Below are 282946 nucleotides of genomic sequence, written 5' to 3' on the forward strand. Positions count from 1 at the left end.
TTCACTGAAGAGCTTGACTTGAATACAAAAGAACACTGCAGGATTCTCAACACAGACAAGGGCATATTTCTTTCTTAGCAAATATTTAACCAATGGAATAAGCAGTAGGATTTGGCAGAGCTCACGCGGTCTGTCAAGCTTTTTACTGGGGAAAGTGGGGAATGGAGGGCCATACTGTCACCCAGATGTCTGCCCATGTGAAAGTCACTTTTGGGTCTGCAGTGACATCCCCTGCCCCTGCTTCCCAGGGGTGTGAGGCCTCAAGGAGGCACGGTCTTCAGAAGGACTTTGACACTGCAGGGGACAATTCAGACCCTGTTTTCAACCAAACAGGAAGGACCCATCTCTGCTCCCAACTTTCCCCTATAGCTCAGCACCAGAGGACCGTATCCTTTCCCAAAGACCTAATTCTTCCTGCAGGGATGCAGGCTTTCCCAACAGACAGATGCCACAGAATCGCTCTTGGGCTCCCAAGGCCCCTCCAGGGGCCCCATAAATGCTGCCATGTTGGAGGAAGTGTCCAGCTTCACTGTTCTGTGGCAGGTTGGCTGCTGGAAAGGTGGTGCAGCCCCTTCCTTCTGGCTGTCAGCTGAAGTGAGCAGGAAACCGCCCACCAAAACCTCGGGAAACAGCAGCCTCTCCACATGGGGTGTTGTGGGGCCTAGGAAGCAGCCCAGATGACCCAGCTTGACTCATGGACATGAGCACAGGTGACAGAGAGCCTCAAGTGAAGGGCAAAGCCTTGCAAGGAGAAGGTTCATCTCACATGTGTGCACCTGGCCACCACATGGCTGTGAACAAGAAGGCCACACCTAAAAATACTGATTGGTGTTTTAGGGAACATCAATCAGGGCACATTTCTCTTCACATGAATGTGCCACCCCACAGGCTCACCTCCTATAGAGTTTCGTCTCCACCATCCTGCCTAGTACAGACACCTGAGGAGATCTGGCTCGGAAGGAAACCTCCATGTCTCCATGTAGATAAGCCCCCATGGAGGGGGAGAAGGAAGCCCGGTATTTCTCCCACCCAACCACCCCACTGGTTTACTGAGACAAAGAACCACTTTCAGTGGTGGAGTTCTGGTCCAGGGCCAAGCATGGAAGTCCAGGAAGACAGCAGGAGCCCAGTGTGTGATGATGCCATGGAGTCACATGACCACCTTTGGATGCAGACTTTAACATTTTGGGCTCAAGGTACTTTACAACCCTCTCTCCTTAGGCTCCAGCTCTCAGCAGTCCATCTAGCCAATTTTTCTGTTACTTGCCGCCCAATGGTTTCCTGAAAGATGTGCATTTATTTGCAACAGACGTTCCCACGTGTGCTCTCATAAGCAGACAAGGAGGAAGTGTGAGTGAGAGTCTCTCTCTGACAATAAACATCACTGGCCAGCCACATCCTTTCCCCTGTGGTCTCTAAGTGATGATAAGAACATGTTTACACAAACTAACAGAAGCAAAGAAACGCATACCTGAAAACTATGTCCCTGTGGTTGTGCGTTTGTGTTGACTCCAGATTATAATTCTGCAGTGAGTATCTTCAGGCATACAAGCTTATTTTTCTTTCTTTTATAATTTACATAGGGTAAATTCCCCCATATGTAAATGCTGTGTCAGGGAGGATGAAAGTGTTCATAGCTCCTGCTGCCTAGTGTCACGCTGGTTTCCAAAATGCCATATTGGTGTTTGCAGCTCACCCACCCCTTCCCAGGATCAGGAGATAGATTATTGGAGCCGGCTGTGCGTTGTGATTTGCCATAATCTATGAAACTCTGCTACTGTACAATCACACCAACGTTTTCTGGGGCAAGCGGCACCCGGGGATTGCTCGGCGAGACCCTCCCCCAGAGAGTCAACGTGGGTCCAAGCTGTGGGGTCTCTGAAGAGTGAGGTTTTGAAACACAACCCCATCTGAGATAAAACTCTGGAAGGGGGTGCTGACTGGCAGGTGGACAGCTTGGACACGGACAGGGTAGAGGCTAGGAGTGGATGGAGGCTTGAGACGAAGGAGGGGTGCTTGATCACGGGTCAGTGAGAGTGTGAAGTTCCTGCCCCAGAGTAGAGAGCTGGGTGAAGCCATTTCCACCCTCCTGCACACACGCATGTGCACCCACTGATCCACCCCAGTAAGATAAGCAGTGCCACCTAGTGGAGAACAGAGCCATGACACCAAGCCCTGTCCAACTGCGCTCTCCAAGCACATCCCCTACGAGACCAGCACAAGTCACTCCACCTGCTTAGTGTACAGACTATAGAGGGCTTCATAGTTTCACTTCTAGGGGAAACTGGATATAACTTCATTCAGGTTTCATTCGGTTTGCTGGTTTGTTTATTTGTTCATTTTCTTTGCTTCTGTTTTTGCTTAAATTGTTTCCTTTTTCCTTTTTTTTCTTTCCCTTTCTTGGATACAGAAAGGGAAAATATTTTTACTATATTTTCTATATTTTTAAATCTTTTATTCTATTTAATTTTCTTTATTTTATTTTATTCTATATTGCTATATAATTTTTTTAGTTTTTTCTTACCTTTTTTCCCCTTTCCTTTCCCTTTTTTCCTCTATTCTATCAAGCTTCTTTCAACAAGAAGACCAAAAGACTCTTAGGATCTAGCTTTCTTTATCAGAGTTTTTGTTTCATTTTTAATGTTTCAATTTTTAAAAAAATTTTTAATATTCATTTATTTTTGAGTGAGATTGAGAGAGAGAGACAGACAGACAGAGCACGAGCAGGAGAGGGACAGAGAGAGAGGGAGACACAGAATCCAAAGCAGGATCCGGGCTCTGAGCTGTCACCACAGAGCCCAATGCTGGGCTCAACCCAGCATCTCAACCCTGGTCTACAAGAACCACAAGATCATGACATGAGCCGAAGTTGGATGCTTAGCAGACTGAGCCAGCCAGGGGCCCCTCATTTTAATTTTTTATTAATTTTTTTCTTCCTCCAAAATGACAAAATGAGGGAATTCACCCCCAAAGAAAGAAGAGGAAGGAATGGCAGCCACAGACTTAACACAGATATGAGTAAGATGTATGAACTAGAACTTAGAACTATGATAATAAGAATACTAGCTGGTGTTGAAAAAAAACATCAAATCCCTCTCTGCAGAGATAAAAGAAGTAAAGTCTAGTCAGGATGAAATTTAAAATGCCATAATCAGGGTGCCTGGGTGGCTCAGTCGGTTAAGCGTCCGACTTCGGCTCAGGTCACGATCTCTCAGTCCGTGAGTTCGAGTCCCGCGTCAGGCTCTGTGCTGACGGCTCAGAGCCTGGAGACTGTTTCAGATTCTGTGTCTCCCTCTCTCTCTGACCCTCCCCCGTTCATGCTCTGGCTCTCTCTCTGTCTCAAAAATAAATAAACGTTAAAAAATTTTTTTAAATGCCATAATCAAGATGCAATCTCAAATAGATGCCATGATGGCAAGGATGGATGAAGCAGAACAGCAAATCAGCGATATAGAAGATAAAATTATGGAGAATAACGAAGCAGATAAAAAGAGGGAAACAAAAACAAATGATTATGACACAAGAGTTAGAGAACTCAGTGACTTATTAAAGAGGAAAAACATCTGAATCATAGGTGTCCCAGAAGAGAGAGAAAAAGGGACAAAAGTTTTATGTGAGCAGATTATAGTGGAAAACTGTTCTAACCTGGGGATGCACATAGACATCAGAATCCAAGAAGCACAGCGAACTCCCACTAGATTCAACAGAAACTGACCATCACCAAGGCATATCATAGTCAAATTCACAAAATACACAGACAAGGAAAGAATTATGAAAGCAGCAAGGGAAAAAAGCCTTTAACCTATAAGGGAAGACAGGTCAGGTTTGCAGCAGACCTATCCACAGAACTGTGGCAGGCCAGAAAGGAGTGGCAGGATATATTCAATGTGCTGAATCAGAAAAATAGGCAGCCAAGAATTCTTTATCCAGCAAGGCTGTCATTCAGAATAGAAGGAGAGATGAAGAGTTTTCCAAACAAAAACTGAAGGAGTTTGTGACCACTAAATCAGCCTTGCAAAAAAATTTTTAATATGAAATTTATTGTCAAATTGGTTTCCATACAACACCCAGTGCTTATCCCAACAGGTGCTCTCCTCAATGCCCATCACCCACTTTCCCCTCCCATATACCCATCTACACCATATACTTATCTGCACTATGTACACGTCTACACCATATACACGTCTATACCATGTATGCATCTACACCAAGTATGCATCTACACCATGTACGTGTCTACACTATATACATGCCTACACTATATACGCATCTACACATATACCCATCTACACCATATATGCATATACACCATATATGCGTCTGCACCATATGTGTCTACACCACATACCTGTCTACACCATGTACGCATCAACACCATATACACATTTGCACCATATATGTGTCTACACCATATACATACCTACACCATATACGTGTCTATACCATATACATGTCTGTACCATATAGCCATCTACACCATATACCTGTCTACACCATGCATGCATCTACACCATATATGTGTCTTCACCATATATGTGTCTACACCACATACCCATCTACACCATATACATGACTACACCCTATACATGTCTGCACCATATACCTGTCAATATCATATACCTGTCTACACCATATATGCATCTACACCACATACCCATCTACACCATATACCCATCTACACCATATACGTGTCTACACCATATACCCGTCTACACCATATACCTGCCTACACCATATACCCGTCTACACCATATATGTGTCTACACCATGTCTACAGTGCATGTGGTCTGAGGCCAGTGATGTCGGGAAACCCAGCCTTATGTGACTCACTGTGAAATGGGTTAATATTCTCTGCCCTCGGGCATCTGGAGAACTTGATGAGGTAAGGTGAGTGAGGGCGCTGGCTCCTGACACCTGGGCATCTGGGTCAGCAGGACAAAGGCCCCCGCTTGTGCTGGTTGGGGTCCTGCGGAAAGGAGTAGGGTGGGCCCAGCTGGCTGCCTGGAGAGCAGGCACCACCTCCGCGGGAAGCTACCCCTGGGCTTATGCTCTCAGAGCCCTGTTATGTAGCCTCTGTCGCCCTCCAGCTTTGGGTCCCCTCTGGCACATGGGAGGAATCTGAGGCCACTATGGCTCGGGGAGGAGGGGGGGGGTCTCATGGGCTTTATCTGATGCAAGTGCACGAGCTTCACCGAGCGGCCTCGTGCCTGTCACTTACTCTGCCGAGATCACTCGTGTTCACAGGTCGAGGCTGGCGTCTGCAGAGGGGGCTCGTTAGCCTGCTCCCCAATGGCGAGGACCGTGCTGGGGACACGTGTGCACAAATATAATACTGTTTTCCCTTTCCCGTCTCTGCAGAGAGAGTAACCGCACAGTGCAGGTGACCTGGGAGTTCATGGAGTACCACGTCAACAATGATATGGATCTGCAGCCCATTTCTAATAACTACGCGTCTGCACCCAATGAGACCGCGAAGCGCCCCTGGAAACCAGTGGGAATGCAGATTGTGGCAGGGGAGCTCAGGACCAAGATCCAGCAGTACCTCTACAGGGGCACTCGGGCTCCCCGAGTCGTGCCAGGTGCGCGTGGGCGGGGCCCTGACGGGATGAGTGTCCATGTTTGCTCCGGTTACCTGCTCTGGGACCCGTGCTTGGCACATGGTCGTTCTCCATGGGAGCTTGATGGAGAAAGGGCTACTCTGCTCCCTGGCCTCCTGGCTCCATCGCACGTGCTGTGTGCCTCGTAGAGGGTGTCCAAGTTCAGAGCTGGGACAGGAACCCACAGGGGCCATTTGGACCGTGGCTTTGCCACTCCTTCCAATGAGAGGTGGAATCCACCTCCCCTCTATTAGAGTCAGGGCCAGCGCGTAACTCATCTTGACCAATAGAAAGAGGCAGAAGTGACGTGGGGTAACCTAAGAGGTTTCAAAGCTTCCGATTTGGTACTTTTGCAGCTCTGAGCCACCCCGCAGACAAGGCTGGCTACCTTGCTGGTCTCTCCACGTAGAAGGAGAGAGACTCGGCCAGGCTCCAGCTGTTCTAACTATCTGGCTGATGCATTTTGGATCATCTAGGCCCAGCCAGTGTCTGGGTGACTGCTGGAGATCCCTGAGTAACCCAAGGTTAACCAACAGAACCACCCAGCTGGAGCCTGGCCCAGATTGCAGAATCGTGAGCAAATACCTGACTGCTGCTTTAAACCACTGAACTTGGGGATGGTTTGTTACACAGCAATAGCCAACTGATACACTAAGTAAGGTCTTTCTACCCACTCTTCATATCCTCCACTAAACTGGTCCCCTTGAGATCAGCTCTTGCTTTCTGGGCACATCATTCCTTGCTTAGAACCCAGTCTCCTCATCTATCAAAAGGGAGAGTTGGGGCACCTGGGTGGCTCAGTCAATTAAGCATCCAACTTCGGCTCAGGTCATGATTTCAGGGTTCGCAAGTTCAAGCCCCACATCAGGCCCTCTGCTGTCAGCATGGAGCCCACTTTAGATCCTCTCTCCCCCTCTCTCTCTGACCCTCCCCCGTTCGCATGCTTTCTCTCTCTAAAAATAAACATTTAATTTTTTTTAAAAGGGATGGTTAAACATGATTACTGAAGTACTTTTGAAAAATGTTTTATTATATTTTTGACAGAGAGAGAGTGTGTGCATGAGTGGGGGAGGTGCAGACAGATGGGGGGGACAGAGGATCCAAAGTGGGCTCCGTGCTGACAGCAGAGAGCCTGATGTGGGGCTCAAACTCTCAAACTGTGGGATCATGACCTGAGCTGAAGTCGGATCTTTAACTGACTGAGCCACTCAGGCGCTCCTGAAGTACTTTTTAGCTTTGAAAATTCTGTAACATTGAAAGACCTGAAACAAGTTGGAATTAGTTTTAGGGCATAAGACAATGACATATGATGTTCGATTCCTAGGAAGGATAATCTATTATTTTAATTGCAGTGTTTAAAACACCTTGAACTTCTCAGCCAGGAAATTATATGTGAAACTGGTTTTCCTGTGGTTGGGAAAGGACAATTGCAATGTTAAAAAACACTCTAACTGGAAAACAAAGGATAAAATCTAAAGGCTTCAATCCAGAGCCCTTCTTGAAAAATGGTGAACCCACCTGTGTGTTGGTTCTCCCCATAATCATCCACAGGGCCAGCGCCATGTGTCAAAGATTCGTGAGCTAAAGCACAAGAGATATTCAGGAGGGAGAGTTGAAATGTCATTTAGAAATTAGCAAGTGCAATTAAAAATATCAATTGAGCCTCTGGCAAAAAAAAAAAATGAGTAAGGGGTGCCTGGGTGGCTCAGTCGGTTAAGCATCCAGCTCAGGTCATGGTCTCACGGTCCGTGAGTTCGAGCCCCGCATCGGGCTCTATACTGTGAGTTCAGAGCCTGGAGCCTGCTTCGGATTCTGTCTCTCTCTCTCTCTCTCTCTCTCTCTGCCCCTCCCCCATTCACACTCTGTCTCTGTCTCTCAAAAAATGAATAAACATTAAAAAAAATGAAAAAAAAACGAGTAAGAGGGATGATAAACTTTCACACCAGAGGAAATGCTATGCTGGGTAAATCTACTGGAAACCCAACCAGATGAATCCACTCTTATTTAATCACATTCAAGGGGTCTGTCTACCTCTGATCCAATGAAGCACTCTTGCTGGGAGCCCACACCTGCCCTCGTGTCCACCTGCAGTGGTGTGAGCAATGCCACCCTAGACCAACGTTTCCACCTTCTCTTGAACCTGGCTCCCACACCTTCCAGCTGCATGACCTTAGCTCTCTGTGACTTAGTTCCCTCTTCCGGTTTCCATGGGCCCCTCTCTTCCCGTCTATCCCCACAGTGGGCTTGAGTTGTGCCTGGCAGGGGGGAGTGCTCACTGTCATCAGGGTCCTCAGCGTCTTTTCCTGTACTCCTCATGTCTAGCTGACCAATTGTTCTTGTTGACTCCACTGGCACAACAGATCTCAAATGCTTCTAACTTCCTCCTTTCCACAGCCACCACTGTGGTCTGCACAGCGGCCATCTGTCACCTTGATGATCCCAGGCACCTTAAACTCTTGTCTCCATGCTCTTCCCTGCTCCCTTCAATCTGTTCCCTGCACTGCAGCCCAAATGGCCTTCTAAATTAAAAAAAAATTTTTTTAGTGTTTATTTTTGAGAGAGAAGAGAAAGACAGAGTGTGAGTGGGGGAGGGGCAGAGAGAGAAAGACACAGAATCCGAAGCAGGCTGCAGGCTCTGAGCTGTCAGCACAGAGCCTGACCTGGGGCTCGAACTTACGGACCACGAGATCATGACCTGAGCCGAAGTCGGATGCTTAACCGACTGAGCCCCCCGGGCGCCCCCTGAATTTCAGGCCTTTTAATACGTGAGAAAGATCAGGTCACCTATCTGCTTAAAACTTTTCCCTTCACACATAGAATAAACCCAAAGTCCAACCCACACCCACACGGCCTGGCTCCGCCCCATGTCTGAACTCCATCCCACCACTCCGTCCCCCATTCACCAGCCTCTTTCTGCTCCTCGGCCATGGCTGGGTTATGACTGGTGTGAGTTTTTGGCACTTGATGTCCCCTACCTCTGGAATTTCACCCCCAAAACCACCCTTTCTTGTCCTTCCAGTCTTGGTTCAAATGTCACCTATTTCAAATATCAGATATCATAGAGTCCCTGGCTATCCTGTCTCAAGAAGCTTGGCCCCCTCACTTTGTGTCCCAACACTCCGCTTCAATCTTATCTTAGCCCCAAATCTCTCTGAAATTGTCTCTGTTCACTTATTTGTTTATTTCTTCACTGTCTGTGCCCCTGCTTCACCCACATGCATACACATGTGCTTGCTTTCAGGCATGCACACACATACACACACACATATGCACACACATTTGCATGCGCAAGCACAGATTCAACATGCAGGAGTACATACAAGCACATGTGCACATCCACGCACACACGTACTCTCAAATATAAACCTCCTGCTCCTGGCTTGTTAGCTCTGTGTTGTCCAACCCTGGAATGGTACTTGGCCCATAAGAGACCGTCTCTGAAATATTTGTCAAATGAATGAATGAGACCAGGAATCTGCCTTGATTTTCAGCTTTGACCCTCACTAGCTGCATACTTGAGAAAGTCCCTGAATTTATCTTAATCTCAGTTTTAAATTGTTTCATGGGGGAGTACGTGAGGGTTACGTGAGAAAAACACGTTAAATGCTTAGAGAAATGCCCGAAATGAAGTGCCTAATAACTGTTCGTTCTTCTGGTGTTGATGGTCATGGTGGTGGTAATGGTGGTGAGGGGGACAGCGGTGGTGAGGGTGATTCCTGATGAGGAAATGATTGAGGATGAGGCATCACTGGGTCCCTAGTTCCGTACAATTATATAACATATATAAAAGGCTTAAGGTGGTGCTGGACAAATGGGAAATGCCTAATAACTGTAGGTTCCATTTCAGTTTAGTTTAGTTCAAAGCAAATGTGTCCTCTTATGATAAAACCCAGTGAAACCAGATTCAATAAAACCACACTCTAAAATTCTGATTTAACAGTGTTAGCTGGTCATATAAGGATTACACAAAGGACTTCGTTGTGTTTTATTGCATCTTAGGGAATTTTGTAAATAGAATAATTAATTCTGTTCTAAGTGTGAGGGCTTTAAAAAGATTTACTGCAGTTAGTATAATTTGATTACATCTTAGTGCTAGAAAAATTTCCAAAGAACACATGATCCACTCACTCACTCACTCACTCACTCACGAGTTCACTTAATAAACATCTACTCACTAAACATGTTCATTTTTGCAGAGCTCAGGTCTTACTGGAGGCTTTTTCAATCCAGTGTAGCAAACAGACCCCGGGTTAGATGGAGTCTTTCCAAAGAGTGGGGACAGAGATGAGTTTTTCCAAGGAGCTGTTCTACAGGCACGGAGAGAGAAGGGTCTTCCCTGGATGAGAAGGAGGGTGAGGCGCGAGGGAAAGAAAAGCTTCTTCACAGGGACCTGGAGGGAGACGATGGTAAGCAGCCTGGCCGCACAGATGGGTGTCTATTTGTGTCGGGGCTTGGTGTGAGCCAGGTGAGTGTGAAGGGGACAGATTCAGGTGTGAGTGTGGACCGGCGTGGACCATTTCGCAAAGGGCCTCCAAACCCAGCCCAGGGGGGCAGCTTGGACTCAGGGAAAGGTTGCACACAGGACACCTTGGAAGGGGTGGAAGGGGATATCTGGAGTGGAGAAGCCAGGGAGGGGGCCCCTGCAAGCCCCTACCTCCTCCCTACTTTGCTGAGTTTTCTACTTGGGGAGCACTTGCTCTGCCGACACTACCTGTCCTCTCCCCTAATGAATGGCCTTCCGGTTCGGAGTAACTTAGGAAAATATTTTGCAAATTTGTGGTGAAAATAATGAAATCAACACTAATTTTGAGGCATTCTAAAAATGTTCAAATACCGATGGGATGTATAAATCGGGCCTCTTATATTTAAGAAGCGGAAGAATACGGAAACAGAACCGTGTTAGTGAGCACCGAATTAATTTCATGTAAGGACAAAATAACTCTCCTCCCTCTGACTTTGTTTTTCTGTTTGGAAAGTACAAAACCTAGTATAATTGAGTTATTCTTTTCCTATGTATCTAAAATTTTTTAAATGTTTGTTTATTTTTGAGAGAGAGAGAGAGAGAGAGAAAGAGAGAGTGAGCGGAGGAGAGGCAGAGAGAGAGAGGGAGACACAGAATCCAAAGCAGGCTCCAGGCTCCCGGCTCTGAGCTGTCAGCACAGAGCTCGATGCGGGGCTCGAACCCACAGACTGTGAGATCATGACCTGAGCTGAAGTCAGACGCTTAACTGACTGAGCCGCCCAGGCGCCCCCTTTTCTTCTGTATCTAAACAGCAGGTGAAAATATTGTGTAATTAATCTGTTCAATGTTGTGAACCTACGATACAGAAATTCAATTTCATTTATTGAATGAACCACTCAGCTGGGGGATCTGATATTCTGTTCAGTTCAAGAAGAATTTATTGGAGCCCAGGTAGAATCAGGTACTGCCCTGGGGTTTGCACATCTGTCCCACAGGGGTGCACATCTGTCACACCTCTCAAGGCAATATGGTTATGACTACTTTTGTAAGAACTTCCTGGGGGTCAAAAATGTTACCTGCTTAGCCCAAGGTCTCAATACTGGTAAGTGACAGAGCTGAGCACCGGACCCACTCCTGGCTGACCCCGGAGGCCCTGATTTTTCCGGAACTGCACCTCCCTGACCTGCACGCACAGGAATGCAATGTATCGACCTTGCTCTGAAGGGAGACTGTTCAGGTCACCTAAACTATTAAGCTGGGGAAGTTGAGATACCTGGATTCTAGAATGTGCTGGTAGAAGGTGAAATGAAGTCAGAACAGGATGAGCCCAAGTCAGCTTGTGGCAAAGGCTGGTGCATATTTGTTTGCCGTGGTTGCCATGGCAAAGCACCACAGACCGGGGCAGGGGCGGGGGACGGGGTGGTTCAAAAAAGCAGAAATGTATTCTCTAATACTTCGGAGGCCGGAAGCCTGAAAGCAAGGTGTCGGCAGTGCTATGCGCCCTCCGAAGGCCCTGGGGACAATCTGTTCCAGGACTCTCTCCCAGCATTCCTTGGCTTATCAATGCACCACAATAATCTGCCTCCGTCCTTCCATGGCATTTTTCCTGGTGAGTCTCTGTGTTTCTTCTTATAAGGACACCAGTTATTTTGCGTTAGGACCCACCCTAATCTAATATGACCTCATCTTGGCTTGATTCCGTCTGCAAAGACCCTAGTTCGAAATTAGGTCGTATCCACAGATACCGTGGGTTAAGACCTCAACGTATCTCTTTGGGGGAAACAATTCAATCCACAACGGGATGCTCATACAGATGGGGGCTCATCAGGGAGGGCCTCTGGGAAGACGTGACAATTTTAAAGGCAGAATCAAACCAGCTCTTACTCAGTAAATCTTAACCAGTAAACCAGAGGCTGTGGCAGACTGGTGTGGGAAGGCGAAACACTTCCCTTGTTTGAAAACTGAAGACTCTCAGGATCCCAGGACTTTGTCAGCACGCGTGGGGAAAAGTGATGAATTCGTATGAGGTAGCAGGGGTCACCCACTGTGGGTTGGCCAGACAGCTGGGAAGCAATAATGCGATGCCACCCGACAAGGGCTCTGGGGTTAGAGCTGCTGCCTTAGGTTTGCATCTTAGCTCCGCTGCTTACGTGACCCCGGACAAGGGGCTCGTCGCTCTGCGTCTTGGTTTTCTCCTGTGTAGAGCGAGGACTGTAGAGGCACTCGCCCCAGAGGGTCGTCCTGTGGACCGAATGAGTGAACACCCCCTAGATGCATAGTGTAATCGTTCAATGACTTTTAACCGTCGTCCGGTCCTGCAGCCCGGTGTCTGCTCTACGGCAAGCACTCAATGCACATCATTCACTCAGCAAGCATTTATCAGACGCCTCCTGTATGCCGGCACTGTGATGGGCGTGGCTTTCATTTTCCTGGGGGCTCTGTGACCAAGGACTGTAACAGAGTTCTGGAGGCTGGGAGTCTGAAATCAGGGTGTGGACAGAGCCAGGCTCCCTCTGAAGCCTGAAGGGGAGTCCTCCCTCGCCTGCCCGAGCTGCGGGTGTTGCCGGCGATCCTGCTTCGCCGGCTTGCATCTGCAACGCTGTCGTCCCATAAGGTTCTCTCCGTGTGCCTGTGCCTTCTCGTCAGGACACCGGTCACGCTGGGTTGGGGTTCGCCCTCCTCCAGTATGACTTCAGTGCAACTGGCTGAGCCTGCAGTGACTGTATTCAAATTGAGGTCATGCTCGGGGTACAAGGGGGTAGGACTGGGCGGGGGCCACCCATATCACCATCGGTGACTTCTTTTCCTGGCAGTTGTGCTCAGGACCCGCTTCACTGTGCCCCTGGCTGCCCACCGTCCCTAGTGCATCCCCAGAGCCCTGCCCCAGGGTGCTCCGGGCTTTCTAGGACCATCTGGCTGTGCAGTTTGCAAAGAGGACCGTGACAAGGACTTCTTGTGCATTCAGCAAATGCTACCTGTCATTGGGGTGCTAGCCTCGGCTCCGTGCAGGGGCGGGCAGCACCAGCCTTATTTGCAGGTGGCTCACCTGGGTCAAGGGCAAGACCGACCTCTTCTGGTGATGCCTACCCTCAGGGACCACTGCCGGGTACTTGCCCTATGCGACAGGCACTATGCTGGACTCACGCTCATCTGAACTCAGCCCAACACGGAGGCCCTAGAGTCAGCCCTCGGGTGCAAAGCCAGGCTGGGCAACTTGGTAGCTAGGGGAGCCCAGGAAACCCCCTCTGCTGCCCCGAACCTCGCTCTCTCTTCCGTGAAATGGCCACAATGGGAGTGACGCCTTCCCAGGACGATGAGAAGGCGCTCCCTCGATGGTAGGCGCTGTTGGGATCGATCTCTGAGTGCACAGCAGCCCCATCCTGCAAATGAGGAGACGGAGGTTCTGAGAGGCTCTGTGGCTGGTCATCACTAGGAAGTAGGAGAAAGAAGAAAGTACCTCTCGGGCTTCTCGGGGAGTCCTCCCACATCTGCCCCCCGAGTGTCCGTTGTGCTGAGCTGGGGCCCAGACTGGGCCTGGGGCAGGGAGGGGGAACTATGTGGTTTTGGAAGCCAGGTGGGTCGGGTTGGCCCCCAGCTCCCACACTTCCGGGGTGGCTGAGCCCCCTCTCGTCCCCGCCCACGGGGAGGCTGATGGTGATCAGGGCTGCCTAGGCTCGGGGTGGGTCTGGCAGATTCTGGGGCTCAGCTCGGGAGGCCCCTCGACCTCAGATGTCGGCCACATTTTCCACCATCATCTTGCTCAGTAACAAGACTGATATTTTGATGTCCCTTCTTCCTCTCTTGTCTGTCCGTTAATCGGCTCCAGATCTGGGCGGAGAGGTTAGGTACTGGCCTCTTTGTACTCCACACCCAGCGAGACAACCCTGTATCCAGCAAGCGTCAGGCGGGAACCTGGATTTACCCTGTCCAGAGCAATGAATCGTCCCTCCCCAAACCTCGGCCCCCCCTCCCTCCCCACTGCTCAGGCCTCCAGTCAGCCCTGGCCCCTGAGGGCTGGCCCGGTCGCGTCTAACTGTCCCTGGCCCGGCCCAACCTCCGGGTGTCCTGCCACACCTGTGGCTTTAGCTGGGCACAGATACCTCGGTGGACACCCCTCGCAGCCCCGGGGCTCAGGGGGCCGTGGAAGGAAATGGGGTGCCCAAGAGCCTGGTCTCCCAAGCCTCTGAGGCGCAGGACGCCTGCATGACTCTAGGCCAGATCGTAAGGCTGGCGGCACCGGTCAGAGCCTGCAGCAGACTGACCGACGCACCTCTGAAAAGACGCGTCCGTGCCGTCACCCCCGAAACTGGTGAGCGGGACGTGTGTGCACATGGGCCTGTGAGATGTGATGGCGTGACACGCCTTGGGGTGAGGTCGTCACGAGAGAAAGGAGAGGAGGGTTTCAGGTCGATGAGGGTCGCCATGGGAAGACAGAGGCAGAGGTCAAGGTGGTGCTGGTTCAAGGCCCGGAGGACAAGGGTTGCCAGCAGAGGCCGGGCGAGAGGCGTGGGGCAGATTCTCCCTCACAGCCCCAGACGGAACCAGCCCCGGGGACACCTGTGTTCGGGCTTCTGGCCCCAAAACTGTGAGACCGTGGAGCTCGGCTGTTTCCAGGCCCCCGGGTGGTGGTGCTTCCTTATCACGGCCGCAGGAAGGAAGACAGCAAACTCAACAGGTGCCAAGCATCCATCTTCAGAGGAGGCACGAGTGCCCATTGTACAGAGGAGCTCACCGAGGTGAGAGGCTCGAAGACTCGGCCAAGTGGACCCGGCTAGGACGTGGTCACAGCGGGGTCCTCGCCGGAGTCGAGCTGACTGGTGGGAATTCATTCCCATTCCCCCTCCCCCACACCTTTGAGCGGACGTTCTGGTTCTCGGCTCGTTCCGAGCCCATCCCTCGCGTCCCGAGTGGCGGAAGCAGCCACGTTCCCAGCCACGGCACCAGCGCCCTCAGAGAGCGGTGCCCCGTGGGCCCCACAGACCGTTCTGGGGACCGACGGGGTCACGGCAGCGCCCCCTGACGACAACGGCCGACATCACCGTGGGGGCTGGCCTCCTCTCCATCCCGGCGAAAGACGAGTTCCGTCCTCGAGGGTCTCGCCGTCCACCCGCCTCTGGACGGGGTCTCTCGGGCGCCGTGTTGAGTAGAGTGATTTCTGTCTCACGTCGGCGGCAGCCAGGCCGGTAGAGTCACGGTGAGAAACACAGTCGCGTGCAGGTGAGGCGCACCCGGGACAGACGGCGACAGGGCCATCCCGAGTGCCGAGCACAGCCCCTGACGAATGAAACTCGGAGGTGAGACTCCAGCCGGACACTTGGCTGAGCTTCACGATTCAGGTCTGACGGCACACACCCTCCTCTGCCACTGGACCCCTCGCCCCCACTTTGGGGTCGTGGCAGGAAGCAGGGTGGGGGGCACGAGAGGGCCCTGGACTCGGAACCTGCAGACTAGGGGGTGCCACCGCTGCTTGGGGAAACCCGTGACGAGCCCAGGTAGGTTAAGAGCCTCCCCGCCATTGGGTCACATATTCCTCCCAGCAACCCTCAAGGCTAGTGTATTAGCCGCGTCACACGCACAGAGAAACTGAGGCACGAGAGGGGCGAGGTACGTTTCTTAATGACCCATGGCTGGCAACAGAAATCCACGTATACCCCACTTCAACACCCTCTGGACGCCGCTCTGTTGCCTTCGTCTGGCCACCGTGTTGGTTTCACCCAGACTCAGTTTCTTCATCTGTGAAATGGGGAGAAGGAGCCCATGTTAGAAGGTTGTTTGGAGAAGCACCAGTTTAAATGAGAGAGAGCCCACAGGATCAACTCGGAAGCCCGAAATCTTTACTCAAATACGAAATGCCATTGCCGTGTCTCATGGGAGGCAGAAGATAGCAGGAGATGGCGGACTGTGGTCAAAATCCCACCTTCGCCACATACCGGCTGAGGACGCCAGCCGAGTTACCAGTTCTCCCTGGGTTTCCGTTTCCTCGTCTGCGAAATAGGCGTCATCACAGCGCCTGCCTTGCGGGGAGTTTTGTGAGGACTGGCTGAGAAAACGCACAGTTTTTAGGATGCGCCCGGCTCCTAACCGGTCCTCCAGGAATGTCTTCATTCTTATCACCATGGGGACCACCGGGGTTCAGAAACCTCTTTGTGCTGATGCGGCAAGACTCAAATGAGGAGCAAATCCAGCTCCCTCAATTAGCGGAGGCTGCGATGCACACGGCTTGGAAAGTAAGGTTCAGAAAGGTTAAGTAACTTGCCGCAGGCCACACAGCGTCCGCAGCAGAGCTGTGTTGGCCCCAAGTTGGCCTGACTCAGCGCCTAGCGCCCAAGTGCTTCTAACGCTGACGGGACACCCCGTTGCAAACACGCGCGCCACAGGAGGCTTCGCTGCACGGCTCCTGAGGGGTCTGTCTGACGTCTGTGTCGCCTCACACACAGTAGGTTCTCAGCTGGCGGCAGACTACCATTCCCGTTAGCCACCCCCGAGTCGCCGAGGCGGTCTGATCGGTAGCGGCCCCTTCACTTGCTTTAACACATGCAACATCATCATAAAACCTGTGGCACAATTTCATTTTTTACCCAGGTCCCTCCTCCCGTTCTTCGTCACTCAAAGAGCCCCGGGTTTGTTTGGGGTGCCTAAAAAAACTTCCCAGAAGCCTTTGCAGCTAGGACGAGACCAAGGTGAAGACTGTTGGGGGGATGGGGAGGAGTTTTCCAGAAGGGTTTTTTTTAAAATGGACCAACTTCAGGCCCTTTGTGTCTTCCTCCTTCCTGTCTGTAACACAGACGGGAGCACAGAGGTACAGCAGCGATTCTGTCACGTGAGGCAACGAGTATGAGGACAGCGGCTGCCCGCTAAGCGAGGCTGAGTGGTGAGAGTGAGGGTCCCTGGTGACGTGGCCGAGCTTCCTTCTCACCAGCCCTGGATGACCCCTGGGCCTCGTGGTGCTGGAACGAACAAACCTCTTCACGGCGAAGCCATGGTTGGTGGGTTGAGGAAGGAAGGTCTTTGCCGAAGAGGGTCCTTCCGTGGCGTCATTCTTGTCCCCTCTGAGGTCGCTTAACCCAAGACGCCCTGCTCTGGTGTCTGTTGTGTGCCAGACCTTTCCTCATCTTTCAGGGCGTCTTGCGGGCCGGCGACCTTGCAGTGGTCCCCTGCACTGCTGTCCCCCCCGCAGGTTTGTAACCCCAGGCCTCTTGCGGCTCACTGGCCCACTCAGCATGCCCCGCATCGAGGTGCATAGAAACTTCTGGGTCCTACTGACCATGTGGTGAGGAGTCATGCTTATCCCTGACTCCTGAGGTTTCTGTCCACACGAAGGGAGCTCCTTAGTGAAGTCCCGGCCTCTCCCTGCCCCGCTTCCCCTCCCCAGGAGGGACGATGGTAAAAAACAGCCTCTGCCCTTGACCATCTCTCTGGGCAACAGCGGGCCCAGAGGAAGCCTGTGTTTAGCTCTCCTCCTCTGGGCACAAGACGGACGGCAGAGGCCTGCCTTGCCCGCAGCGGAGGCCCTGTGCGTGACCAGGGGGGTAGGTGTGATTCCGGGGTTCAGGGACAGCTGGTCCCATTGCGGCCACGCACCTAAGCCGTGCTCTCCGATGTCACATTACTGAGGCGGTGCTGTTCAGTTCCCCACGGTGATGGGCTGAAGTGTGCCCTCCCTCAGCCCGTATGTGGAACGCTTAACCCCAGCACCTCAGAATGTGACTGTATTTAGAGACGGAGCCTTTGTAAAGGTGATCAAGGTAAAATGAGATTCGTAGGGTACGTCCTGATCCAATGTAGGACACAGACACACAGAGGACGGCCACGTGAAGGCACAGGGAGAAGACGGCCATCTACAGGCCAAGGAGAGAGGCCTCGGGAGAAGCCACCTGCCCACGCCTGGGTCTTGAACTCCCAGCCTCCAGAACGTGGAAGAATAAATGTCTGCTGTTCAAGCCCCCGCCCGCGGTGCTTTCCTGTGGTGGCCCTAGCAAACGAACACAGCCATCTGCCTTTCTTTAGTGTGATCACTTGGGTGGGTTAGAAGCTGGTGCCCTATGTTGAGCCCCCCTCAAAGCCCCGACAAGGGACACCCTGCAAGATGGCCGTCCCGGGGTCCATGTGCGAGCCTGCCCATCAGGCTTCCCTTCCCCTCCTTGTATGCCCTGTGGGGGTGAGGGGAGCTGCCTTGGTTCTACCTTTGGAACCCCAACCACTTCTTGGCCCTCTGAGACTCTACCCTTCTGCCTGGGTTGATATGACTCGGCAGGCATGAAGCTCTGAGAACGGACCAGTGCCTGCCATTATCGGTCCTTCTCCTGTGCCAGAGCTCCGTTCTCCAGCCGCGCCCTGCACCCCACGACAGCCGACACCTGCTGGGCACCACCATCCACCGACAGCTATCCTTCGCGTAGGAATTACTGCCACCGCTCTATTACGAATGGGGAAACTGAGGCACAGTTACAGAAGAGCCGGGATGCATCCAGGTCCGTCTGCCTCCAGAGCCAGCCAGCTGTCACCGCGTACAGGGCTGACTGCTTTGCTCTCGCTGGTTCTGCCCTCCCTCCCCACAAGGCAACGAGGTCGCTGAGCCAGCCGCTGGGGGACTCAGGACAAGCGGGGCTAGTGAGCCCTGAGAACAAAGACATATTATTTCCGAGCCTTCCCCAGTGTCTCCACAGTGCTCGGTTCCAGCCTGTCACTCCCCGGCCCCATTTAAAGCTCCCTCTCGCTCCACGGTCCTCCCACTGGGTCCCGGTGCTAAGGCCACCCGGTCCCTCAGTCTGGGGCAGAAACCCAAAACGGAAGTGCCCGGGAAGGTCAGAGTCCTTCTACGGCTGCGCATAGCGAACACAGCCCCAGCCACAGTTGGAGCCCTCTCCGTCCCTGCTGATCCTCACTCTGGACACCAGACACTGAACTGGGGAGGGGGCAGCTGACACAGACCCTGTGGCCGACATTCAGAGCAGGTGCAAGAGAACCCACGTCTGAGACTCCAAAGCCCTCATACCTCCCATTGCATGTGGGTCCAGCTCCTCCAGGATGCTGTCCCCACGCTGTCCCCCCACCCCTGCGAGCCCCTCCTGCTCCTAAATTCCTGGGTAGAGGTGGGCACTGGGTGTGCACAGGCTGGTTTATGGGTGTGGACAGAGCATCGAGCTCTGCACAAGTGTAGGCCCAGCGGCCAGTGGTGGGAGCTCTCAGCCATGACCTCATGGTGGATGGAGGGACCAGGTGGCCGCTGGGTGCACCTGCTTCTGATGCCATAGGGTGGTCACTGGTGGGTTGGCCGTCTTGGGGTTTCATCACCTCCTCCTCCCCCCCCCCCACTCTTCTCTACTTGGCCCAGTGCCTCTGTCTCTCTCTCTCTTTTTAATAGAGGGACTTTGGACCACTTAATGATTTCATTTGGTCCTTTATTATTTTTTCCAAATTTTTAAATGTTTATTTATTTTTTAGAGAGAGAGACAGACAGACAGACACGCAGAGCATGAGCCGGGGAGGGGCAGAGAGAGATTGAGACACAGATTTCAAAGCAGGCTCCAGGCTTCGAGCTATCAGCATAGAACCTGACGCGGGGCTCGAACCCACGAACTGTGAGATCATGACCCGAGCAGAAGTCAGATGCTTGGCCGACTGAGCCCCCCAGGCGCCCCTGGCCAAGTGCCTCTTGGCTAACATCCACTGAGCCAGCTCTGCTGTCTTGTAAATCTCCATCCCGGAAGGAGACAGAGACGTGAAAACAGGGAATGTCTCTTGATAATTCCTACTGGCTTTTCTAAGCAACGTGAAATTCTGTTCCTTTCTCGCTGCTATACAGACGAGGAAACTGAGGCTCAGCGAGGGGACAGCCATGGCCACGAAGCAACCTAGCAGGATGGGCCCAGGTGCGTCTGTACCCAAGCCCAGAGTGTACTTGGCCACGTGTTCTTGGGTCAAGAGTTGTATCTTTGCAGCAAACTGACACCGGTATTTCTGGGAATGTGGTCCAAAAACCTCCCAGCCACCTTCCCCAGAGACGCCTGGTACCCACGGGCTGTCCTCAGGGGTTCAGCCACTGTAGAGGTCACAGATACACCCCTGGGCAGCTGGCGTCCCTCCTGGGAGAGGAACCCCAGGCCAGGGCCCTCGCTGGCCCCCTGTATTAGGGAGGAAGCACACAGGACCGCCATCAGGCCACTGGGCTTCTGTCACTGCATTTCTCCTCCCTGCGTGGCCCAAGGTAAGCACCCCCTCCCATCCTCATTTTCCTCATGTATAAAAGTGCATGATAAGAACAGAAGATAAACAATACAATTTAAAAATGGACAAAGGACTTGAATAGACATCCCTCCAAGGAAAACCCACAAACGGTCAACAGCACAAGATGTTCGACATCAGCTGTCATCGGGAAAATGCAAAACTGGCTCCTCTCCTCTCTGCAGCCCCGTCCCACTGGCCAGAAGTTCATCAGCCCTGCCGCCAGAACGTGCTTGGAGCCCCTCACTCCTCCCACCTGTCATCAGGATCTCTTGTCTGACAAATCAGTGCCTCCTAAGCTCTGCTCCCATCCCTGTCCTCCACAGCATCCAGTCCCCACAGACGCCAGCATGATCTGTGAGCGTGCGGGTCCGATCACGTGTCAGGCATGGTGGCCTTCCAGGCTTGCCCATCCTGCCTCGTCATCCTTCCTCCAGGCTCGCTGCCTCCACTGTCACCCCATTCACTGCCCGCCGGGAACCCGGCCCCCGCCCTGTCCTCGACTCCCAGCTCTTTCCTGCCTGTGGCAGAGTCTCCATGGTGGCCACTGTCAGCTGCTTCTCACCCTGGATGTAGCGCGGTTCCTCGTGTCCCGGGGTGGAGCCTGCTCCCCTCTCCTGGAACCTGGGCTGCCTGAGCGTCTGGCTTAATCAGCAGGAGGCAGTGGAAGTGACGTCTAGGGCTCCTGAAGCAGCATCACAAGAACCATGGATTCTGTCCAGGTCTATTGAGTTGTCTTGAGTCCATCAGACTGGGAGCACCCAGCTGCCCTGATGGGAGAATCCAAGCCACATGGAGAGGCCATGTGTAGGCACCCTTGTCACCCGCCCAGCCGAACTCCCAGCTGACAACAGGCATCAACCACCAGCCGTGTGATAGAGCCTTCTTGGGCGTCCAGCCCGGTCGGACCTTCAGATGAGTACAACCCCAGCTGTGTGGAGATCTGGGGAAAAGCATCCCCAGAGAGGGAACAGCAGCTGCGGAGGCCCTGAGGTTCTGGCTGGCTGGAGTGGCCCAGGGAGGCAGTGCCGAGGTGCGGGAAGTACCGGGGCTGATCACGGGCAGGTGGCACAGGGCTCAGGGCCATTGTAAGCATCTTGGGTTTCTCCAGGTGGACGGGAGGCCGTGAGGGGTCAGGCCATATGTTGTGAAGAGACAGTCGTGGGAAGGACAGAGACGTGGGGCACCAGCGAGGATGCCCCCGGGACACCCAGGCAAGGTCGGTGCGGGCGCAGTGATAGGGGACAAGGTGGCCCATGCGGCCGGCCCCGGGGTGTATTTTGCAGGTGGAAACAGCAGCATTTCCAGCAGAGGAGATGTGGGTGTGGGACAGAGAGGCGTCCGGGACCCCTCCAGGGGTTTCCGGCCTGAGTGGCTGGAAGTGTTGAGTGTCGTCGAATTAAATTGTTGACCCAGCAAAGTGGCGATAGGCCCTTGCTGAAGGTTGGGGACAGGGAAAGGCTAAGTCAGTCACTCTACCTATCCTGCTCTCTGCCTACGCTTCCAGAGCGTCTCGTAATCATTGAATGTCTGATTTGCTCCTTTCCTGTCTCTGTCCCCGACTGGGAGAAGCTCCAGGCCCCAGGGCAGGTTCTGGCAGGTGTACAGGAGCTCAAAATTGTCCTGGAGTGACAGGAAGGAAGCACGGAAGGTGGAAGGAAGCAGCTGAGAGGGAAGGAAGAAGGGAAGAAGGGAGGAGTGGGGCGGGGAGCCGGAGAACAGGAGGCAGGAGGGGGAGACAGGACCTGACCTTCCCAGGCTGAGCCTCCCCGTCAGCCTCCTTCAGATCCCGAGGTGGTGAGCGCTCCTCCCTGCGGCCCCGCGGTGCCCACAGAGCACGGATGTGCTGTTTCCTTTCATCTCATTTCCTAGGGGACTTGCTTCCATACAGGTGGCACCGTGGGCTTCGGGTTTTAGGCTCAGGCTTGCCCGTGGCTCGCTCGTTCCAGCACTGGGAAGCTCTACAGAAGCAGTGTTCACCCCTACGTGGAAAGACGCCCGTTCTCTCGTCTGTCCTCAGCCGCAGAATCCACCCCACCCCACGCTGCTCGTTCCTAGTGCTCCGGCCGCCCGGCAGACCAGCGAGGACAGAGACGGACCCCAGCCGTCTCTTCTCCAGCCCAAACTTCCCCAATTCCAATTCCTCATTTAGTCATCCGAGAAGTGATTTCCGACCCCCTCTATGTGCCAGCCCCGGGCTGGGGACCGGGACCAACCAGACAAAGAAGTCCCAGTGGCCCACCCGATGGAACCCGCCTCGGGAGCACCTGGACCAGACGTGCCGCAGCCACACTGGAGGCCGGCATCAGCCTTGAGGAGCAGACGGGGGCGGGGGGGGGGGAGAGGAGGGGCAGTGTGGAGGGAGGAGCGACTCCACAGCCCCCTGGGATGCCCGGAGCCTCAGCTTCCTAATCTGTGAAATGGGCCAGGGACCAACCTCCCTCACGATGGCCAGAACCACGGATCTCTCCCCCATAGCTTCTATCTCTGGAGGCTAGCCTGGTGCGGGGACAGCCACCTCCTGAAGGAACGAATGAATCAAAGTGTCATGACGGTTAATGGCGCTGATATATCACCCGTGTGATTCCTGTAGGGGCTCTGAGGGATTCTCCTGGGGGCACCCCAGCTGACCTGGCATTGCCCATCCCAAGAGCGGGTCCTGGTGACCCTGAGGGTGTCTGTCAGTGCGTACCCGATGGCTCGGGGCCCAGATTCCGGCCCCTCGCCCGCAGCTCCAAGGCCCGGTTGGCAATGGCTCCGTCGATGGCAGCGGCTGGGCTGATGCATCGGAATCAGAGAGCAGCGTCCCGGGCACGAGGCAACGGGGGGCAGAGCGGGGCTTCCGTTCGCCAGAAAACAGCATGCGGATCGCTGAGTCATTTATGGTTAAAGATTCCCGCTTAAAAGAGGGCTTGGATCCCTCAGATGACTGCAACCCCAGCTGTCGCTGAGATGGCTTTCAGAAAGAGACGGAGACAGAGGCAGGGACGGAGAGATAGAGAAAGAGACAGAGAGAGACAAAGCGAGATTGTCATCTAAAAGATGAGCCGTGTTACGGGATCCACATTCAGCGACACTTTCAACACCAGCCCCACCGAGAACCATGAGGAGGTCCCTCCGAGGTTGGAGAGGGGTGATGGGGAAAACTCAAAGAAGGCTCAGGGAAGAGACCCTCTCCCCGTGGCTGGCTGTTTGAGCCGCCTGTGTCCCCCCTGCCCCTGGGCCTTTGCACAGCCTGGGAGCTCGTGGGGCTCAATAGGCATTTGCTCCACGCTGCTCGCCTGCCCCTGGCTCCCTGGGGTCAGCACAGCGCCAGCTCCTCCTCCCGGGGGTGTCACCTCCCGCGGTCCCCTCTGCAAAGTGCTGTCCCTCATTAATATTCCACAGCACACCTGGTGAATCATTTCCACCTCACTTCTCCGTCTTAATCCTTCGCACCTTAAGTTTCTAGTCTTCAAATGATGGAATAGTTGGTAGGGACAAAAGAACCTAAGGTAGAGGCTGTGCAGATTACGGAGCCTAGAAACATCTGCGGGCTCTACACCAAGCACCCAGCATTTTCCTCTGCCCGCTTCCTGCCCAGACCCTCCGCCTCCCCGTCTGCACAAAGTAACCGCCATCCTATACGTTCTACGTATCGTTGCCTCATTTCTTCATGGTTTTATCACAAAGCGATAGCCTGAAACCACCTAGTGCGTAGCCGAGCACGGCTTTTGAACTTTATATAAATAGACCAGGCTGGTTTTTTTATGCAGTCATTCCTCATTCATTTTCACTGCTGGGCACTGTCCCTCCATGTGGACGTGCCAGCAGCTACCCAGCCCCTTGTGAATGGGTGTTGGGGTTGTGGTCCTTGCTCTGTTCTCCCGACAGTGTGCCGTGACCGTGACCGTATGCATCTCGGAGAACACGGCTGCAGATTTCTCTCTGCGTTTACCAGAGAGAAATTGCTGGGTCTGGGGTGTGGACGACACCCCACTCTACACTGGCAGCCGGTGTTCTGAATCCTTCGCACCCGTTCACCATCCCTCAGCAGCCTGAGACCTGGTCCACTGTTCATATACACAGAACTTTCTAGATTGTGCCAATCTGGTGGGTACGATCTTTCACGTGATCTTGATTTCTGTTTCCCTGGTGATCTTTTCATACATTTCCAGGGGCTTCTCGTGACCTTGTGTATGAAATACTTGCTCTGTTTTTTTTGCGAAACGTCGTATTGAGTTCTTTGGTTTCTTGTTGACATTCAGAAGTTCTTTGTACGTTTCCTGTGTTAATCAATTGTTCATTTCCTGGGTAGCAAGTGCATTCATTCTCCTCGCGCCTGGCTTGTCTTTTCACTCTGTTTATGGTGTCTTAAGTTTGTGATTTGGTGCAGTAAAATCCGTCCTCTTTTCGACCTGTTTAAGAAATTCTGTCCTATACTGGGGTCATAAGGATAGTCTCCTATAATGTCTTCTAATAGTTTTCAAGTTTTGCCCTTCACGTTTTCTTTTTTTTTTTTTAATTTTTTTTTAATTTTTTTTTCAACGTTTATTATTTATTTTTGGGACAGAGAGAGACAGAGCATGAACGGGGAAGGGGCAGAGAGAGAGGGAGACACAGAATCGCAAACAGGCTCCAGGCTCCGAGCCATCAGCCCAGAGCCTGACGCGGGGCTCGAACTCACGGACCGCGAGATCGTGACCTGGCTGAAGTCGGACGCTTAACCGACTGCGCCACCCAGGCGCCCCTTTTTTTTTTTTAAATTTTTAATGTTTATTTATTCTTGAGAGAGAGAAAGAGAGAGAGAGAGAGCCAGAGTGTGAGCAGGGGAAGGGCAGAGAGAGAGAGAGAGAGAGAGGAGGAGACACAGAATCCGAAGCAGGCTCTAGGCTCTGAGCTGTCATCACAGAGCCCGACGCAGGGCTAGAACTCACAGACTGTGAGATGACCTGATCGGAAGTCGGACGCTTAACCGACTGAGCCAGCCAGGTGCCCCCATGTTTTTTTTTTTTTGTTTTTTAAGTAGGCCACTGCAGAGGCCACTGCAGGGCCTGAGCTCACGACTCTGATTTCAAACCTGAGCTGAGGTCAAGAGTCGGAGGCTTAAATGACTGAGCCGTCCAGGTGCCCCTTGCCTTTCACATTTAAATCTCTAATTTGCTCAGAATTGATTTTTGTGTAGGGTTTGAGGTAGGGATCTAAATGAAATGTTTCCCCAAAGGGAGAACAACTCATCCAGCACCACTTAGTGAACGGTCTGCCCTTTCTCGCTGGTCTGACCGATACCTCCTCTCCGTGTCCCACCAGGTTCTTTGTGTGCGTGGCCTGGGTTCTGTCCTGCTCCGCTGACCGGTGTCATACTGCCTCAAGTGTTGGAGCTCTACGATGGGCCTTGCGATCTGATAGGGCAAGTCTCTACCACCTCCCCCCCCGCCCCCCCGGCCCACCCCGGCTCTAAGATCTTCTCCTCCTAAGTCGTTCTTCTTCTACAAGTAAGTAACTAGCTACTATACCCCTATCTCTGCATTCATGGACACACGCAGTCAGCTCTCGCATCTTCCCTTTGCCCCCAGAGTTGATCCATTTCTCTGGGGTCCCCTCTCCCTCCTTTCTCTGGGTAAGTCCTGCTCGGTCATGGACTCAACTCCAGCATCGTGGCCTTAAAAGCTTCTGGAACAGTCCCGCAGAGAAGAGCTAGGTCGTTGTTCTTTTGGTTCGATCGTCCTCACGTGCTGTGTTGCCCTTGCTTGCTGTTTGCTCAATGTTGCCCCAGCCCGGACCCCCCAGAACTTTACCTCCACCAGCCCCGCATCCCCCGCATTGGCTGATGCACACGGGTGCTCAGGGAACACCCATCAGAACAAACTGAACGTCCGCTTCGCCTTGCCTCTCTTCCCCTACAACTGCTCCTTTCCTCATTCCTCCATCACGTATTCGTTACGGGTGAGTTTTCTCAGGGGCAACGAAAGGGAGAATGTTCAAGCAAAACCTTTCTTGAACCCATTTCAAAGATCTGTTCTCAGAGAATCCTCAGATGTCCCAGCTGGCTGGTGACCACACGGGATCGTGGTTGGTTTGATTCTTTTCATGCTATGAATGTTTTATAAAGTTAGAGTTTTCTGTGGTGCCTGGGTGGCTCAGTCAGTTAAGCATCTGACTTCGGCTCAGGTCATCATCTCACAGTTTGTGGGTTCAAGCCCCGCGTAGGGCTCTGTGCTGACAGCTCAGAGCCTGCAGACTGCTTCGGATTCTGTGTCTCCCTCTCTCTCTCCGCCCCTCCCCCGCTCACGCTCTGTCTCTCGAAAAAAAAAATGTTAAAAAAATTTAGGGGCGCCTGGGTGGCTCAGTCAATTAAGTGTCTGACTTCAGCTCGGGTTGTGATCTCACAGCTCATGAGTTCGAGCTCTGCGTCGGGCTCTGTGCTGACAGCTCAGAGCCTGGAGCCTGTTTCAGATTCTGTGTCTCCCTTTCTCTCTGCCCCTCCCTCGTTTGTGTTCTCTCTGTCTCTCTCTCAAAAATAAACATTAAAAAAAAATAAAAAAAAAATTTAAAGTTAGAATTTTCTTTTCATGGGTAGTGGGTTGAATTTGTTTTCCAGAAAGATATGTCCATGTCCTAACCCCCAGTACCAGTGAGTGTGGCCTAATTTGGAAACTGGGTCTTTGTAGATGTCATTTAAGTGAAGGATCTCAGGACAAGGTTATCCTGGATTTGGGAGGCGGGGCACAAATCCAATGACCGGTGCCCTCATAAGAGAAGGGAGACTAAGATACACAGGAGGAGTCAGAAATGTGCCCACAAACCAAAGGACCTCAAAGATCGCCAGCAGCCACGGCCAGGGCAGGCATAGAATGGATTCTCCCTTAAAGCCTCTGGAAGGAATCAGCTTACTGACTCCTCAGTGTTAGCCTCGTGAGACTCATTTTGGACTTCTGGCCTCCAGAAAATTCTGAAATAACAAATTTCTGGGGTTTTCAGCTAAGTTGGTGGTAATTTGTTGTGGCAACCCCAGGAAACTAACACACCCTGGAAAAGTCATCCGGCAGGTGACAGCTGGGAAAGCCAGCCTGGGAGCCTTCCCTCCCTCCCAGACGGCGGTGCTGTGACAGGTTGAGCTGACGGTTGCCACAGCCTTGGGACGAGGGCTCAGACAAGACATGCCAGCGTCCTCACCCCTCTCTCATCCCAATTCAGCATTGCTTTCCTTCTTTTTCTTTTAATGTTTATTTATTTCTGAGAGAGAGGGAGAGAGAGACAGAATACTCAGCAGGTTCCACGCTGTCAGCACAGAACCTGACGCGGGGCTTGAACCAGGAAATCATGAGTTGAGCCGAAGTTGGACACTTAACAGACGGAGCCTCCCAGGCGCCCAGCTTTCCTTCTGAATCACTGCCAGAGCCTGTATTGAGCCTGGACCAGACCCTCTGTCCCCTCCCTAAGAGGACTTGGGGGGCAAGTAGGGGTGGTGCTCGGCTCCCTGGGACCGGCCACCTCTCAGCGTCACGCACGACCTCAGCGCCCCCTGCTGCCACGTCCTGAAGCCCAGCTTCCTCACTGGTTCATGCGGCATTTGCTGCACAGATACAGACTTGCTGTCGCTCGGGCTCGGGCACGGCCGATGCGCCATTGGCAGGGGTTCGGGGTGTGGGGTGGCCTGTCCACCGCCTGTACTTGGAGAGCTGGTGGCCAACACCGTGTCTTGAGGACTTTCCTTCTGGCCGTGGAGGGCACTTGGCGGGGCAGGCTGAACAGCTGGGGAGTTAGGGCCTCTGGCCAGCGGGGAGCTCGTGGGTCGTACCCTCACCTGCACTTTGCTCCTCTTGGGGGGCACCTTCTCCTGTCAGGTGGGCAGCCGGCTGCTCCCTCTCCCCTCCTCCTTCAACCCTTCACCGCTTGGCCCCTGCACCTGTCCCGCCCCTTCTGAGACACCCGGCCTCTCCCGCCTCCTCCCTGAAGCATGGCCCGGCCAGGCCCCCACCGCCTCGGCCTGGACCACTGTGACGGCCTCTGGCCTGGCCCCCACGGCAGCCCCCGTCTACACGGCAGCCAGAGAGCGGTGTCTGAATCTAACCGTTCCGATGGAGTTTCCCTCCTGCTTCCAACGCTCTCGGCAACAGCTTGGCACCCAGCTCTTCGGCTCACGGCCACCTTGGCTCTCCAGCCACTCTGGACGACGCGTGGCCGGGAAGGGCCCCGTGTACCATGCACCCCTGTTTCCTGTTCCCGGAACCCCAAGAGGTGCCTTCCCACTCCGGACTCTGCACGAGCGGCCCCTCCTCTCCGGAGGCCTGTGGGTTCGTGTGGCCCTTCTCTGGCCCGCCCTGCCCCTCCCCGAGCGCCATGGCACGGTGTCCCTTGCTGCTTCGTATGCTTGCTGGCCTCCGCCACGGCTGTGAGCATCGCGAGTCTGGGATTGGGTTTGTCTCGCTGCCTCTCGCAGTCTGAGCGTCTGCATCGAGTCCGGCCGGGGTGGCCCTCGGTCTGGGTGGGGGGTGGGGGCGGGGGCGGTCCTGCTGCTTCTGTGTTTCTGTGTTCTGGTCAGCTCTCCCCGGTGGAACGAAGACTCTCCTGGCAGGGACCGGACCTTCCTCCTCTGTGCCTGTGGGGGCCTGACAGAGAGGATGTGCTCGGTGTTTGTTGAATGACTGAATGAGGGAGCTGGTGAATGAGCGAATGCAAGGGCGGGCTCCAGCCCACCTTCACATCCCTACCGACCCACTATGGTGGGTCATTGTGGGGCCTGTCCGTCCAGACACCCCACAGTTCCCTGGCCGTAGGGTTGGAATGGAAGCACTCGGGCTGGCTGGACAGGGCCGGTTCTGCTCCCGGGCGCTGCTCAGAGTGCCGCAAGACACGCTGACAGATCAGACGGGCCGTAAGGGAGCTTCAAAAGGTACAAACCCAGGTGCTCCGCGAGGCCAGGTGGCGGAAAGGTGGGCGCGCATGGGGCACGGGGGCAAGTGAGAGCGTCTGGATTGAAAAAGGCCGAAGCGCCTACCAGCCAGGGAGGTCTGCTCTAACATTCCAGCGTGCACCGGTGATTTATGGCTGTTGCTAGGTAACAGTACACCGAGGCGGGTGTGATTTTAAAACCAGGGCTCCCAACCAAAGAGTCGACAGAAAGAGAAAACCATTAATCGGGCTGGTGGGGGGGGGGGTGTGCCGGGGGAGGGTTTAAATGCAGCCCAGAGGACCGGATGCTGTAAGAAGCAATTAGAGCGAAGCCGAGGGTATCCACCCCTCCGTGTTTGCAGCCCTTCACGGGGGTATTCAACTGCAGGAGGGGAGAGCCAGCTGCTGACACGGGCTTCTCCTTCAGAAAGGCACCAGCGTGAATTTATCTTTTGTTTTGTCGTAAATCAATTTAGTACGTGTCTCTTTCTAACACGGCACCGCTAGGGTGCGAAATGCACGAAGCATGTAATCCTGATGGTCAGGATAAATCTCCTTCGTTTTACATCACAAACGGCCCCCGCCTCTCAACAGCACCGTTCACTTGCCGAACACATACTGATGCCCACTGTGTACCCGGCTGGGGTGTAAGAGTGAGCAAGACAGCAGTCTCCCCCCACCCTGCCCCTGCCTTGTGAGGCTGACGTTGGGACATCTGGGGGGGGGGGAGATAGACACTAAACAATGGTCATGATTAACAAGCAAATTGTATCTTACGGGAGAAAGAAAAAGCAAAGCTGAGTAAATGGGAACGGGGGTTGGGGAGGGTGTGCAGGGGAGGGTGGCTGGTTGTAATTGTAAGTAAGGGGATCCTGGTTGGCCTCATGGAGGAGGTGACGTTTTAGTAAGGTCTTGAAGAAATGAGGGAGTGAGTCTTGGAGATATCCAAGGGGAAAGCAATCCAGGTGGAGGGACAATCCAGCAGGTACAAGGGTCCTGAGGCAGGAGAGGCAGCAGGGAGGCCGGTGTGGCCGGCGTGGAGTGAGCTGGGGGGAGAGTGGGAAAGGGAAGGAGGTGGTATAGAATCTTCAGGCCACTGGGAGGACTTCGTGACAAGAGCCAAAGGCTTGGTGGGGAGGGGGAAGCGTGGTTCACTGGGCCATTCTGTACCAGGTGCTGTGCTGGGGGTGCCCTGCCCCCAAGAGGTAAGTGACCCATTTATCTGGTTCACAGGCAAGCAGGCTGAGGCACCTGTCCAGGCCGTGAGGAGCTGTGAGTCACGCTGGGGCTGGTACCAGATCCAACAGTTGATAAATGGCTGAGCCTGGATTTGGACGTTAAAAAAAGCGTTTTTAATGTTTATTTTGTTTATTTTGAGAGAGAGTACAAGCAGGGAAGGGGCAGAGAGAGAGGGAGAGAGAGAGAATCCCAAGCAGGATCTGGACTGTCAGCACAGACCCTGACACGGAGCTCGAACTCATGAACTGTGAGATCGTGACCTGAGCCAAAATCAAGAGCTGGACGGGGCGCCTGGGTGGCTCAGTCGGTTAGGCATCCGACTTTGGCTGAGGTCATGATCTCGCGGTTCAGAGCCCGCATGTGCTGACAGCTCGGAGCCTGGAGCCTGCTTCGGATTCTGTGTCTCCCTCTCTCTCTGCCCCTCCCCTGCTTGCTCTCTGTTTCTCAAAAATGAATAAACCTTGGGGCGTCTGGGTGGCGCAGTCGGTTAAGCGTCCGACTTCAGCCAGGTCACGATCTCGCGGTCCGTGAGTTCGAGCCCCGCGTCGGGCTCTGGGCTGATGGCTCGGAGCCTGGAGCCTGTTTCCGATTCTGTGTCTCCCTTTCTCTCTGCCCCTCGCCCGTTCATGCTCTGTCTCTCTCTGTCCCAAAAATAAATAAACGTTGAAAAAAAATTTAAAAAAAAATGAATAAACCTTAAAAAAAAAAAAAAGAGTTGGATGCTTAACCGACTGAGCCACCCAGGTGCCCCTGGATTTGGACTTTTACTTGCTGAGTTTTTACCTGCCGGCTTCTCACCCGTCAACCGGTTCCACACAGGGAGGGACAGGTGAGGAGCAGAGGTTGACAGCAGGGGCTGGACAGCAGAGCAGACAGCCCGTGTGATCGGGACGAGTTACTTCGTTTCCCCACTCCCTGTCTTCCTTCCCAATCCATAGAGCGGAGGCAATGACAGCCGCCTCGCAGAAATAACTGGTTATAGAAGGAGGCCAGCTGGTCCAGCACTGGGCACGGAATAGACACTCACTGAATGAATGCAGTCTCCTTCCCACGAAACACGCCCTCACTGAACAAGTGCATTCGTGTGGGGCTCCAAACCGTGGAGGCGAGCCCAGGCCCCCGCCGCCCGCAGCTGGGTTGGCCAGCCGCTTTTCTGGGCTTCCACAGCCCCTGTGATTTTTTACCTGCACAGGTATGGCAAATACATAGGAACCTCGACGCCATGTCCCGATGCCAGGGCAGACGTCACTGTTGATCACTGGTGGACTCAGCCTCTGGATTCTGCTCAGGCCAGCAGACACTCTGGAAGGTGCTTGATCGCTGGCACCGTACCTTGTGACCCCTTCTTGCCATTTCCTCCCACAAACTCCTACTTATTCTTCAAGGCCCGGCTCAAAGGTCTCCTCCCCCTGCTGCCTTTGCTGACTCTCTGTGTCCCCCTAGTGTTTGGAGCCCCTGCCCCTCAGTCCTTCCCTTGTATTAACGTTTTGGGTCCCCTCTCTGGACTGTGGGCTCTTGAGGGCCAGGCCCTGGCTGATTTACATCTTGTCCCCAGAGGCCGCTCAGCGAGGGGCTGTTGAACAAATGAGTGATGGGGGAGGGGAGGAAGGGAGGGAGGGGTGTGTCCTGTGGGGACCACAGGAGATGGGCTGGGAGGGATGGCCCACCGTCCAGGCTGAGTGTTTCCCACAAAGGACCTCGCCTCCTCCTACGCCCTTAAGAACCCCTGGACACCCATGGTGGCCAACTGCTTTTCAGCTCGTGAAGGGTATATTCTAGACAGATGGAGAGTGAATGAATAGACAAGTGGACAACAATATCGTGTCAACTACTTTATTCTGAACTACTACACAATCATGGAGCCAGCGTTTGGGATGCGGTCACATCGGGGAAGGCCTGTCTGAGGAGGGGGTATTTGAACTGAGGCCCCAGGAAGAGAGGAAGCGAGCAGAAGAACCAGGGGAGAGTGAAACTTCGAATCTGCTCAGCCACTCCCAGTCGCCCGAACGCTCCTCTTAACTGCCAGGCGGTCCCGTGACACCCGCCTGGGCAAGTGCCAGCAAAGCACCCCACACCGTGTCTGGCACACAGTAGGTGCTCATCATGTGGCAGGGAGGACAGCTGTGAGTGCCCCCACTTCTGGGAGTGGGCGCCTGTCTTGCATCCTGGGCCGGAGAGGCTCATCCAGTGTCCCAGGCTCTCTGTGACCGCTCGACGCCCCTCTTGTATCTACCACCTCTGGATGAGAAGCCCGACGCTGAGGTCCAGTCCCACATCTGGGGCCCGTGCCCCGCAGACAGGCCTCGCTGTCCCTTCCCGAATGGCCTGTAGCTCGCGCCCAGGCTCCAAGGGGCCCCCTCTGCAGCGCAGCTACGTGGGTGTAGGTGGTTTATATGTGGGAGGGGATCCCAGGGCACATCATCTGGTCCCTGCTGTGGGGGATGGGGGCTCCAGTCCCCGGAGATGTGTACAGAAGGTTTCGGAACTGATTCCTGGGAGGCAGGGACAGAGGCAGTTCTCCAGGGTTTCGCCTTGTAAATTGGGAGACCGCACCTTGGGTGGCACTGATTCTCCACCCTGCACTCCACGCATGCCCAAGACCCAGAAGCATCTCGAAGGCCTGGGGCTAGAACGCAGCAGGATGCCGGAACTTGAGGTGAGGCTGGAACCTGGGCTGATGGTCCAGCACAGCTGTGGCTAGAGCCAGCGCTGTGCTGGGGCTCTCAAGGTGTCTTTCCTAGCCCCATTCTCATTCTGCTCACCATGACCCCAGGCAGGCCAAAGACAGGACCGCCCTGGCTGCGGGGACTGGCCCAGGGGTAGGCAGGTGTCTGGGCTGATGCCATCAGGGTGCACCCTGGGGTTTGTAGCTGTGGTGGGTGGTGAGGGGCTCTCCTCCTGCTCCGGCTGAGATGCTAGGAGATGTAATCTCCAAGGTGCTGCTGGCCATGGCCAGAGATGTCAGCCTGCAGCAGGGGAGAATGAGGCCACTGCCTGGGAGAAACAGAGAGGAGGGGCAGACAGGGTCCCGTGGAGTTTAACCCCCAGCTTCCACTTACTCCCCAGGCTGGGTCTGTCTTCAGAGGCTCGGGTTTACGTCCTCTTTTGCTAAGCGAGTTGGGCCTGGCGTTGTGTTACTTGCTGCTCCGTGCTGAGTGCACCACCAGGCCCTCCAGGACCGTGGTCCTCAAGGCCTGCAGCAAGGCCAGCAGATGCAGCCAGGTCACGGCCACACCACCCCGCAAGCCCTGCTCCAGGACACCCAGCTCCTCTCCTGTTTGAACCAGGCTGTGCAAAGCCCTCTGGGTTCTAACAGCCCCGCTGGACTTGCCTCTCTGGTTCCCAAGGGATGCTTGAGATAGACATTCCTGCAGCCCGCATGACTCCCCGGCTCAACCCACCAGGACACCCATCCCCCCAGCTGGCGCTGCACCATGTGACCATGGCCCAGCCTGCATCACCCCCCACCCCGGGTTGGGGGGAGGGGAAGGAGGAGCAGCTGGCCACCTGAGCTGCAGGTAGGTTCCCTAATCGTCCACTCACTCACCAATTCACCGGACACATACCGAACGAGCTCCTGCTTCTTGCCAGGCCCTGGGGGTGCTCACAGCGGTGACAAGACACAGAACATCCACCCCCATGGAGCCGATCTGGGGGAGATGAAGAAAACCAAGGTAAGTTGGTAAAATATATGATGTATTGGTGGTAAGTACTAACCAGGAGAATGAAGCAGAGCAGGGGGGATGGAATGTCGGCGCCGAGGCTGGGATTTCAGACAGGGTGGTACCCCAGTTCAGTACAGGGAGGGGCTTGCAGCCGGCATGGGAGCCGAGCTGCCTGGGCCCCAGTCTCCTCCTCTGTTCAGGTGTGATCCAATGGAGGCTGTTCGACCTCTTTGACCTTCAGCGTTCCCATCTGTGAAATGGAGATGCTAACAGGCCCTATCCCTGGGGGTCCTGGAGGGGGAGCGAAACAACGCATCTGGAGTGTTTGCACAGTGCACAGCATGTGAGTGGCCCCCAACCTTAGTGTCCCTCCACGGCTAATATTCCTTCCCAGGCCTGAGATGTGCAAATCCCCTAACACTCTGTGCCCTGACATGCTCTCTCTCTCTCCCTGGAATGCTAAGCTTGGGAGATACAGGGAGAGCAACCCTCAGGTTTGAGGTTTAGCGCCATTATAGTCCGTGATCGTCCGGCTTCCTGTCCATGTGTCCGTGGGCACTGTGGTTTCCTTGAGGACTTGGGGGCAGGGATGGGTATTATTCATTGGTTTCTGTTCCTGTGTCTACTACAGGCCTGATACTTAATGAGGGACCGATAATGTCTAATTAAATTAATGAGTGGTGAATATATAAGGACCTCGTGATGACACTGAGCACCAAAGCAATCGAGCAAGGCTCCACGGAAGAGGTGTCATGGGAGGAGGGCTCGGAACTGCCAGTGGGAAAAAAGAACATCACCTCACTTGCGTAGGCTGGGGAGATCTCTATTCATTGCAGTGCCCCCACCCCCCCCCCCTTAATAATGAACACATGTCCCCAGAGAGTCTGGCTCTGGGCTCCTACACCGAGGTCCTGGAGCCTACCCATGGGAAGCTTGGAGTCTTCTTCCCTTCACATGGCCAGGCCTAGGTGGGAAGTAGGGATAGGAGGTGGGTTTTCAGGGTCCTCTTGAATGGTCTGGGGTGGCTGGTCTAGAAATAGATGAATGGAGGGGACACATTCAGTCAGCAGTGCTGTGAATTATTGATCACCAGAGAGTAATGTGTAGGCAAGGTCATTTCCCTCTTAGGCCAAACTGCTCAATCATGTTTAATTGTCTGTTTTCCAAATTTCCCTAGGGCTTGCCTAGGGGACGGATTTGCTCTGTGCCCATTTATTTTGCTTCAATCCAGTAAAAAGGGATGCCATCTATTTCCCTTTGATATTAAGTTTTAAAACTGTGGCTGGGATTAATTCAAGTGCTAAAGGGGGTTCCTGTCCTACGTGATATTGCAAAGCGGTGCTACCCTGGGTGCCTCCATCCCCCAAGACTTGACTCACTTGTTTGAACCACGGGATGGCAGAATCTGAGCAAAGAGGAGCACTGTATGCTCTGTGCCACCTGTGGTATGCCAGGCTCTGTGTATGTTGTCTCCTTTCATTACCACTGTGACATCCCAGTAAAATACATACAACACGCCAATGTGGGGAAAGAAATGAAGAAACAGATTTTCAAAGAAAATTATCCAAAGCTGGTTGCAAGGATTCTCCCACTCCTTACCGATAAAGGGGGTGTGAAAGGGTAGGGTGGTGGGTATGAAAGGAGGTGGTGGGGAGTATGGCTTTGGCGACTGTATGTACTAGGAGTCCTACTCTGTCCTAAGCAGGAGGCAGTGGAGGTGCCTGCCCCTTCTCTATAGTCAAGTGTGGGTTGATGACTCAAAACTTCAAATGTAGCTGCTGGGCTTCCAGCCAAGATGGAATAACAGAGACCAGATTTACCTTCCCACTAGAAACAACAACAACAACAACAAACAGGACAAAACATATGAAATAACAGTTTTCAAAAGATTGGACATGAGGCAGTAAGGGACAGCAATGACTGAGAGATAAAAACAAACAGGGAAAGCTCAAGGATTGCTTCAATTTGAGAGTTTCCTGCTCACATTTCAGGGAGAGGTTGTCCAAGCCAAGCCCAGAAGAATCCCCGAGCTGAGAAGACCGGGCTACAGGTCTGGGGAAACCACAGTGGCTAGAGTTCACAGGGCAGAATAATGGGTAGAGAGCTGCAAAGAGAGAGCTCTGGGGATATGGAGAAGTCCAACTTGAGTACTCAGCTGAGTACCAAAGAGCACATGTGAGGAAATTACCCATATTCAGGGAAAGCACACACAGATTCAGGACCATGCCTGCTCTCACAAGCCAGGCAAAAAGATCTCATTATTCATGGGGCATTGAATAGCTTCCTTAGGAAAGTCTTGTTTCAGTAGTGGAGAATTAGTCCTAGATTGACAGCTGCTCCAAACATGCTTAGCAAATCACCAAAGCCACGGCTGGAAAGGATTAAGCTTTTTCTGAGTGACCTTACTACATTCTGAGTAAGATCAAGAATATAGGAAGACTAACATATCCAGTACCCACAAGGTAAAAGTCACAATGTTTGGAATCCAGTAAAAAATTACCAACCAGGCAAAGCAGGAAGACGCACCCCATAACGAGGAGAAAAGTCAATCAATTGAAACCAACCCAGAATCAACACAGATGTTAAAGTTAGATGACAAGGATACCACTCCAATTATTATAACTGTATTCCATATGTTCAAAAAGTTAGAGGAAAACGGAACATATATTGGACATGGAAGATGTAAAAAAGACCTAAACCAAATTATGACGGATGAAAACTACAGTGTCTAAGATGAAAAGCTCACTGGGTGGGATTAACAGCAGAGTAGACATTGCAGACAAAGAACATGAGTTAACTAGGAGACAGAAATAGAAATTTCCCAAAAAGAAATGCAGACTAGAAAGACAATTAGATAATAATTTGAAAGAGGGACAGAGCCTTGGTGAACTGTGAAACGATGTGTAATTGGAGTCTCTGAAAAAGAGCAGGGGGACGAGAAGGAAAATATCTGCAGAAATGAGGGTTGAAATCTTCCAAAGTTGATGTAAGTTCCCAAAATTTGATGAAATTCACAGATGCAAGAATTTCAGTGAAACCCAACACAACAAAAATGAAGAAAATCACACTAAGACATATTGTAATTTGATTGCTCAGAATCAGTAATAAAGAGAAGATCTTAAAAGTAGCCAGAAGGGGGATGGGGGAAGACATGTTACTACAGAGGAACAAGGATAAGGATCACAGCAGACTTCGTGTAAGAAACAATGCAAGTGAGAAGGCAGTGGAGCAACCGCTTTAAAATGCTGTACTGATTTTTTAAACTGTCAAACTAGAATTCACAACCAGAAGAAAAATCTTTCAAAAGTGAAAGCAAAATAAAAAATTCTCAGACATATAAAAACTAAAAGAGTTTACCTCTAGAAAATCCTAAATATAAGAAAGGTTAGAGGGTGGCCTTCAAAAAGAAAGAAAAATGACACTAGATAGAAATATGGATTTCCACAGAGCAATGAAGAGCATTACCAACCGATGTGGTAACTGCACAGGCAAATATATAATATTTTCTTTTATTATTTTAGTCTCTAAAATATAATTGGCTCTTGAAACAAAAATAATAACCATGTAATAGGAAGCTCATGACATATGTAAAAATAAAATGTATGACAGCAATAGCAAAAATGCTGGGAGGGAAGAATGGAAGTATAAGGTTTTAAGTAAATATAACTACTTTTTTTTTTTTAATTTTTTTTTCAATGTTTTTTATTTATTTTTGGGACAGAGAGAGACAGAGCATGAACGGGGGAGGGGCAGAGAGAGAGGGAGACACAGAATCGGAAACAGGCTCCAGGCTCTGAGCCATCAGCCCAGAGCCTGACGCGGGGCTCGAACTCACGGACCGCAAGATCATGACCTGGCTGAAGTCGGACGCTTAACCGACTGCGCCACCCAGGCGCCCCAAATATAACTACTTTAAATGATATGTGAAGTGGTAGACTGTGATATATATACTTTAACAGATATATACTATACAGTTACAGATATACACTATAAGCCTTAAAGTAACTACTAACAAAATGAAGCAAAAAGTTACAGCTTAACAAGCCACAAAATAGACAAAATGAAATCATTAAAAAATGCTCAATTAATCCCAAAGAAGGCAAAGGAAAAAAAAAAAAAAAGAGGAAGAGGGGAACAAAGAAAAGATGGAGGAAATGGAAGACAAATATCAAAATGGTAGATTTAAACCTAACCATATCAATAATCACATTAAATGGCATGGTCTGGATATCCCAACTAAGAGGCAGAAAATGATCAGACGGGATGAAAAATTAAGACCCAAATATACGCAACTCACTCTAAATATAAATACATAAATAGGTTAAATGTAAAACAACGAAGAAGATACAGTGTGCTGATTGAACGAAAGATGGAGGGTTATGTTAATCTCAGAGAAGATTTTGCAGTAAAAAATACAACCAGGGCTAAAGAAAGTAATTTCATAATGCTAAAGAGAATGCAATAGTCTTAATGTTTATGCATCTAATACCAGATCTTCAAATACACAAAGCACAAACTGATAGAACTACAAGGAGAAATAGATGAATCCATAATTATGGGTGGAGATTCAATAATCTTCTTTTAATAATTAATAAAAAGAGTAGAACAAAAATGTGTAAGGAAATAGAAGACACAAACAACATTACTGACCAACTATAACACTTCACCTGTTAAGGACAGAACACATATTCCTTCCTTCCTTCCTTCCTTCCTTCCTTCCTTCCTTCCTTCCTTTTTAAATATAATTTATTGTCAAGTTAACTATCATACAGTGTATACAGTGTGCTCTTGGTTTTGGGGGTAGATATTCTTTTCAAGTACACACCACAGAAAATTTACTAAAATAGAACATACTCTGGGCCACAAAACAAGTTTTAATAGACATAAAGGGATTCAAGTCAGAAAAAGTATGTTCTCTGCTACAGTGGAATTAAATTAGAAATCAATAGCAGAAAGAACTCTGGGAAATCTCCAAATATTTGAAAACTATGTAGCACACTTCTATAAATAAAAAAAATTAGAAAGACTTTTATTTGGATGAAAATGAAATTGCATTGTATCACAATCTGTGAAATGTTGCTAAAATAATATTTAGAGGGAACCTCAAAGAATTAAACATCTATACTGGGAAAAAATGTTCTCGAGTCAATTATACTTGCTTTCCTCTTAAGAAACTAGAAAAAGAAAAACAAATTAAGTCTTAAGTAAGCAAAAAAAGGAAATAATAAGGATCAGAACAGAAATTAACAAAATATAGAACAAATAAAATAGAGAAAGTCAATGAAGCCAAAAGCTGAATCTTCCAGATTTTTATCAATAAAATTGATAACCTCTTGCCAGACTGACTAGGACAAGAGAGAAGACAAGAATCATGGGAATCTACCCCTCAAACCAAGAGCACACTGTATACACTGTATGTTAGCCAACTTGACAATAAATTTTATTAAAAAAAAAATGAGAGGGTGACACCACTACAGATCCTACAGATAATAAATTAATAATCATAATTAACTAGGGATTATTATGATAATAATATGAATATGATAATAATTAGGGAATATGATGAATGATTTTTTGCTAATAAATTAAAAATCTTAGATGGAGTGGGTAAATTCCTTGAAACACACAAACTACAAAAACTTACCGAAGAAGAAAGAAATATACTGAGTAGTTCTATAACTATTAAAGAAATTGAATTTAGAATTTAAAACCTTTCAACAAAGAAAACCCCAGGCCCAGTTGGCTTCACTGATGATTTCTGCCAAACATTTACGAAATAAAAAATGCCAATTCCATACAAGGTCTTTTAGTAAACCAAAGGAGAGGGAATATGTCCCAAATTATTCTGTGTGGCAGCATTACCCTGATATCAAAACCAGATAAAGACTTTATGAGAAAAAGAAACTACATACCAATACCAATATCCCTCATGAACGTCAACACAAAAATTCTTAAATCTAATCCGACACTATAGAAAAAGTGGGTATGATCGAGGAATGCAAGGTGGGTTTAACATTTGAAAATTGATCAGTGGGGGCGCCTGGGTGGCGCAGTCGGTTAAGCGTCCGACTTCAGCCAGGTCACGATCTCACGGTCCGTGAGTTCGAGCCCCGCGTCGGGCTCTGGGCTGATGGCTCAGAGCCTGGAGCCTGTTTCCGATTCTGTGTCTCCCTCTCTCTCTGCCCCTCCCCCGTTCATGCTCTGTCTCTCTCTGTCCCAAAAATAAATAAACGTGGAAAAAAAAAATTAAAAAAAAAATTGATCAGTGTAACTCACTGTACTTGCAGCCTAAACAAACAAACAAACAAACAAACAACAAATTATATAACCATTTTTAGTAGAGATACAAAAAGCATTTGATAAAACCTAGCCTCTACTGATCAAAGCTCTTAGCAAACTAGGGATAGAAGTGAAGTTCTTAAACTTTATGAAAAATATCTCTGAAAAAACTACAGACTTACTGGTGAAAGACTGAATACTTTCTCCTCTAAGATTGGGGACAAAGCGAGGACGGCCACTCTCACTACATTTGTTCAACATTTTACTGGAAAGTATAGCCAGTGCAATAAAGCAAGAAAGATAAATAAAAGCCACTGAGATTAGAAAGGAAGAAATAAAATTGTCCTTATTCACAGATGACCTGATTGTCTATAGAGAAATCCAAAGAGACCTACAAAAAAGCTGCCAGAATTAATAAATGAGTTTAGCAAGTTTACAGGATGCAAGAGCAATCCGAATTGAAAAACTTCAAATACCATTTAGAGTGTGAGATAGAGAGGAATAAGTCTGCCAACAGATGTGAAAAACCTACAGACTAGAAATTATAAATCGCTAATGAGAGAAATTAAGAGCTAAATAAGTGAAGAGATGTACCATATTCATGTGTTGGAAGAGTCAGTATTGTTAGCATTTCAATTCTCCCCAAATTTATCTATAAATTAAACACAATCCAACTGAAATGTCAACATGCTGTTTTGTTTTTTGTTTTTAGAAACTGACAAACTGACACTAGAATTCATCTGGAAATGCAAAGGTCCTAAGATAAGCACAAGAATAAAGCCAGAGGATGAATATAATCTGATTGAAAGAACTTATTTTAAAACTTCATTAATGGATGCCAAGTTGGACAAGTAGATCTACGGGACAAAATAGAGGTCAGAAATAGATCCCCACACATATGGCAGCTGATACAGCTCATTTTCACCAAAGGTGAAAAAATAGTTCAGTGAAGAATACACAGACAATTGGAGCTAAGACTGTGTGTGCGTGTGTGTGTGTGTGTGTGTGTGTGTGTGTGTGTGTAAAATGAACCATAGATCTCACCAAATACAAGAATTAGTACAAAATGGACCATAGACCAAAATTTGAAACCTAATTCCAGAAAACTTCTAAAATAGGAGTTGACAAACTTTTTCTTAAAGGACCACATAGTAAATATTTTAGGCTTGTGGACATTATGGTCTCTGTTGCAACCACACAATTCTGCCATTGTGGTGTGAAAGTGGCCATAGAAAATACTGAAATGAATGGGTGTGGCTGCATTCCAAGAAAACTTTATATGCTAATGTAGGTAGCTGGTCTGCAGGCCATAGTTTGTTGACAGCTGTTGTAGAAGAAAACGTAGAAGAAAAATCTTCATGACCTTGAGTTAATCAAAGATTTCTTAGATATGACATCAAAACAGGATCAATAGAAGAAAAAATTCATAAATTGGGCTTTATCAAAATTGAAAATGTCTCCTCTTTGAAAGACACCATTAAGAGAATGGTGAAAGCCGTTCTCTTTCTCAAAAGAGAAGGCCCTAGTCTTGGACAAAATCTACAAAACATATATCTGATAAATGGATTGTGTCTACAATATATGAAAAAAATCATCAAAAGCCAACAATAAGAAAATAACCGACCTAAATGATAAATGGGGAAAATGTCTGAGGAGACGCTTTACCAAAGATAATACACGGACAAGCACAGGAACAGATGCACAACATCCTTAGTCACTGGGGTAATGCAAATGTAAAAACCATAGTGAGATGCCACTACATACCTGTTAGAATGGCTCACATAAAAAAGGCTGACTACACCAAATTTTGGCAAGGATGTGGAGGGACTGGGACTCTCATACACTGCTGATGGGAGAGCAAAATGGTATAACCACTTTAGAAACAGTCGGCAAAATGATTTCTATCATATACAAACTATTTCATAAAAACATAAAAAGGGAAAGATATATATTTATATATCTCTATCTCTGTCTATATCTCTATCTTATGACTGTAGTCATAAGTGGGGATACAAGAATGGTTTGAAGATAAAATTGTTAACATAACTCACTCCATCAACAGATTAAAGGCAAAAACCCATTTTATCATATCCATAGATGCAACAAAATAAAGCAATTGGCCAAACAAGAAACATTCACATTTGATAAATTCTGGCAATCTGATAAGCTCCCAGAAAACTAGGGAGGATGGGAAAGGGTGTCTATGAAAACCCAACAGCAAACATTTTTCATGGAAAAACTTTAAAAACATAGCTACACCCACAAAAAAGACGCCTGCCATCACCACTGCTACTCAACCTTACCTTGTAGTAGAATCAATTGGGCTGGATGGCAAATGGGTGAAGAATGGCAAGAAAAAGCCAGAATTGTTTTTAACTGCAGATATGATTGTCTACGTAGAAGATCCAAGAGGATCTGCTTTCAAACTATTAGAACCACATGACGGTTCAACAAAACTGCTCGGTACAAGACAACCTACTAAAACCAATAGCACTCCTCCTGAACAGCAATACCGATGCTTCATTGGTTACAGGCAAACCCCATCCACAAAGGCAGTAAAATCTATAAGGTACTTAAGATCAAATCCAAGGAAAGATATGCAATTCCTTTAGGGAGGTAGTGTAGCAGGTGGTTCAGAGCAGGGCCTCTGACTCAAAATGTCTGGTTTCACATGTAGTCTACTACTTACTGGCTTGGATAAATTACTTGATTGCCATGCCTCAGTTTCTTTATTTGTAAAAGCAAGACAATAATAATGTCCACCTCATAGGGAAGTCGGAAAGGTTAACTGAATTAAATATAAAGTGTTTAGAACAGTAGCGGTGCATATACATATATAAATGTTGGCTACTATTGTTATGAAGAAAATGACAAAATTTGATTGAAGGACATGAAAAAAAAATCTGAATAAATCTGGAGATAGACCATGTCCATGGATGGGACAATTCAGAATCAGAAAGAAATAAAATTTCTCCTGGTTAGTTGATACATTCTCTACAGTTGCAGCTAAAATGCCGACAGAATTTTTAAATGGGATGTGAAAAGGTGAAAATTTATATACAAAAGCAAAGGTCCAAGGATGGTCAAGACATTTTTAAAGAAAACAAGGACTGTACCATTTGGTTTATTTGATATTGACTCTTTATAAAACTATACAATCTAAGGCAGACTATTACTGGCAAACAGGCCAGATAAAGAGACTGATGGAATAGAATTGAATCCAGAAATAGACCCACGTGTATATGGAAATAGAAAGGAAGAAGCATTATAAATCAGTGGGTGAAGGATGAAGCAGTCAAAAAATGATTTGCATATTAAGTTCTTCATATGGAAAAAGTACATAGTTAAGCCTCTGCCTCGCCCCAAACAGAACAGCATGTTCTAGATGGGCTCACATATAAATGTAACAGGACCTTCTGTAGTCTACCTATATAATTGAGGTGGTAGAGAAATATTGATCAAACAAGACACAAAATGCCAAATGCTTAAGAGAAAATACAGATAAATTTCACTACATCGAAACGAACAACTTCTGTAGGACAAGAGTACAAAACAAACAGTTATGAGAAAAGCAATAAATTATAAGAGAATGTTTGAAACACACACAGACAGAGGATAGGTAGTAAAATTATATGAGGCTCCAGGGAATCAGTAAGAAAAAATTCAAGTAACCCAGTGGAGAGATGGGCAGAGAAAAAACGGGTCATTCATCGAAGGAGAAATTGCAGAGGCTAAAGGGAAAGATTCTCAAACTCACTTGTAATCAAGAAATGCAAATTGATCAGTCACCACATATCAGCTCCCTCATCAACTTGACACGCATTCAAGTCAACTCCAAGTGTTACAGAGAATATGATACGCTCTGCAGGAGCATAAATTGTTTCTTGATTTGGCAACATGGAGGAGGTTTAAAATGTACAGGTACCAGCACCCAGTGGTCCCTGCTCCGGATGTCCATCCTGGGGAAACCTGTACACGGCAGTATGAAGAAGTAGGTAAAACAATGTCCCTGCAGCATTGTTTAAAGTCCAGAAAGGTTGGAAACAACCTAAATACCCATTAACATGGGTGGAGGGGGATGGGAGAAATAATAAACGAATTGTTGTCACTGGTATGTCACTGGTAAACAACCTACTGTCTAGGGAAAAAGGCCTTAAATTGTAGCAGTTGTCGATTTCCGAGATATAAATGCTCCCACCGTGGCTGATTTCTAGCTACCGCGGTGACATCACTGAACACGGAGTTGGGGAGAGGTGGATACAATCAGCCCCTGGTAAAGGTCCTGGGGGTTGGCTCCGGGACACCATTGATTGTTTTCTTCCAGCATCTAAGATCAATGAACTAGGTAGAGCCGAAAAAATCATGCTTAGAAAAAAAAGCAATTAGCGATGTTATAATCAATAGGGTAATGTTTCTATAAATTTAAAAATTACACAAAATGATATAATGCACTTATACGTGTTAAAGAATAGAACATAGATGGGAAGAAATAAAAAATTTGGGGATAGCATTTACCTTTGGAAAGACGAAGGTAAAGGAAGGGCTGCAAAGAACTTCAGTGTATCACGTGGTTTTCTTTCTTAAATTAAAAAAGCTGAAGCAAATATAGTGGAATCTTGATTCCTTTTGAATCAGTATTCAAAGGGGTGGTGTGATAACACATTCCAGTCTCTATTTATCTGAAGTATCTCATTCACATAAATATAATGCAAAACTAAAGTATGATTATGATTATGTAAAAACAAAACTCCCCCGGAAAGCCATCCAAAAAGGTTTCGGTCATTGTGTTTGGATTCTGGACCACAGCTTTTCTACTGTCCTTGATTTCCACATTTTGTCTCATGAATAGGTGTGACTCGTGTAGTGGCAGGAAGCCACCAAGCTTTGAGTGGTTGGGCCAGGTGGTGGCTCTGGGCCCGTCCGTACTGGCATCTCTATTTGATGGGTCTTAGCACATGTCAGAATTCTTGGACGGTCTCCACCCGAGGCACCGTGAATCGACTTGGGGTCAGCGGGTGGGTTTTCGTCCAGAATTTCCTGTGAGAAGATCCATCCTGGCGCTGTTCCAGGAAGCCTCTACAGCGTGAAACAGATGGTTCATAGCGCTGGGAGGAACCTTGAAGCTCCACGTTGGCCCCACGGTGGCCACAGAGGGAAAGGGGGCAAGAAGTAGTTACACTGGTACCAGCTAAGCTTTGGATTCACAAGACCTAGGCAAGGCTCTGCCACTTACTAGCTAGGTGACTTGGGAAAAGTGACGTGGTCCCTGTTTTTGTTTTTGCTTCTGTTTCCATTTCTACAGCGAGTCCTGTAGTAGGTTGTGTTACTGTGCAAACTATTTGCGACCCCTCCTTGGGGGAGGATTGGACTTGTGTGCTCCGTTGAGGTCATGTGGCCACAGGACCTACCGTGTCCCTCCTTGCCCTGTTGGACTCGTGAGTGGTGGTTATGGGACTTACTTGGGGGCAGCGAAGCTGCCTCCAGAGTAAACATGGCAGGGATCAGAGGTGCAGCCAACTTGCGATGTGCAGGGACCATAAGTGAGACCCATTCTGTCAGCCACTGCGTGGGGAGGGTCGTCCACTGCTGTGATACCACCGAGTCCATTCTGGCTGAGAGTGCTCGTGTCCGGAGGACAGAATGGGATAATGTATGTGACGTGCATAGCCACCACGTGGCATACAGGGACATTGAAGTCAGAACAGGAGCGGTCATACGCAGCTACCAACAACCCATAAATTTTGGCCACCAAACACATCATGTTTATTTCTCACTCACATCACGCATCTTATGGGGGGTCCCTGTCCTTTGTGGTCACTCAGGGGCCCCTGCTGATGGAGACTCCATCTTGATGGGTCTTTTTTCAAGACCCTGAGTCAGGAGGGAAAAAAAGCTTGTGAATCTGCAAACCACGCTCAGGCTTGTAAAGCTCCGACTCCAAAGAGACGCGGGTCACTTCCCTCTCTTTTCACTGCCCAAAGCAAGTCTCACGGCTATGCCCGGTTGTATAAAAGGGACGGGAGAGCAAATCCGCTCCGTGTACAAGAGGTGGGAAGTAGGGTATGTGAGGTGGGCACTGCGACCTCCATGGGGCCACTCCGTGAATGGCGGCTGGTGCCGGACTTGCTGTGCATCGTGACCTTCAGGCTGACTCCCAATGGGGAAAAGTGGCACGTGGACCACATTCTAGGCAGGGGGCGGGCATGCACAATGCAGAATCTGGGAGGCACCTGCCCTGCTCTGGAGACGGCCGGTGTTCAGGAGGAACATGACGCGGCCATGGAGCTCTCAGTGAACACCTCTGGATTTGGACGTTAGCATGTGGCAGCCGGGAGCCTTGAAACATGGTGAGCAGGAAAGTGAGCAGGGCCAGCTTTCGGCCCAGGTGAGGGAGGGGTGAACCCCTGAGTTCCGGCGGGGCGGGGAGGATGGTGGGAAGAGGGGGGTTTGTGGGCTCTGTCTGAGGGCCAGTCAGCAGGACTGGAAGCTCGACGGGACGTGATGGCTTGAGGGGGACAGGTGGAAGATGACTCCAGCCTGTCCCGAAACTGGTTGTGGGAGAGGTTGGAGGGGGTGAATGGCTCAAGTTACAAGCAATGACAGCACTTTGTTTCAGGAGGTTTTTTGGAGCGACAGGAACTCTCTTGTGTCACCTCCTCGGTCAGCTCTTTGACCTCCGTTACTAAAGCTCAGCATGCATAGACCCCCTCGTCCACAATCCCCCGCCGACTACACACCGGCCACAGAAGGGAGCACAGGTGCATGCCGACACAGGGCCGTATCCATAACAACCTCCAAACCTAACGCGAGCGAGGCGCCCATCCACAGGAGAAACAGCAGTGTGTTTCCACAGCGGAATATTAGACAGCAATGAAAAATGAATAGATTACAACCACAAATACGCAGTACAGAGCGAACCTTGTAAACATAATGTTGAACAGAACCAGATCCCAAAACATTCATGTCGTGTGATTCTATTTGTAGAAAGTCCCTCCCCCCCCCGCCCCGATAAAATCACAGTGTTAGAAGTCAAGATGGGGCTACCTGTGGGGTGGACAGAATGGGCTGTCAGGGGGCCTCTGGAGGGTGCCAGTGTCTTCTTTTCTTGACTGGGCTGGCAGTTAAACAAGCGTTTACTCCGCGACAGTTCACTGAGTCGCACATCCAGCTTTGGTGCACTTTTCTGTACACAAGCTAAACATCAGTCGAGACCAGGCAGACGGAGACATAATATTGCAGGGACCACCAGAAGGGGCATAACTTGGTAAGCGGCTGAGAGGCAGGAGAAGGTGGGGTCGCTGAAGCAGAGGGGAGGAGGGGCCGGGAGGCCCGCAGGGTGGAGGCTGCTGAAAGGTCAGCTAAGGGAGGAGGCCATCGACCCCTGCACTGGCTCCAGGAACAGGACAGTCGTTCCCAACCCTCTGGAGACCAGTTTCCCTTTGGGGAGGCAGGGTGGGATTGGTGGAGGGCTCTAGCAGCGAGTGTGGGGGGCGGTGCGGAAGAGGAGATGGTGACTGTAGATGTGTCCCTTGGCACTCTGGTCCCAAAGCGGGGGAGGGCACCATGCTGGCAGCTGGAGGGAAGGCAGTCAGGACTGTTTTTATTTATCGTGGAAAAGACCCAAGCAGGCTTTGCCGCGGGGAACCCCTAGGGGGATTGCTGGCAAACCCTTATCAGGGAGGTCATCTCTACTCCCACTTTGTACAATAGTCCCCCTCGCCATTCATCTCCGTCCCCCTACTCCCTTCCTCCTCTTCCCCGGGTCCTGGCCTCTATGTTATCCGCTCACTTCACCTAATTGATCACGGCCCGCTAAGAGGTCAAACCCATGGGAGCAGGGAGTTTTATCTGTTCGGTTCCCCCTATTATCCCTACTCAACAAACATCTGTCGTGGATGAATGAATGGGGAGGTGTCCTGCAGAGAGAGGGGGTGGGGAAGGGAGGACCAAGGGTGGGGATCTGGAGCTGGGGAAGGGGGCAGGGCACTGAGGGGCAGGGACGTTTGCAGACAAAAAGTGGAAGCAATGGATTGCATGGTGGGGGGGGGCGGTGAGTGTGGGTGGGGTGGGCAGGAGGTAGAGGGAAGAGCCTTGGTTCTGATGGGGGGGGCGGTGCTTCAGGAGAACTAAGGAGACAGTCTAGAGGAGCTGCAGGAAGTCAGAGAGGACCTCGGGGGTGGAGGGTGCGGAGGGCTAATGTTGTGCCCCAGGGCCCAGCAAGGTTGGAGAGCACCAACTCGGGGGTCCCCTGCTTGGCCCAGAAGCTGACCAAGAGGTCGTGCTTGCTGGGCCCCCTCCCGGTCAGGACTTGAACCCAGCCTGTGTCTTCCAGAGCCATTTTGCTACACTGAGCCAGAGAGGTGAGCGGGGTGTGGGCAGAGAGCGGGGGTGCTGGGTTCTGGATGTGAGGTTTGGGCAGCCCAGGCACGAGGGAGAGGGCAGAAGGGGCCGGGCTGGTGGGTGAGACGGCACGTGGATGCCAGCCTCCTTCGCCACAATCAGGCGGTGCGTCCTGAACACGTCTCACCTGCACTTACCCATCCTCGCACTGAGCCTGCACACCTGAGCTTTGAGGCGGACCCTGTGAAAAAGCTGAGGCTGGGGAGAGTGTGGGGTCACTCAGGAAGCAGGTGGCAGAGACCCCGGGACGCTGTGGGGTCCTTTCCATCACGGCCAGCAGGGGTGGGGGGTGGGCGGACCTCCTCCTAGGTCCATTCTGGGCATTTCTGCTGCATGAAAGCCGAGCTCTAGCTGCCAAACACCCCCTCCCCAGCGAGAATCCTCAGGCTGCGTCCTCCTGCCCCTGCCCCTCCTGGCCCCACTGCAGTTTGGGGAGCTGCGCGGAGTCCCCAGAAGTCCAGCTGAGAGAAGAAGAGCTTCACAGAATTGTGGGGCTGGGACATCCTGGTTCCGTCTCCCAGCTGGGGCTGAAGGCCCCTCAACATTTGTGGCTCCTCCCAGGCAATCTCCGCCTTTCCTCCCCCTCCCTTTCCAAAGAGGTTTGGCTGAGTACCTAGGAAGGTACTGGGGTGGGGGGTCGATCCTTCCCTCCCCACCCTCTGAAGCTCCCCGGTGAGGCCTGTGCCCCCTGCAAGGGACTCGATCCTTCAGGCAAAGGCTTAGCTTGGACAAAAGAGGAGACATGCTTTTTGAGGGCCTGATCTGCGCCAGGCACCGCGCGCAATGCGGGGCCACACTGGTGACTCAGGGAAGGGAGGCAGGGAGGGTCCTGCTGGGCGGAAGTCCTGGGCTTGGAGGAGAGGGAGACAGGCAGAGGCATCCGTTTTCCAGCCTGTTTCTGGAGTGCACCCAGAGGTGCTTGCACGCTTTATCTTCCCAGTAAGTAGAGAGATGAGCCGGAGGACCGATCATGGAGCTCTGCCTGCAGGAAGCCAGCTACCCCAGGCAGCTCACCCTGAGTTCTACCTCATCGGTGGCCGATTCTCCCCGCCCCTCCCGCCCTCCCCAACCCCCCAGCTTCTTCCCACGGGTCCAGTTTTGCGCTCCAGAGAGTCCTCAACTTGTCTGACCCACCCTCTTCTGCCAACGAAGGGGACCCTTGTCCGCCCCCCTGTCCCCACTTCTAAAGTCTTCCAGGCTCCGAGGTGCCACCTTCGGCTGTCCCCCCCCCACCCCCCATCCCCTCCCTGTCCTTTCGGTAGCTGCCCTTCTGCCCCACCTCTGCTAACCCCTCCGTCGTTGGGCATCTCTCTTCCATAATTTCGGCACCTGGGCGGCCAAGGTGCCCCCGCAAAAGCTCAGCTGACCAGCGCCCCCCCCCCCCCACCCCCAGGTGGCCATCTCCGTCCTCCCTCCCCCGCCGGGCACTTCCAGCCACCAAAGGCGCCCACCCGCGGGGCCCGGAGCACAGCGGTGCCTCCCCCGCCGGGGCGCGGCTCCACCTGCAGGGCGCTGGGCGGCAGGCGCGCGGCGGGCGGCGCGGGCCGCGGGGGCGGAGGAGCGGGCGGCGCGAGGGAGGGGCCTGCGGAGCGGCGGCGGCGGCGGCGGCGGCGGCCCCAGCCCGCGCAGCCCGGCTCGGCCCCGGCTCGGTCGGCGCAGCGCCGCGCGCGTCCCCTCCCGCCGCCGCCGCGCAGCCAGGCGCCCCGGCACCAGGCCGCCGCCGCCGCCGCCGCCGGGCGCACGACGCAGCGCGCACCGGCCGGGATGCGCGCCCGGGCCCCGGCCCGCCCCCACCCGCGGCCGCCGCCCGCCCGCCGCGCGCTCGCCTGACCGCGGCGCCCGCCCCGGCCGCCCCGCCCGTCCCCGGCCGCCCCCCCCCCTCTCCCCGGCCGCGATGCCCGCCCCCCGGGGCCCCGGCGGCCCGCGCCCCTGCTAGGCTGCGGCGGCATGGCCCGCGCGCCCGGCGCGACCTCTGCGGATTGCATCGGTGTGTGGCGGCGGGGCATGCCCAGGGCACCGGGCACGGCCTTCAATGGGCGAGGACACGGACACGCGGAAAATTAACCACAGCTTCCTGCGGGACCACAGCTATGTGACTGAAGGTAACGTACGTGTTGTCTGAGGCCCCCTCCGGCCGGCCGCGGCGTGGGGATGCCGTCGCACCGAATGCCCTCCGAAGGTTTGGACCGCGCGCTGTGTGTCGTGTCCCCCCCCCCTCCCCCGCCCCACCCCACCCCACCCCACCCTATCCCACCCCGCCCCGGGTCCCGGAGGGAGGGAGCCCGAGGGCGCCGGCCTCCGCTTCCCAGCGCCCTCCTCCGCGCCGCCCTCCGGCCGGCAGCTTTCGACCCCCCAGGCCCGGAGGCATCCCGAGTCGGCCCTGGCCGTCATTTGTAGAAAGGCCATTCCTGTGGCTAGTCTGGCGAAGAAATCCGGGGAAATTAAATGGCTTAGAATCCTGGGTTTGCCATTTCAGCCCTGCCCAAAGCCTACAGAATTTTCTAGGCTTCCCACTCCCCGGAGACGAAGAGGGATCCGAGGGGGTGTGTGTGTGTGTGGGGGGGGAATCCATTTCCAGATTCCCCCCAGAGGCTCGCTGTCCTGGGCCCCTCCCTGTGCCTCCGGAGGCAGGGACCCTTCGTGGGTGGGAGAAGGCGGCTGGTTTGGGGTTGGTCTTTTATACCTGGTGAGTTATACTGACATAGGAGGAGCTGGCCCCAAACTGTCAGAATTTTCCCCCCAAAAGTGGGGCATGCCATCCCGAAAGGGCCCGGCGTTTGAAATCCCCCAAATCGGCCCTAGAGGCCCAAGCCCAACCCCCACCCCGAGATGGTGGGATCCAGAGGGTCAGCGCCCAGTGACTTCCAAGGGTCTCTCTTCTCCCTCCACCTTGCCCGGAGAACGGTGGGGACAGGTCCCAAGCCGCAGCCAGGGGCCCGCGGAGCGAATCCTCGATTGGAAGATGGGGATAGCTAGCCGCGGGGTGGCAGCATGCATCAGTGAGGACACTTGTGCTGGAGACCTTCCCGGGTTTAGGGACAGTGAGCACCTTGCCTAGGGGCTGCTGGACTGGCCGCCTAAGTGTTCGTGGGTTTGCAGCGAGAGGTCCCCGGGTGGGTGCCCCGGTGGGAGGGGCCCCGGGCATCGCGGTCCGCGGGGGCTGGTGCGCGTGGGTGCCGCTGTCAGGGAACCTGTGTGGGCTTGGCGCCGGTGACTCTGACTCCTGGGTGGCGTCCGATGCTCCGGTGCCTGGCTCCGCCGGAAATGAGGCCGAGCGGGTAGCCGGGGCCCTTGCGGAGGAGGCGGGGGAGCGTCGGGCCAGCGCGGGGCGGGTGGGACCCCTGCGTCCTGGCCGGGAGAGCAGAGGCAGGGTGTGTAACCTGGGAGGAGGGACGCTGAGGGGTGGCGCTTCCCGCTCCCGGGAGGAGAACCGCTGAGTCATGCTTTGCTGATGGGGGATGGGGTGGCGGGAGGAGGCCGCGCAGCCGGGCGGTTGAGGGCTCGGGCCCCCAGCTAGGGCTTTCTGGGGCCCAGGGACCTGAAAGCGGCCCTTTGTCGCCTGCCTTGGTGAGGCTGAGGAAGAATCGGCGAGTTCTTTCTGCTGGCAGGCTGCTGAGCACAGAGGGTGAAGGAGGCCTCTGGGCTGCTGGCAGGTGCCCCAGTGGCCTGGCTCCGGCCGAGAGGGCATCTTGGCAGGTCATTCTGGTCTGGCTTTGTGCAGGAAGCCCGAAGCCTGTTTTCTCCTCTCGCATGGAGGCTGATGGGACAGGACGAGGGACTTGGTGATTAAAAGTAAAAAGCACCATGCCTCACCCCCAGTGGACTTGAGCAAACACGAATTCCTTCTTCACCCTCTCTCCCCCGCCCCCAGGCCTGCTTGCTTTCATAAATTTAAAAGCTCTTAGCGGAGGAGAGCAAGGGACCAGTGGATACTTGGAGTAAGAAGCGCTTTTAATTCCTCGTCATTCATTCAACAAATACTTAGTACCTCCTATGTGCCAGTCACTGTTGTAGCCCCCGCGGGTCTAGACAAAGATGCTGCCCTCGGGCAGCCTGTATTCTAGAAGGGAGCTCTGTGCGTGGTATTGAGGGGAAGCTTTTTCACCAAGTCTCGGTCTCCCCATCTGTAAAATGGGAGTGAATGATAACCATCTTGCCTACAAGGTCTTGGGGTTTCTGGGAGGGTCCGGTGGACTGGCGGATGACCGAGCCATCTTGGAACAGGAAATTGTCAGGTGGCAGTTGAAGTATGTTAAGCACCTACTGTGTGCTGGGGCCTCACTCAAGGTACCGCGTACACCATACCCCCGTTCTGTAGATAAAGAAGTCAGGGTTTGACCTTTGTCGGTGTCCCAGGCTGAGTGCCAGCGTGTGTAGGGCATAGGGCTCGGGGGGCTGGGATGCAGAGGAACAAGAGGGTCTAGCAGAGGAAGCAGTGACAGTCATTGTTGGAATCATATGAGATTTCTGGCCTCCCTACGTGAAAACAGACTTTCACAACGTTGCGCCCTGCATTTTGTGCTCGGAGACCAGGGTAGGTCACAGATTTGGATGTCAGACAGACTTGTGTTCAAATCCTGCTTCTGACTCTTCACAGGCTGTGTAATCTGGGACAAGTTATTAAACCTTTCCGAGCTTCACTTTCTCCCTTCGTACAGGGGGAGATAATAATAACGAACCTTACGTTATTATTATCAGGATGATCAGTGATTATTACGCTGATGTAGAAAACATCAGCACAGTGCTTGGTCTATTGGAGGCATTTGATAAATGGTACTGGTATAATTTAAAAGGCTCCTGGAAGAGCTTCATGAGCAAATAATGGATGCTGAGATCTTGCAAAAGACCCAGGTGTACAAATTCTTTTTCCACCTGGTCATTTGGCCCACAAACACTCACTCACTACACTCCAGTGGCTCTGGTCTACTTCCTGCTCCTTAAGCAGGTCATTTTTTTTTTTTTTCCTTGCTTCACGGCCTTTGCACTGGCTGTGTTCTCTATCTAGAATATCCACCTCCTGCCCTTCTCATAGCTGGCTCCTCCTCAGCCTTTAGATCTCAAGTTAAACATCGTCTTTGCCTATGGGAGTCCTGCTTGAATTCCTCAGTCTCTTATAAAATCTCAAATACTTTGGGAAGAGTTTAGGTTTTGTTAGTCATTCACACCTTGGTAGGAATTAGAGCAGCTTTTTTTTTTTTTTTTTTTCTTTTTCCTCAACTCTTGGCTCATCTCAGCTGATCGAGGGTTGTGGTCACTAAGCACGGATGCAGGCCACCGTGGGGCACAGAGAACTTGGAAAGGTTGGGTGGGTGTTGGGGAGGGCAGTATCGTTGAGTCTCTCCAGACAGTAGAAGGACCTGGACCCTTGAGAGAGGGTCCCCAGGGGTAGGAGAGTGCCAGGAAGTCTCTGTGTGTTTAGACTTTTCTCAAGAGCCAGATATGGCCCAGGAGGGTCGCTTCCTGGCTGTGTTCCCTTGCTGCAGCCACGGAGCTCAGCTTTTGGGTGAGTGAAATAGGTGTTTCTAGGTTAGTCTGGTCTGCAAGCCCCTTCATCCCCTTTCACGCAGCAGCGTTTCCCAAGCCCGTCCGCTACTGGCTCTGGCCCTGGGCAGACACGGGGGCTCCCAGCCCATAGGAGGCGGCACATGCTGAAGAGAGAGTTGGTGGCAGTCACTGGGTGTCTTTGGGAAGGAGCAGTCACTCCCAGGCGCCTGCAGGTTAAGGCACCTGAGGGCACGCTTTTCTGCCAGGACCACAGTCCCCTCCCTGGAGCATCTCAGCCATTACACTCTGTCATCTCTGCCTTTTGCATCCATGGAAAGAAAGGTACCTCCGTCTCCCTGACCCCATATCCCTGCCATCCTCGTGTGATGCGTGTGGTTCAGAGCCACCTGTGTGTCCCCGCGGATCGTATGGTTGAGAGATGAAGCAGGGCTCAGAGGAGGAAGGGGTAAGGTCGGGAGGGTGTCCCAGGCCTGTCCGAACCCAGCATTTGGGCAGTTTCCACAGCATGGACTTGTCTTCCTGGTTCGAACTGGTTGAGCGGGGATAATGTCAGCTTTCTGCCCACGCCTAGACTACGCCGGAGAGGCATGCTTTGTGGGAGACCAGGGTTCATCCAGATTTGCCCCCACTTTGGGGCTGTTGAGGCTGATCTCCCCAATACCCAGCGCCTCACCTCATAAGAGCATTGTGGTTCTCACCCAGAAACCTGTGGCCAGAGGCCGGGCCAGCTTGGTCCGAGGCTAATGCGTCCCTCTTGCAGTGACTGGTTCTAGAACGGACATGCGAACCAGTTCTGGAGGTCGCGTGGAAGCTGGTTTCGCTCTTGGAAGGAGCAGGGAGGCTCCCATTGTTGCCGGCGGCCCCCCTGAGACCATGAAGCGGGTTAAGTCCTAAGCCAACAACGCTGACGGTGTCTGAGCAGAGAGTGAGTGGCAGCAGGGGACATTGTGACTCCGTGGGTTAACCAGGCCTGATGTCCACCCGTCTCTGGGCTTCCATTCCCATGAGCTGCCACATTTCCTCTTTGCTGCACACCTTAAGCTGAGCCTCCGTGACACCCCCTTTCCTGGTTATCTGGAAGACCGGGAGCCTGCCCCGTCACTCCCGGCCAAGATTTGAGACCCATGAAACCAAGAGGGAGTTTGATGTGTTCACTTTCTGTGTTAGAAATCCTGTTGGATGTCTTTTATTGCACTCAAGTCAGGGCCGCCGAGTTCTGGCTTCCCTTCCTTGGCCCTCCTGAGGAGGCATTCCAGCCAGATGAGTTCTCCCAGGAGACCCGCGTTCCCGGTGGGGTCTGACTCTGGGTTCGTAATCTCGACCAGGTCACCCCGTGTCTCGGACCCCGAGTGTCTTCTCTGGATTGCTGCTCGCTTGAAATGAGAGATGCACAGTTTGTTTGATGTTGTAAACGTGTCCGTCACATGCTACGTGCATGTGTTCCTTCGTCGGAGGAACACTCTCTGTGAGCCCAGGGCATTAAATGGCTCGGTGCGTGTGAACACGCCCAGCCCAGGGCCTGGGGCCCAGTCAGTACTTAATAAACATCGTCTGCCAACGGTTAGAGTTAGGATAGCCTAGAACCATCGCCAGACTGGCTAGCCCAACCCCATCCCCACTCCACGGGGAAATGGAGGCTAAGAGGGGGTCGCTCATGGCGTTTCCCTGAAGCCAGCCCAGAGGGAGAGTGGGGGGAGCCAGCTTTCGGTTTGAAATCAAGCTGGGGACTGCTGGGCCTTCACCCCCATTGCTCCCCTTTCAGAATATCACTTCTATGAGCAGTCCTGGACTTTCACAGACTCACACTGTCTCCATTTCAGGGGTGGGGGGGGCAGTGAGAGAGGCTGGGTGTTCTCCGTTCAGTCGTGCCACGTCTCTGAGCCTCAGTTTCCTTACACTGGGTTGTCACACGGCTCTAAGGAGCAAAGGCTGTGTGGACTCCACCGTTGAGTGGGTTGGCCCCCACAGCCCCCTCCCTGTAAGCAGCACACTGGTTTATTTTTATTTTTTTATTTAGTTTTGTATGTTTACTTATTTTTAGAGAGAGAGAGAGAGAGAGAACAAGCAGGGGAGAGGCGGGGGCGGGGGGACAGAGCATCCGAAGTAGGCTCTATGCCCACAGCACAGAACCCTATGCAGGGCTCAAACTCACGAACTGTGAGATTGCGACCTGAGCTGAAGTCAGAGTCTTAACCGACTGAGCCACCCCGGCGCCCCGAAGGCAACTGTTTAAATTCAGCATGAGATTATTAGGAGTTTTCCAGCGCTTGGCAGTCTGTGCCATCCGTGCAGTCACGTGGGGCCCCACGCCCGGAAGGACCGGATTCTGGTTTTGTGCTCTGCTGTCGCCGTGTGGAATTTTTATCATCTTCTCTCCGGACCCATGCTTTGTAAGCGACGTCTGATGGGGGCAGTGGAGTGGACGCCCGAGCAGAGATGATGCGTGCAGCACGTGTCGCAGCTGCTTTGTGCCGCTGCTACACACACCTTGTGTTTGCTTTGAGCGTCGCTGAGCTCCCACACGCGTGGGCCGCCACATCCTGTGCTTCCGCAGCGGGTCGGCGTGTCCACGACCCTGTAGGCAGCGGTGGGTGCTGACGGCCCGGAGAAGCCACGCTTTTCCACTTGAACCAGACTAGATTCAGAGGCAGAAAGGAGGCAGTGACATGCTAAGGAGCACGAGGGACCAAGGAGCCCTGCCGTCCCCTCCTCCCCGCATTCCGTCCTTGTGTGAGCTAATCACTGATGCTGAAAATAATGACCCAGAAGGAAAGGACAGGAGGGGACAGCCCTAGTCCTTCCCTTTCAATCCTTATTCATCACTGAGCCAAGGGTAGAGGCGTGTGTGTAGAATGTGCAAGCATCAAAAAGCGAAATGAGGGGCGCCTGGGTGGCTCGGCTGGTTAAGCGTCTGACTTCGGCTCACGTCATGATCTCACAGTTCGTGGGTTCGAGCCCCACGTCAGGCTCTGTGCTGACAAAGCCTGGAGCTGCTTCAGATTCTGTGTACCCCCTGCACACCCCCCCACCCCCCAAAGCTAATAAACCTTAAAAAAAAGAAAAAACAGCTAAATGAAACCAGATGAGCTGTTTGGGTTAGCATCCACACTGCCCTGGTTCGAATGAATACGGTACACGTGCGCGTAGGAACCCCCAGATACGAATTGTGTGTTTCCGTGAGTCTGCATTCCCGTTAAATGCTCTTGTGTTTGCACTGAACGCTGGAATTGCAGAACAGAATGGTGACTGGCAGAATTCACGCTGATAACTTACACGTTTAGTGTTTCTGTCGGCGTTAAGTAGCAAATAACACTGCGGCGAGTTATGGGGAAAGTGAAAAAGGTTTATGTTTTCGTTCCTCTGGCTTTTTGAACGGGGTGCTCTGCATTTGCATTTTGCACCGGGCCCTACAAATGGCAGAACTGGCCCTCCTTTACTATACGGGACAGGCTGGCGTTTCCAGGGGGCAAGAATCCTTGGCCCGCCTCCCACCGCCCCCTTGGCTTTTGGGATTGGTAGAGAATTGGTGAGAGCCTGTCACCCATTGGGCAGCTTCTCCCTATTGGGCGGGGTTAAAGTATTAAAGGTCCCTGCTCCTCCCCTACCCACTGGGGCTGGCACTCCTTGGGCTGTTCCAAGGAGGGGATGCCAAGTGTCTCATTTAAGATTCCAGCCTTTCGACCTGTGTCCCCACAGCCCTGAACTGAGGGGCAGTAGAGGAGGGGTCCCTAGCTCCCCACGCCCCCCACCCCCCCATTACCATTAATAAAGCAGATTCTTTCGATTTCTCTCTTGTTGGCTACCTCCCGTGTGGCCTCAAATCCTAGCGGCAGGGAGGGCTGCCTAATGGTTACCTCAGTCCCGCCCCAGACTCCACGGCTTTATTCCTGTGATAGATGTGCCATAGTTCAATTAATCACCCCCATTGTTGCATAATTAGGTGGCTTGTTTTTCTGGTATCACACCGAGTGAACGAACGCTGTTTGCCTATGAAGATACTCTACGCCCAACTCCCAACCCTGAACAGCTTTGGAATAATTTCTTCAGAGAGAACCCTGTGCGTGCAGCGTTATGCGAAAATGATGAACGCGTTTGGTGTTCTCGACTCATACCGCCAAGTTATGCTCCAGAAAGTGTTGCTGTTTTTACCACATGCTGATCAGCACTCGATACCCTAATGTGTTTGACCTCTGCAGATATCACAGATGAAAAGTATTTGTTTTAATTTATGTCTGAGTACCGATGAGATGGGCTATTTTTCCCCCCTTTTGTTCAGTAGATATCTGCCGCCCCCCCTTCTGTGCCAGGGGGATGTTAGCTGTTGGACGGGCAACGTTGAAGACGGAGTTCATTGCTGTCCTTCAGTCAGCCGCTCATTCATTCGCTGGGCAGATATCTCTGGAGCTGCCTCTGTGTTCTGGGCACTGGCTTCTTCCGGGTTGCTGGGGCAGGGAGGGGGAGGGTGGGGTGAGAGCTGGGAGAGGAGAGCGCTCAGGAAGAGCCTGGGGTTCCGCAGTCGCTAAAGGACAGAGCACAGGGAGTCTGTGGCACGGTTGGGGTAGGCACCCAGGTGGGCCGTGGAGTCATAGGCCTGAGTATCTGGGTGGGAAGGGACAGGGCGGGGGAAGAAGGATGGGTCACCATCCTGCCATCCTGTTGGGTAGGAGGACAGTACTGGAAAGCGTCTCCCGGGCTTCCTGTTTCAGGTGTTTACACGCACCCTGCACCCTGTTCCCCGGGGCTCTGCTTCGGTGATGCCGTCTTTCCATGAGCCCTTAAGGTCTGCAACCCTGTCTCCCCGCTCAGGTCTCCCTGCTGGCACACAGAGTCATTTGCTGTCTGTTCTCTGCTCTCCCCGACAGACAGCCCCTTGACCCCTTTTCTCCAATCTCACTGCCTCTGGGGCAAAACGCTCCAGGTCCTAGAAGGCACGTTTCCAGAGCTCTGTGCTCTGTGGACGCAAGCCAGGCTGTGTCCTTCTCCAAAACGTCGGCCTGTCTCTGCCAGGGTCTTGGATGCCATTGGGAGAGTGAGCTGCCTCCAGCAGTCTGGAGGAATCTGCAGCCCGCAGCACCGTGGGGAGTCCTGCTAGTTAAACCAGGCCCTTCAAGACAGGTGCCTCTTTTCCACTGCACTGGTGTCCCGTGCCCTCGTCAAAACGACCCATGTGGACTTGAGTATTAAATGATTAGGAAGCCAACATAATAGCCATTATTAGGATTAACCATTTATTGAGTATATACTATGTGCCAGACACGATGCTAAGTACAGCATCTTACTGGATCCTAACAAAGCTCTGGGTTGTATGTATTTTCCCCATTTTACAGGGGAGAAAGCTGAGGTTTGGGCACATGTGAAGAGTCACAGGTATAAACGGGCAGAGCTGGGGTTTGAACACAGGCCATCTGCCTGCAGAACCCACACTCCTGGCCTCCACACTGGGTGGAGGAACCAACAGGGAGGGGACAGGAGATCTGTTGGGTTCTGATTATGCTCCTTGCTTAGGAGGGTCTGGGATTCAAACCCAGGACTGCCTGGTGTGGTGCTCACGCTGGGCATGCGGCAACACATCGGCCCTAGCCGTGTGTGTGTGGTTGGAGGCAGTTGAGATGGGCCAGGAGGAGAAGGGCTCCCCTCTACGGCATTGGGGGTGGGGGCCGGGGAGATGGTCACAGCTCTACAGAGGACAGGTGCTTTGGCACTGAAGGGAGTGGCATTCTTCAGGGCAGACAGCGATGCCCTTTGGCACATGGCATTCTAGTACATTCCAGGCAGGAAGAACAGCATGTGCAAAGTGACATATGCTTGTCTCCTGACAGCGTCTGGGCTCTTCCTCCTGGGTCCAGGAAGCAGTTCCCAGCCAGCTCTGGGTGCAGGGACCACCTGGGAGCCACTGTGCTGCCCAGGACGGGCACTGCCTCCTTGTACAATGGGGGCTATTGTCCTCCCCAACCCTGGGCTGAAGGGCCCATTGAAACAGAACAAAGGCAGCTTAGAGGTGCCGGCTGCCCCGAGCAGGGATAGGATCACCAGCTCAGGCCCGGGGCTTGCTCTGGGCCGGCCTGGCCTTCTGCATTTCTCCACCCTGGAGAGGTCATAGCCCTGACCCCTGGGGCTGCTGCTGCTGGGGGCTGGGACCTGGGTCCCCCGGGGCCTGAGCTCTGGTCTGAGCTGGCAGTTGCTTCAGCCTCGGAACCTGTTTCCCCGTCCATCCGGGAAGCAGAGAAAGAACTACCAGCCACCCGGGCTTTTTGTGAGCATTGAGTGAAATAATCTATATACTGTACAGAAACCTCAATAAAAGGCAATTACTTGTGTTATGAGTATCAGCTTTTGGATTTTGTTTTCATTTCAAAAAAGTGGTAGTGAAAACTTTTATTTTTTTTTTAACATTCATTTTTGAGAGAGAAAGAGAGAGAGAGAGGGAGGGAGGGAGAGCACATGGGTAGGGGAGGGGCAGAGAGAGATGGAGACACAGAATCCGAAGCAGGCTCCAGGCTCTGAGCTGTCAACACAGAGCCTGATGCGGGGCTCGAACTCATCAGCCGTGAGATTATGACCTGAGCTGAAGTCGGACACTTAACCGACTGAGCCACCCAGGTGCTCCCGGACTGAAAAATTTTTGAGCCGAATCAGGACCCCGGTCACATCACCCCACCGCAGCAGGCCAGTGTTTCTTACCCGACCAAGTCAGAACGAGTGCTAATTCCTTCCCATCTGAATTCTTGTCCATCTTGGCAAGGTCCCCACTTGTCTCAAAAATGCCTTTTTATGGTTGCTGGGTTTGAACCAGGATCCCAAGGCCCGCACCTGCAAGGGGGTGTTCTGTCTCTTATGTCTTTCCTGATCGAGACCAGTCCTCTATCCCATTCTCAGACCCCTGACTGCTAAAGACATTTGTGACTGCTTTGGAAAGATGCTGGTTTCACCCCCTACTGTCCCCAGCCTGTGTCTGGCTCCCAGTTTTGCCAGAAGGGTCTAGAAGGCTAACGAGCGGTTGCCCGGACCCTGGGAGTCACCCCGGGAATGTGCCTCTTATTCCTTCCAGGACCTTCCTCACCTTTCATCAGCGGACAGACCGGGGCATCCGTCTTCACCGAGGCCTAGCCAGATGGCAGATTCGTGAACAAAAGCAGCGGTTTCTGTGTTAAGCCATTGAGTTTTGAGATGATTTTTTACACAACAGATAACTGGAATAGTCATGGATTCCCAGCTTGAATTCTTGGTCCAGCTCAACTCCTGTTCCTTCTGAGGCCCCTTGTCCAGCTAATTGCGCTTTCCTTGGTTCTGTAGCCCTCGCAGAGCCTTCCAGAACTTCCTACCTGTGTATGTTAGCCTGTATCAATTTCTGTTGTTTATAATTACCCCGAATTCCCAGTGCCAGCCAGGAAGGCGACTCAGCTCAGATCATAAGACAAGACTGGAACCCAGTCCTTTCGGAAACATCAGTAGATACGCACATGGGACGGACCTGCTTCCCCTTACACAGCTCAGCACCTGCTACCCACCAGGTGTTGGGTAAATACGTGGTCGAGTGACCAAGAGGAAAAGTGCCACGCTTTCCCCTGACCAGCTTCCCCGAGTAGAAACAGTCTTCTCTCGGCAAAGTTGAAATACGTGCAGATTTCAGTCTTCACGGTTCCAGGGAAATCGCGCCAGCGCCGCGGCCCCACGGATCAGACTTGAGCTACCCCGGCGCGGTAGCTGTGAGGAACTGCGTCAAGTGCAAACTTTGCCAGTAAGTTTTCAGGGCACGGATCACTAAGTAAATACCAGATGCACGTTGCAGAGTCTGCCGGGTCACTTCTTTCCGTGTCTGTCGCTGGCCGGTCACCGCACGTGTGTTAGTTCACTCACAGCAAAGCATGGGGTACTGTTGCCTCCTTTGTCTCCCCGCGATGAGGCCATGTGACGCCTCACGGAAATGGAAAATCAAAAGAAGGAACGGGCCAACAGCGATGACGCCCAGCAGGCTGGAGGAGAACCGTGGGTGGCATGTGAACGGAGTCCTAGAGGAAATCGCCGATCCTGGGAGCATTGGAACCATGGCCTGAGGAGAGTCTCTTGGGCAGCGACAGGCACTAAGTGAAAGAGATCCTACCCTCGTGGCTGAAGAAGGTGGCTCCGGAGGGAGGGAGATACCCCAGAGGAAGTGACTCTGGGAGGTGTTTCACCACGTTGGAAACGCAAAGGGGTGAGATCTTGGAAGCTGATCTGAACTTGGGAAGACGGCCCTCCGAGGCACAGACGAGGTGCCAGCCGCCAGCAGAAGCAGCAACCTTCAAACTACTTTCCATATGCTTCTTTTTACAAAGACATAAAACACTTGACTTCTCTCAATGTTTCCAATGCTTTAAATCACTGAACTAAATAAATATTGGTTTTACTATTTTTTATATCCCTATACGCTTGTAACCATCAATGAGAGGTTTTTTTTTTTAACGCTTACTTATCTTTGAGAGAGAGAGACAGAGAGAGAGAGAGAGAGCGCGTGTGCGCGCGTGCGTGAGTGGGGGAGGGTCAGAGAGAGAGGGAGACACAGAATCCGAAACAGGCTCCAGGCTCTGAGCCATCAGCCCAGAGCCCGACGCGGGGCTCGAACTCACGGACCGCGAGATCATGACCTGAGCCGAAGTCGGACACTCAACCGACTGAGCCACCCAGGCGCCCCTAGAGTTTTTAATGACTTAAAAAAATTATTTTTAAAGTCACAGAACGTTTGTAATTTCCAGATTGATTCTTAAGATCACTTTGAATGATTTGAGCGTGCACGGTCATTTCTATGCTCCCCCAACCCGAGAACTCCCTGTACTTATTTCGAATGGGTAGTGTCTATGCTGCATGGCCCTTCCACACGTCGAGGCCACGGCGATGTTCCGAAAGGTCAATATTCTTCTTGCTGAAGGCAACGACTCGAGAATATTAAATAGCGCAAATCCCTCACTGTGGATATGGTCAGGCAGCCCTTGGATCGCTGAGAGAGGGACACACGCCCTCCCGCCACTGTGCTCACCATGCGGACCTCCGGCCAGCCCGTCTGCTTCGGGGACAATCCGTCACAGAATGAGCTGGCTGAAGGAGTCCGAGGCTGAACGAAAGTGGCTCCTGTATCGGCTTTCAACGTGAAAGGTGATAAAAACAACCCTGAATATTTTATAGCCCCGAGGACAGGTCAGGCTCTTTATTGGAAGTGTGAAAATATAATCCATCATAACGTGTCCCATATCGTCAGACTGTGGGAGCTAAGCTCCATTCAGATGCTCCTTGCGAGAAGATTTTAATTGTATTTCTCTGTTTATTTCGTCTCATTACAGAAACGTTTGAAAATGCAGAAAGTAGAACAAGGAGGGGGGGGGGAATAACATCCCGATGTCACTGCCCCGGAAACCGTTGTTCCAGTTTTTTGTATTTCCTGTTTACCACTCCCCTACAGACTGTAATGTAAATACAGTTTGTATCTTTTAGCATACCTAACACGCTGAAACGTTTCCCCGTATTGTCACAGTTTCTGAGTAAATAATTTTTAATGGCTGCGTAATAGTCTGTTGTGTAGATATAATTATTCATTCAGTAACTAGGTCCGGATTCGTTCATCAGACTAAGGTGGATGCCTGCAGTCGGTGTGTGTGTAGGGGGGAGGTGCAGGACGGAGGAACAGGGCACAGCCCCTCCCTGGAGAACGTCTGGAATCAGGGGGATGTAAATATAGCGTCGTAATACAGTGTGCTGGGGGCTGGGAGGCAGGGGGACCCCACAGCTGGGACGGGGTCGCCGTGTGGGAGCAGGGCAGAGAGGCTGGGTCCGGAGCAGAGGAGCGGCCGTAGGGAGAAGGGGAGAAAGCGTTCCCAGCACTCGGAACCAGTTGGCACATTGTGGGAGCCCATTCACCTATGGGGCTTGGGCCCCCCGGGCAGTGGTAGACGAGCAGGCAGGCCGGGAAAGGGCCCTTTGTAATCTGTCCAGGCACGGAAGGAAGAGGGAACGAGAGTGGCCGGAGGTCCCTGGGGGGTTGGAGAGTGAGGTGGGGTGGAGGGTGACGTTCAGAGGTTGTGTGAGCACCTCCAGGAGCGGCGAGAAGGCTCCTGGGACGGGCCTTGGGAGGAGGTGGAAGGGAGGGTTGTCCGCGAGCCCTGGTAGAGGGAGGAGGAGGGCTGAGCCTCCTCTCATGGTCTGGTCACGACAAGAGTGCTCCCCAGCTGGCGTCACAGGTGACAGTGGGCCAAGGGTGGAGGCACCTCCCTGCTCCTGGACACCGACATCCCAACTCTGGGTGGTTTTTGTTTTTTTTTTTAAGTTTATTTATTTATTTATTTAGACAGAGCGTGAGTGGGGAAGGGGCAGAGAGAGAAAGGGAGACACAGAACCCCAAGCAGGCTCTGCTCTGTCAGAGCTCGGATCCACAAATTGTGAGATCGTGACCAGGGCCGAAATCAAGAGCCAAACGACTCACCCGACGGAGCCACCCAGGCACCTCCCAACTCCAGGTGCCTCAAAGGTGCTCATCATGTGATGAGCGTCCTTGTGAATGTGTCTCTTCCCGTATGTCGGGTGTTCTTGTCTCTGGCCACCTGGGAAGTCAATTTCTCGGTGAAAGGATAGGGGAGTTTTTCGGGGCTTGAATAAAGATTTGGGTACCATGTTGGCTACCGAAATAAAAACAAAATTGACCAACAGTTTTTGTGGGGGAGATCTTCGGAAGAGTTAAGTGTGTGTGTCTGTCATGAAGCTTTGGCACAATCCGTAGGTCACAGCGAACACGTCAGGCTCGGTCTTTCTTGCGTAAGAAAGACAAGGATGCATTTCAGGCTGGGCGCCTGGAGACTCAGGGCTCTGTTCATCGTCTCTCCGTGTGTATTTGATGGCGATGGGCTTCGGCTGTGCCGAAGGACACGTACCGTGAACCTCTGTCCGCACCTACAAACGTTCCTGTCTTCGTGGGAAGATGACAGTGGTGGTGACGGTGACAAGAGCAACGGCCATTTTTAAAAAATATTTTGTGATGTTTTTATCGATTTTTGAGACGGAGAGAAAGCACAGGTTGGGGAGGGACAGAGAGAGAGGGAGACAGGGACCGAGGCGGGCTCTGTGCCGATAAGCAGATATCCTGACGTGGGGCTGGAACTCACGAACCATGAGATCGTGACCTGAGCAGAAGTCGGTTGCTTAACTGACTGAGCCACCCAGGCGCCCCGCTGCCATTTCTTGACTGCTACAGTGTCACAAGACATATGTTCGTGACCTCGCTGGAGCTTTATACCCACCCAGGAGTGGGGGAGTGACCCCCTTTGGTATATCAGGAAACAGAGCCCCGTAAAGGTCAGGTTGCGTGCCTGAAGTCACACGGTGCGTGTTGCTACTTGACAAACCGCTGTAAACCGTAGTGAGCGAAGACGACAGCCGTGTCGTTATGGCCCCTGGATGCCCCGGGTCAGGAGTTTGAGCAGGGTTTGGCTGGGCTCTGCGTGGCCAGTCCTGAGCTCCCCTTCTAAGCTGGGGGGGCTGGCTGGTCTGCAGGGTCCAAGAGGGCTTCACACGGGTTGGTGCGTGGTGGGGACGGCTGGGAACGCTCCCTTGGAACGGTCGACTTGGCCTCTCCAACACGGTGCTCTCAGGGTCTCTTCAGGCGTCCGGAGAACCAGGTGGAAGATATAACCTCCCCATCCTTGGAGTCCCCCTTCCCCAGTGGTATGACTTCAGCTGGGTTGAGTCACCGGCCAGCCCAGGCCGAAGGGGACGTAGGCTCCGCCTTCGGATGTGGGAAGGGCCAGGTCCGCCGTGGGAGGGGAGACAGTGCCCTCGGCCCTCGCTGGGAAACCGTCTGCTGCAGACGGGGCCCAGCCAAGCTCTGTCTGCCCTTGAAGCTGCCGCATCTCCAGGGAGCGACATTCTGCCTTTTGCTATCCTGACCGGCTGGAGGCAGCGGAGGCCCCTTCCTCCTCAACGCCGCTGTCCCTGGCCAGAAGTACAAAAACCATCCTGCACTTTTGCCAACTTGAATACAGAGCCTGTGACAATATGGATGAAGCGTGGGGCCACTACGCTAAGTGAAATAAGTCAGACGGGGAAAGACAAACGCCGCGTGATCTCGCTTAGACGCGGAATCTAAAAAGGCCAAAGTCGTAGAAACAAGGGTCTAGGATGCTGGTTGTCAGGGGCTCGGGATGGGGGAAGTGGGGACAGGTTGGTCACAGGGTACACGCTTCCAGTTATAAGATGGATAAGCTCCGGGATCTAACACCACTACGTGGTGATTATAGTTAGTAGCACTGTATTTGAGTTTGAACGTTGCTGCGAGAGTAGATCTTAAATATTGTCAACACAGAAAGGAACTGGGGGTTATGTGACCTGGTAAAGATGTGAGCCGATGCCGTGGTGGCATCATTTTGCGGTATTTGAGCCTGATCAAATCAACGCGTTAAACTCACTCACTTGACACCCTATACGATGTTGTATGTCAATTATATCTCAGTAAAGCTGGAAAAAAATAAACACAGAAAACAAGAGGTGAGGAAGGGCTTTCTGTAGGGGGCAGACTAGATTTCCCGAAGACCTGCCTCCCCCGTGCGTGCACCAGGCAGAAGTTACGAAGGCAAATGAAGGTCGGATCAGGTGCCGCGTGAATCCCGCCCCCCTCCACCCCCGTCCCTCCCCCTCTGCAGGTGCGCTGCCCACATCAGGGAAGGTGGCTTTGGGTAGAGCGGGCCTTTCTCTCTTGCCAGGGCCCCTGCGGTGGGGGAGGGCTGCAGAAGAGAAACAGGTGAGCTGGATGGTTTTTCTGCTTGGCTTGACTCTAAGGACACACTGACCTCTCACAGAGGCAGTTTTATCGGAAACCATGACGGCCCGATGGCCTGGTCCCAGACACGGCGTCCGCCCATGGGCAGTGGGCTGTGCTCTGAGTGCACGCCATGGAGGGGAAGGAAGCTGCCTGCCACTGAGTGAGAGCGCGGGCGGGGCAGGCAGTGTCCAGGCGTTGTCCCTGAGGCAGACGCCGTCATTGTCCCCATTCAGTCGGGACCTCAGGGAGATGAAGGGACTCTCCTGAGCCTGTCTGCCCCGCCCGCCTGACTCCCTCCTCCACCCGGCTGCGTCCTTGCTGGAGAAAGCCATACCTTGGAGAGGTCAGCCTTAGGATCTGAGTCCCAGGCAGTAATCTTTCCCCTGCAGGCCGTTCTTCTCTGGAGCAAGGGAGCGTTGGGGTGCATTAGAGGCTCCCTCCCAGCCTTAGAGTAAGTGTGGGGGTTCCCTTTCCTCTGTGTGTCAGCAAAGCTAATGGAAAGAGTCTCTGTGCACCAGGGTGCACGCAGGCTATGGGACAGGCACGTGCCTCGGGTTCGGCCAACACGAATGGGCTCAGCCTGTCCCCCGAGGAACCCCGGCCAGCTGGAGGCCCCAGCGGCCGGGATGCATGCCTTTAATTAAAAAAACAAAACAAACCCCCACAAAAATCCAGCTTTATTGAGATGCAGTTCAAATATCATGCCGTTCACCCATTTAAAGTGTCCAACTCAATGGTTTTTGGTATGTTACGTAATTACGTTTTTGAGAATGGAGGTAAAATAATACAACATAAAATTTGCCAATTTAGCCGTTTTTAAGTGTACAAATCAGTGCCGTTAACTGCATCCACGACGTTGTGCGGCCATCACCGCTATCTGTTTCCAAGACCCTTTTATTACAGCAAACAGAAGCTCGGGGCCCATTAAGCAGCAGCCCCCCTCCCTCTGGTCTGTGCCTCTTTCAGGGACCGCGTATAAATGCGGTCACACACTGTCCTCCACACCTGGCTCGTCTCCCTGGGCATATGTCTTCTAGATCCATCCACGCTGTGGCAGTTGGGAAGGAGGTTAGATGTTGGAAAGCCTCAGGTGCACTGGGACAGAACTAAGCCACGCAGATGGTCTTGGTGTTCCGCACGTGGGGGAGGCGGGGAGAAACTGGCCAGCCTTGGCCCTCTCACATTTGAGGTTCCTGGATGACACACAGCGGGGGGGGGGGGGGGGACTCCCCCGCTGACCTTGCCTTATCTTTTCTGCATCTAGAGAGGGGAGTGGTTCTCCCCATTTTACAGATGAGGAAACCTACCTGCCCAGGAGGTAAGACCTCCCCCAGCCTGGGGGGAGGGCCTGGGAGGGTCCCTGATGCAGCTCCTGCTTCCCGCCTTAGGGCCCCTCCCCCATGCATTGTTCCTGGTGCTTTTATCTGCAGCAAAGGGCACCTTGAGGGACTCCAGTCACCCTGGGGCTAGCCTTCCTTTGCGTTCACTCCCCGGTGTGCGGTTGGCCTGCCCCAGCCTCTCCTGGTGCCCCTGTACCTTCAGCTAAATTGGGGCCAAGGTGAATGTCTTCTCGAGGTCTCTTCGAGGCTGGACTGAGCCCCGCATCCGGTGTACCTGATACTCGGAAAGGTCCTGCCAGACGCTCCTCTTCTGCTGAGCGGGGGAGACCTCACAGGGAGGGAGCCACCCAGCCCACCCACGCATGTCAGCATCTCAGGAAAAGGTGCTGTTTCCCTGGCTCTGCAGGCCTTGACCCTTGGCTCTGACCCACCCCGATCCCGGCCCTGCCCTTCAACCAGCTGAAGGGCATCCTGCAGTGTGGCCAGATGAAGGAGCCAGGGAAGGGAGCAGCCCGTCCAGGCAGTGGGAGCCCAGCCCTGAGGTCCCCTGCGGCGCCCGTGGTATTCCCGGGAGGGTCCCCATCTGTGCTGGGCCAGAGGGCGAATGTATCTCCAGGAGAGAGGGCCGAGCTGGGGACAGCCAGCAGCACAGGGCTGGCCCCGAGGACCCACACGGGCTTTGTGCGAAGGACTAAGTAGTTGACGCCCCGAGTCCCAGACTTGAAGTGTTTGGAGTGAGGCCGGGAGGCCCCAGGGTCAACCCTGTGAACCCCATGTGAACCCCAAGTATAGACCTCACTGATGGCATCTTCCCTGTGGGTGACCCAGTTAAAAAAAAACTAAACTGGGACACTTGGCCGACTACAGGTGTGTCCATATGGGGACAGTGGGACAGCAGGTAATAAACTGGGGCAGTGGCTGAAAACCTGGGGGCTGGGGTCGCCGTAGCTATATCTTTGTAAGCGGCTGTGTGGCGTGGTGACGGGATGGCGGTGGGCTTGGAGACCCCGTGCAGACACAGGCTCTCCTGGTGACTGGCTGTGTGACCCTGTGGAAGCCACAAGGCCTCCCTGGGCCTCAGGTTCCTCACGTGTGGAGTGAAGGCTGTCTCGAGGGCACAAATGCCTGTGTGTCCCCCGAAGGAAGGGCGCTGCACAGGGCAGCAGCACGTGCAGCTGTGAGGCCCGGGCCCCAGGAGTGGGGTCCCATTACGGGGGGGCAGGGGCTAGGAAGTGAGCTAGATGTACCATACCCTGCCAGCTAAACTCCAGTCTTACACATTCGGGGTCTGAGAGGGATGTACAAGGTCATTCTGAAGGGACACATGGCCCCCAGGCCGGCAGGAGGTGGCCGGACCCATTTGTTCGTCTAAGGAACGGCGCAGCGGAGTGGGACCCGGTCCCTCCTGTCTCCTGTCCAGGCTGTCGGGAGGCCCTGACCGCCCCCCCCCCAGCCTTCCTTCCTGGGAGGGTCCTCTGTGCCCTCCCCACCCTGTTCAGGCACTCTGGGGGCGGGGAGAGGGTGCTCTCCTTTGTGGGTTTGGGATAAGTTGTGACATAGGTGCCAGACCTAGGGTGGGGGTGAGGGAGCGGGTGAGGTCATTTCTGGGTTCTGGGACACCCCATCCTACCTCCTACCGGCCTTTCTCAGGAGTCTGCCTTTCCCGGCGGCGTATCGGATTCTCCCCTTCCCCCTCCCCCTCCCCCTCCCTCTAGGGGGAGGGGCTTCAGCTTAGGGCAGGACCTTTTACTGGGCCCCCAGACACCCCAGCCAGTCCCTCAGAGGGGGAGGAGCAAGGGGAAGGGTACTGAGTACAGAGAACACAAAGGAGAAGAGGAGGGTGGGGGTACCCCCCCCCCGCCTCCCTGGCCGTGCCCCCCCCCCCAAACCAGGCCCTATGGGTGGTGGGGAGGCGGCTGAGAAGTAATTCTGCCTCAGCTTTGTAAATAGGCAGCTATAAAAACCCATCCGCAGTGGAGCACCTCCTCCATAAAGCAGGCTCCCCTGGGTTTATCACCCGGGGCCCTTCTCCAGGGCCGTCCTCAGAGGCCATCACTGCTCTGTCTGTTGTCGAGAGCGCAGAAATACAGGCTCCGGAGACAGGGCAGGTGGAAACCGTCAGGAAAAGAAGCTGGATGTGGCTGGGGGGGGTGTGGGATGTTTGGGAGAGGAAAGAGCCACGAGAGGAAAGCTTCACCCTGCTGGGAAAGAGACTCAGGTGTTGGAGAGAATTTAGGTGAGGTGTGGTGAGAGTCTTTGCCCTGCAGTTTACCGAGCACATACTATGCGTCGGGTGCTTTGCTGGGAGGGGAGACTACGGCCGTTGATGTGACTGACGAGGTCCGGGTTCCGAGGAGTGCCCAGAAGGGTCCAGAGGGACGGGGAGTCGGTGCTGGGAAGGTGGCAGGGAGCAGTCTAGGGGCTGACTTTCCCAGAGGAGGGCCTGGGTGGTGGGAGGTCAGGGAGGGCTTCCCGGAAGAAGTGAAGTCATTCAGTATGTATTTCTCAAGGCTCGCTGTGTGTAGGCATCCAGATGGGTTTGGGGGAGACAGGAGAGACAGTTCTGAGCAAGTTCTAGGATCTAAGAAGGAACAGGAGAAGGGAAGATGATTCTAAAGGGTGAGCAGGGAGTGGGCAGCACTGAGGAGGAGGCAGAGACGGGCCGGCTCAGGACTCCTTGTGGGTGTGGAATTGTCCTCATCTCCAGTTGACAGGCAAAGAAATGGAGGTGGGGCTTCACAGCTCCTACGTGGGTGGGCTGGGATTTGTATCCAGGACCGCAGATGCCAAACCCAGCCCACCCACAGTCTGTGCAGACCTCCCTGCACCCCCGGGGGCTCTGGGATGGGCACCTTCGTTGGCCCGCTCCCCCATCGTCGTTGGCCAGGATGCTTTGAGCAGGCACTGCAGGGCCGGAATCCCCCGAGCTGACCCACTGTGCCGGTCATCTGGCGTTTTCCTTCAAGCACTTGGCAAGCTTCGAGAGTACGGCTGGGCTGCTGCTTGATATTTCTCTGACCCAGATGAAGAGCTGGGTAGCCATTCACCCAATAAAGTGAGCGACAGACCCCGGGTTCAGCTTGACAATGGGGGTGTTGATGGCAGGCGGAGGAAGCCCGTGTCTGTGGAATAGTTTCCGGAGACTGGCCAGAGGCACCAGCCACGGTCCTTGGGTCCTTGCCTGCAGGTGGTGCTGGGACTCCCTCCCCGCTGCCCCCCATAGATGAGAAAACCGAGGTTCAGAGAGGTCAGGCTCCCTGCCCAGGATTGCACAGCCAGCAGGGTAGTGGACTTGGGGGTTCAACCCCGCCTTGCCTGGCTATATATGCTATTTCCACCACTCTGGTGTCTCCCAGAGCTAATTTTACTGCTGCTGGAAACTCCACCCCTGAAGCTATCTAGGACAGGGAACTCGGGTGAACGAGAATTAGGAGGGAATCCTACAAAAAGCAGACGAGGCAGTTCTCCCAGGAGGTTGGGATTAGCCTCTTTTCTGGGCTCTGTGCTCCCCAACCCCCTCTCTTCCTCCCCCCCCCACCCCATTCCTGCACTCAGGACTTGCTGTTTCCCTGGAAGTCGTAGCTCACCAGCATTTGGCTTCTGGTGAAAGAAGAGAAGATTCTGGCCCCTGAGAGCAGGCACTCTCTGGCCGGGTGGGGGACAAGCAGGGACTGCTGGGGTGAGGGAGACTGTGGGCTGCCCAGGTGACTTGGTGTCCTGGGACTTAGAGAGCTGCATCCCTGCTGAATATATACGTGACTCTCCTGTCTGTTTCGTGCAGCACGCCCTGCTGTGCGTGGGGGTGGATGTCCGACCCCACAGAGCCCGGGAGGGGGCCCACGGAGGAGGCACTGGACGATCGGACGGCTCAGGGCTGCAGGGACCTCACATCTGTATGGCTCTATATTTTCCTTTCTCCCGAGTACATGGTTAGTGGACTTTTATTAGCAGTTGCTTTGACACTCATTAAAAGAACTCAAATTCTTTATTAAAAATTAAAGTTATGTATTCACAGGGTAGAAATGCTGGGAACACACGGAGACATAATATGAAAATACAGTTCTTTCTGCACGGGCCCGTGGAGTTGTGCCCGTTGTGCCCATTGTCCCTAATGGCTGCAGAGATCTCCTGTCGGGCTGGAGCACCACTGATTAAAGCCACCATCGGTAGATAGACTAGGTGATGTCTTTTCGATTTGCGCCCTGTTTTGCGTGATGCTGTGAATGAACACCCGTGTTGTATATCTTGACGAACGCACTCACGTGTGTGGTGCCTGCTTCCCCACACCTCACCAGCACTGGGCTCTGTGCCTTTCTACCCTTGACAAAGCCTTTCCTTTAGAAACAGCCACGGAGGGCACCCGAATGGCTCAGTCGGTTAAGCGTCTGATTCTTGATACAGGCTCAGGTCATAATCTCACGGTTTGTGGGATCGAGCCCCACGCCGTGCTGGGGAGTTCTGTGTCTCTTTCTCTCTGCCCCTCCCCCACTCGCACTCAGTCTCTCTCTAAAAATAAAGTAATAAACATTAAAAAAAAAAAAGAAAAGAAACGGTCTCGAGGCCACCTCTGTGCCGCCCAGGTGGGAAACCACTGAGCAGAGTGAACCCAGGCCCTGCCCGCAGGTGCACTCACTCTGCCTGGTGAGTCCCACAGTCCTGATCTTAGGGGATGGGGTTGGCTGTTGGTTACTGAGGCTCACTGTGGGGCTTCGAGGGGCTCTCTGCAGGAAATGCCATCGGCAGGGACATTTCGGTTGCCTGCTGGGGTCAGCACTGCCCCCCAAGCCCACTAACCAGGATCTCATTTAACTTCATGCAGGCACCTTACTTACTGTAGCACGTCCCTCTGGGGTTACAGCCGATGGCTTGTATGGTTCCTTTGTTCTTCTGGGGCGGAGGGGACTGCCAGATAACAGAGGACAGTTCCCGTCTTTGGCCCTGCTCCGGGCGTTCCTGGCTGAGGCCCTGGGGAGGGTCTCTTGGCTTCCTGGGCCCCAGCTTCCCCACCTCCCACATCAGCAGAGCCTTGGCCCTGGTGGTTCTGGCTAGGGGTTGTCGCCGAGTCTTAGGAGCCATGGTGACATGAGGGACGAGTGGACCCTGGGCCTAGTGAAGGGTGAGCCAGATGGAGGGGACAGCGACATATGCAGCATAGGCTTGGGGGGCCTCCCCCGACGGTCAGGTTGGGTCCCGCGCCAACCTCCAGCTACAGCTTGGAGGCTGGTGGGGTGGGCTGATCCGGGGAGGGCAGGGAGGTCCCAGAGCGGGCTGTCGTGCCACCCTCTCCACGTGACCTCTAGTGGCCTCAGTGTCCCCATCAGCAAAGCAGGGGCAACGGCTCTCAAAGTCGGAGGGTGGCTGTGAGGACCACATGGCAGAGAAAGTGCCCGGCACCTGTTTGTGGGGCCCCTGTTTGTGGGACGTCCTGTTCTCACCGGCCGGGTGCTCTTCTCATTGGCCAACTGCGCGTGTGAAGGCTGGCGCTCCCCACGGGGCTGCACGGGAACCCTCCGCTCTCCCTGCCCCCAGCAGGGGCTCAAAATCCTCTGACTGCATGAACCGAAGAACTTTTCTGTAATACTTTAGGATTATCAGACCAACGCGCTCCCGCTGCAGGGGGAGGGGGGCGGTGATTTCCGAGCTGCAGGTGCACCTGTATCTGCTTTTACCGGAGCCTCTGGAGAAAACGGAGGCTCTGAGCGAGGGGCTTGTCCAGATCACGCTGGGACGCCAGACCCTAGATTCGAACCCAGGCCGTGTCCCTGCAAACCTGGGCCCTCCCAAAGGGAGGCAGACGGACGTTGTTCTAGATGCCGTCGGCAATTCCCTCCCTATGGTTCGCTCTCCAAGGACGTGGTGTTGCTCCCGTGGGTGCAGGGAGTAAAGGCTAAGTGTGCCCCCGGGCCCCGGTCACCTCCGCCGTCTGCGCTGAGTGAGTGGGTGGGCAGGTGGCTGGGGCCGGGCCCTGGGCCTCGAGATTCCCGTGGCGTCCAGGTGCGGGTGAGAGCCTGCCTCCCTCCTTCACATTTCTCCTGAGCACTTCCTCCGCAGGAAGGAACAGCAGTCTGTGATGGGGTTATTTCAAGGGGATCCCCATGGAAACGGAGAGTGGGAAGCTCCCTCGGCACTCGTGCGTTGGGAGTTGCCTTGGCTGAGGCTCCGGGGCTGGAGGGTGTGGGGGCCTCTGCCGGGCCTTCCTCTGCACCTCGTGGGTCTGGGGCTGGGAGTCCCAGGCCCGAGGGAGGTCGCTCCCCTCCATGCTGTCCTCCGTGGCCAGTGTGAGCCACCAGCACAGCCCCCCGAGCCCCCAAGGCTTCTTCACGGGAGACCAAGGAGGGCTCCACAGGGGCCTCCAGACCTGGCCCTCGGGCTGCTCTTTCCTCCAGCAGGTCGAGGCTGCAGCCGCCACAGCTTCTGGAAGTTTTCGGGACATGGCCTCAGTGCCAGTCAGGCCCTTGTTCGTCCCTCATTGCTCCATCTAGCTGGTTTGCATTGTACAGGCAGAACCCTTTGCTCCGTGAACACGCCGACACGGGTTGCATAACCCCCTGAGCCTCGCTTTTCTCATCTGATTAATGGGGACATGGGCGCCTGCTCTGCTTGCCTCAGATGGCTCGTGAGGAGCGGGGAGAAGGTGGGCTGTGGGTCAGGAGTGCTGTGCAGATGACCTTGGTGTTTCCAAGGCCACGGGGCCAGATGGCTTGCGGACAAGGGCAGGGAGGCAGGGAGGCCCCCGGGAGACCTGCAGAAGCATCCAGGGTGGTGAGACTCGTCAGCTCCCGCGAGCCCCTGTGTGCACACAGCGCGTTTCAGCATGCGGCGGCCTTTCCTGCTTGTATACTTTTCGTTGATGCTTACACCAGTCCCGCGGGGCAGACGGGATTAGTTTCCATTTTACAGATGAGGAAACTGAGGCTTGGGGAGGCACCGTGATCTTTGCCCACGCCTGGGAGGAGGCAGGGCTGGAACTCAAGCCCAGGTGCAATGCCCGTTGCCTGGCCTGGCAGCGGGGCTGGGTTGAGACCACACGGCGGGGGGGGGGGGGGGGGGGGATGGGTCTCAAGGGTGGGTGGGGCTGGAGAACTAACCTTCCTGTCCCCTTCCAAGCCAGGCTGTGCTTGGTGGGAGTCGGGTGTGGAGAGGTGGAGGGGGACATTCGAGATGCTGCAGGGAGACCTCTGAGTTCTGGAGCCTCAGGATAATAACTGATATTTTCTGGGCACTGCCTGTGGATCTGGTACTGCCTGAGCTCTTGCCCTTAATCTTTAACGTGACCCCATACGGCAGGTTGTCACTGCCATTGTCACTGACTTTACAGGTGAGGAAGCTGAGGCCCAGAAGGGTTCGGTAATGTGCCCAGGGGACCCTGGCCCTAGAAAAGCCAGCTCTCAGGGTCAGGGTGTGGTCCTTGGACAGCAGCCAGACGAGTGAGTCCCCTCGGGTGGGCTTGAGGCCACATGGCCACTCGGGGGCAGAGATCTTGGCTTCCTACTTCAGGTGCTGGGACGCATGGGCGCTGAGGGTGGGGGGCCATCTTCTCGCTCCCCCCCCGGAGCATCACATTGGCGTGAGAACGTGCGTGTCGTGCAGGCTGGAGCCCTGGTGCTCAGAAAGGCCTCTTGAGCCCCTTGGATTGCTGAAAGTTACGCGTTTAGAATTCCTCATTTGTTAAAATTTAAATTTTACAATCTCACCAGCCTATTTATGAAGCTTTGCTTTTGTGTAAGATGAGAACAGTCACCTGGCTGCTTCTTTGGATGTTTGGTTCGCAGAGAGAAAGCTGGCTCCCTCTGACAGTCTGTCCTTTTGCAAACTTAGTTAATTAACTTCCCCTAAATTGGTTCCAGTTGGATTAATTAAATGCACGGTTGCTGGTACGGATGTGCAGATGATCCCAGCATGTCATGTCTTACCTGGGCAGTGAACGCAAGAGCCTGGAATATTCTTAGCTGGTGCATGGAGCTGGCCAGGAGTCACCCTGAAAGGGCTTGAGGAGAGGTTTCTAATGCTGCAGGGCGATGGATGGGAAGGTGCCTCCCCGAAGTGATCCCTGGGTGTTTCTCTGATCTATGCGGGATGATACATCCCAGTAAAAACTGCAGAGTGCAAAACCACCTGCCCAGCTAGTCATCACGTGGAAACGTGGGGACCCTGCAGGTCTGTCCATCTTCCCTGTGCAGCATTCTTATGTTCGAAGAAATTCAGAAGCTAAGTCCCTCCACTCTTAGTAGCCTCTGAAATGCAGAATCGCTGTCTTTGAAGCAGTGGGGCGGGGAGAGGTGGAGAGAAGGAGCGTGGTGACTTTGAGACCCTTGGGGGAGACCACACCTGTGAGAACCCTTGGAAGGAGCAGAATTCCCAATAGTCCTGCTTTCCCTGCTTACGACCCAGGGGACCTGGGGCAAGTTATGTGACCTCCGTAAGCCTCAATCTTCACATCCATAAAATGGGGGGAGTAGCAACCAGGCTCAGGTGTTGTTAGGAGGACTGACCGAGTAAGAAAATGGTTGTGGTGGGGCCTCTGGGTGTCTCAGTCGGTTGAGCGTCCGACTTCGGCTCAGGTCATGATCTCACAGTTCGTGGGTTCGAGCCCTGCGTCGGGCTCTGTGCTGACGGCTCGGAGCCTGGAGCCTGCTTCAGATTCTGTGTCTCCCCCTCTCTCTGCCCCTCCCCTGCTCATGCTCTCTCTCTCTCTGTCTCAAAAATAATAAATAAACGTTAAAAAACTAAAAAAAAAAGGTTGTGGACGTTGGCTGTCACAGCGACTGCCCCCCGCCCCCTGGTCCTCCCTGGCCTCTGCAGACACAGACCTCCGGTAATAAGTGTCGGGGCCTGTGTCTTATCGGTCTGGTATCTGTACCTGGGGAGACTGTCTCTAGCCTATGTTGAGCATTCGGTAGCCATCTGTGCTGTCAGACTTTGTCCGTTACTTGGTTCTGGGCTATAGTTTTCCTGATATCTCAGTTCTTTCCTCGATCATGGCCAAAGGGCTGCAGGCAGCCCAAATCTGTGACCTGGGTGGTTGTTTATGCTGCCGGGCTGGCTCAACGCTGGCCTTATCACACTGCTCGCAAGCCTTGCGTGGGCCAAACGAGGCAGCCGGATAAGATGCACCCAGAAGCCATCTGTTCGCAGCCCTTGGACCAGATGGTCTGCAAGGACACCCGGGGGTGGAATGGGGAGGGCACACATTTACTGAGCACCCAGCATCTTCCGGAGCCTCTCTGCAGCCCCGTAAGCCCGACGTGGCCATTGTGATCATACAGAGCAGGAGCAGGAGGCCCAGAGTGGTCAAGACTCTGGTGAAGGCCACACAGCCAGGAAGCGGTGGGGTGGAATTTGAACCCGGGGCTTCCTGGTTCTTAGCTCGTGTCCTTTCCAGGCTGCTGGGGTTCGCCATCATCTAGCTGAATGCTGCGTCAGTGACTTACGGGAAATGTCCGTAAATAGGGAGTGACTCATGCAGGCGTAAGCTGGCTCCTCTCAGAGTGCCTGACGCCCCCCAGGTCCCAGGGTGTCCTTGGGCTGTTGCATGACAGTCTGGACCGCTTCCTGCAGCAGTATCGGACATCCAGAACAGAGGGTTTGGGCTGGAGGGCACCCTGTGTGTGTCATGAGATACCCATTGCCTATAAAAACCTTCCTAATAAAATCATTGGGAGACGGAGAAGCCAGAGTCACTTTTGAGAGATGATGCTGATCGTGTATTAAGGTTGGTCAGGCTGACGTGTGTGCAGAGTTAGTCCTGCCAGGGGGCTGCTGGGCGGGCTGGCCGGCCGGGATCCTTACCGGAACAGGGCTGAGGAGAGAGGGAAGGGGCCTCATCTCTTCTGGAAGCTTAAAAAATTGGGGCCACTGCAGGACTTTGTTCTCCATGAGGCTGAGGGTGGAAAACAAGATTTCCCATAAAGTGCAGGAATGGGTGGTGGATGGTGGTAACCCCACGGGGAGGTGGCCAAGTGTAGTGACTCAGGACATGGGTTTTGGAGTCCAGCAGACTCAAGGTCAGGTCCTCTGGGTGGCCCCAGGCAAATCCTGCAAGTTCCCTGGGCTTTGGTTTCCACCGCTGTGGTAGGAAAAATACAGGTGTCTCCCTTGGGCGAATTCTGGGGGCCCAGGAACTCATTATGGGCAGTTTCACAGCCAGCAGCCACTCCATGCATTCACAGCTCAATACCTACTGGCCGTGTGGCTTGGGGCGAGTTGCTTAACCACTCTGTGCCTAGATTTCTTCATCTGTCAAACAGGGATGATAAAATGGTACTCGTGCCTTAAAGGTTACTGGAAGCTTAAATGAGTTAATTAACATAGAACACTTAGTACCTGGGACACAGAAAGTGCTATTTGTCTTGGTGGCTCTGATTATCACCACGGTCAGCAGCAGCATCGCTGTGTACTCTCCCCAGCCCCTGGCACCATGCTGTTTGCCCGGAAGCGGAACTGGATGGTCCGTAGAGCATCTCGATGATGGGTTGGTGGCCCCAGGGGCCGGAGCAGGTGGCTGAGGGCAGGTTTTGCTTCCCGGTGTGAGTTTTGGAGTGTCCAAGTGGGTTGGTCCTGAGCCCGGGCCTCTGCCCACTTGCCCACCTCCCTGCCGAGAGCAGGCAGGGGCTGATCCTCTCCCCAGGCAGGAGAATCATCTGCAGCCCGAGGCTCAGAGGGGCGTGTGGGCCTTCTGCCTGTGGGGCAGATGGCTGCGAGTAGCTGGCCAGGTGCTGGGGATGGATGTGGGAGACGGCACGCTGGACAGTCTGGTGGCTTCCTCGCCCTGGGGCCGCCCAGGCCGCTGGCAGTTTCATTGCGAGCCAGGACGCCACATGTCACAGCTTTCTGAGTCACATCAGAGTGTGACAGCCCGAGCTCAGCCACTCGAGGAGCAGGATGAATTGGAGAGTGAGGTGGTCGTCTTGGCCAACTGGCTTCTCCCACCCACAGTCGACATTTGACTCCCATGGGCTGTGTGCTCGGTCTGACCCAGGTGGCCAGGTGGCTTCTACCATGGCTTGTGGGGTGTGGAACGGGGCAGTGAAGACACGAGATGCAGGTGCTGGGTGTTTGTGCAGAGACACACGGTGCCAGGTGGAGCCGTCAGCTCACATGCGTGTGGGGGCCACGCCCTCTCCTTCAAACACCACCCCTTTGTCACTTACCCGGTTCACCTCCAAGGTTCCTCTGCTCCTCACGGGGACAGTTATGAGGGCAGCGGAGGCCCAGGCGAAGGAACGAGGTCTAGGCGAGGGCAAGGGGCAGGGATGCGGGTGTGCTGAATGGTAAACCAGCTGCAGAGGGTGACGCCTGAGTCCTTAGCCAGGTGGACAAGACTGGGGGGCTTTCAGGAGGAGGTCACAGCAGAGCACAGGCCAGGTGGAGGGAAGGCGTGCGTGGGGACACTGCAGGTCATTCGGTAAGGCAGGATTGTAAAACAGGGTGGGAGTCGGGGGTGGGGGCTGCAGGTTGTGGAGGCCTTGTGGGGAAGGCTGGGGAGGCTGGATTTTCCCTGCAGGCTATGGGGCTGGGAAGGGCTTTGAGCTGGGGAAGGAGAGACCAGAGTTGGGTTGAGAAGGGCCACTGTGGCATTAGCGAGGAGAGGGGCTTCAAGTGAGGAGACTGAGGGAGGGGGTCTGCCACATCCCTTCAGGGTCCTGTACTGTTTTCTTACATAAGTACCCCCGAAGTGCTTTCTCTTCCAGGAACCTGCATGTGGGTCTCCCTCTGCTGCTGGAGCCCCCCTTGCCAGTGCCCTGGTGGTGGTGGGGGGCTCAAAGTTCCTGGACATCTGTGCCTCTGTGGGGCAGCGGGGGCTGGCAGGTGGCTCTGGCCCCTCACTCTTGATCACAACCCCCTGGGGTGACCTGCCCTGTCCCCAGAGCTCCCCTCAGGGCTGAGCCAAGTTGCCCTCCTTGTGTTTTCTCTTGGCCTCACTGCCCTCTTGGCCTCCTTTCTGTCCTGGTCTCTCTCCCCACACTCTTTCTGCTTTTTTCCTGGGAGCACTCTGTCATCACTTCTGCTCAGACCCTTGCCTCCAAGTCCATTTCTGGACCAACCTAATACAGGGCAGCAAAGGAGCCGAATACTTATTCAAAAGGGTGTTCAGGGGAAATATGATGAGACAGGACCCAGGCAGTGGCCATCAGCCCTGCCAGGAGGCTCTGAGGCGATGGCAGATGGGGAGGGAGGTGCTGAGGCCATAGGGGAAGCAGAGGCTGGAAGTCAGCACCGCGGACAGCACCACGGGCGGCGGGGAGGGGGCCACCTGGGTTCTTTACCTTAGGCCTCCCCATTGGCTGGGCCTCCCGGACCACAGCGGGCTTTACAAAAGTTGGGCATTTAAAATCCGGCCCGTTTCCCCACTGCTGAAAACCAGGCCATCTCTGGTCAGTGCCATAGTGTCCAGGGGCTTGGGCCTCCCTTAGGAAGTTGCTGGTCTGTTTCTCTATACCCACCCTGCCAATCCTTGGCCCAGGGGGACAGGATCTGATGGGACTTTGGGTTTCCCTATTTCTGCTTTTCCTGTGCATGGGATTGGAATTCTGCCTTGAGCTTGCCAAGATATAGGACTGATTGTTCAGGCATGAGGCTCTGAAGGTAGATAGATACCCTTTTCTGAGGACTTCCCAGAAAATGAATCTGCGAAGCATATGTCCACTACTCCATCTATCTACCCATCCAATGTGGGTTGCTTTCCAGTTGTTGGTTGACCCCATGCTAGGCTCTGAGGACCTAGAGAAGGCTAGGTCATGACAGTCATGCCCTGGGGAAGCAGTTTGGAGGGGGAGACAGTTGGACAAAGAGACAGCTATGGTGTCATTTGGACGAATTCTGGGACGGGGGGAGCCACAGGGACTGTGAGAGCTGACCTCTATGTGGTGATGGAGGGATGGGGAATGTGACACAGGGTTCCTTGAGTTTTCCAGGCAATGAAGTGAAAGCAGAGGGCAGACTCGGTGGAGGCGTTGGCCCCTGAAGAATGTGAAATGGCACCGTGTGCATGAAGAACGATACATAGTAGCGTATGGCTTAGGCTCAAGCGGGCCAAGATGGGGCTGGAGTATGGACGGGGCTAGCAGGGATTTTCAGACGATGTGCCAGTGCGTTTGGACTTGCCCCTGGAGCTATAGCCATCCAACCAAAGTATGTAAGCTGGAGTGTGATGGAGTCAGAGTTTCAATGTAGAAAGATCTCTCCGGATCTGAAGGGAAGGGGGGATGAGGCGGGGGGAGCCCGAAAGCTGGAGGGCAGTCGGGAGACCTGCAGGCTTTCCGGGCAGAGGGAGAGGGCTGGTCCCAGGGCCTGGCTGTGAGGCTGTGACCAGAAGCATCCCTCAGCTCACATCACGCCTCCCTAATTTATTTATGTATTATTTTTTAAAATTTTTAAATGGTTATTTATTTTTGACAGAGACAGAGACCGAGCGTGAGTGGGGGAGGGGCAGAGAGACAGGGAGACACAGAATCCGAAGCAGGCTCCAGGCTCCGAGCGGTCAGCACAGACCCCGACGCGGGGCTCGAACCCACGTCCCGTGAGATCGTGACTTGAGCCGAGGTCAGACACTTACCTGACTGAGCCACCCAGGCACCCCAACGCCTCCCTAATTTAGAAGAAAATTTCATCTCTGCTCTTCTGGGATGGAAATGAACTATTTTGAACTATGCCAAAGTTAGGTTTCTAATTTTCCTCTTAATCCATATCTCATTTAGAGCATTAGAAACCGGAAAAGCAGCACAGTGTGAATGTGGTGCCGTAAATCAGTGCACGTCACAGGCTACAGCGCCCGTCATCTCTACACGGGCGCACATCCTGCATTTGTAATAAATCTAATTCTTTATCTTTCTGAGCTTCAGACTAATTAGTAATTTCTGCTGATACTGGGAAACCAGCGCTTATGCAGGGTTAATGGAAAAGCAAATTTATTTGAAGTGCTTTTGCTGTTGCTAATGAATGTCACGATGGGCCCTTCTGCCTGGTTTCGGAGGGGAAACATCCTATTTATTTATTTCATTCTTGCTTTTTCTATAAATAGGTATGGCAATAATAGTAACAAACATCGTCGACTGAGTTCTTCCTTCCCACATCCCTAGTGCTGTTCAGGGATTCCGTGTGAGAGGATCCTTTGTCCGGATGTCATTTTTCTGTCCTGTGTGTTCTGAGGTCCCGTAATTGATCTTGTCCCTCTGTTTTCGCTGTGTCCATGCTATGTCACTTTTCAACCCCGTAAACGATAGTGGGTCAGGGACCACCTCTATGCCATTCGTGGTGTTATTAACTGAATGTTTTTCTTGGGGCACCTGGGGGGCTCAGTTGGTTGAGTGTCCGACTCAGGTCACGGTCTCACAGTTCATGGGTTCGAGCCCCACGTCGGGCTCTGTGCTGACAGCTCAGAGCCTGGCGCCTGCTTTGGCTTCTGTGTCTCATTCTCTCTCTGCCTCTCCCCTGGTCATGGTCTGTCTTTCTCTTTCAAAAATAAATAAACATTAAAAAAAATTTTTTTTAAAAACTTAACATTTTTCTTTAAAAACTGGCCCTCTACTATAAGTGGAAAACCAGCAGATCAGGCCAAAAATAAAAAGCAACTGTAAAGATAAGCGTGGGTGTCTCTGCTCGAGCAGAATATATACGTTCCTGAGAAATCTCTCAACCGGGAAAATCACATGCTAACACCAGGCTGATGGAGAGAATAAGGCTGGGAGCAGAGCAATGGAAACCTAGGCCGAGTTGGACCAGAACACTAACAAATGTAGTAACAAACCTCTAAAAATCTAGCACAGTTAAAAAAAACAAACAACATGTTAAATTCCTAATAAATAACTATCCCAGCAATTATATAATTTTTCTCTTGCAAAAAAAAAAAAAAAGTTAAGGTTGTTTGATGTGCAAAGGGAGACAAGTCCCATGTACAGAAGAGGGAGTTGTGCATCAAACAACTTCCAGACTGGGCCAAGAAGAAGCGAGTGAACGGGCCTGGTTTCCTGTGCCGTCTTCTTGGCAGCTTTCTGCATTGAGCTGTTACTGTTTTTTGTCTTCAGCTGCTTGCACTGGCTGGCACAATACATTAATACACCGAGAAAAGTCGTGCCTGAGCCAACCTGACTTTCCCATCTTCTAACATCATCCTCGTGTTTGAGAATCACGTATGACCCACTCTGCTTTGCAAAAGCCACGGTCGCAGCAGAACTGAGTGTCGGATGGCAAGCGGGGTTCAGCTCAGGCTAGACTAGATGCTGTAGCAGGGCCGTGACCAGGACTGTTGGTCCAGGCGCGTGGGATGAGACAGGACAGGAAGGAGAGGTTTGGCGAGGGCTCTGGCAGAAGCATACTTCTCGTTGCCTTCCAGAAAGACCCAGGAAAACTGCACTCAAGCCAACAGGAACGCAAGGAGGGAAACTAGCTAAGATATTTCCATCCCCCACCCCAGCCCCCCTTGCAAGGGTGCTTAGATCTGTTAACAGTGAGAAAAGTTCCTTACAGAGCCAGGAGTCAGCAGCTCACTCCCGCAGAAGTGGGGGTGCTTTATCTCGGCCCAGAGTTGTGACGGTTTGATGAGCTAAGGTAGGGGAGAACAGACCGCGGAGGTGGCAACGAAGACTCGCTCACACGGCTGAGTGACGCCACCTGTCATTTCTGCAGGAAGCTGCCATGCCTTTCTTTGTGCACCAAGTTCCTGGCATGTTTGTGAGACTTTACAAGTACATTTCAGTAAACACAGCAGACAGATGGCAAGAGACACGACTCCCTCTGCTTCCTCTCTTTGTCTCGATGGAGTTCAGCTTTGAAGAAGGGGTCCTGGCGGGTTTATGATGGCCAAGTGAAGGGTGAAGGGACATTCGATGAAAGCTCTGGTCCAGGGGCTTCCCCGGCTCTGGTCAAGCCAAGCTCCTCTCTGGGCTGTCGTTCCCCATCTTTGAAAGACAGGGGTTGGGCCAGATGGCCCCAAGAGGCCTTTCCAGCCCTTATGTCTCAGATCCCCTGTTGCCAGCAGGACAGAAGGAAGACTTAGGCCACAGATGTGGTTTCCCTTTGAGCAGTTCCAGGTCTGTGTCTTGGTGGCCACGTTCATCTAGCACTTTACCAGCTTTTTTGGGGAAACGGAACAAGAGCCTTGTCCTTCACTTTGGTGACCATGAAACGTGGATGCCCAAAGACGCCAGGCAGGTCGGGCAGTGAGCAAAGGACGGCATGTATAAAGAGACACGGTGTGGCGTGCTGGCGAGCCTGGCCGTGGGGGACTCTAGAGTGGCCAGCTCTCACAGTTTCTGAGAAGAAATCAGAAATTCCGGTTTGCAGGTCAAATCTTGCAAATCTCCTTTTTCTTTTTTAATGTGTATTTATTTTTAGAGAGAGAGAGAAAGAGAGAACACGAGCAGGGGAGGGGCAGAGAGAGAGGGGAGAGAGAATCCCAAGCAGGCTCTGTGCTGTCGGCACAGAGCCTGATGCAGGGCTCCATCCCACAAACCGCAAGGTCAGGACGTGAGCCGAAATCGAGAGTCGGACGCTTAACCGATGGAGCCACCCAAGCGCCCCACATCTTGCAAATTTCTAAATGTTCACTGAGAAGTTTTCCAGCATCATTTGGGCCATAGCACGTGTGTGGGCCAAGTTTCCCAAGGACAGCTCGGGCGTTTGTGACCCCATTGTCACCTCTGCCTTGGAGTCCGTGTGAGCGATTAGTAAGCTGGGGCCCAGGGACCGAATCTGGACTAACCCCTGTTGGTGGGTGGAAAGCAGCCCACACCTGTTTGTTTCGGGATTGTGCGTGGCTGCTTTCCTGCTACAGCAGAGCTGAGAAGTTGTGTCAGGGACAGCGTGGCCCGCAAAGTCTGAAATGTCTCCTGTCTTGGGTCTTTGCAGAAAAAGTGGGCCACCCCCCGGGTAGGGTCATTGTAGGGCAGGGGAGACATTCTGGATTTGGAACCAGAATGACCCGTGTCCGCAGCCTGGCTCAGGGAGCTCACAGCTTTAAAATGACAGGGGAAAGACAGTGTTTCCCTTTCTTCCTCCCGGAAATGATCCTGACACAACAGCAGAACCGTGGGGGTGTTGTTCATCGCGGGCACAGGCGTGGCGTCCGGAGTCCCATTTGTGGGGAGGGCCAGTGAGGGTCAAAGGTGGGTTCGGGAGGCCTCCGGAGGGAGAGCAAATGCCCAGGGCTGCAGAGCGCAGAGCAGGAAAGCAGAATTCTCCACACCCTGGGCGGTGCACGCGGAACACAAGACCCGCCACCCCTTCTGGGGAACGGCAGGAATGAGTGCCTTGGCTGGCACGGAGTCCCCTCTGCCCCCCAAGTCTAGTTTATACAAAGGAAAAACAGGGGAGTGTGGGCTGAACAACCATATTTTCCGGAAGCAGCCTCCTGGGGAGGCAGGGCAGGAGAGAGAGGCTCTGTGTGGGGTGCAGGCCCATGCCTTTGCTTTTGCCCAGAGAACAGTAAAGACAAAAAGGGCTGACCCTCACTCACTGCCCTGTGTCATGAGAACGGCCTCGCTTTCGGGGCTGTCTTGCTCACGAATCTTCTATAAATTGGTGGCTCAGGAAGAACCCACCTCATGCAAAGACAAGTAATAATCAGGAAAACCCAGCACCGACTCCGTGTTAAATTACTCTAAAGAGCCAAGAAAGTAAGGGGTGAAGAATGTGCATGAGAAAAAAGTTGCCACCAGGCGGAGGACCATTTGAGCAGTGTGGGAAGTCTTGGTTAGGGGAGAAGCACGGGAGGCGGTCGCATCTGTAAAACAAGAATGTGATGCAGGGGTGCCAGAGCTCCGGAGACGAGGCGACACGGCGGAGCCCCGTAAGACAGATGGACTGAAAAATACAGCCTCCTGAAAGCCAAAGTCCACCATGGAATTTTTCCAACGGGAAGTACAGGGACACACTGGGAGATCCGGAGGGCGGGGCTGGGAAAAGCAAGGCAGATTAATATAAATAAAGGAGGAGAAAACAAGTGACCCAGGAGACAGAGGAGACCCAACATACTCGCAACTGGGGTCCCTGAAGACAGGAACGGAAATGACTAAGTAAAGCAATATTTCAAGAAAACTTGCCAAACAGGAGATTTGACTTCATGGATTGATAGGGAGTGCGGTGAGTGAGGAAAGAGGAAAGATACACTGGTGAGAGGATTACGAGTTAAAACGAGGTACCGTTTCCATGGGTCATATAGGCAAGGACCAGACGCCTGATCGTGCACATGGTGGCCAGGGCGCAGGGGAAGCAGGAACTCCGAATGATGACAATTCTGGACTCGGGAAGCCCACTTGTGACCATTGTCTACTAAAGACGCTCACGTAAGTGAGAAATGACGCCGGCCCACGAGATGCACCGTATTATTGGCGGTGGTACCAAAGGGCGAAGTAACCGTGATGGCCATCAGTAGGGGACTGGCCAGACGAACTGTCCCAGAGGCTGGTAAGGCTCCGCGATGGAAAGCATGAGGCGGCCCGATGCACCCGGATGTGGGACAGTGTCTAAGATTCTTTAGGTGACACGGGCAAAGTGGGGGGTAGCGGGAGATCTGGGACACCCAGGCTAATGAAATGGGATATTTCAGGATTGCTGTTCATACAGTATTTCTGGCAGGATGATGTGCCTGAAACTGTTCATGGTGGTTGCCACCAGTCAGGACAGCGGGTGGGGAGAGAGAAGCATGTCAGGGAGACTCGCTCTCGCGGTTGGTTTTGTTGTACTTTTCCGTAGCCAGAGACTGCACAGCTTAGACAAATGATGACCCTAAGCTCTGGAGCCTGCGGAGTGCAAATGCCGGCTGGGCCACCTCCCATCTGTGTGACCTTGGGCACGTCACTTGGCCTCTGTGGGTGTCAGACGTGTGAAATGGAGTTAAGGATTGTACCTACTGCTATGGTCTTAATGTTGGTGTCCCTCCAGAATCCACATATGGGATCCTGACCCCCAAGGTGGTGTATTAGGAGGTGAGGCCTTTGGGAGGCGATGAGGTCATGTGGGCAGAGCCCTCATGATTAGGAACCTTGTCTCATGAAGAGACCCCAGAGAGTGAGCTCGTCTCTTGCACCATGTGATGTCCTAGTGAAGAGACGGCCAAGGATACGGGCCCGCACCGCACACTGAGTTTTCTGGTGCCCTCTCGGACTTCCCACCCTCCAGAACTGCGAGAATTGTTCATTGCACATAAGCTACCCCGTCTATGGTATTTTTGTTACAACAGCCTGAAAGGGCTAGGACACTACCACATAAGCATGTCGAGGATTAACGAGTTCATTCAAGTGAAGTGATGAGGCAAGAACCAGTCGAATTAGCTGTTACGATGACTGTGTCCGTGGTTGAACCCAGGGCCTGGATTCGGAGCCCAGGGGCCTCTCGGCCGCGTGGCGGAGGCCAGCCTGTCGACGGATTGGCCACAGCCAGGAAGAGGGGGTCTGGAGCGGGGCCCTAAGGAGGGCCGGCCGGCTCATCCTCACCCAGGGGAGGCTCGGCGGCTGCCGTCCTGCTGGGTCTCAACGAATGAATGGGGAAATGAGGCAGGACCCTTTCAAAGCCCTCCGATGTGCAAAATTTTCCGAGTCTCACGCATCCGAGCGGAGGGAGGGTGGAGAAGCGGAGTTGCGCACGCACCGCCCTTGGAAGCAAAAATGAGAGCGACCATTTGGAAGGGGATTTGCTGGCATCTAGAAATGGGAAAGCCGCCCAAGGCCTCCAGTCCAGCTCTCCCCTTCACGGGGAAATAGGATAGAACTGCCCAACAAAAACCATTCAATGATCTCACGTCCCAAAGCTCCAAAAGCCAGAAGACTTTTGTGTGACTTGTTAGGCCGCAAAACCTGACTTAAACTGGTGTCTCGAGTTGACTTACGGTCTGTAGTTATGCCTTTAGTGTGAATTTTGGTATGTTTTGCTGCAGAAATAAAAACCTGTGTCGGCCCGGGCGCTGGCCCGGATCCTCCCGGTGGTGATGTGTGGCCGGTGGAAGGCAGGGCGGGGACCTCCTCCGACTTACGCTCACTCACTGGCCGCTGCTGGAGGCTGGCTCAGAGGGGGCAGGGATGGAAGGGGAGACTGGGACCAGGTGTGTGTGGGGGGGGGAGGGGCGTGGATGGGGGAGAGAGCAGAGAGCAGGCTTCGGGAGAAGTGTCAGTAGAAGCTGGCCCAGCGTCCACCCCAAGACCACACTGGCTGGAAGGTGCTGGAAAGTCTCCGAGGTAGGCCTGAGGTTGTGAGAATCCAGGCTCTTGGCGGGAGTGAGGTGGGGGGGGGGGTTCCCTAGAAGCCCTGAGCCGGGACAGGAGTGTAAGCGACTTATTAAGGAGGTGCTCCCAGGGGAGACTAGGTGGGGCATGGGGGAGGCAGGGCGTGATTTCAGATGAAGGTGGTTTCAGGCTGATCCTGATGGGTTGTTCTCAGTGGGGGTAAGGCAGCCGTTACTGCTATGGGCCTGGGGTGGGGGGTGGTCATCAGCACTCCCAGGCACCGCCCCCTCTCTTTGGGGGTGCGGAGGGCATCTTCCTAAGAGAGTCGCAGGTGCAGTTGGGCAGAAGCCAACATGGAACGACACCAGGGCAGGGGAGCTCAGAAACGGGGAACGGATGGAAAACAGTGCTCCCTGTGCAGTCTTGGTGCTCAGTCCCCTCCAGGGCACAGACTGGGGACGGGTGGGCTTACAAAGGAACCAGGGAGTGGTGGTCTGACCCCTGGGTCCTCCAGCGTTCTGACAGCTGGCCATTCACGGTCTCTGCCCAGTCCCCCTCTCTGCGGAAGCCCCTGGAAACCCCGTGGCCCTAACTTACTTTACCCCAGGAGGTGGGTCTCACCCGATCACATTCTGAAGCCGCTCCTAGTAGCTCACGAGAGCCAGTTACTCGGCTGTTAGTGTTGTGAGCTGGTCGTTATCTTGTTAGTAGCTCGAAACCGGCCATAGGATGAGTATTGCCCCCATGGAGATCGGCCCCCTCCTCCCTCAGTCGTTCGATCCCTGTCTTGGGTAGGCTCACTCTGAGATTAGGAGTGCTGGGTACAGCTACGAATCTGTGGCTGTGGTCCTTACCTCGCACTGAAAGCCAGGTCTTCCCAGCACCCCGCGGCGGTGGGGGGGGTGCTGTCACACAGGGGAGTCGCCTTTGTCTTCCTGAACCCACGGTTTTTGGCTTTTCACTGATACAAGGTGGTCGAAGTGGAACAGAGAGAGCGTGGATTTTGGAGCCAGACCGCTGCCGCAGGCTGTGTGACCTCAGGCAAATTGCTAGACCTCTCTGGGCCTCGCCTTCCTTCTGGGACACCCGCATGATCATCAGGGAGCCCCCAGGGTTTCAAGGGAGATGAGGGCGGCTGTGAAGCATCATACCCATCAAGGGTCTGGTTGTGGTGGCCTCTCGTTGATTTCGGAGCTGGGGAAAATTCCGCTGGTTGTGGAGTTGGAACTCGATTCGCGCGGCCACGGCTCGAGCGGAAGTTCACACCCCAACTTTGGTCCGGATCCGCCGGGCCCTGAGCAGCAACGTTAGCTTAGGAAACTGGGGCATTCGGAGGGGGGCCAGGCCCCCGCAGACATGACGTGTGGCCTCGGGCAAGGCGGTCAGCGTCTCCGGGCCGGTGTCCTCATTGCACCGTCACCGCACCATCTCCAGCGAGGGCTGCCTCATCGTCACGCCTTCTGGAAGCTGTGGGGGTACAGCCGGCCCTGCTTCCCAGGGGCCAGCCTGCGCTCCGGGAGCCTTTCTTCTCAGACGTGACCGGGCACTCGTTAATCCCCTGACCGTGAACTCCATTCTGTCAAGGATTGAGGTCCAGCGTGTTAGCATACAATAAAGCCTCAAGGAGCTGCTTAAACGCTATGAGACGGGCCATAAATTTGGCTTTTCATCCCCATCAGAGCTTTCTCTCTGCAGAAAATGGGAAGCAAGACAGAGCCACACAGGATATTCTGCTAAATCCAGAGCAACACCCAGGACTCCAGGGTCTCTCGTGCTGCTTGTGACCAGGGACTCGGCTGTAATTCGGATCAGCGGTGCTGGAATTAATGTTATCGTCCTGGACTGTTTACTTTTGGGTTTCCTGTAACGTTTGTTGTGGATTTCTTTAATGGCCTTCCTTCGTTATAGTTTTCAATTAAAACACATCTTCGTGAGGCTTGTGTTCGTCATTGTTTTTTTTTACCACGTATGAGGGCCTGAGATTTACTGTTAATTGACTGCTGATGATCTGATTTGAGCCCTACATTAATTTTTTTAAGAACTGTGAAAGCAAGCTGAGAAATGAAAATACAGACGTGGTGTTGAAGTTAGAGAAATGCAGGGTCACGGTCAGAAGTTCATGCTGCTCCTGCCCTGTCGTGTGGTTTCGAGACAGCCTGTGGGCCAAACCCCGCCCACTGCCTGCTTTTGTAAATAAAGTTTTATTGGAACACAGCCACACCTGCTCACTTACAGACTGTCTGTGGCTGCCTTTGTGTGATGACGGCCGAGCCGGGGAACTGCGACAGAGACCGTATGGCCACAGACTCTGTTGACTCTCTGGCCTTTTATAGAATTTGCCAACGGCGATGTTATTTGTCAACCTGGTCGGGCTGTGGTGCCCAGATGTGTGGTCAAACGTTATTCTGGATGTTTCCGTGAGGGCATTCTTAGATGCGATTGACTTTGAAATCAGCAGACTTTGAGTAAAGCAGTTTACCTTTTATAACGCGGGTGGGCCTCATCTAATTAGTTGATGGCCCCAATAGAGTGGAGACTGACTTCCTCCGGCAAGGGGGAGTTCTGTCAGAAGGCAGCCTTCAGACTCAGACTGCAACAGGGCCTCTCCTCGAGTCTTGAGGCTGCTGGCTAACCCTGCAGCTTTTGCCCTCGTCAGCCTCCATAACCACATGAGCCCATGCCTTATTAAATTTCTTTCTCTGTGTAAACATCCCATTACTTTTGTTTTCCCTGATTAATATGCCAGCCCTTGGTATGGAGGAAGGGGTGTGGCTCAGGGTCAGACCATCTGTACTGAAAGACTGTGCAGAGCCTGGGAGTCAGGCAGACCTGGGTTTGAATCCCAGCTCTGCCTCTTCCCGGTTGGGACTCTGAGCTAATCCCTTTGCCTCCCAGGGCTCTGGTTTTGTGTCTGTAGATTGTGGCCATCTCCTGCCCACATTGCAGGGCGATTGTTCCTGGCTGGGACACTTCACAAGGGGCCTGGCGCCTGTTCCGGTCACTGTCCGTGTTATCACCGTAAATGAGTTGCCTGGCTTATTCATTAGTCTCTTGTGAGTTTGGTTCAGATGAGTCAGCCCTCCAGGCCTGCTAGACTCCAGCTGCCCTGACATGATGTGGTTTCTTAGCCAGAAAAATGGAAGCCCTGACCTTTAATGGTAGAGTCACAGGTGGCTCTGTGACTCTGGTCTCTTCCCTGTTCCCCACCCCCCTCCAGAGAACCAAACAAGCCCAGGCCCAGGCGCTGGACATTGGGGTGGCAGGGACAGCACCTCCTACGAACTTGGCTGGAAGAGGGGGGACTTCAGGCCAGCCGTGTCCTGACTTCTTGCTGTGAGCAAGTCTTGCAGAGGGGTGTCTGTCCAGACAGCTGTTAGAGGGTATTAGGCACAGCCACGGTGACAGGAACCAGAGGTGAGCAGAGGCCGTGAAGGTCTCCTCCCAGGAGGCCCTTCCAGCCTTTTCTTCCACATAACCCGCCAGACAGCCTGGATCTGGAATCGCTGTCCAGAGACATGACAGGGACTTGCTGCTCGAATTTCTGTCTGGTTGGAGCTGAGCGTGGGAGACGGGCCCTGAGGCCAGGCCCCAGCTTGGGAGCCGCTGGCCTGGTTGCAAATGGCTAGACCTGGGATGTAGTTGGAAGGAGTCGTCTTGCCAGGACTTCCCAGTCTTCATTTGAGCACCCAGGCACTGACGGCCGAGCCCTCATTCTCCTGCTCCGTTCTTTTATTCATTCAACAAACCTGTATGGAGCACCTACTGTGTACCAGATGTGTTCTAGGCACCGAGCACCCAGCAGGAGCCCGGCAGACCCCTCCTGGCCCTCTAAGCCCCATGGGCACGGAGCGTAGGCGTCCGAAGCCGGGCCCAACCCAGCTCTGTGGGTCTCATTAGCAAAAAGCCAGGCTCTGGGCCAAAGAGGAGAGTGAGGGTGGCCTGCTGTGTGGGTGGTTAGAACGCAGGCTTGCAGTCAGAGCTGAGCGTGAATCCCGCTCTGCCATGCGACTCCCGATGACCTTGGGCAGGTGACCCAACCTCCCTGTTTACGTAGGAGGCTGACCCTGATTTCTCAAGGGCCCCGGCCAGCACCCGCCCTCCGCGATGCCATTCTGGCTCTGCTCTGGGATGGTCCATTCTGTCTTCTGACAGTGACATTGAGAGTGCTCTGGAGCCCTGGCAGGATAGAGTGGGGGTGCTGTAGAGGGAGGCGACGCTGCCCTTGTGTTGAAACATAGGGACCACGTGGTCGTGCGGGTGTCGATACGTGCAGCACACGTGTCCCCGAGCGGACTGAGCCGGCCGCTCCCCCGTGTGGGTCCCAAACCCTTTGTCCTGAGCCACGAGCAGTTGGAGGCCAGGCCCCGCCTTGCGTCTCTGCATCTCACATCCTCAGCCCGGATCCCGGTGCGCAGCAGGCGTGCGGGAAGGGCTTGGGGAAGCACGTGTGGCACTGGAAGGATTCCCACTGTTGGGAGTTCTAGCGGCTGACCATAGAAGTGGCTGGACCGCGGGGCTGCCTCTCCCCTCCGTGAGGAGCCTGTAATGTGAGGGCCGCGGGCTGCTGGCCGCTGTCCGATCCAAGGAGCCGCTTCCTGCCAGTCCCGGGCTCGGCAGAGGGACCCCGTTGCTCCCCGGGACCGAGCCGGCCAGGAAGGAGGTGATTGGCCACGACCCCGTGGGCACCATAGCAACGGCTGGGTGCCTGTTGGCTCCTTGGATTGGCTGCACGGATCAGAGCCTGCCCCTGGGAAGTGGCCCATCCCACCCTACCGTGGCTGCAGACACCCGCGCCCCCTCCCCGGGCTCCCTCAAGTATTGATTCTGGGGCCCTGTTCTCCCTGCACGCGGATTTGCCCCCAACAGATGCCGCTCCCCGCTGTCTCCGTCAGCTCAGGCTGCCCTAACGACGTACTGTGGCCTGGGGGACTTGATCAACGGTTTTTTCTCACCGTGCTGGAGGCCGGAAGCCAGAGTCAAGGCGCCAGCCAGTTTGGTTCTTAGTGAGAGCTCTCTCGCCAGCTCGCGGACGGCCACCTTGTCGCGGTGTGCTCACAAGACAGGTTGCTGATCCCTCGTGAAGGCTCCCCCCCTTGCGACCTAACTGCCTCCCGAAGGCCCCAACTCCAGACGCCATCCCACTGAGGGACTAGGGCCTCCACGTACCCGTTCTGGGGAGATGCCAACATTCAGTCCACGGCCTCCCGGGATCTGATGCTGGAGTGGGTTCAGAGATGCCCGGTTGTGCTGCCGCTGGGGACAGGCACGGACACGCTTTTCGCAGGGTTCCCGTGTGTGCCGAACAGGAAATGGCAGCTGCCTGGGCCACCCAGCCCTCTGTTCCCGCGGAAAGGCGGAGGGTCTTGCGTCTGCTCGGAAACCAAAAGCCACACGTTCACACGTTTGGGCAGGTGGCGGAGGAGAACGTGTAGAGCTTCCGAGTCTCTGCTTGGGAGTCTCACAGCACCCCGAGAACAGGCTGCACTTGGAGAGGAGCACCCCTAAGCTTTGGGCAGCACTGCCTTGTCAGACCTGGCTGGCCTGGGTCCTCGTGGGACTCCCAAGGAGGGGGCTGGCCTGATCCTGTTCTCCAGGTGACAGCGCTGCCCTGAGGGAGCTCAGATCAGAGAGGTTATGCATGTGCCCAGGACACACAGCGTGTGAGGCACAGAACTGAGTGTGGCCAGCATGGGGCTCCTGAACCTGCTCTTAATGATTGTGGGGAGGGTGTGGCTAAGCTAACCCTGGGCGCAGGGTCTCCTGGGAGGGGCCCACAGGGGAAGAGCTCAGAGTTGAGGGGGGCTGGCTGCTCTAGGGACCCGGCGGAGAAGGAGGACCCTTGACCCAGCCCATGCGGTTTCTGCGTTGGGGCACACAGTGCTGCCGCATCCTTCCTCTTGTCCCCAGACAACCCCAGATAAACGAGAACAGGAGCAATGAACATTGTTTCTAGAGCCTTCTGGGTCCCAGGCTCGTGCTAAGTTCTTTGCCTGTATTAACCTAAGTCTTGCTTTCCCAGGACAGGCCTAGAGCTGGAGACTCGTATCCCTAAGTCACAGAGGAGGAAGTGTGCACACAGAGGCCAGCTCGGCAGTGCTGGAGTCGGGATTTGAACCCAGAAAGTCTGGCTCTGAGGTCTTAGCGTTGGCCATTTGTGAGTGACAAAATAGACTCTCTGAGGTGAGGCCACTGCCCCGGGTCTCGTGGGAGGTGTGGGGGCTGGAAGGGTAACAGCCCTGCCCCACCTCTCCCACAGAGCTCTACACACAGGACACAGTCCTACCCCCGTGCCTTTGCACACCCCACCCCTCTTCCTAGAGTGTCCTTTCCTCTCCCAGGGCCCGACCCCAACGGTCCAGGCCCCACACCGGGGCCTGCTTTGAGGAGGCCTTTCCTGGGCTCCCCCTAGGTACACCTCACCGATACTGCTTGTCTGTTTGGCATCTGTCTCCCCAGCTGGAAGGAACTTTTTTTTTTTTTAATTTTTTTTTTAACTTTTATTTATTTTTGAGACAGAGAGAGACAGAGCACGAACAGGGGAGGAGCAGAGAGAGAGGGAGACACAGAATCTGAAACAGGCTCCAGGCTCTGAGCTGTCAGCACAGAGCCTGATGCGGGGCTCGAACTCACGGACCGTGAGATCATGACCTGAGCCGAAGTCAGACGCTTAACCGACCAAGCCACCCAGGCGCCCCTGGAAGGAACTTTCTTAAGGACTTGTGTTTCTTGCCGACTAAACTGTACCTGCCAGATAGCACAGGACTGGCACACAGTAGGGCTCTGATGTTTGTGAAAGAATGAGGAATGCCCCGCCGTCCCTCCCATGCAGGGCATGGCCAGGGGGAGGAGGTGAGTGTCTGGCAGGCCCCGGGGCGGGATGTGAACCCACCTGGCTGGGATCGTTCCTTGGCTTAGAGAGGATGCGTGTGAAATGCATGGCCTGTTACTGGCACTCGGTGGGCACTAGTCAGTGCTAATTATTATTGGTGATGCGGGTGTGAGTTATATTATATGGTAGAGCCTCTACGTGTGTTACTGTTACGGGCTGAACTGTGTGTCCCGCCGCCCCCCCCCCCATTCATATGTTGAGTCCTGACCCCCAGCACCTCAGAATGTGCCAGTGTCTTTCTCCAGAGCTGGTGCAGGCCACGTGCTAAGCTCAGAGGTTGCCGTCCACGCATCGTTTTGTAGCGTGTATGTACCCGGCCTGGTTACCAAGCCCTTTCTCGCCTGTATTTCAGTTGATGCTGACTCTACCCCACAAATGGTTGGGTCGGAGCCCAGCGCCGGGCAGGCCCTGAGCCCCCGGCCCCCCGCCCCCGGCAGGACCGTGCCAGGCCCCCTCCTCTCTTCCCTCAGCTCCCTGGTGGTGGAAGCCACCTGGTTGGTCCGCACGGCGCCAGCCAGGTCTGCGGGCTGTGCGTTCGCGGCCGTGGTTTGCGGCAGCCAGCGGGCTTTTGGCACAAAGCAGGTGACGGTGGCGCCCATCTCCGGAGCTGTCCGGTGAGCCACAAGCACTTAGTGAACACCTAGGTGCCAGGTGCTCAGATGGCCGGAAATGGGGCCGAGCCCAGGCACTGGGTGGGGCCTAGAGACTGGGCAGGAGCTGCAAAGCCAGATTTGCCACTGGCAGACCGGGAAGCCGGAAGCGGGGAGCCTGCGACGCCCTTCGGCAGGACCGGGGCCAGCCAGCGTTGCCGAGATCGGAGTTCAAGGCCCCTTCTGTTTAGGAGCGTCTGATTGGCTCACGCGGGTCATGTGCCAGCCAGGAGGCTCGTGATTGGCCGAGCCCAGGTCTCCTGCTTGCCTGTATTTGGGGGCGCAGAGAGGGTCTGGCCGCTCCGTTTCTGAGCATCGGGTGTAACCGGGGTTCACCCCAAATGCAGGGGGGTGCACACAGAACAGCCAAAAGGACACCAGACACCCACCATTCCCACTGTGTGTCCCCCGGTGTGCTTGGGGTCAAGGGTACTGACATGGGGTTGCGCCTCGGTGCCTTTGGCCCCAGTGATCCCTCCGCAGGTAATACCCTCCACCCTCTTCAGAGCCCATCCCTGCACCCCTCCTCCAGGGAGCCCTCGTCAAGCCCACCAGGGAGAACCAACCCTGCCCCCACCACCACCAGCAGCCTTCCTCCCAAGGCTATGTGGCGGGCTGGAGAAAGTGGAGGCTTGGTAAACAGGCGGGGGTCCATTCACCTAAAATATCTGATTATAACATTCAGCGACGTGTTTAGTGAGCCTCCAAGAGCGCCCGCACAGTCCTGGTGCCGGGAATGTCGTGAGCATCTTTACAGGTCAGATACGTGTTCGTTGTCGGGAGGCTGGTGTTGCACTGGAGGGCCACGCCGTCTCATTTCACCCACCTTCTCTTCCTGGGCATTTTCTTCGTTTTTACTCTGTCTGCAGCATCTGCAGGGCCCCGGGATTTGTCACTTCTGTCGGTGACAAACTCATGGGTGACAGCGTCCCCAGCAGATCACGGGTGCTCAGCCACCCCGTGGTTCCCTTTCCGGACCTAAGCAGGTGGGAGGCGGAGGTGGGCCTAGGGAAGCAGTGAGGGGCCTGCCCTTGCAGCTCACAGGCAGAAGCTGACACGTTGCAGGAAAAGTCTGGTCCCGGGGGCCAGAAGCTGCACAGGCAGTTCTGACTCCCAGGCTGGGCCTCGCTGCCCGCCTGGTTTGAATCCACGTAAAACCTTAGCGAATACGGGCTTATTTGGAAATCGAGTCTTTGCAGATGCCATTACTTAAGATGAAGTCATACTGGAATGGGCCCTAGATCCAATGACTGGTGTCCTCAGAAGAGGAGGGACACACAGAGACACAGGCAAGGGTATCGTGTGAAGACAGGCAGAGCCTGGAGTGACTCACCTACAAGCCAGGGGAGGCCGAGGGCCGCTGGAAGCTACCAGAAACTAGAAGGACAATGCCTGGGTTTCCCCTGGAGCCTCCCGGAGGGAACCAGCCTGCTTGGCGCCCTGACTTTGGATTTCTGGCCCCCAGAACCGTGAGACAATACATTCCCAGTGTCTCCAGCCTCTTTATTCGTAGTCAGAAAGAGAATTAAGACACAGACCCAGCCCAGCCCCTAACGCACTGATCCCCCGGTTGTCTTCCTCTGCAAAGTGAGGTGTGGACAGGGCGAGGGTGACACACGTTTTGTGTAGATGACCAGATAGAGAATGTTTTAGGTTTGAAGGACTAAAATACAGCGTCTCCTGCATAGTTTGCTTTGCTTTGTTGTCATTGTTTCTTGGTCGTTTGTTTTATAACCCATTAAAAACGCAAAACACATTCTTCACCTGGGGCTGGGTTTGGCTTATGGGCTGCACTTTGCCAGCCCCTGGACTTGAGGCATGAATTCTGCCTGTGGGGAACCCCAGCTGCATGCACAGTCCTCCCGGGGGCGCGGAAGGGTCCTGGATTCTGCCGTCAGCCAACTGCCTGATGGAGGAGTGGGCCCGGAGCCCCCCAGGCCTCAGTGTTCCCACCTGTCAGTAGGGAATAAGGGCTGGTTTTCCTGAGTGAAGGTCACAGGACAGCACTAGGCGGGCGCACACCTGCCTGCATCCATGCCCAGGACCCCTCCTGTTCACACTTCCCTCCTCGGCGCTGGGCGCAGGGCCTGGCACGTTGCAGGAGCTCAGGGGAGATTTGTTTGAAGAACGAAGGAAGCTTTCCAGACGCCCTCTCTGGGTCAGGTATTCCCCCGGCCCCCACTTTCACTGCAATGACTTCCGTGGTGTCATTGTCTCTGAGGGAGGGCAGGCACTCTGGCTGAGTCACCTCCCATGCAGAGTTTGATGACAGAGGGGAGGAGAGTCAGCCGAAGGGAGTTACGTCTGACGGGTGTCTGGGCTAATGACGTGATCTGGACTGCACCCAGCCCTGGCTCAGGGCCACGTGCCGGGGCCCAGGTTCGGTGCTGGAGACTCAGACTCTAGAAAAGGGGGAAATGATTTCTAAAAGCCATGTGAGCTGGTCCTGGGAGGGCCAGAGTTGGGAGTCAGACCCAGATTGGAATTCCAGCTTTGCTGCGTGGCAGCTGTGTGACCCCGGGTGAATGTCTTAACCTTGCTGGGCTTTATTCAGCCTCCTCCCTCGGAGGACACAGGAAGCCTCCCTGTCCTGAGAATGGGGTACGGTGTGCCCGGCACAGCACAGGGCTGCTTGCTGTTAGTAACGCTTCTGTAGTCAGTGGCTGTGAAGGATAAAGCCTCCCATTTTTGCCAAGCCCTCTCTCCTTCCAGAGTGGGTTTGTGTCCCCTGTTCCCTTGGGTCCCATGTTGCCACCGTGCAAGGGTTGCTGTGGTCACCCTGTTTAACGGATGAGCAAACAGAGACTCAGCGAGGGAGGTGACTTACCTGAGGCTACAAGGCAAATGGCAGAATGGTGACCACAGCGTGGTCCTTCTTCTGCCCCCTTGTCCCCCTCCAGAGTCCCTGCCTGCTCAAGGCATTGTCCCGGCCACGGACGGTTGGGCCACATTGACCAGAGCTAAGAGAAGCCTCCGTCATCTCAGATCATTGGATTGAGCAACAGAAATCCATCAGGGATGCTGCCATTTGAGGCATGGCGACTCCACTGAACACCTCCCTGCTGGCCGCTCCGTGCACCCACTCCCTCCTGCCCTGCCCTCCCCTCCCCTCCCGGGGCACACACAGCCCCGATCCCACCCTTGATTAGATTCTCCTGGCCTTAAGCAGAATGTGTCCCGAGAAGGCCTGTTTGCTCAAACAGGAGCATCTTTGCGTTATTGCCACAGGGCCGAGGCCCCGGGCTGGGGTCCCTGGGGCCCTCCGACTTGAGAGTCTCTGCGGGAGAATGTGTTTACCGAGAAGCCGGAGCAGCGTCCAGAGGGAGCCAGGCAGGCTGGGCCCTGGAAACACACCCAGTTCGGCTGCCCTTGGGATTCGAGAAGCTCATTCTCAGTATATTGCAGGGAGGGGACAGGTGCAGGCGGAGGCGGGGGGGAGGGCCAGGCCGAGGCCACAGAGAGGGAGGGGTGCCAGGAGCCCCAGAAAGGGTGGTGCTTCTTAGCAGAAGATTCTGAGGCCCGAACGAACAGGCGGCAGAATTGGAGGAGGGGCCATGCCCTTAATTAGTGTAACCCGGGGGAGGGTCTGTGTGATCACCTAGTCTGTGGGGCCTGGGGGTCTCCGAGCCCTTCTTTCTTTCCTTTTCTTCGAAGCAGCATCCCCACCCCGTCCCTTTCCATTCACCCCCTCCCCTCCTCATCCTTTACGATGTCCTTACAGGGCGCCCAGGGGCTCACCCAGGCAAGGAGGCAGCATAGGGAAGCAGAACGTCGCTTCTAGCACTGCGTCGTGGCTACTGGAGGACGTGGCTTGGGTGTCTCGGCAAACGGGCGTCCTAGCAGCGAACCCCAGAAATGGTCTGGGGAACCTGTCTGTCTCTGGACTCTGGCAGGCGATGCCGGGCGGGGGGCGAGGAGGGCTGGGCTCCTCGTGCCGGCCCTCCTTCCAGGTGCACCAGAGTGAGTCACCCTCCCTCCCAGGATGAGTGCAGGGGCGCGGCAGGAGTCTGGAAGACACGTGTCCCCGACTCTGGCAAGTGGTCCCAGCTGTGGGAGGTCAGATCTTGAGAAACGGAAGGATCTGGATTCAGAGCCTGGCTCTGCCACTGGGTATCTGTGTGGCCAGAGGGCGTGTTGGCAGCCCGGACACAGCCAGGGGGTCGGTGTAACTGGAGCAGAGGTGGGGGGGGCAGGGATGGCAAGAGAGAAGCCTGGCTGGGGTGCAGGGGTCTCAGCCAGGGCTCCCACTTCGTCCTGGAGCCGGCAGGTGGTCTGCTGTGTGGGCGAACTCAGGCCGGAGGGGGCAGGGGGTGGGCAAGGCTGGAGGCATGGCGGCGAGTGCTAAGCTGAGCAGAGGCTGGGGGGAGGGTCCCCGAAGGGCAGGATAAGGGGCATCAAGGTGGCAGAAAGGACGGGCCGTGCTGCTAGACTGGCCGTGACAGTTTCACTGGGTTTCATTCAGACCCGGGTTTGAATCCTGGCTCTCACTCTTGGTAGCCGTGTGACTTCGTCAGCTTGTATGACCTCTCTGAACCTCGGTTTTCTCATCTGTAAAGTGGGAGAAACTCCCCGTTGTGGGTTTGCTGTGTGCGCAGGGCCGGGCACACGGGCGGCCTGGTGATGAGAGTATCTTGGTCGGCGTGTTATCCTGGGGGAGGCGGGAGGGGCACCGAGCCGACTCTGGCTTTGAGGCTGGGCTGATGGGTGGACATGGGGGAGGAGTGGGTTTGTTTTGGAAGAGGGCGGGCTCAGTCCCAGGCAGGTTGTGTCCACATTGCCGGTAAGGAAGCCAAATAGAGAGACCCAATGTCACAGGCAGGGATTGGAACAAAAGACTGAACCTGTTGTCCCTCTCACTTGTCCCGTGGATACCGGAGCCGGGTGCTGTGTGTGGGATGAAAAGGGGGAACCGGTAGGGGAACACTCGGGGGAAGGATGTTCTACCACAGCCACCTTAAATTGGAACGGGTTGTACGAGGAGGTAGTGAGATCCCCATCTTGGGAGGGATGAGAGTCAGCTGGAGGTCTACTGGGGGGCCCTGGAGAGAGGACACCGGTGAGGCCTGGACTGGAGGAGCTTCAGGTGCCCTCCTGTGAGCCCTGGGCATCTGCCCGGCTTCTGCACAGGATCCAGGGCACAGAGGTGCTTTCCAAAGTGTGACCGTCACCCTGGTCCACACATGCTTGAGCCTCGGCCGGGCAAGCGTATCGAGGGTTTTTTTGTTCTTGGGTTTTAAGCAGAAACAGTAGAGTAGGCACAGATTTGCCTTTAAAGTAAGATGCTGAGTATCTTCCAAATGCAAATGGATTTAAACCGCTGGAGGTCTAACCTCCAGATGTGTCCTTGGTGGTTTCCAAGGGGCTCCGAGCCCCTCGCGGGCTGGCATGGTGCACCCACTGGCACTGGTGGGCTTGGGCCCATGGGAGGCCTCCTGTCCTGGGTGTCCGCTTCTGAGCCGGGGAAATGCAGCCGGTCCTCGAACCCGTGGACAGGGGGGTGTGGCTGTCACCCGTCAGCTCTGTGCCAGGGCACGCAGCTCTTCGCCCATTGTCCTGGCGTTTCTCGGCCCCGTCACCTGCACCTGTTGCCGTCGCTGTCCATCCCGTCCTTGTGCGCGTGGGTGAGCTGCTTCCGTTGGCCCCTGGGAGAATGGCCCTTCGCTCCCAGAGTCAAGGGCAGCAGGCTGGTGCAGGAAGCCGGCAGCACGTGCTGAGCACCGCAGACAGCCCTGGACAGGAAGTACTTTCATCGGGGCTTTCAGGTGAAAGCCCCGAAGGCTCAGAGGGGTTAGGTGGCTGGGCTGAGGTTGCACAGCCAGGAGCAGTGAAGGAGCAGCAGTTTGCATTGGGGTCCCCGTTCCCTGGTCCTCCCTCCACACCACGCCTCGTGTTAGGTCACGCCCGGCACGGGGCCTTGTGAACACACAAGTAGCTCACCAGGAGTTCTTTTCTCTTCTTTCTTGCCTTTCTGAGCCTCAGCTTCCCCGTCCGAACGATGGGAAGAAACCCGCCCCCTTCGCAGGGCTCTTTGAACTGGTGAAGCGAGAGCCAGATACTGGCTCTGTGTAAACTGTGCACGCCCGAGGCCTTCCTTGAGCGTCAAAGGGACTTCCGCTTTGCCTGGTGCTCCCCCACGGCCTCCTGCTTTCTGTCCGGCCGCCCTCACCCCAGCAGAGACCAGAGCTGCCTGCGTAATTCATTTCCACCGGCATCCCCACCGTGCACGTGGCCAGAGCACCGAGCTCAGATCTCCGGAGAACCAGCTCTCCTCATACGGGTAGAAAGTAACACAGAGCGCTTCTGCATAAATCCTCGGCCTGCCCCGTCTCCAGCTGAGTGGCGTCCCAGCTCAGACCAGTGCCGCCTCCAGCCAGGCGCAGGATAAAGAAATACCAGACTGTATTTTGTTTCTTTGCGTCGTGGCTGTTAAAACACACACCGCAGCCACAGGCAGGCACACGCGCGTGCACACACACCATCTGTGGTGTTGTCCAGAGCATATTTGGCGGATCTGGGCCTCGCTGATCCGGTTCTGGCCGTCGACTGGCTACGTGGCGTTGACGGCCAGGACTCGAGCGGAGGACTCTCTGATTCTGACGAAGGGGGTGTAAGGAATGAGACGCACAGGAGGAAGCGGAGGGCGTGAGCAGTGGCCTCGGGGGCCGGTGGTTGTGGCGAGCTGGGGGGTTCTGAGAGGGAATTCGGCTCTGCCTCCTGCCAGCTGTGATGTTGGACCAATCAGGCCCCTTCTCAGGGCCTCGGCGCCTCTACCCGCCGACAAGAGGATTGTTGGGGTGTCTGTATTTAAAAATGCGGATCACGGAAGACCCCGGGGTGGAGACCCGAGTCAGCTTTCGCTGTCACTACGGGAAACAAGGCCCCTGCTCTTGCATAGGCCGAGAAGCCAGCCGGGGTCCTCTACCCACAGGGGACAGATCCTGGCTCTGATCACGGCACCGAGGCCAATACCCTTGGGCCCTGGCCGCGTCCCCAGCAGTGTCCCCCTGGCAGTTTAGTTACGGCAAGGCGGGTGGTGCTGGGGTCATTAGTGGTTCTTCAGCAGCGGTAAAGTCGGGCAGATGAGGCCCTGGCTTTGACCCCAAGCCGCTGGGCCAACGGGGTTCCACTCCAGCTGGTGTGAATGTCAGAGTATGTGTGTGTGGTCGCTCTGTTTATTCATGGAGGAAAGAGCAGGAAACCTTTATTTTATTTTATTTTTTATTTTTTTTTAACGTTTATTTGTTTTTGAGAGAGAGAGAGACTGAGTGTGAGCGGGGCGGGGGGGAGAGGAGGGCACAGAGAGAAAGGGACACATAGAATCGGAAGCAGGCTCCGGACTCCCAGCTGTCCGCACAGAGCCCGATGTGGGGCTCGAACCCACCACTGTGAGATCATGACCTGAGCTCAACCGGCGCCCGGAGCAGGAAATGTTGAAGAAATGATTGCATGTCTGTCTTGTGGGCTGGGGCCGTGGCTCCGTTAGAACCTTCTTCGGTACGCGGCTGACCCTTCCAGGGCCGGGGAAGGGTCTGGAAATGAGGCTGCAGCTGGCGTTGTTCCAAGAGCGGGTCCCTGACGCTGCCCCCTGGAGTTGCGGTCCTTGGGCGGGGCGGTCTGTCATTGTTCGAGCACACAGCGGGCATCTAAGGACGCCTACTGTGTGCCCAGGGACATGGCAACGAAGGGAGGAGTCACTGTCGTCTTGGGCAGCCAGCTTACCCTCCCTGAGTCTCATCTTCCTCACGTGTAAGACGGGGTAATTTTGAGGGGTCACTTAGCTGGACATTGACAGTATCTAGCTGGGAGCCCCGCACAGTTTGTAAATATTCTGTTCCGTCTCTTTCCATCGTCCTTGCTGCTTTTGACTGGCAGATGCTTCTCAACTTCTGACGTCGTGAAGAGAATGTCTTTTTTTTTTTTTTAATTATAAATGTTACTAAAACTGATCTTTTATCCACGGTAACTTCTGCAAAAACATCCAGTGAGGATTTACTAGGCTCCTGCTGTGTGCTCCTCACTGGGCACAGAGCCGGGGGCAGCCGGAGCTGGGGAGAGGCAGGGCTGCTCGGAGGAAGGCAGGCTCAGAGCGTACGTGCACTTCTAGAATCTCAGGGCTGGAGGAAACCCAGCGTGTGAGTGATGCCTCAGGTTCCCCTTACAGCATTTTCTACGTGGGAACCTGCACCTTCTGTTTGCACACCTCCAGTGCCAGGGAGCTCACACCTTCCTACCGTTCTGTCTTCAGCTTTGACTGGTAGGTTCATCCGTAAACTGAGCTGAGCGTCTGCCCGCTGGACCGGTTGGGCCTGTGGGGCCACACAGACGAAGGCAGCTCCCTGTTAACCATGAGAACCCAGCAGACCCCAGAGGACAGTGAGTCTTGTCTTCTCTTGGTCCAGCATCCCACACCTCTTCCAGGGTGCCATTTGGAATAGGGTTTGGGATCGCTTCTGTCCCCTTAGTGCTCTGTGCAGAACACACTTGGGTTGGTCTCTGTTCCCCTAAGATAATATGTGTGTGATCGAGCCCAGCTTCCCAGCCTTCGTCTTCATGGTGCTGTTCCAAGTAGGTGGCTGTGGTGGGCACCCTGGCTTTGTGAACCCACCCCCTGTTGAGTCACAAATGTGTGACATTGGAGAAGTCACTTAACCCCCGCCCCCCCACGCCTCAGTTTCCTCATCTGTAAAATGGGGGAATTCACTTAACCCTTGCGATGGGGATTCAAGGAGGTACAGCAGGTGCATAATGCACCCAAGGTGGGGCCTGGCACACGGGTGCCCAGTCAGGGTTGGCCGCTATGGTCATTATCACTTTATTACTGGTCTGGACCCCGAGAGAGGTCCTTTACTGAGCTGGGCTGGTGTATGTGACCTGACACCCAGCCTGGTCTCAGCAATCTGAGGCAGGAAGGGCCTGCCACCCCCACCCCTTAGCAGGAAGGGCTCAGGAAAAGAATGGAAACTGACTTTCATTATATTTAACACTTCAATAGTGCATGCTGTTTGCCAGGCACCGTTCTAAGTCATGTTCCACCCTCAACTCATTTAATCCTCAAAATAATCCCTGGAGGTATTATTATCCCCATTTCCCAGATGAGGAAACTGAGGCACCATGAATATTAAGTACCCGGGGTAAACGGCAGAGCCACCGGGATGGAGGGCTGTCCGAACAGTCCAGGTGGAGAAGAGACACCGATGTGAGAGCTTACGGAATGCGGTTGGTTTAGGGCGAGACAGAAGTTGCGTGGAGCAGGGGTGCAGGGGAGGGCAGCTGGGAGGAAGGTAGAAAGGGCGGGAAGAAGGGAACCTCTCGCCCCCTCCTCCTTGCTGCCCTCCAGGCTCTGGGATGGGGGGGGGGGCCACACCAGCGCTAACATTCACACCGGCGTTGGAGGCAGGCACGGACAGCCTGGGCTGGAATCCTGGCCCCACCCCTTCCGGGCTGTGTGCCTGTAGGCTTCCTTACTTGTCCTCTCTGACCCTCGGTCTCCTCCTCATCAAAATGGGAGTAATACTAGTCCCAGCTGCACAGGGCTATTGTGTGGATCAAATGATCAGTGTATGCAGAGGACTCTGATCCGGGGTAAGTGTTTCTGGAAGAGGGCCACTTGCCCAGACTCACTCCGGTGGCAAGTGGCAGAGCTGGGTTTCATCCTCGTCTGTCTGACTCTGGGTACCCCACAGTGCCTCGTGTGCAAGCAGGCCCTGTCCACACACCAGCCAGAATGCCCCTCGACGGCCCCTTCCTGCATGCCGCACATTCCTGCCCCTGCACCAAATGCCACCTGTCACCTGTCACCCTCCCCGTTATCTTTGTGATATTTTATCCTCCATCTAAATCCGAACTCAAATCCCGGACCCCACTAGCTGGCGCATGCGCTCCCCTCTCCCAGGACCGGACCTCCTTCTAGGGCACACCTCCAATTACACAGTCCCTGCCGCTGCTCCCCGAGTCCGGCTGGGGTCCCCTCCTTCGCAGTGGGTGATGAGGGCACACCCGGGGCAGAGGGTTAATTAAATCACACAGTGAGGTTTGTAGAACATGGGATGCTTCATTAGGCCCTGCGTGAACAAGCCGTGTGGGCTCGTGAACTGGTGTAATTACAGTTACACGGAGGCTTCATTAGCTCTGCGAGGCTGCCAGGCGGGCTCCTGCCTCAGGGCCCACAGAAAGTGGCCCTGAGCTCAGAAACCCAGTTCTTTAATAAAAAGAATTTTTTTTTTAAAAGAATTTTTTTTTAATGTTTATTTATTTTTGAGAGACAGAGAGTGAGCAGAAGAGGGGCAGAGAGAGAGGGAAACCGAATCCAAAGCAGGCTCCAGGCTCCAAGCTGTCAGTACAGAGCCCGACGCGGGGCTCAAACTCACGAACCGTGAGATCATGACCTGAGCGAAAGTCAGACGCTTAACCAACTGAGCCTCCCAGGTGCCCCGTTGGAAACTCAGCTCTAAGCAGGCATGCCCATCTCTTGCCGGCTTGCTGCTGGCTGTTTACGGGCATCTGAGGGGCATGTTTAGATGGTGACACCAGGGTGGCTCCCCCTATAAACTCTGCTTCCTGAGAAACAATTGCCCTCAACTCTGGAACCAGCTAGGACTTCAGATGGAGGTGAAGTGGGGCTTCAGTCAAATAGATGCCGGGTGAAAGGAAGGGCATTGCAGGTCGTCTGCTCAAGTGAGAGTGGCGAGAGCCTGGCGCCCACTGGCCAGTTTTCCGGGAAGTTCTGAGGCCACGCTGGCTGGGGTTTTGTGGTGAGGGTGCCCCTCTGATCCTCTCGGGGCCACTGAGACACTGACCCTCCTGGCTGGCTCTGGCCCCCTGAACTGGACCCACGGCAGCCGCCCCTGGTCTGTTCCAACCTCTCTTCTCCATCCACCGACCTCTGCAACCTTTGCCCCTGGGGTTTCTCAGAGTGACCCGCAGAGCTCCTGTGGCTGACACACTCCGGGGGCTGGTTTAAAACACAGCTTCCCAGGTCCTACCCAGACGGTCTGGGGCCAGGGCCAAGGAATCTGCATTCTTAACGAGTGCCGTTGTAACTGACATGCTCAGCTCTGGATTATTTGTGTTTTTCTTGGCCCTGGTTTAGGGGGTCCTGCAATCCCTAGGAATCCTTATACCTCCTGAACTCACTACCGCTCTCAGGCCCCGGGGGGGGGGGGCGGGGAGCAATGTGATTGGCTCAGATCTCCGGGCAGTCTGGTGATTGGCTGCCTTCAAAGAGGGGTGTCTACCTCTAGATCCAATCAGCCGAGAGCAGCCTGGAGGTGTGGTCATGAGGTAAAGATCTGTTGCTCTACCTGGTGGTGGGTAAGGGACAACGAGAAGTCCTTGCTGCCCACATTTGATTCCTTTGGCATGCTGTTGCGTTGTTTTGGGATCCTAGTCTCATCTGCCATTTAAAATGTTTTCTTTTTTCACCAACCAAATGGCACACACAATTTTTAAATCCCCAAATTTCCAGCCTACCCTAAATCAGTACTGAGCCGTAGAGATGTAATGGGACCACACGTGTAATTTCAGATTTTCTAGTAGCCACATTACACAAGTAAAAAGAAATAGGCGCAATTAATTGTAATAATTAATTCACATATCCAAAACGTGATCACCATGTAATCAATATAGAAATTATTGAGATGTCTCACATTCTGTTTTTCACTAAATCTTGGAAATCTGTTGTGTGTTTTATGCTTACAGCACAGCTCGGTTTGGGCTAGGCACCTTTCAGGGGCTCAGTGGCCACGTGTGGCTGGTAACCACTGCCCTGGGCAGTGCGACCCATGTGATGACTTTGCTTTACATCTTTTATAACCTGTTGATTGTATTCTCACCCACTTTTGAATAGTTTAAAATAGTTTAAGGACTTTTCAGTCCCTTGGCTAAGAGTGTGTGCCTTCAAAATGCTGGGTTTCTAGCAATAAATGCTCGCAAAGTCTGTTGGAGTTTTGGAGCATTAGGTCCCTTCATTCTGACTTACTCCCTGTATCCTGATTTTTTTTTCTGGGTCTTTGTTGACCAGGTCAGGTAGCCCATTATTTTCCATTAGCAAGTGTATTAGTTTTCTGGGGCCGCCCTAATTGTCACCACAAACTCGGTGGCTTAAAACGACAGAAATTTATTCTCTGACCATTCCGCTGGCCAGATGGCTGAAATCAGGATATTGGGAGGGCCACACTCCCTCTGGAGACTCTGGGGAAGAGTCCTTCGCTTCTTATGGCAAAGGCGTAACTTGGCTTATGGCCCCATCACCCCAATTTCTGCCTCCTTTATATCACGGGAGTGTGACTCATCTCTGTGTCTCTTACGAGGACACTTGTCACTGAATTTAGGGTCACTTGGGTAATCTGGGATGATCTCATCTCAAGATCCTTATTTTTATTATGTCTGCAAAGACCCTCTTTGTAAGTGAAGCCACTTACGTTCCGGGTTCTGGGGGTTACAACGTGGACACATGTCTGGCAGGGCCACCGTTCCACACACGACAGGGCAACGTCAGTGTTTCGCAATACGGATGAAGAAGGGAGGAGGCAGAGACGGGCTTTCTTCCCCTAGGCTGGGAGATGCCTACGGCAGTGGGCTATGAAAGGTACGCCTGCCGGTGTCGTGGAAAGTGCTCGTCCACGCTTCAGCCACAACCAGACAGGAGTTCAGGGGACACACACGTAAGTCAGACGCATCCAGAAAGACAAACCGCAAGACGATAGAAAGGCAAGCGCGTCTCACGTTGTTCAAAAGTAGATATGGCAGTGTTTGTCACACGCTCGGAATAGGGCCGGCTCAGCCCAAGCACTTAATAAATGCTAAAGCTCATCATCAAAATTGTGATTATCGTGATTGTGTATTTGTATCCATATCGTACACCTTTATATTACTATATAATAGTAATTATTATTAGTAAATAATAGTAAATAGTATCGGATGATCGCCGATAGGCTAAGAGAAAAAGAGACCCCTGCCAGGATACAAACACAAAGAATTAAGCTGAATCTGTAAGTCACCAAATGGGTTTCGGTGACAAAAAACCTTTCTTTATGAGCTCTCCCGGCGCCTCGGTGATGCCGTTACCCGTAGTCATGCCTGTTCACGGCTCACTTTATGTGCCCATCTTTCTTGTATATGATCATCAGGATGGCACTAATTTGGGTTTGCAAATGAGCTTTCCCTGATGTTGTCATGTCAGCGTCTGGATTCAAGACGGGATGCTTCCCAGACCCGGACCCTCCAGTGTGGCCGGCGAGCAGGCCCAGCCCCTCCCCCTGATCTAATCGCCCCCTGGAGCCTGGGGGATTTGCTAATGGGCCCAGGAAACCATAAACAGTAATGACAGTGCTTGTGTTACTGCGGGCATGGGGTTGCCCTCGGGGCTCCCTTCCCTGTCATTAAATTGGGGATCTTCCTTCTGCCTTTGAGCCGGAAGAGAAGGTTCGCTCTCGCTATGCCCTGCACTCATTCATCCATCCCTTCACCCCTCCCCGCCATTCATCCGTGGGCTCGTCCATTTATCCATCCACTCATTTGTTCAGCCCATCACTGCCGAGTGCCCCAGTAAGATGAATTTTGAGGGCCACACTTCCCTTCACGACCGAGGAGGTGGGGCTTGGCCGAGCTGTCCCAGGACAGGAAAGAAGGGTGGTGGGATCCTTCTTTAGCACCCGGCTGACCTGACCCAGCCCTTCTCCTTGGCGGGGGGAGCCTCTTAACTCTTCCCTCTTGGGGAGACTCATGGAATAGCCACGGTCCTCCAAAGCAGCTTCGAGAATTGAAGGAGGTCGTGGAAATACCCCGCACCCTGGCTGCCTGTCACAGGGCACGACTCGTGGAAGAACCCCTGATGTGTACGTAGCACTCATTTTGTGCTAGGGGCTCCTCTGAGCACTTCACCGCCATGAACCCATCCAGTTCTCCAATGTCACCCCTCTGCCTGCCTCTCGGCACACAGGGGGCCCCGTTCACCTGGTCTGCCCGCTGCGTATCAGACCCTCCAGTGCAATCACCCGGTGCCCGAACCCACCTCGCTTTTGCTGACTTACCTGCCCTCACACTCACTGCAGCCTCCCTCGCGGAGCCAGTCAAGTGCAGATTCCCCAACTCAGAGATGTCAGGGCCCAGCACCTTACAAGCCCCGGGGGAGATCATTGATGCACCTGCTTGTTGGAAACCTGTTCTGTAGGGAGCTGAAGGTCATTCCTGTTCCCCCGAGTCTCAGCTCCTCTGTCTTAGGATGGCCAGCACGCTGCCTGGGGGCTTCACGGGTGAGGTTGCACACATTCAACCAAACGCAGGAAGCAAATGCACCTTAAACCTGCAATGTGCTTTGTGGACGGGCAGGGTCGGGGGCACCGGTTCCTCTGGTGGAGACAAGGGCTGAGCACCTCTGGGTGGGAGCCCGGAGCTGGGATGCCACAGCCGGTTCCTGATCCCAGCTCTGCCACTTCGCCCTGCAACTTAACTGCTCTGAGCCCCCAGCTTCCCCATCTGAGAAATGGGTGTAATAATAATTACCTTAGAGGAGGTGCGGGAGGGCCAGTGACGTGGTGCAAATGTGTTCCTGAGGCAGTGCCAGACCTGCGGTGGGAGCCAACTAATCTTAGTCACCGTGTGAACCAGCGACGATGCGCACCCTGGGGAGGCCCGCACAGGCCTGACCTCCCTGCCGGAGTGTGGCAGGCGGTCGGTAAACCGTCAGCTGACCGGAACCGAGCTGAAAGGGATGAGGAGAGGCAGTTTGGATGGGAGGCCCTGAGAGTCACAGAGGGGGGCAGCTGCAGAGGCCGGAGCTCAGACCAGGGTCTGGGTGGGACATGTGGTCGAGGAGTCCTCCAGGGAAGGGAGCCTGTTCCCAGAGTGTGGGGTGGCCTTGGACCGGCTGTGTGAACCCGGGCGAGTCCCTCCACGCTTCTGGGTCTCTCTTTTCTCGTCTTTACGATAGCAGAGCAACAATTCTGCGCCTTCCAGGCCGTCGCAAGAGATACAGGGCAGCACAGCAGAGTGTCAGGGGCTGTAGTTACAGCACAGAAATCGTGGCATCCAGAGGGGACTGATCAGAGAGGTTCTGACAGGGTGCCCACCCTCCACCCCCCACCCCTTGTCCCCTCCTCCTCCCACCACGTTAGAATCCCTGCGAAGTCTATTTAGAGTAAGTTGTGTGCCTGAGCCGTGGCCAGAATTAGCATATGAAAAGGTCGCCCGATCAAATTTGATTTCAGAGAACAATTTCTTTTTTTTTTTCAATGTTTATTTATTTTTGAGAGAGAGAGAGAGAGAGAGACTGAGCACGAGTGGGGGAGGGGCAGAGAGAGAGAGAGAGGGAGACACAGAATCCGAAGCAGGATCCAGGCTCCAAGCTGTCAGCGAAGAGCCGGATGCGGGGCTCGAACTCACGAACCATGAGATGATGATCTAGGCCGAAGTCGGACGCTTAACCGACTCAGCCACCCAGGCGCCCTGAGAACAATTTCCTTTAGGAGAGGTACAATTGCAGAAGTTCTGATTTCCTGACCCAGCTACCACTGCCCACTTTACAGATGAGTAGGCTGAGACCCTGAGAGGCCAAGCTCCAGAGCCAAGGTCCTTGAACAGCCAGGTGCTGGCAGGCGTGGGAGGGGGCTGGGGCCCTTGACCGCACTCAGTGCTCCTCTCGGCCGTGACAGTCGTGGGGTGGGATGGCCGAGGGTAACCCTCTCGAATAACAGGTGGTCTTTGTCTAACCCCCAGGACTAAATATCCCGGCCAGGGGAATAGGTTCCGTGCTCGGAGAGGGAGCCAGCATGTGCCCTGAGTGGGGACAGTGACAGCTTCCAGGAAGCCCCGCCAGGCCAGCAGCCTCCTCTCTGTCCGGCACGTCTGATCAGCTGCACACATTTGGAAACAGCAGTGATTTCGTTAATCTTGTCTATTTTTTAATTAAATAAAACACTGGGGAGTGGCAGGAGGAGGAGAAGGGGAGCGGCGTCCTTCGTACTCATCTGGTCTCCAAACCGGTTCCTGACGTGGGCGCTCCCGGGTTTCTGTCTCTGAGGCCCTGACCCCTCAGGGGAACAATCCGCCCACTTAAGCGAGACGGAATGGCTCTGGGACCCCGCTTCTTTTTCATGCCTTGCGCCGCCAGCGATGTCCCGGCGGACTCAATCACCCCGCAGATGTGGGGACGCGTTTCCCGCCGAGAGTGGTAATTGAGGCCCTCAAACTGCTCTGTGGTTCTAATTAGCCCAGAGTGGCCCCTTCTGGCCTCGGTAGAGTTTACAGCTCGTCCACCTCCTGATTTACCAGCCGGTCCTAGAAGGTGTGAGTCAGGAGACAGCGAGAGGACGCCCAGATTTCCTTCGCTGACTGGAGCGTTCTCGGCGGGCCCTTCAGGGCCTTGGCTTTGGAGGACCGTGTCCGCCTCCCCCCGCTGCTGCCATCCTCCGCGGGGTGGGGGCTTCACGTATATGCCCCTGTCCACCCCGAATGCCTCCCGGCCGGCAGTGTTTCTGTTCATACGGACCTTCCGGGACCCAGCTTCAGCACCACCTCCTCCAGGAAGCCATTCTTGATTCCCCTGGCTGGGCCCTCACTGGCCATACCATGCGGTACCTGTTTACCTGCCTGACTCCCCAACGGGATTGGGAGCCCCTAAGGCCACGGCCTCCATGTCTGAGTCACTCCTGGCCGAGTGCGGTGGCACAGCACCTGTCTGCTGTAATGGAAGGAGGGAGTGAGGAGAAAAGGAAAAGGCAAGGAGAGAAGGAAGGAAGGGAGAGAGGCCGGGTATTGGACAGGCACTTCAGCCTCCAGTGTGGCTTTTCCCCTCAGTAAAGTGGAGACCACAGCCCGCACTCGCTTCCTGTGTTGCTGGTGGGTCGGAGGAGATGGCCAGAGCAAGGACAGCTACACCCCAGGCAGTGTTCCAAGAGTGTCACTGTTTTTCCTCCCCCCCCCCCCCGCAGCGCCATGAGGAGCTTGACATCTGCCATATCATCGACCGTGATGTACAGGCACACAGACATTGAGCAACTGGCCTGAAGTCACACAGCCAGGGTGTGACAGAGCCAGGGTCTGAAGTTGGGTCCTCTGGCTGTGATATTGGGGCCATTGGCTCTTCCCCTCCAGCGCCTGAGGTATGTAAGTTTCCAGCGCTGTGTCTGACTGCCGTGGGCACTTAAGTGGCACCTACTGTTGTCATCTTCCTAACACTCTCTTCAGCACCCTCCACGGCCGCGTCCAGGAGGGAGGCTCCCCTTCCTAGATTCTGCTGTTTGCGCAGCAGGAAGACAGGGCGTGTTCCCCAGTCTTGCTTGTGTCTTTCCTCTGTGAGCTCACAGCTGAGGCACCTTGGAGCTGATCTGCGGTCCCGGCTGTGTGTGGTTGTGGCTCCTGGAGCCGCTTGGATAAAGTCATGACAACGGAGGACGGTCAGGCTCATGGATCTTGCATCGGAGCCTGGAGCCTTCCAGCCCAGCTCAGGGCATCTCAGACCAGGATGTGCCAGCATGTAGGGCTCTGCGCCGTGCATGGCCTTGCCCTTGGTCTCTGAAGCCCAGCTAGCCGCATCCTCGTCATCTGTGAACTGTTGGGGATCGGCGGTCCAGAATCCCCAAGATTGCTGTTGTAGTCGTTGTGCATAACAACTCACTAGGCAGGCGCGTGCAGAAGTATTAAAAATAAGCCTACAGAGGGGCGCCTGGGTGGCTCAGTCGGTTGAGCGTCCGACTTCGGCTCAGGTCATGATCTCACGGTTCGTGAGTTCGAGCCCCGCATCGGGCTCTGGGCTGATGGCTCAGAGCCTGGAGCCTGCTTCCGATTCTGTGTCTCCCTCTCTCTCTGCCCCTCCCCCGTTCATGCTCTGTCTCTCTCTGTCCCAAAAATAAATAAACGTTAAAAAAAAAATTAAAAAAAAAATAAGCCTACAGGGAGGGAGGCGTTCTGAAGGCTGCACCCGGAAGATCTCAGAAGCACCTTCCTTAAACATTGGCCAACTGTCCACCCGTGAAACCGTATCCTCACTGTCAACTGTGGGTCCAGGAGGTGGAGACAAAATCACCAAGTTTTTCTAGGACAGGCGAACTGAATAATTAGTGTGCTATGATTTCCAGTAAGATTAATGACTCCGGGGCGCCTGGGGGGCTCCGTCGGTTCAGCCTCTGACTTCGGCTCAGGTCATGATCTCAGGGTTCGTGAGTTCGAGCCCCACATCGGGTTCTGTGCCGACAGCCCGGAGCCTGGAGCCCGCTTCGGATTCTGTGTCTCCCTGTCTCTCTGCCCCTCTCCTACTCGCACTCTGTCTCTGTCTGTCTCTCAAAAATAAATGACCATGAAAAAACCATTATTGATTCAAATGTTGGATATGATTTCAGATTCATTCTCATAATCCAGTTTTTTCTACGGCAGTGATGTTTCCCTTTGGCCAAATATTGATCATAGCCTCCAACCATGCACCATTTGGCCAAAATGTGCATTGGACACGTGCTGCTTTTGACATATGAGTTGAGATCTTTTTCCCCCCTTGAGATGTTCTCTTGGCCCCTCCTGGCTCAGCTCCCTTCCCACAATCCCTCGACCACAACAACCCCGTGGGCAGAGGCAGGGCCTTATCAGAGGGATCGGAGCAGCAAATCTGCCGGTGTGAGCTTTAGCTCGGTTTGCGGATGTCGGCTCTCGGAGTCTGATCGGCTCACCTTCACGTCTCCATTCGGCTCTGGGCATCTTGTGACAGGCGGCCCCAGCCCAGGGACACGGGAGAGTCCTTGATGGACCCAGGAGCTCTGAGGACCAAGGAACGTTGCTTGGATCAGGAGACACGTTAATAGATCAAAGACGCCAATTGCCCACCATACTTTTAGGGCGGTGCTTGTCAACCTTTTTGGTGTTAGGAATCCTTTACAGTCACAAAAAATTATTGCGGATCCCTAAGAGCTTCTGTGTATGCAGGCTATAGCCATCGGTAGTTGGTGGGTTAGAAATGAAGACTGAGGCACCTGCAAGGATTTACGTAACTATCCATTTATCGTTTATATTATTTTTTAATGTTCGTTATTTATTTTTGAGAGAGAGAGTGCGAGCAGGGGAGGGGCAGAGAGAGAGAGAGAGAGAGAGAGAGAGAGAATCCGAAGCAGGCTTCAGGCTATGAGTACAGAGCCCGATGTGGGGTTCGAGCCCATGAACCATGAGATCACGATCTGAGCCAACGACCGACACTTAACCGACTGAGCCACCCAGGCGCCCCTTAGGGGTTGGTTATGTGTTAGTCGGTTAAGCGCCTGATTTCGACTCGGGTCATGATCTCACGGTTCGTGGGCTCAGCCCCACATCAGGGTCTGTGCTGACAGCTCAGAGCCTGGAGCCTGCTTCGGGTTCCGCGTCTCCCTCTCTCTCTCTGCCCCTTCCCCGCTCATGCACGTGCTCTCTGTCTCTGTCTCTCTCTCTCTCAAAAAATAAGTAAACGTTAAAAAAAGACCAATTATGTGTTAACATAAATAATATTTTTTTGCCGGAAAATTACTGTGTTTTACAAAACAAAAAAAGACGAGTAGCATTTTTGTAAATCTCTTTAATGTCTGGCTCACGAGATGACAGCAGGATCCTCGCACCTGCGTCTGCATCCGGCCTGTTGTGACCCGTCGTCTGGCTAAAGTGGTAGAACATCCAGCTTTGTGCAGATACGTGGCTGGAAAGGCAGGACCCCGTGAGCCGCCTGCGTCCTTGGACCACATCCGAGAACTGCTGATTTGGGTGATTGATGACCTCAGGATGAAGCCAAGAGGGAAGTTGTGTCAGCCCCGGGTCACTTCGTCTGTTGACAAGGGAGCTCAGGGTCTTTGAGCCCTGACCGTGTCCCACTGGAGGTGAACTGGGAGGAAAACAGCAGCAGCGACTGGCTGGACTTCAGACCTCCAGCCAAGACCCCCATCCTTTGGCTCAACTGTCCCCAGCAGCTGTATCTAGCTGCAGACTTCTGTCATCCAGCCGGACGGGGCATTTCTGGTGGAAGCCTGCCTTTGACCCCATAGCGGCTGCTCACTGATTTTCAAGCTTCACTGCTGTATTGCCCACCCCAGCCCCCAGTGGCACATCAAAATGGTCCTCACTCTGCCTTCGTTCGCTGGTCCAAGCCTCAGCATCCGAGGGTATGCCGGGAAAGGCTTCGTCCGTGGAAGGGCGCAGTTCGGGCTTCTCCCAGGCTCAGCTCAGCCTGCCCACGCTGGCTTCTGGCTTCCTGTCACCCCTGACGAGCTCTGCGCGCCTGGGAAAGATGGACGATTATTAATTAACTCAACACGCAATTAATGACATTCTACCGAGTGCCTGGCACAAGGCGTTCCTCACGCCTGGGCCAGGGTGGGTCAGACCTCCCTGGACAAATCGAGATGAATTAGCAGCTTGATAAATACGAATGATCTCAGCTGATGAAAAATGCGCCCAATGATTGTTTCCCCTCATGTAATTACTCAGGTGGTCGGCTTGCCTGTAGAGCCCTTAGGGTGTTGAATCAGCATTTGCTGGAGGCTTCAGAAGGGGGTAGGGGCTGAGGTGGCGGCTGCTTTCCCCCCTTTTCCTCTTGGCTGCAAAGAGAAACTTAGAAACAATGTTATCAAGTGCAATAAACTGAGTCTACTTACAGCTACAGTCCCATCGTGTTGACAGCTGTATACTTAGGAACGTGAGACGGTAATCAGGATCCAGTACATTTGCATCACCCCCAAAAGTTTCCTTGTTCTTTTGCTCTGTCTCTCCTTGATGTGCCCTGCGTCCTGGTGACCACCGATTTGTCTTCTGACACTGTATATTAATTTTCTTTTTTTCTGGAGCTTCATATAAATAGACCGCATATTCTTATGTCTGGCTTCTTTTTAAAAATTTTTGTTTTTCCAATGTTTATTTTTCAGAGAGAGAGAGAGAGAGAGAGAGAGAGAGAGAGAACACAAGCAGGGGAGGGGCAGAGAGAGAGGGAGGCACAGAATCAGAAGCAGGCTCCAGGCTCTGAGCCGTCAGCACAGAACCCCACGCAGGGCTCGAACTCATGAGCCCTGAGATTATGCTCTGAGTCGAAGTGGGACGCTTAACCGGCTGAGCCACCCAGGCGCTCCTTGTCTGGCTTCTTTTACTCAGCATAATTCTTCCGGGATTCATCCTGTGGCAGGTATCACTGGCACCTCCTTTTTTATTGATGAGTAGCATTCCCTTGTATGGGTACACCACAGTTTGTTTCTGCAGTCACCTGCTGCTGGATATTTGGGTTGTTTCCAGCTTTGAGCTCCTGTGGATGAAGCCTCTATGAACACGTGTGCACAAGTCTTTGTGCTCAAGGGCTTTGTTGTTCCTGGTGACAAGAGGTGGCCGGGTCACATGAAAGGCAAATGCTGAACTCTAAGGAACTAACTGCACGGCTGTTTCCCAAAGGCCGCTATTGCTGTGCGTCTCCACAAGGGGTCAGGATTTCCACTCGGGTGACGTCCTCGCCAGCCAGAGTGGTGTTATCGGTCTTTTTAATTTTAGCCCATATGATGGGTGTGTCCAGGTATCTCATTGGGATCTAAATGTGCATTTCCCTGGTGACCACGGAGGTCGAGCACCTTTTCATGTGTTTGCTGACCATTCATCTATTTGGCTTTAAGAGGTGCCTGTTCAAATCTTTTGCCCATTTTTAATTAAGTGGTTTGCAGTCTTATTGAGTTCTCCAAGGTCTGTATACACTCTGGGTGCAGATGGTTTGTCAGATATTCATATTGTGACTATTTTCTCTCGTTCTGTGGCTTGTCTTTTGGTTTTTATGATGGTTTCTTTCAAAGAGCAAAATTTTAAATTTTGATAAAGTACAATTTACCCATTTGTTTCTTTTGCCATTTATGCTTTTTACGTCTTGTCTAAGAAATCGAAGCTGCTGAGATTTTCTCCTCTATTTTCTCCTAGCTGTTTTCTAGTCGTAGCTTTTATATTTAGGTCTGTGACTCATTTCGGCGTGATTTTGTATGTGGCATAAAATAAAGGCTGATGTTAATTTTTTCCCCATACGTCTATTTATGTATTGGGAAGACCACTTTTTCCTCATCGAATTGCCTGAGTGCCTTTAATGAAACCCAACTGACCACGGGTTTGTGGGTCTGTTTCTGATTCTCTGTTCTGTATGTGTGTCCTTTCACTGGTAGCATGCTGTCTGATTACTGTAGCTTTATAGGAAGTCTTGAAATCAGGCTGGGCAAGGGCTCTAGCTTTTCTTTTTCTTTCTTTCTTTCTTTCTTTCTTTCTTTCTTTCTTTCTTTCTTTCTTTCTTTCTCCCTTCTTTCCTTCCTTCCTTCCTTCCCTTCCTTCCTTCCTTCCTTCCTTCCTTCCTTCCTTCCTTCCTTTTTCTTTCTTTCTCTCTCTCTTTCTTTCTCTCTCTCTTTCTTTCTTTCTTTCTTTCTTTTTCTTCCTTCCTTTTCTTCCTTCCTTCCTTCTTTTCTTTCTTTCTTCTTTCTTTCTTTCTTTCTTTCTTTCTTTCTTTCTTTCTCTTTCTTCCTTCCCTTCCTTCCTTCCTTCCTTCCTTCCCTTTCCTTCCTTCTTTCCTTTCCTTCCTTCCTTCCTTCCTCTTTCTTTCTTCTTTCTTTCTTTCTTTCTTTCTCTTCCTTCCTTCCTTCCCTTTCCTTCCTTCCTTCTTTCCTTTCCTTCCTTCCTTCTTTCTTTCTTTCTTTCTTTCTTTCTTTCTTCTTTCTTCCTTCCTTCCTTTCCTTCCTTCCTTCCTTCCTTCCTTCCTTCCTTCCTTCCTTCCTTCCCTTTCCTTCCTTCCTTCTTTCCTTTCCTTCCTTCCTTCCTCTTTCTTTCTCTCCCTCTTTCTTTCTTTCTCTCTCCCTTTCTCTCTCCCTTTCTTTCTTTCTTTCTTTCTTTCTTTCTCTCTTTCTTTTCTTTTCTTTTCTTTTCTTTTCTTTTCTTTTCTTTTCTTTTCTTTTCTTTTCTTTTCTTTTCTTTTCTTTTCTTTTCTTTCTTTCCTCGGCTGTTCTAGGTCCTGATCTAACACAAACACATATTCACTCATTGCACCCTTACAGCTCTCTGAGCAGATATATTTTACTCATTTTTCAGTGTTCACAGCCAGAAGGAGCACTGGGGTCTGGCTATCCTCGGTGAGGGCCCTGGGCCTAGTGTGTGTGATGCCAGGCTGGGGCCGGGCAGGGGCTTGGAAGCCATGGTGACGGTCCTGCTGACTGAGACGTGGGGCTTCTGGGGACCGCAGTGCTCTCGGTGGGGCTGCGGGAAGTCTCACTCAGAGGCTGAAGGCTGGGACTTCAGCCGGATTCAGGGCCCGTGCAGGCACAGGTGTGGGGACTCTGCCCCCCACGGGGTGTACCACAGCTGCCTCGTGTCAGCAAGTTTGTGAGTTGGTTGTTAAGTTTTTGGGAATTTTGCAAGTGGCTTGAGGTCTCAGGCTCGGCCAACACACAAATCAGGGTGTGTGCTCTGGCTCTCCCCACCGCCTCCCTCCCCCTGTGAGCCAGGGGTCATCTGGTTTACCAGCACAGCACAGACCCCACCCCCGGGAGCCTCAGTTTCCCCATCTGTAAGCGGGGGAGAGTCATGCCACCCCCGGAGGCCATCACGAGCATTTAGTAAGGTCATGGGTGTGAAACGTTTGCAGGGATCGTGATGCCAAAGTTAAGGGGCAGTCACCACGCTGGCCCCATAGATGCCACCCGCCCAGCAGCTGTGGAGTAGTGTGCTTGGGCTGGAAGTTCTTGTCTCCAGGAGAAACCTGGGAAGAGAGCCCGAGAGCCCATAGCAGACGGGGCAGGACAGGGCTCCGCACCTGCCTGGGGTGCCTCGGTCTGCTCATCTTTATAATGGGTGCAGGGGCCCCTGGGTAGAGAAGGGTACGGGGCAACAGGCACGAGGCGCGGGGCCCGCCTGGGAGTCTGCGGCACCGCCGCTGTCCCTGGAGGTGGGTGGCCGTCCCGTGGCGAGGGGAGCTGGGGCCGGCCCCACCGTACTTCACGGTGTCAGGAGCACACCCCTGGGCTCTGCATGGCATAGAAGCCGCCTGCTCCCCACACAAGGACAAGTTCACCCTCGGGGCCTAGGTTTCCCCACGTGGAAGCGGCAGAATGGCCCCAAGTCCTGCGGCTGTGGTGGGGTTAATGCTCCCGGCCAGCGCCCAGCCCCCGGTGCTGTCAGTGAGTGAGTTCCCCCAGGGAGGCTGGGACCCCTTCCCACCAGGGAGCAAGGCACGGGGCCTGGCGGCCTCAGGATGTTCCTCGCCAGCGATCGGGGTCCCGGGGAGGGCCAACAGCAACAGCACGGCCGAGGGGGCCCCAGGCCGGCCGTTGCTTGGAGCGCCCCGCGGCACAGGCACAGCTGTACCCGTTTTACAGATGAGGAAGTGGGTCTTAGGAGGCGGAGCTGCCAGCCATCCTCAGCCAGTGCAGAGCCTCAGGGACCTGCCCGTGCACCTGCCCAGGCCGTGCCCTCACCCGGCTGTGGGCGCCCCCAACCCCACGGCTGCAGCTGCACCTGCAGCTGCCGTACCCCGGCCACACCGTAGCAGGAATAGACTGTCACCCTGTGCCTCACCGTCACCCAGAGGCTGGGCCACGGGGCCTTGCCACGAGCAAGGGGCGGGGGGAGGGACATGGGTAGCATGTGGTGTTTGCTTTGTCTATTTGTGGGCACTCTCTCCTCCCCCCGACAGTTGCTGGCCAGTCGGGACGGCCTGCCTGGTGCCCATTTGGGCCACTGCTGAATTCCTGTGGCCTCGCTTGGGGTCTGGTAGTTGGTGGTCAATAAATACTCCTTGAATGGATAAACAGTCCCGTTTGGGGAAACACAGACAGTCCGGGCTGGCTGAGGAGTAGAGGGTGTGTTGGGAGGGAGAGAGAGGCAGGCGAGGCCAGTGGGGAGCCACAGAAGATCTTAGGGAGGGTCATGATGTGATGGGGTTTCGGCTTCACAAAAGGCCCCCTGGCCGGGCCGGACTGGGCCGGACCCGGAAACCCCAGGCTTCCAGGAGAGAAGGAGTGATGGCCGGGGCCAGGGCAGAGGCAGGAGAGGCGGGCACAGGGGGCCGTGGGCTGTGCCAGCTGTGACCTCAGCGTCCAGCTCCTGAGCCCGGCCCCCCGGCCCCAGAGCAGATGCAGGCCTGGCAAAGGACCTGGTGGACACACTGATGTGATGAGGCCCGAAGGGTGTCCTTGTCATTGGGCCACTCGGCCCTGCTGGCCCATCTGCCAATGGGCGTCTGAGGGACTGGCTGCCAGCCTGAGCAGAGAGGCCGGGACCCGTGGGCCCCAGGCGTGGGAGGACCCTGGCCAGCCAGCCCGGCCGGGCAGTAGCGGTCAGTCTGGGTCTGCGTCAGGCCCCCCTCGTCCTCTCCCACAGCGGCTTGTCATCCTGGCCCCCGGAAAGCACACTGCCGTTTCCAGAGCCCTCCAGCGTGGGCGGCTCTTAACACGACCATGGCACAGATGGGGCAACTGAGGCTCAGAGGGGCGAGATGACAGCCAGGAGAAGGTGGGGTTCATAACCAGGTCCCCCAACAGCAAATTCACCACACCTCAGCCCCCCTCCGTGTCGTGTAGAAATTCTTCCCCTCTGCGCTCTCTTTCAGTTTCCAGATAGTTCTGTCGGTTTGCGCGTAGAACAACAGCGTACCGCTGATTGCAGTGAACGGCCTTTGAGCAGTTGATTGTTTCTGCCACGCACTTTTGTATATGTTGCCTCAAGTCCTCACAGCCAACCCTGAGATAATAGCATTGTACCCACTTTAGAGATCGGGAAACCGAGGCTCAGGCAGCCCCAGGGAAGTGGGACTCCTGCTCCCAAACCTCCCAGTGCTTCACCGGTGCTCTCAAACGTTGGGGCACGCCACAGGAGAACCTGTCAAAACGGATTCCAGGCACCCAGGATTCTGATCCCCTGGGTCAGGGCAGGGCCCTAGGAGTCTTCGTCTGTAGGGGAGCCGCCCAGGTGACCGTGCCGTGGGCTTTTCCAGGAGCTTGTGCTGTGAGGAAACGGGCAGGGAGTGGGTGGTGTTCTCTGAGTCCCTTTCACCTTGACCCTGTCCCGAGGCCAGCTGCTGGCCCCAGGCCACCTGGCCACCTTCGGGGCCCGCGGGGGGTCTGTGTGATTGAGGGGCGGTGCCTGGGGGCTCTGCTGGAGTCAGATCTGGGGAGTCGCCCCCGCTCTGAGCACAATCTGACCTGGCCTGGAATCGAACCCCGCCGCCTGACCGGGCCCTGCTGACCACAGGCAAATCCACAGCTGCCCCCCGCCCACCTTCCCCAAGCCCATCTGCCTCGCAGTCCCCCAGGCCAGCGGCTACCCAGCAGGGGCCCGTCTGACCTGGCAGGGAGGAGCTGGCAGCCACAGCCCCCGCCCTCCCTGGACCCTGCCCCTCGGGGGGCACCCACGGGAAGGCAGCACCGCCCTCACTCTGGCTCACAGCTGGCAGAGGTGGGTGCCACCGTGGGTCAGGGGTCCCGGGGGGCAGGGCCACTCACAGGCTCCCAACCCCCACTCAAGCCTGCTGGCGCCTCTCCTGAGGAGCATCACCGTCACAGGAGAGTCTTACTCGGCTGAGAAAGGACCCAAGGCCACACGTGGGGGGGACCTTGACCCCATGCCAGGCGAGAGAAGCCAGACACAGAAGGCCACACACTGCATGATCCCAGTCACAGGAAGGGTCCCAAAGAGGCAAGGCCGCAGAGTCAGAAGACAGGTGAGTGGTTGGCAGGGAGTGAGGAATGGCCGCGGACAGGTACGGGGGCTCTCTGCGGGGTCACGGGAATGTTCTGGAATTAGGCAGCGGTGATGGTCGCACAACAGAGCGGATCCACTAAAAACCACTGAAACGTGCAGTTTGAAGCATGAACTTCGTGTTCTGTGAGTTCCGTCTCCGTTTTTACAACGGATGCTGAGATGAGAGCAGCAGCACCAAAATCATTGTGATGCCAACACATCCCCTAATAGCTGTGGAACCAGCGCGGAACCAGACAAGTGAGCAAGTGAGCCGCAGGGGTGAAGCAGGCTCCCGCCATCCCCGCTACTCCACCCTTTCCTGAGAGCCGCTCAGGTGGCCAGGCCTGCGCCCTGCAGGGAAGGGGCTCTGCCCGCCCCTGGAAGAGCTGGTCTCCCTGAGTGAGAGCCACACATAGGAGGAGCAGTAGTCATTAACCCCTGTCAGATCGCGGTGCCCCAGCCCGAGCTCCCTCCGCAGTTTCTGCTGTCACTTGGAGTCAAATTCCAAGTCCCTGCGCCCCCCCCCCCACCCCAGCTCACGTCCTGCCCCTTTTACCTTCATGCACATGCTGCCTCCTTGCTGACCTGCAACAGACCAAGCTGACTCCCGCCTCTCAGGGCCTTTGCACGTGCTGCTCTCCCGGATATCTGTGTGGCTGCCTCTCTGGCTTCCTTCGGGTCTCTGCTCAAATGCCCCTCCTCCAGGAAGTCTTCCCTGACCTACCCGACTAAAACAGCACCTCCTCTTCTATCCCCTTTACTTTTATTTTGCATCATAGCTCTTACCCCCTCCCCGGAAAAATAATCTAGATTTCTATGAAAACTTGCTTATTCGTGTCCTTTACTAGAGAGTGAGCTTCCTGTGGGGAGTGCACACTGCGGAGTTCCCTGTGTATGCAACCGTGCTTGCGATACAGTAGGTGCTCAATTACTGTTCTTTTTAAAAATTAAATTAAGTTCTTTATTTTTTATTTTTATTTTCTAATATTTTTTAATGGTTATTTATTTTTGAGAGAGAGAAACAGAGTGTGAGTGGGGGAGGGGCAGAGAGAGAGGGAGACACAGAATCCGAAGCAGGCGCCAGGCTCTGAGCGGTCAGCACAGAGCCCGATGCGGGCTCAGACTCACAGACTGAGAGATCATGACCTGAGTTGAAGTTGGACACTTAACTGACTGGGCCACCCAGGTGCCCCTAAAGTTAAATTTCTTATTGTAAAATAGACCCGAGATAAAATTTACCATGTTAGCCGTTTTTAAGCGTGCAATTCAGTGGCATTAAGTACATTTATGGTGTTGTGCAGCCATCCCCACTTTTCCATTTCTAGAACTTTCTCCCCATCCCAAACAGAAACTCTACTTTTGGGGCAGTCTTTTATCCAGCAGCCCACCTTACAGACCTCAAACCCTAGCCAACGTTTCCCCTTTAAACAATAACTTAATAACTCTCCCCATTAGCTAACATTCTTTCGAGTGAATAAATGAGCGGTAGACGGATTAACTGAGTGCCTCCCCCGTGCTAAGTGATGGGCAGCTCAGCCTTCCAACCATCTTGGAGGGTGCGTGTGGTTATCTTTGTTTCCCAGGTGATCAGATGGACTCAGAGAGGTCGTAAGAGTGGGGTCTGAATTCAGATCTCCCACCTGTAGACAGTGACTGCCCCGTGGAGTAGCTATGCTGTGAGGACATAACGACACCGGCCCAGCGCCTCCCCCCGGGCCTCCCTCGGTCCCCCTCTCTCCCAAGGGCGTTATTCGAGCCCCATGTTCCCAGAGTCCCGGCTCTGGCTGGCTGACCACCGAGCAGCAGGCACATTTGGGGGCCACAATTCCTGGTGGCAATATTCCGTTTAACCTGGAGCTCTTGGGGCAGGTGCTGGGAGAATGGAATTATTTTTCAACCTTTAAAATTCATTCGTACTCAGCCCAGTTTAAATGTTTACACTCCTCGTCATCCCTTGGGTCTCCTGTGTGGGCATGCTTTTCTTTTATCAGGCTAGCTCTGGGGAGGGATACTCTTGGGGCTCTTGGTCCCGTGTGGTCCCCACCCCCACCCCCTCTGCCCAGGAGGGGGTGTGATTTTAGAGGGTGGTGACTGAATCCCAGGTGTGGGGTGGGACTGTAGCTCCTGTGTGACTCCAAGAGGCAGCAGGGCCGGCCCTGTCTCCCACCTGTGGGCAACTGGGGCCGGGCGCCCCCTTCCTGCCCTATGTGTGAGCTTTGGTCCCCGGCAGGCAGAACCTGGGGTCCTGGGCCTCCGGGCTGCATGGGTGGGAGGTGGTGGCGGCTGGGACCCTTGCACAAGGCCCTCCCCAACCCCCCCCCCCCAGCCCCTTTGCATTTTCCTCCAGCCCCGTGAGCCGAGCACCTTCCGAGCAGACCCACCCGGCCCGGCGACAGCGTCCAGCTCGCCCCACGTGGCTTCTGCCCACAGGCTGGGAGCTGCTCCCCCAACCCCCGCACCACGTTCAGGCCGCAGAAGGGAGCTTCTCACAGACCTGCTCTGGGACGGGGGCTGGGTTTCTGCAGCAGGACTTGAAATTCAGCAACAGCGTGATCATAGCTCCCAGTTGGTGCCAGGACCCCCCCCTCCCCCACCCGGGGAGCCGGGTGCTTGCTCCCACATGAGCGCAGGTGCGCGAGGGGAGCTCAGCCACTCTGCGGTGGTGTGCCCGCCCTTTCATCAGACCTTAGGGAGTCATCTTCCCTGCCCTGGACGAGGCCTTGGATGGGTCCATGCTTGGATGGTTACCCTCATAAGTAGTCTGTTGTCATATACGCAGCAGTGACTGTCCGGTCCCAGGTGATGGTCCAGAAGCTGACCCAGAGTTGGCATTTTCCCTTCTTTGCCGCCATAGCAGCCTGCTGGTGCCGGAGGCCGACAGTGGGTAGGGGCTGGGTCTCCCGGCTTCTGCCTGCTGCCCCCAACCCCTGCCTGCTGGGAGGGCCACCAGGGGGATGGGCCACCTCCTACTTCTGGTGGCTTTTTCCACTCTAGGTGGACCTAGCAGGTGGATGCAGCTGTCTGGTTCTCTTGTGGGTCCTTTCCTGGGTGTTCTGGAAGTTTCCTGCCAAACGTCTCATGCAACCCTTGACCCAGGCAGTCACAGCTATATATCTGGTGGCTTTCCTGGGCCCTGGGTGCAGTGGTCCTCTGCTCCTGCAGAGGACCTTCCTTCTGGGAAGCCAGCAGACAGGACTAAGATGACCGATGCCAGCTCTCTCCTTTCCCCCGGAGTCACATGGGCATAGGCCATTGTGTCCCCAGCATAGCCAGACCCCGACACCCGGCTTTCCCAGTCTTGGGTCTGGGTCCGCTGCCCTCAGGAAGCATACTCTGGAGCTCTGCGAAGGTCACACTAGGCTTGGGAGGGAAGGTGTGGGTGGGGACCCTGGGGACCCTCCCCTCAGCACCTGCTTTTTCCCAGGAAATGTCTTCGCCAACCCCCACTCCCATTTTTGACCCCTTTAAACATCTTGAGAAAGTACCAGGCCTGGGGCCAAGTTCAAGGACTCTAGAGCCAGCCTGCCTGGGAGTAAGTCCCAGCTCTGCACACACCAGATGGGCAGCTTTTGGCAAGTTATTAATCCTCTCTGTGCCTCGATTTCTTCATCTGTACAATGGGAACAATGGCATCACTCCAGCAACTTGGGGGAGCTAAGAGGATTTAGTTCTGTGCGTGAAGTGCTAGAACACCTCCCGCAAGTTCCAAGAGGGTTTACTATCACCGTGGCCTGTCCTGGTCCAAGGGGTCAGTTCCTAGAGCTGGTTCTCAGGGCCACACACTGTCCAGGTTCTCAGAGCTCCTGCTGCCTTCGCTGTCCTGATCCCTGTCATATGGGGCCTCTGTGAGTCCTATGACATTATCCCTGTTTTCCAAGGGAGGAAACTGAGTCTCAGGGGATGGGACTTGCTGCCTCCCACTCCAAGGGCCGTCACAGGCCACCGTGACCTGAAGGAACCAGGTGTCAGCATGGAGGGCTCAGGGGCCTCCCCAGAGATGGGACATTTGGGCCAAGACCTGGAGAACCATCAGAATTGTCTGGGTGAACCCGGAAGGGACGGCACTGTCGTCAGAGCACTGTGTAGACAAGGCCCCTTGGTGGGGGAGGGAGCGTGTGCCTGCCTGAAAACCTAGGCTGTTGTGGAGAGCTTTTTCTGCTCGGGAAAATCTCCCCTTTTAACTTTTTCTGATCGGGAAAGTCTTCCCTTTTAAGTGATCGTGCCGCCTCCAAAAACAGGTGATCTACGGAGCAGAGCTGGGTGGGTGGCTGTTCTTCATTTTAAAGAGGCCGTGACGCGGCTCTGCCTGGCAACCCCCGTCCCAGTCAGCCCCTGCTGTGTAACAAACATCCCCAGAACTCAGTGGCTTCAAACAAGAAGCCTTTATTTTTGCTCCTGAGTCTGCAGGTCTAGTGGGTGTTCTTAGGCTGTGCTCACTCACACACTCGTGGTAGTTGTGGTCGGGAAGGTGCCTCTGCTGGTCCTGGTGGGCTGTGTCATTTTTGGGGACCGGCTGGCTGTAGACTGGCCCGGTGTGGCCTCCACTGCAGTGGCTCATCCCTGCCATACATGCCTCTCATCCTCCAGCAGGCTGGCCTGGGGGTTCGTGGTGGCACAGGGGTCCCAGAGAGCAGGTGCTGCGTGGCCTCGTGAGGCCCGGGCTTGGAGCCAGCACCTCTCGTGCCCACCCCATTCTTTTGGCCAAAGCAGGTCACAGGCCGTGCAGGGCCAAGGGTGGGAAAGTAGGCTCTACCTCGGGAGGGGAGGGGCTGCAAAGTCACCCCTCCCAGGGGAACCCAGAGAAGGTGCTGGGGAAGCCCGCTCACCCAGGGCTGTCCCAGGCTCACCCTGTCCCTGTCCCTGCCCCGCTGCCTGGCCTCCTTCCTCTCACTGAGCTTCCTTCTGCGGTAGGCGGGCGCCTCTTCCCTCCTCTTTCTGCCCACACCTCCGTCCTCATCAGCCTGACGCCTCTGACGATGCTAATTAAAGGCATTGCTCCCATCAGAAGGATCGGGCTGGGCTTTCTGAGGCCTCCCCTCTGCCGCGAGCCCCGACATCTGATGGATCATTAATGGTGTCGACGGCACTTACGGTGACGGGCGGTGATGGACGAGCAGGGCAGGAGTCCCCCCCCCCCCCGCCCCCGCTGCCCCGACCAGCATCTTAATCTCCCCTGCAGGTGTGTAGGCTTCTGCCAGAGTTTCCAGGGAACTTTCCAGGCCACAGAATCATTTGAATTTCACATAAACCCTAGGAGAACTGTGGCCAGACAGGGATGACAGTTGTGGCAACCGGGGCTCAGAGAGGGTGAGTGATTTGGGTGAGGTCACACAGCTAGTACACACCAGGGCTCGACTGGAGTATCTTCCTCTGGCGACAGTCACAGCAGATATCCTGGAGATCCGCGGGCTCCTGCCCCCACGTGGCACCAGCCGGAGCCACAACCCGGGGTGCAGCCCGTGTCCTCCAGGGCTGGCGTGTGTGTGGCCTCTTGTGTTAGCTCTATTCTCCCTCGGTGTCAGTTGTGGCGGCCGAGACAAAGGGCCATGAGCTCAGTGGCCTAAAACAACAGAGATCCCTTCTCTCGCCGTCTGGAGGCTGGAAGACTGAAAGCAAAGCATCGGCAGGACCGTGCCCCCCCTGAAGCCTCCAGGGAGGAACCTGTCCCCCAGCTTCTGGTGGTGGCCGGCACTTTCCCATGTTTCTTGGCCTCCGGATGAGTCTCTCCAGTCTCTGCCCTGTTGTCATATGGCCTTCTCCCTGTATGTGTGTGTGTGTCCCTGTGAAATCACATAGGCTTCTTGGTAGGACACCAGTCATTGGATTTAGGGCCCACCGTAGTCCAGTATGACCTCATCTCAACTCGATCATCTGCAAAGATGACCCCAATAAGGTCACAGTCATAGGAGGTTAGGACTTCAACATATTTGGGGGGGGGTGGACACAGTTCATTCCACAACACCACCCGTGGCTCCAGTTCCCAATGTGGACCTTGTCACTTGGCTGGTCACATCCAACACCACCTCTGATTCTTCTAAGCCCATACTGGGCCACAGCGTGGCTTTCTGGCTCCCCGAACCGGGCGGCTCTGGGCTTCCCCTGCTGGCACTGCATGGTGGCCATTTCCAGGGAGGTGACAGGTGTCTCCTGGTGCCGTGGCCCAAGCTGCCGCTTCCAGCCTTGCCTTTGGAGGAGCCGAAGGAGAAGGAAGAGGCGACCTCTCAAGTGGAAAGGCAGCATGGGCTTTCGTGGGATTTTTCTTCACCCGTGACAGGGTGACTCGGAGCCACCACTGGCTTGTCAGGCGGCTTGGCAGCCCTCACTCAATGGCTGAGTGGCACTGTGAGACCCTGTGGTGTGGGTGCAGGGACACACTGCACAGGCCCTGCTGCATATGTGACCTTGGGCAAGCTCCTTGCCTCTCGGTGACCAAGGTCGCTTATCTGTAAAGAGAGAATGATGATAGGATAGTAGGACTGTTCTGAGATTGGATTTCTGGCCCCTGGAAGGCCTTAACTGAAATGTCTTCGTTTGCTTTTCGTTCTTGAGGAATACGTCCACTGGATACAGAATTCTGCGTTCACCGGCTTTTGAATTCTCATTCAGCCCTTTGAACGTCTTCTGGACTGCATCCTTTCTGATGAGAAATCGTCAGTCATTGGAGGCCTGATGCCTCTGAATGTGACATGGTTTTCTTCCAGCCACTTACAAAATTCTATCACTAATTTGGTCCTCAGTCGTTCAACAGTTAGGTGTGGCTTTCTTTGTATTTATCCTCTCTGGAGGTAACTGAGCTTCTGAAATGTGTCGCTGGTGCCTTTTCCCGTATGGGGGATTTTTTTCAGCCGTTGTTCCTTGAAGTCTTTCTCCTACTCTATTATCTCTCTCTCCTCTCCTTCTGGAACCACAATTACGTGTGTGTTAGACATTTGACATTGACCTGCAGATCCCAGAAGATCTGTTCTTTTTTTTTTTTTTTTTAATTTATTTTCTCTCTTTTTACTTTGAGTAATTCATATTGAGGTATCTTCAAGTGTAGTAAGTCTACTGTCACCTCAGATTTTCTGTTAAGCAATTCAGTGGTCTTCTGTTTCAGACACTGTATCTTTTTTTTTTTTTTTTTTTTTTTTAGAGATTCTTTTTTTTTTTTTTTTTTAATTTTTTTTTTTCAACGTTTATTTATTTTTGGCACAGAGAGAGACAGAGCATGAACGGGGGAGGGGCAGAGAGAGAGGGAGACACAGAATCGGAAACAGGCTCCAGGCTCTGAGCCATCAGCCCAGAGCCCGACGCGGGGCTCGAACTCACGGACCGCGAGATCGTGACCTGGCTGAAGTCGGACGCTCAACCGACTGCGCCACCCAGGCGCCCCTCAGACACTGTATCTTTGCAGTTCTAGGATGTTCATTTGGTTATTTAAAAAATAGTCTCAGTGTGCCTGGGTGGCTCAGTTGGTTGAACCTCCACCTTTGGCCACAATCTCACCGTTTGTGAGTTGGAGGCCCACATCAGGCACTTTGGTGTCAGCAGAGCCAGCTTCGGATCCTCTGGCCCCACCCCCCTGCCTCTCTCTCTCTCTGCCTCTCCCCCCTCAAAAAATAAACATTCAAAAAAAATTTAAAAAAATAGCACCCTCAAAAAAATAAAATAAAATAGTTTTTATTTCTCTGTTGAAATGTCCTTTCTTCTCAGTCAGCGGGAGCAAATTTTCCTTTGCATCCTTTGAGCATAGTTATAATACCTACTTTAATTTTTTCATTTGCCAGTTCCAACATCCGGGGCATTTCATGGCCAGTTTCCATGAATCATTTTTATATTAAGTATGGGTGATGCGTTCGTATTTCTTTGTATGTCTTCATATAATTTTGGATTCTGTCCTGGGCGTTGTGAATGATGACATTGTAGAGATTCGAGATGTTTTTTTATGTCCCTCCAAAGAGCATTTTTTTTGTTTTATTTTGTGTTTGTGAGCAGTTAACTTGGTTGAACTCAACTGTAAACCCCATCTCCGGGGTGATGGACAATAGCACAGCCTCAGGTCACTTCTTTTAGCCATCGCTGGGTTGCTTGGAATCTGTCATACGCATGTGTGTTTTGTAGCCAAAGATTTGGGCAGAGTTTATATGCTGCATTTGGGGACTTCCTCAGTCACCCTCCTTTCCAGAATTTACTCCCTCACTTTCCAGCTGCTAGGATTTCCCCAGTCCCTGCCTTCTGATTTATTGAGCCTTAAGAGTAGGACTTTATGTCTGAGTTTCAGTAGCCCCATGGCACAGACTGGGGCCTGTCTTCAGCCATGAAAATAGGAAACTTATCCAGTGAGTTTCAATTGCTGATTTTTCTGCAGGTTCCACCTGTACTTGGTTCCCTCCAATGCCTCAGGCAGTTGTGTTTTGTTGTTTCATCTGTTGAGGTTTTATCGTCGCTATTGGTGAGAGAGTTGATCCAATAGGAGCCGCCAGCTATTTCCAGAAGCAAAAACTTCTATGGAGAGATTTAGAACAGTGCCTGGAAAACAAGCACTTTAAGAACGTGAGTTCATATTATTGACCACACTGCTGGGTTCCCTTCTGTGGTCAAGGTGAGAGGCAACCTGGACACGGACCACCCCCATGTAGGAAGGGGTCCATATTCAATGAAGGACCCACAGTGAGCATGAGACTGTAGTTGTAGGAGAGACCGCTGAACTGGGGTGCAGGGGTGGTCTCCAGGAGGGCTTCCTGGAGGAGGTGGTATTGGGACTGGATATGTGTCAAACATTCCAAGATGAGAGACTTTCTGATTTCAAGGTTTTATTGATGAGATTTTCCAGCTCTCAGGGGAAGTAACCTTGCCTATGGCAACCCCTAGAAGATACTTCCTGTAGCAATAAATAGATGTGAAACACCCACCAACCTGAGGCCTGAGGGAGCGGTGCCATGGTCTGCTTGCTCCGTAAGTGTTTGTGCGATGGGACTAGTGGGGCTGGAGGTCGGGATCCCCAAAGCCGCACAGTGAAGTTGAGCCGCCATTCATCCCGCACACGTCTGGGCTGGCCACGGCAAAGTGGGTGGAGGCCAGAAGCAAGGCCGAGAAGGAACTTTCGTTTCTCCGTGCAGTAAATTTTAGTAACTCATCCTCGCTCAGAGTCGCGATCCTTCCTCCTGGACCCTCACACCCCGTAATCCCACTGGAGCTTCCAATCCCGGGCAGACGCTATTATAGCCAAAACACTGAGGCTCAGAGAAGTGGCGTGACCAACCCAAGGCCACACAGCCAAGACGCTGGAGCCCAGACTCCAACCCAGGACTTCAGACCGGCCCGTGAGCAGCTCGGGAGGTTGTCCCCAAGCAGGCGCCTCCACGTCTCCGGCTGCCAATGGAAAGAATAGTTGTGTCCCCCTCGGGGGCTGGCGTGAGTCTCAAAGGAGGCAGTGGATGTGAAAGTGACACATAAATTGTAAATTGCCTGCAGATGTTAGCGTCTGTTACTGTGGAAACCGCCCAGCATTTAAGGACTGCGTTCGCTCTGGGCACCGGTGGTCACGTTGGCGTTTTAATTTAATAGCATTGTTATTCTTCCGTCATGAAAATAATATAAATTATGCATATGTCCAAACTCATCAACTTGGATACATGAAATATGTCCATTTTTATGTATCGCTTATACCCCAAGAAAACTATTACAAATACACATCCATTACAGAAAATTGAGAAAACGTAGAAACGTGGAAAGAGAAACAAAAATACTTTATTTCAACCATCCCAAAGCGCCCTGTGCCAACGTGGTGGGGAATCGTTCTTCGGCTTCTCTTTCCTCTGCCCGGTGTGTTTGGCATTTAGCACGGCTGTGATCATTGGTCTATATCATTAAAAACACTTTATGCACAATTTCGTACCCTGCTCTTTGCCCCTTAGGGGCTGCTGATACGACGTAGCGGGAACCCAGCTCTGAGGGCTCTGGTTCCGCTGGTCCGGGTTCGGGGCCGGCTGCCCCACGGAGGGCCCGGCCCTTTCCCAGCTCCGGGCTCCACAGGCATTTACATGTTCCCGTACAGCCGCTCTCGCCGTCTTGTCTTGTCTTTCTAAGTTCAATGAAATGTGCCTTTATCTTGATCGATGAAAATGTCCAGCCCATCATCCCGCTTCAAAACCACCTTTTCTCTTCTCTTTTCTTTTGCTGTCAAAGCCGGCATTTACCTATGGCTCCGGTGGCCAGTGCAGGCCGGAAGCGCCTCTAAAAGGCACCGGTTGGAAAAGCAAAGGGTGTTTATTGAATAGAAATGCAAAAATCACTTGAGGTCTTGAGTAAGAGGTGGCCGGTGCTTTTGAGAAGCAGCAAGGAGCCCCGTGTGAGTGGAAGAGGGAGGTGGGCAGGAGGGGAGATGAGGTGGGGGGGGGGGAGAGGTGTTACCTTTTACTGAGTGAAAAACAAGACGTAACAACAAACATTTTTTTTTTTTTTTTCCTGGCGCATCTGCAGATCTGCTGAACTAGGCTGGGTTGGGCTGGGTAAGTGGGGAGGCAGGGGCCCTCCTAGGGGCTGACTCTGTTGCGTCCCTCCCCCTCCTCCTGGGACTTTGGGCTAGCACAGGCAGGTCCTTCTGGAAGCGGGAGGGGTTCTGGATGGTGGCTTGTCTGCTGGTGGGTGTCCCATAGGCCAAAGGAGATCACACGGCCAAGCCCAGAGTCCGGGAGGGAGGGGGTCTGGGAGGGGTCTGGCTGGGGCTTGCCCAGCCCTCAGGGGGAAGGCAACACCAAGTTCTGTGCGGGTGCAGGAGGGGAGTGACTATTTGGGCTTCCGATGCGGTCTGCCTCTGAGGACCAGAGACCACTCAGGCTTTAGACCACTCTGAGACCTTTGCTTTTTACCCTGAGGTCAGATGGGTTTCGGGTGGGCCCCCTCTTGCTGTGCTGGGGCTAGCTTATAGCGGGAGCAGGGACGAAGCCAAGAGGTCCTTTCGCGGGCTGTCAGAATCTTGCGGGGGCGAGAGGTGGGGAGATGTGGGTGGAGACTGGGTGTATTGCAAAGGCCGAGCCAGTAGGACTGGACGGGGCAGGGGAGAGGGGCAGAGAGAAAGGGGTCACAGAGACTCCCAAGGCTGGGGCCCGACCGGGGCTGGGGGGTATGGAGCTGCCACCACCTGAGAGGGAGGCTGCAGAGGGAGGCTTCGGGAGGGAACAGCGTCTGGTTTTGTGGACCCGCGGAGGGTTTCGGGCATCACTCTGGCAGCTGTGGGAGAACCGGGCAGGGGCTGTGATCATAGCTGTGGTTTGTCGGAAAGTAGGTCCACCGTGCTAAAGCCGGATCAGAGATTCTGGTGCCTGCAGAGCCCGGGCCAGGAATGTGAAGCTTAAGGGGGTCCCACTGACGGGGGGGCTCATGCGGGGCAGGGCTGACCACAGTTGGTCCCAGGGGCCCCCAGAGTAGGGCTAGTGTCCAATTTGTAGCCCGGTCTCCCGGCCAGCACGTGAAACCCCCAAACTGCCTCTGGAAGCACGAGGGGGACAGAGTAAAGCCCACGGACGGGTCCTGCAGCCAGCGGGGAGGGGACAGGGGGACCACTGGCCCCTCGTCAGGGCACCTGACCCTCGGGCTCCTGCTTCCAGATGGTGGCACAGCCCAGGGGTGCGTTCTGTGCGGGTGGGTCCTAGTTCTGTGGACCTGCACAGTCCTGGGGTCCTAACGAGCCACTCCTTCCTGTCTCTCCCCCCCCACAGCTGATATCATCTCTACTGTTGAGTTCAACCACACCGGAGAGCTGCTGGCCACAGGCGACAAGGGTGGCCGGGTCGTCATCTTCCAGCGGGAGCCAGAGGTGCGGCCGGACCTGGTGGTGGCGGGAGGGGGGCTACACCCAACGCGGGCCCTTGCTCATTCTGCCCGGGATCCCCGAGAGGCACTCAGGACGGGCTGTTGTCCTGGCATAAGGCTGAGATTACTGCCCTGTGCCTGGGTGAGCCGGCGCTGTCCCAGCCAGAGGTGGGGGGACAGGAGGACTGGGTTTTCTGCAGGGGTCAGGCGGGGGTTGGCGATGAGGCTCAGCCCCAGGCCTCGCCCTGGTGAGGTTTGTTGTCCAGCAGAATTCCGGGTAAGACCGGAGTGGCCTGGATCAGCCTACCCGGGGTGGGGGGTGGGGGGGTATTGTTTCTGAACCACTGAAAGAAGCCTCATGATAAAAAGGTCCCCATTTGTTGAGTACCTACTGTGTGCAGTCCCCTTGCTATGCTCTTTAAGGACGTTTCTCATTTACTCTCCACTGCCCACCCCAGAGGGTGGGGACCGACACCCATTTTACAGACGAGGACACTTGGAGAAGTCGCCCAGCCAGTGAGCAAAGACCAGGGATTGAAATCAAGACGCCAGCCTGCCTCCAAGGGGTGGGAGGGGGGAGGGTGGCATCCCACACACCAAACCCGTGCAGGGATTAGATGCTGAAGACAGGATGGTGAAAACCAAGGGGGTCGGGGAGGGGAGGGGGAAGGGAGAGGAGAAAGAGAAGTGGAGGAGGGGCGATTGAGAAGGAGAGAGGGGAGGAGGGAGATGTTGCAGACGCAACCCTGCTCCATCCAGTTCCGGACCTGATTGAGGTCAGACTTCACCGTGCTCACCCCCGTCAGCCTCCTCACGACAGCCCCAGTGGCACAATCAGGGGCCATTAGTGGTCTCATTTCACAGATGGGGAGACCGGAGCTCAGAGGGTGTGAAATAGCTTAGCAAGGACACATAGCCAGAGAGTGGACAGCTGAAAATCGGTCACCCATGCACCGTGGCCGGAGCGTGCTGATTTCACGGGGACCAGGGTAGCCGGCCGGGGATCGCAAAGCTCCTTTTTGCAGAAAGAAATTAAATCGCAAGATGCAAGTTTCTCAACTCTGAATTTTTCTCCTGTTAATGGTTTTCTTTATCCTGGTCCCGCTGACCTTCGTTGTGGGCAGCGCTCACGGGACAGAAAGGGAGTTAGCCAGGCATCCAGGGGAACTTGAAAGCTTTCCGGAAGCAGGACAGGTGTGGAAACACAGCAGTAGATGCTTTTGGAGAAAGTGAACAGGAACCTTGAAATCGTGCGTGGTGGAATGTCTCCGCTTTGCTCCCAGGCAGGTGATACTTCTGGTAGAAGCTTCATGTTGTCACATAAACTGAAATCGTCTGCTGGGACAGTTGTCCCTCTGCCCGCAATGGATTCCCCACCGCGCTGTGTTGAGGGATCTACCTCGAGGGTCCGTGTTGGGAACTCGCTGCCTAAACCGGGGTGGGCCTGCCGAGGAAAGTCGCGGGGACGTGACCGGCATTGCGGGATATTCTGCCACAGTGTAGTATCTGTTCCAGAGCACGTTCATTCCTCAGGTCAGGCCTCCTGAGTTGGACACTCAGACTGGAGGAGCAGGCCAGAGCCTTGGCCTTGGTGTCAGACCTCAGAGGCACGGGTGACAGCACCTAGTGGACACATGGCCTTGGGCAGGGGTGGTCAACTCATCTCCAAGCCTCCGCTTTCCCATCTGTAAAATGGGGAGACTCACGGTGCCCACCGCAGAGGGGCCGTAAGGCTAGAACAAGACGAGGAGTGAGAAGCACTTAGCTCAGTACCCCGCACGTAGTAGGTGTTCATCAAATGCGATGAGGTAGCCCGGTTGCTGCTGGTTTTACTTATTGGACAGAGAAGGAGACAGGGCTTGGTTTCCTTTGACCCTGGCATCGGGCCTGCGAGCTCTGCTGGACACGGGCCGCCTGGCAGTCGGGCTCTCTGAGGGTTTGGTCAGTGCGTCCCTCACCCCTGCCTGGGGGGCTGCTCCCACCCCACCCCTGCCATTCTGGAGCTCAGGTGTCCTCGTCTGGGTTTTCTTGCAGAGTAAAAATGCGCCTCACAGCCAGGGCGAGTATGACGTCTACAGCACCTTCCAGAGCCACGAGCCGGAGTTTGACTATCTCAAGAGTCTGGAGATAGAGGAGAAAATCAACAAGATTAAGTGGCTTCCGCAGCAGAATGCCGCCCACTCCCTGCTGTCCACAAACGGTGAGGGGCCGCCCGCCTGGGCCCGCCCTGGGCCGTCAAGTGCTCTTTCCCACCTCGCTTAGGTTGTGAGCATTTTCCCAGGTCCCGAGAACCCCAAAATCATATTTTGAGCAGCGCGTGAATTCCCTGCGGTGACCCCGCTGTGTCTTAGCCTTTTCCTGTGGCTGGGCATGAGGCTCGTTCCCACTATTCCAAGCAGCTGAGTCAGGAATGGCTCCGTGATTACTTTTTTTCGGGGGGCCTGGGGGGAGCTCGATAGTCCCAGTGAAGGAGGCAAGCTTAGGTCTTCTGCAAGAGTGCGGCTGCCACTCTTGGGGGTGGGGTGGGCTGCAGGACGGGCACGGATTTAGGAGCCTGGCTGGCCACCTGACCCTTCTGCCCCAGGGAGAACGCGTGCGCCCCCAGGCCCCCGACTTCCTGGCCAGACTCCTTGCTTCCCTGAGCCTCGGTTTCCCCACCTGGGCAGCAGGGTGCATGCAGCTCCCTCCCTTGTGTTGTGGTGAGGGTGATGGGAGGTGACGACCCCCCCCCCCAGCACCCTGAGACCAGCCAGTCCTGCTGCAGTGTGCGTGAGCCTCACAAGGCGACACCACCCGTCTCCTCCATCAGAGCCCAGACTCGGTGCGGCTGCTAAGGCATCCTTGAAATGGCCCAGACTCAACCCCACCGACCCAGCCTTGTGCCCAAAGGCTGCCCTCCCTGCCCCTCGCCTGGCCACCCAGCCCTACCATCCATCCTTATCCCGGAGACCTCCACTGGGTGTCACCTTCCACTGAGCCCTCGCTGACGTCTCAGCTGAGCCTGGGGTCCCTCCTGCGGTCGGTCCCGGCCCCTCCCTGCCCCAGGCCTGCCCTCCAGGAGCTCCCGCTGTCCTCATCCTTCACTGTGCCACGTGCACGATCTGAGACCCCCCTCAGGGGTGCCTGGCACGGGGTCATGTTCAGCCAGCACTGGAGCAGAGGCAGCGTGGACCTCCCCAAGGACGGGAGACCCTAATGTGGTTCACATCCTGGTCCTGCCACTTCCCCATCTGAACTGTGATGGGTGTGCCTGCCTCGCGGGGGCCCTGGGAGGACGGAGTGATGTGAGGCCACAGTGGGTTTAGAGCAGGGCCGGAGCTACTGCGCCGCACGCACGGTTACCCTCTACCCGTGGGAACAGGGTGCGTCATTCTCCTCCTGCCCTTCTGGAGGGAAGGCAGCTTTAGAAGCTCCCTACCCTCCCACTCTCAGAGCTGCTCACCACCCCCCCACCTCCCGGGTTTAAATCCCAGCTGCTCCCTTTGCTAACGCATGTCTTTGGGTACATATCAAGGGTTTAGTCATCTCAGTCGTCTCCCTCTTCGTTCTCCTGAGCCTGACGGTGTGTGTTTGAGGCACAGAAGTGGCTGGCGTTCTGCAGAGAAACGGGACCGAGGCGTGTGGACGGATGTAACATGTAGATATAGATACATAGAAAGAGGCTTACTTTGAGGGGTTGTCGCACATGATTGTGGGGGCCGGCAGATCCACAATGTGCAGGGCTGGCTGGAAGGCTGGAGACCCAGGGAAGAGCTAACGTGGCCGCTCGAGTCCGAAGGCCATCTGCTGGCAGAATTCCCTCTTCCTCAGAGGAGGTCAGTCTTTTGTCCTTTACGGCCTTCACCTGATTAGATGAGGCCCACCCACACAATGGAGGCCAGCCTGCTTTCCTCTATAGGTTTAAATGTTAATTCCATCCAAAAAAAAAAAACCCAAAAACCTTCAGAGCAACACGCACCTGCGTTTGACCAGATACCAGGGTAGCCTGGCTTCGCCACGTTGACATATAAAAGGAAGCATCACAGCTACTACGTGGCCTTCCTGATATTCGTGGCAGGATTTCAGAGAAGTGAGGCCACTGGGAACCTGCCCTCTGGATGGGCAGGGTGCTGCTCAGAAATGTGGGTCACCCTCCTTTGTCTGCCGCTGCAGAGCCTAAAAAATGAGAAACTGCAGTGGTATGCTCTGTCTGGACGTGGCTTTAGACTTGGCCGGCTGCCCTCAGAGGTGCCTTCCCTTTTGACCCGGGAGTTGTCCCTTGGGATCAGTTGTGAGGAGGCAGAGATCGAGGACAGATACCCCGTTCACGGCCGTGTTCAGCGCATGGGTGCACAGGAGAAAGAACCTGCCTGTCTGAGAGCAGGACCCTGGTCAGGTGATTCCCGGATCAGCGCTCCCCTACCTCGTGGCCCGTTCCCTGTGCTGGTGTTCATCACGTATCCCGTTTCATTTGCTTTGTTTTTAAAGATAAAACTATCAAGTTATGGAAGATTACGGAACGAGATAAGAGGCCCGAGGGATATAACCTAAAAGATGAAGAAGGGAAGCTTAAAGACCTGTCCACGGTGACGTCGCTGCAGGTGAGATGTGGACCACGGAAGGTTCCAGCAAACGGGAAGCGGCGCATGCTTCTGTTGTTAAACGGGGAGGATTTTAGGACTCGGAGGGCCTTTGAGATTTTTTGCCAGAGCCGGGTTCAGGTCCTGGCTGGGCTGCTTACTCGTGGGGTGGCCGCGGGCTTTCTCCCTGCTGGAAGCCTCGGTTTCCCCACCAACAGAGCTGGGATGGTCATGTTTCTCCCGGAAGTGTTGTGCGGATGAGGCGGGAGTGATGCATGTCCAGGAAGCGCTTGTGAACTGCAGCTGTGGGTGCAGAGCAAGTTCTAGAACCCCTTGCTACACCGAGGGGGAAACTGAGGCCCAGAGAGAGGCAGCAACTCCCCCAAAGCCGCTGCACCGAATGAGTGGCAGAGCCAGGAGAGGAGAACCTGGGAGGGGAGCTTTGTGCGGATCCCAAGCCCTTTGTCGAGGGACCGAGGGAAGCCTGGAAGGCACGGTTCTCCACAGCCGGTATGGAGGCTCGACCCAGTGCAGTTGTCTTAAAAGAGGCCGGGGAGGTTAAGATGCAGGGCCTTGCTGAGGCCACCTCCTGTCCCCACATGCTTAAAAGGCAAAAGAGCTCCTCTTTCTTCCGGGGAGGGGTGTGAGACATGGCAGAAAGGGTAGGGGAGTCCCAGGATCTGGGTTCCAATCCTGCCTCGGCCACCTCCTGGCGGTGCGCCCCTGGGCAAGGCTCTCCGCCTCCACGAGCCTCCGACTGCTGATCTGGAATGAGAATAAGCACTTCCGTGGCGAGCGTTGTGTCTTCCGGGCACTCTGCCTGTATTGACTCAGTCCTAGAACGTGGGCACATGATTATCAGCCCCGTTTTACAGATGAAATGAGAGCTGAATCCAAACCCAGGGAAGTCGGGCTCCAGGATGGGCCTCCCGGTCTCCTCCGTGAAGCGGGAATGAGACCCCCACCTCGTGGGAGAGCCACGGGAATGGTTAATGGTGTCCTGCTGGAGGACTCCGTGAAAGTCTGCCCCTGTCCTTCTCCAGGGGGGCAGGAAGCCTGCTGAGGCCATCTCGGCTGTCCCTGGCTTCTAGAACTGAGCCTGGAACATAGTGAGTGGGTGCTTTGTTCACGTTTGTTGAAGGCGATGCTGGTGCACGGCTAATTTGGGTTTATTCATTCATCACACACTTGGAAGCACCTACTATGTGCCCAGCCCTGCTCTAGGCACTGGGAGGCCTCAGTGAAACAAAGAGCCTAAGGGAGGGATTGGGTCTGAGTTGGTGTCCCTTGCTCCTGGGATAGGCCGGGCTCAGAGCAAGCGGCCTGAGTCCCGTGCAGGTTCCATGTTCTAGCCAATGTGGAAAGGCTGGGTCACATCATCCGAGCTGCCTGTCCTCCTGGGTGAGGAGGACACAATTCACAACGACAGCTGTCCGCTCCAGGAGGACAGTGGCGAGGCCTGGCGTGGGGGTGTTAGCGCCTCCCGCGGGCTCCCCAGCCACTCCAGGTCTACTCGATGCTGGTCAGGTGGCTGTAGGCAGGGCCCTGGGCTGTGTGCCTCAGTCTCCTTGTCCGCAAAATGGGGGCGGTGACTCATCTTCTCTGAAACAGCTTAGCATACGCGCTCCCTAGGTGTCCGGCAAATTGTCGTTAAATATGGAACGGTAATCAGTGTTGTTCCCGAGATGGAGAAATAAATATTTAAACATACTGGCCTCTAAATGACTCGCAAATTGTGCAAATAAATTCTGAGGAAGTCAGGAGGCCAATTAGCTTCAACATTGACTAATGGGAGTGACGGTGTCCCCCGCCCCACCCCCCAGCCCCACGAAAGTGTATGAGGGTTTCATCTGGTGGGAAGGATACAATTATCACCTCTTGATGGGCCTGGCATTTGCGGCAGAGCCGGGGGCCCACGGGAATCGGGTTTATTTCCCTCTCAGCATCTGAGACTTTGCTCTGTATTTCACTCACGTCCCCAGATGGCCCTTAGCCGTCCCTTGAGGCTGGGGGAGAAAGGAGAAGGAACGAGGGCATTTGGGTCTTTCCTCGACTCACCTCTTCCGTGTGTCCTCCCATGTCACCCAAGCCGCCCAGCCCTGTGCACCTCTTGATGCGATCCCTGCCGCTCATGCTGGAGGCTGGCGCTGTTATTTACTAACGGACTACTCTGTCCTTGGCCCTGTGCTAGGTCCCTGGGTGTCAGGCACATGGAGTCACCCCACACTGGTGGTCAGTGCTGTGACAGACGCACAGGGAGGCCTTTCTCTACCTTGTTGATTTGGCGTACTCCTATTCGTCCTTTAAAACCCTGTTCGCCTTCTCCTCTGTAAATCATCCTTCTGCGCACTCCAGCCTTCTGTATCCACAGTGTTCTGTCCTTAGTGTTTATGTGACGGCCCTCCTGCCTCTCACCTTGACTAGACTGTGGCTTCTGGAAGTGTTGGAAGGCGGGGAATGGTTTATTCATGAGACACCCAAACCTTCAGGGCATATTTATTTTCACTCTTCCTCTCCTTTAAGGAGAGGCTTTCAGTGGCTTTGAAATATGGTTTGGGGGTGGCAGTGAATGGCTGGAGCCCTGATGTAGCCCAAGTCCGACGGGAGGAAACAGTGTGGCCAGAAGGAGGGGAAGTGGACTGAGATCCAAGACTTTGCGAGGCCAGTGGCGCTCTGACCTTCTCCAGCAGCAGGTGCGACGTGAGAGAGTCCAGGGGTCCCCGAGGCAGACGGTAGCTGTGCTTTGAGGGAAGGGAAGATTAGGAGCTGATCCAGAATAGCCGACACATGGGGAGATGTGCAAGGCGGAGGGCCCCCTAAGAGGCCCGGGCATACGGACATCACCTCCCAGGCCGAGAGCCTAGAAGCTCGGGCACAGAGCCGGCGACACAAGAATGGCCCAGAACCAGGCAGACAGGTGCGCCAATGTGGCACACACCCACACTCATGCACACACACGCACACTCGCGTGCCCCACTCACATGAACACTCACACACCCATGCTCGCACATGCACACGTAGGCACATGCATATACTGGTACACACCCACATTCATATACCCACACATATGCCTGTGTGCACATACTCATACACGCATGCACGCACACACATGCATATACTTGCACACACCCACGCTCGTGCACACACACACCCATACACTCGCACATATGCACACACTCTTACACATGCATGTACACGCAGGCACACACATGTACATGCATGCACACACACATATAGTTGTACACACCCCCATTCATATACCCACGCATATGCCGATGTGCACATACTCTTATACACGCATGCACATGAATATACTTGCACACACCCACACTCGTGCACACACACCCATACATCGCATATATGCATACACTCTCTTACACACACGCATGCACACACATATACTTGCACACACCCACATTCATGCACACACCCATACACTTGCACATGTGCATATGTGCACACGCACTCCATACATTCGCACATATGCACATACTCTTACACACATGCATGCACACGCAGGCACACACATGTACATGCACGCACACACACATAGTTGTACACACCCACATTCATGTGCACACACACCCATACACTCGCACGTATGTATACGTGCACATGCACTCCATACACTCGCACATATGCACACACTCTTACACATGCATGCACACGCAGGCACACACATGTACATGCATGCACACGTATATAGTCGTACACACCCACATTCATGTGCACACACACTCATACACCAGCACATGTGCATACTTGCACACCCCTCACTCATACACACATACACTCACACGTGCACACGTGGGCACACGCAAGCACACGCGGGCACATGCTCATACTGCATTTGCATCAGAAGGAACACTTAGTGTTCACCCACCCCCACTGCAGCTCCAAAGCTGTCACCTCCCATCTCAGCCGTCCCTGGGGAGCTTGAGGGACACAGCCCATTCATTCACTCACCTGTTCACTCATTCACCCGAGGACCTTGCCGTACTGGGCCCTGGGCTGAGGACCGGAGATCCAGAGGTGAACCAGAGAAGACACAGCGTGCCCCTCACTGGCACCCAGGCCACCGCAGGAACGAGATAGCCTCGTCACATGGTCAGGGCTGTGACAAACTGGCGACTCCAGCGAGCCCCTGGCTGGCCTGAGAGTGAGGTGGACTCGGGAGGTGCCCTGGGAGGAGATTCTCAGGCCCCACGTGAGCCTGAGTCCAAGCCGCCCAGCCCACGGCAGCCCCTCTCCTACACCCCCTCCTGGCCGCCTTTCCAACCTGGCCCCACCCCCGTGGCCCTGTCACCCCATCCCCGCACCTGTTTTATTTTTCTAAATAACACCTATCGCTACGTGAAATCTCACTCTCACACACACGTACACACACGCACACGCACGCTCGCTTGTGTATCAGTCATTGTCTTTCTCTCCCACTCGAGGACAAGCAGCCCATCGGCCACAGTGTGTCCTCACCCAGGATCCTGCCCGGTCATCACTGCCCCGGGCTTAGGAGGCCTGCAGTTAGCCCACAACATCTGCACGGCCCATCTCCAGAATCCCAAGGTCTCGTCACGCGGAGGCCGGCCTCGCTGCCTCTCTCCCGGACGCAGTCCCCATCGCCCCTGCAGCCGGGTCCACCCTGGCTCGCGCCGGAACCCCTGTGGCTCGTGAGGCGCCACCCCCCCACACCCCATCACCTCCTGAGGAGGACCATCACGAGGACTCATCATGTGCTCAGCGCCATTCTAAACGCACTCGACCTGCGTTAACTCGCGGGTCCTCATAGAAGCCGCTGAGCTGGTGCCAGCACGCCCTTCTTCACAGATAAAGAAGGTGAGGCCCAGAGAGCTGAGTTCCCCGGTGAGGGTAACACTAGTGGCCGGCAGGGCAGGAGGGTTTCCGGTCTCCGCCCTGCCACCGGGATGCCCTCGGGACAGTCACACCTGGCTCTGCATTTCCTGACGGCGACTTCGACAAGTCGGGGTCATCTTGGCATCCGGTCTCCCCATCCGGGACGTGGGGAGGGCAGTGCTAGTCCCTACTTCCTGAGCGTCAAGTGTGGGCCAGGCCTGGGAGAGACTGATGAAGCCGCGTCTGTGTGCCCGTCTCCGTACCTTTGAAGACCTCACGGTTTACTGGAACGGAGCGTCGTGCCCGACACACGCCGTGGCACACGCTAAGAGCCTTAGCAGAGAGGTGGTGGGGGTGAGCAGGCCCGTGCCCCCACTGCCAGGGCAGGCTGAGTCTCCGGGCCTGCTGCGTCTGGGTCTTACAGGAGGAGTCGGCACAACCACGTGTTCAAAGAGGGTGAACGTTTCAGGCGGAGGGCGCACAGGGAAGCCAGGCACGATACCGATGCTGTGTCAGGGGCCCCTGACACCAACCCTTTAAGGTGGGAGTTTGTAGGAGTTAGGCTAACACCAGCAGCTGCAACAAATAGCCCCGGCATTGCAGGGCGGAAGATGCCGAAATGTACTCCTCACTCATGGAAAGGTCCTGGGTGACACATGACTGTCCCGCAGAGACGCAGGCTCCTTCCATCCCACGGACCTTCATTCCCAAAGCTTGGCTCCTCACCTTCCAGCAGCGGAAGGGGGAAAGGGGTGGAGAAGACTCACCTGCCTCTGAACAGCCTCGGCTCACAAGTGCCAGGCACCCCTGTGCTCCCATTCCTATGGGTGAGAACCAGTCCCGTGGCCACACCCAAATTGCAAGGGCAGCTGGGAAACGTAGTTCTTGTCCGGGCCACCACTCGCGAGGAGGGAACAAAAATGGTGGATAATCGGCTGGGGTTGCCACGGTATCATCCCGTTTTAGAGGTGAGGAAACTGGGGTGCGGAGGGGTTCAGCCACTGCTTCAAAGTCACACAGCAGGCTCAGAACCAATCCCGGGAGGCGAAGCTTCCCTGCAGGGCTGGCAGGCAGTGCATGCTGGCCACAGGGCACTGCTTATGCGCACCTTCCCAGCCTCCAGCTTTGATCACGCGGCCCCGGCCTGCCGTTTCCTGCCTTGGCTGCTGGCCCCCCTGCACTCCCCCCATCACCTTATCGCCCTGGGGACCGCCCCTCCTCTGCAGGTGCCCGTGCTGAAGCCCATGGATCTGATGGTGGAGGTGAGCCCACGGAGGGTCTTTGCCAATGGCCACACCTACCACATCAATTCCATCTCCGTCAACAGCGACTGTGAGACGTACATGTCGGCAGATGACCTTCGCATTAACCTCTGGCACCTGGCCATCACCGATAGGAGCTTCAGTATCCTTTCCAGCTGCGGGCAGGGGGCTTCTGGGTGGGGGCGGTTGGCTCAGTTGTAAGCGAGCCGACTTGGGGGCTTCTGCTTTGGTGCAACGTCTCCAGTGAGTGAGTGAGGCCCGGATTTGGAACCACGGTGAGTTGCTTTATGAAGACTTTAAAGCCGTGGCTGCCGAGGGTTCTGTTCGTCCCCTCGCCTTCTCCAGGTGGTAGTTTTCCATGTCATTCTGGGACCTCATCAGGGGCCACGGAGGAGATAGAGGCCTGGGGTCAGCCCTCCTGGGTTGTGGCCCAAGGCAGGGGCTTCAGTGCTTGATGAACAGCCTCGGGGTCCCAACCAGGGTTTAGAGTGACAGTTGAGGTGTCACCTGTCCGGTTGGATGGGACCAAAGGGGGACCCTGCCTGGTGGCCCCCTGTGTCTAGGCAAGCTAGGGGCAGTCCTGACCCCACTGATAAGTGGAGAAAGAACACTGTACAGAAGCCAGGCCTGGGAAGGGCCGCAGGGGACAGACCAGCTAGGGTTGCTAAGGTGTCGGGCCTTGCAGACCGACAATAATAATCATACACAGTGCGGCTCTCTGCCTGGCCTCAACACGTGTTCACGTTCACTCGCATCACCCTGACAACAACCCAGGAGGTAGGTGCTATCGTGACCTTCTTTACAGATGAGGAAACTGAGTCACGGGGAGCCCCAGTTAACCTACTCAAAGCTCACACCTAGCAAATGTCCAGCCCAGGCCCCCCAGCCCCGGATCCCCATGTCCAACCTTCACGTCCAGCTGCCCTTTGTGAAGGATGCCTCCCAGGTGGGCAGTGGCAGGGGGTGCGAGGCCCCCCACCCCCAAGAGCTCTCGTGCAAGCTGACGGTCTCCAGGCGTCCGCTCTGTGCGGGGTGCCGGACAGTTCCTGCCGTGAGAAGCTCCCAACACGGGCTGTCATGCCTGCTATTGCTCCCGCCTCACCGGTCAAGAGTGGGTTGTGTCCCTCGGAGCAGAAGCCAGGACTGGCCGGGAGGGCGTTTGGGAGCCAGAAGGAGCAGCCTGGAAGGTCTGAAGGAGAAGCAGAGGGTAGCAAACGACTTCTGAGGGCCGAGAGCCAGGCACCTGCCAGAGGCCAGTGGGCAGGGAGACCCTGGGAACGGGGAGAAGGGGGCTCGGAGGGGCAGAGAGTAGCACCCGCTGTTCCCGAGCCCAGCAAGAGGATGTAGGGCAGATGTGGGGCCTCGCGGTCAGCGTGAGCCTCTCTCTGTGGGAGTCTCACTCTGCACATTCAAGCTCGCTGACCTTGGCGAGTAGCCAGATCTCTGGGAGCCTCGGACTCCTCACCGGCCCCTCCCCGCTGGGACTGCAGGGTGCGCGTTCAGGGAGCCCCGCCGAGATGCACCCAGCACGGAGCTGGTGCTCTGCGTGTTGGGAAACGTAAACGTCCGTCTCCTTCCTGCCCCGAGGGAGCGAGTGCGATGAGCCTGGAGGGTGGAGGTGGATGGTCACAAAGGTTCAAGGAGGAGCTGAGGCTGGAGCGGCTTGGAAGGAATGGAAGCTCAAATTTGGCTTGGTGGACAGGGCTGGGCTGGGCGTCTGCCTGACCTTCCGTTCAGGCTGAAAGCCTGGTAGGCCCCGCCCCCTCCCCGGTGGGAGATCTTCAGTTGGTCGGGACTCTTCTGTTGCAAGGGTTAGAACAGTTCATCCCCATTGGCTCAGGCAAAACGGCATTTGTGGACTTATGGACCGTGAGAAGGCTTCAGGCACAGGTGGGTCCAGGGGCTGAAACAATGTCATCGGATCTCTCTCTCTGCTCCTTGCCTCTGCTCTCTGCTCTAGAGGCTCGTCTTAGGTGCCACGTGGCGGCAAATGGGGGCCAGCGGCACATGTCCTGCCCTCCCAGAGTAAAGTCCAAGAGACAAGAGACCAGTTTTCTGTGAACTGCCCCACTATAAGCCCCCAGATGGCACCCCGTGGGCTCTGATTGGGCCTCAGGGGCACCTCCGAACCCATGACTGGGTGGGGGGGGGATGCAGTGCTCTCACTGGCCAGGCCTGAGTCAAGGGTGCTGGAAGGGGGTCAGTGGGGGGGGATCTCCTGCCAGGCACTGCCCCAGCAGTTGGGGGCCCCCACGGCGGGCCACACCGACAGACGTCCGCTGCCAGGTGTGAGGTGTGGGCCAGCTTCCTAGCAGAGTGAAACGAGTCACATGGGAGCCCCAGGTCTGCACACGGGGTGGGCGTGGGACTCGCGTGTACCTGCAGCGGGCCGTCCTAGGTGCTTCCTCCCAGCGCCGTGCGGTGCACGGAGCCGTTTGCCGTCGTGAGCTCGCCTGGTGTGCGTGTTGGCGTGAAAGCCGCGAAGCGGTTACGCATCATCAGCCTGTTTTGCAGATGAGGAAAGAGAGGTTCCGGGAGACGGGGGGGCTCGGCTGACGGGAGCAGAGCTGGGACTCGCGCTCAGGCCGCCGAGGCCTGGCCCCAGGCGGCTTGGCCTACCCTTGGGCTGCCCGCTGCAGCCACCCTCCTGGTTTCCACTCCCGGGCTGCTATGAAGATTCGGTAGTGTTGTGAATGCCCACAGCCCTTAAAACCTGTAAAGCCCTGAAGCCGTGTAAGGGCTAGTGTATCATTCATTCATTCAGCCATTAAAGCCTGGTGCCTCCTCTGGCCTGGGCCCCGTGCAAGCCCCGGGACACAGGGGCAATGGAAGAACTCGGCCCTGCCGGTGGGGGCCTCCTTCCGCGTCAGGGACGTTGCGCTGCTTTGGTGGGCATGGCAGGGCGAGGATGCTGGGAGGGGACGGGCTCCTAATGTCAGTGGTTCCAGAAACCCCCTCACGCCTGCTCCTGTGTCTGTGTTCCTTCATTTTCCCAATGTTTCTAGTTTCTATTCATTTTCTTAAAAAAAATTTTTTTTTATTAGAGAGAGAGAGAGCGTGAGCAGGGGAGGAGCAGGGAGAGAATCTTGCTCGGCGCAGAGCCCAGCTCGGGGCTCGATCCCACGATCCTGGGATCGTGACCTGAGCCGAAATCAAGACTCAGACGCTCCACCAATGGAGCCACCCAGGTGCCCCTCTGTTAATTTCCTTTAAATCAAGTTGCTTTCTTTTTTGTCTTTTTGTCTAAATTAACGCGTTCTAAATGCGGCTGCCATAAGTGAAAATAAAACCTATGACCTATCACAAGCGGGATGAAACGGTGAAGACAAATGCTGTGAGAACAGGACAGCGGGAATAAAATCGTCCCTCTGCCCCGGCCAGTGCAACTTCCTGTGATAGTGCACATATCCCAGCTCTGGGCAGGCTGGTAGGTAGCTGCCGGCCGTGTGTGCTGGGGCAGCGCCTAAAATGTGGCTAGGTTGACCACGGAACGGAGCTTTTTATTTAGTTTGGTTTCAGTTAATTCAGATTTCAAGTTGAACAGCCACCCGTGGCGGCCGAGCTGGACGGTGCATGCAGCCTCTGTTGGAGGCCGGTTCTCAGTCAAGGATGGAGATGAAAACGTGCTTGAAGCCAGAGCATAGCAGCATAGAATGGAGGCTTTCTCCCTTCTCCATCAAATGGATTGGAAAATAATTGGAGGCTTTTCTCAGTGTATGAATCTGTGCTGGGAAGGCTGTGCCTGCCCCTCTCCTCGCTGCACTGTAAGCAGGGGGCAGGGGCAGCACTGCTCAGCCCGGGGGGCTTCCTGGGCTGCGTGTGTGTGCCGTGGGTGGACTGGATTCCAGCGGGGAGATCCAGGGAGAGACGGCGATGGGCCGGCAGCGTCACGGCCATGAGCAGGAGTCAGTGGAGTAGCGAGGCAGGAGGCCGTATCGTGACTGTCTTTTGGACCAACGTGGCCACAGGACATTGGAACAGGCTAGTTGTGAGTAAGAGAAGAGGGTTGATCCGCCACAGGACTGCAGGCCCAGTTGTGCTGAGTCCTCACTGGCGGCCCCTAGTTAAACACACAGATTGCGCCCCGTCCGTGTGTTGGAGAGCACACCATTCACGGCTGTATTTGCTGAGTACCTGCTTGGGCCAGACGTTTGAATTAGCTAGGCAAAGTCCCCTGCCCCCTGGAGCCAGCAGACAGTAAACCATTAATATAAGGAACAAGTGACAAACCCAGCACGTCCATGCAAGCAACGGACAAGTACCGTGAGCCCACGGGGCGCGGCGGTGTGCATTGTGTCGAGCGCTGTCTACCTGCGTGGCCGCGGGTGTGGGCTGGGTGTGCGCTGCGCGAGCCGGGGCGGTTGTTTGGCCAAGTGAGTGTGCCTTGCAGGCAATGGCAAAAACGACGACTGACCCTAAGGTCTAGGCCAGGTGAGGAGGAGACGGCTAGTGACCAGAGAGGAGCACGCGTCATTGGGGGGTCCCCCTGGGGACCCAGGAGTCCTCCCTGGCTGCAGGTCCTGCCACATAATGGCACGTTAGACGTGTGTGCTGCCTCTTAATTTTGTGAAGGTGAACTGGCTGATTGGAATATAAAGACGGGCCCGTGCCTTGAGGTGGAGGAGTGTGCGTCCTGCAGAGCTGGGCCCCGGGCAGCCCCCGCCTGTGGAAACAGTACCCTGGAGGCAGACAGAAGGAGTGGAGTGGAGTCTCCAGGGGTGGGTGGTTGTGGAAACCTCCCGTTCAGACCGATTCATCAGGGAACCACGCTGTACGTCGCTCCCTGTGGCCCGCTGCTGTTTTGGCCACCAGAGCGACAGGACACGGGGGCCCGGAGCAGAGACCGGTGCCCGCCCCGTGGAGGTCGGCCTCCCTGGCGGGGAAGGTCAGGTCTGTCGGCTGCGGGTGTGATGATAGGTTCCTACGCGGCCGAGTGATTAGAAAAGGTGTTTCATTTCCACCGCGGGAGGAGGCCGGCAAGGCCTGCTGAGCTGGGGAGTTGCTCCGAATCTGGACACCCGTCTTGTGCCCGTAACTCCTGGGGGCTTCGGCGCCTGGGGCTTCCCATTCCTTCGACTCTCACCCTCCGGTGCCTTGACTTGCCCTGACACTGCTGTTCAATGTCAAGGCCACTGGAAGTTTGCTGCTGTGGTACCACCTCCGCAAGTCGGAATGTAACACCTTCAGTCTAAGCAGAATTGCTTTGTAGTGAAGGTTTTAAGAGACGGGAAAACTTCTTGAATAAGGGAGAAATGGTGGGTGTCACTTTGACCGGTGAGAAAAGGTGGTAAGAAAGCTCACTCCGAGGCCCCTTCCTCTGTTAATTTGAGCACTGGTCATTCTGAGCAGAGGGTGGGGGGCCTGGTGCTTACTGAGCCCCTCTGTGTGCCAGGCACACGCGTGATGCAGCGTCTCCTTCCTCTCCCTCACCCACAAGCTAGAAAGAGGTGCCAAGCCCTTTCCGCTTCCCCCCTGGACGGCTCTGGAATCATGCCCTCCTCTCCTTCTCTGCCAAAGGCCCCACCGGGGCCGGACCATTCCTGCTTGGCCTGTTGCCCGGATCCCACATTGCCCAGCCAGCCGGCCCTCCGCAGAGCTGTGAGAGTTGCTCATCAGAACCTCTGATCTGACCTCATCAGGCCCCTGCTTAAAGCTCAGTGGTTCCCTTCAGCTTCTGGAAAAAGTCGAAATCCTTCAGCAGTGCCCTAGGGCTCTTCATAACCAGCCCCCGCCCACCTCCCCAGGCTCCTGTGTATCAGGCTTATGTACACCTTCAGGCCATTGGGTTTCCCTTAATGTTATGGGAGGGGTTTAAGGGAGGGGGTGCCCTGTCTTCTGCTGGTCCTTCCTGGGATCATTCTTGCTCCCTCTCAGCCTGGCTGGCTGCCATGTGGCCATAAGTGTCACCCATAGCCCCCTCTGCTCTGTCTACTCTGCACCCCTCCTGGGCTATCAGAGCCCCTCCGGGCCCACACTTCCTGGTCACACTGGGCTTTCCTCGTCTCTTAATATGACCGCCTCTTCTATTTTCTGGTGAGACCCTCAAGATTCAGTGCACCCAGTCTTAGCCCTCTCTGTATCCCCATGTATAATGCAGGGTCCAGCACATAGCAGGTGCTTATGAATGGTCGTACACGGTGACTTTGGACGGAGGAGTTCCAGTCTCCATCTGGTCTTAGGGATGCAGACACCTCCTTGTGAATCTGGGCTCCAGGGGCCTCAGAGATCCTGAACACTAAAGAGCAGTGGTCTGGGCTCTGGGGTCTGGCAGACCTGCGCTCAGATTCCTTGTTTAACCCCCTTGGCCACCAATTTCCACCAGTGTAAAATGGGCCACGTTCCTTATCCTAAGGATATTTGTAAGGAATGAAGAAATCACGGACATGAAAGGCCTGGTACTACTCGGGGCCCAGCAGGGGGCCAGTATTTCCCTCCTGAACAACAGATCCTCAGATATTTAAGGCTGGTTCTCATAAAATCCCTGCATTGTTTCTGGTTGTCAAAGCCCCTTTTTTAGTCCAGCACTGTGCCCACATCTGTTTAAACAACCTCTCACGTCCTTTAATACCAACATTTGAGACAGTTAGGCAGCCCTGAGCGAGTTTTCTTGAGCTTGATGCTTCTTAAAGGTAACAGATTGCACAGAGGGTCTCAGCTGATGGGCCTCTGCTTTATTTTTAGCACTCGGAGAACTGTGAAGATGGTTCAATTGATTTTTCTCCCCTCTGAGCGATTTCTCATGGTGGAATCTGGCACTGCACCAAGCCTTGGTCTGGAACAAATTCCTAATTGCCATTTATAGAGCAGGTCCTGAAGCTAGGTGGGATGGTGTGGCAATAATTAGGGGTAAAGGCTCCAAACCTCGGTCAGCACACTGCTGCCTGTGGGCTGGGAGTGTTCCCCATGCTGAGAGCAAAGGAAGGGACTTGCCGAGGCCCCTCCACGTGCCAGGGTCTGTGATTAACGAAAAACCTGGAGCTTGGCACCCAGCCTGCCTCACTCACTGGCCACCCTGCCAGTCACTTAGTCTTCTTCAGCCTTGCTTTTCTTGTCAGTTCAGTGGAGTGTGACTCCTGTGCTGGGGGCTGTCAGGGTAGAATGGCTGGAGAGCACAGTGTACTGTAGACAGCCCACACTGGCCCTGACCTGCTGTCAGGCACCCTACAGGCTACCTTCTTCCATCCTCCCCTAGTACCACTCTGCAGAGAAGGAACAGGAGCATCTGCTCAGAAGTGCTTGAGTCTGAATCCCCAAAATCAGTTTCCACCCAGGAAGCATGTCGTTAAGCTATTAGCACACCACTGTTTTGGGGGCTCAGCAAAGGCCAGGCTTCCCAGGGGCTGAGCCCCGGTGCAGCTGTCCTTGGTGCTGACCCTGAGCCGAGCGCCCACGGACCTGTCCGTGGTGCTGACCCGGGACCCAGCTCTCGTGCAGCTGTCCGTGGTGCTGACTCCATTGTCCGCCAGAGCATCATCTTCCTCACCACCTCGCACACCACCTCGCACACCACTGTCACCTCTTACTGAACACTTACTCTGTGCAAACAGTGCTCTAAGCACATTGCACGTATTAATCTATTTAATCCTCCTGACAACACTGTGGAGTAGGCATTATTGACATCCCCCTTTCGCAGACGCAGAAAGTGAGCCACAGGAAGGTTAAGTAATTACCCAGAGTTACCCAGCTGGGAAGTGTCAGGGCCTAGGATTCAGACTTGGGGCCTCTGGATGCAGAACCTATGCGATTCACTGTCATGCCACACTGCCTCTCAGTCATGATAGTGACAACCCCAGAGCAGCCACCGTTACTCCACCTTCGATCTGCAGGCACTTGTGCCTTAAACCCTTAGAGCGACTCGCCTGTGTTGCTGTCATTCCTTCCATTTTGTGGGTGTGGAGATGGGCTCGGAGAAGTGGGTGCACTTGCCCATGGCCCGTCCAGCCCCATCAGTACAATGATGTTTCCTGGCTCTTTTCTTGGATCCTAAGGGAGAGCAGGTGCTTTTCACCACACTGCAGGACAGAGTAGGGGTTGCTTGGTGGCAGAGGTGACACAGGTGGCTGAGTGCGCAGGCCATAGCTGTAGTTTCTTTTTATTTTTTTTAAGTTTATTTATTTTTGAGAGAGAGAGAGAGAGAGGAGCAGAGAGAGGGAGAGAGGGAGCCCCAAGCAAGCTCCACGCTGTCAGCGCGGAGCCCGATGTGGGGCTTGAACTCACGAATCATGAGATCATGACCTGACTCGAAATCAAGAGTTGGACACTTAAACCACTGAGCCACCCAGGTGTCCCAACAGCTGTAGGTTTCTAACATACTCTCTAATCGTGGGGACGTGAGACTCTGCCGTGCTTCTGATCCCTCCTGAAAGGCCTCCATGGCATTTCTGTGACACGCTCCTGATTAAAACCCCCTTGACCACAGTCTGGAGCCCCGTCTCCCACCCTCTCCCCGCATTGGGGCTCCAGCTGGCTGCCGTGTCACAGCTCCTCAGCCTTATGCCTCTGTCTGATGTGGAACTCCCCCGCTTTCCCTCGGATGATCCTACTCTTCTCAGTCCTCGGCTTGATGCCTTTGGCTCCCCGAATCTCCACACCAGCTCAGGGCCTTGCCAAAAATCCTATCCCGTACACCCTGTGTGTCTCTCCTGGGGGAGTATCATGGGTCTCTCTGGTGTCACTGCTGGGTTAGAAGCCCTGGGAGAGGAGGTCAGGATGGGCTCCAGTTTGCCCTTTCTTAGCCACCCGGGTGTGTGTCCCAGCACTGTCTTGCCTAGGGTTTCTGTCTCAGCTCTTAGGAGCCAAGGCATGCAATTCAGCACAGACCCCCAAGTCCTTGTTTTCTTGGGGGGGGTCCATTATTGCACGCCTGGCAACCAGCTTAATTTTGTGTTTTTCCAGAGGAAGAGAAAGCCTCTGATTCTGATTTGATAAACTTTAATTATTGCTAAAGGTACTAACCTTGCGCTGGGGCCTTTTAAAAAAACACACATATCTCCACATCACTTTATTTTATTTATTTTATTTTAATTGCTAGGGCCTCTGACTTACGGCATCTCATTAAATCTTCATCGTAGCCCTGCAAAACAGATTTTATCAATGCATTCTACAGATGAGAAAAGCAGGGTGCAGAGAGGTTGAGAAGGTTTCTGGAGGTCACACAGCTGTTTACGGTGGAGCTGGCCTGTCAAGTCCCAGTCTTTGTGACTCAGAACTGAGTGCTCTCTCCCTGTCCAAGTACTTGGGAAGGACATAAGCTGGCTTGTGGTAGAAGTGTGCAGACTGGCTCAGCACATGGAGAAGACCTACAAGGGTTTCAGTGGGCTTGTACAGTGAACGTTTACCCAGAATCCCCCTCTCTCCATGGCCCTGTATGGCTCCGGCGATCAGGCTCTTCTCTCTGAGCAGAATCACACCATCACAGTAAGTTTCCAAGAAGAGAAGGGAAGAGGCTGTCATGGGCTGAATTGTGTCCCACCAAAATACATATGTTGATGTCCTAAGTCCTAACCCCAGGACTTCATAATGGGATTGCATTTGGTCCTTAAATGGGTGATTAAGGCAAAACAAGTCTGCTAGGGTGGGTCTTAATCCCAAAGGCAAAACAAGTCTGCTAGGGTGGGTTTAAGCCACTCATCTATGACATCCGCTGTGGCAGCCCGAGCAAATTCATACAGAGGCAAAGGTTGCCAGGAACCTCATACAGAATCTGACGTGGTTTGGCCAGAGTGCTCATGGCTCGTCTTTGTAGCTAGGGCATCTCTTGGAGAAAATCTTCTGAAAGAATCAGCTCTGTTGGCTGTGCCCCAACAGGACTGTGTCCGTGTGCAGGAGGCCTTCTGGGGCACCTGCACACCCAGTGTCCCTGGAGAGCCTGTCGGGGAGGCTTCTCGTGGCGTGGTCCTTGGCAGAACTGCCTCTGTCCTCACTCGCTAGCTGCTCAGTCACCATGGGAACCGCCTCCCCCATCCTGATTGCCTGTTCCCGCAGAGACATCTAGATAAACCATGCTTTGCTCAGTTAAATCAATGGAGCCCAAGGCTGCATCTTTCCCATTACTGAACTCCCCCACCCACGATGTTGGCACCCACCTTGCAGGGTCACGGGCCAGTCCAGTGTGCCCCAGCAGCAGGGCCCTGCGGTTGTGTATTGGGTGGGGATGCACTTAGTCCAGAACAGAGGGCACGCGGGGAGAAGCGCCGCCTGGGAGTTAGGAAGCCAGGACTCTGTCCCCGCTCACCCATGCTCCACACGTGGCCCTGCACAAGCCACTCCCTGCCCTGGCCTCCTTCGTGGGAGTGGAGGGTGGCCGGTCTTTCCCACAGGGATGCGAGGTGCCTGGCCCGTGGGTGCAGGGCCGGGGGCTGCCCTCCACAGCTCTCTGAGGCTGTGACAGTGTCTCCAAGCTCAGTTAGTTGCTGCGTCTTCATAGAGCCATTTTTTGTGACCTTGCCACCGAAGCCTGTCCCGATATTAGTGAATATTTGTGTCCTTCTCTGATGTTGATGGGATGGTTTTCATATCCGTTTCTCCCTTGAGCTCCTTCTCAAACAAACCAGTGACGTTTATTCATTTCATGTGCCGGACTCATCTTATGGCCGGTGGAGGAGTGTGGCGCTTTGTGCCTGTGCCCACACCCTGCACAGGTGGGAGGGACGAAGATCGGAAGAAGGAGGGCCGCTGGAGGTGGAGTGACCTTCTCCCCGACATGTCAGAGGCTCTCTGTGTGGGGCCTCCTGGCGTTGCAGCTCCGGGCACCGAGGGCTGGCAAACGGTTCTCCACGCTGATGTGACCCTGCCTGGCTTCAGGCCATCAGACCGTGCCTTTGGCAGCAGGAGATAAAGGAGTTTCTATAAAAATCTCTGCAAACCCGATGACTCAGCAGAAGGCCTGCCTGGATTAGATGCCGGTGTCCTTGGCAATAAGAGCTACAGACTTTGCTGGAGGGCGGGACAAACGGGCCTGTTTTCTGAGCTCCGCCGACACCCCCCAGGCAAGGGCCAGAGCTCACAGGGCTGTGCCAGGCGCCGGAGGACGTCCTCATGCTGGGGGAGGAGCCAGGCCAGTGAGGCTGTTTTACACGCTGGTCCTGTGTGGGGGTCAAGAGGGAAGGTTCCTGCTACAAAAGCAAGATCGCGGTCCTTCTTCTTGGCCCTGGGCCAGCAGAGAACAGCCCTGGGGGCCAAATCCACCCGTTCATAAAGTTTCATGGGCTCTCGGCCACTCCCATTCATTTACATGCTGTCTGTGACCCCGATAGAGCAGGAGGGTTGAGTATCGAGGTGAGATCTTACGGCTCCTATTCCTAAAATGTTTACTGTCTGGCCTCTTACAGACATTTCCTGCCCTGGATCTAGAGCAACACACCCAGTCACACTTGGGCCCTGAAGGAAGAGGGATTCATCGTATGACATGGGGCAGGAGCCAAAGGCTTCGAGGAGCCAGAGACCTCCTCCTCCAGGGGGCGCTGGCCCCTCCATGCCCACCCAGGCGGTCAGGGGCCAGGGTTTATGCTTCTCACCCCTGCTCTGCTTTGCCCCATCACACAGTGGGTGTATTGCCAGCTCTAGAATCCGACTCAGTCCCAGGCTGCCCGCCCCCCGCCTCTGCCGAGTCCCCAGAGAGTGGCTCTTCCTTGCTGAGCCTCTATTTCCTTGTCCACGGGCTGGGGTACACCCCATTCACCGGTGGAGAGGTTTGAGCAGGACACAGATGTGAAGCTGGGCTGGAGTTATTTATTTCTGTGAGAGAGAGAGACAGAGCACGAGCAGGGGAGGGGCGGAGAGAGAGGGAGACACAGAATCCAAAGCAGGTTCCAGGCTCCGAGCTGTCAGCACAGAGCCCGACGTGGGGCTTGAACTCCCAAACCATGAGATCGTGACCTGAGCCGAAGTCAGACGCTCAACCGACTGAGCCACCCAGGTGCCCCGTGCCAGTCCCCTCCTTAAAGGACCCCCGCCACCACCACTCTCCTGGCCTGGAGTCTCCCTGAGCCCTACTGTTCATCTCCACGTGAAGGGCTTCTTCCCCTTGAGAGGGTTTGACACTTCCTGTACCCACCCCTAGCCTGGATTGGAGGGGCCTGAGACGGGCTGGTTTGTTCATTGACTCCAGCGGCTGTTCACTGGGCACCTGCCATGTGCCGGGCACTCCTCTAGGCACCGAAGGTGCAGCAGCGATCCAGACAGGGCCCTGCCCTCGCTGGGCAGCTGGGCAGTGAACAAATAAGCATGATGAGATGTCTGTGGTACTCGTGCAATGGCCGGGCCACTGCTCCCCAGCTCCCGGGAAGCATGAGTTTCCCGTGGATGTCAGAACAAATTTCCACAAACTGGCGGGGTGGGGGTGGGGTGGGGCTTACAACAGAAATCTACTCTCAGTTCTCGAGGCCAGAAGTTTGCAGTCAAGGTGCTGGGAGGGCTGTGCTCTCTCTGGAGGCTCCCTCCTGCTTCTCCCAGCCCCTGGTGGCCTCACGCCTTCCTGGAAAAGTACCTGGTGCTCAGTTGCGGGGTGTGGCATCGAGCAGGTTCACCTTCCCTCTTCCTCCTCCTCCTCCTCCTTCTCCTCCTCCTCCTCCTCCTCCCTCCATGACCTGCTCCTCTCTCCACTTACCTGGTCAGCAAACTTAGTTGCCAAGGTGTGACTGGAGTTTAAATGCACGCCCATCACACAGTTGGAGCACAGGTATATGGAAAACAACATGAATAATTCATCCGGCTTTGCCAGGGGGAGGGGCTTGCCGATGAGTCTAATTACGCTCGTTCCCCAGGGAGGCCAGTTTGCCATAAACCTCGTGAGGCGCCGCATACGTGTGGGATTCATGCAGCTGCCCGTGAAATGGGGGAGAGGCCACCTGGGGGTCAGTCCTCCAAATGAGAGGGTGCTCCGGGATCATGCCCAACCCCTCGTTTCGCAAATGGGGGACGCTGAGGCTTGAGGACTGTAAGTGACGTTTGCGTGCGGCCCTGAGCATCCGAGAGAGAGCTGAGACCGGATGCTCAGCCCGGGGCCCCCGGCTTCTGACCCAGCACGGGGCCTGCCAGAGTCAAAGCCCCCACATCAGGTCACGTTTGGACCAAATGTCTCACAGTCCACGTGCACAAGGCCACATGGGTGTGAGTCAAGGAGGAGCGTTTGCGCTGTGCGTTCCGTTCGGGGTGTAGTTCAGGCCCGGCTTTGTGATGTGATGAAGGAGTTCCACAGTGACAGCCCCACTCGGCAATTAATCCTTTCACACACCCGCCTGGGGAGGAGCCAGGTAGCAGGTGCAGGGCGGGTCCTGTGGCGGGCTCAGCAGGAGGTCTTGGAGAGGCTGATCGCAGGGGATCAGGCTGGGTGGCCATGCCCCGAAGGATGCCGTGCCGTCCTTGACATGCAGGCATGGCTCTGGCCCTGGGATGCAGCGGCGCGGGACCCCCTGCCCGGACTCAAGGACCCCTTGCCCTGCGGGGGCCCCAGCACATTCGCTGCCACTATGGCTTGGTCTTCCTCCTCCCGGGTCATGCGGGAATGTGTTTCACGTCCGTCTTTCCCTGGCACCCACTGTATCCAGAGCCCTTTGTCTGAAACAGCAAGAGATTTCCGGAGTGATGCTTGGGCTGTAAGTGCTGGGCTGTCAGTGGGACCCGGGCATTGGAGGCTCTGTCTCCCGAGCCCACACACAGGACCCTTGGTCCCCGCGCATCACCCTCGGCCAGCTCCGTGTCACCTGGTTCAGGCCTGTTCGCTGCAGACCTGATTGTGCCCCCGTGTACTTCTAAAAGCCATCACGCCTCGTACCTGTTTCTAACGACTGTTGTCATGAGGCTGTCACGAGTGGTTAAGCATGATGGGGTCACGGGAAGCGTGCACTCTGGAATCCAGCAAAGAGGCCACACCCATTTGCTTGGCCTTGAGCCCCGCGTGAGTCTGGGAGCGGCATGTGGGGACCGGGAGAGGAGGTTTCCGGGCCCTCCCACTGCGCTTTCTGGACACCAGTGCGCACAGCTTCCCAGCCTGGCCGTCTCTGTGAAAAGTCTCATAAACACCAGCCTCAGTCTCCATGAGCCAGACATCTGGTAAATGTGGGCGGACGGCTTCTGAGCTCATGCCGTGACTCACAACGAACGACAGTCGTAAACTGGGCGACAGGGGTCGTTGCGTGCGTCAGAGTTTTGGTCGTTGTGGAGGCGGAGCGATCCACGTCCGGGGTTCGGACGTCACGCCTCTGCTCTTCGTCCATTGAGGTGTGTTCTAGAACATCTCGAGGTGGGAAAGTGAATTGGGTTTGGACGCTGAGGGGGTCAGGAGGGTGGGTTGTGTGCAGGGACAGGTGATCTGAAAGTCTCTGAGGCTTGGAACAGCCGAGGGGGATTTCATAGCAGGTGACCCGAGGCGCGGGTCCCACAGCAGATGGGAAAGTGTCATGCACACCGCGTGCTGGCTCTCAGAGCTCCAGCCTGGGAATGACGCATGGCACCTGTCACTTCTGCCCTCCATCCTTCGGGAAAGCGATAAGGGAGCCGGCTGCGCCGAGTGCCATCGGGCGGATGGACAGGTTCCCCCGTCCCCTCCCCCTCCCCCCGCTCTGACGGGAAGCCGAAACAGGCAAGGTATTTCACCATATCCCGCTGAGTCCTATTCCCCCGGAAGTCGTCTCTCCGTGAAACGCGGAGTAAACACATGTCCCCTGATGAGTGGCCCCACCGGGACTCCAGGCCGGCCGGCGTTCCTTGGAGCCCTGGCCGCTTCGGTGTCCCTCCTTTGATGTTTGTGGCCCGAGTTCTGCAGAGAGAATTTAGTCTTGGCTTTTTCTCTCTTACGGTTCAGTCTCATTTTCCGTGATTTAATCTCTGCTGCTTATCGTACGAGAAAACCGCAGTTTTTCGCAGCTCAGGCTCCTTTTCCCTCCTCTCGATATTTTTATGCGATTCTGAGTGTCTGGTTAATGATGGGTTTCCTGAAGCAATATTTGAGCACACACACCCTCCTCGGTGCCTCTAGTCACGCAGATTCAGCATCCTTTCGGACGTTTTATGAACTCTCATGTTTACACAAGTCAGGAAATGTCTCTCTTATTGAAGCTTTGGCAGGAGGGGCAGGGAGAGCTGATGGCAGGAGGCGTCTCAGAGTTTCCATCCCATTCTTTCCAGACAATAAAAGATAATAACGGCAGCTGATCTTCACTGAGCTCTGTGATGTATAAAACAGTGAGCAAGGGGATTTGCCGCTTCTAATTTTCACAGCAAGACAGTGTTAGCCCTGTCGATCCATTTTACAGAAGAGGAAACCGAGGCACGAAGAGCTAAGGAACTTCCCCCTTGATTGCACAGGCAACAGGTGGAAGAGCTGGGACTCAAACCCCAGACTCTGATTCCAGGGCCCACACACAGATGCAGGGGGAGGAGAGGGCATTTCAGCCAAAGGGAACGGCCTGGGCAGAGCCCCGCACAGGGCTGGGGAGTCAGAGACCAGGGTGTCGCTGTCAGAGAGGAAAGTACCTTTAGGGCCGAGCGACTAGTGGGATCTGAAACTGAAGAGATAGAGGGTGGTGGAGGTGGGGGGTGGGGTGGGAGTGCCAGGCCTTGAATGCTACACCAAGGGGTTCGGATTTGCTATTGTAGGCCACGAGGAGTGGATGGAAACTCAGCCTTACCCCTCGCTGCTGAGCCATCCTGGACAAGTTGCTCACCCTCTCTGGGCTCCAGAGTATCAGTCAGGGGTATTTCCCTTGCAAGCAACAGAATTCTTGGTCCTAGACAGAAAACGGATGAATTGGCTCCCGTATCTAGTCGTCCAAGGGTCATGGAGTCCCTCCGTCGGCCCCTCTGAGGCCATGTGCTCGTCCCTCATGGTGATCGTGAGTGGAGACGACACAGATCAGCGCTGAGAACCCAGCAAGGAGAGAGCCCTTTCCCCAAAGGAGAACCTTGATGCTGTGGACAGAAGGGGAGTGGCTGCGGGGGTGGGGGAGGGATTCCAAAAGGTGCCGCACCCCCAGCTCCAGGAGCTGGGAGCACTGAGTGGCGGGAGCACTGCCATTGCGCAGCAGGAGCCCTGCACGTACTAGGCCCTCAAACGCACCCTGCCTTCTCCTGGACACCTGGTGTGGGGGATGGAGGGGAGGCCGGGCGGGCTGGTGGGTGCTGGCTGGGGACAGGGCACAGGTCGGGTGGGAGGCAGCGGGTCCAGCCTGCAGGGACAGTGGACGGCACCCAGAAAGGCAGCCGGCGGGCGGTCGGACGTGCAGGTGTGCAGCTCAGAGGCTGTCTGGGGCCGGGGCTTCGTCCAGGGGTCTCGGGAAGGGGGAGGCCGCTCAGATGCAGGGCACGTGGGAAGGCAGGGCGGCGGCAGTCCCCTCCCTTCTCTGGCCTCTCCTTGATGGGGCCAGACATCGTGGACATCAAGCCCGCCAACATGGAGGACCTCACGGAGGTGATCACGGCGTCTGAGTTCCACCCCCACCACTGCAACCTCTTCGTCTACAGCAGCAGCAAGGGCTCCCTGCGTCTCTGCGACATGCGTGCGGCCGCCCTGTGTGACAAGCACTCCAAACGTAAGTGCCCGTTCCCCCCGGGGACCCGGTGGGCAGTGGGGGCGGCGGTGCTGTGCCCGGGGTGGGTGGGAACGGTGTGGGCTGGGGGCCCGTGGGCTCCGTGCTGCTGTCGTGCCGCTGGCGGGGGGAGCCTGGTCTTGCCCCCCCCCCAACCCCACCGCCCTCCAAGTCCCTGCACAGGCTGGGGCTGCCCAGCTTCCAGGGACCGGGCAGCTGAAGCCAGGGTCGGGGAGCGAGCTGGGAGCCAAAAGCTAAGGTGGGACCCTACTCAGCTGGCACTTCCTCTGGGAAGCCTTCGCTGACCCCCCCACATTGGTTCAGGCCCCTTCTCTGTGTCCCCAGAGCTCCCAAAGCTTCCCTTTCACAGACTAGCCACAGCCTGCAGAACTTTCTGTGGGCTGGGCCGTCTACCCCAGCAGCCTGTGTGCTCCACAAGGTCACTTCCTCATGCTGGAACCGTGACAGGGCCAGCCAGGGGGGATGCCAGGCGGGGTGCCGTGGGGGTCCGGGGCTGAACAAGGTCCGAGGAGCACGATGTGACAACCACCAGGACCACACAGTGGCTGACACTCCTTGGATACTCTGAGCCAGGCACCCAGACAGCTCTCTACCCACATCGTCTCGTCTTTACATGAGCTCTGACGGAGTCCAGCACAGAGGAGGGAGCTGAGGCTCCAGGGATGGGCCCAAGGTCACCCGAAGTGAAAAGCGGCAGGGCAGGACCTGAACCCAGGACTCTGAGATGCCCTGGCTGGTGCTCTCACCTCCAGCCTGGCCTGCTTGGTGCTGGGTTCCCCAGAGGCCCCTAAAGGCAGAGAGGATCAGGGCGTCAGGCCATGCTATCCTCCCTGGGTGACCTTGCAGTGGTAGCAGAGGGGCAGGGACAGGCAGGACCCCAGTCAGGAGGGTGGGGACTTTGGTTCATCTCTGTATTTACCTCAACAGTGTCTGGGAATAAACACTTGCTGAGTGGATGAATGAATGAATGAGTGAATGGATGAATAAATGAATGAATGAGCGAATGAGTGAGTGAGTGAAGGAGTGAGTGACCAGTAAGCCCCTGGAGGTGGTTTCATTAGAGTTCTGTTAGGAGGGACTGGGTCACCTCTTCCCCTCGGGAGCCTGGTTTCCCGGGGCAGCCGGAGAGGGTGGCCCCTCCCCACGCCTTGGCCAGGCTGGGTCCCTACGTCTCGCCACACTGCTGTTCTCCGAGCACGTCCACGCCCCGCAGACACTCGGCCCCAGGAACACCTTCTCCCCGGCGCTGAGCCTTCAGGGGGGACAGCAGATGTCCATCTCTGAGCAGAGCTGGGGACACCGCCTGCTATGCTGCACACATGTCCCGCTGTGACGGCACGGCAGGAACCAGCAAACAGATGAAGAACTCACCACCGGATGGTGTAATGGCAGGAGGTAGTAAGAGACATCAGCAACAGCCCCCAAAGAGCAGGGCGCAGGGAGGTCATCTCACCGGAAGTTACAACGGAACAGATGCCTTGAGGTGCCGGGGAGTGAGCCATGCAAGCTCTGGGCGGAGAATGTTCTAGAAGGGGGACACTTCAGGGGCAGAGGCTCCGAGATGGAAGGGCACCAGCGTTGTCGGAGGGCGGTGACTAAGGGGAAGGGTGTCGGGAGCTGAGGTCCGGGAGACACGCAAGGCGGGTGACTCAGGACGCCTGTGGGTCGGGGGAAGGATCCGGTTTCGTCTTAAGGGAGGTGAGAAAGCAGCCGAGGGGTGAGGGCCAGGCATGAAGTCACGAGACAGGTGTTTGAAAAGAGGAAACGTCAGAGGGGTCAACGTGGAAGCGGGGGCAGGAGGAGGCCCTGCCCGGGGCTCACTGAGAAGAAGCAGCGGGCCCCGGGGGGGATGACGAAGGTGTGGAGACGGGTCCCGTCCTGGGCGTTCTCGGAAGGCTGAGCTGGCGGGCTTTGCCAAGTGCGGTGTGGACCGCGGCAGCTCCGTCCGAGGGTTGGTTTGTGCAGCGGGTGAAGGCGGGGCCCTTTCCTGGACGGACAGTGAGGACACTGGGGTGGGGGGCAGGGCGGCCGGGAGCAGAGACAGGACCGACAGGTGGGTTTTGGACCCAGTAAGTGTGAGATCGTATTGGGCCCCGGGGAGGGCTGTCGGGAAGGCAGCCGGAGGTCTGCAGTCAGGGGCGGCGGCTCGGCCACAGACAAAGGTGTGGAGTCATCAGTGTACGGACGGATGGGAAGCCCCAGGGCCAGCTAAGACGCCCAGGGCGTGAGTGTGGACGGTGCCCAGCCCCCGAAGAGCAGCCCAGGGCCAAAACAGACGACCACAGGCTCGTGGCTTAAAACAACGCAGATTTGTTCTCCGACGGTTCTGCAGTTCAAAAGTCTGACATGGGTCTTACCAGACAAAAAAATCAAGGTGTCGACAGGCCGGTTCCTTCTGGAGGCTCCGTGGGGGAAATGCATACCTTCCCTTCTCCAGCTTCTGGGGGCACCTGCATCACTTGGCTCGTGGCCCCTCCCTCCGTCTGCATAGCCAGCAGCGGCTACGGGCTCTTAATCATGCTGCATCACGTGACTGCCTCCCCTGCCCCCCCTTGCACACTGAAGGAGCCTCGTCATTACATCGGGCCCCACCTGGACAATTTAGGGAGCCCTCCCTACCTGAAGGTCAGCTGGCCGGCGGCCTTGATTTCCCCTTTGCCGTGTAACATTCCATATTCCCAGGTGCCCCCTAACGGTTATTGTTCTGCGCCCTGGAGGACATGGCCCCGAGCACCTCATGCCCACCGCGTGTGGCTCAGGCCGCAGGTGCTCTGGAGATTTGCCCGGGTGCAACTCTGGGTCAGACTGGCACGGAACGAGGTTGGAGAAGAGAGGAGAGTCTGGGGTCCACCTCTGGGCCCAGCCTGAGCCCACATGGGCCCCATGGGAAGGAAGAAGGATGAGGCCTTGTGGTCCGGCCTTTTTCATAGGGGCCAAATTCGGAAACATTGTAAACATCCAACAGAGCAAATGACCAGGAATGACGATGCCGTCCGTGGTTTGGTCGTTTAGAATGTGGCGTTAGATTTGTAATGACACGAGGTAAGGATTATGTTTTTTTTTTATTATTATTTTTAATGTTTATTTTTGAGACAGAGAGAGACAGAGCATGAACGGGGGAGGGGCAGAGAGAGAGGGAGACACAGAATCGGAAACAGGCTCCAGGCTCTGAGCCATCAGCCCAGAGCCCGACGCGGGACTCGAACTCACGGACCGCGAACTCATGGACCTCGAGATCGTGACCTGAGCTGAAGTCGGACGCCCAACCGACTGAGCCGCCCAGGCGCCCCAGAAATGATTATGTTAAAATATTTGGTGGGGGCAAGAAAGGAAGCTAATGACTATTTTACAAAAAAAAAAAAAAAAAAAAAAAGGACACAGAAAAAACAAGGGAATGAAATATGCCCAGAAATTGTCCCTGAGTGCTGGGCTCGAGAAAGTGATACCATGTCCTTCTCTACATCTGTCTGTGTATTTGTTTTAACTTGGATTTCAACTCTGAGCCAGGAAGTGTGTGTGCGTGCAGGCGAGCTGGTGTCTGGGGAGCATGGAGACAGCTTTGGCACCCCACGCTGTTTGAATGACGGCAGGCGGGAGGTGGAAGTCGCAGTCCCCCTTGGCTTTTGTCATCTGGCTTCCCCGGGGTCTGAGCGGGCGGCCACCCCCCTAGGCAGCCGTCACCTGTACGGTTCCCGAGCGCAGGCACACGTGTGCAGATTCCGGGCACGTCGCTGTCACACGCCTGGGGGTGTATGCCCTGCATGTGAATCAGCCCACAGACTCAGGAGTGCAGGGGCTAGAACTTTATTTTCGATGGCCCGTCTCCATTTGTGTTTCTTGCCTCTTCTCCGAGGGCCCCCGTGAACATCGTAACTTTAGGGCTGCCTCTCCCTAGATCACACCGAGGTTCCCGAAAGCTGTTTTCTGCAGGGCCGAGGTACGAAGGGAGGGACATGGTGGCTTCCGACCGCCGTGATCTCCTGCTGTGCCTGGGTGGCCCGTGGCCTGGGGGCCATGTCTCTTGCTGAGACAGTTTTGCATGAAGGCAAAAATTATGCTTTTTTTTTGCCTAAATGTTCATACGTGATGTTGGTCTTTAATTGTCTTTTCTTACACTCTCTCTGCTCTAAGATTATTCGGCTCTTGGAAAGTGAGCTGGGCCACTCTCTTTCTTTGCCTGGAACGGTTCGTTTAATATCTGCTCCTTGAAGTCTTAGTAAAACTCGTGTGTGCATTTGATTATTGGTTTATACAGGTTTGCTATTGGAATAGATTCTGGGTTTTTTGTTGTTTTTTTTTTTACGTTTTTATTTATTTATTTATTTTGAGAGTGCGAGAGAGAGAGAGAGAGAGAGAGAACGGGGGAGGGACAAAGAGAGAGGGAAAGAGAGAGTCCCAAGCAGGCTCGACTGTCAGCACAGAGCCTGACACGGGTCTCGAACTCACAACCCCGAGATTGTGACCTGAGCCGAAATCAAGACTCGGACGCTCCACCGACTGAGCCACCCAGGCGCCCTATAAATGGTTGTTTTCAAAGTGACCCAGAGATTAGATCCCTTCCTTTAGATCTCGCTTCTGTCCGTTCATCCAGTTGTGGCCCAAAACTCGGGAATGGCTGACAGTGGTACCTAGAGATGAGGGGTCACGACGTCATCTTCCCAGCAGGTGACGCAGCGATTTTCCCTCCCCTGGCTGAGAGCAGCCCAGACCACAAGCGGATGGCTATTTCTGCCATTGGACAGATGAGGAAACCAAGGCACAGGGAGGGGCAGTGCCCTCCATCGGGGGCAGCGCTGGGGCCCTCAGGCCACTCCGCTGCCCAGCCCACAGCCTCACGTCTTTCTCCAAAGCAGTGGAAGTCTTTTGTCTGCTAGTCGGTATGACCGGGTAACCATGGAAACAGCTTCCGTGATGCCTCAAAATAGACAGTTACTTCTGCTTTTGACAGCACAGGGTCTGCGCTCCGCTGGGGCACGGGAGTCCCTGGAACAGGCGATCGTGTCAGGCGCTGCCCCTCGCGGGACCCCTGCGATGCGCTGGGGAAGCAACAGCCCGGCCAACGTTTGCCGATGCTTCCTGCACACTGGATGCCGTTCTAGGTTTATGTCTCATCAAATCCTCTGAGCCCCCCTACGACGGAGGCCCTCATCTGTTCATTTACAGATGAGGACGCCGAGCCTGTGGGTTTCCCGCGCTGCGGTAAGAAATCGGCACAAGTTGGGGCGCCTGGGGGGCTCAGTCGGTTGAGCGACCGACTTCGGCTCAGGTCATGATCTCACGTTCCGTGAGTTCGAGCCCCGCGTCGGGCTCCGTGCTGACTGCTCGGAGCCTGGAGCCTGCCTCAGATTCTATGTCTCCCCCCCTCTCTCTCCCCCTACTCTGCTCACGCTCTGTGTCTCTCTCTCAATAATAAATAAATGTTAAAAAATTAAAAAAAAAAAAAAGAGATCAGCACAAGTTTAGTGGCACAAAACAACGCAAACGTATATTTTTGCAATTCTGGAGGTCAGAGGTCTAGAATTCGGGTGGGGCTGCATTTCTTCCAGAGGGTTCAGGGGAGAATCTGTCTCCTTGACTTTTCTGGCTGCTAGAAGCCACCGTACCCCCTGGCTCTTGCCCCCTCCTGCACCTCCAGAGTGCGGCCCTTCACCCTCTGCTCCATCATCCCATCTCCCCCTTCTGCCTTGACCTTCTTCTTCTCTCGCTCGAGGACTCTGTGGTTACAGCGGGCCCGCCCGGAGAATCCAGGATGACCCCGGTAGCTCAGGACCCTTCACGTAGTCACATCCGTAGAGTCTTTTGCCACATGAGGGAACTTATGCAGCCCTAGGGGCCATTATTGTTGACCACATGGGTGGCACAGAGAGGTTAAGGTGTTTTCCCAAGGTCACACAGCTAGGTAGAGCTAGGATAGAGGCTCCGATAGTCCCATGCCTACGGACTTGTGTTCTTTCTCAGTCTTCGCAGAGATTCAGAACTTGAGAACCCAGGACGCTTATGGGAAAGGAGGGTGAGCCGGATTCATTGAAAGGGGCTGGACTCACTCCTGATAATGGACCTGGGGTAGAAGGTCCGGATCCAGCCACCGTCTGCTGGGGAGGCTGCAGGTATCTGGGGGCAAAGCCAGGGCAAATGTCTCCAACAGAGGGAGCGTCCAGTGCAAAGGCAGGAGCAAAACGCAGGGCGCAGGCGGGCGTGAGGGTCAGAGAGCTGCAGGGTTAGAGAAGGGACCACAGCAAGAGGACTTTATAGACTATGGCAAGAGCTTGGGGCTCACCCTGAAGGGCCAGCAGCCACAGGGCGTTTGAGCAGGGAGCGACCCGGCCTGGCTGTGTGCTGACAGGATCCCTCTGGCTGCTGCGTGGAGAATAAACTGGGGTGAGGTTGGGCGCAGGGGCGGGCTGGTGCTCTGAGCTGGCACGGTGGAGGGGTGGAGCCTGCCGGTGGAGGGGTGGAGCCTGCCGGTGGAGGGGTGGAGCCTGCCGGTGGAGGGGTGGAGCCTCCCCGTGGAATGGGAAGGGGGGGGGTGCGCGGGAGGACAGCAGGCTCTGCGTGGAGAGTGGGCTCCTGCCCTTGCGGGGCTGATGGGAGGTGTGGGGAAGCCACCTGCCAAGGAAATGACAGCATCGAAGCCGGGGAAGTTTCTGAAGGACTGAGCCTGGGAAGAGAAGCCGCAGAAGGGCGCTGAGGGCCCCCAGCGGGCGAGCGAAGAGGCAGGCTGACAGGTGCAAAGACAGAGAGGTGGGGGCAGACCACGCGGGGCCAGGGCCACATGGGGGTTGGCTTTCATTTTGTCCACTGGGGTCCAACCAATGGCGCTGGGCAGGGGGTGGTTTTTAACCGGAAATGACAATTGTCAGCTCTTCATCAGTGAGCATCCATTGTGCCCACTGTCTCGTATTGACTCGCTGTTCCTCCCCACTAGGCACACCCTCTAGCTTCCGGTGGTGGTGGTGGCCAGGGCAGTAGGTGGTCAGGGGCGGGGGGATTGTATCAGGCTGGGGAAGAAAGGCATCAGGAAAGGCACAGAGAAGAGGCAGCATGGAAGGTTCTGTCCACTCTGCGAGTGGGTCTGGGCTCTGAGTGAAGCTCCAGGCTGGCCAGGGACGCTCAGATGACCAATGACAGAGAGGAAGGACCCCTGGCCCAAGAGCCCACAGCCCCACGAAGTGACCGCACGTCCCTGCTGATGCCATACAGGAGGGTAGTCCAGGCTGCGCAGGCAGCAAGGGTGAGCAGTTTATTTCTTTGGAAAGCATCTGTCTGGACAAGCTGTGCATAGAACAGGGTATTTGAGTTGGGGTTCTGAAGGACGTATAAGAGTTGATAGGAAAGACGAGGACTAAACATGGGAAAGGAAGTTTCAAGGAGAGAAAACAGTGGGGGAAATTACCATAAAAATCGCCACCCAGTTTTACTGAGCAACTCCTCCAGTCCCTCACTGAGTTAGGTGACCTCCGGAGGTCGCATCATGCTTGTTCTCCAGGTGAGGGAACGTGGGCTTGGACAGGTCAAGGGGCTTCCCTGAGGGCGCACGGAACTTTGCTGTGCTCTGTTGCCTGGGATGGCAGGGAAGGGCATCGAAAGAGGTCATTTAGGGTGACCCTGGGAAGGGGTTGCTTAGTGTGCTACCCTAGGGACCTTGCTTGCCTCACCCTTTTCGAGGCCCTGGGGCCCTGGAGGAAAGGCGGCTGGAGGGTGGCTGGAGCAGATGGCCCATGAAGCCCGGGTGAGGAAGGAGCTTGTCTGATACCCGTGGGAGCCTGAATCTTGATCCTGCGGGCACTGGGAGCCACGGAGAGCTTTAGGCAAAAGTGGAACACCATCAGTGGGGCGCCTGGGCGGCTCAGTCGGTTGGGCGTCCGACTTCGGCTCAGGTCATGATCTCACAGCTCGTGAGTTCGAGCCCCGCGTCAGGCTCGCTGCTGGCAGCCCGCTTCAGATCCTCTGTCCCCGTCCTCTCTCTCTCTCTCTCTCTCTGCCTCCCCAACCTGTGCTCTCTCTCTCAAAAATAAATAAACATTAAACAAAGGAGAGGAACACCATCCGCTGGGTTTGAGGCTGGAGAGGAAAGCCAGCAGTGACCTCTGGTTTCACCTTCCCATTCCTTGGGTGCACAGGTGCTTAGAGCTGGGATCCTCAGGGGGCCCCTTCATCTCACTTTGGGGCATGGGGGGGGGGTGCTTCTCGCCCCTCCCCACCGTGTGACCGTGGCGATGCTGTAGGGCACCCAGACAGGAGGATGTGGTTGTCAGGGAACCAGCCAGGACCACGAGAGCCTTAATTATGCAAAAATCATTCAAAAGAAACAGGAGATTTCTGGGGATTCAGAGCCCTCCAACCTGAACATAATTAGGGCGTGGGGGGGAGGGGAGAGGTGGGATTCATCCCGTCTCAGTGACAGGGGCTCTGGGATGCGTTTCTTTAAACTCGTGGCAGCAATAATTACTGTGAAATGTCCTTTGTGACTCCATCAATTAGAAGGGAGACCCCCCCCCCCCGCCTTGTCTGTTACCCTTGCCCTGGGGGATGTGCAGCTTGCCCGTGGTTGGGGGGAGGGGCGGGCGGGGACACTCGGTGACCTTTTGACAAAAGAATAGCGGTATCAGAAGTGTTTGGAAAATAAAAAGGACTCCTAGGTAAGACCTGTCAGTGTCCCTTCCCCTTGATCACGTGTAACGCTGGTCCTTTTGTGCTTAGAAGGCCCTCAGAAATGCCCGGTGTGGCCAGAACTGAGGTTACACCGGGCCGTTTGGTGTTTCTGTTCTCAGCTATTGATTAGGGCGCCCGCCCAGCCTTTGACCTTTGTGGCGTCTTGCTCCTTGAAGCTGGCAGGAGACACAGCCCATGGCTCTGTGTAGACACTCCTCTGACTTGGGGCCCCACCCACCCACCTACCCCACAGGACGCCCTGCGCGGGGCAGGGGGGCGAAGCGAGCTGGGCCAGCCCTGGGGGATTGGTGGAGAAACCTCCAAAGTGGGCATGGGGTGCAAGGGGCCCCCTCAAAGTTGGGGTGCAAGAGACCAACCCCGTTTTATGCCTGTATAACTCCCCTTCTGTTCCGACCCTTCGGGGCACAAATGCTAATTCAGTCAAGAGGGGGTTCCTGCCTCGAACCTGGGGAGGAATGGGGGCGGGGGACACCTAGGTCCCTGCTGATTGTTTGGGGTCCCTCTTCTCTGAAACCCTCTGCCCTGCACCTCTCAAATACACGTTTATACCCCTGTTCATTTAAGGAAAACACACAGTCTCAGCACTTCAAGTAGGAAATTAAGTGCTGAAATTTTACAAATGCTTATCCCTGCCAGAAATGAAGGTGTCAGAGGCACAAAACATTGATTATGTGAGACGCGAATCAGAATTCAGAGGTTTTACGAGCGCCTGGGTGGCTTAGTCGGTTAAGCATCTGACTCTTGGTTTCAGGCTCAGGTTATGATCTCAGGGTTTGGGTGTTCAAGCCCCACATCAGGCTCTGTGTTGACAGTGTGGAGCCTGCTTGGGATTCGCTCTCTCCCTCTCCCTCTGCCCCTCCCATGCTCTCTCTCTCGCTCTCTCTCTCAAAGTAAATAAGATAAAATAAAATAAGAATTCAGAGGTTTTAGAGGTTAAAGGTGACGTGCCAGGAGGTCTCCTTGCCCCTGTAGGGAGGTGAATCCTGGAGAAACCCACACCTCGCCATGCCGTCCTTTTCTCCTGCCCTCATTGCCTATGGGATGACTCCTTCCCTTGGCTCACGGCGCCTCACTCACTCCTTTCTCCGTCCATGTGACCTTCCACTTGTCCCTGTCTCAGGCCCTTTGCACATGCTGTTCCTTCTGCCTGGAGTCCTCCTCTCTCAGCACCTACACTGTTCTCTGCCTCACTCCATTCAGATCTCTGCTCAGATGCTCTTTCCCCCTGGGCGCTGTCCATCCAGATCGCCAGCTCCTATCCATCTGTCTCCTTGCTTTAGTTTTCTTCCCTGCCCTCATCACCGCCTGACGGTGTAGCATGTCGTTTTACTGCCTGTCTCTGCGAGAATGTTGGTTCCAGGAGACTCACTGCTCTCTGTGGCATCTCAGGGTCTCAGACAGTGCCCAGCATACGGTGGGCGCTCGGTGTGGACTGGGTGTCTGAGAGAATGAATGAATGCATCGGACGCAAGAGCATCTGGCTGGCATGAAATGTTTCCAGCCGCTGTGCGGAAGGGAGCTCGGCAAGAGCTGCATTTCTGGGAAAGACAGGAACAGGAGTGAGATCGGGGGTCCCGGATGGGGGGACAAGGGGCCGGAACAGACCTGGGAAGTGGGACATGGGATTTGGGGACTGGGAGGGGCTGGTGGGGAGGGCACTCTTGTGAGCCTCCAGAGACATGTGCTCAGCTCTCTGCTTCCGTGACTCAGGGGCCAGCAGACAGAGTGGCCACTCAGCCGGTGTCCGTGGGGACAGCTAGAAAGGTTGTCAAATGTCTAAATCCTTCCAGACTGGCTGGTAAAGAGGTGCTGGCCTCCCACTCTGTCCTTCCCCGTGATCCCGGGCCCTTCCGTGGCCCAGCTCCTAAGGAGCTAATAATGCTTGGTTGGCTTGGTTAGCTAAGGTGACACTTGGGTAGTGCCTGGTCCCCACCCTGCTCCAGCACCAGGGCCGCTGTGGGATCTGATTGGCCAGGGAGGGTGTTGCTGGGCAGACTGGTGGGGCAGCCAGCAGTAGACTGAGCCCCGAAGAACCTGTCCTGCTGGGTGGGAACCTCCGTGTGCCCCGAAGGCCCTGTCCTCAGGGGCAGCAGGGAGGGGACGTTGCCTGGGGGGCCGCTCACTGTGCACTCTGTCCCAGAGTGGGATCATCCAGTAGGGGCGGCAAGCTGTCGCCCTCAGGAGCCCGGGAAGCAACTTCCTGCATGGAACACCTTGTCTGAGATGCCGGGAGGTGGGTGGCGGGCAGCTGATGGGACTCAGGCTTCATCTGTGGCAGCGAGATTGGATGTAGCCGCGATCCCCGTAGCAGCCAGACGAAACGTGGCTGCCCGCGGGGCTCAGCCGTGAGTGCCCCGTGCGCCGTGAGCAGAGGCCCCGGGCCGCAAGCAGGGCCCAGCCTCTTCCCCGACGCTGCCCAGCACATGCGAGAACATCAAGACGCCAGCAGGTGGCAGCAGAGTGCGGCCCAGCCGGTGTCCCTCTGGGTTCAAATCCCCACTCGGCCACTTTCTTCTAGCTCAGTGCCTCGGGCGTGGTTTTTAGCCATCCATGCCTCAGTTGTCCCGGCCATGAAATGGGACTGATAGTGGTACCGACCAGATGTTTTATCAGGGGATTGGACGAGGTGATGCACGGGACGGGCTGTGCGCAGAATCCGGCTCAGAGAGTAAATGCTCAATAAACGTGGTTCCGAAGCTGCCCCTTCCCTCCTCGGAGGGTCGGTTCGGGGCCACGGCCTGACAGGTATTTAGCCTGAGGCTTGATGAGTGAATGAATGGCCGTACAGCGAGAGCCCAGGACAGAAACAGAGTCTTCTGTTATTCTGATCCGCGGGGCCCGGTGACGGCAATCGATTCTCTGTCTCCGCAGTGTTCGAAGAGCCCGAGGACCCCAGCAACCGCTCCTTCTTCTCCGAAATCATCTCCTCCGTGTCGGACGTGAAGTTCAGCCACAGTGGCCGATACATGCTCACCCGCGATTACCTCACGGTCAAAGTCTGGGACCTTAACATGGAGGCAAGGCCCATCGAGACCTACCAGGTGGGTGCCACAGCCTAGAAACTCCGGAGCCCCTCTGAGGGGTGGGAGACCCCCCCCCCGGCCTCCACCTCCTGTGCCCAGAACTCCCAGCAGGGGCGTCCCCACCGCAGAGGTGGCTTCCATACGCCCCATATGAAGGCTCAGGAAATCGGAAAGCCTGTCCCCAATCACACACCTCGGCCCAGGCCTGCCTTCCAGGCGGGGGTGGGGGCAGTGCCGTCCCCTTGCCGGCTCCTGCCGTCGGGGCCCAGGGGGACAAGGGTGAGCGACAGGCGAGGCCCGGTTTGAGGGTGCAGATGATGAAGGATGAGGTCACCCCTCCTGGAGCCCGCGTCTGCAGTTAAGGCGGGAGAAGCCCCGTCCTCTCCCGGGGAGCACCCCTCCTTAGCGCGTGCGGCGGTGACTGGGAGCGTGCTACGTTTCTCAGTCCTCGGCACGGGCCTCGCAAGTCAGGCCCTTGGGCCGAAGCGTGGGGCACCTTCCGGAAAGTTACGGCTTTTTATTTTTCTGTTACGATCCACCCAGATAGAGTCGGGGGGTGGAAAACAAAGTTCGCACGATGTTAAGTAAGACCCCACGGGAATGGGGCCAGGGTTCTCTCTATCCCATTGTATTTGGAGGAAGTTGAGTTAAATGGCAGACCTGCAGGAGTAGGGAAGCTAGCCAGCCGCAGACCTGGGATTTCAGTCTTTCCCCGGAGCCTCTGCTCTTCCTTGCTCTGCCACTAGAGGGCAGGAGGCGCTCACTTTGCAGGAGAGGGCGGGCGAGAACAGCGGGCGTGCGTGCGCGCGTGCGTGTTGTGTGTTGTGTGTTCGGACGAGTGCATCAGTGAGGCCGCTCTGACTGCGCAGGGAGCACACACAGTGCAGACCTGGGGGGGCTGCCCATGAGCCCCTGGGAATCTGTCCGTGGCCGGCATGAAGCCAGGCACCGTGTATCCCCAGGCATCTAAGGGGTTACACTTACTTGGCGGGTGCTCTGTGCCTGGCTAGACCCTGCGCCTCAGAGAGAAGTGGCAGCCGCAGCCTTGCCCTCCAGGGTCCCGCACGACAGCGACCCTGGGTGCGGTGTGGCTGTGGACCAGGGGGGCTCCCTGGGAGCGGAGGCTCCCGGAGGCAGGCACCTGTCTGAGAGAAATAGCCGTGCCCTCCCGCGTCTCTCCCCTGGCTCCACTCTCTCCTCCATGGCCCCTGGTGCCTCTCACGTGTGTGTTCGTCAGCCTGCCTCCCAGGCTCCTCCGGGGCTGCCTTTGCGCCTGTCACCGGGGGCCTCCCCGGGGACTCACAAGCAGTCAGGGGTCCTCTGCTCAGCCTCATCCGTGCCTGCTTCCCGTCAGAGGCAGTCTGGGGCTGTAATGTGCACTGGGCGTCACTCCTCCTCCAGCCTCGGCACAGACGAGGCCGCGCGGGCTCCCGTGGAGGCAGCTGCTGTTCCCCACCCGTCACGCTCACCACGGGAGGAGGCCGAGAGTCCCTGACCCAGTGGCTCCATCCCAGGCTTGGGCCAGTGATCCCTGCCTTAGGCTTCCCTCCCTCCAGGTCTTGGAAACACACAAGACCAGTGCCGTCACCCCCCACCTCCTCTCTTGGCTCCCACAGCAGCCTCGAGGGGCATCCATTCCAACCGGAAGGATGGCCAGAGACCAAGGAAATATACAAATGAAATAATCACAGGCTGCAAATGAAACAAACCAGGAGCTGAGGCAGAGAAAGGAGGGGTGCTGGAGTCTGATGGAAGTGAGGGCATCAGTCGTCGGGGGCGGGTGGGGGGGGGCAGGGAAGGTGCTCCCAGGGGCGGAAACAGCAAGTGCAAAGGCCCTGAGGCGGGCACGTGGTTCGTGCGGTCAGGAAATGGTGGGGAGCCAGCTGGAGCAGAGTGAGCAGGGGGAGAGAAGAAGAGTCTGAGGTCAGAGAGGTGATTGGGGGCAGAGTCCAGGGGGCTTGTGAGCACTGGAAGGTCTTGAGCGGCAGAGTGACATGGTCCAGCTTGGTTTCTTAGGGGTCTCTTGGGTTGCCCGTGGAGACAGACTGGGTCGGGGGGCACAGAAGCGGGGAGCAGTCAGGAGGCATTTGCAGTGAGCTGGGAGACGGTGGTTCGGGGCAGGGAGCAGTACAGGACGTGGTGAGTGGCAGCTGGGTTCCAGGTCGCTTTGGATTCTGCTTCTGGACTGGCTGCGTGCGGGGTGTGACCGACGAGCGGCGTGGAGAGGATGCTGTTGTTTGTGGCCTTTGTACCGGGAAGGATGGGGGACCGGGGCGGGGGGCTCGCAGGGGGCAGCCTCGAGGGGCCTCTTGCCCGCCCCAGGGAGACAGGTCCCGCTGGAGGGGAGCATCCTCACGTCGTCGGAGTGTGGAGGGCATCACACAAGAGTGCGGGCGGCGGTGGGAACGGAAGGGCCGTGGAGCCCGCTCCGTGGGCCGGTGGGCAGGCAGGGAGGGAGCCCTCTCCGAGGAGGGGCATCTCAGCCGAGGCCCGAGGAAGTCACCTTGTACGACCGGGCTGAGCCTTGGGGGCAGGGGGTCCACACAAACACAGAAGGTCCGGGCAGGACCCTCAGATGCACTGGACGCTCCGAGGGAAGAGCCTCACTCAGCCTGGGGACCCTGGAGGCTGCTGGGTGGCAGGGGGTGGGGGCGCCCATCTTTTTAAAGATGAATAAGAGGTTCTCAGACAGAACCTGTTTTCTTCCCCCTCCCTCCTCCCCCCTCCTCTCCCTACACTTGACTCCTGGCCTGTGGCATTGCCCAACAGGAGTTGAACACGTATTTCTGTCTATTCCTCCAGAGTTAATCAGGGTCCCAAATACCTATCGGTGTTTGCCCTTCGTTTGTCTGCTTGGAGGGCTCCGTGACCCCCTTCCTAGATGGGAAACCTGGGGGTCACAGAGGCTAAGTGACTCCCGGGTCACACGGTAAGGGGCAGAGCCAGGAGTTCAGGCTTTGGGTAGGCTGTCCCCTCCCCTCCCCCCACGCAGAGGGCAGGGCCACGTGCCTGGCAGAGAGCGGGCACCGACCAGGCCCTCTGGGTATAGAGGCTGCTGTCGGGTGGCCCCGGGCCACAGGGGCATCGCCGTCTCTCCTGTGGTGTCAGCTAACTCTGGAAGAGCGTCCTGGTCTTCTGCTTATCAGCTGTGTGACTCTGGGCCAGTCACTTACCCTCTCTGAGTGTCAGGGCCTCATCCACAAAACAGGACGAGTGACACGCACCGAGATCACGTTTGAGAGGCCTGTGTGGGCTCCCCTTCCCCTTTCTCCCATGATCCGTGCTCAGGGTGACCATTCTGATCCTCAGAGAGCATGACCCTGCACCACACAGTCTCCTACGGTTGGTCCCACCACAGCCCATGAGGTATGTGCTCTTGTCACTTCAAGGAGGAAGAAACCAAGGCTCAGAGGGGTGAAGTCACTTGCCCGGGATCACACAGCGTGGGGGAGGAGGGGTGGAGCCAGGATCTGGTCCCTACGGTATCGTTCCCTTTGTCACTGCGACTGTCCCCTCTGGCCACACCTCTAGGGTCGGCCCTGTCCCCCTGTCTGGCTGTGGGTCCTTCTCAATGAGCAGAGCTGAGTCGGGGCTGGAGGGGCCATCCGGACCCAGAGGGCACAGCCCCTCCCTGCTCCGGGACACTCTTCTCGCAGCAGGGACCAGGACTGCTGGGGCGCCCCCTGCCCCGACTCACCGGCCCCTTCTCTCACCAGGTCCACGACTATCTGCGGAGCAAGCTCTGTTCCCTGTACGAGAACGACTGCATTTTCGACAAGTTTGAATGTGCCTGGAACGGCAGCGACAGGTAACCCCCAACCCGGGGCCAGTGGCCCCCTCGCCCGGGAGCGCCTCGGCTGCTGGCCTGGCATCCTGGGGAACTCGCTGGTAATGAGCCTGATGGATGAACGTATGGAAAGCGGCCCATCCGTTCTTCCAGCGCCCACCAGCTCTCAGCCCTCACAGGCCAGGGCAGGAAACGACAGCCAGGTCACAACCTGTGACCACACCTGCCGTCCACTTGGACCCCTCCCCCCCCCCGGTCTCCTAAGTGATAGTGGAAACAGTCGAGGCCGGGGCCCTAGCCACACACATCCCCAGGCTGTCGAGGATGGGGGGTGTTCCCTGGACCGCCACGGGTGGGGGCAGGGAGAACTTTGGCCGCTGGTCCACACCCTCCCCCCGCCCCCATCATGGCTGCACCTGCCTCCCTGGCGGCTCCCCTACATCGGCCCCCCCGGGGCGGTGGGCACATCACCGCTCCGCACCTCTGGGGCTGGCAGGGTCCCCCAGGCCCGGCCACATCTCATAGCCCACCCACCCGGGAGATGGCCCGATGTGAGTTCCTGTTTCCCTGTTGCTGGCTCAGCCCAGGGCCGGCGTGGACGGGAAGGCCCAGCACAGGGGCCCAGGTGACCAGAAAATGCAGGATACAGACCGCACTGTGTCCCAGAGCACTGCCCGTCACGTTTTCACAGCCCAAGCAGGCCCGGCGTCCCTTCCCTGTCCTGTGGTCCAGCGCGGTGCGGGGGGGGGGGGGTGGTGCGCGGGCCAGCAGCCTCTGGTTCAAGTGTCGTCCAGGGGCGTGCATCCGTCATGTGCTGCCGCGGTCACGGGAAGAGCTTCTGTGATGCGACAGGCACGCTGGGACCCTAGGATGGGGGTGGTGAGGAGGGGCCAGGAACCGCAGGGCCGGGGCCGGGAGGGAGCTGCCTGCACGTAGGCTGGCCCCACATGGGGCTGAGCTGCGGGTCCAGGGTGGGGGTCCCCTAGAGCTGCTGCTGACATCCCGGGGGCTCACCTGGCTCAGCTCTCAATCGGGGACCAGCGTGGGGGTCACAGGGGCTCAGTTGGATAACAGTGAGAAGGCTGGCTTGAGAACAGGCCGACACAGCACTCCCTCTGGGTGCCGCACCCAGGCTGACCCCAGACACCCCCAGGGAGGACAGGGCTTCTGGGATACCCTGAGCTTCAGACCCTGACACATTGGGGGTTCCCCAGAGAGCACTGGCCGTGGGTCTTGGGGTGGGGGCTGTCAGAATATCAGGAGAGGGACTTACTGCTGGCCACGGGGGATTGTGTGTGTGTGTGTGTGTGTGTGTGTGTGTGTTGGGGGCAGTCTCCACTGGCCATGGCCGATGCACGCCCTTCTTCCACATTACCACCAGGGGGCGCTCGTGAACAGGTGACACCTGGCTCCCAGGGACAGGAGCCGCCGAGCTTGTCCTGGTTGGAGCTCAGCTGTCCTGCCTTTCAGAGCCACTTCCTGCCACGCATTTAACATACCAGCCACCCCCCTCCCCGGCGGTCCCGCACTTCCCTGTATTGTCTCCCCCCTCCACAACCGCTCTGCTCCTGCAGCCTGGAATCCTGGCCACACTGTACCTAGCTCACTCCTGTCGCCTCAAGTTACTACTGACCCAACTCAAGGCCACCTCCTCCAGGAAGCCCTCAGGGCCCTCTCCACCTTGGCCCCGAGCCTCCTGACTTTTCCGCCTGTGTCTTGGCACTTTGCGTGTTTTCTCCTTGCCTCTGCCTTCCCCGTGGGATAGGGTGCCCTTGGGGGGGGGTGTGTGACCGTGGCTCAGCCCATCCTAAGCAGCTCACTCCGCACCTCAGGGGTGTCTAGTCAGTGGCTATGACACTCTGGAGGGCGCAAGAATGTGCCACCTCCTTCCGCTTCATCCTGAGCCCTCCTCAGAGCCCGTCGTGGCAGGTGGAGGACGGTCCCTGCCTCCCAGGAGCTCAGAGGCTAAGGGGAGAAGAAGTGCTGCCCTCCAGGACCCCCGCTTGTACAGACCAGACCACCCTCCGAACTCTGCAGGCTCAGCTGAGCCATCCCTCTGCTATCCGTGGGGAGCCCACGTGCCCTGTTGCCCAGACGGCGGCAGAGACCTGCTGGGGTCTGATGGCCCTCACGGTGGCCTCATACCCAACGCCAGCAAGAGCAGCGGCCTGGTGTAGAGGGAGGGGCCGGACGCCCTCGGGTTCCGGTGCACGCTTCCCCACCCTCCGGTTGTGTGCTCGAATTAGCCCCCGAGCCTCCTGAGCCTGCCCACCTGTCCCCTGGAGCATGGTTCTAATCAACCGTGACCTTCCAGGGCTGTTTCGAGGCTGAAAGGCCACGAGTCAGTATCGGCCATGGAAGTTCGGTTGAGCCTCCGATTTCAGCTCAGGTCGCGATCTCACGGTTCGTGAGTTCGAGCCCCGCGTCAGGCCCTGTGCCGACAGCGTCCTCTGTCCCCCTCTCTGCCCCTCCTCCGCTTGCACTCTCTCTCTCTCCAAGATAGATGAATGTTTGGGGGGGGGGGAAGAACCCCGCTGAGCCTCCAAGACCCACCTCAAATGCCACCGCCTCTAGGAAGCTCTCCTTGATCTGTTCTGCCTAGGACAAAGGGATTTGCGTCAACCGAGCGTCTTCCTGTTGCAGAAATCAGACCAGCCTCAGCTTGTTCTGAGAGGTTCCAGGCAAGGCTTCCCCAGGGCTCAGGTGTACCTTGGGGCCATCTCTTTCCCTGTCCTCGTCTCCGTGCCTCCCTGCTTCTCCTCACACACTAGCCTCATGCTCTGCTGCAACGCCCCGTGGCTGGCAGGATTGCCCTGCCATTGACCTCACAGCCCGCAACCCTCCCAGGGTGTGGGGTCTGATTGGCTTCGTTTGGGTTACATGCTCACTTTGGGAGCCAATCAGCAAGGACACGATTATTGCAAGCCATGATCAGCCTTGGCGGTCCCTCGGCTGGCCGGAAGGGGGCAGAGAGCCCTGGGGACGGGAGCGGTCAGGTCGGCATCCCCACGCGCAGAGGAGGAAAATGAGGCTAGCAGAGGTGAAGCGACGTGCCTAGACACAATCCAGGGCAGGGGCTGCCCTTTCCTCTGCTGAGGGAACCTTCTGGAATGTAAGAATGCAAGCAGTGGGCCTTTCTGTCCTGGAGTGCTTTGCAGGGTGCTGGGACCTGCTGTCCTGAGATGAAAGGGACCCTTCTCCTTGCAGGCAGGGAGGGGGCCCCCTCTCTCCCACGCGCCAGCCCGATTCTGGTGGAGGATTAGCAGTTGGGCGGGGTTGCCAATGACTTCAGTGACCCCACTCTCCCTTCCCCTGGTGGATCCGAAGGACAGGCGGTTGCGTGACCGCACTCGCTGGTTAAGTGAGCAAAGCTGGGCTGCTGTCCCCTCTTCTCTGCCCTTGCTGGCCTGGAGGGAGGGGTGTGGCCTCTGGCAGGACCTTTCCCTGAGAATCTTTCCTTTTGCTTCCTCAGTTTGGGTGTCCTGCCTCAGGCTTAGCCAGTGGGACTTCAGGCCAGGAGCATGATTCGAATCAAGGCATCTAGCATAACGGGGGGGGGGGGGGGGCGGGTTTCCCGGGCCCAGCACTGCTCTGTTGTACTGAGACTCCTGGTCCATGCTCCCCAGAAGCTGGGGTCCCTCCTTACCCCCATTTTATTGACGTTAGGGGCAGAGCTAGAATTTGGAGCCAGGTGGGCGAGCCCGAGCACCTGCTCCCAATACCTGGGCTTGGGGCGCTCCTTTGCCTTGGAGGCCCAAGTAAAGCAGGTGGGGAGAGAAAGGCCTCTGTCTTCACTTCTTACAGGGAGGCCAGTGTCCCAGATCGCCCGGCGCCTGCCGCGGCCACGCCCAGTTCCTGACCCCAGGCTGAGCTCCCTGGCAGCTGCTCTGGGCCCAAGGAGGGGAGGCCTTGGCCCTGTAGAGATCTCAGAGTCCCCATCCAGCGTGGGTGTTGGAAACCACAGCTGCGCCCCGGCCCCAGGCTGCCGAGTGCAGGCTGGTGTGGGTCTCATGAGCCTCCCCAGTGCATCTGCGGCCAACAGGTGATCCCTCTTCTCCGCAGGCTCTGGGAATGACTGCCTAATAGGGGCAGCCCCGTGCAGGGCGGGGGCCACAGGGTGAGGCCAGATGAGGGCAGGGGTGCCCCAGCTGCTCACCCTGGGGGAGGGAGAGAATCTTTTCTCTCTTGCTGCCATCTCAGCAGCGTCACCTGAGTCCCAGGGCTGGGCACGGGGGTGACGAGTAAAGGAGGGCGGAGGAAGGAGTGAAAGCAGGAAGCACCTTCTAAGTAAAGCTTGGGGCCACAGGCATCTGGCTCAGCGGCACTTCCTGCCTGTGCACGTCCTGGGGGCCTCCTGGCAGGTGGGGGCCCTCCCCCGGACCCAGCGCCTGACACCAATGGATACCGGCCGTGCGAGTGAAGGGGGGGCGTCTGGCAGGGCCACAGGCGGGTCCCCCCCCTGGTCTGCTGAGCCGGACGGGCCTGATGGGCTGCTGTCCTGGGCCGGGAGGTGAGAGTTCGTCCCAGCCGGTGACCCCCGAGGTCTGAGCATCCCCCTCTGCGGGGCACGTGGCAGAGCTGTGCCCCAACTGTCCGTGCAGGTGTCAGCCTGGGAGCTGCAGATTCCAGTCTTGGCGTCCCCGAGGGCACAGGGCACCAGGAACACGGCAGACATGGGACGCAGTGCCTGCCTAGGAGGACTCTGTGGTTTACACTGCGTGGACTAAAGCAGAGCCCGGAGGGGGGCCCTGGGCGGGGGGAGAGAGGGTGGGGGCCCTGCAGGGGAGGGGGCCGGGGGTGGCGTCCTGGACGAGGTGCTCTCAAGTCTCAAGAAAGCGGTAGGAATTTGCCCGCGGAGCATGGCAAGGCATTGGGGCAGAGGGAACAGCATGGCCGAGAGCTCAGGAGAAAGAAAGAGCAACTGATGTGGCCACAGCTTAGCGAGTTGTCTCAGGTCAAAGTGTCCTTGGGCCTCCCTGGGGTGGGTGTCGTGGGAGAGTCTAGCATGGGGGATGGGGGGCTTAGGGACCGAAGCAGGAAGACCAGTGAGCGAGCCGTCGCAGCCGTCCCTCTGGGCCAGAGGTGAGGGGGATGTGGGCGGTGAAGGTAGAGGGGACGGGCTCAAGTCAGGCCACCTACCTTCAGGTGACCAGAGGATGCACAGGAGCTGGGTCGTGTACACCCTCGGGGGCGGGCACGGGGGTTGGGGGTGCCCCATACACCACCCACCGCGGCAGCCTGGAGCCTTAGAGCAAATGTCCCACCCTGTTCTAGAAAGCGAGAGATGAGGTGCAGAAACTCCCAGGAGCTGTCACCTCCCCGGCCGCGTGGGCCTCTGACTGTGAACAGGTCACGTTATCCCTGAGTGTCTGCTCATTATTATAAGAGGTAGCCACGAGCCCTGTTCCCAGCAGCGCCCCTGCTCTCGGGCCTCGGGACTCTGGCACTGGGCCGCATGGCGGCCCCTCACGTCCCCCCAGCCTCGGCAGGTCACCCAGCCCCCAGCTCTGTCTTCCAGCCACGTACACATGCTCCACGGGCTGAGCTGCCGGGAGCCGCCGGCACCTGGATGGACTGCAGTGGGCTCCCTGGGGCCTGATGTTGGGAGTGAGCCTTTCCCCCCCGAGAACAACTCTGGGTCTCTGACTCTGTTGCCCACTTTCCTTCCCACGGCCTGGTCTCAGTTCCGAGTTGCAGGTTAAGAGGGACGGCATTTGGCTGCTGGCCTGGCCTCCTTCTGGAAGGTGGGAGTGAGAGGGCCTCTCCCAGCATGCACCTGCGACATGCCATTTCTTTGTCTCAACAACAAAGGGATTTATTCACAGGGATGAAGGTTTGGGGGGCGGAGTTGTAGAACACAAGAGAACAAGGCCAGAGAATACTTTGGGATTCTCCACCCACCCTCCCCTCCCCTCCCCTCCCCTCCAGAGATTAGACAAACCTCCAGAGAAGCAGAACTGCTCAACTGCGCCCCTCCCCCAAGCCCACCCCCACGGCTCTGCCCCCACAGCCGCAGAGAAGCCCCTCCGCCCACTGGGCTGTGTCCCAGGTCAAGTGCAGAGGGGTGGCTGGGCAAGGCCGCTTCGTGCATTTCTAGGACTTGGGAGGGTGGTTGTGAAGGGTTGTGACCCTTCCGCCGAATTCATTCATTCATTCGCTCATTCACTCATTCGGCTTAGAGAGCACCTGCCGGGGGGAGGTACCTTCTGAACTTGCAGGTCTGGCCGTGAATAAGAGAAGGTTCTGGCCCTTCGTTCCCTACCATTTACGAAGCATTTACTGCCTTCTCTGCAGGCACCAGGGGGCTTGGCTTGGTCTGGTTCAGTCTGGCTGCTGCTGAGGGCCAGCATTCGCTCCCCCGATGAGGCCAAGCCAGGGCTTGGGACTCTGAGGCAAGACAGGCCTGCCCCAGGAGCCCCCACCGGGTGGGGGAGACAGAGGCAGCACAGAAGCTTGCTCAAGGTTATTGGAGCAGGTGCCTCAACACGCCAGCATGCCCTCTGGCTTCTGACCAGGTTTCACCAGTGGGGACACTGGGAGGGAAGCAGGAGGGAGGGGGTGTTTGTCCCACCTCCCTCCCTGTCCTCTCAGTGGACTATGCCCCGGTCAGCCAGCCCCTTCACACAGATCTGCCACTCTGTCTCTGTGTCTCTCACCTTTCCTCCTCTCACCCCTCAGGCCTGGGGGATGGTAACAAAATCTCCAAATGTTCCAGCCCCGGGGGCACGGCACTTTCCCTGTGGTTCCCTTGGAACCTTCCAGAACATTTGGGCATAGCTCCTTTGTGGAGCTGGTCTCCAGTCACCCGGTTGGCCTGCACCCTCTGCCCTCTGCTGGGATCCAGGTGACCCCCGCCTGGCTCTGCCTGGACACCCCTGGAACGTGGCAGAAGAACCGCTTTATGGAGGTTTTCCATGCTCATTGTCCCCAAGCGCCCACCCACTGATCTCTGAACACAAGGTCGGACAAAGCGGTCTGGGCGTCGGGGGAGGGACACCAAATGCTAACTCGGCAGGTTGCGGGCTCTGGCGGGAAGCGTCGCCTCACGGGCGCAGGCCATCCCCGGGAACCGCATGTGCAGGGCGGGCAGGGGAGGCCCGGAAGCCGCTGTCAGTGGGAACATAAAGTACTTCCCTCAGAGGAACTCTTGGCCCGGACTTGCCAGGACCCAAGACTACAAGGCCCTTCCTGGAGAGGATCAGAACTCCGAGGGGCAGGGAGGCAGCGGGGCCTCCCCACCGCACGACCCCGCCCCTCCTTCTAGAAGGGACTGACCTTGAGAGATGGCCCACAGGCGAGGTAACTGTGACACCGAATCACAGCTGGTCCATTCCGTGCAGGCCCCGGGAGGCCGGCTTCCCGGTCTCGGGTAGAGTTGCTGAGGCTGGGGCCTCGGGTGCTACACTCTCCTGGTGTCGGTTTACCAGCCCACGTTCTCCCACGAGAAGGGGACACGTTACAGGAGATGTGTCACGTTCAGCCCGTGACTCAGCATCACCCGGGCCCCTGAGCCATGCCAGGAGCATCTGACCTCCCACAGCCCAGGTGCCTAATAAGAGAACCTCTCCTGGTCTGTCCAGGTGGACCTCGGCCTTGAACATTTCCTGCTCCCCTGCACTGCACTGTCCCCCTGATGTGGGGAAATGGAGACGTGGAAAGTGTGCACAACCCGTGTTCACCTAGGGGGCCGCGGGGCTCTGTCTCAGAGCAGTGACTCCCCAAGAAACACACTCAGCTTCCAAAGGGAAGACAGGAATCCCAGTCTGTATGCACCTCCCCTGAAGGACGTGGAAGGGGACCTTGTTTCCCAGACTCCCCTCCCTCCTCCCCGGTTATTTTGCCCCCCTCCCCCACCCCCGGCTGCTCCAGAGACTCTCCTGGGCCAAACCCCAAAACCCGCTCTGTAGGCCCAGGCCCCGATCGCTGGCCTTCTTGCCGTCCTCTTACCACACAGACCACATGGCCTTTCTCCCAGGCCCCAGGCACCCCTTCTCCTTGGAGGGGGGAGGGAGAAGGAGTGGATGGACAAGGGGCAAATTCCCTTTAGCAGGACAGGAAAGTCTGTGAACATCTGCACATCATTTAGTCACCCAACTACTCAGAACAGGAAGGTGCTGGGTCCCTGCCGTGAAGGGCGTGTTGGGTCAGTTCAGGGGCCTTCCCTCTGCTGGTGCCTGGAGGTCTGGACAGGCCTCTCCTGGACAAAGGGGAAAGTACAGAAGTTTCTTTACGATGTCTGGGGTGGAGCATGAAGGGGTCTCAGCCCCTGCCCTAGGGCCGCCTGGCTGGCTCACTCAGTTAAGCGTCCGACTTCAGCTCAGGTCATGATCTCACGGTTTGGGAGTTCGAGCCCCGCGTCAGGCTCTGTGCTGACAGCTCAGAGCCCGGAGCCTGCTTCGGATTCTTTGTCTCCTTCTCTCTCTGCCCTTCCCCCGCTCCTGCTCTGTCTCTCTCTCAAAAATAGACATTAAAGGGGCGCCTGGGTGGCGCAGTCGGTTAAGCGTCCGACTTCAGCCAGGTCACGATCTCGCGGTCTGTGAGTTCGAGCCCCGCGTCAGGCTCGGAGCTGATGGCTCGGAGCCTGGACCCTGTTTCCGATTCTGTGTCTCCCTCTCTCTCTGCACCTCCCCCGTTCATGCTCTGTCTCTCTCTGTCCCAAAAATAAATTAAAAAAAAAACATTGAAAAAAAATTAAAAAAAAAAATAGACATTAAAAAAAAAATTTTTTTTTTTAAAGGGTCTCAGCTCCCGGCCTTGGATTCTGCAGGCAGACGGTAGCTGAGATGTGGGGGAGGACCAGAGCCCAAGGGGAAGGTGGGACCGGGGCGGGGGGCCCACCCCAGGGAGCGAGGTCCTGCAGCCCCCGGGGTGGTTACTTGAGGTGTGGCACGTTTCTTCCCCGTACCCTGCCCTCCCCCAACCCGCCTGACGCCTCTCCTTCTCCCGCCAGCGTCATCATGACCGGGGCCTACAACAACTTCTTCCGCATGTTTGACCGGAACACCAAACGCGACGTGACCCTGGAGGCCTCGAGGGAGAGCAGCAAGCCGCGGGCCGTGCTCAAGCCCAGGCGCGTGTGCGTGGGCGGCAAGCGCAGGCGGGACGACATCAGCGTGGACAGCCTTGACTTCACCAAGAAGATCCTGCACACGGCCTGGCACCCGGCCGAGAACATCATCGCCATCGCGGCCACCAACAACCTGTACATCTTCCAGGACAAGGTGAACTCTGAGATGCACTAGGTGCGTGCGGAGCCCCGTCGGGGACGCAGCCGTCTGGTGGCACGGCTGGGAGCGCGTCCCTCCCTCCCGGTCCCCAGGCCGGGCCGCCGCCGCTGGCCGCCGTCTGTTTGAAAACGGGAGGAAGGAGGGTTCACTGAAGCCACAGACCGTAACATGGACGTGACCGTCGCCTCGGGGATCAGGCCCTTCGTTCATTAACCGCGTGCCGCCTGTCCCGCTGTTAGGACTTTGTCATTTCCAGGATCACTTTTCACTCCTTCCAGCAGCAACTCGCAGGGGACAGCAGGCACCCCGGGGGGCCTCACGGCGCCCCCCCCCCATTGGGGCTTTGGGGACCAGACGACGGACTCAAACCAGCCAGCCAGGATTCTTTTGATTACAGACGGAGCAATTTCCACGGTCTCTGAGCTGAGGGTCATCCCTTTGCTTTTTGGATCGTGGATTCGTGCTGAGAACAGACAGGTGCGAGATCCACTTTTAGGTTCTTGCAATGTCTTTCAGTCCCCCAGGTCTGGCGTTCCCAGACAGGAAAGGGGACAGCGAAAGCCACCCGTGTGTGTGTGCCTGTTCTCACCGTTGCCCCAGCCTTTGCTGAGCGTGGGCCGGGGGGGCCAGGCACGGCGTTCGGCCCTTCACGCGTACGGATCCAGTCCCCACTCTGCGGGGCTCTCCTGTCGTGCTTCATGGTCATTGGGCCCCTCGAGGGAGCTCACGCGGCTCTGTCCATGACCCATTCGCTTCCTCCACAAACACCAGCCCCTCACAGAGTGCCAGATGCCAGGGATGAGAGGTGAGTAATTTATCAGCCCCACTTGACTCGCGAGGACGCTGAGGCCCCGAGAGAATGAACCAGTTTGTCCAACGCACGTCCTGACCGAGTGGTGGAGTCAGGAATCCTGAGCCGGTCTTCACGCGCACCGGGCCCTTCCCAAGTCCGCCACGCTGGCGGCTCGTGTTAAAGCAACGTTCTTGCCTGGAAGGTTCTGGAAACATATCTTCATCTTGTGAAGCGGGACAGAGCAGATGGGCCATGACGAGGGTCCGGGGAGACCCAAGCTGCAGCACGGAGTATGGAGAAGGCCCCCGTGGTGCCAGGCTCTGTGTGGTGACTTCAGACCCCCGCCCTCTGTGGGGCACCTCGCCGCACCCCCATCTGTACCCCAGCCCCTCGTTCAGGTGCACCGAGCTGCCTCCGAGGAGATTGCATGTTTTGACCATTTCAGGATACATCTTCTTTAATGGCCTGGCCCGTGTCTCCATAGCACCTGCTCCTGCCCCATGGACGTGGAGACCAGCTCCGCCCACCCCACCCCGCCCACTTGTCCTCTGCACGGAATGACAGATGACGGGGAACCACTGGCTGGGCGTCCTGATTCAGGAAACCGAGTGCAGAGGCCGAAGCCAACATTTTTTTACAGGGTGTAACCCAACCCAGGAAACAGACCCACCCGAGGTTTTTCTCAGTGGATAGTGGTGTACTTTTCTGTGCATCAAAGCACAAAACGCATGTGCATTCACTTCTGGCCATATGATATTTACACAAGGAAATGGGTCCATCGTTCCTGTTTTGTTTTGTTTTTTTTTTTAAATCAACATGAATGAAGAATGTTTGTTTGTATATCACTGTAAAATCCAGGTGACCTGGACAGTATTATATGTACATATCTATTCTAATTGAAATTAATCACTGGATTGGATTCCTCTTTTCCCCCCTTTGTAAAGAGGTTCAAGAATGTGGTAAATTGTATAGAAATCTTGTCGAAGCCAAAATCCAGCTCTGAGGGCCTTACACAATTACACGGATATTTGGCATAATCCCCTTCCCTTTGTGATTCGGATGCTGAGGGGAGACTCGAACTGCAGCGAGGACTTACTGTCGGAGCGTAGATTTCACACTTACCCGTCTACACAGTACCGCTCTTACACTGCATTCAAAAGGAGGTCTTAATACAGTTCCTGGTTCCTTCCTTCTGTGTGAAGCTTTGGATAGCAAACCAAAAAAGGAAAAGAAAGAAAGATCCTAGAGGAAAAGCATGCCTTCGGATCCCTGGAAAATCGTGATGTCCAAAGCAGGTTGTGAACAACGACACGTGTTGTGGGGGAGGGGCAGGACTAGCCGCGGCAGACAGACGGGCCAGTAACATAGTCACAAACTCTGCTGCTTCCTCTGTTTAAATTTTCTGCCCTTCTTAAATGTATGGGCATTCACCTAGTCCTTGTGAAGTTGTTGGGTGGTTTTTGTTTTTACTCGAATACTCTGAGGACTGAAGTCTTGGTTGGTGTTGGACGTGTGGTAGGTAGACAGACCTGATCACTTTGGATTCTGTAACTCATGGGTGCATTCTGGTTTCATTCGGTATCTCGGATTATCCGACTGTTGAATAAAATTATAAATATGTTAATACCAGCTTTTTCCAATAAAATAACAAACGTTACATCGAAAATGGGACTCGGAGTGCTGGTGGTTTCTAGTGAGGCCAACCCCCGGGGGGAGGGTGGGTGCCATCAGGAGGCAATATGGCGGACAGGAAAGGCTGGATCACGTCAAAGCTTTGCTATCTCTCTCTTTTTTTTTTTTTAATTTTTTAAATATTTATTCATTATTGAGAGACAGAGAGCCAGAGCATGAGTATGGGGAGGGAAGCCTGGGAGGAGAGCGACCACAAGCCAGCTGGTTCGTTCTGGAAGCCGGGGTGGCCCAGCCTGGTGTGCCGCGGTGGCTGAGAAAAGCCAGAAGATGTGTGAGGACCCCCCCCGCCCCCACCCCCCGCCGTGGTTTCCCCCCGCACCCCTCCTGGGGGCCAGGCCTCTCCTCTCCACCTTCCAGAGGGCATTTTATACTTCAGACTCAGCAAGAGGAAGGCAGGTTGTGTTCTAGTGGGTCCTGCTGGTGGGGCTTTCATTGGCTGGGCTCTTTGTCAACCACACGGCCCCTGGGCAGAGCTTAAAGGAGAAAGCTGCTCCCAGGCTGTGCGGCCTTGGACCCGGGCCGACCTCTCTGAACCACCTGGGTAACTAGAGGGCAGTGCCGGTCCTTCTCAGTGCTGTTGGGACGACTGATGAGATACACAAAATACTTAACAGATCCTGTGGTACCGCTGTCCTGGGACGGTCCCGTACTGTCTTGATTCCGGGCGTTACCTTGTCTGACCTGCCTTTCGGCTTCATGTCAGCCCTTTCGCAGGGGAAGGGGGGGGGGTACTTCTGCCTTACCCATTTTACATACGGAGAAACTGGGGCTCGGAGAGAGGAGGGGGTTTAGCCTGCACCCAAATTTGTAGAAACACCAAGCGGTGACGTCTGGATTCAGACTCTGATGGCGAATGGCACATGGTCAGGGACATCGTGGCCTCAGCCCCACCCCGTCCAGCTTCAGCCAGCACTGACTACGCACCAGCCCGGGACCATGGCCGTGTGACCTTGAGATGACAGGTTATCCCCAGCCATCAGGCAGACCGATCTGTCATGTGAGTCCTTGTCAGCAGAGAACCTCAGAGGGAGATGAGACCAGGAAGAGGGGGTCAGATGTGGCAGGAGGGTCCCGTCTGCCATCGCTGGGTGTGGAGATGGGGGAGGGGACGGGCCTCAGGCCCGAGAACGTGGGCGCCTCCAGAGGCTGGCAAGGGCCAGAGTGGATTCGGCAGGACACAGCCTTGCTGACACCTTGCTGATGGCCTGAGGGGTGGTTTATTCCTCACCGACTCCCGGAACCACTCTGAAGAGCTGGTCCTTACCGTCTTGATCTCCCAGAGGAGTTATCTGGGGCCCAGGAGATTCAGGGCACGTGCCCAAGGCCCACCGCCCATATGGTAATGACCACATGGACCCCAGCTCTGTGCCAGGGACTGTGGCCAGCCCTTTGCGTTTATTTCAGCCACAGTAAACCCCCGTGGCAGGTACTCTTGCTGCTTCTGTTCTAGAGATGAGGGACTCCAGGCTCAGAGAGGTTAGGGAACTTGCCCAGGACCACACAGTAAAGGCAGAGCTAGAACCCAGCTCTCTGAAACGTCTGTCCTGTGCAGTCGTAGGTTCCGGAGCTGGCATCTGACCTCACTCTGTCTTGACCTCAGCGCCCTGTTCTGGCATCGACACCCCTGAGGCAAAGGGAGGTCGACTGCGTGCAGCCTGCAAAATCTGGAGAAAGCTTTGTGATTTCTACCGGCACTGGATTCCTTCTTTACACGCTACCCGAAGTTGCTGGGTGGTAACTTCTGCTACTCTTTGCTGAAAAGGAGCGTTGTTGCTGAAATTCATGCAGCCTCCATGTTTGAACCTAAACATAAAGCCCTTCAGGTTGGCAGATGCCTGGAGAAAGCTTGTCCGGGGGTCAGAGCCGCTGTAAGAGTCGGGGGTGGGCGGTCAGGGTGGAGAATCTCGCCGCGGTCAGGGGACGGACGTGCACTCCCTTCTTATCTCCCCCAGTCAGTCCTGAGAGGGACCCGTGAGGAAGTAAGGCTTAGGAGTCTGACAAACCCCAAGTCACGGAAACGGTGGCTGGTGGATCGGAGATCTGGGTGGTGCCCAGACCCCTCGTCAAGCAGGGCAGCAGGCAGTCTCTGACCAGGAGAGCAAGTGATCTTGGCAGGAGTGTGGGGTTGATGAGTGTACCAGGGGCCAGCGCAGGTGACACCACAGCCACTTTCAATGTAGCTTCACTCTGGGCTGACTTGGGACGTTGCTGCGGCCCCATAGGCAGAAAAACCGCACTTACCTTAAGCTTCATGAAAGTAAGCTGAGTCAGGAGTGATCAAAACACCTAGAAAAATATGATTGATTCAAATAAAGGGAAAATGGGGGCCACTCTCTTTGGCCGACGACATTCAAGGGCACCTGGGGACTTCTAAGGGGGTTGGGGGAAAGATTCTGGGAGAGATGGGGCTGCTGGCCTGGGGATGGGCTGAGGGCGCAGCCACGAGAGACCCGGGTTTAATCTCAGGCTTGTCACTGACCAGCATTGAGATTGTATCTGTCCTCTACTGCCGGGTAACAAATGGTCCCCCAATGTAGCAGTTTGAAACAACAGCATCTGTTACCTCATACAGTTTCTGAGAGTTGGGAACCGGGCGTAGACGAGCTGGGTGTTTCTGGCTCAGGGCGCCATACGTGGCCGTCATCTCTGAAGGACTGACTGGGGTGCAGGTTCTGTGTCCAGGCTCGCTTACGTGGCTTGAGGCTTTGGTTCCTTGCCACACGAGCATCTCCCCGGGGCTGTGTGCAGCACGGAGTGCTCACCGAGTAGCCAATCTGAGAGAGAGGGCACCCAAGCCGAAAGCCAGTCTTTCTGTAAACTAATCTCAGACGTGCCATGTTTTATTGGTCACATAGCCCGATCTTGGCACCCTGGGACAAGAAGGCGTGGGAGGTGGTGGGGGTCACTGGGGGCCATCTGGAGGCTGGCTACCACAGGGATCCCAGCAAGCCTCTGCATGTCTCTGAGCCCAGGGTTCAATTATAAAGTGGTGGCAATTGATGAGGGAGCATGGGACAAGCTGAGGGCACAATACAGGCTCACAGCACCACCCTGCCACCCTCTCTCACCGCCCCTCCCCCGCCACAGTGAAACATGTGTGATATTCCTCAGACATTTCTGGCTCCCCAAGAACACAGGAAAGGGGTTTAAGTGCTTGCCGTGATGATGTGGGAAACTAAGGCAAATGAAAAATTAAACTCCCTTCCTGCCCACAGCCCATTGGCAAGTCCTTGAAACCAGCTGAGTGACCTCCCTCTGGGAGCTCAGCTGCCTCGACGATGGCACTTGGCTGGGGGCAAAAGGGAGTCTTGGCTTAACATTATCCTGACTCCCCCCCAGGAACCTGTGAGTCGACTTCAACATATAAAAATTCCTTTCGAAACTTTCTTTATCTCAACTCCCCCAAGATATACGCTGGCGATCATAGATCAAGCTTCTGGCCCCTGATGCACATCTGAAGTGTCTCACGAGTGAGGTTTTACTAAACGGTAATAAATGGCGTTTTCCTATCAACAGCCGGCCCCTCAAGGTCCCGGAAACCTCGCTTCCAAAGTTCCTCAGAGACTTACTCTATCCCTGACCCCCTCCCAACCCGAAGGTATCTGATCAGTCACCCGTCACGACCCCAGGGCAGCTCTTCCTGCCCACGGGTCCCGTCCCCGGGCTTTCATAAAATCACCTTTTTGCACCAAAGACGTCTTCGAGAGTTCTTTCTTGGCCGTCAGCCCTGGACCACCCCACGGTCACCCCCAAACTTCATCAACGAAAACACCGATCACACGAGGTGTTTTTGAGAGACTCCAGGTGCTGACATCCACAAGGCCACCGTCACAGCATCTGACAGGTGCCAGGTGTTCGTAGAGACCTAGTCAGCTGTCTCCCACTTGCTCTGGGCCCCAGTGCCCTCCTCTGGTGGGCTGACATTCTTGGGGGGCTCTTCCGGCTCTGTGGAGATTGGCAGGGGATGAGTTGACCCCGTCTCCTCTGGTCTTGCCCGGCTTGGCTCCTGGTCTCCCGGTGGCTCTCAGCCTCAGGTGTGTGTTAGCCTCGCCTGGGAGCTCTCCCAAAACCCGTGGCCCAGCCCTCAGCATCTCGGGCTGGGATTCGGCATAGGAACTTTTTAAAGCTCATCAGATGACTCCACTGTCTAAGGAGACAGGTTATTCTGTGAATGACATAGGGAAACAGTCTTTCTGCAGAACCGTTTGCAGGAAAAGCAAATGATCTATAGATTTACTTGGAGGAAAGCTAAAAACAGCGTGTGGGTCCATTTGTTTTCACCACTTTGGGCAAGGAAGACCCGGTCACCCGTCTTTTTTTTTGCTTTGTTTCACCCAGACTACATTTCAGAGCCCCCTGCAAAAGTTAACCACTTGAGAAAAACTTTAACAAAGGCTTACCAGCTTCGAGAGTGGTATCCTAGCAACGGAAAAGCTTTTAGAGCTCGAAATAATTGCCCAAGTCGTGAGTGATTCATTTCAACCAGCCATGTCCTTTTTTATTTAAAAAAAAAAAAAAACACACAAAAAAACAAAGCCCCATTATCTCTACCTGGAGACTGTTAGCATTTTGCACAGGGGCCCACGCAGTCAGATGACAGGATGAATTTCACGGAGGGACTGAAAATCTGCAAAAGGCAGCAGCTGTCTTAGGACAAAAATAACAATGAAAATGGAAAGGAATCCATTAGCAAAATTATGCCCTCCCCCCCAAAAAAAACGTGAAAAATACATGTGAATGTTTGGAGCAGTGAATGAGTCATGTAATTCACCTGCAAAGCCGATGACCGTCTCATTCGTAAATGGGCCGAAATGGGTGAACTTTCACCTGGGAAGGATGCCCATTTCTCTCGGCAAATCTACTTGATCATTCACGCATTCCCTCAGCAGACGTGTTCTGAGCATCTGCTATGTGAGCGGTGCTGATGCACGTGGCTCTGAGCTGGGACGCTGGACCCCAGCCGCTGGGACTCAAATCTTGGCATTGGAGGTGGCCGGAGGTCTTGGGGATGTTACCCACCCGTGCTGCCCTTCAGTTTTCTCATCTGCAAAGCGTGGAGAATGACAGTACCCACCTCAGTGGTGCAGGTCAAACAAGAAAATCTCTGCGTAAGTGGTCACCTGAGCTCCCGGGGAGCCCGTTAATGACAGTCCCTCACACTGTGACTGAACGTTCCACGAAGCCCCGCTGAATGCTGCACCTGGCCCCAGCCATCCTGGGGACATGGGGACAGTCTGTGCCTGTGCTGAGAATGAGGAGGGGGCTCACTGAGGAGGGCAGCAGGGGCTGCCTGCAGGAAGGAGGAGGGAGCAGGGGTGGGGTGGAGAGGACAGGGTGGGGGCTTAGCTGCGGCCTGGAGCCGCCTGCTGACCAACAGTGCCAACACCAAGCAGGCTGGTCTAGGGGTCCGAGTGCATCCCTGGGCCCCTCGCACTGCTGGCCAGTGTCTGGATTCCCTGCCGCCGTGCAGGGTGGGAGCACCGCTCCCACTGCACCAGCAGCCTCCCCCCTTCTGCCGGTAACTGGGCTCTGTGCTGGGCAGGGAAATCCCTGCTCCCGGCAAGCGCAGGGTCACTGGAAGCGTGTGAGTGCCCTGCCCCTCGGGTCCTGGGGTTGCCGTGTGGCCCCTGACCCTCGAGAGCCAGGAGAAGAATGGCATGTGAGCCCCATGCGAGTCCGTGTGAATGACTGTGGGGTTCCTGCTTCTGACATAACAGCCTACGCTAGCCTGGTGGTTTCGCTCTGCAAGGCTGGCAAGAGGAGGCAGAAGTAGGACGCGTGCCTCTGTCCCTAAGGCCACCGCCTGGAAGGTGCCCGTGTTCCCTGCCACCCCTGGCCGGAAGTTAGGCACACGGCTGGGAAATGTGGTTTTTCTTGACCGGCTACAGGCCCGGCTCAGAGTCAGGCTCTCCTGCCATGGAGGGCACTTGGGGGGACAGAGCAGCAGGTCTGTCGCCGCAGAGAAACGGGCTGGGACTCGTTCTTTCCCGTGCTTGTTCCCAGCCCACTCCCAGAGGGGCCCCCCGGAGCCAGCCAGAGGCCACCGCCATTCCTGTGACTTGCCACCAAACAGTCCCTAGAGGATAAGGACACCTGTGCGCGGTGTGACCGTCACCAGGTAACACGGGCCTGTTTCCTGTGTGGTGGCGCGAGCTAAGGGATGACTGTCCCACGGTAACGAACAACGGCGACTTCCCGAAGGTGCTGACGGTGGGCAAGAGCTGGCAGATCCAGAGGGGAGTGGGGGGAGGGGCAGCCGGGCGGGTCCTGGGTGCGAGTTCAGCCCGCGGGCAGGTGCAGGTGAGGCCCCAGGGAGAGGCCGGGACACTTCCCAGGAGGAGCAGGGTCCTGACCCACAGCCTGGCTGCAGCTACCGAGCTGTGCGCCTCTGCATGGCTGACTGGGGAGGCAGGGGGGGTGGTAAAAGGGGAAAAAGCCCCACTTTCAGAGATAAGCAGTGAGCGGGAGGCACCTGGGGGGCAGTCAGCAGGGCAGCGGGTGCCGGGCCCTGGGGACTCGAGCCTTGTCACTGGCCCACATCCCACACCCTGTCACCCCTGCGTGGGCGCACCGGTCACCATCAAAGAGCCTGGGCGTGTTTTTGTCAGCCGGCAAGGGGGTGCTGGGGAGGCCGGGCCCTGGGACCAGCACCACGTGGGAGGGCTCCCTCCAGGGACAGAGTGGTGGAGGCAGCTGGGGAGTGAAAGGTGGGGCAAGTACCCGGGTGCTGGGTTCAAGGAGAAGCAGATCGGGACACCAGCGGAGGCCTGAGCAGGGCCTGTGGGGCGAGGAGTCAGGATGAAGGCCCCCAGGTTCCCCTTCCGCAGGTCCCAGCTGCGGGCGGGCGGGCGGGCAACGCTGAGCAGGGGGGCTGGTGATGAGGACGCACAGGTAATGCGGTAGTGCGGGGATCGGGGAGGCGGGGGCCGCAGGGCGAGCGGAATGCGGACGGCGGGGCTCACCCGGGGGCCGGGCCCCGCCGCCACCCAAGTACTCGGGGTGTTGACAAGTGCCTCCGCCTCCAAGCCAGATAAGAGGGCAAGTTGCGCAGAAAGAGAAACTGGACCGTGGAAGTACCTTGAGGGTCCTGGGAGGAGGGGAGCGCGCCCCGGCCCTCTGCCCACTTCCTGCCACACACCGGCACGTTTGTCCCAGCCGCTCAGGGGCACCTGCCTCTGTCGACGCGACACCCGGAGGCACGGCGAGACCCCACCCCCCCCGCGCAGACCCTCCCCGGTGCTCCTAGAGCCCTGGAGGATGCGCCCAGCGGGTGCTCGGACACAGCGCTGACCGATGGCGGGCTGTCCCCGTTCTTTCCCTGCGGGCCTGAGGCACGGCCCCCAAGACCCAGCAAAATGTGATTTCTTGGTGGCCCGGGAGCAAGAGCAGGACGTGGTTTCCATCACAGCTCTGCTCCCCTCCTGGCCGAGTGACGCTGGGCAAGTCCCACCCCGTGAACCTGATCAATTCTCATATGCGAAATGGGGGGGGGGAGGGGTTGCTGCGCGGGACCTGTGCGTGTCGCCCAAATCACTTCACGTGAACACGGTGCCAGAGCCACGGCCCAGCTCTGTTTCGGGGGACCCTTTGCCCCCCCCGGCCACCTGAGCTCAGCAAACCCCTGCGTGAGCCTCACACCCGGTCCTGGGCCGGGCGGGCGGCAGCCTGTTTATCAACAGAAAAAGCAGGATGGCAAGCACCTCAGGAAGCCTCGGGACCAGGCGGGCCAAGGGCGTTCCGATGTTTATGGCTCCTTGGAGGCAGTCCAACGAGGCGGCGTCTCGAACCAAACAGCTCAGAGCCGGCCAGGTGGACGGGAGGCCGAGGACGGCCTCTCCGTGTCTTACTGGGGCCCCGGCTTCGGAGCCAAGAGGGCCTCCCAGCTGCTTGTAGGACAGCAGTGCCATCCCAACCTGGCCTCTGGGCCTGAGGCGGTATCTTCTGGGACCCCTGGCATCCTGGGCCACGCCCGAGGCCTTCCAGTGGGTGCCCCGAGTGACGAATCGGCCTCTGACCTCCCCAGCCTAGTCCCTCCCCTGGCTGTCAGAATGGGGCGCCCCCCCGCCACCCCGTGCTCCCGGAGGCCTTCTGGCCCCCATCCTACCTCAGGCTGGACGTGCCTCCCTCCCTGGGCTCCCACAGCTTCCCGTGTCTGGTGGCAGGAGGGCCCTTCTGGCCCAATCAGGGCCACTCACACCCGCTCTACGTGACTTTCCTGGGGGTGGGACCCGGGTTTGACTCCAGCTGTGCAGTTACAGCATCTGCTCAACATCACGGTGCAATAAATATTTGCTCGTGGGTGGCAAGAAGTGCGTTCAAGGCTCATTAGTTAAGTTAAATAAGGAATGTTTTAGGTACCGGCTGAACTTTCCTGGACGTGCAGCCCTGAGGAATTAGAGGCGGGGTGCCCAGGGGGCAGGGCTGCAGGCAGGTCAGTAACCCACAGTTATTTTCATAAAGTTTACGTTTCAGAAAAGCTAGAAGGGGCCTTACAAGTCGTGCGGTGAGGGTCTAAAGGCACAGACCTGGGCACTGAACTTGCCCAAGGCCACAGCTGGGAGGCACAGGAGTGGGATTCACACCAGGCTGTGGGCTCTCACCTGCCGGGTACATTGCACCTGAACTTACAAATAACACATTCTTCACTTGATGGATTGGAGTTGTGCACAGCATTTAAGCTTAAAAAGGGTTTCGTTGCGAAGTCTGACCTAGCCCCGACTTTTCCATTCTGCAGATCGGGGCACAGGCCTGGGGACAGGGGTGTGGGTGGCCGGTCACAAAGGGGTCCGTGATGGGGGCAGGGGAACTGGGGTCCGATACCCAGTCTGAGGTAATCCCCGTGAGCTATCACCACCCCCTGCACCAAGCAGAGGACTCTGCTGGGGGCCGAGTGGCAGCGTGGTGGCTCCTCACTGAATCTGTTTTCTCCTCTGGGCGGCAGGGCCGTCCCTCCCTGTACCTCCCCGTCTGAGTGCAAGGATCATATGACGTCGTCTGCGTGCCCCCCTCTCTGGACCGCCAGCGGTGAGCCTGGGAGGCAAAGTCAAACCGTGAATGCACTTGGTGGCCTCCCGACACTGCGGGGCCAGAGAGGGGGATGGGCTGACTTTCACCTCTCCTCACTGCCCCCGGAAGAAACCCAGGAGCAAAGCCAGCGCAGAGGGATGAGGCCTGGGGAGCACTTTCCAATGCATGGGATTTCAGGCGGACCCACGGACAAAGCAGGATGAGCCAAGGGTGCAGGGACACAGCTGCCACCTGTCATGGCGAGAGGAGCCACGCCCACGGAAAACGGAGGCAGCCGCACCCTGGACGGTCGGTGCAAGGTCTCCGAACCACAGAAAGAATGTAGGAAGGACTCCACGTTTCCCGACCTCTGCAAAGATGTGGACCCACTGCTCCCCGGGCGTCTGCACACTGGGGAGGAGCGGGGTGCCGGCTTTGTCCTCGACGTCGGGGAAGAAACAAAAGACCCGAGGGACTCAGACACCCATCCCTGTCTGAGGGGGCACGAAGTTTAATGGGGGACCCGAGCCACTCCTCCAGCACCCCGAAACGGCCGAAGCCCTGATTATGTGACTATGGAATGATCATTGTGCATCACTGAATACGGGACCCGGTGTCACAAACTTACTGCCGACGGGATGGCTCTTCCCAAACTGTGAGTCACGTGTATGCCACGCGATCACTGATGGGAGTTTCACGGGCGATTCTGGCCACGCACACGTCTCACCCTGTAAGGCGCGAGTGCACAGCTGGGCGGCCCCGGCCGCATCTGCAGCGGCCCCCGGCCTAGAGGCAGTGCCAGGGTTTGTGCCCTGGCAGGCGAGTCGTCGGCTACTGAGAACGTCCGTTCTGCTCTTTGGAACTCACCTGTACTTAGTTCAGTGCAAGTGTAGACACCTGTTCTCACGAATGTACAAGAAAACAGCTCTTTTAAATAAAGAAAAGAGTAGGTTTCATGAAATGCTTTTATTTTAGCTGCTTTGGGACCCTGACTCTGTTTCCTGGTGCTGAACATGGCGAAGCTTCTCTGAGCACCAGGAAGGGACACCCCAGGTTCCTCCCATTTCCTGATGCCGTGGATTCAGACAAGCATCTCACAAGCTCACCCACTGCCCACTAGACAGGAGAGCCGCAGGGCGAGCCCGTGGGGCCCCGGGCTGCCGCCTCCCCCAGCCTCTGACCTTGGGAATCGGGCGGGGCCCTGACCGCGCGACAGAGCTCAGGCGGTACCCGAGTAAGCCCCAGATCGGCAAGCAGCTGTCGAGGCTTAGCAGTGACCAAATAAATAAGAAATCCTATCACCGAATTTCACAGCAGCGCGTTTGGTTCTTTAAAAAAACAAATCCGACACGAGAGTAAACGGGGGGGGGGGGGGGGGGGGGGGAGGGGGGCGGTGCTTGGAAGTGGAGGGGAGGGGGAAGGACTTCCTCTGTAACGTGCTTTCCAGGGCCCAGAACTGCCAGGCTGGAGGGCCCATCAGCTTCGCTCCGCAAGGTCGGGGCTGTGGGTCGAGACGGCATGCAATTTCCAACGTCATCACGTTCCAGGCGGGCAGAGACGAAGCTCACGGAGGTGTGAGCAGGCTGCATGTGACAAGTGCCACATCCACACACGTGCGTGCACGTACACACACACACACACACACACACACTCTCAGCGTTAGTGCTGTGCCCTCTGGCTGGGTGGCCACACGCGGGCTGGAGGTCCTGGCGGGGACACGCGCGGACTCCCCGGCCGGGGACGCGCCCTCACACCGCCGACAGGAACGGGAAGAAGAAGAAGTCGAAGGCGAACTTGACGGCGCCGTGCACGGTGCTGCGCCAGTCGCGCTCGATCTTCACGTGGCGCCGGGCGGGTGTGAGCTGGGCCATGCAGTTGAGGCAGCGGATGGCCTTGAGCTCGAAGACGGGCCACTTGCTGCCCAGGCGGCCCTCCAGGACGGTGCTGAACTCGATGAGGCTGCCCTGGCGCAGGCTGAGCAGCACGTCCTTGAACTCGCCGCTGGCCCGCAGCACGAGGTCCTTGGTGACGTCGTCCTCCTCCGGGCTGCGCGAGCCGTTGGCGCCGCTGTACGGCATGCCCACCGTGATCTCGAACTTGTAGCGGTCGAACTTCTTGATGTGGCAGGGGTGCTTGGCCAGCAGCTTGAGGCGGCACAGCTCCTCCTCGGCCGTGGGCGCCGTGCCGGGGCTGCAGGACGGGTAGGCCTCGCCGTACAGGCAGCGCATCCAGTCGCCGATGAAGACCGGCAGCACGTTGACGGCCGACTCGGCGCTGTTGTCGATGTCCGTCACGCGCACGTACTTGAAGCGGCCCGTCCACGTGACCCTGTGGCCCTCCAGGTGGCTGCACAGGATCTGGGTGCGGGCCATGTTGGTCTCCTTCCAGGCCCGCGGCCCGCACAGGAAGCCGTACTGCTGCCAGGTCAGCGTGGAGTTGTAGACCTTCATGCCCTCCGACCGGTACACGTAGAACCAGCAGAACAGCACGATGGCCGTGATCCACACCAGGATGAGCTTGACGATGGAACTCCGCGTCAGGGACTTCACCACGCCCACCACCGAGAAGTTGGCCTTGGTCCACCAGCGGAACAGCAGGGGGATGCTGCACATCACCAGGGTGACGGCGACCTTGGTGAGCTCCAGGGACAGGAACCAGCGGGCTAACTGCACCACGCCCATGAGCGCCAGGCCGGCCACCAGGATCGGGAGGGCGAACAGGAAGAGGAAGTAGCCCATGCTCGCGCGGATCAGCCCCAGGCCGGTGGACTCCAGCAGGATGACCACAGAGAGTTCGCACCACATGAAGCAGACCAGGTAGGGCACCAGGTAGCAGTAGGTGCCCTTGAAATTCCTCAGCTGCGCCATGCGGAAGAAGAGATAGAGCAGGTAGACGTAGAGCAGGCAGGGGACGCTGACGTTCAGGACGACCAAGTGGCCGAGGGGCACGGTGATGAAGGTCTGGCCCAGGAGCTTCAGGTGGTGCCAGTCGAAGGGCAGGGAGGGCAGGAGGGAGAGCAGGCCAGCGGCCACCTCCGTCACCAGGGCCCTCCGGGTGTAGGGCTCGGCCGAGGTGCTCAGGCTCATGTAGCTGGTGGCCGTGAAGAAGATGGCCACCACGGCCAGCTCGGAGCAGGGGATGAAGTCCTTGCTGGCGACGGGGAAGGAGAAGATGACGAAGAAGACGGACAGCAGGAAGTGGACGTAGGGCTCCAGGTGGTTCCAGCCGAAGTTCACCTCGGCCTGCTCCACGTCCAGGTTGGGCTCGAAGCGCAGGAGCAGGCCCGTGAGGCTGCGGAAGCTCTCCCAGGCCCTGCTGTCCTGGAAAACCTTGAGGGTGCAGATCACCATGGAGACGAAGGACAGGTAGAAGACGACCAGGGGGACGAAGAGGGCGAAGAAGTCGATGGTCAGGTTGCTGATGATGAAGAAGAAGATGAGGGCGTTGATGTGGTGGGTGGGCACGATGGTGGACAGCCAGTGCATGCCCGCCCGGGACGCCATGTCAATCAGGTACTCCTTGATTTCCATGATGGCGTGCAAGGGGTACTTGACCACCTGGGGGGCGGAGACAAAGACGGGGCATCGGAGGCAAGCGGGGACAGGGCCCCCACTGCCGTCCCCGTGACCCGGCCGGCCAGCCTCCCGAGCTCTGCGCGAAGCTAACGGCTCACCCCTGGGCCCCTCGTCCCAGCGGGTCCTTCCCCAGGAATACCCTCTCCACGTGGTGATGTCCTCCCCATGCCCTGCGGTCTATACAGACCCTCCCTCAACTCCACCCAGGCCTGCACGTCCCGGCCCCTGTCCTCTGCACCCCTGGAGCGTGTCCCCTGGCTCCCCTCTCGTGCCAATCTTTGCCAGGGATTCCAGACTCTTGTGAGCCAGTGTCCCCCGTGGGACCCCGAGTCCCTGGGGGAAAGCACCAGGGCTTGTGACCTGATCCCCCACCCCCACCCCCACCGCCAGCAAGGGCTGCCCTGCTGGGCCTCGGCCCCCCAGCCCGCTGAGGAGAGAGGAAGATACTTTCAAGCCCACACAGGGCTCTGAACACTCCCAGGAGCCGCGGTGGCTGTAGGGGCTCCAGAAAGAGCTCCCTGCAAACGGAACCATGGGGGCTCACGTGGTAGGGGCCAGAGGAGAGGTGCTCGCCAGTGGCAGGGACCCTGAGAACCAGCCGCCTGCCACCGCCCACCTCCACACACCCATGCCGCTCAGAGCAGACACGTAACCGACGGCCACTTCTGCAATCTGCACCCAGTGGAGAGGGCAGGGGAGACCACGGCGGAGGCGGGCTGGACCCCACTCCTGCCCGGTTTTCTCTGCAGGACTCCCAGAGGCTCCCGGCCCTGCCAGGGCTCAGGAGGTGTGGTGTGGAGGGCAGGGGTCTGGGTGTGTCTGGAGGGGCAGAGGCGTGGACCCCAGACCACACAAGATCACCCACGTGTGGGGGCACGGAAGCCCGGCTGCCACCCAGAGCCCACCTCACCACTGCCCCGGTGAGGTGGGCACCACGGCCTCCGCCCATGCCCTCGGGACAGGCTCTCTCTGCCTGCCCTGCCGGGGTGTGGAGGAGAAGACTGGCCACGGAGGGGGAGCCTGAGTGAGTGTAACCAAGGGATCACAGCAGGATGTGGCTGGCAGCTACTGGTGACCAAATACCCTGGAAGCAACGGCATGGGGCACGTTCCACAGAGAAGGGGCACCCGGGCTCCTACAGGAGTCCATGGCTCAAAGAACGTGTGTATGCCCACACCTGTCTGTACACACACACACACACACACACACACACACACACACCCGTGTGAAGGGTTACATTCCTTCTCCCGTGTCTGTGACAGCCCAGCTAGGAAATGAACAGATCGGTACCCCAGCTAACTACTCCCCCAGCTCCCCGGGGCTAGTGACCTTCCCGGAAAGCAGACGCCACACTCACACGTGACTGGGGACGGCCACCAGCGAGTGCTGGGCCCTGTAACGTTAGTCTCGGCGGGTACTTGTGATGCTTGGCAGGGGGCAAACAGGCGTCCGCGGACACCCACGGGCTCCGGGCTTCCCCTGGGGGGGCCCCTCTGACACAGAGCCAGGCTGGCTGGAGGTCCACCGCCTCAGAACGAGCGGACAGGTGTGTCAGCGAGGCTGGCGCAGCCGATCCCTGGGGACGGGGGCCTCGCTAGCTAGTGGCAGACGGACTAGAGGCGTCTCCCGGCCGCTGCGGTCAGTGGTCATTCTCCGTGCCCTGCGGCTGGGACCTTGAGATGGGTCTCAAGTTCTCCCCCCAGGCTCCGAGCCACTCACACCTTTTGTTTTTTGCCCTTGAGGCCACACAAAGTAGTTGAGAGGAACTTTCAAGGACAATGAAGCTTCTCCAACCTAATGCCCAGCTTGTCCAGGGTGTCCGGCCTCTGTCGGCTGAGGCCTGAAGGCCATGAGGACCAGGGAGTCCTTCCCTTTCAGGGTCCCAACTCTGTCCCCGGTCACTTCCATCCAGACCCTGCTCTTGGGGACCCACTGGATTGGGAAACAGAAAACCTTTCTGTAGACAAAGTCCAACAAATTAAAACAAGCTGTCCTTTGAGCAGGAAACAGATTTTTAAAAAAACAGCAGGGAGTCAGTTCTACGACAGGAAGGTACAGCGCGCTCTGGCCAGGTCGGAGGTCGTCGGCCGCTCTGCTGACCCAAGAGGCCAGGGGTGTGACGACAGGCCGCTAACCAAGGGGCCCATCTGAGACCCGGCAGGTCACGGCAAGGCTCAGACCCCAGTGAGTGTTCACACGTTGGACCTCGCGATGACTGACGTGAAAACCATGTGGATTTTACTGCATTTACTCTTACGACGGTTTCATCTGCCACAAAAGAGGCCGGCGCGGCCCGGGGCCTGGAGTCTGGAGCCTTCCTGTGGGGGCCACATGCGCTCACGGAGGCACCAGGCGCCTCGCCGGGGCCAGAAGACAGAGCACACTGCTCTTCCTCTGCCTCCAAAAGGCTATAAAAGCTGCAACTTTCATGCTCTGTCTCTCTCTGTCCCAAAAATAAATAAACGTTGAAAAAAAAATAAATAAAATAAAATAAAATAAAAGCTGCAACAGCCTCCAGTTTTGGAGACACCTGCTAGGATTCACCGTCTCTTTGGCAAAAGACTTTTAATGAGACAAACTATAGAGGCATCCAAGTGCTCTGATGGTTTCAAAACCTGAAGGAAACTCAGAGCCCCGTGTACTTCTTGTCAGAGTACTTTAAATCTCTTTCCCAGAAAGGACTCTCAGACGTCTCCCAACACTGAGAGTGACAGAATTTACTGTCCCAGCCAGGCTGCTTTGCAAACAGGCATCATTAGGGGGGACAGTGCAGGCCTGCCCGCAGGCCCTCCAGACTCACCCTTTCACCTCTGACCCTCACTGCATTTTGGAAGCACCTCGGCTTGGCCAAGAACAACGGCCAGGGCCCCACCCCCCTTGTCTCCAGTTCTAAGGAAACTAAAAGCAACTATCTGTGAACTCACAGCCCCAGCCTGTCAGAGTGGACCTTCAATAAAGTCGTGACCTCCCTTGGTCAAGCTCCTTGGCCATCCTGGCCTGTGGCCCGCCACAGCACCTGATCTCGGGGGACTCACGCAGCTCGCTGGTTGGTCCCGAGCGCGGCCACCGCGCCGGCCGCCCCGGTCTGAGCCTCCGCATCTGGGCTCCTGTCAGGTGCTACACCAAGCTGTCTCCGGCACGGGGACTCCCCATGCTTCCTTGTCCCCCCAGCTCCTGCCTGCTGGCGGCCCAGCCGTCGCCTGCCCCTCTGCCCCACTGATGGTGATTCACCCCGGTTCCCACTCAGCTCGCACCACACGGGTGCTCGGACGACTAACGCCACGAGCTTCTCGATGATTCGTCTGCTCAGAGCCGCTCGTGCCGGGTCAGGCAGCCAGGCTTGCGGAATCACGGCAGACTCTGCAAGTCAGAGAGCTGACCTGGGGAACCGCCTGCACCGTGGTCTCAATGGCGTGACCAGGGAAGTGAAAGCTGTCACAGAAGGGGCATGGCCCGCCATCCCTGCCTTCTGCACGTATTTGTATGCCCCGTGCTTGCTCCTCACTGTCTGTGGTTGCTCGCGGGCCGACAGTGGGGGCCAGAGTGTCTCCCTTCCGTCCGGCCAGCCCACAGTGACCTCTGCTACTATCCACACTGCACTTGGCTTTCCCCCGAGCCCCCGCGGATCTGGGTAAACAGGGACCGGCAGGATCCTCACGGTCTCTCAGTACCAGCACTCTGCGTCTGGGGAAAGGCATCTTTGCAAAACCGACCTCCATTCCGTGCCGTAAACGGATCATTTTTCAAAATGACAAGGTCTCGGTGAAAGTCGGACTCCAGAGCCTGCCACTCTGCTGCCTGTGGTGTTCCGCGGAGAACGGCCCGGGGGGTACCCGTGCTCGTCCGTCACACCCGCGCATGACCGCCCCGCCTGCGTCCCTGGGTTTGGAGCCTGAGTGCATGTGAAAGGCCCCTCTCTCGAGAACACACCCTCATGCAGTTATGGGGACCATCCCTACGGGGCACGCCTCCCCAGACAAGCTGCCCAGTCCCGGAGGCTCCCGTGTCACAGCGGCCTCCTGCCCGTTCCTTCCTGCATGGCACCAGGCTGCACGGTGATCGCCCTCTGGCTGGGCCCCCGGCCCCACTCACCTTCAGGCGCAGGGGCAGGTCCTCGGGGCTCTTGCCCACCAGCTCATCGTCGTCATCGTCCTGCAGGAACAGGTTGGCGGGGATGATGCCCTTGGCGTACTTCTTGGTGATCTCCACGAAGTCATCCAGCGCTATGTAGCTCTTGGCTGGGGCACAAGAGAGAACGGCACAGGGTCCGCCCACACCGCGAGCACACGGTCACCCCGCACGGATGGGCAAGGCAGGGGACGGTGGCTGGGCCCCGGCGGAGGGAGGCCGAGCACGCCAGGCACAAACCTCTCTGTCCTGGACAGACAGGCGGGCACAGACGGGCCAACCGGAGGAGAGCAGGCACCCTGCCTCCTCGCCTTGGGGACAGCAGTCCCTCCCTTGAACCTCCCGCTGCCCAGCTCTCAACACCAGGGTCTGCCCCCACCAGCCCTGCAGCCACCTCCTCTCCTTCAGCCCTGGCTTCTCCCAGCTCTGGTGACGGCCACCTGCAGCCCACGGCCCAGCCACCTGCCCCCCCTCCACTCAGCGTGCATCCACTGAAGACCTACTACGTGCCAGGCACCGTACTAAGCACTGGGAAGGCCTGGTATGTGCGCACGGACCCAACGTTTGCACAAGTCTGGACTCCTGGTCTAGTGGGGTCGTGCTAAAGACAGCTGGCTGCCAGACGTGACCGGCTGCCCCCCGGAACTGTCCTCCAGGCAGAGGGAGAGAGGGGAGCCCGGGGAGGTGCAGTGAGTGACTCGGCACAGAGACCACCATCGTGAATGGGCCGCCAGCCCCAGGGCTGCCGTTCGCCAGGCGCTTCTGAGGCCTCCCACGCGGGGACTGCGTTCTGGACACTGGGGACAGAAGCCCATCGCAGAAAAGAGCAACAGACAGCAGCAAGAGCAAAGGACACAGTGTCTGGAACGCAGTGAGCACCACGGAGAGGGTGGGGCGCAGACAAGGGGCTGTTCCTTAACACGAGCCGGGGTAGCGGCAAGGGTCAAGACCGGGCAGCCTTGGCGGGGCCCACACAGGGACAGGTAAGGCTGGAGCCGACATGGAACAAGCAGGGGAGCAAATGGGGCCCAGTGGCCTGGCCCAGGCTGTGTGACTGGGCTCATGGGTGGCCTCTGATGCCACGAAACTGGCCACCAAGGCGTGGCGTGTGGACACAATGGGGCGTAAGGATGAGTCACCAAGGCCTTGGACAGAGCCATTCTGGTGGGATGACGCGCGGAAGGTCCCGGGAGAAGTGGGGAGAGGAGCCAAGAAACGGACCGCATGTGCACCTTTCCACCTTCCTTAGAAAGGGGAGCAGAGAAACAGGGCAGGTGGCTGCTATGGGCACAAGGGGCCCAGAGAGGGTCTCGTCTTCATTTTCTGAGGTGGGAGAATAGGCACATGTTCATAAGCTGCTGGGAATGTCCCAGTGAGGAGGGGGGGTCGGCAGCCCAAGCCAGAGGGGAGGCCGGCCTGGCCGCCTGATGGCAGGGCTGGGACCCGTGGACGGCACTGTCCACACCCGCCTGGAGAGGCCACGTCTCTGCCCAGCTCTCAGCGCAGGTGGGCCTCAGGCCCATCCCTCCCAGCCCAGAGCACGTGGTCTCCCCCAGGACCCCGTGACCTTCTGGCAGTTACGAGGTCCGCAGGAGAGCTCCGAGCCGTTAATCATAAAATCCCCAGGGTGGAGAAGGCAGAGCTGAGCAGGGACCTTCCGATATCGCCACACGCAGTCCTATTTCAGGAGGAACTGACCCTCACGAACCTCTGCCCAGAGGCGCGCCTCACCCCAGACAGGCTCCCGGCACCTCTGCGCAAAAAACCCCCTTAAAACCTCCCATCCTTCTGGTTCCTATCGGCCATACACTTTCCTCTCCGCTTCAGGGTCCTACATGCCTGGGGCCTTGGGGAAGCCAGGCCCAGGATGCGCTATGCCCCCAGAGTTCCAATGACACGTCAGAGACAGACGGTGAGAAGGGGGGAAGCACGCCCCCCCCTCCACCCCCGTACAGAAGCTCTCAGGGCTGGTGGGGCCCTCGGCCCTCTAATCTGACCACCACTGTGCAGAAGGGGAAACTGAGCCCCAGGGAGGAAAGCCAGGCCTGCCTGAGGTCAGGAGGAGAGTGTGTGGCCGAGCTGGGGGAGGACCCAGGCCTCCTGTCGGTGGTGAGCAGCCCCTGGGCCCCTCCCGTCTGTCTCCCCTGGAACTCGGGCCCCGGGGAACTCTGACCACCACCACCCGGCCGGGCAGCTGCACACAGAGCATCTGGGGACCTCTCCTAACTGGATGCCCCAAATCCCCCATTCCCGACTTTCCCGCAGCCCGTGCTGGGGGGGGCCCCCACACTCCCTGCTGGGAGCCCCCCCCCAACTGCCCCGCCAGGCCATTGTGTGCGGTTCCCTCCCCTTTACCCTTCAGGGGCTGCCTCCTCATCCTTGCAGACTTACTCAGGCACCCCAGATGCACTCACCTTCCCCCCATCCCTCTGCCCTGCAGGGACCGTCACACTGCCCTCTCTGTGCCCTGTCCCTCTTCCCTCCAGGCCATGCGCTCCTGCTGGGCAGAGTCCAGATCCCACTGTCCAGAACACCGACAGCCCCAGATGGGCTGGGAAGAGAAGTCCGTCCCGCCTCCAAGGCCTTGGGGCATGTGCTGTGGTGCCCAAGGGGTGGAGGTGGTGCCCGGCTTGGGGGCCTAACGGCTGGGCCAAAGCTGTCACAGGTGCGGGACTGGAGGCCATACTCACATTCGCTGCTAACCAAGCGCTCCAGCACCCGCCTCTGCTTCTGTAGGGACTTGGGGACTGGGCCTGGCTGTGCCCCTCCATCTGTAAGTGACAGAGCAGACAGAGAAATCAGAGAACAGGACTAACCGTTCCCACATGCCCTGCGGCCCTCCGGAAACCGGCCCCTGAACTCTGGGGGCTGCAGGGCCTGGGGCCTCCTCGTAGCCCTTGGTGGGCACAGTGAGGGCCACCTCTGAGCCTCTGCCCACGAGGCCGACTTGGCACCCAGGGGGCACAGCCACCTCCTCTGCGCATGCAGCCAGGGCAGAGGACACACCGCAGTTTCTGGTCGGCATAAGCTTTGCTGGCACCATCCCTTGGCATGATTTTCCCCTGATTCTCCGAACAGACGGAGCGCCTGGGGCCACGGGTCAGGCCTCTCCCGGTCTCCCCAGCCCTGGTGCTGGAAGGGGCCCCACAAGAGTCTGCGCAACGGCTGAGCGCTGAGCCGGGACTGAAGAATTCTGCTCCTTTGTCAACATCCACCACCTGCCGCGCCCCCAATCTGGCAAGCATTCCAGTCTGCCTGCCAGGCGCCGAGGCGTGCCTTCGCAGGGTCAGGTCAGGCAGTGACAACACGAGGTGAGAAGCACTGTGACCGAGAGTGACCGGGGGCCACAGGGGCCCGGACACGCTGGGACTGCCTCGGGGCGGGGGGGCAGCGGGTGGGGGCTGACCTATGGCACTGCAGGGCCCCTGGGGCTCCAGGGGGCGGCCCCGAGCTCGGCACAGCAAGCATGCCTCTCCGGGTGCTGCCGCCCAAGCCCCAGGCCTCACGGACGCCTCGGCTCGGCCCCAGCACCGAGAGAGCTGAGAGCCAAGAGAGCGGGCTGGTCGCCAGAGGTCTAGTCAGACAGGGGTCCTGCCCAGAGACCCCAGGAGAAGGGGCAAAGGTGTCCACCGGGCAGCCTTCTCTGCTGCTGGCAGGTGGCCCCAGGCCCTGTCGTGTGTACCCAAGGGCAGGAATCAACTTTCTGAACAGCGGGAGGCAGGTGCTCCTCGAGCTGATGAAGAGGAAAAAGCCAGGTCGGGCCCTGGGAAACGAAGGGGCCGTACCCAGCCAGGGATGCCCGCTCTTCTGCCCGATCTGTCCTTCTGGCTGGCTGCCGGGTCAGGAAACTGGGGGAGGGGCTGTGGAGGCCGGAGATGAGGCCTGCCTCAGGGAGGCCATCAGAGCCACAGCCGGCCCCACACCCCTGGAACCGCGAGTCCCTGCCGGCATCTGCTACTCTCCCCCAGCTTCCGTCCCCTCAGGAGGAGCAGGACACCCTAAGAATGACATGATCTACAGCTCTGCCTGTGGGCGCCCAGCCCATCGACCGTTCCAGAGCTCAGGACACGGCTTAGGAAGGGGACCCCAAGAACAGGATGGCACCCCAGGAGGGACCCTCCCTGAGCCTTACTTAGAGGAGACCCATGAGGTCTCCGAGACAAGGTCCCTGGGAGCCCCCAGTTAGGCTCCCAGAGTCCCCATAGGGAAGCCCCCAGAATTCCGGAGAAGCCCATGAGGTGCCCGCGGGAAGGGCTGGTCCCCACGAGGCTCGCGTACCGTGCTCGTTGACCTGCCCGACGTTCTCCAGCAGCTCTGACACAGCCACCTGCTTCTTCTTCTTGGGGTTGAGCTTCCAGTACATGACCAGGGCCGCCTTGCGCACGGCCCGCTCCAGGTCAGTCTCGGAGGAGAGCTGCCTCACCTCCTGCTCGTTCTCGAAAGTGATGCCTAGGAGACAAGAGGCATTAAAGGCCTCATCCCGCCCGCCTGGGTGTCCTTAGCGATGCTCTGGGCCCAGACCAGCTCTGCTGCGGGGGCTTGGGAGGGGACTCAGGCGACAGGTTTTGCAGGCGCCTGTGGTCACCAGGGCAGAAACAGACGTTTGACCAAAAAGGCCATCTGGCCAAGTCCCGGACTTTCCAGCTCAGAGCATGGCCTGGCCCTGCAGGAGGCGACCCCGGGGGGCAGGCGGCCAGGGAGTCAGAGACAAACAGGGTGGCAGGTAACCATGGGCGTCAGAGACACGTAACCAGGGTCACCGGCCTGGGTGCAAGAGCGGGACTCCCCTGTGTCCACGGCACTTCCCGGGCACTGCCCCTCCTAAGACGGCCGGGAAAGCTGTGTCCCCGCACTGCTGCCTTTCCGAGGGAGACAGAGACTCGCCACAGAGAGAGACGGGATTTTTTTCTCCCTTTACACATCTTCCAAATTTTCCACCTGAGCACACGTTTCTCTCAAGATCAGGAAGCACCCAACGTGAGAAAGTGGGGGTGCGGAGCACGTGAGGCCGCTCCCGGCCCCGTCTAGCACCCGCCCTGGGTCCCGGGGTCCTGACTCGAGCCCCTCTTCCGGGCCACGTGGGCCATGGGCCACACTGACTCAGGCCAGCACCCGGCCCTCCCTCCTGCTCCAGAACGGGAGGGTGGGCTGGCGAGAAATCCCGGCTAACAGAACGCCACCATTCCAGGTTTTCAGAGGCACTAGCCCCATTTCCAAAGAAAGCAGATTCTATATAAAAAATGTAATTCTAAAAACGGTACAATACAAAACCAGAAGAAAATACACCAGACTACAAAGCGTTTTCTTTCTGGGTTTCCAAGTTATGAGTAATTTGTATCTTTCTGTTTTCTATGTATTCCACATTTTATATGATAAGCATCAAACACTTCTACAATCTGGAGAAACTTTGTTTAAAAAAAACCCGTTATGACATACCCGTTCCTTTGTCTCAAGATGGGAAGCCCCCAGAAGCACACTGCTCCACGGCACCAGGGACAAGCCATTTCCCTTGGGCAGGATAATGGAATATGCGACCACACGTGGCCGGGCTCTGTCTCGCTGTCCCCCCCACCGCCCTCCACATCTGTTCCCTTCCAGGCATGAATGCATCTGAGCAGATCTTCACTGGCCCACGGTCTCCCAGCCGTTCGGCCCAGACCGGATGCAAAGTCAGTCCAGGGAGTTCCATCCTGACCTCCGGCCACTGTCACATTGTCCTCCTGCATCACAGGGAAGCTGACTCTCCAATGGCTCTATGATCCACTCCTCAATCTGGATTCGAACTCAGAAGGGATCTACTCACAGACACCTACACACACTAAAGATAGGATGGGCGGCTTTGTTGGCTAAACATCCCATGTTATGCTCTGGAAACAACGTCCAAATGACAAAAGCACTGGCAAAACAGAATTTACACTTATTTCTCGAGAGCGTCACCAGCTTCAGGGGCATCTGGGTGGCCGGTCGGTTGGGTGTCCGACTTCGGCTCAGGTCATGACCTCACAGTTCGTGGGTTCAAGCCTCCCCGTCAGGCTATGTGCTGACAGCTCGGAGCCTGGAGCCAGCTTCGGATTCTGTGTCTCCTCTCTCTCTGCCCCTCCCACTCTTACTGTCTCCCTCTCTCACTCAAAAACACACATTAAAAAAAAAAACCCATAGGGGCACCCAGGTGGCTCAGTCGGCTGAGCTTCCGACCTCGGCTCAGGTCATGATCTCGCGGTCCGTGAGTTCGAGCCCCCGTCAGGCTCTGTGCGGACAGCTCGGAGCCTGGAGCCTGCTTCCGATTCTGTGTCTCCTCTCTCTGTTCCTCCCCCACTCATGCTCTGACTCTCTCTGTCTCAAAAATAAATGAACGTTAAAAAAAACCCCAATAAAACAAAAAGAGTGCCACCAGCTTCGTATTCTCCCCCTGCTGTTACGTGCTGATGTAGCAAGAAGCCGTGTGTCCCCGGCAGCCACCGCAGCCTCCCGCGGGCCCACCTTTCCTGTCCGCCAGGCACCGGCGGAGAAGCTTCACCGCCTCACGCCGGCCCTGCTTCGCGGCGAGGATGAGCCAGCTCACGGCAGTGCAGTTGTTCAGCTCCTCGTCTGCGTCGCTGGCGAGCTGCAGGTAGTGTTTCCCCACCTGCGGGCGAGAACCTGGTCAGGCCGCGCTCCACAGCAGTCCCCACACGCATGCGCCGGGGCTCCGGCTCTGTGTGCCGGCCCCGACCTGCTCCCCATGGCCGCGCAAGCTCCGGCTTCCAGACCCTGTCCTGCCCCAGTGTCCCAGGCCAGCCCGCCTCCCCGACCCCATCACCCAGGCCGGCCCGTCCCCCCCGACCCCGTCACCCAGGCCGGCCCGTCCCCCCCGACCCCCGTCACCCAGGCCGGCCCGTCCCCCCCGACCCCCGTCACCCAGGCCGGCCCGTCCCCCCCCGACCCCCGTCACCCAGGCCGGCCCGCCTCCCCGACCCCCGTCACCAGGCCAGCCCGTCCCCCCCGACCCCCGTCACCCAGGCCAGCCCGTCCCCCCCGACCCCCGTCACCCAGGCCAGCCCGTCCCCCCCCGACCCCCGTCACCCAGGCCAGCCCGTCCCCCCCCGACCCCGTCACCCAGGCCAGCCCGTCCCCCCCGACCCCCGTCACCCAGGCCAGCCCGTCCCCCCCCGACCCCCGTCACCCAGGCCAGCCCGTCCCCCCCGGGCCCCGTCACCCAGGCCAGCCCGTCCCCCCCCGACCCCGTCACCCAGGCCAGCCCGCCTCCCCGACCCCGTCACTCAGGCCAGCCCATCTCCCCACCCCACCTTCTGGGAGCTTCAGACCTGCACCAGGTTGGGCCTGTGAGACCCTCTCAGCAGCCCCCGGGGAGGGTATGGTGCCCCCTCTACAGAGGACATGAGAGGAGAGTGGAGGTGCTGAGGGCAGGCAGGAGGTGGGGAAGGTGTCCCAGAGGAGGAGGGGCCCAAGATGAGGCGTGAGCCGGACACGGGAGAGAACGCGGGGGTCCCCAGAGGAGTGGCGGGAGGCAGAACGACACGGAGACCATGGAAGAGAGGGGGCCTTGCACACAGCGCGTAGTCAGCCGGCTTCCCTGCTGCCTGTTCCCAGGGCACCCGCCCCTCGCAGGGCCGCCACGTGGTGGGGCCGAGGCCTGAGCCTCCCACCCACATGCCGTCCTCACCTCCGTCTGTGCCTTGGGGTCCCCCGCCTTGGCCTTGTCCAGGACTTCCTCAAAGGGCATTTCCACATCCCCCTTCACGGGCCCTTTAGCACAGAAGAGAAGCAGACAGAACGTCACAAGGCCGGTCCTTGTCGCTCGTTGGGAGTGGAGGGGACTGCGAGAATGTGCTCGACCCGGGGTAGCTCTGTGGAAATCCAGGCCAGACGTGGAGAGAAAACTCCAGAAAGCTGCCATCCAGGATGCAGACAGCCCCAGAGCACGGACAGCAAACCTGCCACGGACGGGGGTCTTCAGCAGCGGCTCAGAGCGGCGGGAAGGACACGGGGGCCCCGACCCCAGTCCCACCGCCACGCCTGAGGGCAGGCCTGCTTGAACTGGGGCTCCAGAAAGATCCCAGGGCTCCAGCGGGAAAGCCCCTGACCCAGATAAACACCTGTGCCCCAATAAACACTCCAAATCCATGTTTTCCAAGACTGTCGTCTACATACACCCAACTTTTGGGGGTCACAATCTGTGCACGCACATTTTGACATATACACGTTTACAACAGTGAATCGTAACCGACCTCCCACATTACCCTGCGGTGAAATCCAGCATTGCCACAGTTCAGAGATCCGGTCGGAGGAACACGCCCAGGGTGCCGGGCCCCTCCACTCCACTGGGCCCTTACGTGATTCCCAATACCCCCTAGTTGTATGAAACGGTGCCACAAACCACTCCGTGTATGTGTTTCCTTTGGGGGTTACTCTCCTGGCACAGCCCTTGCAGTTGAATCCTAGGCCCAAGGCCCAAACAGCTACGGCTCACGCTACAGCCTAGTCTCCAAAAAGTTACCCCAAGTTACACAGCGTCGTGGAACCATACCAACGTCACCGCAACCTTACCAGCAGTCGGCAGCGTGACAATAAACAATTTGTTCAAAAACAAATCCTTTTTTACCAGTGCCTGTCTTTGATTTCCACAACCGATATTCGGGGGCCCACATCCGGCTCCTCTCCCGCCTCCATTCACCCCGCATCCCACCTTGGCAGGCATAAGACACCTCGCAGTAGCTCGCGGGATGCGGCCGCAGCACTGCTGACTTCAGAGCAGGTGCTTATGAGACACGACAGCCTCCTCACTCTCTAGATGTTTCTGGAAACGGGAGGCAGAATGAAGGGAAACAAAAACGGTCCCCAGTAACAACACCCGATGACCAGCCTTCCTGACCGGTTCATCCAGGCCCTTCCCAGCTCTGCCTGTGTCAGCCAAGGCCACAGGCTGCTGCACTCCGGGCACCCGAGTCCACGGGCCACAGGACTCCGGGGGGATGCGACAGGGGTCTGAGCCAACACGGCCCACAGGTTCAAAGGCAGAGAGGCACAGGGGACTGAGGACACAGCTCCAAGAGGGGAGGCTTCTTCTCAAGACCTCACGCTAAGGGACACACACTATCGCCCTCCTGGTGGGCGGTTGGAAAATACCCTCCCTGAGGAGTTCGGACTGGACTTCCTCCCTGAGGTCCCCGGGGACCCTGCCAGCAATGGCCTCAGCACGCCCACCCTGCCTGTCCTCGCGGCCAGGACCCTGGCGCCTCCTGAGCCAACCAGCAAGGTCACTTCTCCCTTCTGGCTGTTGTCCCAGCCCCTCCAGCCCCTGGATGCGCTCTCTGGCCTAGAACAGGAGAACACAAAGCCTGCAGGCTCCCAGGGAAGGAGTGTGGCGTGGAGAGAAATCTAACCTGTGTGTGACTGTGCCTTCAACGTCGAAGTGCTGTGTGACCTAGCCAGTTATTTTCAACCTAATCGTTAATATCCATCCAACAGGACGGTTATAAAGAACGAGATACTTCGTATGAAGTGGCTGGGTCAGAGCCAGCATTCCCAAAACGTAGGTTTCTTTTCTGCCCATGCTCCCCACCTCTCAGCTGACCCCAGGGCCTTTGCTCTTCGGTGACACTGCACTTCCCACCATAGCACCCATGGGGCGCCTCCCACAAGTTCGAAACTTTTCTTAACCAAATTCACAAGCCCACATTCTTTTTGCGCCTTAATCAGGATATAGAAGACTCGAGCATATATCTGTTGGCTACAAAGATTCTGTCCGTGATTAATTTTTCACAGAAGTTACTCACAGCCTGACATTTCGAGAAGTCTCGTTGAAATACATGCCACACCTTTATTATTCCAGCTCCCATTTGGCACTGACATAAATACTTCTCTACCGCTCAAGTGTCGGGCCCACGCTGCAGACCCATCAGAGGGCTCTGGCTTTTTCCGTGTAAGTAGGAGCCTTCCCACAGGTCACAGGCTTACTGTTCAGCCCCGTAAAGGACGCCCCCAGAAGCTGGCTGAGTCAGCATGGACCACAGACCACGAAACACACTATTCTGTGCATGTCTGACCCGCGTTCCTGTCTTTCTCTGATAGTAGCACTTTGATGCCCCTCTTGGGTACCCACCCTTCCCCATCTCGGTCCTCGAGGTCCGGTGGCATTGTCCCTCAATGCAGGGTGGGTACAGCACGCCCTCCTGGCCCATCAGAAGCCTCTGTCTCCCTGACCACAGCGCCTGGTTCAGAGATGGACACAGACCCAAGCCAGGCCAGCGGGGTCTGTGCTGAACTATCGGGGAGCAGGCTTCCTTCCGCTAGGACTCGGCTGATGGATGCCCCCCGGGAGCCCCGGAAGGCCGCCCGGTGAGGACAGCCCACCAGAGGGAGGGAGGGTGGAGCTGGGGCTCCTGATCACGTCCTCTGAGCCCCTGCATCCAGCCACGTGTAGAGCCAGCACAGCCTACACTCTGCAGATCCACGGGACTGAGAAATTCCTCTCAGCTCCTGATTTCTCGCTTACGTCCATTTACGCTGTGTTTCTGTGTCACTTACGACCGAAGGGGTCCTGGCTCGAACTCACTATTGAAGAGCTGCCTATCACGAAGCAGCAAGAGCTGCGTGGCCTTGGGCAGGTCCGCACACCTCTGCCGGAGCCCACGGAGACCCACGTATACACCGACCCCCGTCTTTTCGTTGTTTGTGCCCACAGACCCCGGGCCCTGCTGACCTGGTACGTGACCCTTCATCTTCTCCGGAGCTGGTGAGGTGAGCAGAGCCCCCAGGATGCCGTCCCCTCTTCCCAGCAGGGCCCACTGCTATCTTCCCTCCGCAACCCGGGATGCAGTGTCCACACGGTGTCTCCAAGCTCCCACCAGCCTTCGTGGGGACGATCCGTCCAGTGGGTCTGACCCATCCCCAGATTCCGGCCAGCGTGGGACAGCACGACTGGATACACGGCGCAGGATGGAGGGACGAGGGGGTGGGGGCTGCCAAGGGAAGGATCGCCAGAAGGGTCTGCGGCCTTCCTGTCCCCGCACATGCCAGCGCAGGGACACAGCCCGTGCTCGGCACGGTGACTGCACTGAGCTCACCCCGCACCCCCACGGCTGGAGCAGGTGCTCTGCAGAAAGGAAAGAGGGTGGTGAGCAAGTCTGGCGTCCACTCCGGACAGCGTCAGGACCCCGGCTGCGAGCTGGGAGGCCTGTGCACGAAGCGCTCCCACGGCCGACAGCCTCATTCACGAAGAATGCTAGCAAGGTCTGCGGCGGAAGTAGTTTTGAATTGCGGAATGCACACCCAGAGCTCTTAGGAGAGGAGCCACCTGACGCCTGCAGGAACGATAACGACCAAAGCTCTTGTCTTGGGCGGCTGCTGCCATCCCACCTCCCCAGTCCCGCCCCGACGAGTCTAGGCCTCCTGGATGCCCTGGTCCTCTCAGGACGCCTTTCACGGGGGCCCTGCAGTCAAGGACACCGTGTGTCCTCGTCGTGTGTCCGCATCGTTGCTGTGGCCGTCCCGCCCCAACAGGTGCCCATACTCAGGATGGCTGGGTCCCCTTGAAGCAAGAGGGAGACTTGTCCAAGGCCACGCAGCTCCCACACCTGGGGTGGCTGGGTTGCCCTAAGCCAAGGGGGTGTCCCATACCCAGGGAGTGGGGGTTGTCTTGCACTAACAGGGTGTCTCATCAGCCTTTGTGATGCTGACTCTGATTCTTATAAACAAACGGTGAAAAATCCTTGCCACCCCGTCTCTGCCTGGGGCTGGCTGAGCTGAGGCAGGGGTCCAGGCCGGAAGGTCAAGGCTGTGGAGGTGTTGCCTGATGGTGGCGGGGGGGGGGGGGGGGGCGCAGCGGGAGGTTGCTTCCTGGAGGAGGTGACACCTGAGGATTGGGACATAAGTGGGTGGTTAAAGGTGACCGATTAAGGGCACACTGCCAAGTTTCCAAAGGTCTCAGGAAACCACCGCGCCCAAGACAGACTCACTGCCCCTGCCGTCCTGTGACAGGACATCCTACAGCGAGGGGGTCACAGCACAGGTGGGGCGTCCAGAGAGACCGGGGCGTGAATCGGGATCAGAACGAGACGATGTGTGCAGAAAACTTCCTCAGTTATCAGTGGCTGGCTCCTCGAGCAGAGCCTCAGAACCCATGTGGTCCACTGCTGTGACTTGTCCCTGGGATGGCAGGGCCTTGACACTCTGCTTCTGCTCATGGTCCCACATCGGTATCGGTCCAGACCAGACCATCAGCTCTGGACCCCACCACCCAGCCAGAGACCTGGGGGCCAGCCTGGCTTCGTGCAGGTCTTAAACCCTCCAATGCCCTCTAAAACACCCTTCTCCTTATCACGACCCCCAAGGGCCCACCTGGCTGACCCCCTGCCCCTGCACTCTGATCCCTGCCCCAGGCCTAGCAACCAGCACGCCCCGTACCGTGCTGACCCTTCTTCATTTACCCACCCAGGACCCCCCCCGGAGGGCAGAGCCCCTCCTGTCTTGCCCACACTGGGCAGCTCCTCCGTCAACACTGGGGTGCCCAAGGGCTCCAGCACCCCCATCCGTGGCCCCGCAGCTGGGAGGCTGTACAGGGCTGGCGGTCCCATTGGAGACCCGCCGCAAACCGAGGTCAGCAGAAAGGGTGTCTCGTGCTCCCCGGGCCCCCATGACATCAGCTCTCCCTAGCATGGTGCCTGCCCGCCAGGACCGTTACTGTTTGCTTCTGACTCCCCGTGGCCCAAGGGCTCCTGGGGGGCGGACCCCTCTGTCCTCACCCGAGACCACCCAGGCCTCAGCCCAGAGGTCTCTGCTTTGCTCCTGCCCTGGGCACCCTGAAGAGAGGGCCTGAAGGCACGGGGCACGTGGCAGGGCCCCGCCTGCCACCCCCGGGTAGGCAGAGTCAGAGAGTATGTTTGAACCTCCCCCTCACCAGCTGGGGGCCTCGGGGTATCTACTGCCGCTCTTCCCCTAGGTTTTCTCGTGAAAATGTTGGAGAAGCGAGTGAGCTAAGGCAGAGAACCTCACGCGTACCCAGCACGGGACGTGTCACTTTCACTCTTACTCTCGGTGTTACCTAACTAATGCGCGTCACACGTTTGCAGACACACAGGTCAGGGAATCCACCGAAACGTGCCCACAAAGCCCTTCTGGGGGCAGGCGCCGTCTGGGCTGCGCAGGGCTAGCAGGGCAGGGCCCGCTGCATCCGCCTCAGTGACCAGTGTCAGCCGCAGAGCAGCACGTGGGGGCTGGGACCCCAAGGCCGTGAGACTGACCAGGGCCCGCTTCCCTCCCCCCTCTTGGGGGTGGACAGCAACCAGAGGCCACAGCCATCTCCTGGCTCCTACCTGAAATTTGCAGTCTCGACCCCGCCCTCCTGGGGCTGTTTTGCACACTCAGATTAAAACCAAGTGTGTTTCTAGCCCTGGTTTCCGTGCCCTGCAGCCGTGAGGCATCTGTGGCTGAGATCCCAGGGTCAAGCCCCCTTGCCTGCCCAGAGGCCTCGGAGACAAAGCGGAGAACCGGGTGATCTTTCAAGGAGATGCAAAGATCAGAAGTGCCCAAGGACCGGGTGAGTTTCTGGAATAAAGCAGGCACTGGCCCAGCGTGAACTGTACGGGGAGCCTCAAGCCTGCTTCAACCAGAGTTTGAACTCTGCTGGGCGGGGTTGGTGTTAACCCAGGAGACTCGGGTCACCTGTGCACCCGTCACACAGCAGTGGGTCACCTGGGCAAGTCTGTGCCTCAGTTTCCTCCCCTCTAGGTGGGGTGATAACAGAACTTCCCTCACAGGCTGCTGTGAGGGGTCAGACGTGGCCCACACAGATAGACACAGCAGGTGCTCACGGCGGGTTTGGGGGTTCCGCACGGGCGGCATGGCTGAGCTGGGGGTGGTCTACTTAAGCGGCGACCTGTCCAGAGGAAGAGAAAAATGACAAAGCCTGGGTGAGATGAGAAAGGGGAGGTGAGGTGTGGCCAGGGGACCGTGACAGCTGGACTTCCTTAGCTCGTACAGACCACCTGGGGGATGAAGCCTCACCTCAGCAGCCTGGGAACAAGGAGCGAGGTCATAGCATCCCACCCATCGGCGGTGACAGAGGAGGTGAAGAGAGCCCCCACCCCCTACCACACACACACACACACACACACACACGCGCGCACACACCCAGTTAGCGGCACAACAAGCTTCCCTTGGGGGAGAGAAAAAGTCTGGTGCACACACACGGCCTGAGCCAACATGAAGACCAGTCCAAAGAGGGGTTCAATGGGGGATCATAAGATAGCAGATGCCCCCCAGGAGGAGGTCTGCAGAGGATCTGGGTGAGGGAGCCGGGGCGCCGGGCTGTCTGGTGACTGTGCTGCAGCTCAAGGTACAGACGGTCGCTGTGCACCGGCACGGGGTGCCCGGGGGGACCACGGGCCCGGACTCGGCCCTGCACCGACCCGCCAGCACGCTTCTGCACGCGCCGGGGCCTGACGACGGTCTGCCCGGCGTACAAGGTCCCGGCAGGACTCCACGTGCTGGCGAGGTCGCGCCCACTCCTCAGACGCAGGAACAGGCTCGCCGTGGCCTCCCGACTCCGTCAAGGGCACGTGGCTGCGGGGGGTGCGCCACCGTGAGTCAGGCCCCGGCCCTGCCCGGGGCGCCTCAGGGCCCCGACAACAAGTGACGGTTCGTGTGCAGACACGTGCCCCGGGGAGTCCCGGCCTGGAAATGTGCACAGAGAACCGGCAGCGGAGCCAAACTGCAGAAAGCGTTTTATAAAATGCAGGCCTGTCTCGACACACTAAATCCCGAAATCCATTTAACTGCCCACGAGCGGCGTTTGCTTTTACATCAAAGGAAGAGAAAGGACACGATCTGACTGCAGCACGCGCAGCGAGAAAAGTGGTGTTTTGGAAATTTCTGTTGCCACCGGGTGTGTGTATGTGTGTGTGTGTGTGTGTGTGTGTGTGTGTGTGTGTGCGCATGCGCACACACGTGTGCAGGCATGCAGGTCAGGTAAGGGCGGCTCGTGTACTGCCTGCTGTGGGTCAAGGTCAGAAAGTATAGGAGGCAGCCGCGCCCTAAGAGCCAGGTAGGATTCCAGCAGGTGGAGACAGTGAAGGCACATTTTGGGCGGAGCTTCCCACATGCGCAGGGAGATGGGGAGGCCTGGAGGCTGCCCTGGGGGACAGAGAACAGTCTGGGTGTGCAGGGAGGAGGGGCCGGTACCCCAGGAAGACAAGGAACGGGACCTGGCGCTCTGAGCAGGACAGCATGACCATGACCCCACCTGTGCTCGAGCGCACGGTCTAGGTGGAGGGGTTGGTTCCTTTGGGAGTGAGACACGCGCTGCAAAGTACGGGGTAAAGTGCCAGAAAGAATGGAGCTGACAGCAGCTACACTCGCCACAAACATCGGAGCCAGAGGCTTGGGGCTCCTGCCTCTGAGTGTCCACGAAGCTCACGGTGACGCACGGCCGTTCCTACCCACAGCAGCCTCCAGAGCGTGAAGAAACGTCTCAGACGAGGCTTGTGCTCCGGCCCAGTGACCAGTCCTGCCCCCAGCTCCCTCCCAGTGTATCTCCATCACAGGCCAGATGAGTGTTATCCCCGCATCCCTCCCTTCCCAACCTCACCACCGTCACCGGAGGTCCAGGCTCTCTCGGCCGCCATGCCCTCTCCTCCCACCTACCTCTTGTTTGGGCACCGTCTCTTCCCACCGCCGCGGCCCTGGGCCCAGGGCCACCTCGGTGCTCCCCAGGCCACATGCTTCCCTCTGCTCTCCACCAGACTGTGGGCTCATGGGAGTCGGGGGCAGACCCGACCTACGTGTGCCACCCATGCCCACTCAGGGCCGTACTCGGGGAGCGGGAGCTGGATGGAGGACGGCCCAAGGGCTAGTGCCCCTCCCCCAAGGTCAGCAAGACAGCCAGCACCACGGCCAACCATCCGGTCCCACTGAGCCCACGCACCGGCTCACCTCTGCCCCTGAGAGGTGCCTCCGGGAAGGCCTCAGGGAATGAAAACCTCAGAGGGGCCCAAGAGTGGGGAGGGGGGCGGCCCTTAGCTGTCCAGCCTGGGGATGGGGGACCATGGTCCACAGGGCACTGGGGACTGGGCCGGGGGCAGGGGGGACCACATGGGCTTCCCTGAGCGCCGTGCGGGACCAGAGCAGGACCTCTCACCCACAGGACCTGCTGAGGGACCGGCGCCAGCCCCGAGGGTGAGCCATCAGGTGGGAAGCGTGACGTCTGCGCACCAAGAGCAAAGCCCGCCGTGCGGGTGGGAGCCCGAGGGCCCTGCTCCACAGGGAGAACCGCGCAGGGCGCCTGAGCCACGTGTGCTGAGGGCTGCTGCCTTCCAGGCCCCGCCCCTTACCTGTTCTGTCCGCTCGTTCTTGGCTCCGAGGGCTCGGGGTCCGGGCCACGGCTGGGGCAGCTGTGTCTCCTACATCCGGTCCGCGTCCCACTTGGGGTCCAGGGGCTCGGGGCACCCCGCTCTCGTCCTGCTCCACCGAGGCAGTGGCATTGAGCCGCGAACGGGCCTGGGGCTGCAGCGGTGGTGGAGGCTGCGGGCCAGAGGGGCTCGCAGAGGGGGCGCCGGGGTCCATCCTGTGGAGGAGAAAAGCCGAGGGTAAGACACGCCAGGCGGGCCAGGCCCAGCCTGCTCGGGCCTCGAGTGTTGGGCAGAGAAGGGACAGAAAAGGGAAGTGGGGTAGGGGCCGCCTCACGTTCTGTAGGGGAGGGAAACGCCCGTGGAGCTGGGACTCAGACCCGCCCAACCGCAGAGCCATCCGTGCTGGCCCGAACCACAGGACAACCGCGGAGCCCGAGTGCCACCAGACACGAACACACCCTAAAAAGCAGAGGGGAGCACCTAGGGACAGGGGGCGAACCGGCCCAGACGGGAGAGCACAGACCTACAGCCACCTCGTGGCAGGGGGCGGGGCTCCATCAGTCCAGGAAAGGACCTCACGTGCTGTTGAGCAGCAAGGCAGAAACCGGCACCGCCACAACCGAGGGCAACCGGAAGTCACGGGGCAGGGAGCCGGAAGCTCTGGGAGGTGCCCCAGGGTCCTCGACCCAGTGCCCTGGATAGACTTGAGGGGGACACAGGCCCCTGACGGGGTCTATGTGTGCGCTGAGCAGGGGGATCCGGCGAGGCTTCTCCTCAGACTCCAAAAAGATGTCGTGACCCTCCCCGGGACTCAAGGCCACATCCACCCCCTTCTGCTAATGGAACTCTGGCCCCCCCCCCCCCCCGGCTCTGCGGTCCTGAGAGGGCCACGCCCCTCCCCGCACCTCAGTTTCCTCCACTATGAATGGGACAATCGCCCAAAGTGAGGGGGTGCCGTGAGGACGAGATGAGGCTAGAGACTACAGGCTGCACAAGGGGGCCAGGGGTCCCCAAACACCCAGCTCCAAGCACCTGCAGGGTAGATGCTCACCAGATGTTTCTGGAGACCGTTGTCCCAAGAAGGGTGGAGGTGGCCTGTTCCCAGGGTCTACACTGCCGTGCTTGCCCTGTCCCCAGCCACAAATGGGTCCGGGAGATGGGATCTGTGTCTGCCAAACAACCCCACCGATTTCAATCTGGACATTCCTGCCTCAGAGGGATAGAGTCCTTATTTAAAAACATCTCCCGGGGGCAAAACAAAAGCCTGGCCAAGCCACGTGACTCTGCCTGGACATCGATGCGCTTGGTGTAGCTTCCAAACTCCTGGGCTTCAGGGAAACCAAACAAAGAGGCAAGTTCCGGGAAACTCGCTGTTCGGCGCGCACAGACCCGAGGGAGCACGTAGCCAGCGGCGGGCGGGGAGACTAGCGGGTGACTTGGGACACAGAACAGAGTCCTGCCGAGACAGCAAACAAGTCTGTTCTTTAGGCCACACCGGGCCACGTCCTACCGAGCCACCTCACCTGGCCGGCTGCCCCCAGAATCAAGTGCCACCTTCTTGGAATGGCAGAGTGCAGCTCATCTTAAGACGGCCACCTTACGCCGGGGCACCTGGGTCGTTGACAGGAACGCACATGTGTCTGGAGCACACCGTTCTCAACGCTTCCCGTGCATTTTCTCGGGGTTCCTCGCACAGCCCTGTGAAGCGGGCACCGCTGCTACCCAGGTGTGACAGATGGAGAAGTGGCTCGTCCTTCAACCCTCACCCCATTTCGCAGATGAGGAAACGCGGGTCCAGAAACGGGATACCTTGCTAGAGGCCACACAGCTCACCGTGTGGGAGTCAGAATTCAAACCCACAAAGCCCGTCTCTGGAAATGCGGCCTCTTTTCAAAATCCGACCCCTGCCACGCCTTCTCTTCCCTCTCCCCTGCTCCCAAAGCCGTCCTCCGCCTCCCCCTGACCCCGTGCCTGCGCTCTGGCAGAGCCCCTTCCCCCAGCACTGGACATCCAAGCCAAGGCCCCAGCGTGCCTCCTTCCTGGGAGTTTCCCCGCTGCCTCTGCTGAGTCCTGTCTCGGGTAACACTCCCCCTCCTACCAGGACGCCCCAGGTCTGGAGGGACAGCTCCGTCCCCAGCCAATAGGACACGACTTTACTACCAAGCAACATGAGGAGTGAATCCCAGTTCTTCCCTTTACCTGTAGCTACTTAACCTCCCTGTTCTCAGTTTTTCCTCATCTGTCAAATAAGAATAACACTTCCCATGTAGAGGTGCTATGGGGACTAAGGGTGTGGAGGAGGAGAACGTAATCTGCAAACTATAAAGCATTAAAAAACAACAAATAAACAAGCTAGTTCTCTCAGGTGCTGAACAAAGGCATATTCAGTTGAAAAACACATTATGAAAGGGGTTCCAGGGAAACACAGATTCTGGCTGGCCTGCGGGCTAAGTATCATGCATCTCATATAGCAGTCAAAATGACTGTTTCAAGTAAAACGGTTAGTAAGAATGAATGAATAAAAGGAAATTAATTTGCAGGGTCTCTGAGAGTTGGTCAAGCCCTTTTGGGATCAGAAGTCTTGTTATTTTAAAGCACAGGAGACAATTCATTGCCATGGCTGGGTCACAGGAAGGATCACAGACCATCTCCTGGTGGAAGGACCCCCCACAAGTGTCTGGTCTTTCCTTTTTTTTGAAAATTTTTAATGTTTATTTATTTTTGAGAGCGAGAGAGAGAGAGAGAGACACACACACAGAGTGTGAGCGGGGGAGGGGCAGAGAGACTCTGAGGGAAACACAGAATCCGAAGCAGGCTCCAGGCTCCAAGCTGTCGGCACAGAGCCCGACGCGGGGCCCGAACCCACGAACCATGAGATCATGACCCAAGCTGAAGCCAGATGATCAACCGACCGAGCCCCCCAGGTGCCCCTGGTCCTTCCTTCTTTGACAAGTTTTCTTTCCCGTGATGCTAGGAGCCCGGAAGGCAGGAGCTGGACCTCATCCACCCAGACTAGCTGCTGCCTTGCCTGACCCATGTTAGGGGCCTAGGGCGCAAGGGACACTGAGGCAGCCTGGCCTCAGGGAAGGTGCGCTGGCCGGGCAAGAAGCTTCCAGGACCTTTTGCCCTGTGACTCTAAGCAATTCCCTCCCCCCCAGACACCAGCGTCCTGACTGCAAAACGGGCACATCATCCTCCCGCTGGGCCCCGGCCCCAAGACTCCTCCAACCTGCCTGCTGGGGGGACCAGTCAAGCCCAACTGCCACCTGATGGCCAGAGCGGGAGCTTGGAACCTGTCATTGTGTCAGCTCCAAAAAAGCAGAGTGGCTGGCATTCTTTCCACGTGAGCACCGAGGCATATTTTTATCCCATCAAAACACGAATTCCAGCACTAAGGAGCTGGGCTGAGGAGCTCCCACCCCCAGAGGGGACTGCACGGACCATGCATCTATTGAGACACAGAGCAGGATGACCACGTGTGGTCTTCTGCCCCAAACACTCTAGTCCTTGTGCAGGCAGCCCCCCCCCCCCCGCTCTCCCGGGGGGCAGGCCCCACCTCTGGAACAAGCCCCCACGGGAAGCCTTCAAGTTGCTCAAGCCTCCACACTAGAGCCCCAGCCCAGGAGAGTAAGCAGGGATGCCCACAGGTTTCACACACAGGCAGACATCAGGCACCATCCAGAGAGACCAGTTTTGAAAATTACAACCCGTCGGCGCGGTGCTGTCCTATACAGACGTTACCCACGACCCTGTGTACAAATAAATGTTTAAAGGCAAGAAAAGTGTTGGTATAACACTGTTAAGCAGGATTTAAAACAGCATGAGAATCAGCCTGTCTCTTTAGAATGACACCAAAACCTACCTGCAGAAAGACGTGGAAGAAAATGGCCCCCGAACTGTCAACACTGACTCTGTCTGGGGGGAAGGATTATGGCTGGTTTTATTTTAGACTTTTTTCTCAATGTATTTCTCTAATTTCCTATAATAATAAGGTTCTTGAAATTAAGACAAAATAGATTTTAAAACCCATCTGCGACTGAGCCCCAAGCAAGAGGACCCAGGGGTTCCCAAGGTCTGGGAGCCCAGCCCCTGGCACTGGGCTACTCCTCAAGACAAGGGCACAAAGCCCTTGGAGGCTCCCAGATACCTATTTTTGCCCCAGAGTATTAAGGGCCAAACCAAGGAACATTCCGGCTCCACTCAACGTGCCAAATGCACAGGAACAAAGTGGGAGTCAAGTTGGGAATACCCTAGTCCTTGATCAAGGACAGTTATGAATGTCTCCCCGGTGGCCGAGCCCCCACTGCACACCAGGCCCCAGGGGGACAGCAGACACGGACAGTGGGCGGATCCCCTGCCAGGCACTGAGCTGGCCTCCCCGCCCCAGAGAGGACCCCCGTAGGGCTGGCCTTCCAGCAGCTCACGCCCAGCGGGAAGGAGGTCACCTCAACAGACAACTACAAAGACAGAGCAGCATTTGGGGCTATAAGCACCTTGGGGGTCTCACTCCGCTTTGGAAGTCAGGGGAGGGATCGACTCAGCCTTCAAAGCAGGCAGGTGTGAGCCAGGTGAGGGCGGAAGGAAGGAGGAGGAAGGAAGGCGCGTGGGCATTCCAACAGGGGACTGCCCAGGAGGAAAGGCGGTGGGGATGGGGTGGGGTGAGAGTGACCAGCAATGTCACCAGGAAGGTGCAGGCGGCTGGGAAGTGACTGCTTGGGGATGGGGTGCAGGAATGAGAAGAAGCTGTGTGGGCGACTAGGGCAGGTTCCCAGGGCCTGAATGAGTGCCAGGCTTTGGAGCCAGAGCTGGGTCCAGGGCTAGAAGGAGTACAAGACAGTGACGAGCAGGAAAGTGACAGTTACAGAACCACCAGGGCTGTGTGGGGACAGGATGGGGAGACCAGGGAAGGGGCTGGGCAACTCTCCAGGGCAAGGTAAGAAGGCCTGGTCCAGAGCAGGTTATCTGAGAGTGGTTCTGGACCCAGGAGAGGCGGGAGTATCACCAACACAATGGGAGGGGTGGGGGCGCGGAGAGTGGCCTGGTCTGTGGCCGGGGGCCACAGCAGTGGTGCCACTTTCCGAGGCGGGGATGTGCGAGAGGGCAGGAGCCCTATAAAGGAGCGTAAGGCTCCTTCCCTATTGTGATTCTTCTTATCACCACCATCGTGCGCCAGGGTTTGGTCTCTGTCCCAGTGCTCAGGCACCTCTTGAGCTGGGGGCCCCTCTGTGACCAGCCCCCAAGGCCTGTCCAGCCCTGGCTTGGGAGGGGCTGGTGAGATATTAAGTAGGGAGTCCTCCACACATTTCATCCTGGGAAGGAAGGTGCGATGTGGTCTCCCAGCAACCTTCCCTGTGCTCAAAGCTCCATGTGCTTGGGGGCTGGGGGGGTCACAGCAAAGGAGAGGTTATACAGGGGAAACTTCCTCTAAATCCCTGGTCAGACACTTTGGGGCTCCCGTGAGAATCACAGCCTCTTGGAGACATGGGGGCCGGGCCTGGATGGTGGTAAGTGTGGCCTCCGGGCTCCCCTCACTAGGGCTGCAGTGAGAGGGGGCGTCCAGCACAGAGGGTACCCAGGGCACTCTGCAAGCAGGGCTAGATCCCAGCGGGAGGGAAAGCCCTTTATAAACAGGCCAAATGCCAGGGGTCACTGTCCAAGGTGAGGAGAGGCAGAACTGGGATTGCTTTCAGTGCAGCCTGGGGCGGAAGTCTTCCCCTGCGCTCTTCGTGGTCCTGCCCTGAGCAGGTCACCAATCCCCAGTGAGCCCCAGCTCCGCCATGTGTCCAATGGGGCCATCATTCCTGGTCCCTTAAGACTACGGGGGAGGGTAGTGTAAATATTGTACAAATGTTAGCTCCTTGGAATTTCTTAACATCAACTACAAAAAAATGGGGTGGGAGGGCATGGCTCCATCACATTCAAAAGGGCAGGGCGAGATTCCGCAGAAAGCTGCCATCTGTCAAAACAGAAAGTAATGTGGCCGAGGTGGGGCCCCCCGCCGGGTTCGCACCAGCCAGGACCCAGGGCTGCCACTCCCCTCCCCCGCTTACTGAGGAGGAGCCCCAGGGGAAGAGGAAGCGCGACACAGATTCCAAGTGGGCTGTGGGGGCTTCGGCCTGACCCCGGGGCTGCCCACTCTGGCGGGCCCGCTCCCCAGTGCGGGCTGGACCCCCCGCGTCCCGCCGGGCAGCGAGGGCCGCCCTGGGACCCGCCGAGCCCGGCCGCCGGCCGCGGGGGAAGGGCCATGACGGGGCACGTCGGGACCGGCGCTGCGGGGCGCGGGCAGGGGTGCCTTCGGCCACCCGCGGGGCCCCGCGATTCCCGGGGCGCCGGGCTGCGGCCGAGGGGGCGCGCACCCCTCGAGGAAGACCCAACCCAAGCCCGGGGAGTGGTCGCCGTGGAGCGGTCGCCGTGAAGCGGGGCGGGACCCGGCCCTCTACCTTCTGGGGAACTTGTGGGGGGCGCTGGGAGCAGTCGCCCAGACGGAGAAACTGAGGCCCCAGGCGGGCGGCGTCTCCCGGCTCTCTTTCCAGGCCCCCGCGGGGCCGCCCCCCGCCCCGAAGTACTTACCCGGTCGCGAGTGGGCTGCACGCGGCGCCGCGACGCCCTCGGGCCTCCAGGCCCACCGAAAAGTTGCTCGCGAGGAGGCGGACGCCCAGGGACCGGAGCGAAGCAGCCGGGCCGGAGGGAGCGACTCCGGCGGCGGAGAGAGCCGGCGAGCGCGGCCCTCCGCGGGAGGGGCGGGGCCGAGGGCGGGGCCGCGGGCGGGGCCGCAGGCCGCGCTCCACTCCCGGCGCGGCTCGGAAGACGCGGCTCCTGCTCTGTCCTCTATGCGGCCGGCACGCCTGCCAATCACCGCGCGCCTCCGCCAGTCACGGCGCGCCTCGCCGGGGCTGCCGCCGACCGCCCCCTGGCGCCGCGCGGTCGGAGGGAGCCGGGGGGCGGGTCCGACCCGCCCACAGCGAAAGTTTCCGAGCGGAGTCGGCTTCGGCCCCGTCCCGCCCCGTCGTGGCCCCGCCCCCTCCCCGCCACGGCCTCGGCCGGGCCCCGCCCGCAAGGTGTTTGGTCGCAGAGGCAGGCCCCTTGCCTTTAGTTGTTAACAGGTGGTTGGACCCTTGGACTAGACTCGGGACACCCTTCACCCACTACTCTGGCCCCAGATGCATTATCACTGTTACTGCAATACTAATTAACAGTGGAGTGTCTGCTATGAGCCAGAGGCCTTAATTCCAGCCCTGCCAGAGAGAGAGAGAGAGAGGGCTCCCCAGATCTAGCAGTAGGGATAGAAAATCTGGTACAAGTAACCAAGTACAGCTTTAAATGCACGAAATTAAACGCAACATAGCATGCTTTTCACAAAGTAATTGTAGGATTCGTTTAAGAAAATGTATCAGCCCTGGGTGGGGTGATGTGTGAGGCTCAGGCAGTTTGGAAACCCTCTTCTTTCTGTCCTGTCCTATGTCTGAGAGGTGTCGTTTGGAGATGAGGGTAAAGGTCTATCCTTAAGTCAGGCCCTTGGGAACACGAGGCCCTGGCGGGTGGCCCCCTTGGCCGTGTCTGCTCTGTATCTGGTCCTCACAGCCAACCTGGGGTGTCTGTCCTAGCATATCATTACAGAAATCCGCTCAGTGTGGCTGCCAGAGATGTGTTACCAACATGTTGGCGGGAAAGATCCCAGATGGTTTGGGAGATGGATTCTATATAGTGAACACACAGCCCTGGGGACTTGCGTCAAAAGCTGTGTGGTTCGGGGCGCCTGGGTGGCGCAGTCGGTTAAGCGTCCGACTTCAGCCAGGTCACGATCTCGCGGTCCGTGAGTTCGAGCCCCGCGTCGGGCTCTGGGCTGATGGCTCGGAGCCTGGAGCCTGTTTCCAATTCTGTGTCTCCCTCTCTCTCTGCCCCTCCCCCGTTCATGCTCTGTCTCTCTCTGTCCCAAAAATAAATAAAAAACGTTGAAAAAAAAATTTTTTTTAAATAAAAAAAAAAAAAAGCTGTGTGGTTCACATCAGTCACCTCATCTAATTCTCCAGCTGCCCCCCTGTGTGTGACCCCATCTCATCTAAGGCTCGCAGGGGAGGGGAGGAAATGGGCACAGAGCAGCACCCAGGTTCAGTTTGGGGGGGGGGCTTGCCTACCTTGAGGTTTTTCACTACACCTCTAATGAGGGTGGGATTGAGGAAGGTGGCATGGGGCTTGTTTTTATCCATGAGAAAATTGAGGTTTGGACATAGGTAGTTAGTTGGCCAACGCCACGTGGAAATATTTCGCCTCTTATTACAGAAAATTTGGAGAATTCCAAAACGTAGGAAGAAGAAAAAAATCATTCAAAGACGATTACTGTTCACGTTTTGGGGTCTATGCGTATTGGAAAAGGGGCTTCCCAAAGGCCCTATGATCACACTCGCATGTGTCTGCGCATGTCTGTTTCATAAGGACAAAGTCCTAGAAACAGAAGCACTGATCCTGATAGGCTTTTTCAGGTCTATGAGATACATTTTTACCAAAACAAATGCCTCCATGTTGTCTCCAGTTCACCTCTGAGGGGTGCACACTGGCATGGAGAATTTTTTACCCCTTTCCTACTACAGTAAATGAGAAATGGTCTCATTGCCTCTGTAGTCTACATTTCCACAGTCACTAGTGAGGCTAGACTTTCTTTGTTTCTTCATTTTGAAAAGCATCTCCTCTCTTATTCATCTATTGGGCTCCTTCGGCTCTTTGAAAACCCAGGAGATGAGTTTTTTTTTTTTTTTTATTTCCAGCCCACCGTCTTCACTGCCTGTCCTCTCCTTCAGCTCGCAGGATTGGGGGGGGCTGCCTGAAAGGCTTGTGCAGCCCACCTTTGGGAGCCAGCAGCCCTGCTCACACCTGGGAGGCTGGGAGCAGACAGCCTTCCTTCAGCGACATGGGAGGGCCTTGCCAGCTCCTTCTTTGTTGTCTACAGGGACGTAAATGGCTTGTCGTCCACCCCTGTTGGTTGAAGAAAACCGAGCGGCTGTGGGGCAGTTCCAGGAGGCACAGCACACACACCGCTCGGAGCGCCAAAAGGAGCTGGGGCGGGGGAGACACGAGTGAAAGAAACGCCAGAGGAACATGTCTCCGTCTGAAACTCTGCAGGGAAGGCTCCAAGTCCAAAGGGAGAATGTCTTGCAGAATTCCAGAAAGAGCCAGTTGCATCGAAGGCAGGAGAATCTGGCTAGTGCCCATTCCCAGGGGAGTTTGGAACAATGTCCAGGGCCCCTGATGATCTATCTGATCACGGTCCATGATGGAGTCCCCACTGCTGTGTTGGAATTCCTCTGTTGGGGAATAAGAAATAAAGTATCCCACGGGGCAGGACCGCAAGAGGTGGAGAGGCTCCCCTTTCCCCTTGGAAGTCCCTCCCCCCACGCCCCCCAGGTGGACCAGTCACACAGGAGCCTCTCAGGATAGAGCAGAAGCCGGGAACAGGAAATGGTGGTTTGGCAGTGACCCTTGCGAGATACGGGATTGAATCTAAACATGCCTGGGATTTTGTAGGATAATTGCTAAGTAAGGATCCTTGAAGCATATGCCACACGGTGTAAGGGACACTGGTATTCATCTGGGAGTAAAAATAGACTCAATCTCCACCGCCCCCGGACCTGAAGGAGGAAGGGGTGGAGTGCAGAGGTCGGACATCCTGGGATCACATCTGATTGTGGGGGAGAGGGAGGGCCGTTCTGGTGCCCGCACTGGGGGCGGAGGGAGTGGGAAAGGAACAATCTTGTGGGGGGGCGTGCTGTCTCCGTTTACTTTTCACACGTTCCCGGGGGAGTGTCGGTTTAATTATGACTCTCAGGAGCTGAAAGAGACAAGAAGCAGAGGAGACCCTCTGCATCAATAGGGGGAGGTTGTGGGTGGAGAGAATGAGCAGGGAAGCAAAATTAAGGAAGGAGGGAAGGAGAAAATAGCCACAGCAACAAAGTTTAGTCCAAGTAAACATAAAACGAGAAGAAATGGATAAAACCATGCACGTCGACTTTCATAAAAAATGTGAATGGGCTGAATTTCCCATCGAAGCCTGTAAGACTGGGGTAAAAATACAAATCCGGTGATGAAGTGCGATTTGCAAGGAATGCCCCCCAAAGGATGAGAAATAGAGGTCCAAAGTGCACAGCAACTGAAAGTGAAATTAAAAAAATAAATAAGCACAGCAAACGAGTATCGTATAAGGAAGAATTCAAGGCAGAAAGCGTTCACAAGAACAAAGAGGGATTATTATGTAATGGTGCAAGGTGCAGTCCACAAAGATTCAAGTCATAAATCTGAATGTACCAGAAAGACAACAGCTGTGATGTGTTATATTTTATGTGATGTGCTACTTTACTTTTTTAAAAACAGCAACAACAAACTTTTTATTTAACGTTTTACTTATTTTCGAGAGATAGAGACACAGTTGCGAGTGGGGGGGGGGCAGAGAGAGAGGGAGACACAGAATCTGAAGCAGGCTCCAGGCTCCGAGCTGTCAGCACAGAGCCAGACACGGGGCCCGAATCCACCAACCGTGAGATCATGACCTCAGCTGAAGTCAGACGCTTAACCGACCGAGCCACCCAGGCGCCCCTGTGATGTGCTACTTTAATACGTGGCATGGGCAAGGCCGTGGGCAACAGCTTTGATCAAACGCCGGTCCAGATGTTGCTCTGAAGATATCTTTTTAGAGGAGAGTGACATGCGAATCAGTGAACTTTGAGGAAAGCAGATTTCTGTCTGCAGTGTGGGTGGGCCACATCTAATCAGTTGAAGTCCTTAAGAGAGAAAGACTGAGGTCCCCTGATGAAGAAGGAGTTCTGCCAGCAGATGGCCTTCAGGTATGAGCTGCAGCATCTGCTGTTCCCTGGGTCTCCAGCCTGCCATCTTGCCCTGCAGACTGGATTTGACGGCCCCCACGATCCACATGAACCGATTGCCTGAAAGAAATCTTTCTCTCTCTCTCTTTGGAATGTGTGTGTATGTGTGTGTGTTGGATGAATGAATGAATGAGTCACCTTGTGCTAAGACCTCGTAAGGAGCTCTTTCTTGCCTTCAGGACAGTGGCCAAACTCTTCAGTGCGACATCTAAATATGCCTCCCACACGTCAGTCCCATTGTCCCACCAGCTGCCTTTGGATTTTTTTTTCCACCTGCTCTCCGAATCTGCATTGCTGCTTTTGCCACACTTCCTTCTCTACTGCTGCTTCAGCCCCTTCAAGGTACTCAACAGATGTTTATTGACTTCCTGCCAGTTCCAAACATTGGCTGCAGGCCAAACCTACAAAGTAAAGTGAAGAAGGAGGTTGGTGGGCTGTCTTCTGGAGGATAGCTAGGTTGCGGGCTTTCTCAGACCATCAGTGCACCAGGCCAAAAATGAGCCCCCAGGATACAGGTCCTCCTTCCTGGGACCCGTGAATGTTACTTTATTGGGGAAAGGTGGTTGCAGACGTGATTGGATTACATATGCTGTGCTCACAGGAGGTGAGGCAGTCCTCCTGGATTACCAGGCGGGCCCTAGATGCGATCACAGGTATCCTTCAGGAGAGAGGCATGGGCAGGCGGGGGTGGGGGGCCACCATACTCACAGAGAAGGCGACGTGGAGATGACCAGGAGACATATGAAGATGTTGGCCTTGAAGGTTGGAGGGGTGCGGCCACAAGTCAAGGAGAGCCTGTAGCCACCAGATGCTAAGAGAGGTAAGAAACGGATTCTCCTGGATTTTGGCCCCGTGATACCGATTTCAGACTTCCGGCCTCCAGAATTGTGACAAAATACACTTCTGCTGTTTAAGCCCCTGGGTTTGTGGCAATTTGTGACAGCAGCCACAGGGAACGGATGTAATCAGTGATGTGTCCGAACTACGGTCCCACTATCACCAGCTGTCCACCCGGGGGGGTCAGATGAGCTGGGGTGGGGCACAGAAATCCCAACTCTCGGCAGGCTGGCGTGGGGTAAACGTAACCAGAGGACTGAACCGATCCCTTGGCTCAGATATTCATCAAAATCAAGGAACCGATATTCAAATCGATATTATCAAAATCAAGGAATCAAGGGGCCCAGTCACCCTTTGTGGGTCCCAGGAGGATAGACGCGTGCCACTGACAGTTGAGAACCGCCCTCCGCAGACCGGGCTGAGTGTTCCAGAGACTCTGTGCCCTCAGGGCATCTGCAGCACCTGGTGACTTAAACTCTGGGCAGGCACTGCACCAGTCACAGAAAAGCAGCGTGCGGGAGTATGGCGGCCCCACCTGGGACTGCTGGGACAGGGTGACCGCAGGACCGCCCCCGCCAGCCTTACCCTCCCCCAGGAATCCACATGTCAACGGTTCCCTGGGGAGACACTGACATGCCTGGAAGTTCGAGACCCATGACTCAGCTCTACAGCTGAGTGATCTGTCACTGGGCCAGCTGGCACTGGCATCCTTCACGCGGACCAGGGTTCGACGTGCAGAGCCCCTCACACCTCCTGAGTCAGAACCTACGTTCCAAAGCGACACCCCCGGAATCCGTATACATATTCAAGTTGGAGGAGGCCGGCTGTAGGTGGGAGGCTCCCAGCCCAGGCCGCACAAGTATAGGAACCGCCTGTAGAGCCTGTCCCGCCCAGGCCAGCGAAACCGGAAGTGTGGGTTCCTGGGGAGCGGTCTAGAGTGCGCTCAGACCGTGCTTCCACTGTGAGCAGGATCATTTCCCAGCCTCCTTGCTGGGGGTGGTCTCACCCGCCCTTGGCCACGTTTAGCACAGGAAGGTGGCTAGTGTTACCTCTCCAGGGATCTTCCTAATGCCGTGGCCAGCCAGGGGGCTTCCCTCCAATTTCTGAGGAACCAGAGGCTCCCTCCCCAGGATCATACATCGCATGGCTGGTCAGTAGCAGAGCCTCTGGGCTCCCAAGACCTGCCCTCTGCTCCCTCTATCCCTCCACCAATCCCAGTCCTGCCGGCAGCACTCCCCCCCCCCCCCCACTTTCCTGTGTTCCTTGATGGTGGGCTTGGTGCTGATCACGCAGCTCTGTGTCACCAGGACTGGGTGCTACATCAGAGGCTCCCCCACCGCACCCCTCCCACCTGTCTACACCTCCACAGACCCCCAGCACACCCACACATTGCCTTGTGGCCAGGCAGCTGAGTCCCCCCCACGAGTCTGAGTCGTGATTTAGTCATCTCTGAAGGCAGAGAGTTAATGCCGCTTAATGGCCTTGCAATGAGTCACCGAGCACATTGCGAAGTTTCATACGGGGGAAAAAGAGCATGGGGGGGGGGGAGGTAACTGCGAGGCAGAGGGAGGATGGGTGTCTGCAGGGGAAGAAGGGCTTTCTCCCCCGTCCCTTCACCCCACCGACACTCTCCTTGGTCACCAGTCGGCATTGTCCAGAGAGACGGAACCCCCGGGATCCACACAGGGGATCGGCTCACACGCTTGCGGGGGTTGAGACGTCCTACGACCCGCCATCTGTGAGCTGGGGGCCCGAGAGCTGGGGGTACAGCTCCAGGCCACTTCAGAAGGCCCGGGGACCAGGACCACCGAAGGTGTCCGAGGGCAGGAGAGGAGGGATGTCCCAGCTCAGGCAAAGAGCACCCTTGCCCTTCTTCTACCTGCTGGCTCTCTTGAGTCCCTGAACAGATGGGATGCTGTCCCCCACCCCGGCAGGACGCGCCGCTAACCTCTTTTTTTTTTTAACCTTTATTTATTTTTTTGAGACAGAGAGAGACAGAGCATGAATGGGGGAGGGTCAGAGAGAGGGAAACGCAGAATCCGAATCGGGCTCCAGGCCCCGAGCTGTCAGCCCAGAGCCGGACGCGGGGCTCAAACTCACGGACCATGAGATCACGACCTGAGCCGAAGTCAGACGCTCAACCGACTGAGCCACCCAGGCGCCCCCTGTGGTTGTTTTCAGTAAACTTTATGCCTTAGAACAGTGTTAGGTGCCTTGCAAAATTGAGTGGAAAGCAGAGAGAGTTCCCATGTGCTTCCTGCCTCCCAACACGCACATTCTTCTCCATCCATGACACCCCGCGCCACGGTGGTACATTTGTTACAATCGATGAACCTGCATCCACGCATCACAGTCACCCGGAGTCCTGAGTGTAGGTCACGGTCACCCTAGGCACTGTACGTTCTCTGGGGTCTGACACACGTGTAATGACACGTACCCACCATAATAGTTTCATGCAGAATAGCTTCGCTGCCTTCAAAGTCCTCTGTGATCCGCCTCTCCATCTTCCTCCCGACCCCCGGCAACCGCCGACCCTCTACGGCCTCCACAGTTTCGCCTTTTTCCAGAACGTCACGTAGATGGAATGGCGCAGCGTGTTGCCTTTTCAGACTGACCTCTTTCACCGAGTCATGTGTTTCCGAGCTTCCTTTCTGTCTCTTCCTGGTTTGATAGCCCACCTCATTTTAGTGTGAATGACCTTCCATGGTGTGGATGTCCTACGGTGTATCCGTCCATCACCTACTGAAGCACAGAGGTGCTGATTTTACATCGGAGAACTGAGCATGAGGGGGTCATCAGGTGAGTCTGGCTTAGGTGACTCATCGCCCTCCCTGAGAGTCACCCCACATACCCCTGTACCCTGCGCGTTGTCAGGAGAGTCATGAGTTAACTTACGGGGAAACGGCCAGCACAGCGTCAGCACACAGCGGACCGGTGGGTTCTGGTTCCTTCCATAGCACGCTGGAAACTATTGCCACCCCTGACTGAATGCTTCCTATACTTGGTGGCTCATTAAGTCCACACAATGGCGCTGGGAGGCAGGTGTTACCCCCAGGTTAACAGACAGGGGAGGCAGGGGCTCTGAGAAGTTGAGGGACCTGCCCAAGGGCTTGCTGAGACACCTCTTTGATCCGATTGTCCCCAGTCCCCGCTGGAATGCCACGGCCCCTGCAGACCCCATGTCTGAAACCCAGCAAGCTCACAAGGGGGAGGGGGGGCGGCTCACGTGGCTCTAAAGCACACACAGCTCGTGCCACGGAGGGTCTCCGTGAAACGAACACCGCCAGGGTGTGGGCTCCTCCCTCCCTTCTGAAGTGAAGCGTGCCTTGGCTCCTGAGTCCCAGCTGTCATCGTGACAAAACCCAAAGCTGGTGGGAGAGGGGACTTCTTGTTCACTTCACCAGGAAACAATAGAAGAAAACGTAGGCATTTCAGCACTCGGGAAATGTCAAGGGGAGGTGAAAATTACCTACTTCAGAACCCTCCCCAAGACCTTTCCAGACGGTGATCAGAATAACACAGATGCGTGCTGCCGCGAGGACTGACAGAGAAAGCTGAGGGGAAAAAGCACTTTTGATGTTTGTGGGCGCAACTTGGACCTTTAACGAGAAGAGATACTTGCCTATCGTTAGAAATATAAATTACCCAGAAGGTTTACTGTGATCACAGATAATTGTTTTCCTTAAAATTTCAACACAACGGAAGCTGTCAGGCTCTGAGGGCAACTTCCTTTTGAACACGCCAAGGCACTTCTGGTACAAGAAAGGAGAGGGACCCCGGCTTCCGGGGAGGATCCTGGGGCTCGCTTTGGGACTGTTCCCGCGTGGGGCGTGAAATGTTGCATGACTTCGCTGCACTGAACGTTTTTCCTGCAGAAAACGCGGTATCGCTGGCTGTTCTCAATTCGGCTTGCTTTTGTCCTCGCCTGAGGCGGGGACCCTGAGCTGCCAGCCTCAGGGACAAAGGGCAGGAGGGTCTGGCCTGACACCTTCTTGCAGAGACCCGCCCGGAGAGACAAGGTGGTGGGGGGGGAGGGCAGGCCAGGCCAAGTCAAGGGCAGCAAGCCGTTCTTTTCTGAATGAAGCTCGGGTGGGAAGGCCTGTGGAGTCCAGAGCTGGCTGGGGACAGCTGCCCGCCAGGCCAGAGAGGGCCAGATGGGGGGAGTTCGGAAATGGTCTGCTAGGGAAAAGAATAGCACCTTGTCCCCCACACCTGCTTGTCTGAAAGTCGGTCCCCCGAGGAGGGTGAAGGCATATTTCAGGAGACTCAGTAATCTCTTACCGCGTGCTAAACCACTTCTAGACCGAGGAGCCTGAAACAGCCACTTTCCTTGCTCATAATTCCGGGGTCGGGAATTTGGGCAGGAGTCAGCTGGGTGGTTCTTTTTCTCCGCGGGGCATCAGCGGGGGCCATTTGCTCGGATGCATTCCGCTGGTGGTGAGCAGGGCTGGAAGGTCCAGGAAGGCTCCCCTCACAGGAGGTGGGCATCGGGCATCCTCCAGATGGCGTCTCTCTCTCTCTCTCCGCGGGGCTGCTTGGGCTTCCTGCCGGCATGGTGGTCTGGTGCAGGCTGACATCTCGCCTGGAGGCTGGCTTATGTGTGGGGTGGGGGGTTGGGGGTTGGTTCTGAGGAGTGCAAAACAGAAGGCCCACGTCTCTTAAGGCCCAGCCTCAGAAGTTAGCGTTTATCTCCACAAGAGTTTCACTGGCTATTGTTCTTTGAACGATGGGTGATGCAGAACGTGGAGCCCGTTTTAGTCTCCACAGCAAGGGAGCCCCAGGACGTTAAGGGGGCAGCCTGATGTCACAGCTGAGGTGTGCGAAGTCAGAGCTCAGGTTTGGTCCAGGGGAGCCCCACCAGGGCTCCTTTCTGTCACCCAGTCCACAAAGGCACATGGTCGGCACAGGAAACTGTTTCATCTAAAGAGGCAAATGAGGGGCGCCTGGGTGGCGCAGTCGGTTAAGCGTCCGACTTCAGCCAGGTCACGATCTTGCGGTCCGTGAGTTCGAGCCCCGCGTCAGGCTCTGGGCTGATGGCTCAGAGCCTGGAGCCTGCTTCCGATTCTGTGTCTCCCTCTCTCTCTGCCCCTCCCCCGTTCATGCTCTGTCTCTCTCTGTCCCGAAAATAAATAAACGTTGAAAAAAAAAAAATTAAAGAGGCAAATGGTTGGAAACGGGGCTCTGATTTTCTCCACTGAATGTCCGGGGGCTTTTTAAAGAGTCCGTTTAGCTAAAAAAAAAAGGGGGGGGGGCAGGTAGGAAGACTTTGTCTTCAGCGGGGGGAGAAAAAGAAGCATGAAGCAATGTTACTAAGCAATGAACAGAAGGCAAAATGAACAGCATCAAATTCAATAGGGCTTTCCAACCTTTGTCATGTCACAGGACCCACAGAAAAATGGACTTGTCCAGACTGAGGCAGATGGACGAGGCTATCATGTGGGTGCTCGTGGGCCCCTGGAACAATGCATCCCAGTTGTGAGGAAACCACCGAGGGCCGGCTGGATGCTGGGGGGCGGGGGGAGTGTAGAAGAGGAACCTAAGGCTCAGAGAGGTGAAGTGACCACATCCAACATCCAACGCATGGCTGCAGGAGGATTTGAATTGAAGACACTTGGCTGTGCCCTGCTGTGGGACATTTGACTGTTCTGGGAGACGGAAATTAACCCAAATCCCCGGCAGTGCCTGCCAGTTAAGTGGCTCTCACTCTTAGCCACACTAAAATCTCTTGGAGAACTTTAAAAAACGGATGCTCAACAACACGCGCCCCCCGCCGCCCCCCTCCCCCCACTACCCTGCCAACACACAGATTTTGATGCTGCTGGTTTGGGTGAGGATGCCCGGGGCCAGGTGAGAGCCACAGCCTCCTCATAAGGTCACATGCTCAAGTCTACAGTGGCCCAGACAGCCAATGGCCCTTTCTCCTAAGGGCCCAGCACCCAGTATAGGAACAGGAGAGAATTTCACAAGTGAGATCTTCCTTAGGGGCCACAGAGAGAGTGCTGTGCAGGTTCAGAAGCGCAACAAGCTATTTCTGCCTGGGGATAGAGGGGGGAGGAGCTAGTGTGGCCTTTTGAGGACATGCCATTTGAACTTAGTTCAAGGAACATCGAATGTTCCTTGACCACAGATTGCAGATGGAGGAGTGTTCACAAAGGACTGGATGCAGGGCAGGCGTGGTTGCCGCCCAGGGTCTCCCTACTCCCACCCTCGTCCCCCATCTAAGCCCCCAGGGTGATGTCATCAGGTCTTATCACTCCTTGCACAAAACCCTCCAGGGCCTCGGCCTGTCTCAGAGTAGACGCTGAAGTCCTTCTGATGGCCCCACAAGGTTACCCTTTGGCCCCATCGTCCACTCCTTTCCTTTTGTTCCCTGGCCTCGTGCTGGCCTCGCTGATGCCAGAACGCGCTAGCCCACTCCTGACTCGGGGCCTGTGAATCTTCTGTTCCCTCTGCCCGGATGGTGTTCCCAGCTTCACACTTCCTCGTCTCAGCACGTGTGGCACCTTCTGGCTGAAGCTTTCCTTGAGCACCCCGTGGAACATTGAAGTCCTGCCAACCACCCTCCCCCCCCCCCCCGCCCTTGCTTCCCTCCCTGCTCGATGCCACAGTTCACGGTTGAGTTCTTGCCTGCCTGTCTGCTGTTGAACATGAGCCTGGCCAGGACAGGGTCTTGTCTGTTTGCTTACAGCTGCCTCTCCAGCGCCTAGAGCAACGCCTGGCACTTGGTAGGGGCTCTGTAATAGGAGTGGGAGAAGGCAGGTGGGTAGGCTGATTTGGGCCTATGTACAAGCCCAGCGAGTGGGCCCGATTGGCAGGGCGGCTGGGTGTGCATTAGCAAGGCGGGGCCATCCCAGTTCTGCAGGACATTGACGCCAAGCTGAGGAGGGTGGTGTCATCTGCTCTGGTGCTCAGGCAATAGGCAGCCACCAGAGGCTCTTGAGCAGAAGGGTGGCATGGTCAGAGCCGCACTCTGGGGTGACATAGCCCACCATGTGGCCCACCAGCCTAGAGAGTCTCCAGTTAACGTTTCTGGAGCCAAGTGCAGAGCCGGATGACCCCCAGCTGTGAGCAGAGACCCCCTCCCTGCTGGCAGAGACCCTGACAACGCGGGGATCGTGGGCCGCCCCTAACAGGCCTCATCCGCCTCTGCTGGCCAAGGCTCTGCGCTCCTGTCTGGGCAGCCGTTCCCCTGAGAACATCAGCCCGCGGGTACCATTTCGCCCCCAGAGCCCCAGGCGATGAGAATCCATGCAACTCACTTGGAAGGCATCTTGAGCGAGCCTTCTGGGTCCCTGCATACCTAGGCTCTAGTTCCAGCTCCACCAAGGACGCTGGGCTGTGGGGACCTGGGATATAGTCGCATCCTTCCCCGGACTTTGGTTTCCCCCTCCGTGCAATGGCTGGGCCGGTCTAGCTCTGTTCCTCTGCCATCCAGCACCTCTCCACCCGTGCTTAGAACCCACTCTACTTGGCACGGTGACAAATGCGCCATTGCCTGCAGAATGCCGGGTTCCTTAAAGCCCAGACCTGCCGGACACTCAGAATTCCAAGCCGCAGCCCCTGGTCTCCCAGGGCCCCGAAGGCCAGGAAGAGGAGGGCAGGAGCCTGAAGGTGGGTTGTACTTCCTTGGCAAAGTTGGGGGCACGGGACAGAAAGCAGCAACAGGAGGAAGAGATGGCAACGTCCAGGCTTAGGCTTTGAGAGGGACCCTGAAAATCTCATGGTCCGACCGCCCGGACTTTATGGATGGAGGCATGTAGACAGAGGGAGGAGGGGCAACTTGCTCGAGGTCACCCAGGGGCAGCAAGAGCAGCGTAAACCCCCAGCGAGCGCCGGTCCTTGGCTCCCACAATCCGCCAAGCTGGCCTCTACGCAGGGTTTCCACCGGGAAAACCAGCGATCTGGCCTCGGAAGTGCGCCCTTTGCAAGTGCAGGTTTCTGATTAAATATGCCTCTGAGGAGGCTGGCGCAATTCAAGGGGTCCTGGGGGAGATGGTGGAACTCCAAGCCCCATTCCTGACATTCCCCCTTCCCTGACCACGCCTGGTGGGCGGAGCAAATAATCAATCACTTGGCTCCGGTGACCTCTAGTGGAAAGACTTTTAATAGCAACATCGGAGACTCCCGAGGGACAAGGAACTTGGACGAGGTCCCCGCAAGCAGTTCATCTAGGGCAGTGTGTCTTAGACCCTCACATGCCTACCCATCGTCCTGGAATACTGTGAAAATGCAGAGTCTGCCTCCGCAGGTCTGGGGTGCGTTCGAGATTCTGCATCTGTGACGTGCTCGCTGGTGGTGTCCATGCTGCCGGTGCTCAGAGCGCACTTGAGCCGGGAGGAGAGAGATGAAGCGTCTCCGTTCACCCAGCTCTGAGCAGGTGCCTGTGAAGGCACTGCCACCTGCTACCCAGGCATCCTGATGTCGGAGGAAGGGCGCAGTTCCGGCTCCTGCGGGACACACAGCTGGCGAGGATGGGATTTCCACCGAGGACCCTGGAAAGCCAGCATCCCCCCCCCCCCCGTGAGGCATGTCAGGGGACCCCGTGGACAGCACGCAACAGTTTTTACAGAGTTTCTCACCTGCATTACCATCCCTTGGCGACCTAATTGGTGCGGATCACCGGAAAATGAAAACGTGGGGCCTCTTTTGACTTAATTGAAAGGCAGGGGAAAGGTGCAGTTGAAGGTATTCAATACAAAGCTTTTCCCTTTAAAATATTTTATTATTTATACGCTATATATAGTAGGAAGGATAGCGACACACGGGTGACGGCATAAACTTACAAACTGTAAAAACGCTATTTTTGGTGTCGTAATGTATATCCTACAACAAATAATAACACCTTATTAATGGGAGAGCTTGATGATAAGATTTTCCTGATTGGATTTTCTGCAAAACCACTTATTAAGGACATCAAAATGTATAGTTTCAGCGACTCGTTTTCGATCAGTATAATAGAACGTGATATCTGTTGCTCTTGGCGAATTCAAGATCGCAAATCATTTTTTGATAGTTTTTCATTTTGAGAAGGATCTTTCAGCCAATGCAACCATTACTGGGGCCGCTGAGTATTTTCCAGGCCGTGATAACATTGGGATACATTTCAGGTCAATTATTGATTCGAACTACAAATTTGAGTATACTAGAGCTGACGATTCTTGCAGCACATGTTTTCTAAAAAGATTTAACTCTTTTCAGTGAATCGGTGTCACGTAAGTCTGAATTTAGTTTTAAACGTCAATGTTTTCATGTCTAATGTCTGACATCCCCTGTAACCCAGGGAGGTTCTACAGGAACCCGCCGTGGCTTCATGATTTGCACGTAGTTCGATCTCCTGCCTATGCATTCTATCACTCTGAATTGAATTACAAGGCCAAACTTAATTTAAAAATTGTCTTCCTCTTTAATAATTGGTTCATCGATGCTTTATGTGGAAATAACGTTCTCTTCTACTTTTCTCCCAAATGTAAACAATCTTTACATTATTTCTAATTCTAAACCTTTGGAGTTTTGCTTTACAGTGTTGTAATAATTTTTTTTTGTACTTTCTCTTTTTTGAGAGAGACAGAGCGTGAACGAGGAGGGGAAGGGCAGAGAGAGGGAGAGAGAGAGAGAGCACCCCAAGCAGTTTCCGTGCTGTCAGCACAGACCCTGATGCGGCGCTTGAACTCACAAACCGTGAGATCGTGACCTGAGCAGAAACCAAGAGTTGGACGCTTAACTGACTGAACCACCCAGGCGCCCCTGCAGCGTTGTAATAGTTTTTGTAGAACCAGAGATTCCAAACTCATTGAAGAATTCCAGTAACTGGCACGCTTTATGGCAACGTCCACGGGAACACTTCTATTCTGGAATGAGTTACTGACAAAGTTTACTGCCCCGCACAACCCGTCCGGTGCTCAGGCCTGAGAGTTGCTATTCATGCAATGCTGCAAGGGCAGGTTCCAGGGAGGGAAGGGCCAGCTGGTCTCCCACTGTGGTCCGGGCACCGGTGCCCCGTGGAGCCCTTCCCTCCCCCAGGCTCACCCACCGCTGCCACCATCACCCCCACCCCCGGGGGCCCCCCAGGTGTGTGTCGCCCAGTGGCCAGGCTGACCGCTTGGGTCACACGCTGCCCACCGTGCTGTCTGGAGCCTGTCCTTTATTCACGGGCACGCTCCGTTGTCCCATCAGATGCCACTTACCAAACACACGCTCAGAGATGAAATTACTACGATTTTCAAGAGGTTAACAGCAGAGCGTGAAGCCAAGTGCAAGGTCCTTCCGAGAGCGGGGCTCTGCGTGAATCCAGAGGGTGCACACCTGTGAAGCCAGCCCTGATTACCATCACGGCCAACGTTGGCTGAACTCACAAATGCCAGGCCCTGGCCTGTGGACCCATGACATCCTCACAACAACCCAACGAGGTCCCGCTGTCATCGTCGCTTTACGGATGGGGAGACTGACCCTCTCGGGGCCGAAGCAACTGACCAAAGTCGCCCAGAAGCAAGCGGAGGAGCTGCACTGTTGAGTCCTCATTCTGCGGCAAGAGTGTTAGCCATGACCTCTGACTCCCAGGGGCGTTGTGGTGTCCCACCCCAGCCCATCCAAACTGCGGGCAGTGACCTACCGGGAAGCCCTGAAGTCACTTTGGTGGACTGTGCCTGGCAGTTTGAAAACATGAAAGAGAAAAGAAGACAGACTGGCAGAGTGCACCCCTGAAGTCGGGCAGCCGTTGTTTTGCAGGGCTTGGGTTTTAGTTCTGTTCCTCCTACTCTTGTAGGAGCTCTGCGAGGTGTGGCTCTCCCTGTGTCACAGATCAGAACACGGAGGCTCAGGGAGCAAGTGCCTTGCTCAGAGCCCCACAGCTGCTACGTGGAGAGAACAGTCGGGTTTGGGTGTGTTTTGGGCACTGAGATGCCAAGTACCGCACGCCGGCTAGTCTGGCTCCGTCACAGTCGTGGGGATGTCCTTCAGGTCCCGCAGGCTTTCAGAGGAAGAACTGAGGCCAGAACCAAGCCTGCCCAGCATCCCCAGGTACATCCCTCCACCTGCGGACTGAAGAGGTCCGCCCTCCCCTCCTGGGAGGGGGCCCCTGGGCCCGCCCTTCCTCACTTGGGACCTGCCTCTCCCTGCTTCTCTTGGTTGCTCTGTGAGAAAGTAGGGGTCTCAGACCCTGGCAGCTGGGGAGAGCGCGGGGACCGCCACCGGTTTGCCGTGTCCTGGGAGGAGCCCATCTGTTTTCCCAGTGGCGGAAGGAAGGGCTGGGCTTCGGGAGGCACCTGGCCAGTGAGGCACGCGTCCTAGAGCTGCCAGATATAATTCAGGACGTCCAGTTTTTTGCACTTTACGTAAATCACCACTTTTCAGTAGAAGTGTGTCCCAAGTGTGTCCCAAGCATGGGATATACTCATACCGCAAGTTATTTGCTGCTTATCTGAATTCAGACTGAACTAGTGTCCTGTATTTTTGTTTGCTAAATCTGCCCATCCTCTTCGTGGTCTAATTTGGATAATTTGGGGGTTCTTACTAAGTTTTGCTGAGCGTGCCCCAGGGGCCTGCCTCCGTCTGGAGGAGCTCTTGACCAGAGGGAAAGACGTAGAATGGCCGACGACCGTGAGCTGTTGGTAAGTGGGGGGCCGGGGTGGCAGGGGTGGGGTACCTGCAGGGAGGGAGAGGCTGAGCTGGTTTGGAAAGAGAACGACGTCCCTCTGCAAAGGGGCTGAGGGCCCTGCAGGCCCCAAGGTCAAAGCAAAGAGCTGGATTCCCACAGGATATGGTTGCAAGAGAAACCAAACCTGGTCTGCTTGCCGAGGGCATCTCAGGCGGATTCCTGGACGTCTCTCCTGCCGTCTGAAATGGCTCAGCGAGACTTGCCTTGCAGGGTGTTGTATGCAGGAAGCGAATGCTAAGTGCTGAATACAGAGCAGGCTTCCAACAAAACTGGTGAATGGTTGTCACCCCGATGCCAAGTCTAGCAGAAAACATGCTGGGAGACACCCCATCAGTGTCTGCTGAGCGGAGAATAACTCTGGGCTCCTTTGCAAGGACTCGGGCCAAACTGCACACATGCCTTCACAGGATCAGAAGAGGCTGGTTTCCTCCTATAGAAATGGTACGCACTGGGGGCAGACATTGCCCTTGGCCCTCCCAGTTCTGCTCCACTCCCTTTGTCCTAACCCTACCCAGCTTTGCTCTGGGCAGCCGGTTTTCAGCTAAAACTACATTTCCCAGCCTCCCCTGCAGCTGTCTTGGTTAAATGCCGCCATCTTGGTCCCTGAGATGCAAACAAGAAGAAGTTGCTTTCTGGAAACCCTTTCTAGAAAGTAGGGCTTTCTGGAAGCTCTTTAAAAACGACGCAGACCAGCTGTCACCTGCCTCTTATCCTTCTTGGACCCCATCCTGCCTGGAATGCGGAAGCAATGCTGGAGGCTGGGGAGTCGTCTTGGGGGCAACGGATGTACGCATAAGAACCACATCCCTCTTGGCCGCTGCTGTCCCAGCCCCTGCCGCTCGTCACTGGGCTTTCTGTTATGTGTTGAGGCCATTGTGGTCGGGTCTCTGCTGCAGGCAGCCGGATCCAGTCCTGGATGTCAACACCCTATGTGTGCAGAATCACCATAGCTAACCCCCCACCCCACCTTCTGGCTGCATACCCATTAATAGGCTATAAAGCTTAACAGCAGTCCCATAACAGACCCTGTTGGCGCCCTACCCACATCCCTTGTTCTTGCCACCCAGCACCCTGGCCAGTCTCCCACCCGTAGCATGCATTTATTTTCCAGCCCAAGGCTCTCTGGCCTCCTATGCCCCCTGCACAGCAGGCTGGAAGGACAGGGGATTAACCCTACAGAAGCCACCCTCCAGCAATGATTGAAGGGAGCTGGTGGCTAAATACCCCAGCTCCCTGGCCAGTAGGTGGGATGCTCTCAGGTTGGTGTCCTGAAGTGGCTCCCAGGGCTTCCCGAGGGGTTCGCTGTAGTTGCTGGCTTCTTGGTTGGATAGTGTATCCTTTCGCGGCTGCCTCCCCTTCCCAACTCCCCTACCAGGACTCACCTCCAGATAACCCACTTGCATGCAAATCCTGACCTCAGGGTCTGCCCTCTGGAGGACCCAAGTCAGACAAGCCGATAGCCTTACTCGATCTTTACCCCATCCTTTAAGGGTGATGGGCAGTGATTGATTATTGTCCTTATAACTCAGCAGAGGAAACCAAAGCCTGCCCCGAGGGAGGGGTGTATGCTCCGCGGGCACTTGTGTTCCCCGCGGAGGTCACATGTGGGAAGACAGAAGCGCTCTCACCCAAATCTTCCCCCAAATCTGGCACTCCTGGGTGGCTCAGCCGGTTAAGCGTCCGACTTCGGCTCAGATCATGATCGCAGAGTCTGTGAGTTCGGGCCCCGCGTCGGGCTCTGTGCTGACGGCTCGGAGCCTGGAGCCTGCTTCGGATTCTGTGTCTCCCTCTCTCTCTGCCCCTCTCCTGCTTCGGCTCTGTCTGTCTCTCAAGAATCAACATTAAAAAAGAAAATCTTCCCAAATCAAAGCTGCTCAACTCTCAGCCCGCGGGAGGAATACTTACAGGGCAGACACGGCCCAGCCGGGGACACAAAAGACAGATGGAGTCTGTTGCACGAACATACACACACGATTTATTTTCTCCTCTGTCAGCAGATCCATTCTGATTGTCCCATACATAAGCCCCAGGATCTTCTGTCCTTTCTGCACGGAGAGAGGTGCCTCTGTGGAAGCCACCGACCTCCCAGCTCCTGGGAGATGTCTGGGCTGCAGGTGCACGGATGGGTGGGACACTGCCTCAAGCTGCAGAATTGGGAAGGGAGTTCAGAGCGGTTTTCCCGCCATGAAAAAGTTATAGGGCCCAAGGGCTGTTGCAGATGCAAACACAAACCACACCTGCTTTATTCACTCGACCTCATCTCGAACACTCCTGGAGGCCTACCACGCACTGGGCCTGGGGCAGAGAACACAGACGGGGTCCCGAAGGAGGAGGCCGTGCTCCCCATTCCTGGGAGACGGTCCTGCAAATCAGGCTCATCGCAGCGTGGATTTCTTTCCCGGATGCCACCCCTCGGAGCCTCGGAGCCCGGCGAGGCCGTAAAACATCTCTAATTTCTGGATTCCCAGCATGGAGCCCAGCACTTGGCACGTGTTATGCACTCAGAAAACGGCTTCGGGACAAGCAGAGAAACTGAGGGTGTGGTCTGGAGGGGGAGATTCCGGGAGTAGAGAGTGGCCAGGGCAGGGAAGGCGCTGGGGCCAGTGGCTTTAAGACCATTGACAGAACAATACCCTGATGGTGATATGCACGTCCCGTTAGTAGAAGACAGACGAGTCACTGATGGATGAGTCTGTCTTTTTGTACGGTGTTGGTGGCTGGCCCATAGTGCACCAGTAAGGCCATACCAGGTCTGAAAATATTGAAAACTGCCAGACTGGTTGGCAAACAGCTACTTCCCAAAGGGTCCCCCACTGTCAAGACCCGGGAGCGGTCAGGGACCTGCACCAAGGTCACGGCCAGCCAGGGTCCCCAAGAGTTCCAGTTGTTAATTTTTAACATCACCCCGTTTGCGGACGTATAGAAAAACACCTGGAAGGAAGTGCACAAAGATGCTGACAGTAACTTCCGGGCAGTGGGGGGCGGGACTTCCTGGGGAAAGAGTGAAGGGGAGTGTTCGTGTCTTATATTCCCACAAATGGTCGTGTTTAACTGTTTCGCAGTGAAATGGTCTTCGTGAATTTTTTCTTTGAAGAAAAAGGTTCTGCGCTGCGTAAGTTCCCGCATGGGGACACAACCATTTACTTGCTATGTTCCCTCCCTCGCCTGTGTTTCCAAACCTCCCTGCCTGGTGTGCCTATGACCCTTTCTCTGCCTGAGTGGCTTGCAATGGCCCAGCTGAAGGGCCCCTCCCTCCGTCAGGCCCTTTGAGAAGCCCTCCCCCCATAGATAAGGGGTCGCAACCCACCTGAGTACCCATGACCTCTGTCCACGGAGGGCAGCCCCCCCTGGGACACTGCACCTCAACAAGCGAGGAACCGAGGGTCCGCCTTCCTGACTACAACTTGAGGCCAGGGGCTGTTGGTCTCTTCCTCCCCGAGGTGCCCAGCTCAGGGCCTGGATTTGAGATAATCACTGCCATGCCCATTTTCCACACCCCCAGCACCCGGCAGAGCCAGGGTGCCCTGGCCACGTGGTGGGAAAGTGCGCTGCATGAAGAAATGAGGGAATGCAGGTGTGCATAAGCAAGTGACCAGGAATCTGCCCCCCCCCTCCGCCTCCGGCCTTGGTTTTACTGACCAGTGAGGACCCAGAGGGGTGCCTGTGGCACGAGGAGGGGGGAGGGACTGCCTGAGACAGGAGGCTCACCCGTGTCTGTCACCTGTAGGAGGCTCACCTGTGTCTGTCACCTGTAGGCCAGAGGGGGACTGCATCAGCACCACGTTCAGGTTCTCAATCTCCTTCTCCGGGAGGACCCTGAAGTTCTTCCTGCCTGTCAGCTCCACCTCCGGCCTCTGCTGCTGGCTCTGAATGGGGTACCTAGGGGTTCAGGGCTGCTAACCCTCAGGGGGGAGCGAGATATGCCAGTGCCTGAACCAGCGAGTGCACACACGAGCACATAGACAAAAAAGTGAATAAGTAAATAAACACGCGTATAAACAAGTAAGAAAGTAAATAAGAAAACGAGTCAGTAAATGAATAATTAAGTACACATATAAGTAAATTTACAAGCAAATAGGCTGTAGCATCTGGGGGTTCAGTTGGTTAAGCGCTGACTCTTGATTGCGGCTCAGGTCATGGTCTCACGGTGGTGGGATCGAGCTCCGAGTTGGGCCCCTCACTGAGCGTGGAGTCTGCTTAAGATTCTCTCCCTCCCCCAACTCCCTCTCTCCCCCCACCCCCACTGCTCTCCCCCAGTTGCACGTGCACTCTCTCTCTCTCAAAAAAATTAAAGTAAATAGGTAAATCAATAAACAAAAAAATTAAATAGGTAAATAAACAAAATAAATTAAAGAAATAAAATACTTCAGTACAAAACAAGTAAATGAATAAACAATTAACCAAGGAAGGTCTTACTCCTGTAAGGCACACACACAACCCTCGAATGTCCCAGAACCCTCCTCCCCACTCCCGGAAGCAGGACAGTCGCCCACAGACACAGCCCCCACCTATGAAAATCCTTCTACTCCCACCCCCGGGCCCATCATGCCTCTCTGTATCTCATTTACTAGGCTGGGGAAGCACCGTTCCCAGGGGTCAGGGCCCGCCTGGTCCCGCAGCCAGGGAGGGGGGCCCAGATGCACAGCGCGGCCTGACTTCTGAAGCCGCTGTTTTCAGGCTCCCAGCCTCACGGCCACACAACAGAAGTCAAGCCCGGGTCAGGGAAGACGTGCGGCAGCTTCAGGGCAAGGGCTGTGTGGGCAGGGGGTGGGCTCCCGCCCACGGAGATGGGGTGTCTGTATGCCAGGGCCTCTGATGTCCCAACATCCCTGGCGTGGGGGCATGGCTGTCTTCCTCTGAAGATGCACTGGGATCTCAGTGAGCCGCCTTGTTCACAAGGTCACGCCCAGCAAGAGGCAAGCCCCAACCCCATGGCACATACCCTCCTTGCCACCCAGGCTGCTGACTGAGGGCCCCGACTGGGCTGTTTTCCAAGGAGCCTCATCAACTGAGCCATGGCGTGGTGGCCTTGGATAGCTGGCTGTCTTCTTTCCTGTTGTTGTTGTTATTGTTTCTAAATAGGCTCCATGCCCAACGTGGGGCTTGAACTCATGACCTTGAGATTAAGAGTTGCACGCTCTACCAACTGAGCCGGCCAGGCAGCCTTGTTATTTTTTTTTAAGACATTCACTGTTCTTCGGGATTAACAAGCTACCGCTACGCTATACTCAAGGAGCCAGGAGTTGCAACAGAACTTTGGGGAGCACGGAAGTCAGGGGCGAAGAGCCAGCTGGAGGGAGTGGAGGGGACAGTCCCCAGAGGGTGATGTTGTGATCGTGACACCGCTGGGTGCCAGGCACCCTTCCAGGTACCACGCTAGGAGCCCCACGTGGATTCGGGCATTTCACGGCTCACGACGACCCCACGGGGCAGACCCACTGTCACCGCCAGCTGACTCACGAAAGACCAATGACCAGGGGAGGAAGCCATGGCACACGGCTGCTCAGGGCAGAGCCCGATTTGATCCCCTAGAGCCTGTGCTTGCAAAGGAAGCATATGGCTTGTAGGCATCCCTCTGGAGGGAGCCGCTGAGGTTGAGCACAGAGCTGGACACTGGACACAATGTTCGGTGCCGTGTTATGTATGATACGACACCTGTGTGTGACCCAGGTGCCCAAGAATCGGGAAACGGGGACTCGGTTACGGTCCATCCGCCTGATGGAACATCACAGTCGGGAGACAACAATTCGTAACAACAAAGGAGACACGCAAATGCTTACCACGTCGTGAAAAGGAAACCACAGGAGTCAAAACTGTGGCTTTTCACCCCAATCTTTTCTTTCTGTTGGCCTGTTTCGCTTTCTATCTCCCTCCGTCCCTCTTATTTAGATATATAGATCCATGATAACAGATAATACACAGATGGATTTACCTACACGAACAGATTCAGATACTCCTAGAAAACAGACTAGAATTCGCTACGCTGAAATGCTAAGGATGCTTCCCTCACGATGAGATTTAAATCTTCGCTGCGCATGCTTCTGAAATTTCAAAATTTTCTTCCATGAATATAAGTTAATTTTATAATCAGAAAAAATTAACACATTTACACTTGTGACTTTATGCATGGTTTCGCCTCATTTTCTTCTCTTGCTGTCTTTAAAATAGATGCCGCCCATCGATGCAGAAATGTATAGATACTTGCCGACGGAAAAGTATTTGTCGGCTACCATCAGGCGACTCTTCTCGGGGTGTGTGGTCCAGGCCACTGGTCACCTAACAGATGGGGGGGCTCTTGTCACACCCCAAGCCATAGTCATGAGGGGCTGGGACAACCTGGGGGCCACCACGAGGGAAATGGATACAGCTGCCATGGTGAGGAGTAACGGGCCAAACGCCACATGGCAACGTGGCTGAACACGGAACGTTGAGCGGAGTAAGCGGGTGGCACAGGAAGGCTCCTGGCACAATTTCTGTACATCAGTAACAGATAGAACGCTGCATTTTTTAAGGGCACGTAGCAAGGATGCCCCAGCGTGGATGGTGCGGAGGAGAGACACTGGGGTTTGTGACGTTTGTGGCGCGTTGTCTCAAGTAGACCATGTGGTCTTCATCCCTTATTTCCCGACACCACGGAGGCCGTGTGCTGAGCCGTGGGCCACGGAACCGGGATGGGGGTGCTCCCCCTGCCCCCCGTGGGCACCACCTTACCGGGAAACTCTACCAGCTCCCTCTGCGGGGCCTCCCACTCCACTCGGACTCTTTCTAGAGTCTTCCTCAGCTCTCTGAGCTCAAATTCTTTGACGGGGAAGGAAGGTCAGAGAAGACCACCTCTTTCTGTTCTTTTCCATCAAAAACCTCCCCTTCTCTTTGAACGGTACCCCACCCAGGCTACGGCTGAGACCCTAGTATGCTCAGGTCACCCTCAAAATCCTTTCTGATAGAGTGCTTGCTTTCCCCGATAATATGAAGGACGTCTGTCCATTGGGGAAAACGTGCAGACACAGAAAGGAATAAAGAAAAACAGAATATCCTCTTCTTGTCTGTCAGCCATAACCACCATCTACACTGGCGTGGATTTTCACATGCGTAATTTCACATAGTTGGAAGAAGACAGGTCTTAGAACCCAACGGCCTGGGTTTAAATTTCAGCTCAGCCATTTCCCAGCTGTGCAACCACAGGCCAGTCACCTAACCTCTCTGTGCTGCACTTTCCTTAGTTTGTAAGAGAGGGATACTGTTGCCAACCGCTCAGTACTTTTATGAGAATTAAAAGAGGTAATCTGCCTAAAGTTCTTAGATGTGTGCCCAGCTCAGTGGACGTTCTGCGTTATTTCCCATCCGATTTTTATTTTTACTTACTGTTTATTCTCCTAGATGGCATTTTTTTTTTTTTTTGTTCCACTTACTATTATAAACCATGGGGCACCTGGGCGGTTCAGTCGGTTGAGCCTCTGACTTTGGCCCAGGTCATGATCTCGCGGTTTGTGGGCTCAAGCCTCGCGTCGGGCCCTGTGCTGACACCTCAGAGCCTGAAGCCTGCTTCCGATTCTGTGTCTCCCTCTCTCTCTGCCCCTCCCCTGCTTGCACTCTGTCTCTCTCTCTCAAAAATAAATATTAAAAAAATATTATATACTACTACGCAGGTTACTCTGACTAGGGTTACAAAGCCCTCGACCACCAAAGTTACCAGGGAAGTGCTGAACTTGACTACTTACTTTTCAGAAGTTTAAAGGCAAACTCTTGCCAGAAACACAAGTCAAGGGAAGCACAACGCTTCTCTGGAATCAGGCCCCGAGCGGAAGTGGATCAAGGTACTCGGCTTCCTCCTCTGAATCCCCTTTGTTCAAATTCTGACCTTCCTCTTTCTCCGGCGGTTCTGGATGCTGTAAGTACCGGGTGGAATCTTTTTTGAGTTTCCCTGGAAAACAAAGAGGTCCCACGGCGAGGGGCAGCCCCACGAGCGGACCTGAGCAGCACCTCTGGGCCTGGCCCCCCGTCCAGATGCGAGCAAGCGGGTCCCTGCTCTGGGTCTCCGTGCGGACGGACAAATAGACAGGCTGCACGGGGGCCGAGGCCAGATGGGGCAGCAGCAGGGGCGTCTCCTGGGGAGCGGTCCTTGGCTCAGGTCTAAGTCGCACACCACACAGTTTGCCCATTTCAAGTGTTCAATGCCGTGTTTTCGGTCTATTCCCAGAGTTGTGCCACCATCACCACGGGCGATTTTAGAACACGTTCACCACTGCGAAAAGAAACCTGGTGCCTTTAGCCACGCCCCTCCCCACCTGCTCTCCCCTCCCCCAGCCCCAGGCAAGCACTGATCAGCTTTCTGTCTCCATAGGTTTCCCTATTCTGGACATTTCGTATTCCTGGAACCATACAACAGGTGGCCCTTTGTGACCGGGTTTTCAATTTATCGTGTCGTCAAGGTTCAGCCACCCCGGGTGCCACTAGGGCGACCGGTGAGCTCGGCTGGAGCGGGTGGGCAGCGCCCTGCTTCCCGCCGCCCACGGCACCTGCAACCCCCGCCCTGGGACCCCTTTCACGGGCACCCACTCATCTGGTGATGGACGTTCGGGTAGTACCCACTTTAGGGCTGTTGTGAATAATGCCGTGTATACTCTCACAGTGTCATGTGGATGTTATCTTTCAGTGGCCTTGGATGAACACACCCAGGAGCGAATCTGCTTGGTCATTTGGTGACTCGGCAGCTTTACCTTTAAGGAACCGTGAGGCCGTTGTCCAAAGTGGCTGCACAGCTACACATTCCCACCAGCAGCGAATACGGGCTTGTGCACAGGAGCGAGGCCGGCCCACGGGCTGGGGAAGGCACTTCTGGGACCAGGGAGCTCCAGGGAACACACACAGGCGTCACAGGGCAGGGGCTCAGGGTGCCGGGGGCAGTGGGAGGCAGGGCGCTGCTGACCCACTCCAGCCAAGCTCGCCGTGGCACTAGAAGCATCCAGGGTGTGCTGGCATCTGTATCAGCCCCATAAGGCCCGAGGTCACTGTTCCCTCGTGCATTGGAGGAAACACAGGCCATGGTGGAGACTTGCCCAGGGCATTCAAGGAGGTAAGGGGCAGAGCAGGGATTCAGGCTCAGGCCCTCGGCGGTGACAGGGACAGTTCTGTCCACCTAAGGAGCCGTCGGGACGGAGAAGCCTGGGGGACATTCCACGGAAGGCTGACATCAAGTATGAAAAAGCTGGGTCCGCCTCTGGGGACAGAAGGCACCTCCGTGCTCGCTCGGGAGTCGGGGGTGGTTCTAACGGGCGTGGGGCTTCTTTTTGGGCGATGAAAACGAGCTAAACTTAAGTGCAGTCATGGTTGCATGTATCCGAATATTTGAAGAACCGCTTTCAGTGGGTGGACCTTACGGTGTTTGAACTCTACCTGCACGGTGCTGTCTGACGTCAGAGCTCTGGGGCCTTGCCCCCTGTGAGTGGAAGCGGGGACTGGGGACAGGAGAGCTGAGGTTCTTTCGGGGAGGAGATGGCAGAGGCAGGCGATCCCGGGGGCTCACTCCCCCTAGGGGGACCCCGGAGCCACAAGAGCCGGGTGAGGCCTGGGCCCTGAAGATAAGTGGGGCCCCACCCCCACCCCTCCCGCCACAGTCAGGACCAAGTCTCGGTCGGCGACGCCCGAAGCCCTGCTTCCCAGAAAAAGTGCAGCCACACGAGCAGGAACGAAGAGCTCTCACGAGCCCGACCGTTGACATAAAGTTTGCAGGCGGTTTAGAGGAAAGAGGCACGAGGCGTGCCCATGTCGGTTCCCTTCTGGAAACTGCAAAGGCCTCAGAGAGTCGCACCGGGTCACAGCCACACGCATCTGTGACTCCACGGTCCCCCGGCACGTGATGTTACAGGTTGCGCAACGAGCCTTAATCCTCTCCAGCGGGTAATTTACACAGTGCAACCCCAGGCATCGGCGCGCACAGGTTACGCTCGACTGCAGGGAACGGGACGCCTTTTTATCCTCATTGCCATCACTCACCTTAAACAAGACAGGAGTGAGTGTAGTTTATTGCCTTTAAACCCCGGCCTTAACACGGGGCCGCTGTACATCCGTGCGTGTCTTCATGCCGTGTTTACGGAGCGTCTACTCGGGGCCAGAGGTGCGTCCTGCCGACCGACACCCGCCTTCCCTCCGGGAGGGCAGACCAAGGCACGTGTGCCCATGTGTCTTGCCAGGTGGTGGTGACAGCGATAGGGGGATGATAATCGCAAAGCAAAGCGATGATCATGTATGGGAATCTCAGGAGCCCCAAGGAAGCCCCCACCCAAGTCAGGGATCAGGGCAGACGTCACGAAGGAGGGGGCAACGTGGCCGTGCCAGGCCTGCCCAAGGCAGCGATGTAGGCCTTCGAAGAGCCCTGAGCGGTGGGCAGTTTCATCCTTCCTTTACAGATGAGGCAGTGGAAGCACAGAGAGGTTAAGCAACTGGCCCCGGGCCGCTCAGCAAGCAGAGAAGGGGCTTAAGTCAGACCCAGTTCTGCCTTAACGACATTAAAGAATCGTGGAAAACAAGAAACAACTGTCACCCCCCACGACAGAGCTTGACCGAGCTGTTTCATCCGTAGAGGATCTTTGCCAGCCCCAGAGCACACCTGTAATGCCATATAGCTGAGATCATCCCGGGGCCTCTCTGTTCTGTGGGCCTCATTTCACTGGAATGCAAGGCTTCTTAGTGCAACACCGTTGTATTGATCCATATACTTCCGTCTTCTTGGGCCGGAGCTCTGTGTCATTCTTTCTGTGTTCCTAGCACCTGGTTCAGTACCTGGGAAGGGGTAGGAGCTCAAGCGTTATTTGTTGAACAAATTCGTCTATGCATGCCTGCGTTCACCCAGCAAATACACATGCAGGGCCTACTACGCATGCCCGGCCTGGTTCTAGGCCCGGGAGGCGTGCAGTGAATAAAAGGTAAGCATCCCCTGACACGAGGGGCTTCTCTGCTGGAGGGAGACGGCAAAAAACATAGACGGGCAAACGAAAGAGGCTTCTAGAAGAAGACAGAATGATGGACAGACACGAGGCAGGGGAGGCCGGGAGGGGCGGGAGGTGTGCAGCTGTAGACAGAGCGACCGGGGCCCGTCTTCCAGAAGTTACCATCTGAGCAAGAGCTGGGTGAAGGGGTGAAGGGAGGGCACAAGCCCACAGAGACGTGGCCACAGGGGCTGCAGGCAGGGAGAACGCGGAATCCAGGCCCTGAGCTTAGTGAAGAGGCAAATCACACAGGGAAGGAAACCGTCAGGAAAGCAAAGAGACAACCTGCTGAATGGGAGAAGATATTTGTAAATGACGCATCTGATAAGCAGCTAAGATCCAAAATATGTAAAGAACTTACACAGCTCAGCACCAAAAACAAACAAACAAACCCAAAAAAAACGAACAACCCCATTCAAAAATGGGCAGTGGGGCGCCTGGGTGGCTCGGTCGGTTGAGCATCCAACTCTCGGTTTCAGCTCGGGTCATGATCTCACGGTTCGTGGGTTCGAGCCCCACGTCGGGCTCTGCACTGACCGTGCTTGGGATTCTCTCCCTCTCTGCCCCTCCCCCATCCACCTACACTCTCAAAATAAATAAATATTTATTTAAAAAAAAAACTAAATTGGAGCGGGGTTTGTGGCACACCAGCTTTTTGTGCGATGACCGTCGCCAACGACCCCGATTAGAAGGGTCACAGGGCTCCCGCGTGACCGAAGGGTTAAGCAGGAGGTGTTCTCCACTAGGTCTGACAAAAGGCATGTTTAGGAAGAAAAGCATGGGCAGAAGATGACAGCCGCTCTCAGTGGGCCCTCGGCCAGGGGTCTCAGGGCACAGTTTTCTTAGCTCTGACGTTCGCAGTGAGGACCGGAGACCCCACTCTGCTCGCCTGGGGTGACTGTGTCCCCTGCACGCGGGACCGGCGGTTTTCAGATTGATTGGTTTTGAGCTGCAGGTGCTTGGTGAAAGGCAAACGTGAGGTGGAAACCTAGCAAGGATAATGTGCCGGAGGGGAGACGCCTGTGGACCCGTGTGGTGTCTCTGCTTGTTTTTTGCAAATAAAGTTTTATTGGCACACAGCCACGCCCACTTGTTTACACGTGGCCTACGGCGGCCGTCCTGCTGCAGCCCCAGAGTGGCCCCGAAGCCTCAGGCGTGAACGCCTAGCTCTTTACAGAAGTTTCTAGTCCCCGCTCTGGACGGGCCTGGGGTGGCTGCCCGAGCTCCGGCGCGAAAGGACACAGGCAGCAAGCGTGAATCTTTGCCGAACTCCTGCCACGTGCCAGGCACCGAGCACCAAGCTCCCTGCGATTTGGTGCAGCCAGATCTGCACCATGCCCTGCACGGAAGGCCCGAGTACAGCCCCCTTTCCATATGAGGAAACCGAGGCACACAGTGCTGGCGTGACTTGTGCCAAGTCACAGAGCCAGCACAGGGCGGAGCGGGGATTTGAACCCAGGCCTTTGGACTCCTGAGCCCACAGCCTGACCGCTGTGCACAGAGCTCTCAGCCCAGGCCCAGGTGGGAGCGAGACGCAGCAGGGTGGGGGGGGACCGGTGAGCTCTGCTGGCAAGCCCTGGGGACACCGGGCAGCCCCGAGCAGGAAACAGCCCTCGACACGGGCACTGGGTGGACCCCAAAGCCACTGACAAGGAGCCCACCTCCCTGGACCCGAGCAGTCACCTGTGTGGCCACAGACTGGCTCCCGGACCCCTGCCGGTGAGGACTCCCAGCACCGCCCTGTGGGCGTGTGCCCCGAGGAGGACACGGGTGCCACGGTGGCCAGTGACAGGACTTCCGAAGAGGAGGAAAAGGGGATGAATGGACAGCGCCCTCCACGGTCAAGGCGTGGTGAGTAGACAATAAACGCAGCTCCCGTCTCTTCCTTAGGCTGGGACCCCCAGGGCGGACCCCGAGGCAAGGCTTTCAGTGTGAATGGATTTTTTGGGGTGGCGATGCCGGGAAACATTGGTGGGGGAGTGGGGAGGTGAGTCAAGTAGGGGAAGAAAGCCAGGACAGGGTTTCTTGCATAGTCCATCTACTGGATACAGGGTCAGTATCCCAACGATACAAGGAGGTGGCCTTTACGGTGAAGGTGACTGGTGTGAACACTGACTGAGGCCGAGGCTCATACCAACCAGCTTCCCAAACACGCCTCCTGCCGTTAACCATCCCAGAGTCTCAGGCCCCGCAGGGAGGGTTCCAGCCCCCCCTGGCCGGGCCCCACTCACCACACAGGGCCTGTGCCTCGTGTGCCGTTTGCCTCCCCGGGAAGGCTCGGGAAGCCTGGGAGCGCTGGGAGGCCTGAAGCTCCCGGATGTAGCGCTGCTTGTCCTCATCTGCCCCATAAACATACCTCTGGAGAAAAGAGCACAGTGGCTCTCGGACTGTCCTGATCTGGGTGGGTGTGTTGGGGGTGGGGGTGGGGGCGGTCCTCTTGTCCAACTTGCCTTGGGTTCTCTAGGATGGTCCCGAGAAGCTACTACCCAGCTTTTGCTTGCACACCCCTGGGGACGGGGACCTCACTACCTACCAGCAAGTTCATTCCCTGTTTGAATGATGCTGACACTACAGAAGGTTTTTCTGCCAATAAACTGGAACCTGCCTCCCTGAGGCTTTCACTACTCTGCCGCGTGTGATCGGATGACTGCAGAGGAGGTAGCACTACCAGCCACACTTCTGTTCAATGATCACTCATGCGGAATCAGTGCTTTACCCTGTGCAGGGTGCTGGGCTGGGTACTGGTGAGAAAGAGAGAAGTGAGACCCAGCCCCAGGCTGCCCCATCAGGTACTGTTTTCCCTCCGTCGATAACACCCGCCTCACTTTTCCTCCTCTGGCCAAATCTTACTTATCCTACAAGATCCCTCGCAGGGAATTTATTTACCTCCTCGAGAATCTTTTTCTGATGCCCTCAGGCTGGCTCGGGCACTACCACACTCGCTCAGGTACCTCCTGGAGTCGGCCAGACCCTTGTCCCAGGCCACCCTCACTCTAGATTGTATGTGGTCCCTTCAGGGGCACCGACTCCCTTGGCTGTGTGCTCCTGAACGCAGGGACTTGGCCTCATCTCCAGCCACAGAGGCTGACTCCAGGCTGGTGTAACCCAGGGACAACCGGGGGACAGGGTGGGCGGTGTGCATGGCAAAAGTTTGCCCTAAGAACACCCGTCAGGTCAGTAATATTCACATTGGTTATTTACTTTGGGCACCTGGTAATTAGAAATAAATAATCATGTTATTAAGTTGAAAATAATTCAAAGCATTGATATGCTGGGCTGGTTCTTCTAACGTGTGGAGCTGACAGTCCCTTAGACGGCCTCTTTCCTCCGGCTTCTGGACCCTCTTTCTACCTGTCAGGTGGCACATAGCCTCAGTCCTATTCTTGCAGGGACCTGAGTCCCACCAAGGAGACTGCTGACGAGAGTGTAAGGCAGGGTTTTTAAAACTAGGCCTTGGAGGGGCTCCAAGCACGGCAGCTGGGGCAGGGAGAGGGTGAATGGTTTCTGAGATCATGAAACCAGCTCAGAGATTCCCTAAAACCTTGAATCAGAGGCTCTGCCCCTCGCTGTCCCACAGGAAATGCCCTGGGCTTTGCCATCACCATGCTGGTTTGCACAGAAAATTGTAATTTTGTCTCAGCCCCTCAGACTGGAATGTTAGGGGTTTAAGTCATTGTAACGGGTGCAGACCAACCCTAAGCACCCTCACGAAACTGTAACCATAGCAGCTTTGCTTTGATCCGTTTGTCACGTTAGCATGTATGTGGTGGGGACACTTCTTGCCCACTCCTGATGCTTCCTTCTGTACAGAGGGAGCTCCGTTAGCTTAACCATCCTGGAGCCTCCTCCACCAGTGGGAAGAGTGGCTTATCTGAGTGGTAAGTTGGAGCCAGCATCAGAGATTCTCAGTGGGGTCCCTCCTTCTCTCCCCTCCTCTGGGATCCATTGGCTGGCAGAGAGCAAGGGTTCTTGTCTGTTCTTGGCCACACAGTCTGGGGCCTGCCCCTTCCAGGACGGCCAGGAATTGTCCAGTTGTCTGGCCCCTGGATCTATTTCCCAAATGGTTGCAAAGCTGGGTTGTAAGAAGAGGGCTGACGGTGATCCCCCCTCCCCCAAATAAGGACTCTCTGTAATAGTTAAGTTGAACCAAGCATTTTCTGTGGCCAAGGCAAGTTGAACGTTCAGAGGTTTAAAGAAGTTCATCTCAGGGTCTTTGTATTTGACCCGAAGAAATGACACTCTGGAGGCAGGGGCCCTGTTCTGGGAAAAGTATGGGCTTTTGGGTCAGACACACTTAGAAGGGGTTTGGGAGGGCTTCCCGGAGGAGGTGACGTTGGCGCAGGCATGACTTGATCAGTGTGGCAAGTACGGAGGGGCAGCAGAAGTTGACAGTGGACACATGTGCCGTGCTAAAAGGGCTTTGGCCGTACCCCACATGTTGGTGTTTCCTCCGCCGTTACCCCCAGAACATACTTACGTGGGAGGTTACAGATGCTCTGTGGAAAAGGGGTTCCATGCAGAATTAGTTTGAGAAATTCCTCACCCTGGTGCTGAGACTCGGAGACTCTCATGCCCCCAGAGGGGTTTCCTCTGTCTCTCCCTCCACCCCTCCTTCCAAGAGAGCATGGGCCTCGAGCTGAACAGAATTCTATATTAAACGCTCCTAAAACATTCTGCAGAGCTGAGAACCTAGTTCGTGTGATTTACCAAGGAACTTCCTAAACTTATTTGACAACTTCCGTTTTCATAGAGGAGCCACGCCGCTTAACCCCGTTTGGTAAGCGCTGGTTACCAAAAGCAGAGGAGAACCAGGGGTGGGGTGGAGGCGCCTCGTGTCCGCTCTCCAGAAGGTTCCCCGTGGCTCCAGTGTGAAAAGATGCTGGGGGTGGGGGACAGCCCTGATGGAGGCTGTTGATGGGGGCGGGGGCCGCTTCTCTCCTCCTTCCGCGCAGGAAAGGACTTCCTTGCTTTTCCTCTCGAGACCGCTGGGTGCACTGGGCAGCCAACATCTTTGTGATTTCCGCACAGGGCAGATCCGGGTGCCGGGCCCTCAGCTGACTCCTCCCGCTCATTTAGGATCGGAAGACTCGGCTCCGAGCGACCGGCTGCAGGGGCCGGGGAGGGTCAGAGGGTCGGCTATTTCCACCTCCTGGTTTTTTACAAAAATAAGCAGTCATGGGTTCGCCCATGTTTTCAGTCTCACCAGAGAGTGGAGGTTAATTCAGGAGGGAAAATACTCAAATGGCTGGTTTATCCAGAGACTCATGAAAGACGCTAGTCGAGGAGGCTCCCCGAGGCAGGGGCATGAGGTGCACCAAGAGTGGGAGGCAAGTCTGAGCCTCGGTTTCCCCCTCTGTGTGATGGTCGTGCACAACGTACCTGTCCGCAGGGTTACAGGAGACGGAGAAGAAGGCCTTCACCCTGAGAAATACAGGGACCCTGAGGATAAAGGGAAAAGAGCACCAGCTTCCGGAACAGCAAGGTGACCTGCAGGGCAGTGGGAAGGGACTGTCACGGGGCCTCTTTTCTGCAGCCCAAGATGCCAGGGGACGAGGGACAGGTTTCATGGCACCGGGAGGGGCGTCTTGAGCCTCGGTGGAGGTTAACTAGCTCACCGCAAAGCACCCACATCCGCAAGCGCAGAAGGGAAGCCAGACCTGCTGTCCCCAGAGCCACCGCCTTCTGGTCTGTGACCCACACCCAGCTTCCGTTCTCTCCTTTGAGCATCGTCAGAACCTTAGTAGGGTTAAAGAACTATACCACCCACACTCACCCCCTGCGGTGTTAGGCCTCCTGACGGACAACAGATAAAGGTGGAGATGGGGTCATGGCCACGCCCTGCACACAGCACAGGCCACATGGTGAGCCGGGAACGTGCCTTCACAGCCCGTCAGGTAGTCCTCCCCCTCTTACCCTGCCGTAGGAGTGTGGGGAGCAGAAATATCCCTCGGGGGCTTCTGTTTCTTGCCTTCGGGCCCGCCCCCTTTCCTTCTCTGAGGCAGAAATAGCAGAGAAGAAAACCTCAAGGCTCTCAACAATGACTTACCGTATTCGCATCACAGTTTACAACAATAACGACAGGACACCGAAGTGTCCTCCCTGACCGCGTGGCTTCTAAACTCTGCAGAGTAGCAGTGACCATCCCTGAACGTGAGGGAACCCAGGCACAGAGATGCAACCACTGCCCCAGTGCTCCCCAGCAGGTGCGGGAGCCGGGACGTTCCCTCTCGTCCAAGCTGCGTGACGCTCGTCGGGTGTGATCAAGAAAGCAACCCACGGAGGGATGGGGCCAAACCTCTGCCCTGGGGGCAGGGGGCAGGGGGCAGGGGGCGGGGCAGAGGGCTAACATCTGCGCTTGACTGAAGCAGCCTGGCCTTATATCTCAGCTCTGCCACTCACCTCCTCTGTGGCCATAGGCAAGTTAGTAACTTCCCTGTGCCTCAGTTTCCCCGCTTGTAAAACGGAGGTCATGATGATAGGCCTTACCTGTGGGCTGCAGTGAGGCTGCAAAGAGGACGAAATGTATTAATATTCATGTTGTTCTTAAAACAGGGCCAGGCGCCCAGGAGTGCTGAGTGCCAGCCGTGACGACTGAACGCAGAACTCTCCCCCACTGAAGCCAGATCTTGGGAGGGAAATCCAAGCTGCAGATTCCCTGTCCCGTTCATTGCTTTCCTTGGTTCCATCGACAGCACCTGAGCCCTTGCTACCATCAGGGCCCTGTGCCGTGCTCGGAGTCTAGATGGCTAACAGGACACAGGCCCTGCCCTCAAGGAGCTCACAGTCCAATGGTGGAGGCTGTGTTGCATAGAAATAATTGCAACGATTCATTACAAGGGGTAGAGGTTACCCAACGACAGCCTGGACATCCTTGCATTCAGGGCTCAGTGTCAGAGTTTCCTAAACCAAACACGTGCATGTGCCCGGAACGGTGGAGAGGACTCAAAACGTGCCCTGTATGATACACCTCTGTTCCAACTGTTCCAACTCTCCAGCTCAAAGCTTCCTCCCAGACACGTCCGTTTTGGCCTTCCCAGGGCCAGGGGATACAACGCTGGGCAGCGGCTCAGCAGGCTGCCTGGGCGACGATGTGGCAGTGCCCCAGCCAGGTCAGATGGGCTGAAGGACGGAGAAGGTCCCGGTAGCACTTGGCATCAGGGACTTAAGGAGCAGGAGGGCAGAGCTCAGGCCAGGAAGAGGCAGAGGGCCAGGGTGGCAAGCACGTGTGGTAATGAGATGGTGTGCAGAACACCTAGCAAGGTGCCAGGCATGCCGTAGGCACATAATAATGACGCTCTCCCTCATTGCCCCCTACGCACCAGTCTGCAAGTGAAGGACAATTCTTTCAGGACCCTGGAGAGCTCCCGGGGCCCCAGGTCAGCTGCGATTGCGCGTAAGGAACACAGAAAACCGCCACAAGCCGGGCTCACCAAGGGCTTCCAGAATGGGAGTCTCGCGTTGCCCGGTTACGGCAAATACTACCACCATCGCAGGCTGCGGGAAGACACTCAGGAAGATGATGTGACTGTCCACCGAGTGGCTGTGCCGAGCCGAGGGCCGGGAGCACACACGGCTTCGGTTAGAGCCTCACCTCCTGAGGGAGCCCTGCAGCACAGAGGGGAAGTCATTTGTGTCAAATTAGAGGAAATACTGCCATGTATTTTATCGCGCTTCTCTCAAAATAAGTGCACGTATTTATGATTTTACCACCATCCTTGGCCCTTTGTTTCAGTTTCTTTATTAAAAGAAACTCTTTCCTGGCTGTCTTCTTAGCTTGCCCGGAAACTATCATCACAGAGACAGAGGTACTTGGGCGATGTTTCTCTGAAGCCTTTTGCCCTCACTCAGTTTCTCACGCAGGATTTGTACTTAGTCGACTCTGCCCTAAACAGAGCCACGTACACAGTGAGCTGGTCATTAGCACAGGGTGTTACTGCGCGGAGAACATTCCCACACACTTGAGCGCATCCATTAACAAGGAGAACACGGTGAGCGAGACAAGAGTGATGAAAACAGCGTGGCCAGCAGTGAAGCAGAAAGTCCACTCTCAGCAGAGGAGAGAGTTGATTTTGCATTTTGATTGGCGAAATTCACGGAGGGGGAAAAATCCTTTCCAATAGGATTCTGGACCAGCCCAGACCTTTCATATTCAAATTTCAACAGGATATTTGGTTCTATAAACAGAACTTTCTTTGACACTCGGGGTGTCAGCAAGGTGGCGTGGAAGGTACAAGGGGCCAGAGTGACAGACGTGGTTCGCCCCCCACCCCCCCACCCCCAGCTCTGACATGGACAGGATCCTACAAGGAGACTGAGCAAGGAGCAAAGAGAAAAGTCATGTCCTTCATTTGGGAACCAGACCACAGCTCGGATGATGCTTGTAACCGTGCTTTAGCAAAGGGCTCTTGGCTCCTGTGAGTTATACAGTTGATTCCCCAGCAAAGTCCGGGTCCTGGGTATTTGCACGAGAGCAGTCAGGGGCTTTGTTAAGGGCATGCGGCATCCCTCCCCCCGCTGCGTCTGAACAGTGAGGATGTTTGTTACAAGACGGTACCTGCGTCAGACGGTTCCAGACACCATGAGAAAAGTTAGACTGTTAAGGGCCGGGTCCCTGCATTTAGATACCACGGTCCTCTTAAAACTCTGGTACATTTACTTCTCAGATAAACCAACGCCTCAAAAGAAGTACTTTTCCATTTTTCTTAATGGGGGGCTGTTAGGCCCCCATGGAAACCCCCTTGCCTAATTTCTCGTCTCCACTTCAGCCAGCTTTGCAGACCAGATGCCTCAGGGACAGTCGACGATTCTGTGCGGCCAAGGAGGGTGGTGGTCAGAGCACGGATTCAGGAGTAAGACAGCCCAGATTCGAGTCCCGGTGTCTCCACGGACGGCTGTGGAACCTCGAGCACGTGACCTACCCTCCCTGTGCCCCAGTGCCCTCCTCCAGGCACAGAGACACCCGCTGTTCCCTCACTGGCTGTGACGGGCACTGAGCTGGGATGGGCGTCCGGGGTCCAGGAAGCCCGTGGGGTGACTGTTACTGCTACTGAGGTCAGCCCTCTTGTGTTCTAATCCTGCTTCACCTTCTGTACCTGGTGCAGAAGTCCTAAGACCTTTCTAAGTGCGCCTCCGCCTGGCTTGTGACGGTCACATGGGGAAGATCTTCACGAGAAAGTGACACCATAATTGGGACTTAGCTGTGGCTTCAGAGGAACCAAGGCCTGAGTTAAGCTCCTGACACATCTCTCTGTGGCTGCGGTGGGCGCTGTCATCGCCCCCGTAACCATTCTCTCCTTCTTCATTAGGAATTGAACCCTGATTCTTAGCTGGGCACATGACCACCCGGAATAAATATGTTTCTCAGACTTCCTTGCAGCCAGATGGGGCCCTGTGACTAAGTTCTGGCTAATAAGGGCAGACCGAAATACGGCGTGCAACTTCTGGAGCATTCTCATAAAAGGAAGGCGTCTTTTTCATCTCTTTCTCCCTCCTGCTGGATGGATGCAGACAGGAGGGCTGGTGCTCAAGCAGCCACCTTGGGCTGTGAGGCAACAAGCTAAGGAAAATAGAGCGATGAGATGGAAGGACTTTGGGCCCCTGCTGGTTGTGATACCTCCATACCAGCCCCAAAACACCTACCTTCTTATGTCACTCACATGAGAAAGAAACCACTTGCTATACAGTCTCAATCACTGTTACTTAGGGAGTTTTCTGTTATGTGAAGTTCAGCCTGATCCTGATGGATACAGAGGCTTACTGCTTTTATTTTTGTATTTCTAAGAAGATCTGGTCATCTCTCACCTGAACTATTACAATAATCAGGGACAAACGAAAAAAAAAACTGTTGTGCAGCTATTATGGAACAGACCCTTTGGTAGGGGACAATTATTTCGCTTTCAGAATAGATCGGGCCATCTCCATGTGAGAACTGCTCGCCTCACCCCAGAATGTTCACCAGCGACCTCCAGTCTCCTGATGTGGCTGGGCTCAGGAGCCTGGTTCCCACACTGCCATTTACTGTGTGACCCTGGGCAAGTTCCTTGACTTCTCTGTGCCTTAGTTCTATCCCCACTGAAAAGTGGGGGTAAAAATATCAACCTCACAGGGTTGAGAGAGTTCAGAGACGATGCACAGGAGTTCCTGGCCCAGAGGTCAGAACACAGAAAATGTTAAACATGCAGCTGTTAACAATGTTAGCACAGTACGTGAGCCCTCTGTGCCCGGCCTGGGTATTGCACTTGCCCTTGGCTCGTCTGTGTCCTGCTCCTTTGGGGCACCCTGGTTGGCCAGCATTATGTGCTGCATGGGCAGAGATGCAGGTCCCGGCAGTGGGTGCGGGTCACGGAGCTCCCGGGGGGCAGCCACCTGTCTCATTTGGAGGTGGGAAAAGGGACTCTGCAGGTGCTGGAACAGGAGGAAATGGCCCCATAAGGTCAGAGGCACTGAAATCACTACCACCTCCTTGGGTCTGTCTGGGAACAGGCCCTCTGCAAGGTGACATCTGCATTTTCAGATGCTCCCAAGTGACAGCAAACTCCTGAAACCTGAGTTGTGGCGGTCACTTTTCTGGGGCCCAGAAGGGTAACCGCACAGAGAAGGTTTCTATGCCTTGCATAGAAACAAGGCGGGACCCGGCGAGCTGGCACAACTTTTTAAACCATTTAACCATTTAAAAATTCTGTTTATAAAACCAAATACCCAAATTTCCCCTTCTGCTGCAATTTGACACTTAGACTATTTAAGCATTGTTAAAAATGGGGGCTCTGGACCCAGACCACCTGGGCTCAGACCCCAGCTCCCATGGATTAGCTTTACATCATCAGCAACACGCTTCACCCACAGGGACAGCGGTTTCCTCTGTGTATGTTGGGGCACAATTCACGGAGTTGTTGGAAGGCCTACTCGCACAACAGTACTGACTGGACGCCCGCTGTATGCTGGGTGTGGCGGGCATCAGGGCAGAGAACCCACAGGAATCCAGTTCTCCTGGAGTTGACGTTCTGGGGGTGGGGATTAGACTGAAACTTGTAAAGTACAGTGCATGGCACTTAGTGGACTGTTGGTGAGTGTGACTGTCATGTTAGTGGCATTTTGAATTGGTGCATTTGCAGAAATCTATCCCTCGAGCATGTCGACGGTGGTCAGGTTATCCCTGATCCCTGGTGAAGGAGGCAGGATGGTGATGAGGATCGCATTTTACAGATGGGAGGGAGGTGGGAACGGGATGCTGCCTAGCTCAGGTCTAACAGGTGCACGCACGACCCTGCTTTCTCCTACCTACACGTGCATGCAGGCCCGTGTGTCACTGGGGAAATGAGGTCCAGGGGTGCCAAATCATGGCCCAGAAAAACACAGGTAGGAAGGCCAAGTGAAGTCTTGAACCCAGGTCTCCTGGCCGTCAGCCCAGTGGTCTGTCCTGCTCCCCCAACCTGACCCAGCCGCAGTTCCTTATGCAGAGGGGAGGGTTACAACTCTCAAGGTATGTGCTCAAGTGCGACCCTATTAGTATCCTGTCTTAATCAACAGGCCATGATGCAGGAAACGCCCCCTGCCAAATTGTTCCAGGCCCCGGCTTGTCTGGGAGTGAGGACAGACAGGAAGGAATCACTGAGTTGCCGGTCACTTCCTAGGAAGAGGAAACGTGGCAAATGGTGATGACCAAACCCAGAGTTCCAGGACTTTCCTGGCCTGTCCCCATTTCTGTATCCACATCGCCAAGGCCTTGTAATCCATTCACTGTCTTGTTTTTGTTTTGTTTTGTTTTAGATGGTGTTTTTGAGTCGCAGCTCATGGGTACGGCTCAGAACTCAAGGGGTACCCATGGGACAATGGTAAAAGCCAGAGCTAGCCTGCCCCTCTCATCCTGCAGCACCCACGTTCCTCCCTGGAGGCAACCACTGTTAGGAGGCCCTTCACCTGACCTTCCAGAGCCAGTCTGTGCATTTACACACACTTGCGTCCCCTGCATGGTGGCAAAATGGTTGCACTGCACTTTATTTGCTTCTTTTGTCCACTATGCTTTAGAGCTCCCTCTGCTGGCCATTTAGAGCCACCACAGTTTTGGGAAAGCTGCACCCTGTTCGCAGTGTGGACGGGCCACTGTGCGTTTAGCAGCCCCTGGTAGCAGGTGCAGGTTATTCCTGGTCTTCGCATGCATGGCGCTCCATGCATGTGGTGGGCTCTCTAGGAATTGGGTTGTTGGGTCAAAGGGCATGGGGATTTGCGGTCCACATGGACCAGACAGACCCTGGTGGGCACCATCCCTTCTGTGGTGCTGCACCCATTTCGCACCTACCAACAGCATCAGACTCACCCTCTTCACAGAGATCCCTGCCTCTGGGCCCGGAGACGACAGTCCCACCTCCCTCTCTGCTCACATCCTCTATGGCTCCCTTGACTTGGGCATGAAGTCCGGGTCCCCTGGCCTGTCATTTGAGGCTCCAGGAGGCTGGGCCTTCACGCTCCCCCGGCCCCACATTCATCCAACGGATATAAACGACACTGAGAGGGAGAGTCGATGTGGATGACGATCAGACCCTTTAAGTGTATTATCCCGTTTAATCTTTGGCATAACTCATCACCATGGTGACATCCACAGGTAGAGAAAGATGTTCAGGCAGGCCCATGACCCTCCTGTATGTCCACAGCAGGGCAGGGGCAGAAGAGACCCTCCACTGTGGGCTGCCTCCCCTTCCACCTCCCCAACAAACAGAAATCCTCTCCCCTCCAGTACAGCCTGACTTCAGACAGCCTCACCTTGCTGGGCCCAGCCCCGAATCTCCCCTGCCTCGGCCCCTCTCCAAAGGTCCAGCACAGCCAGCCGCAGACAGGACCCCATTTGGGAGTCAGCCAGCCCTCAGCTGATTCATTCGCTTAGGGGACAGACATAAGTACCGGGGTCGGACGGAGTGCCAGGGCCCAGGCAGAGGCTGCAGAAACAGCGGTGGGTGACAGCTCAGCCTATGCGAGCTCTTGGTCAACACCAAGTCTTAGTTCCCTGGAGGGCAAAAACCATGGTGGTTGCTTTGCCCAGTACTCTCACCTTGATTATGGGAGATGGGAGCCTCGGGACAAAGACCTGAACCTCTCCCGCCTCCATTTTAACATCTGTGCGCTTGGCAACAAGCTCTAGCACCCACCGAACCGGGTTCCAATCCTGGTGACGCCCTTAACGACCCGCGGGGCCGAGATCGGGTTGCTGAACACCTTGGGTTTCTCACTGTGGAGATGGGACAATCCCCCGCCGCCCCCCGTCGGGGGCGCCTTGGGCGTACGCCGGACAGGTGAGCACGGGTTCGCCGAGTCCAAGCTGGAGCCGGGCCGAGCGCCCCCAACGCAACTGCTCTCAAGACCAGGTCTCCCGCTGACCGCTCGCACCCGTCTGCCCCAAGCAGCGCCCGAGACCGTCCCCGGCCGGATTGCAGGCCAGCTCCGGAGCCGGGGCCGCACCCGCTTCGGCCCCGGCGGCCGCGGACAGCGCCGGACCCTGGCGGCGGAGAACCCGCCTGGCCCCCGCGCCCGGGCACGCGCGCGGAGCGGACCGGGAGGGGCGCGGGCCGGGTCACGTGCCAGGGCCTGGGCCCGCGGGGCCGGGCCGCACCGGAGCGCGCCCACCCCGCCCCGGGGACGACCTCCGCACTCCCGGGCAGCGGGGCGCGCGCGACGGGGAGGGGCGCAAGTTCAGCCACTGACCCGCAGCCTGGCCGCTGTCCCGCCGCGGGTCGCCCGGGACGCGGCCCCGCGCCCGCAGCTCTGGCTCCGCCTACCCCCCCCTCCCCGGCCCCCGGCGTCCCGCCGCTCCGCCCCGCCGCTGCGGGTCCCCGGGGCGCGGGCTCTGTCAGCTGGGAACCGCTTCGCGCAGCCAGGGGCCTGGGCGGGCGAGCAGGGCGAGAGTCCCAGCCGCGCAGGGCGCCCCGGGCTCCGGGCTTTCCCGGCAGCCGCGGACTGGGCGGGGTCAGAAGGCTGGCGGGGGGCGGGGCGGCGGGCGCCTTGAAGCGAGCCCCTCCCCTCTGCCTCGGACGGGGTCCCTCCGCCCGCACCGCAGTTATATACGCGCGCCCAGTTGGCGAGAAAGAGCCAATCAGCGACGGTCGTCTTTGAATTCTGTCTTTCAATATCGCTAAATCGCGCAAGAATACATACGCATCATCACTATGCCGAAAGTAGGACATTCAGAGCAACCCCTCTCCCGGAATCCCGCACCTCGAAGCCAACCACCTGTTAACCCATTGGTGCCTTAAGTAAACATTTTTTTTTTCCAAAATATAATTTCAAAGATAATTCCAAACATATAAAGATAGCCACGAGCTCCGCCTCTCCTAATGGCAGCACAGCTCGATCGCGTATTCCCTTCTGGTTTGTGGCAGGTGACACGAAGGCGATCGGGGGCCGCACATACCCTCTGTGGGTAATTTTGAGGTTGCCTACGGGACGGCACAGCCTCTAGAGCCAGACGGTCTGTTCATCAGCCTACTTCTGCTGGGTAACCTCGGGCTGGTTCTCTCACCTCTCTGGGCCTGAATCTCTTCATCTGTTAAGGGGGGGATAATAATAATGCATATTATTAGGCCCAGGTGTGGGATCAAAGAGTACTCCTAAAGTACATCAGAGGCACTCAATAAATACGTCTGTTCTTATTTCTGAGGCCTTCTGCACATATCAAGGGTGATAAGCAGTAATTGTGTGACAATATCATTTGGTCTTTTCCTACTCTGCAAAGCTCCCCACTCCATTCCCACGTTTCTGTTTTGTTTCGGTTTGTTTTTTTAACCAACCAAGGGCTTCAACAAATAAATAAGTCAGGAAAACTCTCTGTTGCTCAGTTTCTTCCCTTACAGAATAGAGGTAGCATTAATAGCATCACACGAATGCCTGGGGATTAAATGAAATGTTGGAGGCGTGCATGTATAGGATTGCTGAGTACCATGCTGGGGTGTGTGATGTCACCAAAGGCATACAGCTGCTCTTATCACCGGTGCTGCCTCATGCTCACAGGGAAGCCCCAGGGCTGAGCCAACATGGGCTGGGACTCCCGGCAGGACAGGAGCCCAGAGATCTAGATGCCGTCCCCTCTCTGCTCGGTGGAGGAAACAGCTTGCCTAAGTGAAGCTGCTTCTACCTCCCCACGCAGCCCCTCAATTCAGTCCAATTAAATGTAGCAAATACACAATGAGATCCCCTCCTTACGAAAATGAGTAAAACCTATTCCCCTAACATTAATCCTTGAGATTGGCCGGGCAAATTATGAAATAGAAGAACGTGCCAGACGGAATTGAATCAGTGAGGTATTGAATCAGTGAGGAATTGAATCAGTGAGGTGTTGATAGAGGGATGACACATGCATGGGCAGGACAGAAGACAGAACCCAAATCAAATCCAGAATATGTATTAGGTTAATTCATGACCGACATAACAGTTCAATTCAATGAACAAGAATGAGTTATTAATTAATACTTCTGAGAACTGACCAGCCATCTAAAAATGGAATAGAGTCCAATCTAACAACAAATACAAAAGGAAACTCCAGATGGACTAAAGACCTAAATGAGCCAAGAAAACAGTAGAAATCACACAAGGAGACTTTGGGATCCCCAAAGCGTGCTCGGACAGACCCACTCAACAGCAATACCTTCTCAGATGAAAATATTGAGACGCGGGACTATTCCCAGCATACTTAAAATGCCCTGCTGAATGTACGGGAAAATCCGGGGAAATACCCAAGGACCACGCCTCCCCATAAAAAGAGGACTAGCCAGCGCAAGTCAGTGTGTGAACCCAGAAGTCTGGCCTCCACCAGGTACAACCACCTACAACAGGAGCTTCAAGTTCGGGGGTCTCATGCTGGTGCCAAGGACCAATGAACAAACCTTCCCATATCGGCTGCCTCTCGTGGTAAAACCGAAGGTGATGTAAATAAATAGTCTCTCCAGAGACCCTGTACCGAGAGGACTGCTCCCACGTGGGTCTGAGGAGCAAATCTGCCCGGCCCAGGAGGTAAGAAAACTTACCCATCAAAAGAAATTGCAATAGTTACAGTTTAGTAGCGCCCCCTGGAGCCTAGAAGAAGTACATGCAAATGCCCTGCGGAGAAAAATCTCTTCCATCCAGGCCTATCACCTTGTGCCGTATATGAGGTCATAATAAACACGGAAAGTCCGGTGACCTGCTACTCCACACCTGTGAGGATGTCTAGCCTTAAAAAGGCAGACCACCCCAGGTTTTGGCGAGGATGTGGAAACACTGGACACTTGACATCCTGCTGGGAGTGGGGGCGGGCATGGAAAATGGTACGGCCACGTCAGAAAGCATAAACTTTCTAGGTTAAACATATACGTCCACAGGATCTGGACATCGCATTCTTAGGAATGAGTCCCCAAGAAATGAGGGCATGCATCCACACAAAGACTTATACACAAGGGTTTACAACAGCTTTGTTTGTAACAGCCCCAAACTGGAAACATTCCAAATGGCCATTAACATAAAGGAACTGTGGCCCTTCCGTGAAACGGGGTGTCCCTGAGAGATAAAGCAATACTCCTGGCACCTGCAACGACCTGGACGAATCTCAAAATACCTGTGCCTGGTGAATCAAGTCCAAGGAGAATGCCAGGGATGAGGACTGGGGGGGGGGGAGGGGGAAGAGGCAGGAAGGAGGGGTCACAAAGGGGCTCCAGGAAACCTTCAGGGGACGGATGTGCTCATTATCTTGACTGGGCCGATGGTTACACATGGTTTCTGTGTTTTATATACATGTGCAGTTTATTCTCGACTCATTTTACCTGACTAAAGTCGTTATAGAAGTATAATGGGCAGTTTTAAGCAAAAGCGACTATACTGCACTTCTGAATTTATAAGAAACATAGGAGTAAAATAACTGAGAAAGAACAGAGGAAGGCTGTGTGAGGTAGCCCGTGTTAGCTGAATGGCACCGCGGTCAGGAGAAATAGACAAATTCATAATTATAGTTGCAGATTGTTAAAATATTTTCTTTAAAGCTTTATTTATTTTGAGAGAGAGAAAAAGAGAGAGAGAGAGCCAGGAAGAGAGAGAGAGAGAATCCCTAGCAGGCTCCGCACTGTTAGCACAGAGCCTGATGTGGGGCTCGAACCTGTGAACCGTGAGATCATGACCTGAGCTGAAACCAAGAGTCGGATGCATAACCAGCCGAGCCACCCAGGAACCCCTATAGTTTCAGATTTTTTGACACCACTCACTCTCTCAGTAATTGGTAGAAAAAGGAGAGAAAAACCAGTAGGTGTTTAAGATCTGGAAAGCTCCATCAGTGATTCTGACCTAATTAACATTATAGAATCCCCTCCCCAATAATAGTAAAACTTGCATCTTTTCAAGCGCAAATGGAAAATCCACCAAGATTGAGCATGTGCCAAACTATAAAATATGTTTCAAATCGAAGAGAACCCAAACCATACAGAGTATGTTTTCTGCTAACAGAAGGGTTAAATTGTAATTTAGTAACAATAAGATGTCCAGATAATCCCCCAAATATGAGGAAATTAAGCAATACATTTGGCTTTTTAAGTTTATTTATTTATCTTGAGAGAGCCAGAGAGCATGAGCGGGGAAGGGGCGGAGAGAGAGAGAGAGAGAGTGGGAGACAGAGAATCCCAAGCAGGCTCCCCTGAGTCAGTGCAGAGAGCCCAATGCAGGGCTTGAACTCACAAAACCGTGAGATCATGACCTGAGCTGAAACCAAGAGTTGTACACTCAACGGACTGAGCCACCCAGGTGCCCCAAGCAACAGGTTTCTAATTAATACATCAGTCAAAGAAGAAATCAAGGGATTGATTGGAGCCAAAATATTTAAAACTGAATGGTAACACATACTGGGTCTATAAAATGAGTGATGTTTACTTTATAAGGTTAAACAAAAGAAACCCAGGAGCTAGGACTACAGTACTGAACAGCAACCTTGTAACCCAGGAGAGCAGTGATCAAGGTCAAACCATTTATTGCTGGAGGCGATGGCTGAGATATGGATTAATTAGAGCTTTGTAAGATAAATGCGGTAAAATTTCTAGGTCAATCGCTGAAAATACGGAAATTATGTAGCTTTCAAATGGCAGGAAATGGAATATGACCAAAGGCTCAGGCAATCCCAAAAACGAGCACAAATGGAGAAAAAGGAGAAGCAAGGAAAAGTAAGACGAGTAAAAACGCAAGATCAGAAATAGCTCCCAAAACACTGGTGGTCACAGTCCGTGTAGACGAACAAGCCGGCGGGCAGGCTCAGACAGTATTGGACTGGCAACAGTACAAAACCCAACAAACTGTATGCTCTTTGCTTGGGATGCATCTCAAGTGTGAAGAAGACGCAGGAGGGTGGAAGGATTTACTAAGCTATGGAAGGCTGCGGTAGCTTTCACCAGTGGACCAAATAAAATTTCGATCAGATCATCATTGGGGTAAAGAAGACGGCCACCCAGTACTAAATTCGCCAGGAAGAGGCCACACTTCTAGAGCTGCATGCATTTCGCAGGAAGCAAAAAGAACCAGAAGGAGAAAGCGACGAATCCGCTATCTCGGCGGGGACATTCTGACACGCGTCTTTGCAACATTTTCTCTGTTGTGAGAAAATATGCATCGCATCAAGTTTAGCATCTTAATCACTTAAAATGTACAGTTTGGTGGCATTCGGCACATTCACACCGTGGTGCCGCCGTCCCCATCGTGCATCTCCGGAATTTCTTTCTCTTCCCGAACTGGCACTCTGTCCCCAGGAAACGCTCACTCCCCATTTTCCACCGTCCCCAGCCCCTGGCACCCACTCGCCATTCTGCCTTCTGTCTCTGTGAATCCGGCGAGGCTAGTATTCATGTGAGGGGGGTCATCGCCTCTGTGACTGGTCTGTCTCACTCAGCATAGTGTCACCCATGTGGTGGCAGGTGCCGGGATTGCCTTCCTTTTTAAGAGTGAATAATATTCCCGTGTGTGTGTGTGTGTGTGTGTGTGTGTGTGTGTGTGTGTGTGCATCCATCACGTACGATGTATCCGTTCGTCTACTGATGGACACTGCGATTAAGGCTGCGATTAATGCTGTTTGTGAACCTCAGTGTACAAATACCTATTCAAGTCCCTGCTTTCGTATCTTTCGGGGACGGACTCAGGAATCTTACTGCATCACACGGTGATTCTCTGTTTAATTTTTTGAGACATCCCCAGAGCATCTTCCACAGCGGCCGTACCATTTTACATTCACAGCGACAGTGCACCGATGTTCCTCACATCCTCACCGGCACTTATTATTTTCTGCTTCTTTTGGATAGTAGCCATCCAAACGAGTGTGAAATGTCAACACTTAATAATTGATAGACCAGCTTGTAAAAAAAAAAAAAAAAGACAGCCGGTAAGAATAGAGGACATTTGAGCAACACAACTAATTAGCTTTACTTAATGAATGTATACAGAATCTTCTACCTGTCACATAAAGAACTGCTACAGTTTTTAAACAACTTTTTAAATTTTTTTTTCAACGTTTATTTATTTTTGGGACAGAGAGAGACAGAGCATGAACGGGGGAGGGGCAGAGAGAGAGGGAGACACAGAATCGGAAACAGGCTCCAGGCTCTGAGCCATCAGCCCAGAGCCTGACGCGGGGCTCGAACTCACGGACCGCGAGATCGTGACCTGGCTGAAGTCGGACGCTTAACCAACTGTGCCACCCAGGCGCCCCTTAAAAAACTTTTTAAATGTTTTATTTATTTTTGACAGAGAGAGAGACAGAGCACAAGCAGGGAGGGGCAGAGAGAGAGAGGGAGACACAGAATCCGAAGCAGGCTCCAGGCTCCGAGCCGTCAGCCCAGAGCCTGACGCGGGGCTTGAACTCACGGACCGCGAGATCATGACCTGAGCCGAAGTCGGACGCTCAACCGACTGAGCCACCCAGGCGCCCCAAGAGCTGTTATAGTTTTAATAAAGATACCATTTACGGGAGCAAAATAAAATGAGAAATGCATCTATTGACAAATAGGCGGGATCTTTATACAGAGAATCTTAACTCCATAGTGAAAGATGTTTAACAAGAGCTACGTGAGTAGAGGGATTCATCAGTGGAGGACTTGATATGACACATCATGTCTCTCCCAGTTGTGTGATCGATTTAATGCAGTTCTGATCAAAATCCCAATAAGGTTCTTTGCAAAATTTGCCTTTCGAATTCCAAAGTGGATATGGAGAACAAAGGGCTAACAACAGCTTCAATGTCCCTAAAGAAGATGGCCAGGCGGGGAGGACTTGATTTGGCAAATATCAGGACTTAGTATAGGGGCGCCGGGGTGGCTCAGTTGGTTGAGTGTCCGACTCTTGTTTTCAGCTCGGGTCATGATCCCAGGGTTGTGAGATCAAGCCCTGTGTTGGGCTCTGTGCCGGCAGCATGGAGCCTGCTTGAGATTCTCTCTCTCTCTCACTCACTCTCTCTCTCTCTCTCCCTCTGCCCCTCCCCCTCTCCTGAGCCTCTCCCTCTGCCCCTCCCCCTCTCCTGAGCTGGTTCTCTCTCTCTCTCTCTCAAACAAACAAACGACTTACTATAATGCTAAAGTAGTTACGACAGCATGATATTGACACAGAAACAGACAAACAGACAAAAGAAACAGACCACGGATCCTGCACGCCTGATACATGTCATAGGTGATACTGTAGCCCCTGTGAGAAAGGAAGGGGTTTTACATAAGCGATGCTTGGACAACCGGCTATCCCCACGAGAGGGGAAAAGATAAAACAGGACCTCTTGCTCTCACTGCCCGTAAAACTCAACAGCAGGGGCCTTAGTCTCGAAGTAAAACTTAAAATAAAACTTAAAACTTTAAAACATTCAGAAGGGAATATAAGAGAATATTCTTAAGGACTCTAGATAAGGAAGGATTTCTTAAAACACAAAAAGCACAGATCCTAAAGGAAAATACTGAAAACAGGGACTATATTATAATTAATATTAAAATTTTTTTAATGCTTTATTCATTTTTTTTTTAGATACAGAGAGAGTGCAAGCAGGGAGGGGGAAGAGAGAGCTGGAGACGCAGAATCGGAAGCAGGCTCCAGGCTCTGAGCTGTCAGCACAGAGCCCAACGTGGGGCTCGAACTCATGAACCATGAGTTCATGACCTGAGCTGAAGTCGGACGCTTAACCGACTAAGCCACCCAGACACCCCTAAAATTAATATATATTTTTAAATTTATTTATTTTGAGAGGGGGGGGGAGAGAGATAGCATGCACATGAAGGGGGAGGGGCAGAGAGACAGAGAGAGAGAGAGAGAGAGAATCTCAAGCAAGGAGACCGTGAGATCCTGACCTGAGCTGATATCAAGAATCAGACGCTTAACTGACTGAGCGAACCAGGTGCCCCTAAAGTTAATATTTCTACTCACCCAATAGAATGCTACAATAATATAAATACAATATTATAAAGGAAACTACAATAATATAAGACGGTAAGCCCTTAACTGAATGGAAGTATGTGCAGAATATTTGCCCAACAAAACATCAGTATCCAGAAAATATAAAGTATCCCCGAAAAGCAATAGGAAAAGACAACCCAAAAGAAAAATGGGCGGGATACGTGAAAAGGCCACGTTCATGGAGAGAAAGTATGAAAAGCCAGAAACATACAAAGAGCTTCTGTCAGAGAAATTCACACATTACATTGCTCGGAGACACCAGTTCACTCTCACCAGGTTGGCAAACATCCAGCCAAGACCGCAGGTTGGCAAAGATGGAGAGGAAATGGGTTTCTCATGGACCGTTGGTTGGATACTAAATTGGCATGAACATTTTGGACCACTGTTTGGCAATATCTTGTAGGGTTGGAGACGTTCACGCCCCATGCCTTTTAGCAATTCCAGTCCAGCAGTGTGAACTCCAGAATGGTACCTCAACTGGGGGCGATTTTGCCTTCTAGGGGGGACATTCGACACGATCTGGAGACATTCCGCTGTCACATCTGGGAGGAGGGTGCGAATGGCATCTGGCAGGTGGAAGCCAGGGACAGCCCCCTCGACAAAGAATTATCCCACCCAAAATGTCAGTAGCACTGCTCTCGAGAGATCCTGATGGACAAACCTCTTATCTACGCGCATCGGGAGGTATGAATGCAGATGTCTGTGGTTGCACTGTTTAAATTTTTTTAAAAAGATTGCCAGAATGTCTATTCGCAGTTCAGCTTCATGTGTCAAAGTGGATGCATTTTTTAAAACTCAATGTGAAATAAGAAGAAAAATATGGGAGAATAGAGAGAGATATGACACCATGCAACCACACATAGGGAATCAGGGAAAAGATAAAACACATTTGAGAAACACGGTTACCAGTTGGGGACAGGCACATAGGACAAGACTCATGTTCTGTTTCTTAGGTTGAATGGGGGATACAGGAATTTTATTTGATAGTTTTTTAAATTTATTTTATTTTTTGATTGTATTTATTTTGAGGGGAGGGGGGAGAGAGAGAATGTGAGCGGGGTAAGGGCAGAGAGAGAAGGAGAGAGAGAATCCCAAGCAGGCTCCATGCTGTCAGCACAGAGCCCAACACGGGGCTCAAACTCACAAGCCTCGAGATCATGACCTGAGCCGAAGGTGGACGCTTAACCGACTGAGCCACCCAGGGTGCGCCTATAATCTTTTATTCTTTGAATATAGCAAAACCTTGAAGTAATGAATCTGATGGGAACACAAATTCTGATTTAACAGTTCCTGACAGAGTCCTGTCCTCTGTCGAGCCCCTATTCTAAGGATAAAGGGCCACTAACATTTCTTACCGTGTGCAGGGGCTACCATCACCCAAAGCTCGCTCAGGTCACTGTATTTTTGTGTGCATGTGCCCCCCACCTTTTTTTTAGGCAGTATAGAGACGCAACTGACATTTTTGGAAACCCCCTTACTGGGCTTTGGAAAAATACATATGTTATATATATATTACTTGGCATTCTTGAAATATTTCATACTCAAAACATTTTGTCATAGTTGGAAATTGGTCTCCTTAAACGTATTTTGTAAGGTCACGCTTCCCAGGCAGATCACGTCTTTATTTTTTGTGAATCAACAATGAATGATAGCTGTCCGAGCTTTCTTGAACGAAAATCTAGGCTACAGCGTGCTCTAGGTGCCATGGAGACCAATCTAACCAAGAACGAAAGGCAGAAGCTGTATTAAAAAGAAAAAGAAAGCGAGAGGGTCTGGCTACATACTTGGCTATATAACGTGGCAACAAATGCCACGAGCAAAGTCAAGAGATGCAAGAAAGGTCTGGAAAAAGTGCTCGAACCCCGAGAACCAGCAGAGGAGTATCCGCTCTGCTGAGAACACTTAAAAATGGACAAAAGGGAGCACGCTCGTAAGTATGCAGAACAATCCTGATGATAAACATGGTTTGAAAAACACAGTTTCCAGAGGGGAGGGAGCGGGGTGGTGGAAGAGATAGGTGAAGAGGCGGGGGCGCCTGGGTGGCTCAGATGATTAAGCGTGGGACTCTTGATTTCAGCTCAGGTCATGATCTCACCGTTCGTGGGTTCGAGCCCCGCGTCGGGCTCTGTGCGGACAGCTCGGAGCCTGGAGCCTGCTTCACATTCTGTGTCTCCCTCTCTCTGCCCCTCCCCCACTCACACTCTGTCTCTCTCTCTCAAAAATAAATGAACATTAAAAACATAAAAATAATAACCCTGTGATAACGTTTATGGTGACATGTGGAGACCATACCTGCTGTGGTGAGCACTGAATAATGTACAGAATTGCCAAATCCCTATATTGTACACCTGAAACCAATATGATGTTATATGTCAACTATACTTCAATAAAAATAAAAAAAAAAAACAACCCTGGAAACACTCCCCCCCCGCCCCCGCCCAAAGGACAAAAGCAAAAGCCCCAACTAAAAATGGGCAAAGAGTAAGAAGCCAATTCTCAAAAGAGCACCTCTAAAGTCAAACATATATTCAAGTTCTCCCCGATTCCCCAGTAGGCAGGGAAATGCAAACTAAAGTCACAAGGACAGATCACTTCGCACTCATCAGGATGGCAACGTTTACAGCATGCCCTGGCATCGGTTGATGGTGGGAACTGTGTGCATTGAGGCAGAAGGGTCAGGTGTCACAGAATCTTGGGAAGGTAATCTGTCAGCATCTATTAAAATAAAAGTTTAGGTCTTCAAACCAGTAACTCCACTCCTGGGAATCCAGTCTGTGGGAAGAAAAATACTGACACTGACCAGGATATTTCCTGCCCATTGTTCTTAGCCGGCAAGGGCAGGGAGAAGGCGCACATCATGGGATGTCATCAGCCTTTCAAAAGAATGAGGCGAGTTCCCTGAAGAAGCTAGCACGGATTTCAGCAGGTGTTGGTGAGCCTGAAAAGTAAGAAGCAGTTAAATGTGATTAGGAGGGATTCTTTTTGTAAGACACTGACCCCCAAGCTCCCCTGTGGGTGCGTGTATGTGTGTGAATGCACGTGTGTAGGTACGTAGCATATACTTACGTGTGTCTGTGGAGAAACATATGGGAGAAGGTAAGCCAGGGGGTTATCAGGGGCCACCTCATGGGGGATGTGCTGTGGAAATGGGGACGGGGAAGCGTCCAGAACAAAACCATCGTGTTTTTATTACGCCCATTCATGTGAATGTATCTGCACACGGGAGAGGCACGGAGGCCTGGTCACCCGAAGGCTCTCGGGGGTCACCCCGGTGTGGCGAGATTCAAGGTGACCTTTGTTGTCTCCTTTATATCCGCCTGTGCTGTTTGAATTCTTTACAATAAGCATGCATTATTCATAGAACCAGAAATAGCCCACAGAAAGCTGTTTTCCTTGAATGGTGTAGAGGAGAAGAAAGAGCATGTCCTGGCCTAGGGACGCTGCGTCCCAGGAGGCAGGACTCCCCGGCCCGGAAAGGGATGCAGAACTTGGACACTCTGCCCGGCCTCCCACCCCTCATGGCTGATCCAGCTTGTTTCTGGAGGGAAGTCCGCAGGCCCTCGGTGCCCACCCCGGGGCCAAGCCCTGTCCTGTGCAGGAGACTCCTTGGGCAGCTACCTTCGTGATCATCCTGTTTCTTTAAAAAATAAACCTTTTGTATCGAGATCACTGGACGCTCACATGTAAGAAACAATAACGAGCCAGTATACCCTTCACCCGGTTTCCCTCAAAGGTAACACCTTGCAAACCTATAGTTACAACATCACAAACCAGGCAACCGACGTGGATAGGATCCACCCACCTCAATCAGATTTCCGTGGCTTTACCTGAGCTCACGCGGGCGCATGTGTGCGCGAACTTAGTTCTGTGCGATTTTATCACTCGTGTAGACTGGCGTGTGCACCGCCACAGGGTACCCTCGGGGTAGAACCCAGTGCCATCCCGCTACCCCTTGATAGACACGGCCACCGCCCTCCCCCTCCCCAACTCCTGGTGCCACGCATCGGTCCTCTATTTCTATAATCCTGTCGTTTTGATAAAGTTCTATAAATGGAATCACGCAGCTGTTGAGCTCAGCATAATTCCCATCGTCATCTTTTAGGATCCGAGCATGAGCTGATGGCAGTGTGGGCTTGGGGTCAGAGACCTGGCTGTAGTTTCCAGATCCTTTTGTCTGAGTCTCCTTTGTCTCTTCCAGAAAATGACAGTAACAGCGCCTGCGGGGACACGGAGGGAGGTAGGCTTTTCTGCTACGAATCCCAGCAGTGTTCAGTGCACGCATCGAATAGCCTCACTCTTTTAGGTGCGCCATGATCACATGCCCAGGTCCTATTCTTCCCATCACTCGGATGGTGGCACTGGGGGCCAATGGTGGAACCAGGACTCACATCCCAGAGTGTCTGGCAGGTGTGTGTGTGTGTGGGGGGGGGTGGTGGTGGCACCATTTCTATTTGACAGGGAAGAAGGAGACCTAGGCTCAGAGCACTGATGGGACTTGTCCCAGGGACACAGAGCTCCCCGCCCCTCGCCTGGCACTGGTTTTGCTGTGCCCCCTGCCTCAGGGCATCTTACCAGCAGTGGGGTAGTTTTCTGCTACTCAGGAGATGCAGAGAGCCCGAGCGGTGTCGGCCACTGTGGAAGCCAGGTCTTCTGGTTCCGATCCCCAACTCAGCCACTGAGTTGGTGCCCTGAGGCAAGTTATTGAACCTTTACATTCCTCGGTGTCTAAGGATAAGGAGGGAGGGATTGAAATGGGTTAATTTCTATGAAGCTCAGACAGTGCCCAGCACACAGTAAGTGCTCAGTAAACGCGAGTCGTTATTATCAATGTGATGGTTTATTTTTCCCCAGGAGCAATTGCATTCCGGCTCTCCTGGCTGCGAGACCCTGCGCAAGCTACCTAACCTCTCTGTGCCTAGGGTGGTTGTGCAGATTAACTAAATTAGTACACACAGCGTACCTGCATCAGTACCTGTTTGGAGCAAGCTTGACCAGCGTTTGCTCTTGTCATGGGTACCCCTCCCCCAGCACCGCTCACCACCCAGAAGGCAAGTCTTACAAGTTGGATCAGCCTAGTCGGGGGCGGGGGTGCCGCTCAGAGGGTTCTGACCTGCCCTCCTGGGACCGTGGGTCAAACTGCCCGGATTCTGACCCTCAGCCTCCTTCGTCTCAGCCAACGCCACGGTCTCT

At 55.7% G+C, this 282946-nt stretch overlaps 2 protein-coding genes across 2 annotated transcripts; one reads left to right on the forward strand and one right to left on the reverse strand.

The window, feature by feature from the left end:
• The first annotated feature begins 50772 nt into the window (after positions 1-50772).
• On the forward strand, positions 50773-188904 carry PPP2R2C (protein phosphatase 2 regulatory subunit Bgamma). Its single transcript, XM_047091543.1, has 9 exons — positions 50773-50842; positions 134437-134534; positions 136565-136730; positions 138998-139110; positions 145167-145344; positions 161567-161731; positions 173294-173463; positions 177162-177253; positions 186183-188904. The coding sequence occupies exons 1-9, from the start codon at positions 50773-50775 to the stop codon at positions 186472-186474; spliced, it is 1344 nt and encodes a 447-aa protein (XP_046947499.1). The 3' UTR covers positions 186475-188904.
• Positions 188905-199596: 10692 nt separating this feature from the next.
• Positions 199597-228681, reverse strand: WFS1 (wolframin ER transmembrane glycoprotein). Its single transcript, XM_047091601.1, has 8 exons — positions 228570-228681; positions 221982-222214; positions 213317-213399; positions 212134-212278; positions 209932-210102; positions 208344-208424; positions 205618-205763; positions 199597-201507 (listed from the first exon to the last, which is right to left on the reverse strand). The coding sequence occupies exons 2-8, from the start codon at positions 222211-222213 to the stop codon at positions 199699-199701; spliced, it is 2667 nt and encodes an 888-aa protein (XP_046947557.1). The 5' UTR covers position 222214; positions 228570-228681; the 3' UTR covers positions 199597-199698.
• Between the last annotated feature and the right edge of the window lie 54265 nt (positions 228682-282946).

The sequence above is a fragment of the Lynx rufus genome, unplaced genomic scaffold (assembly GCF_022079265.1).
Source record: "Lynx rufus isolate CCGP_SWC_20201006 ecotype Redwood Valley unplaced genomic scaffold, mLynRuf1.p SCAF_3, whole genome shotgun sequence".
Classification (NCBI taxonomy): Eukaryota; Metazoa; Chordata; class Mammalia; order Carnivora; family Felidae; genus Lynx; species Lynx rufus.

What these genes read in the sequence shown, in the direction of transcription:
- PPP2R2C (XM_047091543.1), top strand. Translation starts at nt 50,773, where the DNA reads ATGGGCGAGGACACGGACACGCGGAAAATTAACCACAGCTTCCTGCGG. An exon ending in CTCCCTGCTGTCCACAAACG is followed by an intron (nt 136,731 to 138,997) that starts GTGAGGGGCCGC and finishes TTGTTTTTAAAG; the next exon opens with ATAAAACTATCAAGTTATGG. An exon ending in GTGTGACAAGCACTCCAAAC is followed by an intron (nt 161,732 to 173,293) that starts GTAAGTGCCCGT and finishes CTGTCTCCGCAG; the next exon opens with TGTTCGAAGAGCCCGAGGAC.
- WFS1 (XM_047091601.1), bottom strand. Translation starts at nt 222,213, where the DNA reads ATGGACCCCGGCGCCCCCTCTGCGAGCCCCTCTGGCCCGCAGCCTCCA. An exon ending in GCGCTTGGTTAGCAGCGAAT is followed by an intron (nt 205,764 to 208,343) that starts GTGAGTATGGCC and finishes CTTGTGCCCCAG; the next exon opens with CCAAGAGCTACATAGCGCTG. An exon ending in ACCTGCCCCTGCGCCTGAAG is followed by an intron (nt 201,508 to 205,617) that starts GTGAGTGGGGCC and finishes TCCGCCCCCCAG; the next exon opens with GTGGTCAAGTACCCCTTGCA.